The following is a 230574-nucleotide window of genomic DNA, read 5'->3' as shown; positions in this document are numbered from 1 at the left end:
TCAAAAATGTTTCCTAACCGCAGTGTCACATGTATAACTTCCGAAATTTAAGGCTTTATTTGATAAAGAACAATACTTCTGATAGCAATAATCCGCGGCTAAAAATAGAAACGGAATTTCAACGGAAAAGTTTCGAAACATTTCCGGTCCATAGACAATACCAGTTTGTACTGCTGATAGCTTTTCCAGCAAGTTGTAATACTTTTCAAATATGTCAAAACAAACTTAAATTTCGTCATAGCTATCAAATTGTAAGATATTATATTAATGCAACCCTAGTGATCTAAGAATGTTACTGAATTTTCGACTGCATTGTCTCGTTTTCGTTTCAAACACGCAAAAATATGACCGCATGTTGATTAGGCTATTTATAGAAAATCGATAACCAGCGGTGATATGGATTTCCTCAGGCGTTGATACTGCCAATTAACACTAATTAGCGCAAAATTAGTGAGACGATTTATGAACAGAACAGTACTTTATTGATATAACTTAGCATGTACAGTTCATCGTTATATCAAGAACAAAATATACTAAAACATGCTTACAATACGAGAGTGAACAAAAATAAAAGAACATTCAGTTAAAATTCATTCGATATGGTTTGCAATGTGACCTGCCGTGAGAATCAAAGACATGTATGTTTTCTAAATAATATTCCCTCACGGATAATCTTCCTTCAGCATATCTACAATATAAGATACTATATTTATGCATAGATACACATGTATTCGGTATAATTTCGTCTGACAAAACACGAATTATCAACGTAGAAACCCACAGGTCGCCCAAGCTGAGAAGTGTTTCAAGCTCGCTTTGACTAAGTGGTGCTACTGTATCACGATTTCATCAACTTGTAAGCCCATGAAAGTGGGCGCAGCGATGATACTAATACTCGCCTTTTTGAAAAGGCAATGTGTCAGACTGTAGCAAGTCGTCGGATAACAGATTTGACCAACTTAAAAATTGAATTGTTTCAAGACAGATTCTGCTCACTTCAGCTAAATTCATTCGAGTCGCACCATGAGAAAAACAACATAGTGCATTTGTGACCAGCATGGGCCCAAATCAAACTGCCGATCCACACACCACTCTGGTCAGAATCCTTGCTGTTCTCTAACGCACTATGCTGGTTTTCTCATGGTGCGTCTCTACAAATATATGTATAAAAAGTAAAACGGTTTCGTTTCGCCAGTTACATATTTTCGACTTTTTTCTCGGTCTGACTAAAGTTGTAAGTTTGTCTGAGTTATTGAACCTCAGTACTGCATGTCATTTCATGACAGTGAACAAGTGTGTGAAGTTTCAATCCTTTCCCTTTAGTGGATACTGAGATACCAGCTTACATACAAAAGCTTAACTGTTTAGTCGAAAAAAGGGCATAATTTTGTAAAAATGCAAAATAGAGTTATGGGACCTTCACAGTGCATGTTAGATCATGAACGTGAACAAGTCTATTTTCAGAATTGTGGAAATTTTTAACATCAAGAAATACTGGTCATTTTTTGATATCAAGAAATCGAATTCTTGATATCAAAAAAAATAGTCCGTATTTCTAGATATCAAGAAATGATTTCTTGATATCAAAAAATATAACTAAATATTTGATATCAAGAAATGATTTTCTGATATAAAGAAATCGAATTCCTGATATCAATAATCGATTTTTTGATATAAAAAAGATAAAACCATTTCCTGATATCAAAAATTCGATTTTTTATATAAAAAAAATAGACAGCATTTCTTGATATCAAAAATAAATTCCTGATATCAAAAAATACATTTTTTTATATCAAAAATGATTTCTTGATATCAGAAATTCGATTTCTTGATACCAAGATTCATTTCTTGATATCAAAAAATAATTCTTGATATCAAGAAATCGAATTTTTGATACCAAGAAATTGTCCTATCTGCCATTTCAACTGGGGGACAAATGTCCGGTAGTACATTTTTTCATTGGGGTGGGGGGGCGACAAATGTCCTGGGGGTCAAATGTCCTACAACCCCTTAATTATAAAACTTTATATTTAACGACCACTAAGTATCTATAATTCCAGTCAGTGTTGTATTAATTTGGCCAAGAATGCAAGAAAGTATTTATTGCCCAGGTTCGATTCCCGACTCGGGCTTGTTTTTGGTTTTTTTTTCTTTTCTTGATTGGCATTTTAAGTTAGTTTAGAAACCAAAACTCGTGTTCTAATGTTCATAACATCACCAAACTTTAATTTTAAAGATTGATCATTTTAGCCAAATTCTGAAGGTCAGTGCCTTTAATACTTTTTTCAATAAGTGAACCTGAACAGTTAAAACTAGATTGCTTTCTCAAAAGGACTCGGCTCCAGATTTTGGCTAAAAAATGAATGTTTTGTCATATTATGACTTTTATAACAGGAATGTTTATTTGTATTTAAAAAAAATCCACATGATGCTCTATGCATTTGATCTTGGTCATGCAGTTTAATTAGGAAATAGAATATGGAAATTCATGTAAATAGTATTCTTTATAATATTATTTTCAGATGATATAGAATATCAAACTATGTGCTTAGGCGTAAAAAAAATTGTTTGTTTCCGGTATCCCGAGCTACTCTAAATTTTTGGCCCGACCCTAAATGTTTTTATGGCCTTGGAGAATATTTTTTTCAACTTTTTAACAAAATGATGCAAAACTGCACTTTTTATGCTTTAAACATGGCCAGTGATGTTAGAAATCAACTTACTGATGCTCTAAAGGCATAACCCCCTTATCTGTAATCATTTTTTTGACAAAAAAATAATTTTCGAAAAGTCTCCCTTAATAAAAAAAATTCCAAAAAAAAAAAAAAAAAATTCCGACCTACCTACCCTAATTTTTTTGAGCATGTTACCGGAAACAAAGAATTTTTTCTTTTAGGCCTTAATTAGAAAATACAAAATGCATAAGCTATATAATAATTTTACTTGAAGTTTTCATTTGCCACAATTTTGGAACTATAAAAAACCCACTTCTTTTCGTAATAGATTCAAGCTGTAACAATACATGTACAGATCAAAATGATCCAGATACAAACACACCACAATAAATCACTGTTGTGATGACCTGTGGTCCCATAACTCTACAGCGGCCAGGAATTTTACTGCTATGGTGATAAGGTTAATAGGCCAAGAAGTTAAAAAAAAAAGGTTAAAAACTTATAGATAGTTAAAAATGTTATGTTGTCAGATATTTGATGAGATCTAGAGCTAGATCTGTATTCGTCGTGTTGCGTGACTAAATCAAATAACTTCTATAAAATTTATTATGTATTATTCCTATGGTTTAGTATGTATATGTGCAAACTGAGAAAAGGTTGAATAAACTTGGAAACTTGATCCGTAGTGCCGAAGAGTTGACAATGCACAACGTCAATTTTTCCAGACCGCTTTGAAATGCTACAAAACCATTTACTTCAAAAACCCTTTGAAATGCTACAAAATCATTTATTACAAAAACCCTATTTTTGAAAAATAGATTAGATTCTACCATAGCCTACGGACTGCAGATAATAAAATATGAATCTTGATTTGAAAAAAAATAAACACCACAGCCCACACTGCTAGTTAATTCGCTACGAATTGCCGGGTCTCCGGAAGTGACGTCATGCCGACCTGATCAATATACACTTTAAGCTTTTATTAGAAATCTAACGCGCATACTAGTAAAATTCTCAATAATGCAGACTTCTATGGGGAGCCGTTTTACTATTTTGTTTCTAGGCATTTTTTGATATCAAGAAATGATTTCTTGGTATCAAAATCGATTTCTTGATATCAAAAATTATTTTTTGATATCAAGAAATGATTCTTGGTATCAAGAAATCGAATTTCTGATATCAAGAAATCATTTTTGATATAACAAAATGAATTTCTTGATATCAAAAAAATCGATTTTTTGATATCAGGAATTCATTTTTGATATCAAGAAATGCTGTCTATTTTTTTTATATAAAAAAATCAAATTTTTGATATCAGGAAATGATTTTATTTTTGATATCAAAAAATCGATTCTTGATATCAGGTATTCGATTTATTTATATCAGAAAATCATTTCTTGATATCAAATATTTAGTTATATTTTTTGATATCAGTAAATCGAATTCTTGATATCAAGAAATACGGACTATTTTTTTGATATCAAGAATTTTTGATATCAAGAATTCGATTTCTGGATATCAAGAAATCATTTTTGATATCAAGAATTCGATTTCTTGATATCAGGAATTCGATTTCTTGATATCAAAAAATGACCAGTATTTCTTGATATTAAAAATTTACGCAATTCTAAAAATAGACTTGTTCACTGTCATGATCTAACATGCACTGTGAAGGTCCCATAACTCTATTTTGCATTTTTACAAATTTATGCCCCCTTTTCGACTTAGCAGTTTTTGGTTAAGTTTTTGTATGTAAGCCCACTAAAGGGAAAGGATTGAAACTTCACACACTTCATGATATGACATGCAGTACTGAGGTTCAATAACTCTACTTAGCATTCTACAAAATTATGCCCCTTTTTCAACTTTTGTATTCATTCAATTGACAAGGCTGTTAAATAGTCGAGCGTTGCTGTCCTCCGACAGCTCTTGTTTGATATAAAAAAAATGGACAGCTTTTCTTGGTATCAGAAAATGAATTCTTGATATAAAAAAAATCGATTTCTGATATCAAAAATGTGACTTTTTTTTGGATATCAAGAAATGATTTTCTGATACATTGTATCAAGAAATAGAATTTTTGATATCAAGAAATGATTTTTTTGATACCAAAAAAAAACTGCTTATAAAATAGTAAAACCCCATAACGAATTATGTGTACAGTGAAACCGAAATACACTCAAGTGTTAAATATCCGTATTTTCCATCTTCTTTCAATATAAAATCCTTACACGAAATACAAAATTAACCCTGGTATAACAAGGTAACCTACCTCCTTAATAATGTACAAACAAGATACAAATTTTATTTAAGGTCGGTGTTACATGATACAGACAAAATTAGCTATTTATGCTGTAGTGACCTAACAGCTTATAATGGAATGGATACCGGACATCTGTTTTGGGCTGAGTTACGCCCCTTCCCTCCATATCCGCCATAATCTACTTTTCAGATTTTATTTATTTTGGAGGACTTGGCGGAAATGAGTGAGTAAGATTTATGCAAGATATCCAAATTCCGTAAAGTTAAGTAAGCTCATGAAAAATAATAGTGAATCTAGACTTGTTAAACTTGCTTTGTTTTGTAAGAATATTTTAGCTTGTGTCTAAGCCTGTTCGGGGTTTTCTAGGGATACGGACCTCCGATTTTCAAGAGATTTAGGGTCATTTACATTTCAAATTTTGTTGAAAATGAAATAACAAGTAAGACTTCATCAGAATTCACCTAAAACTTGGATCTAAATGGTTTACAGATAACAACGTTCGCCCGATTTGTTACATTTTCTTTCGAAACGTAATTAACCGAGGAACACCAAATAAATCATGAGGATTCGAACTAGCAGGAAAAAAAAAAGATATAAAAAATAAACAAAATAATACGGAATCCTGTTCGTGCCACTTAAATTGTAATTGTCGCATGTCATTCTTAATTCGCATTGGGCTATTCCAGAAAATATCCGCACCTCCCCCCCCCCCCCTATGGAAGGCATTTCAACCCCCAAATACCCACCTTGGACACACCCCTAAAACACCCCCCTTGGACAAGCATAAGTAGGGAAAACACCCCCCTGGACAAAGAAATTATTACACAGTGTACCCCCTGGACAACCTATGGAAGGCATTTTTGCCAGAAAAACACCCCCTGGACAAGCCATCTCAAAAGACCCTCTTGGACTGGCACCTCTGGACAACCTATGGAAGGCATTTTTCCTGAAAAACACCCCCCTGGACAAGTTGTCTCCAGAGACCCCCCTAGACAGACAACCTATGGAAGGCATTTTTTCTCAAAAATACCCCCGTGGACAAGCCGTCTCAAAAGACCCCCTTGGACAGACCCCCCTGGACAACCTATGGAAGGCATTTTTCCTGAAAAACACCCCCTGGACAAGTTGTCTTCAGAGACCCCCCCCCCCTAGACAGACACCCCCTGGACAACCTATGGAAGGCATTTTTTCTGAAAAACACCCCCCTGGACAAGCCGTCTCAAAACACCCCCCTGGACAAGCCGTCTCAAAACACCCCCCTGGACAGACACCCCCTGGACAAGTTCTACTGAATTATGGAAGGCATTTTCTCTGATAAACACCCCCGTGGACAAGCTGTCTCCAGAGACCCCCCCGGACAACCTATGGAAGGCATTTTCTCTGAAAAATACCCTCCTAGACAAGCCGTCTCGAAAGACCCCCCTGGACAACCTATGGAAGGCATTTTTCCTGAAAAACACCCCCATGGACAAGTTGTCTTCAGAGACCCCCCCTAGAAAGACATTTCAACCCCCCAATTAAATACCCCCTTGGACACACCCCTAAAACACCCCCCTTGGACAAGCATAAGTAGGAAAAACACCCCCCTGGACAAAAAAACTATTACACAGTGTACCTCCTGGACAACCTATGGAAGGCATTTTTCCAGAAAAACCCCACCCCCCCCCCCCCCCGACAAGCCGTCTCAAAAGACCCCCCTGGACAACCTATATGTAAGGCATTTTTTCCAGAAAAACACCCCCCTGGACAAGCCATCTCAAAAGATCCCCCCTGGACAGACACCCCCTGGACAACCTATGGAAGGCATTTTTCCTGAAAAACACCCCCCTGGACAAGTTGTCTCCAGAGACCCCCCTAGACAGACAACCTATGGAAGGCATTTTTTCTCAAAAATACCCCCCCCCTGGACAAGCCGTCTCAAAACACCCCCTTGGACAGACCCCCCTGGACAACCTATGGAAGGCATTCTTCATGAAAAACACCCCTCCCCCTGGACAAGTTGTCTTCAGAGACCCCCCCCTAGACAAACACCCCCTGGACAACCTATGGAAGGCATTTTTTCTGAAAATCACCCCCCTGGACAAGCTGTCTCAAAAGACCCCCCAGGACAAGCTGTCTCAAAAGACCCCCCTGGACAATCTATATGGATTTTTTCTGAAAAACACCCCCCTGGACAAGCCGTCTCAAAAGACCCCTCTGGACAGACACCCCCCTGAACAACCTATTATGGTTTCTGAAAAACACCCCCTAGACAAGCCGTCTCAAAAGACCCCCTGGACAACCAATATGGATGGCATTTTTCCTGAAACACCCCTCTGCCCTGGACAAGTACAACCCGCCCCCCCCCAACCTATTGAAGGCATTTTACCGTAAAACACCCCCTGTACAAGCCCCCCCCCCCCCCCAACACACACACCATAATTGGAAGGTATTTTGAAACACCCGCCCAGGACAAGCCGTCTCAAAAGACCCCCATGGACGACCTGTGAAAGGAATTTTCCCGAAAAACACCCACCTGGGACAACCTTCCTGAAAAGAACATCCACCTGTTTTAAAAGACCCAGGGCCACTCCCCTTCAATGGCTCAGCTCCCAGTATATAGATTAAATTAATTATGCCAAATGTGTAATCCATAGAAAACAAGTGAATGAATTTTAAGTATTGCCATGCAATACAAAGTCCCCTACTGGAAGGCACGTAATTTTCTCTACTGCAGTAAAACATAATGAACTGATATCTGTTAATGATGTAAAAACAATATTGTACTATATGTACAATATGTTATAACAAAACACTTGGATTAAAATTTGCATATATAAAAACCTACAGTTGTTTTCATTGGATTTTTTTTTTGGCCAAGTATAAAAAAGGTATCATATAAGTTATTTATATTAACAACAAAGGGAAATTAATCCTTTAAAAAAAAAAAAAATCTATATAATGTAAGTCAACAAGGAACTCTTTACCAGGTAGAGATAGGTTAAAATACACCTAAAAATTGGATGTAACATGCATGTTGTACCACAGAAAACTGGTCTCGATTTTTCCCTACGGCCTGTAATAAGTAAGTTACAATATAAGCTATTTATAGTAATAACAAAGGGAAAAAACTCTAAAAAAAAAAAGAGTGCCTCATGGTGGTGAACATTTGTGCCAAGTTACATCAAAATCCCTCCATGTATGAAGAAGAAATGCTCCGGACAAAGTCATTCTTGAATTTGACCTTTGACCTTAGACCTAGGGACCTGATTCTTGCGCACGATAATCCGTCTCATAGTGGTGAACAAAATTTTGTGCCAAGTTACATCAAAATCCCTCAATGCATAAAGAAGGAATGCTCCGGACAAAGTCATTCTTGAATTTGACCTTTGAAATCTAAGAATGACCTTGACCTTAGACCTAGGGCCCGGGTTTGTGCACGACATGTTGTCTCATCCAGGGGAATATTAATTTTGTGCCAACGATATTCAAATCCTGTTTTGCATGACAAAGTTATAGACTGGAAAGGAAAAAAATCCTATTGGCCTTTGATCTCAAAGTGTGACCTTGACCTTTAAGCTAGGGTTCTTACGCATGACATGTCGTCTCATCAATGGGAACATTTATGCCAAGTAATATTGTAATCCCTTGACAGAGTTCTGGACCGGACAGGAAAAAAAACCATCATCTTTTTATGAGGAACATTTGTGCCATTTAAGTGATATCAAAATCCCTTCATGGATGGGAGAGTTATGGACCAGACAGGAAAAAAGCCCTTTTGACCTCTAGACAAGCCTGTTCGGGGTTTTCTAGGGGTACGGACCTCCGATTTTCTAGAGATTTAGGGTCATTTTAACAGGGTTGCCAGCATTCTGGGTGAATAAAATTCCCTGACTTTTCACTGACTTTTCCCTGACCAATTCATGTTTTTCACTGACCAAAACCGCCAAACATTTAAACGTTAAACGGCCTCCTGACCTCCCCTATAGCCGTCCAATCCTCCCATTATTTTTTTCCCAAATGTTTTGTATTTATTTTCCAATATATTAAACATAAACATCAAACACAATGATAATAAACATGGTTTTCTTTCTTGTATGACTGTTTGGTGGTCAAGTCAATGAAACATAATTGTGACTATTGGTCAGTGAAACCTAATTATTAAGAGATACATATCAAAAGCATCTTTGCAAGACATGTAACTATCAAAAATCTAACATCTTTTAAGGTACACTTTCCTCAAGATAAACACAATAAAGTATGGTTAATAACAAGACCATTGGAACCCTGCTAGTATTAGCAAAATATCATTCTCAAAAATCCAAGATCTGTTATTATACAGTTTCCAAGAGGCAAAAACAATAAAACACAGCAAGACCATTGGAATCATATTGACAAAGCATCACTCTCAAAATCCAAGATCTCCTAATATACAGTGTCCAGAAAACACCTGGAGTACCTACAACAAAAAAAGTGTATTAGAATAATGTTAGTTGTAGGCTCTCTTCATGTGTCACTTTCCTACAAAATAACAAAAAAATGTTAGTTAGCTCTGGAGGTAAGGGTTGCAAAGCCTTTCAGTCTTCAAGCAAAATCAGTGTTTAAAGAAAAATGGGGGATTTAAACAAATTAAATGCATGTTACAGTATTACATCATTAAACTTTGTTTTTAATTACTTAAATTTAATGCTTGAAGACTGCCATAGCCACAAAAGTTTAAAATGATTAACTTCTTCGAGCTTTGAAATCATTTTTCCCTGACTTTCCAGGATTTTCATTTTTCACTGACCAAATTTTAAAATTCCCTGACAATTCCCTGACCTTGAAAAAGAAACCAATTTCCCTCACTTTTCAAGACTGCTGGCAACCCTGATTTACATTTCAAATTTTGTTGAAAATGAAATAACAAGTAAGACTTCATCAGAATTCACCTAAAACTTGGATCTAAATGGTTTACAGATAACAACGTTCACCCGATTTTTTACATTTTCTTTCGAAACGTAATTAACCGAGGAACACCAAATAAATCATGAGGATTCGAACTAGCAGGAAAAAAAAGATATAGAAAATAAACAAAATAATACGGAATCCTGTTCGTGCCACTTAAATTGTCGCATCGCCAACACGCGACAACGCGATAATAATCGCGTTGTCGCCCTGTCCAAAAACATGTACATGCAACATTTAACAATCCTCGCGAGGTTAAGAGGGCGATAATTATCGTCGTAATTTTCGCATGTCTTTCTTGATTCTCGCGTCGTGAAATTGAAATCCAATAGACATAGTTGCGAGAATTAGTAAAACCTCGCATTGTCGCCCGGTGTAGGGGTAATTTCTTATTACATCACAGTGTTATTAATAAATAGTACCCAGGAAGAATTACATTGATCAATTTTTGAATCAGTTTGTCCGGAAATTTAATCCCAAGCGACAGTGCAACAATGCGACAATGCGAGGTTTTACTAATTCTCGAGGATTGTTAAATCTCGCATGTATATATGTTTTCAGACAACGCGATAATTATCGCTTTGTCGCGTGTTGGCGAGGCGACAATTCAAGCGGCACGAACAGGATTCCGTAAAATAATGTTAATATTTTTGGGAAAAAAACTACTTTTAGGGCCATCCTTAAAAAATTGTTTGCTTGCGGTAACGCGTCCGACTCACGAAAATCGCCGCGACTCAAACAATTTTTTAACCCAAAACTCAGATTTTTTTTTAGCTCACCTGTCACATAGTGACAAGGTGAGCTTTTGTGATCACGCAGCGTCCGTCGTCCGTGCGTGCGTCCGTCCGTCCGTCCGTAAACTTTTGCTTGTGACCACTCTAGAGGTTACATTTTTTGTGGGATCTTTATGAAAGTTGGTCAGAATGTTCATCTTGATGATATCTAGGTCAAGTTCGAAACTTGGTCACATGCCCTCAAAAACTAGGTCAGTAGGTCTAAAAATAGAAAAACCTTGTGACCTCTCTAGAGGCCATATATTTCACAAGATCTTCATGAAAATTGGTCAGAATGTTCACCTTGATGATATCTAGGTCAAGTTCAAAACTGGGTCACGTGCCATCAAAAACTAGGTCAGTAGGTCTAAAAATAGAAAAACCTTGTGACCTCTCTAGAGGCCATATATTTCAATGGATCTTCATGAAAATTGGTCAGAACGTTTATCTTGATGATATCTAGGTCAAGTTCGAAACTGGGTCACGTGCCATCAAAAACTAGGTCAGTAGGTCAAATAATAGAAAAACCTTGTGACCTCTCTAAAGGCCATATTTTTCATGGGATCTGTATGAAAGTTGGTCTGAATGTTCATCTTGATGATATCTAGGTCAAGTTCGAAACTGGGTCACGTGCGGTCAAAAACTAGGTCAGTAGGTCTAAAAATAGAAAAACCTTGTGACCTCTCTAGAGGCCATATATTTCATGAGATCTTCATGAAAGTTGGTCAGAATGTTCACCTTGATGATATCTAGGTCAAGTTCGAAAGTGGGTCACGTGCCTTCAAAAACTAGGTCAGTAGGTCAAATAATGGAAAAACCTTGTGACCTCTCTAGAGGCCATATTTTTCATGGGATCTGTATGAAAGTTGGTCTGAATGTTCATCTTGATGATATCTAGGTCAAGTTCAAAACTGGGTCATGTGCGGTCAAAAACTAGGTCAGTAGGTCTAAAAATAGAAAAACCTTGTGACCTCCCTAGAGGCCATACTTATGAATGGATCTCCATACGAATCGGTCAGAATGTTTATCTTGATGATATCTAGGTAAAGTTTGAAAGTGGGTCACATGCCGTAAAAAACTAGGTCAGTAGGTCAAATAATAAAAAAAACCTTGTGACCTCTCTAGAGGCCATACTTTTCAAGGGATCTGTATGAAAGTTGGTCTGAATGTTCATCTTGATGATATCTAGGTCAAGTTTGAAACTGGGTCAACTGCGGTCAAAAACTAGGTCAGTAGGTCTAAAATTATTAAAATCCTCTGACCTCTAGAGGCCATATTTTTCAATGGATCTTCATGAAAATTGATCTGAATGTTCACCTTGATGATATCTAGGTCAAGTTTCGAAACTGGGTCATGTGCGGTCAAAAACTAGGCCAGTAGGTATAAAAATAGAAAAACCTTGTGACCTCTCTATAAAGGCCATATTTTTCATGAGATCTTCATGAAAATTAGTGAGAATGTTCACCTTGATGATATCTAGGTAAAGTTCAAAACAGGGTCACGTACCTTCAAAAACTAGGTCAATAGGTCAAATAATAGAAAAACCTTGTGACCTCTCTAGAGACCATATTTTTCAATGGATCTTCATGAAAATTGGTCAGAATTTTATCTTGATAATATCTAGGTCAAGTTCAAAACTGGGTCACATGAGCTCAACAACTAGGTCACTATGTCAAATAATAGAAAAAACAACGTCATACTCAAAACTGGGTCATGTGGGAAGAGGTGAGCGATTCAGAACCATCATCAGGGCTCTAGCTAGGTCCCAATTTTTGGGAGAAGTCACTTCTCCCTCAAGCTGATTTAGGGAGAAGTGGGGAGACTTTAGGGAGAAGTGGGAACTTTAAGACTTTCTACCGCAATGATGTTGAGTGATTCGAAAGGTGGCTGTAATTTTCTTGTTTCTTGATAAAAAACATTGATGTGACCATTCATTTTCTTAGTTAGATCATTTCCAATACAGTGGTTATCGTTTTGTTACAAAATTCTGAAAAAAGTCGTTTTCAAAATTCAAGCCGATGCTATAAATGTAACCCGCCGAATTTTGGTTATATCTTGTACATGTATGAAGTGTTTATTATTAACAGCAGCAAAGAAGTAGAAGTGTATTTATTTTTTATAGCTCTTTGCACCGAGTCATTCACCGAGAAATGTCAGTATCTCACTCGAAATATAAAACTGAAAGTAAAATGTGTACAGTAATCTAGAAATACATATTCAAATAAATCATCGATGGAAGTCAATTTAAACGTAGTTAATACATTACATGTCGTTCTTTTATCATAGGTAAAAAAATAATTGTGTACCATATTCAAATTAATCGCATGGTTAATCAGCAGTTGGGTTTTTTTAGCACTCGAACCTGTTGACAATTAACGCGAAGTGTCAAAGACGTAAGCGCGGCGCTGATTGGCTTTAACACAATAGACTCTGGTGTATCGGATAATTTGATTCGCTTTCACACTTCTCGGGATAATCTCGCAAGTACCTGAGGTAGGCGGAGCTTAAATTATGCTGCCGGCGTGTGTTTGTGTATTCGACACTCATTATGACACGGTGCAAATTGTCAACAGTCTGGGTAGCAGTAATTAGCGAATGCGGAAATCAAAGAAAATCGGGCGACTTGCATTTCGCTTTGAGGTTAGATCTAAGCGAAGTTTGAAGTTCTAGAGCGCCTATTTCGCTCAAGTCGCCCCGTCGCGAGAGCCCTGATCATGGTCCTCTTGTTTATCGGTGCCATGTTTTTATTCTTTCCTGTTTCGTTATTTCTTTTGGGTAACTATTTGTATTTGGATAAGATTTCCTAGACAGTGTTCGTTGAGGTTCAACTACATGAAGATCGATATGACCGTTATAAGAAACAAAATGTGTGAATGTTAAGCTTTCTGTATACCGCTAATTAACAAGTGACACAAATACGATAATAGGCTGCTCTTCTATGCATTGTTTATCATTAACTTTTACACATTGATCAATAATACCTTTTGGGCAATGACGGACATTATTGTACCAAATACAAACCGCGAGAAGCCCACGTGTCAGTCGGCACGTGGCATGATTGACATCTGCCAGAAGCTGATTAATATACCAAGCTCCGCCTACTGCCATACTTCCGCTTATGGCGGCGAACAATATTCGAATTCACCGGGATTTTGATTGACAAGGGGCAGTTCTTTCGAACTCCAGACGCATAAAAGAAAATTTCCTCGGGTCATGCCGACGCACGGGAATTTTTTTGTGCGGGTCAAATACGAGTGTTTCTCGATAAGTGCGAGTGAAAACCCAGAACCTCGGGTCTACCGAACGCCCTGCCGATTTCCTGATATACTACAAAAATTCATGCAAAAAGTTGTTTAGAAAATTCCACATGGACAAATCGTGGTACATAGTGTTATCTGTGCAATACTGCAGACGTATTTAACCGAGTTTTAGATTTGTAAAATAATGATTTTTCTCATAGGTAAAACATCTGGGATAGATAAATTCTTGGATATCATTCTGTCATAATTTCTCAAACAATTTTGCAAACAAATAATAATTTTAGTTTCGATCTTTTGTCGTTGCATAATCTTTTTAATCTGCCCCGAGGATAAAACTGCAGTGACACTGCACAAGTCACTTGGAAAGAGCACATGGCCGACAGTACCAGATCAAAGAAGACACTAGCAGATTAAAGAAGACGTGTATTATGTGTGATGTCATAGTGATGTCACTGCTATTGACATGTATTTAATTCAAGAAGTGACCCTGAAATGCTTTTATGGGTTTTTGTGTTTTGACTTTGAGTGCCATAGCACTGGAAGCTTGATTTATTTTTGCTGATATGGAATTAACCTAGCTTTTTTTAATTGTATTCATATTCAGATTAGGCTTTTTTTGGTTAAGGCAATCATTGCAAGAGTGAAAAAAACTTTAATTTGCAGTTTAATCACATTAGATTCACAAGGATAAGAAATTAGGTTTACATTGATACGTATATTTAGTTCCATTTTCAACTTGCATGTCATGGCGCTAGTAAAAATCTTTCCGCGTTTCCCTAAAATCACTCCACCTTTCCCTAAAATCTCTCCACTTCTCCCTAATCTTAGCCGAGGAAGAAATGACTTCTCTCTAAAATATTAACATAGCTTAAGCCCTGAGTAAACACTGTAAAACAATTAAGTATTGTCTTAAAATTACATGATACATAGGCTTTGAAGGAGTGCTGTGCTAGTAATCAGATTCAGGTCTACAGGGTATTAAAATATCAAAGATTTTGCTATGTACTTCAATGCTGAATCCTAAGGAATGTAATGTTTTTTTATTACCCTAGCCAGTGCAAGGATATTCAAAAGGTCTGGCCAATTTTTTTTGTTTAATATATTGATAATCTTAAATTTTTAAGTTCATATGCAGATAATAAGCTCTGTTTCTGACTGGTGTCAGGCTATCTGTTGTTTTTATTGTTATTAAAAAGGTGATATTACTGGTAATATTAGTATTCATACTATGTGAAAACTACTACCCTTGCAGATATGTTACAATCAAGTTAGCATTTTACAGGGAAGTGTTAGTACCCAGAAGGTGTATAAACCAGAGGGTTAAAAAGAAAATGCAGGTGTTGTACAATTAGCATACAAAAAAAAAAAAAACGAAAAAAAAAAAAAAAAATCCCTACCTACCTACTCACACTGAAAATTCTGGGTCGCGTTACTGCAAACAAACAATTTTTTAAGGATGGCCTAATGATAATTAACTCTTAGGCCTAAAAAAAATTCTTTGTTTCCGGTAACATGCTCAAAAAAATTAGGTAGGTCGGATTTTTTTTTTTTTTTTTTTTATTAAGGGAGACTTTTCGGAAATTATTTTGTGTCAAAAAATGAATACAAGTAAGGGGGTTATGCCTTTAGAGCATCAGTAGGTTGATTTCTAACATCACTCGCCATGTTTAAAGCATAAAAAGGGCAGTTTTGCAACTTTTTGTTAAAAAGTTGAAAAAATATTCTCCAAGGCCATAAAAAACATTTAGGGTCGGGCCAAAAATTTAGGGTAGGTCGGGATACCGGAAACAAACAATTTTTTTTACGCCTTAGGGTATTTATGTTTTCCACACATTTGGTAGCCGTTACGAGATACAAGGGACGTTTTCACAAACAGTTTCTTTTACTTAATGTCGGTTAATTGATTATTAAACAATCAGTTCCGTGCCGATTATCATTATATCTTGTTAAATAACAAAATAAATAGGTGCATATTATGGTGCTTAATTTATTTTTTTCTGCTGAATTTAGGGTTAGATGCATTCATTTATCTGTTATCAACAGCTAATTTTACAATAAACTAATCAGCACGGAACAGTGTATTTATTTGGAGTTCCACGGTTATTTAGGTTTTGAAAGAGAAGGTAAACAATCGGGTGAACACTGGTATCTGTAAACCATTTAGAGCCAAGTTTTAAGTGAACACTGGTTAAGTCTTATTTTTTATTTCATTTTCAACAAAATTTAAGATATATATAACCCTAAATCTCTGGAAAAAGGAGGTCCGTACCCCTAGAAAATCCCTAACAGGCTTGTCTAGAGGTACAGATCCGTACCTCTAGAATCAGATTCTAGAGGTACGGATCCGTACCCCTAGACACTTCCTTTAATTAGACTCATTCTCCACTGACATAATAAATATCATAATTGTAAACTTAGGCAGTGGCTAGAGAACCGAAACTGGTTCCCTAGACAGCGAACTTATTCGTCCGGAACCGGTTCTTTAACCAAAATACAGTGCATAGGCTAGTTTCTATGCATAAAACTGCTGAAATTCACTTTGTTTCTTGGTAAGTGTCATGCATGTTATTATCTTAATTAATTTTACCATGCCCTTGCATTTATCTGCGTTAATTGTGTCCAAAAGTGTACTCCCTGCATACCGTGTCCGCCATATTAGAATGATATAAACTATTACAAATAAAAATGTGTGAAAACTACTTTGCCGTTTTTAAATGTTATTTGCTTTAAACATGTACTATGTTTAAATTATTAGTCCCCTACTGGTTGAAAACCAGTTTCAGGGACTCTAGGAATGAGCTTTTCAGTCCGTCCTTCCGTCCGTCTTTCCGTCCGTCCGTCCGCAATTTTGTGTCTGGTCCATAACTCTGTCATCCATGAAGGGATTTTAATATTTCTTGGCACAAATGTTCCCCATGATGAGATGACATGTCATGCACAAAACCAAGACCCCTGGCTTGAAGGTCAAGGTCACAATTTGAGGTCAACGGTCAACAGGGCTTTTTTCCTGTCCGGTCCATGACTCTGCCATCCATGAAGGGATTTTAATATTACTTGGCACAAATGTACCTCATAATAAGACAATGTGTCATGCACAACTTTCAGACCCCTACCTCAAAGTTCAAGGTCACACTTGGCAGTCAAATGTTAACATGGCATGAACAGGGTCTGTTTCCTGTCCGGTCCATAACTCTGTTATCCGTGAAGGGATTTTAATATTACTTGGCACAAATGTTCCCCATGATGAGACGACATGTCATGCGCAAAACCCGGACCCCTAGCTGAAAGGTCAAGGTCACACTTTGAGGTCAAAGGTCAACAGAGCTTTTTTCCTGTCCCGAAAAGAGGGAGTGTCATGCACAAGTACCTGGTCTCTAGGTCGAAGGTCAAGGTCACACTCAGATGCCAAAGGTCAGATACAAGAATGACTTTGTCCGGAGCATTTCTTCTTTATGCATGGAGGGATTTTGATGTAACTTGGCACAAATATTCACCACCATGAGGCACTCTTGTTTTTTAGAGTTTTTTCCCTTTGTTATTACTATAAATAGCTTATATTGTAACTTACTTATTACAGGCCGTAGGGAAAAATTGAGACCAGTTTTCTGTGGTACAACATGCATGTTACATCCAATTTTTAGGTGTATTTTGACCTATCTCTACCTGGTAAAGAGTTTTGTGTGGACTTATATAATATTATGGATTTTTTTTTTTTTTTTTTAACTATAACGTTACCTTTTTGATAATCGGCCAAATATGCTATATGAAAACAACAGTTACTATAGGGTTTTATATGTACAAATTTTAATCCAAGTCTTTTGTTTATAGCATACTGTATATGTAGTACAATATTGTTTATACATTTTTTTGTACATCATTGATAGATATCAGTTCATTATGCTATACTGCAGTAGAGAAAATTAGGTGCCTTCCAGTAGGGGACTTTGTATTGCATGGCAATACTTCATTCACTTGTTTAAATATAATATTGATTTGTATTTGCGTCATTACATGTTTATATAATATCAGTGATTTTTTTTGCGTATTTTTACTGCCAAATTTCGGCACTTTCCCCTCACCAAAATAGGCTATTTTTTCCCAAAAAATCGTCAATTTATCCCCCCAAAAAGAGATGTTTTCCCCCCTCAAATTATAAGATGTTATTTAAAAAATGTAACATATCATATTCAGGCATGAGATCCGCGATATCTAACATGAAATTGGCAAAAATTACATCAAAAACGTCCTTTTTAAGATAAAATTCGCATCAAGGTTACCGTCGCGAAAACACGTGACAAACAAAACGTTGCCATGTTTCAAGAGAAATATGGACTTCAGTCGGTTTAAGGCCTATGCTATTTTGACATTATGAATTAGGTGGGTGGGGTACAGGATATTATTTCTGAGGAATTTCGAGGTTACTGTAAAACAAACGTTATTCCAATGTGACAATACATCAAAACCATGAAGTGCTAAACTCTTACTTTAATTAAAAAAGTAAAGTGATAAAAGTTATCAGTATGTTCGTGTCACAATTTTCGGGGTATTAGTGAGTATTCTATGTCATCGTGCATAACTGCGAAAAACTATAACATACATAATAAAGCTAAACTACCCGTATGAATGAGCTGAGAGCTATTTTTCTATTTCCGTTTATTACTTTTCTAAAAAACACATTACAATTTACCAGGTGTTGGCAAAATTTGTCATTTTTGTGCACATGCCTTTACACATGAAAGAAGTCCAAACTATAGGTATGGTGTGCGAGAAGGGCCTGAGCGCTTACCGTAATACGTAGTGCTCATTTACAGGGATTGTACTGCTCAGATAAATATATATATAACTTTATCATAAGTCAGCAAAGAGCAACAAAAGAAATACCAGTATTAATTTTGTAATAATATTATTTATTTACAAGGTATGTCTGACAAATGACATCGAGAATTCTATCTGACCTTTTAGAAAGCTGCATTTTCAAGTACCTGAAATTTTCCACTTTGGTTAAAAAAGAATTTTTTACAATAGATAATGACTGACTACAGAAGGTAACTAGAAAATGCTTTTGTAAAAAAGCGCATGTCTCCCCCAATGCAAAGTCCTATAGGCAAGAATTCAATAGGGGTCAGGAGCAAAAGTCAAAGAGACACTGATGGTTGGCTGCAATAGGGATTATCTACTTGGCATGTCCAGTCATCCCGCTAAATTTCAACACTCTTGGCCTAGTGGTTCTCAAGTCACTGTTCAGGCTCCTGTGACCTTTGACCTTTAATCAATAACCTCAAAATAAATAGGGGTCATCTACTCTGCATGTCCAATCATCCTATTAAGTTTCAGCATTGTAGGTCAAGTGGTTCTCAAGTTATTTCCAAAAAATGATTTTACATGAACAGGCCACTGTGACCTTGACCTTGAATAGACTGACCCCAAAATCAATAGGGGTCATCTACTCTGCATGTTCAATCATCCTATGAAGTTTCAACATTCTGGGTCAAGTGGTTCTCAAGTTATTGATCGGAACTGGTTATCAATGTTCAGGCCCCTGTGACCTTGACCTTTAATGGAGTGACCCCAAAAACAATAGGGGTCATTTACTCTGCATGAACAACCATCCTATGAAGTTTCAACATTCTGGGTCGAGAGGTTTTCAAGTTATTGATTGGAAATGGTTTTCCATGTTCAGGCCCCTGTGGCCTTGACCTTTAACAGAGTGACCCTAAAATTGTTAGGGGTCATCTACTCTGCATGACCAATCATCCTATGAAGTTTCATCATTCTGGGTCAAGTGGTTCTCAAGTTACTGACTGGGTATGGTTTTCAATGTTCAGGCCCCTGTGACTTGACCTTTCACAGAGTGACCCCAAAATCGTTAGGTGTCATCTACTCTGCATGACCAATCATCCTATTAAGTTTCAACATTCTGGGTCAAGTGGTTCTCAAGTTACTGACCGGTAATGGTTTTCAATGGTCAGGCCCCTGTGACCTTGACCTTTAATGGAGTGACCCCAAAATCGATAGGGGTCATCTACTTTGCATGTACAGTCATCCTATGAAGTTTCAACATTCTGGGTCAAGTGGTTCTCTAGTTACTGATTGGAAATGGTTTTCCATGTTCAGGCCCCTGTGACCTTGACCTTTGATGGAGTGACCCCAAAATCAATAGGGGTCATCTACTCTTTATGACCAATCATCCTATGAAGTTTCAACATTCTGGGTCAAGTGGTTCTCTAGCTATTGATCGGAAATGGTTTTCAATGTTCAGGCCCCTGTGACCTTGACCTTTGACGGAATGACCCCAAAATCAATAGGGGTCATCTACTCTTCATGACAAATCATCCTATGAAGTTTCAACATTCTGGGTGAAGTGGTTCTCTCGTTATTGATTGGAAATGGTTTTCAATGTTCAGGCCCCCGTGACCTTGACCTTTGACGGAGTGACCCCAAAATCAATAGGGGTCATCTACTCTTCATGGCCAATCATCCTATGAAGTTTCAACATTCTGGGTCAAGTGGTTCACTATTTATTGATCAGAAATGGTTTTCAATGTTCAGGCCCCTGTGACCTTGACCTTTGACGGAGTGACCCCAAAAACAATAGGGGTCATCTACTCCAGCAGCCCTACAACCCTATGAAGTTTGAAGGTTCTAGGTCAAATGGTTCTCCAGTTATTGCTCGGAAATGAAGTGTGACGTACAGACGGACGGATGGACGGAAGGACGGACGGACGGACGGACAGGGCAAAAACAATATGTCTCCTGGGGGAGACATAATAAAAATACCCTTGACCTAGAGAATGCTACAATCAACTAAACTTCAAAGTTTAAGTTTAGAATTATATTGAACACGTTTGCTTTAATTTGAGGTGAAAAATAAACTAGAACTCTATGATAAAAATCGAATAGATCATTTCGGACTTGTTAGACAGCGAGAAAGCAAACATATCGTACGTATTATTTAGCAAGGATGATTTGCACTGTGAATATACCCTGAAATCCCGAAAATAAGCCGGTTTCGATAATAAGCCGGTCTCGAAAATAAGCCACCATTTCACTACAGGCAAAAAGGGCTCATAAGTAAGCCGTATTCAAAAATAAGCCGTTCACCTTTTTGTATCAAAGTTCCTTTCCACGTGATTTGACCCACCGGGCTTTTGTTTTCCGCCCTTCTTGTCTAATTTCAAGAAATTCTTGATGTAACTGAGATTCCATGCCTGGAAATAAAACTCTCCGTCCCGAACCGGTACTTTTAGAACCTTTTGGCGAGTTCTTAATGTCCGCCTGAGCTTTCAACCAACGTCTAAAATTAGTTTCTTCTATGATGTTAAAATGTCCAGCTGTGTCTTTTACTTTATTTTTAACATTTCCAACTGACAATTTTTAACGTTTTGTAATGAGACACAACTTTCAGTTTAAATTCCCGCGTATAGCTCCTACGACATTGTTTTGGCGTTTCCATGTTTTACAACTTGTAAAACACCACTGTACATGTAATTATACCGCTATATAAGAAAGCCTATAAAACTGTTAAATTGATAACACAATGCGGTGTTTGTCACCTATTGTGTAAGTTATTCATATCCGTTCACGGTTTTGCAACTGGGTGTATTTGTTTGTTAGGCCAGACAAAACTTTTTCTATGGGTAATTATGTCAGAAGTATAAGTATTTACCGATATCGATGTTTTTAAAATAAATGGCACTCGAAAATAGGCCGGTTTTTAAATCGTCACCGGATATATGTACTCGAAAGTTCGCCGGACTAAAAAATAAGCCGGTCTCGAAAATAAGCCACCAAATCCTTACGAAAATTTAAAATAAGCCGCGGCTTATTTTCGGGATTTCAGGGTATACTTTTTACACTTAACATTTAATTCCAGGAGTACCCACACATAATTATACATATATATTTACCTTTACCTTTTATACATTAGGAATATGTTTGTTTTACATTTAAGATTTAAGCATTAACCACTCGTGAAAATATAATGCATGTGGCGTTCACTGTTGATATAATAATTGTAATATTATATTTTGACGTTTACACTGAAAGAAACAAACCCTTTTTGCATATTCATTTATATAAAAATATAAACAAACAAACAAACAAAAACGGGAACAATGTTTATTTTGTTTGATTGAGTGTAACAACGAAACGACACAATGAACTTTTCCCAGGTTTTGTTGGTGGGGAAAGGCTCCAGACATTTTTTTGGGGCTCAGACTAGTACCTAGATTGAGACACTGACCTCAGTTGGATGGCTTCCTTACGTGAAAAGTTTTACACCTCAAGTGAGTTTTTGATCCCACATCGGTGATGGGCAAGGAATTCGAAGCCAGCGACCATGACCATCAAGTTTTTCTTTTGCAAGTATAAAACATAAATATTCAATTAAATTTCGTGAACATAACTGATACTCTCAATGACATTTACCACGTCGGAAATTACAAATGGTTTGCCAAATACACCATACTTTTAATTACAAAAGTTTACACGCCATGTGGGTCGGAAAGCATGAAATTTACGTTCTTGAACGTATATGTGAATCGTCATGTTTGAAATGTAAACATAGGCATAAAAGTAACTGTTTTCATGTTCGTGGTAAGGATCGACTTGTGATAGTCAATGTTCCTGATACGGAAAATATATGAATGTATAAACAAGAGCCGTTTCATCTTACAGGACTTACAAGAACATTGTAAGTGGTTGTTTATTTATTGTATTTATGTTCTAGTAACATTTGACACTGATTTCGAGGACAGGCCGGGTTTGTGACATATACATGTCTGTTGTTGGGCTGGAAAAAGATAGGTCCAAAATTTAAACTAAAAGCTATGTTGCATAAATTTTTCGTTATTTCTTTGCAGACAATTTGGTTGTTTAAAGGTTAGAATATCAGAAAATTACAGGAAATAAAACATATTTTTGAAAAAGTCCCGATCTTTCATCATTTGTTTGGTTGGCACATGATTACAAATTTAATGTTAGTAGATAGCTAGGCCGTGATGTCCATGAAGCCGTGTAAAGTGATAATTTTGATGACACGTTGGTTTTATTTTGTAATTGTGAGTGATCGGAAAGATCGGACAGTGGGATGTTACAAAAAAGTGATGCTTTATTTAGATTAGAAAGTCAATCGTACTCTACAATAAGGAAATCTAAGGTAAAATACTCCTTTTATTTCGTTCACTGAAGAAAACATGGCGGACATATTTTTGTAAAAGAGCGGTGCACGTGTGATTCGTGTAACACAGTTTAACAACGTTTTCTTAGAAAACTATTGACAGCTCATTTACACTGACATATCCTTGATTAAAGAATATATATATTGTATATATATGAGAGACTTACGTTACCAAATACTTACCCCGAAAATTTCTATGCATTTTCTTCTAATGCACTGTTGGGACATGTTTTTGAGTGTCATTGATACTTTATAATTTATTCGGAGATACATTTTTAGCTCATCTGATTTTTTGAAAAAAAATGATGAGTTATTGTCATCACTTGAGCGGTTGTCGGCGTCGGCGTCGGCGTTGCCTGGTTAAGTTTTATGTTTAGGTCAGCTTTTCTCCTAAACTATCAAAGCTATTGCTTTGAAACTTGGAAGACTTGTTCACCATCATAAGCTGACCCTGTATAGCAAGAAACATAACTCCATCTTGCTTTTTGCAAGATTTATGGCCCCTTTTGTACTTAGAAAATATCAGATTTCTTGGTTAAGTTTTATGTTTAGGTCAACTTTTCTCCTAAACTATCAAAGCTATTGCTTTGAAACTTGGAATACTTGTTCACCATCATAAGCAGACCCTGTACATCAAGAAACATAACTCCATCTTGCTTTTTGCAAGAATTATTGCCCCTTTTGGACTTAGAAAATCAGTTTTCTTGGTTAAGTTTTATGTTTAGGTCAGCTTTTATCCTAAACTATCAAAGCTATTGCTTTAAAACTTGCAACACTTGTTCACCATCATAAGCTGACCCTGTACAGCAAGAAACATAACTCCATCCTGCTTTTTGCAAGATTTATGGCCCCTTTTGGACTTAGAAAATATCAGATTTCTTGGTTAAGTTTTATGTTTAGGTCAACTTTTTCTCTTAAACTATCAAAGCTATTGCTTTGAAACTTGCAACACTTGTTCATCATCATAAGCTGACCCTGTACAGCAAGCAACATAACTCCATCCTGCTTTTTGCAATAATTATTGCCCCTTTTGGACTTAGAAAATCATTTTCTTGGTTGAGTATTATGTTTAAGGCAACTTTTCTCATAAACTATCAAAGCTATTGCTTTAAAACTTGCAACAGTTTTTCACAATCATAAGTGGACACTGTACATCAAGAAACATAACTCTATCCTGCTTTTTGCAAGAATGATGGCCCTTTTTAGACTTAGAAAATCATGGGTAGGACAATATTTCTATTATACAAAAAAAATCAGATGAGCGTCAGCACCCGCAAGGCGGTGCTCTTGTTTTATTATTATTAGTTTCCTTTTGATCCCCGTGCATTTCTCGCATTGTTACGACAGTCTCAGTTTTACATAGGAATTTTGCACTGTCAAAATAGCATAGGCCTTAAATATGTTCCATTATGCCAGTTAATCAATTATGGCAATGAAAAATGACAATATAACTCCCTAGTTTTGAAAAATGGGAGATCAAAATCGCCGCGATTGTACCAATTTTCGGATAGTCAAAATTTCTGACGTTATCAAATTTCAAGCTCATGAAGTGAAAATTGATAAATGCAATTCTTACAAGTTGTATTGGTGTCTTAATTAATTTTATCACCCAAAAATTTCACGATGTTAAATCCAAAAGTGGTTTTGAAAAAATGTAAACTCTTCAGTACAGATTTATATCACTTAGTATGGAAATTAAACATATTTCTGTTTTTCCCAGTTTTGGGAATTATTGCGCTTATTTTTCCCAATTCAGCGGGCACAGGCACCTTTATTTTTTCCAAAAAAAATCACTGAATATATGTACAAACTAATTTAATTGCCATTAAAACTTCATGCGTATTCTTTGATCACTTTATATACTGGATTGTAACACCTTGGCATTTCACGTTCAAAGATATGTGGTCAGTAATAATTAATAGAAATTAGTTTAAGCTTAAATTTCAAGTTTATTTCGGCAGCTTGCTTTAATGCCAACAATTTCTGCATTCCTTCGTACTAGTTTATTTTATCATTCCAATATGGCGGACACAATATGCAGCGGGTACACTTTTGGAGACACAGTAAACACAGATAAATGAAAGGGCATGCTTGCTGAAATGGTAAAAATAATTAAGATAATAACATGCATGATAGATCTACTTACCAAAAGAAACAAAGTGAATTTCGGCGGCTTTATGCATAGAAATAAAATTCCGGTCCCCTAACCTAAGCACGGTACTTTGGCTAGAGAACCGGTTCCGGACGAATAAGTTAGCTGTCTAGGGAACCGATTCCGGTTCTCTAGCCACTGCCGTAAACTTAACGTATTTTCTGGTACATTTAACAGGCTGGTAACATTGCCAGGGTTCTCACTAGCAATTTCAAGTTGCAGTCCTGGGACTCCCAATGCTGAAAAAGTTGCAGTCCCAACTAGACTGACGGACAGACTTTCACATTTCGTCAAAACACAGGCCACTATCGTATTGTCGAATTAAGTGTAGACCGACAGACATGTTGTAATCACAATTCTTCACCAAAATATTGTTAAGGTGAGATAAAAAGGTAAAGACTTAATAGGTGAAAAATGCAATCAAAAATGACTGTAGTACAAAATCACCCCTGGACAAACTTCCCCACCCCCTGCTGTTTCTGATCTACCTGGACAAAATCCCCCTGTGAAATTATCGAGGTGGACAAAATCCCCCTTTTGAAAATATCAAGTTGCACAAAATCCCCTATGAAAACTTTTTTCTTTACCTTTTTATTTCAGAATGGAAACGTATATATAAACATACAGTGAAAAGAAAATATATAAATAATTACTACTTTGATTTTAATACTTATTAAGAGCATAACATTAAAACATTAAATTTTGGTCTAAAATACAACAAGAATGCACAGTATGTCTATAATCAACATAATGCTTCTTCAATAACATCAGCAATTTTGCAGAAACATAATCACGTTAAGACCACATCAACAGCATCTTAAAAATACTCGGACATTGATAATTATCCTAATTATCACTTTTTCTAAAAAGTTCTTTAATTCTGCCTAGTAATTAGTATGTGAGAAAACAATCGGAATTACTTCAAACACTTTATAATACGTCGTTTACAATTAGAGGTTGTCACCTGTGCAATCATGCCGACAATCACATGTAATTGTGTTGATCATACATATGCCGCCTGTCTCGCGGAGTAGTGGAAACGGGCAACGCTGATTGGCTATACGCGGCTATCGGTGACAAGCGAGTGACTCCACCCACATATTTTGCTCTCAAGTCAAACCTTGTGTATTCGCAGGTCTATGTAATCAATTAATTATGTCTCCTACCACACAGTGGTGTGGGAGACATATTGATTTACTCCAGTCTGTGTGTCCGTCTGTAAGTCTGTGTGTGTGTCTGTCACAAAGCTTGTCCGCACTCTTAAGTCGAACATTTCTCATCCGATCTTCACCAAAATGTGTCTGCCAATAAGTGCTCGGCCAAGTTCGATAACTAGCCAAATCGGCCTAGGCACTTCGGAATTATGGCCCTTGAATTACAAAAAACACTCAGATGTTTTGCTCAGCTTTGCCCCAAAACTGGTGCCTATACTACTAGTAGTATAGGCGTCCTTTTGGTGTCAAGAAAGGGCATGCACATGTGGATTAAGTAAACAGTATATAAAGACTGACTTACTATTTAGATGATTAGGCAGTTGTGGGAGACATGCGCTTGCTCAAAAGCATCTCTAGTTTTCATGGTTTTAATGCTTGCATCCCACTGCAGAAACGTGCGTCCTGGGACTCCTAAGCTGCAATAAACGTGTATACCGGGACCAATTATGCATACAGGAACGCCGATTTCGGCGTTTCCGAGAACCCTGATTGCCCGATTGGGCTTTCGACATAAAAACTAATATTTCTTGAAAAATAATGAAGATATTTCTTTCAAACTTGGTCCATTTATTAAGCATAACATATGATGCATATTAAGATAGAAATAACTTTGTTGCCTTCAGGTTTGTTAGAATTACTTCCCTTTTTCAGATTTTTATGATGCATAATTTTTGAAGTCCAAGGAAATTATGTTTTAATGCAATGTTTAAAACAGAAAAGGGTTCAATGGCTTTCTATTGCTCCAAACTTGTGCACCAATACCTTTATTCTATATACAGGGCTCTCGTGAGTGGGCGACTTGAGCGAAATAGGCGCTCTAAAACTTCAAACTTTGCTCAAATCTAACCTCAAAGCGAAATGCAAGTCGCCCGATTTTCTTTGATTTCTACACTCGCTAATTACTGCTACCCGGACTGTTGACAATTTGCACGGGGTCATAACTAGTGTCGGATACACAAACACACTCCGGTAGCATAATTTAAGCTCCGCCTACTTCTGGTACTTGCGAGATTTTCCCGAGAAGTGTGAAGGCGAATCAAATTATCCGATACACCAGAGTCGATTGTGTTCAGCCAATTAGCGCCGCGTTTACGTCTTTGACACTTCGCGTTTAATTGTCAACATGTTCGAGTGCAAAAAAACAATGTTTTATAAAGAAACTGCTGATTAACCATGCGATTAATTAGAATATTGTACACAATTATTTGTTATCTATGATAAAATAACGACATGTAATGTATTAACTACATTAAATTGACTTCCGTCGATGAATTTATTTGAATATGTATTTCAAGTTTACAACAGTACACAGTTTACTTTCAGTATTATTCGAGTGAGATACTGACATTCCTTGGTGAATGACTCGGTGTTAATAATAAACACTTCATACAAGATATAACCAAAATTCGGCGGGTTACATTTACAGAATCGGCTTGAATTTTGAAAACGACTTTTTTCAGAATTTTGTAACGAAACAATAACCACTGTATGGGAAATGATCAAACTAAGAAAATGAATGGTCACATCCATGCTTTATATCAAGAAACAAGAAAAGTACAACCACCTTTCGAATCACTCAACATCATTGTGGTAGGAAAAGTCTTCCCCCTTCTCCCTAAAGTCTCCCCACTTCTCCCTGAATCAGCTTGAGGGAGAAGTGACTTCTCCCAAAAAATGGACCTAGCTAGACCCCTGATATATTTAGGGTTAATACTTTGTTTCTAATGCAGATGTATGAACATTTTTTTTACAACTAACATTTTTAGCTCGACTATTCGAAGAATAGGGGAGCTATCCTACTTGCCCTGGCGTGAGCGTGAGCGTCACACAAATGTTAAAGTTTGCGTACCACCCCAAATATTTTCAAAGTCCATTGAGATATTGCTTTCATATTTTGCATACTTGTTTACCATTATGACCCCAGTCTGTAAAAAGGAGGAGGCAACTCTATCAAGCATTTTGACTGAATTGTGGCCCCTTTTCGACTTAGAATAAATGTTGAAGTTTGTGTACCACCCCAAATATTTTCAAAGTCCATTGAGATATTGCTTTCATATTTTGCATACTTGTTTACCATCATGATCCCAGTCTGTAAAAAGGAGGAGGCAACTCTTATCAAGCATTTTGACTGAATTATGGCCCCTTTTCGACTTAGAATGAATGTTAAAGTTTGCGTACCACCTCAAATATTTTCAAAGTCCATTGAGATATTGCTTTCATATTTTGCATACTTGTTTACCATCATGACCCTAGTCTGTTAAAAGGAGGAGGCAACTCTATCAAGTATTTTGACTGAATTATGGCCCGTTTTCGACTTAGAATATGCTTATAGTAATGTTAAAGTTTTACTCATTGCTTATATTATACTATCAAGCACTGAGAATAGTCGAGTGCGCTGTCCACTGACAGCTCTTGTTCTATAATGTTGTTAGTGGAAGCACTAAAAAATGTATACATTCATGTACTAGCGTAAAAATTTAGAGCACTAGAAAGCCATTGAACCTTTTTTAGCTTGACTATTCGAAGAATAGGGGAGCTATCCTACTCGCCACGGCGTCGGCATTAGCGTGAGTGTTACCGTGAGCGTGAGCGTCACACAAATGTTAAAGTTTGTGTACCACCACAAATATTTTCAAAGTCCATTGAGATATTGCTTTAATATTTTGCATACTTTTTAACCATCATGACCCCAGTCTGTAAAATGGAGGAGGCAACTCTATCAAGCATTTTGACTGAATTATGGCCCCTTTTCAACTTAGAATATGCTTATTGTAATGTTAAAGTTTGCATACCACCCCAAATATTTTCAAAGTCCATTGAGATATTGCTTTCATATTTTGCATACTTGTTTACCATCATGACTCCAGTCTGTAAAAAGGAGGAGGCAACTCTGTCAAGCATTTTGACTGAATTATGGCCCCTTTTCGACTTAGAATATGCTTATTTAAAGTTTGCGTACCACCCCAAATATTTTCAAAGTCCATTGAGATATTGCTTTCGTATTTTGCATACTTGTTTACCATCATGACCCCACTCTGTAAAAAGGAGGAGGCAACTCTATCAAGCATTTTGACTGAATTATGGCCCCTTTTCGACTTAGAATATGCTTATTGTAACTTTAAAGTTTTACTCATAGCTTATATTATACTATCAAGCACTGAGAAATTAATTCCTGTCTGTAGTATGTCCATGGATTCCATGGATTTCAGCATGGTCTGTTGTCCATGGAGTATTGGAACACATATCCATGGACAAAAACTGTGTATCCCTGGATAAAAATCCATGCCTGTCTAGGGACAGTGGCCATGGACAATGTCCATGGCACCCATGGCCAGTGTCCAGGGCATATCCATGGACAGTGGCCATGCCATCCATGGACGGTGTCCATGACATCCGTGGACTGGGTCCATGCCATCCAAGGACCTGTCATCATTCAGCACTTCTTAGCCTAACCTGGCAATTGTAGCTTGAACTTCCTACCGTAACAGGGCATTTGTTCAAATCTACACATCAGACAAGTGGAAGTCTGGTTAAGAATGATAAATATTCACTTAGCTTTAACTAAAAAATTAAACTAAAAGATATGTTAAATATAAAAATTATTTAATAGAAAGTTATGAATACAACAAAATCATTTTTGGAGTTATGTTGGCTCAATATATAATAGGTGGCACCAGAACTATCACCAGGGTCAGGAACCTCATTCCAGCCATTTCTGAAATTGATATAACACAGTCATATATAAACAGTTTATATTAATAGAATGTCTCTTAGCTTTTCTAAAACTATCACCAGGGTCAGGAACCTCATTCCAGCCATTTCTGAAATTGATATAACACAGTCATATATAAACAGTTTATATTAATAATTGCAATTAAAATGTTTAGACAATACAATATTACCTATGTGAAATGAAAACTCTAAATCCAGAATTAATTTGCAGTTACCATTTAAATGTTGTATCAAAACCAATTACTTTATAATTGGACACTGAAATGAAAATAAGAGCACAATCTGTGGGTACTATCCCTCATCTCAGTAAATGCTTATTAATAATGATGACAGACATGCTTAAAAAGAAATTATAGAATTTCGTACTGACAAAAAATTAATGTCATAAAATGTTGATGGAATTATCAGCCTGTCAGTGAGACCTTATCCCCAACAAGATAAATTAATACTTATTTTATGTTTTTCGGTGGTTTATTGAAATATAACGGTGAATTATATCCTGATAAACTCACTGGCCACTCAGTGAAAATTATCTAATCTGATACCCGGATTAACGTCAAAAAGTTTACCTAGCGTACTGAAAGCCGGAAACAATATGACAATGATGTCGTTAAAATGACGTCATCTTTGCGATGCTTCCTCATAAAATTTCCCGCAAATTTCAACATTTTATTGAAATAAACACAACAAAAGTGGAGTTTTAGACATAAAAAAACAGAAAAATTGTTGGTATCTATGTAATATCACGGTAATTTCACTCGTGAACACCAAAAGTTGTTATTTTCACTCGTGGCTGCGCCACTCATGAAAATATCACTTTTGGTGCCCACTCGGTGAAATTATAATGTGATATTACACCGAAACCAACAATTATCCTCTATATCATCAACCTTTTATAGAAATTAATATACTAGTATAAGTGTTTGCAAATATTTACTTACAGTTTAGTGTTTGATGGGGTCCCTGTCTGTGATCTCATTTCATCCTGTAGCATAGTCACTAAAGCCATCAGATATCTCTGATTACATCATTTCATCCATACATGTTGAAGACAATGCTTCTAATAACTAAATATGTACACTCTTGTATCTGCAAAGTAAAATTATAATTTAGACTTTGTTGTAAGCCAAAGTGATTGTAGGACTAATTACAAGAAATGAATAATAGAAAACTGCAAGAACTATATGCATTAAATAAACTGTTGCTTAGAAGCATAATTATGTATCATTCACATATACCTTAAAAAATACCTGTAACCACCAGGTGAAAGTTTAAGCCACTGAGATGAATAAAGTTCCTGCTTCAGTCTATTTATTTTAGTTCTGTGATATATAGATTTAAATTATATTTTAGTTTAGAAAGTTTAGTGTTCTTACCTGATATCTCTCTAAAAGCATTTTAGAATTTCAAGGTACCGGTACAAAATTATTTAGCTCCATTCCATTTTGCCTCCAACATCTAGAGCAAAGCACTTCCTGTTTACATTCAAATTTTTGTATACATGAGCAATATTCCTTGGTACAGTATATAAGTTACTGAAGGGAATATCTGGAATTTCTTAAAATATATATAATTATACAGTTCATGAGAATTTTTCCATTTTTTTGCTCACAGAATTTGCAAAGATCACAGAAAAAAAAAAAAAAATTGTGATTATTTCTTGGGGCTACAGGTGTAAAACTGCATTTCCATTGGTCCTTATCTTGGTCAGAATCTCCAGATGTTATCAGCTGTCTCTGTGTGTGCATTTATACAACAGTACACATTGAACAGCAGTGTATTAACTGGCTGTAAAAGCTAGATAATTGATCATTGCCTTGATTATCAAATGCATAGACTAATTATGTCTCCCCCAGGAGACATATTGTTTTTGCCCTGTCCGTCCGTCCGTCCGTCCTTCCGTCCGTCCGTCCGTACGTCACACTTCATTTCCGAGCAATAACTGGAGAACCATTTGACCTAGAACCTTCAAACTTTATAGGGTTGTAGGGCTGCTGGAGTAGACGACCCCTATTGTTTTTGGGGTCACTCCGTCAAAGGTCAAGGTCACAGGGGCCTGAACATGGAAAACCATTTCCGATCAATAACTAGAGAATCACTTGACCCAGAATGTTGAAACTTCATAGGATTATTGGTCATGAAGAGTAGATGACCCCTATTATTTTGGGGTCACTCCATCAAAGGTCAAGGTCACAGGGGCCTGAACATGGAAAACCATTTCCGATCAATAACTGGAGAACCACTTCACCCAGAATGTTGAAACTTCATAGGATGATTGTACATGCAAAGTAGATGACCCCCAACGATTTTGGGGTCACTCCATTAAAGGTCAAGGTCACAGGGGCCTGAACATTGAAAACCATTTCCGGTCAGTAACTTGAGAACCACTTGACCCAGAATGTTGAAACTTAATAGGATGATTGGTCATGCAGAGTAGATGACCCCTAACGATTTTGGGGTCACTCTGTGAAAGGTCAAGGCCACAGGGACCTGAACATTGAAAACCATTTCCGGTCAGTAACTTGAGAACCACTTGACCCAGAATGATGAAACTTCATAGGATGATTGGTCATGCAGAGTAGATGACCCCTAATGATTTTGGGGTCACTCTGTTAAAGGTCAAGGCCACAGGGGCCTGAACATGGAAAACCATTTCCAATCAATAACTTGAGAACCTCTTGACCCAAAATGTTGAAACTTTATAGGATGATTGTTCATACAGAGTAAATGACCCCTATTGTTTTTGGGGTCACTCCATTAAAGGTCAAGGTCACAGGGGCCTGAACATTGATAACCAGTTCCGATCAATAACTTGAGAACCACTTGACCCAGAATGTTGAAACTTCATAGGATGATTGAACATGCAGAGTAGATGACCCCTATTGATTTTGGAGTCAGTCAATTAAAGGGTAAGGTCACAGTGGCCTGTTCATGTAAAATCATTTTTTGGAAATAACTTGAGAACCACTTGACCTACAATGTTGAAACTTGATAGGATGATTGGACATGCAGAGTAGATGACCCCTATTTATTTTGAGGTCACTTGATCAAAGGTCAAGGTCACAGGAGCCTGAACAGTGACTTGAGAACCACTAGGCCAAGAGTGTTGAAATTTAGCGGGATGACTGGACATGCCAAGTAGATGATCCCTATTGCAGCCAACCATCAGTGTCTCTTTGACTTTCGCTCCTGACCCCTATTGACTTCTTGCCTATAGGACTTTGCATTTGGGGAGACATGCGCTTTTTTACAAAAGCATTTTCTAGTTCAATTATGATGGTTTTACATATATGAGCATAATTTCATAACAATTTCTTTGACTACTGGTTCGAGTGGTAAATTCGGCCAGGTCGTAAATATTCGGCCACCCACTTTAAAGCTTTATTTCGAGCCAGATGCTCAAGAATGCATCTGTGTTATCACAAGCACGTGGGTTAGCAACAAAGTCGGCAAAAAACAACAAGTTGAGGTAAGTAGAAAAAAAGTTGTCTTTCCCTAAAGTTGTGTACTCTAAATAGCAAATATTTTGTCTCGCGGGTCGCGTGACGTCATCGCACGCGTTCGTTTATGCTGAGGCCCGGAAAGGGTTTATCCAAATATAAACTTTATAACATGAAAAGAACATGCGCTTACTAGCATAAAACGCGTTTAAAACATTAAGTAAATGAATATATTATAGTCCCTCAACGTCATTCAATTTCCATGTCTACGTTTTTTTTTTTTCACGTGAATTATTCATTTCGGGCCCCTAATACGTTTATGCTTTGCCAAGGAACACCCATATATAAAAAGGTGTTTAAAACAGCATATAAGCGCGAGAATCTCTTTACTCTCCTGTTAAAACAGCCCCGAAAAATGACAAGAACAGCAGTTTTATGCTAGAATGTGTGATAAACAGTGACGTAAAAATTGAACTACGTCATGCTGCTGTTAGAAGGATGACAGGCGCTTTTTAAATCTCTGTTGGCATGTATTTCCCACGAGGTATGCTATTGAAAATTGATTGTATTTTGTTGAAAAAAGAACGATTTTGGCTGTAGCATCGATTTATTTCCAAGACAATGTTGAAAATTTTACCAACTTTATGTTTAAAAAGTGGCCGAATATTTACAACCTCTAGAAGGTAAAATGTGGAGGCTAAACCTGTCCGTTATTTTAAGCGCTATTTTATTGTTTACCATCAGTAAATGGCCGTTAATGATAAGAATCAATGTTGCTTGTATTAAAGCACATATGGTAGAAATTTTGTACAAATCGGTTGTATAACGAAAGAAATATTACTGAAAAACCGCAAAAAGTGGCTGAATTTACGACTCGAACCAGTATATGACATTTAATCCTTATGAACTACTATATTTTTTTCGGTGCCATTGTTTGAGATGTTCAATAACAAACTGAAAGAAATAAATAGCTTATATAGTGGGATATATTTTCAATGATGTATGGTATCTTGTTACATCAACTGTCAAGATGAATTAATAAAATGGTATAATTCTAATTTACATTTTTTTTTAATATGCAAAATGAAAACATTGACTTTTAATCTTGTTTAGTTACATTCCTTGTTTCATTTCAATTAACTTGAATACCTATATGACCATAAAACTAAGGACAGTAATGAATTAATACCGTAATAATTCTATATATAGCCCATGCTCTAATAAACGCCCAGTCCCGACTTTTTGTAAAGAAAACGGCCTTTTTTTAGAAAAAAATAACAAATACGATGTTATCTAATAAGCGCCCATCCTATGAATCTTAGAAAATAATCCTACCTTTTATCAGTTAAACAGCAAGTTTTCTTATTTCCCTTCTGATGTAAGATCGTACATCACTTCTCTTGTCTTTAATTCCATATATTTTATATGAACACAGTATTTCAATGCCCACTCCTTGCACAAACAATAGCACTATCACTGTTCGTTTTCAGGTTCTAATATGCATGTCAGTATAGTTCTGAAAGGATGATTATTCTTATGAACATGATAACCTTTTATGGCTGCTTTAACTGAAACTGACACACATGCCGCCATATCATATATACATGTAATGTGTATTGACCCAGGTAAACATATGCTAATGCAAAGGCACGCGCTTTTCGTAATTACGTCATGTCACTAGTCTGGTATTTCGAGACAGGGGTCTCACAAGGGAATATTAATCAATATTGGATTCAAGGCGCTTTGATTTAAAACAATAGGGTGTTGTTTAAATTTGCTTGAAAATGACAGAATCACGAACAAAAATACTTAATAATATATTCATGACAGAATAAATTAAAAAATACTTAATAATATATATATTCATGACAGAATAAGTTAAATTTAATCATGTATTTTGTGATTTAGCTTGGCCGGTTATAGTACCGATCTAGTATGGCCGTTATCGATTTTTGTACGACTATCACATCATTACTTTCTTATACATATATATAGTCACCAGTATGTTCGAAAATAAATTATTACATCAAGATTTTGAATGGTTGCTGGTGATTTGTCTCTAATATTCGCCCATCCCTAACTTTTGAGCCGACCATGTTTCTAACAAACGCCCGGGCTATAAATAGAATTATTACGGTAATTTAAAAAAAATTCCCATGTTTTCGACTTAGAACTTTTTCTGCCTTATTCATCAGAGAATTTCTAAGTGTGAACAGAAAAGCTGACCATGGACCATGTCCATGCTGCTATTCACTTTCCATGGACAGTGTCCATGATATCCCTGCCTTCATCCCTGGACAACTGTCCATGGATTCAACTTTTCCATGGAAAAACTCTTAATTCACCTGGATATCCATGCTCTGGCCTCGGATATCCATGTTTTAACCATGGATAAAAATATCTGGCCATGGACATTCTACAGCTGGGATAGTCGAGCGCGCTGTCCAATGACAGCTCTTGTTTGTTTTAAACTAAGCATTAGAACATATTTTTTTTGGACTTCAAAAATTATGCGTCATAAAAATCTGAAAAGGGGAAATAATTCTACCAAAACTGAAGGCAACTGAGTTATTTTTATTAGCTCACCTGTCACATAGTGACAAGGTGAGCTTTTGTGATCACCCTTCGTCCGTCGTCCGTGCGTCCGTCCGTCCATCAACATTTTCTAAAAAAATCTTCTTGAAAACCACTGGGCAGAATTACACCAAACTTCACAGGGATGAAACTTGGGTGGCCCCCTTTCAAAATTGTTCAAAGAATTGAATTCCATGCATAACTCTGGTTGCCATGGCAACCAAAAGGAAAAAATCTTATTGTCCAAAACCGCAAGGCATAGAGCCTTGATATTTGTGTCATCATCTAATGGTCCTCTATGAAGTTTGTTCAAATTGTGCCCCTGGGGTGAAAAGAGGCCCCGCCACGGGGGTCACAAGTTTTACATAGACTTATATAGGAAAGAAATCTTCTTGTCCAAAACCACATGACCTAAGCCTTTGATATTTTGTTTGTAGCATTGCTTTATGGTCCTCTACCAAAATTGTTCAAATTGTAACCCTGGGGTGAAAAAAGGCCCTGCCCTTGGGGGTCTTTAGATTTACATAGACTTATACAGGAAAAAACTTCAAAAATTATCGGATCATATTTCCTTGACTACCGTATAAGTACTTTTTTCTGCGGGAACTTTATTTCTGCGTTTTCTGCAGAAGACAACAAGACAGCAGAAAATTTTGTCCTAACATGCCGTGATACAATGATACAAGCCGCCATTATAATCCGGTTAAGTATAAGACAATGTCCGATAGCGTTATCGGCTTTTGTCCCACATGTAGCCAAGTTTAAAAAAATGAGTAGTACCGGTAATATAATAGAATTGTTTTGTTATTGTTTTGCTGTTGAATAAACATAATAAAAACATCAAATTTATTTTGATTGAGCAGTCAGCTGCCAGTTTCAATTTTCTCAAATTATGTGACAAACAAAATCCATTGTATCCTTTGTGTCTATTGTTAACTGATCCGTCTGGTGATGGTTATATTTGCCATTATTTGTTTGCGACTTGAAAAATGCGTGATTAACAAAAATTATCATACTGTTACAATGTACAGATGAGAATGTTTGCAAAATATAGATTCAAGCATTTTTCGTGTCTGTTTGGCATTGCTGTATTTATAAAATGACTGTTTTTCTTGCGTTTTTATTTAACACTCAACATTATGTGATGATGACGATGTCACATTAGTATTTGTCAGTTTTTATTTTCAATCCGCAAGCCAATATAACTGTCCAAATAACAACAAAATACGTACCTGTCTATTTGAAATTAATGAAACAACCGGTGAATACAGAACCACAGAAATAAATCCAATCAATGTGAGAAGGAAGACACCGCAGAAATAAGGTATGCAGAAATTTAATACCACTTCATTTTTGAAAAAATCGCAGAATATTAAGCCCGCAGAAATAAGTACTTGTACGGTATTTAATTATAATTACCTGATGACCCCAAGCAACTGGGGGTCACTTGACTGTGACCTTGACCTACTGACCTACTTTCTTGTTTTTTGTCGAGCCTGCTTGCGGAAGCGAAAACATAGTTGTCCAAATGGCTGTTTGGTGTATGTGCATGTGTGCGTGCGTCCGTCCGGATTTGTTTGTGCGGACCATAACTTTGACCTGCATGGTGCAATCTCGTTTATATGTGGCATGAATGTTAACTTCAGTGAGACAGAGTGTCTTGCTCAAACCGCAGGTTCCTATCTCAAAGGTCAAGGTCACACTAGGAGGTCAAAGGTTAAATTCAATAATGACTAGCCCCATGTGGTTCTGGGACAATCTATGTATGAAAAGAATTGGAACCACTGCCTTACCCTTGCATGATCGTAAGAGGCGACTAATAGGGTCTTAACACTTGGTTTTGCTGTAACTCTGTGATTCCAGCAGGTATACAAATTTTGATTCCATACCTCATGTTTTTAGCTCACCTGTCACAAAGTGACAAGGTGAGCTTTTGTGATCGCGCAGTGTCCGTCGTGCGTGCGTGCGTCTGTAAACTTTTGCTTGTGACCACTCTAGAGGTCACATTTTTCATGGGATCTTTATGAAAGTTGGTCAGAATGCAAGATTTATGGCCCCTTTTGTACTTAGAAAATATCAGATTTCTTGGTTAAGTTTTATGTTTAGGTCAACTTTTCTCCTTAACTATCAAAGCTATTGCTTTGAAACTTGGAATACTTGTTCACCATCATAAGCAGACCCTGTACATCAAGAAACATAACTCCATCTTGCTTTTTTGCAAGATTTATTGCCCCTTTTGGACTTAGAAAATCAGTTTTCTTGGTTAAGTTTTATGTTTAGGTCAGCTTTTATCCTAAACTATCAAAGCTATTGCTTTAAAACTTGCAACACTTGTTCACCATCATAAGTTGACCCTGTACAGCAAAAAACATAACTCTGTCCTGCTTTTTGCAAGATTTATGGCCCCTTTTGGACTTAGAAAATATCAGATTTCTTGGTTAAGTTTTATGTTTAGGTCAACTTTTTCTCTTAAACTATCAAAGCTATTGCTTTGAAACTTGCAACACTTGTTCACCATCATAAGCTGACCCTGTAAAGCAAGCAACATAACTCCATCCTGCTTTTTGCAATAATTATTGCCCCTTTTGGACTTAGAAAATCATTTTCTTGGTTGAGTATTATGTTTAAGTCAACTTTTCTCATAAACTATCAAAGCTATTGCTTTAAAACTTGCAACAGTTTTTCACCGTCATAAGTGGACACTGTACATCAAGAAACATAACTCTATCCTGCTTTTTGCAAGAATGATGGCCCTTTTTAGACTTAGAAAATCATGGGTAGGACAATATTTCTATTACACAAAAAAAATCAGATGAGCGTCAGCACCCGCAAGGCGGTGCTCTTGTTTCATAAGATCTTCATGAAAATTGGTCAGAATGTTCACCATGATGATATCTAGGTCAAGTTCGAAACTGGGTCACGTGCTGTCAAAAACTAGGTCAGTAGGTCTAAAAATAGAAAAACCTTGTGACCTCTCTAGAGGCCATATATTTCATGGGATCTGTATGAATGTTGGTCTGAATGTTCATCTTGATGATATCTAGGTTAAGTTCGAAACTGGGTCACGTGCTGTCAAAAACTAGGTCAGTAGGTCTAAAAATAGAAAAACCTTGTGACCTCTCTAGAGGCCATATATTTCATGGGGTCTGAATGTTCATCTTGATGATATCTAGGTCAAGTTCGAAACTGGGTCACGTGCGGTCAAAAACTAGGTCAGTAAGTCTAAAAATGGAAAAACCTTGTGACCTCTCTAGAGGCCATATATTTCTTGAGATCTTCATGAAAATTAGTCAGAATGTTTACCTTGATGATATCTAGGTCAAGTTCGAAAGTTGGTCACATGCCGTCAAAAACTAGGTCAGTAGGTCAAATAATATAAAAACCTTGTGACTCTCTAGAGGCCATATTTTTTATGGGATCTGTATGAAAGTTGGTCTGAAAGTTCATCTTGATGATATCTAGGTCAAGTTTGAAATTGGGTCACGTGCCTTCAAAAACTAGGTCAGTAGGTCAAATAATAGAAAAACCTTGTGACCTCTCTAAAGGCCATATTTTTCATGGGATCTGTATGAAAGTTGGTCTGAATGTTCATCTTGATGATATCTAGGTCAAATTCGAAACAGGGTCATGTTCGGTCAAAAACTAGGTCAGTAGGTCTAAAAATATAAAAACCTTGTGACTTCTCTATAGGCCATACTTTGTGAATGGATCTCCATAAAAATTGGTCAGAATGTTCACCTTGATGATATCTAGGTCAAGTTTGAAACTGGGTCACGTGCCTTAAAAAACTAGGTCAGTAGGGCAAATAATAAAAAAAACCTTGTGACCTCTCTAGAGGCCATACTTTTCATGGGATCTGTATGAAAGTTGGTCTGAATGTTCATCTTGATGATATCTAGGTCAAGTTTGAAACTGGGTCAACTGCAGTCAAAAACTAGGTCAGTAGGTCTAAAATTATTAAAATCTTTTCACCTCTCTAGAGGCCATACTTTTCAATGGATCTTCATGAAAATTGATCTGAATGTTCACCTTGATGATATCTAGGTCATTTCGAAACTGGGTCACATGCGGTCAAAAACTAGGCCAGTAGGTATAAAAATAGAAAAACCTTGCGACCTCCCTAGAGGCCATATTTTTCATGAGATCTTCATGAAAATTAGTGAGAATGTTCACCTTGATGATATCTAGGTAAAGTTCAAAACAGGGTCACGTACCTTCGAAAACTAGGTCAATAGGTCAAATAATAGAAAAACCTTGTGACCTCTTTAGAGACCATATTTTTCAATGGATCTTCATGAAAATTGGTCAGAATTTTTATCTTGATAATATCTAGGTCAGGTTCAAAACTGGGTCACATGAGCTCAAAAACTAGGTCACTATGTCAAATAATAGAAAAATTGACGTCATACTCAAAACTGGGTCATGTGGGAAGAGGTGAGCGATTCAGGACCATCATGGTCCTCTTGTTATTTCGATGTAAATGAGATGTGAAACCAAAATTTGTAGTCCTGTTTGGCGCCATATAACCTATACTGTGTTGGTGCGCCGTAAAACCCAAATAAATAAATAACAATAATGACTTTGTCCGGAGCATTTCTTCTTCATGCATGGAGGGATTTTGATGTAACTTGGCACAAATTTTCACAACCATGTGACGGAGTGTCATGTGTAAGAACAAGGACCTTAGGTCTAAGGTCAAGGTCACACTTAAGAGGTCAAAAGTCAGAATGACAAGAATGACTGTCCGGAGCATTTCTTTTTCATGCATGGAGGGATTTTGATGTAACATGGCACAACTGTTCACCATCATGAGATGGAGTGTCATGTGCAAGAACCTAGAATAACTTCCCTTTGTTGTTACTATAAATAGCTTATATTGTAACCTTTTTATTACTGGTCGTAGGGAAAAAACAAGACCACTTTTCTGTAGTACAATATGCATGTTACATCCAATTTTGAGGTGTATTTTGACATATTTTTGTATATTTTCTACTGGTAAAGATTTACTTCCCTTTGTTATTACTATAAATAACTTATATTGTAACTTTTTGCAATCATTTTTTATTTGGCATAAATGTTTGCCTCAATGAGACAGGGTGTCATGTGCAACTCCTAGTCCTTTTGACAGCTGGCGGGCTGGACATGTTGCCCGTGGGCATCCAGGGGTCCTGAAATATTTTCAGAGTCTACTTGTCCACGGACAAGTTGGGCCCACAAATCCACTTGTCCGTACCAAAGAAGAACTTGTCCATACTTTTTAGTTTAAAAAGGAAAGGATCAGCATTATCATTACTGAATAAACAAATAATACAAACATACACTTCTGTTGACCTCTATTTTAACTTATATAAAGTTTTTATGTTATGACTAGAACCATCCTTTTGAAAATATGTTATAACTAGCAAGCTTAGTGACTAGAACATCCACTTGAAAATATGTTATGACTAGCAAGTTTAGTGAGTAGAGAATAATTAAGAACACTTGAACACATGCCATTGACAAAAATAATCTCAGTATGCCTAGAACTTTTACCCTCACTGAATACTGCACTGGTCTTTCAGGGGTCCTGAAATAAGCTGTCCGAGTTGTTAAATGTCAAAACAATCGACTCGAAAAATTAAGCCACAGATTTTGGCTACTAAACTTTTTTACATGGCGTAACCTAGCTAATGGATTTTCTGAAAATCAAAAATGAAAGTAGATAACGGGAATCCCCAGACTGGCACTCATTTTCAACTTCACGGTTTAAACTTCCAATAATGATCATTAAATGTAGTAAACCAGTCCATGTGTCTAGAAATGGCTGCATACATTTTTGTTTTGATAATTTAAGGGTCATAAATGATCACAAACAGATTAGATATTGCCTTTAGGCATGCGGAAATCACAGATGACGCCGATTAGTTTCGTTTTTATAAAATGTTTTCCACGGAAATTTTACTTGTCCCCGGACAAGCCAGCTTCTAAAAACTGCTTGTCCGGACCGAGGAATCCACGAATCGGACAACTCGGACAGCTTATTTCAGGACCCCTGGTGCCATCTAGTTATGATACAGCCTTGAAATTCGGATGACATGTACAGTTTTGCACACCGATCTTAAAACTGACTAAGTGACCATGATTGTGACCTACTGACCTACTTTCTAATATTTTAGCATCAGTTTGCGATTATAAATGTGTGGCTCATATTACTCAGGAGAGCGATTCAGGGTCATCATGACCCTCTTGTTTTATAATGCATGTATTTTCAAGAAATTTCACATACCGACAGTTGAATAGGTACTGCAGCTAATTATCGATTTATTTTTGGCCGACTCACTGCCAATGTAACCATTATAGCATATTTTGCACATGCAGGGCATGTGCACCAGTATGCACATGTTTATGAACACTTTGGGCATTACTGACGAAATTCCTACTAGAAAAACACACATCATAGTGAAATTGACATGAGCAACGCGCCCAGGCTGTCAAAATTTTACAACAAAATCTGTCACTTCAATGAATTGTACAAAATAAGCCATCCCAATAAGCCTAATGAGTAAGGCTAGGTTTTGCTCATTTGATAGATTTTCACAAGACTGGTAAACACTTGCAATGTATGACATTTGAAATATGAGACCATTTCTAGCAATTTCCTTAACAAGGTACATTTTTAGCTCACCTGAGCACAAAGTGCTCTTGGTGAGCTATTGAAATCGCTCACTATCCAGCATCCGGGCTTCCGTCCTTACACAATTTCCTTTAAAATACATCTCTGAAACCATTTGGTGGAAGTTGATGAAACTTGGCTTGGATGTTCCTTGGGTGGTCCTCTTCCAAAGTTGTGCAAATGGTTCAGCTTGGTTGCACATAGGGGCCACCAGCGCTGAAAAATAGAAAAATCTTTACACGACATCTAAACGGTTGGTCCAGTTTGAAATAATTTTATACAAATGGTTTTTATAGATTGTAACCCTCAACCAAGATTGTTCAGATACTTTCTATTCATCAAAACACATAGCAGCTAATTTGCTGCTGCCAGTGGACGTGGTCATTTTTCTCTATATGTATGTTTTGGAAACTTTAAAAATCTTCTTGTATGAAACTGCTGACCTCGTTGTGCCCCCCATGAGTGGTGGGGGGCATATAGATTTGGTCTTGTCCATGTGTGTGTGCGTCCATCCATCCGTCCGAAGTTCGTGACGTGCCTAGCTCAAAAAGTATTAGATATAAATTGATGAAACCTTGCATGAGTCTTTACCATGATATGAACTTGTGCACCTCCTATTTTTCGTCTGGCTCCACCCCTATTTTTAGAGTTATGGCCCCTGAAATAGTCAAAAATGCACATTTTCACCTTGTGACATGCCTAGCTAAAAAAGTATTTAATATAGATTCATGAAACCTTGCATGAGTTTTAATCATGATACGAACTTGCGCACCTCCTATTTTTCATTTTGATCTGCTCCCTATTTTCAGAGTTATGTTCCCTGAAAAAGTCAAAAATGTACATTTTCACCTTGTGACACGCCTAGCTAAAAAAGTATTTAATATAGATTCATGAAACCTTGCATGAGTCTTAATCATGATACGAACTTGCGCACCTCCTATTTTTCATTTTGGTCTGCCCCCTATTTTCAGAGTTATGGCCCCTGAAAAAGTCAAAAATGCACATTTTCACCTTGTGATGCGCCTAGCTCAAAAAGTATTTCATATTAATTGATTAAACCTTGTATGAGTCTTTATCATAACATGAACTTGTGCACCTCCTATTTTTTGTCTGACTCCGCCCCCTATTTTCAGAGTTATGGCCCCTGAAATAGTCAAAAAATGCACATTTTCACCTTGTGATGTGCCTAGCGCAAAAAGTATTTCATATTACTGTAAGTGTATTAATATTAGCGGAGTACTAATTTTTGCACTATTAGCGGGATCGGCCTGCGCTAATTCATGTCTAGCACCAATATTAGACTGAAATGGAAAGCTTTCCTAATAAAAAGTAACATTTATCGTTTTGAAAATAACGTAATTACAATGCAACAGAACACAGAAAAACATTTATTGTGTAAATATGACAATAACTGCATTCCTATCGAATATCTACAGAAAGTTTTGAATAGAATAATTAAACCTGTTTGAACATTAGTGCAAAAGTCAACTATTTTTGTGAATTAAGTTGCATTTTTTTTATCTTCGCCATTGTCTAAACATCGTGTATAACCCAAGTGTGAATTTGAAAACAGTCAATTATCACCATTTTCCACTGTATACATGTACAAATTTACAGTATACAGATTAACACGGATCTAAACGAGTGTGGATTTTATGTCATACTGTATGATGGTAAAATCTCGTAAGATATTGTACATGTATAGAAATTAGCTCAATATTTCCAAAGATCGCGTCAAATAAAGTGGAAAGAAAATAAAATGGAGATAATAACATTTATTTAATACTAGTACGAGATTTTTCCACAGTAAGAGAAGAAAGAAAAAGAAAACAGATCAACATGCATATTATATATATTGCTTTTATTTTAAAAAAAGACTAGATACATATGCAAACATTATTAAGTAATATTTTTAAAGAAAAAGAGTGTATATATAGTCCCGGGCAGAACTGTTTGATGCAACGATCATGTTTGGGCCATTTCGTATTTCATCGGAAATTGGTGTTTCAGATACCGCCAATTGGTTATTTTAGCGCTGCTGATACTGGGCTTATACAAGTATGCGCTAATAAGTCAAAACTCATACATGTGATAAGTTCAGAATCCCAAAACTGGAGGTTTGCCATTTTTCAGCTGGAGTTGGGGTCTCAAAACTGGAGGTTTTTTATCGACATAAATTAAGCGCGCGGACACGTAACTTAGAGGCAAAATCCAACATTTCTGGCCACACAATAATGTATATAAGTCTACACCAGAAGAAACAATCCTCATAACTCTTGATTTGAATTTTGACAGAGTTATGCCAATTTTTAACTTCATTTTTTTTTCTAAGTTTTATATAATGTCTAATATCTCTGTTACATTCGAAGCTATTGACTACTATGCCCCTTTTACTGGCAAAGCTTTAATTCAGAGTCAATCAATGAGAAAAGTCGAGCATGCTATCTAACAGAAGCTCCCTCTTGTTCTAACTTTAACTTTTCTTAAAAGATTAAATTTTTGGAAACAAAGTCTCAATTTAGGTCTGAAATAAAGGTGAACATGCATTTACATTATTCTACTAGAGGACTAAAAAAAAACGAAGCTCTAAATTGGTCTGAACACAACTCATAATAAATTATGTAAATTCCTTACCCCACCCACTTTTGTATTAAAATACTGATGATCTTGACATGAAAAATAGTAAACAGAAATGCATCAACATGTATTTACCCTTACCAAAATAATGTAGATTGATGTTATCAAATAAATGAGTGTGTGTTTTCATCCAATTTTCAATGAAATATGTCCGATTTAGTAGCAAATTAATTTGGTAAACATTGGAAGAAAATGGCGTTACTCCATAAGGGGAAATAACACTCCTGTTCTAAAAATAGTAATGGGTTGGTTTTTCCAATAATTATTTATGTGATTTTATTACCGAGTGGAATTCAGTTTGGAATTATTTCTTATGACTGGAGTTTTTTGCTTCAAATTGGTAAAAAATGAAGCTTAATTGGCATTGAGAATGGGCAGATATTCGGCCCTGTGAGACAGGTGGAAAAGGCCCTGCTTGTCTAATCCCTTATCAAAACAAACAATTAATAATTCCCGTTGTGAAAAACAACTCTTTCCTCCAGCTACATGTGTGTCAAACATGCATAATACACAACAGTCGGTGACACTTTGATTTACTGTGTAAACATGTTTGGCACTCCTCGGTAATTATCAACCCAGTCATAATACCGATTTTTTTTTTTTTTTTGAAAAGCGGGAGAAATATGGTTTTGGTCGGGAGACGGGAGGCAAGGTGAAAAAATCGGGATTTTGACCCTCCCGCGCGGGAGATCACATGTATGCAAAACTACTCAATTTAAGGCGTTTGCGCTAAAATTTAGCTGCGCTAATATAAGTACACTTACAGTAATTGATTAAACCTTGTATGAGTCTTTATCATGATATTAACCTGCGCACCTCCTATTTTTATACCCCCACAAAATGAAGTTTGCAGGGCGGGGGGGGGGGGGGGGCGTATATAGGAGTGAGCTTGGCGGTCGGTCAGTCTGTCGGTTGGTTGGTCGGTCGGTCCGTAGGTTTTTGTGGTTTCCGGATGATAACTCATGAAAGGCTTGACCGATTTGAATAATTTTTGGTACACAGGTGTAACATCAGAAAATACACGTTAAGTTCATACTTAGGGTCAATAGGTCAAAGGTCAAGCTCACAGTAACCCTGAACAGTTAAACGATTTCCGGATGATAACTTGAGAACGCTTGGGCCTATGATCATATATTTTGGTACACAGGTGTAACATCATGAAATACAGGTCAAGTTCGACATTGGGGTCTGTAGGTCAAAGGTCAAGGTCACAGTGACTCGGAACAGTTAAATGGTTTCCGGATAACTTGAGAATGCTTGGGCCTAGGATCATAAATTTTGGTACACAGGTGTAACATCATGAAATACAGGTCAAGTTTTACTTTGAGGTCAGTAGGTCAAAGGTCAAGGTCACAGTGACTCGTAACAGTTCAACGGTTTCCAGATGATAGCTTTAGAACGCTTGGGTCTAGGATCATAAATTTTTGTACACTGTTGTAACATGATAAAATACAGGTCAAGTTTGACTTTGAGGCTAGTAGGTCAAAGGTCAAGGTCATAATAACACACAACAGTTAAACGGTTTCCGGATGATAACTTGAGAACGCTTGGGCCTAGGATCATGAAAATTGATAGTGAGGTTGGTTATGACCAGCAGATGACCCCTAATGATTTTGAGGTCAGTAGGTCACAGGTCAAGGTCACAGTGACCCGGAACATTTAAATGGTTTTCGGACAATAACTTCAGAACACTTAGGACTAGGATCACGAAACTTAATAGGGAGGTTGATCATTACAAGCAGTTGACCTGTATTGATTTTGAGTTCCAAAGGTCAAAGGTCAGAGTGACCCTGAACATTTAAACCCTTTCCGGACAATAACTTGAGAACGCTTGAGCCGAGGATCATGAAATTTCATAGTGGGGTTGATCATGACCAGCAGATGACCTCTATTGATTTTGAGGTCAGTAGGTCAAAGGTCAAGCAAGTTCAGCTCTTTGACACTGGCTTAGTTCTGTGACAAGGCCATATTGTGGGGGTATAATTCGTCACTCCTGTGACAACTCTAGTTTGTCTGGATCCGCCCCCTTATTTAAGAGTTATGGCCCCTGAAATAGTGAAGAAATGCACATTTTCACCTTGTGATGCACCTAGCTCAAGAAATATTTCATATAAATTTATTAAACCTTGTATGAGTCTTTATCATGATATGAACCTGCGCACCTCCTATTTTTTGTCTGGCTCCGCCCCCTAATATAAGAGTTATGGCCCCTGAAATAGTCAAAAATGCACATTTTCACCTTTTGACGCACCTAGCTCAAAAAGTATTTAATATAAATGGTTGAAAACTTGCATAAGTCTTTATTATGATATAAACTTGCACACCTCTTATTTTTTAGTTGGCTCCACCCCCTATTTTTAAAGTTATGGCCCCTGAAATAGTAAAAAAATGCACATTTCCACCTAATTATGTGCCTAGTTCAAAAAGTGTTTAATGTAAATTCATGAAACCTTGCTTGAATCTTTATCATGATGTGACCTTTCACACTTCTTGAGAATCTGTGCTTATTACAGAGTTATGGCCCTTGAAATAGCCGAAATAGTGGATATTTGTTTTTGTTTGTGATGCTCATAGCTCAAAAATATACGGCCTAGAATAATGATTCCTTTTCATAAAATGTTTGTATAGGCTAAACCTCATTAACATTGCAAACATTTGAATTATTGCCCCTTATTTGTGACAAATGTACCAGTGGGGGCACACCCTGTGTCCTACAGACACATTCTAGTTTTAAAATAATTTCACACAAATGGACCTTGTGTGACCAGATTGTTCATTTTTTTTCCGATTCATTGAAAAATACATGGCCACCAAGGTCAGTGGTCACTTTTCCCTACATGTGTTATTGGAAACTTTAAAAATCTTTTTGTATGAAACTGCTGACCCGTTTTTAAAATAGTTCCACACAAATGGTCCTTGTTTGACCCACTACCAAGAATGTTAAAATAGTTTTGATATGTCAAAAAACATGGCCGCCAGAGGGCGTGGTCACTTTTCCTTGTATGTGGTGGAAACTTTAAAAATCTTCTTTTAAGAAGCTGCTGGCCTGATTTTAAAATAATTATATATAAAATGGTCCTTGTGTGACCCTCTTCCAAGATTGTTAAAATTATTCCGATTTGTCAAAAAACATGGTTGCCAGAGGTTGTGGTCACGTCTTCCCTATCTTTGTATATTGCAAACTTTAAAAATGTTTTTGTTAGAAACAGCAGGCCCAATTTTAAATTCATTGTCAGAAACTGCTGGCCCTTTACAACGATTGTACAAATATACTGTTTCATAATAATTTCACAGACATTTTCCTTGCTTATTTATCTTCCAAAACTGTTGAAAGAAGCAGTGTATCTCAGGTGAGTGACCTAAGGGCCATCATGGCCCTCTTGTTTTGTCATTGTTGGCAATATTTTCAATAAAAATCTACTGCTTTACAAGTCATTTGTTTATGCTCTGCTGTATTCAATGAAACTAATCTCATGAAAGTAAATGAATAAACTGATATTTACATTTATCTGAGAATTGTAATTTGGGCTAAAAGTTTTGTGTTTTACAGACTGATTCATTTAGATTAGCAGACAGTAAGATGATTTTTTTTAATAGCCTTGGGAAATAATTCTTTGCAATTTAGGAATATTATTTTTATTATAAATTGCTTTAGATTATATTTTAGTATGTACGTTGTCATGTGTACCCATATGTGTTATTTTAGAAATGTTTACTCATGTGTGTGAAAGTATACCTGGCAACAAAAGAAGAAAGTCATCCTTTAGTAAATACGGGAGAGGATATCATGAAAGCAACAGTCGTGATGACAGTTTGTTTACATGTGGAGGATGTCAGACAAAGTTCAGGACAATTTGTTGCCTCCATGTTCATATAGACAGACATCAAGAAGGAGGTTCATATACATATGACCATGTAACTAAAACAGCTTTCCCCAAATTTGACTCTGTATGTGCTTATACACAAGTGGAGCAGACCATTTTTGAGTTGATCACACAAAATTTACATGAATTTGAAAAACCATCTAAAAGTATGCAAACATTTGGTGGAGAAGTAAAAGCAGATTGCATTGAAGTTACTCGAAAATCCAAACGTATTGCAAAACGTAAACACCAGAAGACCCAAAATTTTGCAAAACTTGATGGAATGGAAACTAAGTTAAAAAGTGCAGTATCACAAATCAAAAATGATGTTAAGAATGGAAAGGCTCATAAGTTAGTATCAGAAAGATTGGAAAATGAAAATCAAAAGAGAAAAAACACCACTGTTGAATACAATACTCGCTTTAAGAAACTTAAAAGACAAAAGCGAGAACCAGAGAACTACTTGTTGAATAGTGATTCAGAATCTAATACTGGACAAGGTAAAGTGAATTTATCAAAACCAGATGGTGGAAAAGGGAATCTGGAGTATATAAATAATACAACAGACACAAGGTTAAATAATTTGGAAAACATCAATGAGAAAACTGATGAAATAACTGCAAGTGAAGCTCTCATTGCTATAAGCAAATCAGCAAATGGGGAAAATGCACAAAATTGCAGTGATAGTGCTAAACATAAATCAAGTAATAAAAATGCTGAGATTTCCAATGTTATATTAGATATAACCTCAGTTAGCTCAGAAAATGAAGGAGATAAAGATTGTACAAATCAGTCAAATGTTCATGATGATGAAAAAGATACTGATAAACAGAATACTAGGCAAAACGCTGATAAGCAAAGTGGAGGAGTAGATGACAAACAGTCTGCTATAAATATCAGCAAAACTTTCATATCAGCAGGCCAAGTGAGAAAAATATCTCAGAAAGCTACTCCATATCCAAAGGAAGATGAGGAAACTTGTGAAAAACAGGATAAATGGTCATGTCCTACATGTGGTAAACTTGGTTCACGGGCCATGCTGTCATATCATAAGTATCTTCATAAAGAAGAAAAGGAACTTTCTTGTGATAAATGTGGAAAACAGTTTCAGCATCCAACTTGCCTCAAGGTATTGACAGTCCTTGCTTATTACTGATTCACAATTTTCTTTTGCATGAAAAAATGAAATGATTTCTCAGGGATACCTTTTATAACAAAGATGAATAAGATATGTACCAATGATTTGTGTAACATGATTTGTTTGTTTGTTTGTTTGCTTTCTACTTATTCTAATACGATATGTAAATGTTTTATGATACGCTATGTAACATTGTAATAAAGCTTCGTTCGTAATATTAACATACTTGTATTAATGTCACACTTTCATTTTAAAGGTTCACCTTAGAAGCCATGAAGAGAAGATTTACAAATGTGAAAGATGTCTAGCTAAGTTTAGCCGGAAGAAGTACCTAGAAACCCACATGTTTAAGCATTCTGGGGAGAAACCTTACATGTGTGAGACTTGTGGGAAAGCCTACAGGTAAATGTTTTCTGATAGTTTTACTTGAGTCATCTTTTGGCAAGGCATTCAAGTCTTCATGTAGTAATACTTGATACATACATGTGGCAAAGACTTCAGGTAAAATGTATTACTCTTTTGATAGGGATACTTGTGAGATTTGTAGCTAAGCATACAAGTAAAACACATATTAGTCAGGTGGTCAAACAGTCAGCGATAAAGTGCCCGAGAAATCAGTGAGGGCCGGTATGTTAATGCCCAGAGACAATATCAGTGCTGAAGCTTAAATTGTCTAAGTTACCTTGCTAGCTGTCTCTAAGTACATAGCAGTGTTTCATGTAAATTAGAGGGGTCAAAACATAAACTTTTTGGTGTGTAAAATGTAGTATGTAAGGAAATGAAACGTAGAAAAAAAGTCCTCAAAAATATCAAAGTACATTTTTGAGATATTGCATCTGGACTTCCGAAGTAACGTCTACATCTAATACTTATTCAGGGGGTCTAACATGTTTGGGTTCGTTAAAATTTTAAACAAGAGCAAAGATTAGTTAAAAGAAAATGGCAGATATAGGCGAAAGTGAAAGTAGGTAAGTACACATTTTACCTATTTTATCTCAAGTTTGCTAATTTAAAGAATAAAGTTGTCTGTACATCATGTGACAACAACATTGAAGAGTATGTTACAAGGTATAACAACCCGGGATGAAGTGTGTTAAAAAAAGTTTTTGAATGCATAAGTTGTTGTGTTTGTAAACAACACATTGACATGCCATCAGAAATCATGAAATATTACTAGGTCACTCAGTTAAATCAAAGGAAAAGCTTGTGAACACTCTAAGTGGCCACAGTTGTGACTCCATCTTTATGAAACTTGGTCAGAATGATTGTCTTGATGATCTCTAGATCAGCTTTGAAACTGGGTCATGTGGGGTCAAAAACTAGGTCACCAGGTTAAATCAAATGAAAAGCTTGTGAACACTGGAGGCCACAGTTGTGACCCGATCTTTATAACACTTGGTCAGAATGTTTGTCTTGATGATTTTTAGGTCAAGTTCGAATCTGGGTCATGTGGGATCAAAAACTAGGTCACCAGGTCAAATCAAAGGAAAAGCTTGTAACCACCCCAGAGGCCACAGTTGTGACACAATCTTTATTAAACTTGGTCAGAATGTTTGACTTGATGATCTCTAGATCAAGTTTGAAACTAGGTCATGTGGTGTCAAAATATAGGTCACCATGTCAAATCAAAAGTAAAGCTTGTGAACACTCTTGAGGCCACAGTTGTGACTCAATCTTTATGAAACTTGTCTTGATGATTTCTAGGTTAAGTTCGAAACTGGGTCATGTGGGGTCAAAAAAATAGGTCAGTAAGCCAGATGATAGGAAAAGCTTGTGAACACCCTAGGGGCCATAGTTGTGACCCAGTCTTTATGACACTGGGTCATGTGGGGTCATAAACTAGGTGACCAGGTTAAATCAAAGGAAAAGCTTGTTTACACTCAAGAATTTCAAAAGCTTGTTTACACTCAAGAGTTTCTTAGTCTGATCTTAATGAAAATTGGTCAAAATATTTTTCTCCATGAAATCACTATGTTAAACATGTTTACACTATTATGTTACTCAGATTAGGCCCGCCCGCTTAGCTCAGTAGGTAAGAGCATTGGTCTATGGATCGCGGGGTCGCGAGTTCGATCCTCGGGCGGGGCGTATGTTCTCCGTGACTATTTGATAAACCACATTGTGTCTGAAATCATTAGTCCTCCACCTCTGATTCATGTGGGGAAGTTGGCAGTTACTTGCGGAGAACAGGTTTGTACTGGTACAGAATCCAGGAACACTGGTTAGGTTAACTGCCCGCCGTTACATGACTGAAATACTGTTGAAAAACGGCGTTAAACCCAAAACAAACAAACAAATACTCAGATTAGTCATCTAGGGCCATCTTGGCCCGCTTGTTTACCTTTTCCCTTCAGTAGTGCTTATTAATTATGTCTCCCCCAGGAGACATATTGTTTTTGCCCTGTCCGTCCGTCCGTCTGTCCGTCCGTCCTTCCGTCCGTCCGTCCGTCCGTACGTCACACTTCATTTCCGAGCAATAACTGGAGAACCATTTGACCTAGAACCTTCAAACTTCATAGGGTTGTAGGGCTGCTGGAGTAGACGACCCCTATTGTTTTTTGGGTCACTCCGTCAAAGGTCAAGGCCACAGGGGCCTGAACATTGAAAACCATTTCCGATCAATAACTAGAGAACCACTTGACCCAGAATGTTGAAACTTCATAGGATGATTGGTCATGAAGAGTAGATGACCCCTATTGATTTTGGGGTCACTCCGTCAAAGGTCAAGGTCACAGGGGTCTGAACATTGAAAACCATTTCCGATCAATAACTAGAGAACCACTTGACCCAGAATGTTGAAACTTCATAGGATGATTGGTCATGAAGAGTAGATGACCCCTATTGATTTTGGGGTCACTCCGTTAAAAGTCAAGGTCACAGGGGCCTGAACATTGAAAACCATTTCCAATCAATAACTAGAGAACAACTTGACCCAGAATGTTTAAACTTGATAGGATGATTGGTCATGAAGAGTAGATGACCATTATTGATTATGGGGTCACTCCGTCAAAGGTCAGGGTCACAGGGGCCTGAACATTGAAAACCATTTCCAATCAATAACTAGAGAACCACTTGACCCAGAATGTTGAAACTTGATAGGATGATTGATCATAAAGAGTAGATGACCCTTATTGATTATGGGATCACTCCGTCAAAGGTCAAGGTCACAGGGGCCTGAACATTGAAAACCATTTCTGATCAATAACTAGAGAACCACTTGACCCAGAATGTTGAAACTTCATAGGATGATTGTACATGCAAAGTAGATGACCCCTATCGATTTTGGGGTCACTCCATTAAAGGTCAAGGTCACAGGGGCCTGAACATTGAAAACCATTTCCAGTCAGTAACTTGAGAACCACTTGACCCAGAATGTTGAAACTTAATAGGATGATTGGTCATAAAGAGTAGATGACCCCTAACGATTTTGGGGTCACTCTGTGAAAGGTCAAGGTCACAGGGGCCCGCACATTGAAAACCATTTCCAGTCAGTAACTTGAGAACCACTTGATCCAGAATGATGAAACTTCGTAGGATGATTGGTCATGCAGAGTAGATGAACCCTAACGATTTTAGGGTCACTCTGTTAAAGGTCAAGGCCACAGGGGCCTGAACATGGAAAACCATTTCCAATCAATAACTTGAGAACCTCTCGACTCCCAGAATGTTGAAACTTCATAGGATGATTGTTCATGCAGAGTAAATGACCCTTATTGTTTTTGGGGTCACTCCGTTAAAGGTCAAGGTCACAGGGGCCTGAACATTGATAACCAGTTCCGATCAATAACTTGAGAACCACTTGACCCAGAATGTTGAAACTTCATAGGATGATTGAACATGCAGAGTAGATGACCCCTATTGATTTTGGGGTCAGTCTATTAAAGGTCAAGGTCACAGTGGCCTGTTCATGTAAAATCATTTTTTGGAAATAACTTGAGAACCACTTGACCCAAAATGTTGAAACTTAATAGGATGATTGGACATGCAGAGTACATGACCCCTATTTATTTTGAGGTCACTTGATCAAAGGTCAGGGTCACAGGAGCCTGAACAGTGACTTGAGAACCACTAGGCCATGAGTGTTGAAATTTAGCGGGATGACTGGACATGCCAAGTAGATGATCCCTATTGCAGCCAACCATCAGTGTCTCTTTGACTTTCGCTCCTGACCCCTATTGAATTCTTGCCTATAGGACTTTGCATTGGGGGAGACATGCGCTTTTTTACAAAAGCATTTTCTAGTTTGAAGGTTATTTATTATATGCCTTTATTAGAACTTTAACTCATTAAATCACCTAATTCATAAAACCTGGCCAAAACATTGTCAGGCATTAGCTGCGTGTTGATTTTATTGTAGATAAATTTGTATGACTTTGTTAAATCAAAATCTGAAGGAAAATGCCCTCAAATATCACCTAATTTTCAGAGTTTGGCTTGGATTTCTTTTGAGGACCTTTTTCCTGTATTGTATTCTTAACTAATAGTTATCAGTCAGCAATAAAATTTCTTGTTTGAATTAGTTTGAGGTTCGGACATTTTGTCTAGTAATATAACCGGGGAAGTGGGGGTGGGGCTAATACTGTTATCAAGAAAAATGATAATCTGAACCGAATATGAAGACCTCACAGGGAATATAGCTTAGTGCACCAACTATTATGAACAAAGTCTGTCCAATTTGATGGTAATTGTTTATAAATGTGATCTCACTTCCACACTTGCTTTAAAAAGCAGTCATTTTGGCAGAACTGACTGAAATAATTTTTTATGGCTTTTTAGCCCACCTGAGCCAAATGCCCAAGGTGAGCTTTTGTGACCCCTTGATGTCCATTGTTTGTCCATCAACAAGTTCTAAAAATATCTTCTGCTACAAAACTACTGGGCAGATTTACACCAAACTTTATAGGAATTATCCTTGGGTGGCCCCCTATCAAAATTTCCCAAAGAATTAAAATGCATGCAGAATGTGGAGCAGCCATGGCGACTGAAAGGAAAATTAAAAAAAAAAGGCCTGGAGTTTTGATATTTGGATTGTAGCATCAGCTAATGGTCCTCTACCAAGTTTGTTCAAATTATCCCATTAGACCACACCAAATTGATGTCTTGTTCTTCGGATTTTTTTCAAAAGTATTTGGGGCGAGCAAGCGAAAATTTTTTTTTTTTTTTCAAGTCATCATTTATTGAAGCGAGCGAAATTATAAAAAAAAGGAGTAAATAATTGCTCGTGTAATGTTTAACACCAAATATTCATAAGCCGGCAAAAAAATGTGTGTGACATAACATTCAGACAGCATTGTCTTTGGAGTATTGAATGTATAATGTGTGATACATACAATAAAAAGTAAGAAATATATCAGTGCTATTATTATTCTGAAATGTCTTATTTATCCCATATCACTTAAAATTTTTCTCTGCTCGTGACGTTAGACCTTTTAACCCTTGAAGTGCTGGACAACATGTATCTATTACAAATGCAGATCACACAGCACTCAAAGAACTCGAAGAATGTTATCTGAGGTGGTACTATTCGGTGCTAGCAGGCTGGGTTTTACTGTCAGAAATCAAATGAAAATCAAGCACTTTGAGGGTTTGACTGTACAAAACTATACAAAGTAAACAAAAACAAATGTTGACACTTTTGAGTGACGTATAAGCAAATGTCTAGAATTCCTGATGTATTGTCATGTATCATCTTTCATATCACACAAACCAAATAAAGAATCAACAAAAGTCAAAAACAGAAACCTACGTTTAAAAAACACACAATGCCCTTGGTGGGTTTTATACGAATGTATCTGCGGAAGGATTCATCTTATTGTATAGGGCAGCAACCCTAAACAACTCTGTAAAACTGCAGCTCGGGGAAATCTCAACAGCTGTTGCTGGAAATACTTGCCGTTCGTCATCTCGGCATAAACTAAAAAGACATAGGGCGCTGCCATTTTGTTATGCCCGATTGTTTAATGATCGAATATTACAAAAATTTAATCGAATAAACTGATACTACCGGGGTAAGTATCCATTCTATGCGGTAGGGAGACTACGTAGTCGAAGAGGCGGCTGTGTCAGAGAACATGTTCTTCCGATGTTCTGATAAATTACAAGCAAGGTGCGGTTAAACTTCGGAATTTCCTCTCTTTTTTTAGCTCACCTGTCACATAGTGACAAGGTGAGCTTTTGTGATCACCCTTTGTCCGTCCGTCCGTCTGTCCGTGCATGCGTGCGTCAACAATTTCTTGTCTGCACAATAGTGGTTTCATTTATGATTTTATTTTAACCAAACTTGCACACAACTTGTATCACCATAAGATCTCGGTTCCTTTCTAGAATTGGCCACATCCCATTATGGGTTCCAGAGTTATGGCCCCTGAAAGGGCCAAAATTAGCTATTTTGACCTTGTCTGCACAATAGCAGCTTTATTTGTGATTTGATTTTACCAAACTGGCACACAACTTGTATCACAATAAGATCTTGGTTCCTTTCTTGAACTGGCCAGATTCCATTATGGGTTCCAGAGTTATGGCCCCTGAAAGGGCCAGAATTAGCTATTTTGACCTTGTCTGCACAATAGCAGCTTCATTTATGATTTGATTTTAACCAAACTTGCACACAACTTGTATCACCACAAGATCTTGGTTCCTTTCTTGAACTGGCCAGATTCCATCATGGGTTCCAGAGTTATGGCCCCTTAAAGGTCCAAAATTGGCTATTTCGGCTTTTGCAGCCATATAGAGACTTCATTTATGGTTTGATTTGATACAAACTTCCAAAATATCTTCATCAACAATAAATCTTGGATTCCATGACAAATGAGATCCATTGTAGGTTCCAGAGTTATTTTATATCTGATTACCTCCCCTGATTGTAATAAAAATGAATTTATATCAGTAAGTACTTGTAGGACTTATTTGAAATCTCATTATTGTCATTAGTTGGACTGAGCCAATCAGGGTAGATAACTATGGACTGATTTTATATCAAATTACCTCCCTTTATTTCAAATTAAAATGGGTATATCTCCGTAACTAATGAAGATACTGATCTGAAATTTCATTTATGTCAACAGATTTATTTGGCAGATCCTTCTTATGTTCACTTACAGTAATTTTTTTTTAATTACTTCCCTTTTACGTTACTATAAATAGCTTATTTTTAGTAACTTTTTTATTATTGGCCGTAGGGAAAAACCGAGACCACTTTTCTGTGGTATAACATGGATGGTACCTCCAATTTTTACGTGTATTTTGACATATCTGTACCTTGTAAGAATTTTTTTGTTTTTTTGGTTAAATTTCTTCATTTTGTTGTTACTGTTCTTTGGACTTAGATATTTTTTCTGAAGACCTTCTTGCCCTCAAGTGCAATGATAACAGGTGAGCGATATAGGGCCATCATGGCCCTCTTGTTTTTCGTTCCTATTGATTTCGACTCAGCGCAAAGAATAAGCCAGGTGTGGGCGGTCAAAAAAAATTAAAATATTTTTTTTTCATTTCCCGTCAAATTGATGTGGGAAATCCGACGAACAGGTAATCAGTTTGGTGCGGCCTTAGGGTCAAATATGGCCCCACCGTTTGGGTCACATGGTTTATAAAGACTTACAGAGGAAAAGCTTTGAAAATCTTCTTGTCCAAATTCACAGGGCCTAGGGCTTTGATATTTGGTATGTAGCATCATCTAATGGTCCTCCACCAAGTCTGTTCAAATCATCCCGCTAGGGTCAAATATGGCTTTGCCATGGGGAGGGGTCACATGGTTTACATGGACTTATATAGGGAAACACTTTGAAAAACCTCTTGTCCAAAACCACAGGGCCTTGGGCATTGATATTTTGTATGTGACATCATCTAGTGGTCCTCTACTAAGATTGTTCAAATTATTCCCCTGGAGTCAAATATGGCTCCACCCTTGGTTTACATAGACTTATATAGGGAAAATTTTTGCAAATCTTCTTGTCCAAACCACAACGGCTATAGGGCTTTGATATTTGTAATGTAGCATCATCTAGTGGTTCTCTACCAAATTTGTTCAAATTATCCTCCTAGGGTCAAATATGGCCATGCCCCTGGGGTCACATGGTTCATATTGACTTATATAGGGAAAAACTTTTAAAATCTTCTTGTCCATAACCTACATCATTCAAATTTGGACCACATATATAGTTTTGAGTGGCAAGATGAATCTTGACACGAGTTGACATTGATCTTGACCTACTGACCTACTTTCACATTTCTGTAGCTACAGCCTTCAAATTTGGACCACATGCATAGGTTTGTGTACCGAAACAAACTTTGACCTTGACATTGACCTAGTGACCTACTTTCACATTTCTGTAGCTACAGTCTTTAAATTTGGACCACATGCATAGGTTTGTGTACCGAAACAAACTTTGACATTGACGTAGTGACCTACTTTCACATTTTTGAAGGTACAGGCTTCAAATTTGGACCACATGCATAGTTTTGTGTTCTGAAATGAAATTTGACCTTGATTTTGACCTAGTGACCTACTTTCACATTTCTAAAGCTGCAGGCTTCAAATTTGGACCACATGCATAATTTTGTGTTCTGAATTGAAATTTGACATTGATTTTTACCTAGTACCTACTTTCACATTTCTCAAGCTACAGCCTTCAAATTTGAAGCCCTGGGGATGCATAGTTTTGTGTACCGAAATGAACTTGGACCTTGAAATTGATCTAGTGACCTACTTTCTCATTTCTCAAGCTACAGCTTTTAAATTTGGACCACATGCACAATGTTGTGTACCGAAATGAAATTTGACCTTGAGCTAGTCTTGAAATTTGGAACATTCAAAATGGCTCATTGGTGAGCGCCAAGATCACTCTGTGATCTCTTGTTTGATACAGATTCCGATATTCATTTTGAATAGTCTTAATTATGACCTACTTACTTACTTTTTAGTTCACCTGAGCCAGAGGCTCAGAGTGAGCTATTGTGATCGCTCACCATAAGGCGTCCTTCCGTCCATCGGTACGGCGTCCGTTTACTCTTGCCTTTAAACAACATCTCCTCCTAAAGCCAATTTTGATGAAACTTCACAGGGATGATTCTTGCATGGTCTTCTTTAAAAAAAATTCAAATAATTGAATTCCGTACAGAACTCTGGTTGCCATGGCAACCAAAAGGAAAGACTAAAAATCTTCTTGTCCAAAACCACAAGGCCTAGGGCTTTGATATTCATCTAGTGGGCCTCTACAAAGGTTGTTCAAATTATCCCCATAAGGTCAAATATGGCCCCGCCCCGGGGGTCACATTGTTTATATAGACTTACATAGGAAAAAACTGAAAGTCTTCTTGTCCAAAACCATAAGGCCTAGGGCTTTGATATTTAGTATGTAGCATCATCAAGTGGGCTCTACAAAGATTGTCCCCCTAGGATATGATAAGGCCCGCCCTGGGGGGTCACAATGGGAGGGGTATATTGTTTTGCAGATGTCTGTCGGTCTGTATGTCGGTCGGTCGGTCTGTATGTAGACCAATCCGTTTCCGGATGATAACTCAAGAATGCTTGGCCCTAGAATCATGAAAGTTGATAGGGAGGTTGGTCATCACCAGCAGATGACCCCTATTGATTTTGAGATATGTATGTCAAAGGTCAAGGTCACAGTGACCCTGATTAGTAAAACGGTTTCCAGATGATAACTCAAGAACGCTTGGGCCTAGGATCATGAAAGTTGATAGGGAGGTTGGTCATGTTGGTCATCACCAGCAGATGACCGGTATTGATTTTGAGATCAGTATGTCAAAGGTCAAGGTCACAGTGACCCTGAACAGTAAAACTGTTTCCGGATGATAACTCAAGAACGCTTGGGTCTAGGATCATGAATGTTGATAGGGAGGTTGATCATGACCAGCAGATGACCCCTATTGATTTTGAGGTCAGTGTGTCAAAGGTCAAGGTCACAGTGACCAGGAACAATAAAATGGTTTTCAGGCAATAACTCAAGAACGCTTTGGCCTATTGTCAAGAAAATTGATAGTGAGGTTGGTCATGACCAGTAGATGACCCCTATTGATTTTGAGGTCATTAGGTCAAAGGTCAAGGTCACATTTGCCAGGAACAGTTAAAAGGTTTCTGATCTTCTTGTCCAAAACAACAGGGCCTAGGGCTTTGATATTTGGTATGTAGCACAATCTAGTGGTCCTCTACCAAGATTGTTCAGATTATTTCCCCGGGGTCAAATATGGCCCCACCCCAGGAGTCACATTGTGTATATAGACTTACATAGGAAAAAACTTTAAAAACCTCTTGTCCAAAACCACAGGTCCTAGGGCTTTGATATTTTGTATATGACATCATCTAGTGGTCCTCTTCTTAGTTTGTCCAAATTATTCCCCTAGGGTTAAATGTGGCCCCGCCCTGGGTAGGGGTGACTATTGAGGCCAATTCTGACTATTCCAATACTATTGATATTGCTGAAAAATTATTGCGATACTATTCTATTGCAGGTTACTATTGCGATACTATTGCAATAGTTATCGGCCACCATGTTTTATACGTAAAACACCAACTGGCATTATTACACAGTGTAAGGCACTGTATATAATTGTTGTTAATACATACTGAGATGTTTGTATAACTGAAATGGACAGAAATAAATCTAACATTTAATATTTGTAACATTTTTTCTTCTTTTTCTAGCCTTCCTTGGCTTTGAAACAATAAGTAAAACAATAAACCTATGCAAGGTATACTCAAACGAATCGGCCGTTTTGTTGCGAATGTCAGCGTGTTTAATAACCCAAAGCATCGAAAAAGACGAAAAATTGACGGATCGGACTAAATGAAGGGCCCTACCGAACAGTTTCCTACAAGTAGCCTACTTTCTCCATGTCCATAGTACTGTTTCTCATTTACGATTAACGGTTTATTTAAATACATTTAGTTAAAGTTTATAAGAAACTAAATTTATTGATTATCTCCCAGACTTCTCAGCCCTTTATGGTAGTTTAATTCCGTGAGGGTAATTATTTTATTGTAATGGAGACGTAAACATTTTCCGAGGCGCAAATGAAAGCCGACTCTGTTTCTTGGATTATAAATTGTCAGTTATTTCTGTATTTACTAAAATTTGAAAAACTATCGAAACTATCGATTGTTGAAGGAACTATCGGCGATTGTTATTGGATCGTGACTTTTCTATCGATGCATACCATCGGGACACTCAGTATCGCAATGCATCGATATTTCGATGTATCGTTACACCCCTAGCCCTGGGGGTCACATGGTTTACCTAGACTTATATAGGGAAAAACTTTGAAAATCTTCTAGTCCACACCACAAAGACTAGGGCTTTGATATTTGTAACATAGCATCATCTAGTGGTTCTCTACCAAGTTTGTTCAAATTATCCCTCTAGGGTCAAATATGGCCCCACCTCGGGGGTCACATGGTTCATATAGACTTATATAGGGAAAACCTTAGAATCTTCATGTCTACAACCTACATCATTCAAATTTGGATCACATGTATTGTTTTAAGTGGCAAGATGAACCTTGACGTGAGTTGACTTTGATCTTGACCTAGTGACCTACTTTCACATTTCTGTAGCTACAGCCTTCAAATTTGGACCACATGCATAGTTTTGTGTTCCGAAAAAAAGTTTGACCTTGATTTTGACGTAGTGACCTACTTTCACATTTCTCAAGCTACAGCCTTCAAATTTGGACCACATGCATAGTTTTGTGTTCCGAAAAAAAGTTTGACCTTGATTTTGACGTAGTGACCTACTTTCACATTTCTGTAGCTACAGCCTTCAAATTTGGACCACATGCATAGGTTTGTGTACCGAAACAAACTTTGACCTTGTTATTGACCTAGTGACCTACTTTCACATTTTTGAAGGTACAGGCTTCAAATTTGGACCACATGCATAGATTTGTGTTTCGAAATAAAATTTGACCTTGATTTTGACCTAGTGACCTACTTTCACATTTCTCAAGCTACAGCCTTCAAATTTGGACCACATGCATAGCTTTGTGTACTGAAATGAACTTTGATCTTGAGATTGACCTATTGACCTAGTTTGACATTTCTGAAGCTACAGGCTTCAAATTTGGTTTTTGTGTTCTGAACTGAAATTTGACATTGATTTTTACCTAGTATCTACCGTATTTTACCTAAGTCTTGGGACAGCATAAAATAATTATTTTTTTCACTGTCCCAAGACTTATTTCCCGAAAAATAATTGTTTTGAAAAGTGTCCCAAAAATATGGACACAATAACCGTCATCGGGTAACATCCCCCACCCATCCGTGTTGAAAGTGAAAAAAAAAAACCTTAACGATTATCGGTAACTATTCTGTTGATAAACAAAGTAATTTGCCTTGTTTTCATCATCAATTAACACCCCCTCAAAGAGCTAAAAGAAGTTTGTCAGTATCATGACATTAGAAGTGGAGATCAAAGCGGTACAGTTTTTCCCCGAGATTTTCATGGCATTACGTCATGTTTCTGCGCCATGTTGCACATCACTGTTTGATCGTACCGCCTCGGTTCTTAAGTGCTGAGAAGTAGATCTAGTGTTGTAACAATCAATAAAAAAAAGCTTCTTTTTAATTTGTTAAAGCGAATGTGCAATATCCTGTATACTGACAGGTAAATGTGTCAAACTATAATTGCGGATATCTTACCTCTGTGACCTATTTGCCCTCAAGGAAATTACAAAATGGTTTGAGAAGAATATCTTATTATAAAGTGGCGTGTCAAAAAATACATGTACATGTACAAAGATTCATTCAAAACTTACTAAAAATACGCAACAACATCATTATTGTTTTTGTTTTTTAACCGCATTTTCTTTTTACGTTCACGAGGTCACGTAACAGAAATCTGTTTGCCAAAAATCGTTTTGCTTCATATTTTTAAATTGCTGCTGCCTTTTCATTATTTAAGATTTTTCTATTCTGTTTTTTGTACTTTCTGGTCAAAAGTCTGAATTTTATGCCAATAGTTTGTATTATTTATTTTCGTTTAGAAAGAAATAAGTATTTAGGATCGTGCTGTTTGAAATTTTGCAAGTAATTTTATGAAAATTCGTCCGTTTTTATAGAATTTTGCCAACATTTCTGTCAATACCTTTTTAAAATCATTATAGAATTCAAACTATATTACTCCTCAATCAGTGTTGAAAATCTGAAGCGATAAAATCAAAAAATGAATGCGTGACGCGCGTTTTTTGTATACGTGTCGATGAACAAAAGTAACGGCGTTGTAAGTTAGACATTACGATAGGTCGCATGTGCTCGTGGAATGGAAAATTACCAGCATGGCGTTTTGATATCTGTACGATTCGCGGGTAAATTCCAGTCAGTGGTAAATAAAAATAAATAAATAACAGAAAATGGACTTCTTGGCTGCAGCAAAAAAAAAAAATTTAAAAAAATACAACACTTAACTGGTATGGTAAAAAAACAACACTTTACTAGTAAAAACACGACACGAAAATGTTTAAAAAAATAGTCTTTGGTTCTTATAATTATTTGATATTTTGATCGATACAACACCATACAATGTATAATAACAGTATTTGGGTTACATCTTGAATCAGTACACAACCATAGTCCCATCACTTAGGGACGAAAAATACGCTGAGAAAATACATGTCCAAAAACTTAGGGTCAAGAAAAATAATTATTTTTCCACAATTTAGGGTTGTCCCAAGATTTATGATGTCCCAAGACTTAGGTAAAATACGGTACCTTCACATTTCAAGCTACAGCCTCCAAATTTGAAGCACATGTATAGTTCTGTCTACCGAAATGAACTTTGACCTTGAAAATGATCTAGTGACCTACTTTCACATTTCTCAAGCCACAGTTTTCAAATTTGGACCACATGCACAGTGTTTTGTACTGAAATGAAATTTAACCTTGATTTTGATCTCGAGCTAGTCTTAAAATTTGGAATATTAAAAAATGGCTCAGTGGTCAGGAACCAAGATCCCTCTGTGATCTCTTGTTAGGTTAATAGTTTAAAGGTAAAGGTCAGATTGGACCAGAAAGAAGAACTTTTGTTTACATTGAGTTTATAATTTCTGTTCCTTGTGCAGTTACTGAATGCATCAAGGGGGGCATTTCGTGTTCGACGAGCTCTTGTTTCTATAGACTTATATAGAGAAAAACTTTGAAAATCTTCTTGTCAAAAATAAAAGGGACTAGGGCTTTGATATTTGGTATGTAGCATCATATAGTGGGCCTCTACCAAGATTGTTCAAAATGATCTCCTAGGGTGAAATATGGCCCCGTCCAGGGTGGGGCGGGGGTCACATGGTTTATATAGAACTGTACAGGAAAAAATCTTCTTGTCTGAAACCACAAGACCTAGGCTTTTGATATTTGGTATGCAGCATTGTCTTGTGGTCCTCTACCAAGATTGTTCAAATTATTCCCCTGGGGTGAAAGAGGCCCTGCCCTTGGGGTCTCAAGTTTTACATAGACTTATACAGGAAAAAACTCGAAAAATCTTCTTGTCTGAAAGTTCAAGGCCTATGCCTTTGATATTTTGTATGTATCATTGCCTAGTTGATCTCTAGCAAGATTGTTCGAGTTAAAAGAGGCCCCACCCAAGGGGTCACTTGATATATGTTTTATGTATGAAAAAAATACTTCAGAATTATCAGATCATATTTCCTACACTGTTTAATTATATTTACCTGATAGACCCAAGTGTTAAGGGGTCACCTGACTGTGACTTTGGCCTACTGACCTACTTTCTTGTTTTTTAAGATACAGCCTTGATATTTGGAGTACATGTACAGTTTTGCACACCGATCTTAATTTTTGACTTTCAATGACCATGAATGGGACCTACTGACCTACTTTCTTGTTTTTTAAGATACAGCCTTGAAATTTGGATGACATGTGCAGTTTTGCACACCAATCTTAAAACTGACTTTCAGTGACCATGAATATGACCTACTGATCTACTTTCTTGTTTTTGAAGCTTTAGCAAAGAATTTTGTTCAAGCAAGCAACTTAACTCAGGTAAGTGATATACGGCCATCATGGCCCACTTGTTTTGGCATTATGAATACAGAGACCACATTTTGCAATCAACTTTAATCAAACTTGCACACAACTTGTATAGGCATAATATTTTGGTTCCTTTTGAAAACTGGTCAGATCCAACCATGGGTTAGAGAGTTATGGCCCCTTAAAGGGCCAAAATTTGCTATTTTTTTGCTTGTGAACATGATAGAGACCACATTTTGCAATCATCTTTAATCAGACTTGCACACAACTTGTATTGGCATAATATCTTGGTTCCTGTCAAATACTGGCCAGATCTCATCATGGGTACCAGAGTTGGTTTAAACATATTTTATTCGTCTATGTACAGCTACATGAAAACATATTGAACACAACAAAAATGACAAGGATTAAGCTGAAAGCCAGAGTTATAGCCCCTTTAAGGGCCAAATTTGCTATTTTTGGCTTTTGAACATAATAGAGACCACATCTTGCAATCGACTTCTATCAAACTTGCACACAACTTGTATTGGCATAATATCTCGGTTCCATTTGAAAACTGGCCAGATCCCATTATGGGTTCCAGGGTTATGGCCCCTTAAAGGGCCAGATTTTGCTATTTCGGCTTTTGCAGCCATATGGAGACTTCATTTATGGTTTGATTTGATACAGACTTGCAAATTAACTCTAACCCTAATCCTAACCTGTCAGATCCAATTATAGGTTCTAGAGTTATGGCCCCTGATTGAACATTGAAAGTGCCAAAATATGTTAGTTTTTACTTTGTGAACATGATAGATTCTGCATTTTGCATTCAACTTTAGCAAAATTCATGCCAGAACTTTAATCGCAATAAGATATCGGTTCCCATTGCTTGAAGGTCAAGGTCACACATTGAGGTCAAGGTCAGCACTTATCCATAAAATGGTGATATCTCTGCAACTATTGATGATATTGGTTTTGAAACTTAATGTATGTCATCCGGTTGACCTAGACACTATGCACTTATTTTATATCTGATTACCTCCCCTGATTTTAATCAAAATGGCTTTATATCAGTAATTACTTATAGGACTCATTTGTAATTATGTCTCCCACCACACAGTGGTGTGGGAGACATACTGATTTACTCCAGTCTGTGTGTGTGTGTGTGTGTGTGTCTGTCTGTCTGTCTGTCACAAAGCTTGTCCACACTTTTAAGTCGAACATTTCTCATCCGATTTTCACCAAACTTAAACAAAATGTGTTTGACCATAAGACCTCGGCCATATTCGATAACTAGCCAAATCGGTCCAGGCGTATTGGAGTTATGGCCCATGATTGACCAAAAATTGGCCTTTTTACTCTTGTCCGCACTCTAAGTCGAACATTTCTAATCCAATCTTCACCAAACTTGAACAAAATGTGTTTGACCATGAGACCTCGGCCAAGTTCGATAACTAGCCAAATCAGTCTAGGCATTTTGGAGTTACGGCCCTTGAATTACCGAAAAATCGGCCTTTTTACTCTTGTCCGCACTCTTAAGTCGAACATTTCTCATCCGATCTTCACTAAACTTTAACAAAATGTGTTTGACCATGAGACCTCAGTCATGTTCGATAACTAGCCAAATCGGTCCAGGCATTTTGGAGTTACGGCCCTTGAATTACCGAAAAATCCGCCTTTTTACTCTTGTCCACTCTTTGAGTCGAACATTTCTCATCTGATCTTCACCAAACTTGAACAAAATGTGTTTGGCCATAAGACTTTAGCCAAGTTGGATAACTAGCCCAGGCACTTTTGATTTATGGCCCTTGATTTACTGATTGGATCCACACGTCCAGACCATATAATTGGATCCACCCGTTTAAACCATCTAGAGAAACTAGACATTTTTCATAGGGGCAGTTGTGGGAGACATGCGCTTTTCTCAAAAGCATCTCTAGTTTCATTATTGTCATTAGTTGGACTGGGACAATCAGGATGGATAACTATGGACTGATTTTATGTCAAATTACCCCCCTTTATTTCAAATTAAAATGGGTATATCTCCGTAACTGATGAAGATACTGATCTGAAATTTCAATTATGCCACCACATGGACTTGGACAATCAGTGTAGATACATATTGACTGAATTTATGACAAATTATCTCCCTTTATTTTTTATGTAAATGAATATACCTTAGCAGCTTCTAATGAGATTGGTTTTAAATGTTATTTAAGTATTCCAGTCGTGTTAGTACATAAATGCAGCATTTGAGCCTAGGACCCTCAAACTTGGTATGGAGATTGGCCCTGACTAGTACATGACCCATAGGTCAAAAGGGACTGTTACAAGAAAATGTTTATTCTGATGATATTTAATGTGTATGCCTATGTGATCTATGTCAAAACTTGATCTTATCAAAAAGAGCAGTGGTACTCAGGTGAGCGATCATGGCCCTTTTGTTCTTCAAAATCAATTAAAATATGCCAATTTGAGGCCCAATGTGTTCCATTTTCAAGTCATTGAAGTGACTTTTTTGTACAGATTATGATATATTCCTCTATTCAGACTGTGTGTACTGTGTAACTTTAAACAAGAAGAGAAAAAATACATATCCGACTCAAGGTCAGATTTCTTTGGCCTGGCTTAAATTAATAAAAAAAATCAAGAAATTATGAAATTGCGAGATTTGTAACACACCATTTTGTTTTTGTGCATACCGATTTCAAACATAAAATTTATAAAAATACATTTCATGCACAAAAACCTGCAAATTTAGAAACTCCAGAAATATGTAAACTGAATTAAAGTAGGATTTTTCACAGTTATCAAGTGGATGTGCATATTTTACCCAATCTGAAGCAATTTCACCAAATGTAATAATCCAAATACTTACCAGATTTTACTGTCAAAATTACAGCCATGTAGAATGAAAAAGAACAAAAATTATTGACAATTGACTAATCAGTTATCTGTCCATTTCAGGCCTAAGACTACAGTTATTATGTCTCCCCCAGGAGACATATTGTTTTTGCCCTGTCCGTCCGTCTATATATGTTCTTTTCTTTGTTTGTTTGTTTTGGGTTTAATGCTGTTTTTCAATAGTATTTCAGTCATGTAACGGCGGGCAGTTAACCTAACCAGTGTTCCTGGACTATGTACCAGTACAAACCTGTTCTCCGCAAGTAACTGCCAACTTCCCCACATGCTCTCCCTATTGAGCTATTTAGCGAGCGCGTACTATATGTTCTAATGTTTGCTGTGATTTTTAAATGGAAAATCGTTTTTTATCATCAACTGCCAAAGACTGCTGCAGGATATAGTTTTGGTGTTATCCGTCTTTCCGTCCATATCTATGACCTGGTTTGGAATATTCAAATAAAACTTGATAGAAATGCTAACTGCTGTAGGAAAATGCCACCCTGCAAGTTCTCGTCATATTGCCATGTAAGACCAGATTATATAATGGCCCTTAAAAAAACTATATATGTTACATATATTATATTCATTTTATTGTTCCACCCAGAGTCATATCTCGGAACTCTTTTGTAGGATTTCAATAAATAAGAAATGTTAACTGCTATAGGGCAAGTTGGGGCCTCGGATCTGTGGTCGAGTGGTTATGGTCACTGCCTTTAAATCACTTGCACTTCACTGATGTAGGTTCAAGCCTCACTTGGGGCGTTGTGGAAGCCATCCAGCTGGCTTACAGAAAGTTAGTGGTTCTACCAAGTTGCCTGCTCGTGATGAAATAATGCACGGAGGGGTACCTGAGATATTCTTCCACCATCAGAGCTGGAAAGTTGCCAATTGACAGCAAAAACAAAACAAAAGGCTATAGGGCTGTGTGGTCCTGCAATGGAGGCTATGGCTTTAGTTGTATTTCAGTTGCTTGGGTCAAGGTCAAGATCATTGTTACTAAAAATCGAAAAATGGTTTTCTCACAAAAACTTCAGTAAGAACTGAGGAAAGCAGATCATTAGCCTGGAAAATAAGTAGAGTTCAGAGAGAACACTGTTTTTGTTTGCATTTTGGATAGTTTGAATCAAGGTCATTGTAAACAGGGCTTTGGAAATTTTGAAAACTCAAACAGTTCAAAACGAAATCACCCACCATTTTATACATATATACTAATATTTGTAAAATGTGATAGAGTAAAGAAATTAGTATGTCATGCATTGAAAATGATTTACCGGTCACCGCAAGTCACCATACAATGAAAACTTTGACATTTAGTGTTGTATGTGATCGTTGCTTTGTTTAAATTTCGATGTTTTTCAGAGAAAATAGTTACAGAGATAAAATTGCCGAGGCATTATTTTCTCTAACTAGTCTAAAAGCCGACGCACGTGACTTCGGTACCGTATAGACGGCAGGTACTTTGCAATGTTTCCTCATTATTTGACGGATTTTAATAAAATCAAAGTGATTTACTCAACACAAAGTTTCTGCCAAACATTTTTGAAGTATTTTTAGAGTACTCTGTCATGATTCAAATGTGTAGTTTAATATGTGAACGCTAAGAGCCATTTTCCCTGTGTAATCACATGGGTTGCCGTCTTTATCATGGTACCAATTAATCTACGCCAATTTATCAGTTCACCAGTGATGTACTGCTATAAGCAACTACGTTTTGAAAACTTATAATACGTGTGTTCTCTTCTGGTGTAAACAAAATGGATTTCATTTTGCAATGTTTTTAGCTCACCTGAGCTCAAAGTGCTCATGATGAGGTATTGTGATCACGCTGTGTCCGTCCATCAAGTCGTCTGTCGTCAACATTTGTGTTTAAACGACATCTCCTCCAAAACCACAGAATGGATTTTGATGAAGCTTGGCCATGATGTTCCTTGGGTGGTCCTCTACCAAAGTTGTTCAAACGGTTCCGCTTGGTTGCACATAGGGGCTGCCAGAGCTAAAAATAGAAAAAACTTCAAACGACATCTCCTCCTAAACCAGTGGTCTGATTTTGAAATAATTTCACACAAATGGTCCTTATGCTTGTAACCCTCTACCAAGATTGTTCAAATTATACCGATTCGTCAAAAAACATGGCCGCTAGAGGGCGTGGTCACTTTTCCCTATATGTATATAGAGGAAACTTTAAAGATCTTGTATGAAACTGCTTGTCCGATTTTAGAATAATTGACAAATTAAACGAAACTTACCATAAGTTGATGTTTGATGTTAATTTTGTTAGTCCTAATCTACCAAGAATCACAGGAGTGAACACGATCACGTGACGCACAAATCAGACTTCAGAGTTTTATCACCATGAACTATGGAAAATCCTCAAGATACAATTGGGTTGGGAAAAAAGGGTGGGCCTGTGATTCTTGGTAGATTAGGACTAACAAAATTAACATCAAACATCAACTTATGGTAAGTTTCGTTTAATTTGTCAATTTTGTTATCCTAATCTACCGAATCAGAATCACTGGAGTTTTTAGAGTCCATGTTCATGGTGCCATTGTGAGGGTATGTAAGAAAGTAAATAAATAAAAAGTTACTCTTCTGTTATCAAATTTATGTACATAATCATCATACAATAATCCTAAATGGGACTAGATTAGCCTTTTTGAAAATTTTTTAGTCTTTCTTAAGCAACATGCATTACAAATATGAGTTCTTGATATACTTTTTGAAAAGTAAATATCTACATTGTATAATACTGAAAAGCATAATTACAAACAAACCCTGTTGATGAACAAAAAATGACTAGCATTTTGAACAACATATCAGTCCATACTGTTATGTATGTATATACATTTTAGAACATAAACACAAGTAAAATCATGGTAAGGAGATACTGTACAACATAATACTTTAGGAGATTTAAAGGAGAAACAGTACAAATAGTGTAACTGTATTGACATTTAAGTTTTGTGCATATTTAGAATGCTATTACTAAAGTCACTATTATTTGTTATTTCCCGCTTATAAAATTTTCTAAACACACAGTCCCGTTTCCAACCGGCTGTTCTGAGAATAGTGTCAATAGGTACTTTACCTACAGCGGCACTAGTGGAAGCACCGCGTGTGCTATGAGCACTAAATATTGTAGTGTCTATTCCAGCTTGCTTTAATACTGCTTTAATCCACTTGGCAATGGTGCTACTACAAACGGCATTAAAAGGCTCTTGAGAGTTTATGAATAATTTTGTTGTGTCACCTCTTTTCCCCTCTGTTCTGTTTAAATATTCTGCCAAAATTTTTATCACACAAAGTTTATCATCTGGGTATGATTCAATGTATATTTCAGACAAATGATGGTTTGCCTTAGATTGCTTAAGTGATTCTCCAATGCGAATTTTTAAATCATGTTCTGTTATAACAATATTTTTAATATTCATTGAAAAAAGTGTTTGACTTCTTTGCCCAGTTGTTAAGGCAAGTAGGGTAACTAATTTCATCCCAAGCTCTCTCAAGGATAGCTCACTCGCAGATTTTTGTGACCTGAAAAATCTTAGCAAAACTGAAACATCCCAAGTAACATTGTATTTTGGTAGTGTGGGTCGCCTTTGTGAAATACCTTTCATGTATTGTTTTACGATTATGTTATCCCCTAACTGCACATTTGATAAAATATGTATTGCACTAGATACTGCAGATTTTGCCGTATTGATAGCGCTGTAACCTAAACCCTTGTCAAATAATATTGTTAAAAACTGTACAAGTGTATTTACACATGGAAAAAATGGAGAAGTTTGTTGTTTACTACAAAATAACATCCTCTGTCCGAAATACGACCCATATTGTTTTTTAGTACTTGATCTCCAGGAAGACAAGATAATGTCTGCAACTGATTCTGAAAAGCCACGACTGCAGATTTCTTGCCGGAAACTTTGAAGGAACAGAGCTGAAGTTTTTCCATCGGGTGATATTCTCGAGATACTGGATTCTGTAGAATTTTGTTTCCCTTCGGTAGTAGGAGTGGTTGTGCCACAACCATTTGTAACAATCGAGGAAACCAAGGTTGAGTTGTGAATAGAGGAGCTATAATCACTGCTTCTGCCCTGTCCGTCTCCAATTTTTGTAACACTGCTGCCACAACACTGAAAGGAGGAAACATGTAGCTATAAAATTCACTCCATTTCACTGAGAAAGCATTAATAGCAAAGGCTGACGGGTCCGGAAGGTAAGATACATATACAGGAAGTCTAAAGTTGTTGTGGGCAGCAAACATGTCAATATTACACTGTCCGAACCTTTCCATCAGTATCTTAAAAATATTTTCATCTAACATCCATTCCATGTCTTTGTTCAACTTCTGTCTACTTAAGGCATCTGCATATATATTAAATTTTCCAGGTATGTGAAAAACTGTTAGCATGATATTTCTATTTGCACACCAGTTCCAAATTTCCCTAGTAAGGTCATTCAAGTCCACCTTTCTACCACCCATTTTTGACAAATATTTGATAGCTGTGGTATTATCTAACAAAAGCTGAACATGCTCATTTTTATTATGGCACAAACTTTTTAGTCCTTCAAAAGCTGCCTTAAGCTCTAGATAATTAATATGGAAATTTAAGTCTGATTTTGACCAGACTCCACTTGACATGTGACCATAGGTAACATCTCTAGCCCCATATCCTGTTCTACTACTGTCACTTTCGATAATTCTGTTTGGGGATTTTAAGTTTATTTGCCTAAAAGATTGTTCCACATTATTAATCCACCATTGTAGGCATTGTCTACTTAATGAGTTTAAAACCATTGAAGCACTAAACAGTCCCTTATTTTTCTTTAATTCTTCTGCTTTTTGAATTTCTAATGGTTTGTAATAAATAGGGGCGTAGAGCACTCCAGGTTCTGATGCTACCAATTTTCCTATGATTTTGGCAAACTCCTTGATGGTAATTTCTGAACGTTTTAAAATATTTGTACAATGTAATACTATGTCTTTGGCTTTCCTAGGTGTCAACCGGACTGTCATTTCCAACGAATTTAGGAGAAATCCTACAAATTCTATTTCCTGTGTAGGTATCAGAATGGATTTTTTAGGATGAGCAGTAAACCCTAAACTATCAGTCAAAGTAACTGTGTCTGAAACATTTTTAACACAATCATTATGCGAGTCACTTTGAAGTAAAATATCATCGATATATGAAACATTAATATACCCGTCTTTCCTCAGACTTGAAAAAACAGGCTTCAAAATTTTTGTGAAAATACGAGGTGCACTCGATAGACCATTAGGGAGGCATGTGAACTGCATTAATTTGCCTTTCCATGTGAATCTCAAGTACTTTCTAGACTCAACTGCTATTGGGACACTGTAATAAGCATCCTTAAGGTCTAATTTAGCAAAATAACACCCAGGTTTTATAAGTGGTAAAGCTGATTTGAGAGTTTCCATTTTGAAATGTTTTTTCTCAATGTGTTCATTAAGATTACTCAGATTTAATATAAGTCTATGAGACCCGTCAGTTTTCGTCCGAATAAAAATACTTGATAAGACTTGATTTTCACTGTAAACAGTTTCTTCTATAACACTTTTAGCCAACAATGTATCTAAAAGGTCATCAATAATCTCAGTTTCTTTCTGGTTAAAAAACATCTCTCCCCTTGAGCACGAGTCACACGGAACTGTGTGAAACTCGATGTTGTAACCTTTACATACAGTTGTCAAGAGATTTTTATCTGATGTAATGTTTTTCCAGTTTTCGTAAAATTGTGAAATCTTTCCCCCTTTGAAATTTTCTGGGTTATTTTGCAGATGTTTAATGTTTAAAGTACTTACAACACTGATTTCATTTACTTTTGTTGTCCCACCATCTTTTTGTGCCCTTTCTGTACTGGTTTCGGATTGTGGGACCTCTTTTTCCCTAAAAAAGGCCTCTGCTGCAGGTGAGTTCTGTTGTTATGGTAACTATTGTGCACATGTCTGTCGTATCTGCTTGTGTTATTGTTATTGTATGACGCTGTTTTTGAGCGGTGTTTCACTGCCGGAAGGCCAATTAATTCATTTTCTAACTTCCTGTTCTCATCAATCTCTTTCAACCTTTTGCCTAAGTCTTCTCCAAACAGTTGATCTGGTGTAACAGGTGAATTTTCCTGACATAACGCTCTATATTTGGTGTTAATGGCAGGTGTTAGCAGCCGTTTCCTTTGGGTAGACAAGTCTCTATGTCCATAGGCCATTAATGTGAACGAGTCCATGGCCAAATCCATAACTTCTTCAGCATCAATGGTTTCATTTTGGAGGGATTTGTTCAAGAGGGTTACCAATGGAATCATACCTGTTGTGAGATAGCTTTGCGTTCTTTGGAGCAATTTGTCGGAATCTTTAATCTCCTTGTTAGTATGTTTACTAGTCCATAGTGATTTTTCAACTTTTGGCACCGACAAAAATTCACAATTCTCGGGACGAACATATTTATTCATCAAATTTTTCACCTGTTCACTTTTGTGTTCTACTGGATTTCGGAGACCTTCATTTACAGTTTCTGCCAGTTGTGTTGCCACAGGAGGTGCGTATACTGTTTCCTTTACAAATGATTCTTTCATTGACTTTAATTTTTGCATCTTCCTGTCTTTAGAAGTACTCTCCTGAATGTCATTGTTTTTTGGAACTTTTGGCGACGATGGTCTGTCCGTGTCAGATGCACACGAATCTGACAGCTCCCCCTCAGACTGAGAATCCGACTCGGAAGAAGAGATCGTAGCGGCTGTCCTTTTCCGATCGTATGTTTCGGATTTCCTCCTTTTTGCCATATCCTCCCGAAGACTTTTGACCACCTCTGTCAAAGTATCCAAGCTATTCTGTTGATCTCTGCACATTTTTTGCGTTGTTTGCAGCTGATGCGCTATGTCCATGGGCGCGGCCATATTGTTTACTGCGGAACTACAACTGGCCTCGTTTTGGTTTGTTGCGTAACCGCCCATTGCCTCGTTTTGAATCACGTAATAATTGGGAAACCCCAACACGTGTGGCCTGCTTTGTCCGTAAATTGGCGTGTTAATATTTGAAACTGAGCTGGATCTAGCACTTTCCGTGGGAACTGTCACTGTTTCAGCCACGGAACCTATCGAATTATCCAAAATGATTACATTGTTATTCGATTCTTCCGCCATTCTTATCAGGGTCACGAGAACAAAGAAGCTTCAATCGTCCCCTAATAAATCCGAAGTTTTATCGGACCGAGAGCCACCCTCAAGTGGGTGAAGCTATGGTCACCGAACAGAGTTCTAGTCCTTCACTGTAATATATTTTTAATTGTCGATAGTTCCGCGGATCCTTATAAATTTACAAATATTGTTTTGTTTATGATTAAGCCTGCTTGCGCGTGTTGTGATAACCTCGTTCTGATTTGTGCGTCACGTGATCGTGTTCACTCCAGTGATTCTGATTCGGTAGATTAGGATAACAAAATTTTACACAAATGGTCCTTGTGTGACCCTCTATCAAGATTGTTCAAATTATTTTGATTCGTCAAAAAACATGGCCGCCTGAGAGGGCATGGTCACTTTTCCCTATATGTATATAGTGGAAACTTTAAAAATCTTCTTATGTGAAACTGCTGGACCGATTTTAAAATAATTTTACACAAATGGTTCTTGTGTAACTCTCTACCAAGATTGTTCAAATTAATCTGATTCATCAAAAAACATGGCTGCCAGGGGGTGTGGTCACTTTTCTTCTCTGAATCAGTAATAGCTAGAACCTTGATATTTGGCGTGTGATGTCAGATCTGTAATGTGTTCAAATTATTTCCCTAAGTTCAAAAATGTGAGTGACATGTATATAATATAGGCTAACATAGAAGAAACCTAACTCTGTACTGAAACAAACACACTTGAAGCCTTGTGCACAGGTGAGCGCTTTAGGGTCAATGACCCTCTTGTTTTTGTACAATCTGGTTGACATGCTGATTTTCTGTACTTGTTTTTAGCTCGACTATTCGAAGAATAGTCTAGCTATTCTACTCAACCTGGCGTCGGCGTCGGCGTCACACCTTGGTTAAGTTTTTGCATGCAAGTACATACAGCTATCATTTAAAGGCATATAGCTTTGAAACTTATTTATTCTTTTTCTAGGTCAATTACCAACCTCACTGGGTCAAGTTCCATATCTCTAACATGTATTTTGAGCAAATTATGCCCCCTTTTGGACTTAGAAAATTCTGGTTAACGTTTTACATGCAAGTTACTATCTCCAAAACTAATGCAGATATTGAATTGAAACTTCACATGTGTCTTCTGGGTTATAAAACTAGTTGATAGCACCAAGTCCCATAACTCTGACCTTCATTTTGGCTAAATTATGCCCCCTTTTGGACTTAGAAAATTCTGGTTAAAGTTTTGCTTGCAAGTACATACAGCTATTACTAAAAGGCATATAGCTTTGAAACTTATTTTTTCTTTTTCTAGATCAATTACCTACCTCACTGGGTCAAGTCCCATAACTCTGACATGTATTTTGGGCAAATTATGTCCCCTTTTGGACTTAGAAAATCCTGGTTGAAGTTTTACATGGAAGTAACTATCTCCAAAACTACTACAGATATTAAATTGAAACTTCACCTGTGTCTTCGGGGTTATAAAACTAGTTGATAGCACCAAATCCCATACCTCTGACATGTATTTTGGGCAAATTATGCACCTTTTGGACTTCGAAAATCCTGGTTAAAGTTTTGCGTGCAAGTACATACAGCTATTACCAAAAGGCATATAGCTTTGAAACTTATTTATTCTTTTTCTAGGTCAATTACCAACCTCACTGGGTCAAGTTCCATAACTCTTAACATGTATTTTGAGCAAATTATGCCCCCTTTTGGACTTAGAAAATTCTGGTTAAAGTTTAACATGCAAGTTACTATCCCCAAAACTAATGCAGATATTAAATTGAAACTTAACATGTTTCTTTGGGGTCATAAAACTAGTTGATAACATCAAGTCTCATAACTCTGATATGTATTTTGGTCAAATTATGTCCCCTTTCGAACTTAAAACTCTTTTGATATTTAACATTTTGGGTAATAATTTCCTGCTTCTGTGACAATATTTCGAATAGTCGAGCTTGGCTGTCTTACGGACAGCTCTTGTTAGCTTTTACAAAGTTTTATACAAAAGTTTTCTCTAAAGTATAAAAGTACAAAACGGCCATTGCGCAAATCAGTCGGTCCAGGTCGAGTAATTAAAACATTTTATTTTATGTTGGCTAATTGTCTAAATAAAAAAAGTAGGTCCCGGTCAAAAGCATTTTGGTCCAGTCAAAAGCATTCCGGTTGAGTCAAAAGTGTTTAAGACATTGAAGTCGGCTGGCCGAAAACATTAAAGGATGTACCGCGCAACACTGTAGCGTCACATGCTAATTATGGACCGATTCCCATGGTGACAATCAGAATGTTTGACATGTTTATTGATTATCAGGGGGTGTGATTAACAATTTCCTGCTTTGCAGGTAGTCATGTATTGAAATCTCAGTCTAAATTGTATACTTTTTCCCCATTTTTACCGGACTGATTTTTTAGCTCACCCGAGAGCCAAAGGCTCAGGGTGAGCTGTTAGGATCACTCACCGTCTGGCATCCGGTGTCCGTCGTCCGTCGGTAAACTTTTACTTTAAATGACATCTCCTCATAAACCGCTAGGCCAATTTCATCCAAACTTCACTGGAATGTTCCTTGGGTGAAGCTTTACAAAAATTGTTCAAAGAATTGAATTCCATGCAGAACTCTGGTTGCCATGGCAACCGAAAGGGAAAACTTTAAAAATCTTCTCCTCAAAAACCAGAAAGATATTTGGTGCCTAGTGGACCTCTACCAAGTTTGTTCAAATCATGACCCCGGGGTTAAAATTGACCCCACCCCAGGGGTCACTTGATTTTACATAGGAAAATCTTAAAAAATCTTCTTCTCAAAAACCAGAAGCCCTAGAGCTTAGATATTTAAAATGTAGCATTACCTAGTGGACCTCTACTAAAGTTGTTCAAATCATGACCCCGGGATCAAAATTGACCCCGCCCCAGGGGTCACTTGATTTTACATAGATTTCTATAGGAAAATCTTCAGATTTTTAAAAAAAATAAACCAGAAGGCCTAGAGCTTAGATATTTGACATGTAGCATTGCCTAGTGAACCTCTACAAAATTTGTTCAAACTTAACACTCCAGGGTCAAATTGACCCAGCCCCAGGGGTTACTTGATTGTACATAGGGAAATCTTCATAAATTTGCTGAAAATAAACCAGGAGGCCTAGATCTTAGATATTTGATATATAATATTGCCTAGTAGACTTCTACAAACTTTGTTCAAATCATGACCCCCGGGGTAAAATTGGCCCCGCCCCAAGGGTAACTTGATTTTACATAGGAAAATCTTCAAAATTTTTCTAAAAATAAACCAGAAGGCCTAGAGCTTAGATATTTCACATGTATGATTGCCTAGTGGACCTCTACAAAATTTATTCAAATCATGACCCCAGGGGTCAAATTGACCCCGCCCCATGGGGTTACTTGATTGCACATAGAAAAATCTTCAAAATTTTCAAAAAATAAACCAGAAGGCCTAGAGCTCTACAAAATTTGTTCAAATCATGATGCACGGGGTCAAAATTGACCCCGCCCTAGGGGTCACTTGATTTTACATAGGAAAATCTTCAAAAAATTTCTAAAAATAAACCAGAAGGCCTAAGGGCTTAGATATTTGACATGTAGCATTGCCTAGTGGACCTCTACAAAATTTATTCAAATCATGACCCCAGGGGTCAAATTGACCCCGCCCCATGGGGTTACTTGATTGTACATAGAAAAATCTTCAAAATTTTCAAAAAATAAACCAGAAGGCCTAGAGCTCTACAAAATTTGTTCAAATCATGACGCACGGGGTCAAAATTGACCCCGCCCTAGGGGTCACTTGATTTTACATAGGAAAATCTTCAAAAAATTTCTAAAAATAAACCAGAAGGCCTAAGGGCTTAGATATTTGACATGTAGCATTGCCTAGAGGACCTCTACAAAATTTGTTCAAATCATGATCCCAAGGGTCAAATTGACCCCGCCCCATGGGGTTACATGATTGTACATAGAAAAATCTTCAAAATTTTCTAAAAATAAACCAGAAGACCTAGAGCTTAGATATTTGACATATAGCCCTGCCTAGTGGACCTCTACAAAATTTGTTCAAATCTTGACACCCCCAGGGTCAAATTGACTCAGCCCCAGGGGTTACTTGATTGTACATAGGGAAAACTTCATAAATTTGCTAAAAATAAACCAGGAGGCCTAGATCTTAGATATTTGATATGTAACATTGCCTACTAGACTTCTACAAACTTTGTTCAAATCATGACCCCTGGGGTAAAATTGGCCCCGCCCCAGGGGTTACTTGATTGTACATCGGAAAATCTTCCAAAAAATTTCTAAAAATCATCAGTTTGACAATTGAAACATGTAGCTCATATTTCTCAGGTGAGCGATCCAGGGTCATCATGACCCTCTTGTTTCATTTTTTCACTGAGAATTTAAAAATTGGTCCAAAAGCAACAAACTGGCAAATTTTCGAAGCCCTGATTGTAACTGAATATAGAAAAATGGTTTTTGATCAATAATTTAGCAAGGAATGATTAGCTTTCATAGAGACTGGAATTCAGTGTTGCTTTAAATATTAGCTCAACTGAGCTATTAGTATAGGTGGATGGTCCGGCGTCCCATCATCCACATTTTCACATAAACATCATCTTCTCTGAAACTACTGGTCAGAATAACACCAGATTTGGTATGTAGCATCCTTGCAAGGTCCTCTATCACGTTTTTTTTTTCAAATAGGGGCACTTAGAAAAACCTTTAAATGGCTTCTTCTCATGAACAGCTTGATGGATCTTCTTCAAACTTAGTATGCAGCATCGTTATAAGGTCCATCCCCAAGTTTGTTCAAATGAGGGCACTTGGCTTTTAGGGGCCACTAGAGTCAAAATTTGAAATACCTTTAAACCACTTCTTCTCATGAACGGCTTGAAGGATTTCCATAAAACTTGGTCTGTAGCATCATTATAAGGTCCTCTCCCAATTTTGTTCAAATGTCCAAAGTTTGTTTGAAACTCATGAGAATTGGTCAGAAGTTTGTCTTGATGACCTCTAGGTCAAGTTTGAATCTGGGTCATGTGGGGTCTAAAACTTGGTCATCCAGTCAAATCAAAAGAAAAGCTTGATAACACCCAAGAGGCCACGTTTATGACCCTATCTTCATTAAACTGATGATCTTGATGATCTTTAGCCCAAGTTCATATCTGTATCATCTGGGGTCAAAAACTAGGTCACTTGTTAAAATCAAAGAAATACTTGTGATGCAATAGGGGCTGCATTTTTCATTTGATGTGCATGAAACTTGGTCAGCAAGTTTGTCTGCATGAAATCTATGATGACTTTTTATGCCCTCCTTCGAAGAAGGTGGGGTATATTGTTTTGCAGATGTCAGTCGGTCCGTAGACCAGTTGGTTTCCGGATGAAAACTCAAGAATGCTTTGGCCTAGGATCATGAAAGTTGATAGAGAGGTTGGTCATGACTAGCAGATGACCCTATTGATTTTGAGGTCAGTTGCTCAAAGGTCAAGGTCACAGTGACCCGGAACAGTTATACAGTTTCCGGATGATAACTCAAGAACGCTTGGGCGTAGGATCACAAAAGTTGATAGGGAGGTTGGTCATGACCAGCAGATGACCCCTAACGATTTTGAGGTCAGTAGGTCAAAGGTCAAGATCACGTAGAACTTTTTTTTGCCAGATACTGTGAAATCATTGAATTTCTAGGGCACGAAATTTCGTGGTTTTGGTCAAAATGGCAATTTCGTGGGGATATGAATGATTAAATTTTGTGGATTGACTCATCCACGAAATCCACGAAAATTAGTCCCCCACGAATATTAATGATTTCACAGTAACTGGAGAATGCTTTGGTCTAAGATCACATTTGATACAGAGTTTACTTATGATTGGTAATTGACCATAATAATAAAAAAAAATATATTGATTTTAGGTCAGTACGTCAAACATCCAGTGCAAAGTGACCAAATAATTTCTTTTCCTTGTGTAATTACTGAATGCATCAAGGGGGGCATTTTGTGTTCTATGAGCTCTTGTTTCTTAGTCATGTTTTTATCTGGGCCATGTAGGGTGAAAAACTAGGTCACCAGGTCAAATCAAAGAATAAGCTTGTTTACCCTCTTGTGGGCACAATTTTGATGCTATCTTCATAAAACTTGGTCAGAATTTTAGCTATCATAACTTTTGCACTTGGCCCCTTTTAGGGGCAGCTAGAGCTGAAAATAGAAAAATCTTTAAACAACTGGTCAGAATAACACCAAATTTGGTCTGTAGCATCCTGGCGAGGTCCTCTATCAAGTTTGTTCAAATGGGGGCACTAAGCCCCTTTCAGCAGCGGCTAGAGCTGAAAATAGAAAAACCTTTAAACGGCTTCTTCTTATGAACTGTTTAATGGATCTTCATCAAACTTAGTCTGTAGCATCATTATATTAAGGTCGTGTACCAAGTTTGTTCAAATGGGGGAACTTGGCCCCTTTTAGGGGCCGCTTAAGGGCCAAAATTAGAAATACCTTTAAACCACTTCTTTTCATGAACGGCTTGAAGGATTTCCATCAAAGTTGGTCTGTAGCATCATTAAAAGGTTCTCTCCCCATTTTGTTCATATGGGGGCACTTGGCTCCTTTTAGGGGTCACTGTTACTAAAAATAGAAATGCCTTCAAAAAACTTTTATTCATGAACCAAGTAATGGATCTTCATCAAATTTGATCTATATTATTATTTTAAGGTCCTCTCCCAAATTTGTTAAAGTGAGGGCACTTAGCCCCTTTTAGGGGCTGCTTGAGCCAAAATTAGAAATACCTTTAAATGACTTCTTCTCATGAACTGGTGGAAGGATCTTCTTCAAAGTTGGTTTGTGGCATTTTATTAGGTCCTCACCCAGTTTTCTCAAAAATGGGCACTTGGCCCCTTGTTAGGGGCAACTATAACTAAAAATAGAATTGTCGTTAAATGACTTCTTCTCATGAACCACTTGATGGATCTTTATCAAACTTGGTCTGTAGCATCATTATATTAAGGTCCTTTCCCAAATTTATACAATGGGGGAAGTCGTTCCTTTTTAGGGGCCACTAAAACTAAAAAAAGAAATGCCTTTATAAGACTTCTTCTCGTGAATGGCTTCATGGATCTTTATCAAACTTGATTTGTAGCATTATTATAAGGCCCTTTACCAAAGTTTTTCAATTGGGGACACTTTGCCCCTTTTAGCAACTGCTAGAGCTAAAACTAGAAAAAAAGACGTTAAATCCGAACACGCACGCACGCACGCACACACACACACACACACACACACACAAAACTAGAAATACCTTTAAACAACTTCCTCTAAGGAATAGCTAGATGGATTTTTTTCAGACTTGGTATGTAGGATCATTATAATGTCCTCTGTCCAATTTGGAAACGCCTCGGTAGCCTTGTGGTAGAGCGTCCGCTTCGAGTGTGGGAGGTCGTGGGTTCGATCACTGGCCGCATCATACCAAAGACGTAAAAAATTGGTACTAGCAGCTTCCTTGCTTGGCGCTCAGCATTAAGGGGATAGTGCTAGGACTGGTCAGCCCAGTGTCAGTATAATGTGACTGGGTGGGGTATCATGCCACGTGTCTATGGCGTGATATTCCAGTGAGGCAGCACTATAAAGTTGGGCATTGTGCTCACTGCTACAAGTAGACACTGTCGTTTATATGGCTGAAAAATTGTTGAAAAAGACGTTAAACCCGAATACACACACACTGTCAAATTTGTTCATATGGGAGCTGACCTGTTTTAGAGGTTGCTAGGGCTAAAGATAAAAATACTTTTTAATGACTACTTATCATGAATCACTCATCAAACCTGGTCTGTAGCATTAATAAAAGGTCCTCTCATAAATGTGTTCAGTTTGGGATGTTTGGCCTCTTAAAGGGTCATATGGTTAAGGTCCTCTTCAGGTGAGCCACTTAGGCCCATTTGGGCCTCTTGTTTGATTTTTATAGGCAGAGAATGCTTTTTTGTGAAACCTTTAATTCATTTGGCTGGGGATACCAGTTGACTGAATTTTCTTGTTTCAATTCAGAAGTTTACTTTTGTTATTCTTTTAGAGATGAAATGCATCTGAAACGCCATATTAGACATGTTCATGATCAGATACGTAACTTCGAATGTGACATATGCAAGGAACGCTTCTTCCGTGCGGACCACCTCAAGTGTCATAGAATGAGACATTTTGAACCAGGACTAAGATGTGAATTTTGCCATAAAAAGTTCAAAGTTCAAATAGATTTGGATAGGCATTTGAGGCTTCATACAGGTATGTCATGCTTTTTAGCTCACCTGAGCCAAAGGCTTGGGGTGAGTTATTGCGATCACTCACAGTCCGGCGTCTGGCCGTCTGTTGTCTGTACGTCCACACTTTTCTTTAAACAACATCTCCTCCTAAACCGCAAGGCCGATTTTGATAAAACTTCACAGGGATGTTCCTTGGCTGGTCTTCTTCAAAAATTGTTCAAAGAATTGAATTCCATACAGAACTCTGGTTGCCATGTCAACTGAAAGGAAAAACTTTAAAAATCTTCTTGTCCAAAACCACAGGGCCTAGGGCTTTGATATTTGGTATGTAGCATTATTGAATGGTCCTCTACCAAGATTTTTCAAATTCTCCCCCAAGGGTCAAATATGGCCCCGCCCTAGGAGTCACATGGTTTACATAGACTTATACTGTACAGCGGGTTATATTTGCGGAAGTTTAATTTTCGCTATATTCGCGGTCAACATTGACAGCGCGAAATCTAAACACCACGATTTTTTTTTACCGCGAATATACACATTTCACCAAGGAAGACCAGTCAATTACAGACTTTACTCATCAGCGTAATTATACCCCCACCAAACATGTTTGAGGGGGGTATATAGGAGTCAGTTTTGTCGCGTCTGTCGCGTCCCGTCGCGTCGCGTCCCGAAATCTATTATCTCAGTTATTACCAAATGGATTTGATTCAAACTTAAAATACATGTTCCACCTTATCACCGACATCATGTGACACAAGGTGCATAACTCTTGACACCAAGTTTTCATGAATTATGTCCCCTTTTACTTAGAATTTAGGGTTAATTTTGCTGTATTTTCACTCTATCTCAGTTATTACTAAATGGATTTGATTCAAACTTAAAATAGATGTTCCACCTCATCACCCACATCATGTGACATAAGGTGCATAACTCTGACACCATTTTTTTATGAATTATGCCCCTTTTTACTTAGAATTTAAGGTTGATTTTGATGTATTTTCACTATATCTCAGTTACTACTGAATGGATTTGATTCAAACTTAAAATAGATGTTCCACCTCATCACCCACATCATGTGCCCACATCATGTGACACAAGGTGCATAACTCTGACACCAAGTTTTCATGAATTATGTCCCCTTTTACTTAGAATTTAAGGTTAATTTTGTTGTATTTTCACTATATCTCAGTTATTACTAAATGGATTTGATTCAAACTTAAAATAGTTGTTCCACCACACCACCTACATCATGTGACATAAGGTGCTTAACTCTGACATAAATTTTTTATGAATTATGTCCCCTTTTACTTTAAATTTAAGGTTGATTTTGATGTATTTTCACTATATCTCAGTTATTACAAAATGGATTTGATTCAAACTTAAAATAGATGTTCCACCTCATCACCCACATCATGTGACACAAGGTGCATAACTCTGACACCAATTTTTCATGAATTATGCCCCTTTTTACTTAGAATTTAAGGTTAATTTTGATGTATTTTCACTATATCTCAGTTACTACTGAATGGATTTGATTCAGACTTAAAATAGATGTTCCACCTCATCACCCACATCATGTGACACAAGGTGCATAACTCTGACACTAGTTTTTCTTGAATTGTGTCCCCTTTTACCTAGAATTTAAGGTTAATTTTGATGTATTTTCACTATATCTCATTCTGATTGGCTTAGAGCCGAAGGGAAGTAACCTTTTTTTAACTTTTGTATGGAGTTTCTTCACCTTAAATTCCAGGAATTAGTCTATTTTTAGAAATCCTATTTTTAGATTTTCAATATTTTAGGTATTTTTCTAACTTTTTTATTATAAGTCCTATGTAAAAAGTAAATACATTTTTCTGTGTGGTAACATGGGTCGGTAAGACACTTTTTTGTATTCACTTTTAGTGTATCTCTAATATTAGAGATTTAATATATTTACTAGTATTACTATACTAGTATTATACTAGTATTACTTACATGTGGAAGCCCAGGATGAAGTACTCCAAAGACTAAGTATTTTTAAGATTTCTTATGGTTGCCATTCTTCTGTGACAAGACCGTATGGTGGGGGTATGAGTCACTCCTGTGACAGTTCTAGTTGACTTTGTTTTTAGCTCACCAGAGCACAAAGTGCTCGGGGTGAGCTATTGTGATCGCTCACCATCCGTACGTCCACACTTTCCTTTAAACAACATCTCCTCCTAAACCAACAGGCCAATTTTGATGAAACTTCACAGGGATGTTCCTTGGATGGTCTTCTTTAAAAATTATTCAAAGAATTGAATTCCATGCAGAACTCTGGTTGACATGGCAACAGAAAGGAAAAACTTTAAAAATCTTCTTCTCAAAAACCAGAAGCCCTAGAGCTTAGATATTTGGTGTGAAGCATTGCCTAGTGGACCTCTACCAAGTTTGTTCAAATCATGACCCCGTCCCAGGGGTCACTTGATTTTACATAGGAAAATCTTAAAAAATCTTCTTCTCAAAAACCAGAAGCCCTAGAGCTTAGATATTTGACATGTAGCATTGCTTAGAGGACCTCTACTAAAGTTGTTCAAATCATGACCCCGGGGTCAAAATTGACCCCGCCCCAGGGGTCACTTGATTTTACATAGATTTCTATAGGAAAATCTTCAGATTTTAAAAAAAAATAAACCAGAAGGCAAAGAGCTTAGATATTTCACATGTAGCATTGCCTAGTGGACCTCTACAAAATTTGTTCAAATCATGACCCCCAGGGTCTAAATTGACTCCGCCCCAGAGGTCACTTGATTTTACATAGGAAAATCTTCAAAAATTTTCTAAAAATAAACCAGAAGGCCTAGATCTTACATATTTAACGTGTAGCATTGCCTAGTAGACTTCTACAAAATTTGTTCAAATCATGACCTCCGGGATCAAATTGACCCCGCCCAATAGGGTTACTTGATTGTACATAGAAAAATCTTCAAATTGTTCTAAAAATAAACCAGAAGGCCTACAGCTTAGATATTTGACATGTAGCATTGCCTAGTGGACCTCTACAAAATTTGTTCAAATCATGACCCCCCCCCCCCCCCCCCCCCCCCCCCCCCCCCCCCCCCGGCCAGGGTCACTTGATTTTACATAGGAAAATCTTCAAAAATTTTCTAAAAATAAACCAGATGGCCTACAGCTTAGATTTTTCACGTGTAGCATTGCCTAGTGGACCTCTACAAAATCTGTTCAAATCATGACCCCCGGGATCCATATTGACCCCGTCCCATGGGGTCACTTGATTTTACATAGGAAAATCTTCAAAAAATTTCTAAAAATAAACCAGAAGGCCTAGATCTTAGATATTTGACATGTAGCATTGCCTAGTAGACTTCTACAAAAACTTTTAAAATCTGGACCTCCCAGGGTCAAATTTACCCAGCCCCAGGGGTTACTTGATTGTATATAGGGAAATCTTCATAAATTTGCTAAAAATAAACCAGAAGGCCTAGATCTTAGATATTTGATATGTTACATTGCCTAGTAGACTTCTACAAACTTTGTTCCATTCATGACCGCCGTGGTAAACTTGGCCCCGCCCCAGGGGTTACTTGATTGTACATCAGAAAATCTTCCAAAAATTTTCTGAAAATCATCAGTTTGACATTTGAAACATGTAGCTCATATTACTCTGGTGAGCGATCCAGGGTCATCATGACCCTCTCGTTTTTTACTTTACAGTGTGTGCATCAAATTGCAATGTACTGTGTCAGTGTGTGCGGGGGTACATTCACCACCTTCAGTGATAGCTCCAGTTTTATATAAATTGAATAGTATTTTGAAGAAATAAATATGAAAAATCCTAAATTTTATGATACTAATAAAAGACCGACTTCTAGTATAACCTTTAACTGAGATAAAACTGTGAACAAGACAACTGACATGAGGCGTCAAGCTAATTGCCAATAATTCTATAAAGTTTAACAGATCGTAACAATGACGATCACACCATTTGTTATCTGTTTGAATTAAAAAGTTGATGTTATTTTGAAAAATGCCATTTTGAGATATTGAAAATTTCTTTCTATTCATTCATAAAAATGTTTAAATTTTAAAAAGGAAACATCAAATAGAACAATATTTTATTGGTTTTATTTTCAAGTAAACAAAAATCGATAGTTCAGTGAGACCGATTCTGCTTTCGGCAAAGAAGATAATTATGTCTCCCCCAGGAGACATATTGTTTTTGCCCTGTCCGTCCTTCCGTCTGTCCGTCCGTCCGTACGTTACACTTCATTTCCGAGCAATAACTGAAGAACCATTTGACCTAGAACCTTCAAACTTCATAGGGTTGTAGGGCTGCTGGAGTAGACGACCCCTATCGTTTTTGGGGTCACTCCCTCAAAGGTCAAGGTCACAGGGACCTGAACATTGAAAACCATTTCCGATCAGGAACTAGAGAACCACTTGACCCAGAATGTTGAAACTTCATAGGATGATTGGTCATGAAGAGTAGATGACCCCTATTGATTTTGGGGTCACTCCATCAAAGGTCAAGGTCACAGGGGCCTGAACATGGAAAACCATTTCCGATCAATAACTAGAGAACCACTTGACCCAGAATGTTGAAACTTCATAGGATGATTGTACATTCAAAGTCGATGACCCCTATCGATTTTTGGGTCACTCCATTAAAGGTCAAGGTCACAGGGGCCTGAACATTGAAAACCATTTCCAGTCAGTAACTTGAGAACCACTTGACCCAGAATGTTGAAACTTAATAGGATGATTGGTCATGCAGAGTAGATGACCCCTATTGATTTTGGGGTCACTCTATGAAAGGTCAAGGTCACAGGGGCCTGAACATTGAAAACCATTTCCAGTCAGTAACTTGAGAACCACTGTCCGTCCGTACGTCACACTTCATTTCCGAGCAATAACTGGAGAACCATTTGACCTAGAACCTTCAAACTTCATAGGGTTGTAGGGCTGCTTGAGTAGATTACCCCTATTGTTTTTGGGGTCACTCCGTCAAAGGTCAAGGTCACAGGGGCCTGAACATTGAAAACCATTTCCGATCAATAACTAGAGAACCACTTGACCCAGAATGTTGAAACTTCATAGGATGATTGGTCATAAAGAGTAGATGACCCCTATTGATTTTGGGGTCACTCCATTAGAGGTCAAGGTCACAGGGGCCTGAACATGGAAAACCATTTCTGATCAATAACTAGAGAACCACTTGACCCAGAATGTTGAAACTTCATAGGATGATTGTACATGCAAAGTAGATGACCCCTATAGATTTTGGGATCACTCCATTAAAGGTCAAGGTCACAGGGGCCTGAACATTGAAAACCATTTCCAGTCAGTAACTTGAGAACAACTTGACCCAGAATGTTGAAACTTAATAGGATGATTGGTCATGCAGAGTAGATGACCCCTAACGATTTTGGGGTCACTCTGTGAAAGGTCAAGGTCACAGGGGCCTGAACATTGAAAACCATTTCCAGTCAGTAACTTGAGAACCACTTGACCCAGAATGATAAAACTTCATAGGATGATTGGTCATGCAGAGTAGATGACCCATAACGATTTTAGGGTCACTCTGTTAAAGGTCAAGGCCACATGGGCCTGAACATGGAAAACGATTTCCAATCAATAACTTGAGAACCTCTCGACCCAGAATGTTGAAACTTCAGAGGATGATTGTTCATGCAGAGTAAATGACCCCTATTGTTTTGGGGTCACTCCGTTAAAGGTCAAGGTCACAGGGGCCTGAACATTGATAACCAGTTCCGATCAATAATTTGAGAACCACTTGACCCAGAATGTTGAAACTTCATAGGATGATTGAACATGCAGAGTAGATGACCCCTATTGATTTTGGGGACAGTCTATTAAAGGTCAAGGTCACAATGGCCTGTTCATGTAAAATCATTTTTTGGAAATAACTTGAGAACCACTTGACCTACAATGTTGAAACTTAATATGATGATTGGACATGCAGAGTAGATGACCCCTATTTATTTTGAGGTCACTTGATCAAAGGTCAAGGTCACAGGAGCCTGAACAGTGACTTGAGAACCACTAGGCCAAGAGTGTTGAAATTTAGCGGGATGACTGGACATGCCAAGTAGATGATCCCTATTGCAGCCAACCATCAGTGTCTCTTTGACTTTCGCTCCTGACCCCTATTGACTTCTTGCCTATAGGACTTTGCATTGGGGGAGACATGCGCTTTTTTTACAAAAGCAGTTTCTAGTTTATTATCGTTGTCGATGTAAATCCTACTTTCGTTTTCAGTCTACCTCAAAATTTGCGTATTTATTATTATTTGCATTTCTAAGAGGAGTGACATCCCTTTCTGTTGTTTACATGTAACCAAGGTTTATAATTTGCGGTCAAAGTAGTTTCCGTGAAATAAAGACACCGTGAATTCAAAACTCTTCAAAAAACGCTCAAAAGTTTCAACATTCTGGGTCAAAAAACATTTGCCACCGTGAATATAACCTGTTTTACAATATAGGAAAATCTTTAAAAATCTTCTTGTCCAAAACCACAGGGCCTAGGGCTTTGATATTTGATATGTAGCATCATCTAGTGTTCCTCTACCAAGATTGTTCAAATTATCCCCCTTGAGTTAAATACCAGGATTAGTCAAATTATCCCCCTAGGGTCAAATATGGCTCCGGCCAGGGGGTCACTTGGTTTATATACACTTATATAAGGAAAATTTTGAAAATCTTCTTGTCCAGAATCACAAGGGCTTTGATATTTGGTACCTAGCATCATCTAGTGATCCTCTACCAAGACTTTTCAAATTATCAGCCTAGAATCCAATAAATTATGGCCCCGCCCTAGGGGTCACATGGTTTATATAGACTTATATAAGGAAAACTTTTAAAATCTTCTTGTACAAAACCACATGGCCTTAGGAGCTTTGACATTTTGTATGTAGCATTGTGTAGTAGTTCTTTACCAAGATTGCAAAAAATTGTCCCCTGGGGTTAAAAGTGGCCCAACGGACAGGGGGGTGGTGGTGTGCTCATGGTTTAAATAGTCTTGTATAGGGAAACACCTTTAAGAGTATTCTTGTCTCAAACCATAAGGCCCAGAGCTTAGATATTTAGTATATGGCATACTCAGTGGTACTTTACCATGATTGTTCAAATCATGACCCTGGGGTCAGTATATCCCGAGGGGTCCCTAATTTTACATTGACTTATTTAGGAAAAAATTATTATCAACATGGTAAAGTTGTGTACCCACACCCGGTCACTCCCACTGACCTACTGACCTACTTTCTTGTTTTTAAAGTTACAGCATAGAAATTTGAACCACATGTATAATTGTGACCCCCCCCCCCACCCCCCCCATGAGTGGTGGGGGACATATAGATTTGGTCTTGTTGGTCCTTCCGTCCACCAGTCCGAGCACACGATTGGTACCTTAGGTGGTAGAAGGTGTGCCTAGGACAATAGAAATCCTTTGTATTCATTACGTAACCACTTAATTCTTTTGTTCCTTAAGTGGTCATTCTATTGTTTTCAAACAATGGAATGACCAGCTAATACATGAATAGTATGGGCGTCCATCTGTCCAAAGTTCGTGACGTGCCTAGCTCAAAAAGTATTTGATATAAATTGATGAAACCTTGCATGAGTCTTTATCATGATATGAACTTGCGCACTTCCTATTTTTCGTCTGGCTCCGCCCTCTATTTTTAGAGTGATGGCCCCTGAAATAGTCAAAAATGCACATTTTCACCTTGTGACATGCCTAGCTCAAAAAGTATTTGATATAGGTTCATGAAACCTTGCATGAGTCTTAATCATGATATGAACTTGCGCACCTCCTATTTTTCATTTTGGTCTGCCCCCTATTTTTAGAGTTATGGCCCCTGAAATAGGCAAAAATGCCCATTTTCACCTTGTGCCGCGCCTTGCTCAGAAAGTACAGTCTAACCTGTACTAACGGTCACCTCCAATCAGCAGTCACCTCCGTTCAGCGGTCATTTTTTGACGCCCCCGACGGATTTTTGCTCTGTAAATGGTCGGAAAAACTAAGTTCTAGCGTATTAGTCGCAGTTAAATTTCGGATTTTTCCCCCAGCAATATTTAATATTTACCGGCTAAAAAGTTATGGCGGCGGCCATATTGATGCCGCCGACTGAATTATTATCAGAACCTGATTGGTAGAAATCGGACAGTGTTATTTTCGATCCCAGCCGTTGCGTACCAATTAACAGTAGTATCGGTAACAGACTACATCAAAGAAAAGCGGCTTTTGGACACTAATTGGCAGCAGACGGTTTGCGTTTACATTCTGTAATTATGCAAGTTAAAGTGTGAATTGTTTGCACTGCAATTATAACACCTTTCCATGTCATGTAATTAACCACGTTCTCTTGATTCTGAGTAAAAGGATTAACGAAATATCTCTTTTTGGATAAGTAAATAATTAAAAAATTATCTTTCAAGTTTTTAATACGCTAAGAATTAGTATGAACAATGTTTGGAATGGAGGACGGATCTGTCCAGATTTTATCCAACCCAGAGTACATGTCAATGGCGTCCAGTAAAACGAAAGTAGAAACAAATGTAATTCAAACTGCAAAAACATCAGATTCTTTGAATTAAAGTCATTTGTAATTTTAATAGTCTGTATGGGTTATTTACGATATATTTTATTGAAAGTAACTGCTATTGGTTGAAAAGCCGCCGATATTAATATTTTTTTTATCCTTTTTGTTCGTTCGTAACAGATGTACGTAATTTTGCGAGAGCTACGGTCAGAAAATTAGACAGAAAAAACTCTGCTGGCAATGTTCTGTTGTATAGGTCGCAGGAACTTTTTCAGCAAATGGGTAGAAAAAGTGCGACCTATACACACCAAAATACGGTATATAGGAAAAAACTTCAAAAATCTTCTTGTCTGAAATTACAAGACCTAGGCCTTTGATACTTTGTATGTAGCATTGCCTTGTGGTCCTCTATGAAGATTGTTGCCCCTGAGGGGAAAAGAGGCCCCGCCACGGGGGTCCCAAATTTTACATAAACTTATATAGGAGAAAACTTTAAAAATCTTCTTGTCTGAAACTGCAAGGCCTAGGCTTTTGATATTTGGTGTGTTGCATTGCCTTGTGGTCCTCTACCAAAATTGTTCAAATTATTACCCTGGGGTGAAAAGAGGCCCTGCCCCAGGGGCCTCTAGTTTAACATAGACTTATGTAGGGCAAAAAATAAAAATCTTCTTGTCTAAAAGTTCAAGGCCTAGACCTTTGATATTTGGTATGTAGCATTGCGTAATGGACCTGTAACAGGATTGTTCAAATTATGCCCCTGGGGTGAAAAGAGGCCCCGTCCTGGGGGTCACTTGTTATACGAGTTATATAGGAAAAAATACTTCAAAAATTATCAGATCATATTTCCTAGACTATTTAATTATATTTACCTAATGTACCCAAGTGATTACGGGTCACCTTACTGTGACATTGACCTCCTGACCTACTTTCTTGTTTTTTTAGCTCTCCTGTCACAAAGTGACAAGGTGAGCTTTTGTGATCGCGCAGCGTCCATCGTCCGTGTGTGTGTGCGTCTGTCCGTGCGTGCGTAAACTTTTGCTTGTGACCACTCTAGAGGTCACATTTTTCATGGGATCTTTATGAAAATTGGTCAGAATGTTCACCTTGATGATATCTAGGTCAAGTTCGAAACTGGGTCATGTGCGGTAAAAAACTAGGTCAGTAGGTCTAAAAATAGAAAAACCTTGTGACCTCCCTAGAGGCCATATATTTCACAAGATCTTCATGAAAATTGGTCAGAATGTTCACCTTGATGATATCTAGGTCAAGTTTGAAACTGGGTCATGTGCCATCAAAATCTAGGTCAGTAGGTCAAATAATAGAAAAACCTTGTGACCTCTCTAAAGGCCATATTTTTCATGGGATCTGTATGAAACTTGGTCTGAATGTTCATCTTGATGATATCTAGGTCAAATTCAAAACTGGGTCACGTGCGGTCAAAAACTAGGTCAGTAGGTCTAAAAATAGAAAAACCTTGTGACCTCTCTAGATGCCATACTTGTGAATAGTCTGCCTATATATCCAAAAAAGAGGCCTAGAAATTGCCTTTGATGGCATTTTTTGTTAATGCCCGACAGGCATGTTCATTGTTAACTTTATAAATATTGGAAACTTCTCAAGGGGGCTGTCGCCTACTAAGGGCCATAGAAAGGTCACAGCACAAGGTCAAAGGTCAATAAGTGCATTTTTTGTTATAAACTTCAGATTTTCGCCATTTTTGCTACATTCTAATACAAACTTGTTATTTTTCGGTAATAACTACGAATCTGAGAAGTAAAATAAATTACTTCAAACAGATTTATTGCATTTGAGACTGGCAACATTCAAAACGATTAAAGTTATTTCTATAGAATGAGCTTAACTTTTCGTACGCTCTGGTATTTTGTTCATTTCTGGAAGTTATCTTTCTCATGTTTCTTAAATTTCCGTTTTCAGGCTAACAATTTCTAAAATGGCTGGTTGGTTACCAGTATGATTGTCTGTATGAACAGTACAGGTAGAAAAATCTATGGAGCGTATTTCATATAGACTAATACAGTCAGACTTCGTTTGCTCGAATTTGGATTATCCAAATACTACTTTTTGCTCGGACTCAGTGTCAGGTCTTTATAATGTATACTTCACGTTGGCTTGTACTATTGATATCTGGAGCACATTTTGCTTGTCCCGTTGAGCTCTAGCGAACACAGTTTGACTGTACTAACTGTTGAAAGATCCAAAGATTCCTTTGGAAGCAATATATAGAACTGAAGGACGTAAAAATAGCAAAGTTTTTTAACTCGGCTTGATTAAGTCTATTTATGAGATAGTATGAAATGTTGAAATTCTCTCAAGCATTATCTAAAATGGTCTATGCTATCAATCAATACTCTCTTTCAGTTGTTCATGCATGTGTTGTAGCAATTTCATGAATGTATGGGCTTTTAGAAATACTACCTATGTATACAAATCAAGCAATATCAAAGCGTAAATATAAATATTAGATAACCGCAAATGTTATGTTTTTTGGTGTTTTTGTTTTTTGTTTGTTATTTTTTTATACCATCAGTATGAAAATGGTCATTTTCATATTTTTGAATCAGCTAAAAAATTATTTCTTTGAACATTAACATTAGGCTATTATCACTCCAGGAGAACTACGTTCCAACGTAAGTCAAGTCTCATCGATTTCATGTGACATATCTCAACGACAATGTTACGGTGTCGCTCCGTATGACCTTGTTGATTCATTTATTATGTGCAATAAAGCATTGATTCTACGTTTTCATAACTGAAAAGATGAGTTTTATGTGTGGAAGCAATATTAGCTATTTGCAGAATTTTGAAAGATAAAACGAACTAGCAACAGATAAACTTATGTAAGCTATATAAATGTTGCAAGGCCGCAACGATAACGGACAATATGTGACAACGTCTCACGTACAGTGTTGCAAAGTCTCAGCATCATAATTACCATTTGAACTTGTAGAAAATTCATATTTACATTTTATCTTTACGTTGGGAACATTTCTAAGACACTTTCATAAATGACTGGATGACGTCTGAGCAAGGTACAACAATTCAATTAGTATGACAAATGTATTTGAGCCGCGCCATGAGAAAACCAACATAGTGGGTTTGCGACCAACATGGATTCAGACCAGCCTGCGCATCAGCCCAGTCTGGTCAGGATCGATGCTGTTCGCTGTCAAAGCATATTGCAATTAGAGAAACCGTAAGCGAACAAAATGGATCCTGACCCAGACTGGGCGGATGCGCAGGCTGATAAGGATCCATGCTGGTCGCAAACCCACTATGTTGGTTTTCTCATGGTGCGGCTCAGTTGTCGTTATCATTTTACACATTATAGTCTTACGCAGGCTGGTGTAAAAGTATTTGAATTGGATGCATACAATTATATACAATTTCAGCATGAAATTAAAACGTTAAGTTAATGCTCTACAATAATACCATGGACTGTTGTAAGCATTGTTGGTGACTTGTACACAATAGTGGTGTTCAGCTGAACCATTACTCATACACTCAGTTTTAAAAAAGTGTATACATGTTATTCATTTCAATGTTTACATTTTACGTTAAAAGTGGGTCGAGAACATGTAACGTTTTACTACTTAAAAGAACATTACAATTTTATACATTATTGCATTTCTTTCTTCCTCGTTCTTTTTAAACACACGCATTTCCTGAAAATTTCATTATTTCGCATTGTTTTTATCTCCCAATTTCCCTATCAAATTCACGAAACTTGTGTTTTACTACGAAACGCCATACTTATGCAGTTTATTGCAAATATAAGCATTTATTTCAATCTCAGACAAATTTTCATTTTACTGCGTCCCTTTCTAAAAAATGAAATAACTTGCTTTTCAACAATTTCATTAAATCATTAGCTATCTATATCGCAGTGACTCGAGTATTTATACCTGATCATTTTACTAGGTCTGTTTAATCCCTTTGCTTTTTTAAAACTCACAATTAACTTAATGAGATATTTTTATTTTACTCTTTTTAATCCCGTATAGTTTTACATTTTCCCCCTGATTTTGTTTTGTTACAACAGATTCCTTTAAAAAAGATATTCTTTTAGAGTTAATGTATGATCCGCAAAATCTATAATAGAATTTTATATGAATTTTACAAAAATCATTAAAATTGGCATTGTATATTCTGTGCGCCCATAGTAAGTTATAACGTGAAGGCCTTCGAGGCCAATGGTCGCTGACTTCGAATCACTTGCCCTCTCAACTATGCGCTTGAAAATAAGCTTCGGGTGTGGGAATTTCATGTAAGAAAGCCATCCAGTACGCTTGCAGTAGGTCGTTTGCTCTACCAAGATGCCCGTCCGTATATAAAATAATGTACAGTGGGCACCATTACCACGAAGCTTAATATCTTTTATCAGAGTGACGAAAACGCTTCATTAATGTTACTAAACCGGCTCAAAATAGCTTATACTATTCATATGGTATAGATATACTTATCAAATAGTCCGTGTTCACGTAAGAACACGTAATAACTGATACATGCGTACGCTGTTAATCAATACTGTATAGATTTTCCGGATCGTGAATTAGACCTACTTCCAGAGCTTTGAACAAAAATTAGGTATTTCGTTACATGCTTTCGTCATCATGTGCAGGAGTGTCACTGATTTTGTCCGCACATAATAATTATTATTACTTTCGAATGTATCAGGAACCTGAGACGTCATAAGTCGAAACAATGCGCAGGTGTTCTCAGGACGGATATTTCTATCTGATTCGTAAACACACGACTGATTTTTTTTTTCATATCATAAACAAATATTAAGCGTTTTATTCTGACAGATTACTTTTTGCATACCGTATTTTATAAATTATAGAAGAATAAAAGCAAATATAAAGACTTTATTTGCAACACTCTTTCTTATAGTAGCTAGGGTATGTACGCATAGCGCAGGAAATTTTTTTCGTCCATAAGCTGAAGTGACGTCATGACGTTTCAGTGAAGCACAATAACAAAGTTCCATTTTAGTATTTATCGTTTCTAGCGTAATGGTATGTTCTTTCCGTAAAATAACGTTGTTTGTTTTTGGACCGAGAAATATACTTAATGTAAAAGGGACGGAGAGAATCTCTCATGGTCCTGATATTTCGTAGTTCACATAAATAATACCATATATCATCAATGCATAAAACGCTAGTTGTCATTAACAGAACGAGAGCAATCTGGCACGGGGTGTCAGATGGGTTTTGTCGGCATAGGTAAAGTCAACGGAAACGCCAGTCCGGTGTGCAAGAAATATTTTTCCATATTGACGGTCCAGTTTCATATCGGGTGCGTGTCGTCAATTGTGACGTCACTTTCATAGTCATGTTTTTTAGTTCTTTAACCACGACCGACATTTTCAGTTCAACTGGGGTTATTATAAAAAGATTATTAGATTTGCATCGAGAAATATGCATTCATTCTTCCTAAAGTCGCACAGTATTTCTGCTGTAAAAGCGTGCATATTTCTCGATACAAATCTCATACAAATGTACCCTACAATTATATTCTCACTTTATGATGCTTCGCTGCGTATGTGCTTCTAAAAGATATGTTTTCAGACTTAATTATAAGTATAAGTCAACTCTCTGCCATCGCGTACATTTTGCTTTCATTTGAACTAATATACCTTTGGGGAAACCGTTAAATGGAAAACCTGATAGAAAATACTACACACTTTGAACTAAATCTGATTTTAAGTCACATTTAGACTTGCTGGTATATTTTACCCGAATATAAGTAATGTGTTTAGCCGCACGACTTCGATGAGTGTCAGTAACGCTTGCATATGTCGCGTTTAGAGTTAGTAACATCATCGGTTAGAATGAGGAACATGATATTAAATAAATATTGCCTGTTTATGATAAAGCAGTTGCAAAATTATATTTCTAAGATTAAAACTGGCATTGCTTCAATCGACCATTGACTGTCTGTAAATATTGTTTTTGAAAACATGTAGTATATTTTTTATTCTGGAAAATAGCAAAACACTTCTATTTTCTCAATTAACAGACGACTGTTTCTAAAATCTAAATGTTTTAATCAATTTATGCGATGAGTATTAAAACCTGAATACATGTTCATACAAAGACACAAGAAAATATAATCAAAGTAATTATTATAAATGAAAATTATATATGCCGCGTGATATTGAGCGATACCGTAACCAGACATCGTGGAGATATGTCACATGATATCGTTGAGACATGACTTACGTTGGAACATAGTTCTCCCGGAGTGATTATAAGAACTGGTAACCGCTCTTCAAGTGTTTTCAATATCTACAATTTTGTAAATATTTGTTCATTTTGGTTCTTTAGATGTCATAATTTCAAAAGGCTTGATAATTGTCAGTGAATTTGACAGTATATCGAATGTTATTAGTATGATCTTTATGACTGTGTGACTATAGGGGCAAAGCATGTTTGTTTTCCTGTTACAACACCTTTAGATTTCCGAGTGATTGGTTGTTGATAGAAGCGGGTAGAGAAAACTTACCTGAGTGTATTACGAAGGAATCTACTGATGTTAAAAAATAAACAAATGTGAGCTAATGCTATTGTAGCCTTAAACATGTAAAAATAAATAAATTGTCAATTAAATTTAGTGCGGAATGTTAGAATGAACTACCCTTATATAGAAATAACTTCTTACCCTTATATAAAAAATGAACAAACCCCAAAACACTTCACAAGCTATAGATGTCTTAGCCTGACTTATTCAGTCGGCATTATTTGTTCGTTATAAATCCATCGTTTTGATTTTCAAATCTCTTCTTCATGCTCTTCTCATCCTGCAGGAAGTTATTTTTACGCATTGTATATCTCTTGGTAACTATCGAACCACCATATATCATCATTTTGATTAGCTGAGCTGTCATCTGTCAATAATCATGAAAATATCGGAAGGTATAACTTCAATATTGCAATAATTGAGCCTTAATGTTTCTATTATAAAAATTCTAGAGCAACCTTCTGATGTTTTTATATCTTTATTTTTACATTTTTATTTGTAAAATATCTGAATGACTAATGTTTCAGTGTCAAGGCACAAGCTTTGTTTTCACAATGTTATCAAGGACATCCTGTCTGAAACCAAGTGTCAGATCTGTAAATTGTTACAATCTGATTCGTTTTCAACTTTGTTTTGAACAGGAAGTGAGAGTGTAGAAGTAAAGCCAGAGATCAAAAGGATCGAAACAGAAATAGCGTGCTGAATTTTCAGAATAAAATTATGCAGATATCGCATTAAGAGCTTCGGTGATAGAAAATCTAGTTCTTGAAATGTGCTACTTAATTGCAAATACATAAAATATGATGATAAATGCCTGACCGATAGTAAAAAAAGAACTATATTACAGCATATTAAAGGAATTGTGTATAGATTAACTAGTTGAAATCCTACATATCTGTTCTGTTTAGTTAATTACCGTACAAGTACTGTGTAAACCTATGTTGTGACCAATATTTCAGTTATTCTTCTAAAATGGTCCTATTTAACCATCACCGCGTGGACAAATTAACATAAATATATATCATATAATGAAACATCACCAGATTTGAAATCATTTCTTTAGGGGCTGGAGAAGATTCCATATAATATTATATATGTTACTTTCAACAGTATTTCAGTCATTTAACGGCGGTCAATTAACCTAATCAGTGTTCTGGAGTCTCTACAAGTAGTAGCCTTTTTCCCGCAAGTAACTGCCGAAATTAATTCTGTCACTGTCTATTGTCAAATCGTCATGGAGAACATTCACCTCTCCCGGGGGTCGAACTCACGACCCGCAAACCTTAGATCTGCGCTCTACTGATTGAGCTAAAAATACTTGTTTGTATACATGACAGTAAAGTAATTTTAACTATTTATGTGAATATTTTATACATTTATATGTTATTCATTTTCCATAGTCTTCTTCCTCAAAACCTATCATATTTTCTCTTTCATACACATTTCTCAAAAGGTAATCAATATGTAAATATTCTTTTTTTATAGTCAGTTCAAAGCTTAAATTCAAATTTTATTGCAGCCTGAAATGCAAGAAATGCTTTTACAGTGTCATTTTATAATCATAATTTTCCACACCTGACTTTTGTTTTTATCTCTGCCAAATTTTGACAGATTTGAATGAAAATTGGACACACTGTTTATGACAGTTCAGTTAAATAAACATAACAATATATCAATTGTGCATACATTCGTTGTGCCATTATAGTTTCCCCCCATAAAAAATGTCACAGAATGAATGCAACTTGGTGCTTGTCTGTATGGGGCAAGTACTGCCATCTGCGGGATTAAACAATTTGTCATTAATGTGGTGTCATTAATGACGTCACAAACCTGGTAAAAATAACATGTTCATATTGAAAATATTAACCGATGTTCTATTATAACTAATAAGAGCTGAACATTCAGAATATATGATAATTTTAATTTCATTGAATCAATAGGATCAAAGTGTACTACTGTGAGTTGGAAATACTAATTATGTGACTTTTAATTTAAGGGTTACCTTATTGTTACCCTTACAGTTAAATGGATTTACACCAGGCTATGATCGTTTTTATATTATATTATAATAAAATAATCATTTAACATTGTGTAAAACATTCATTCAAATCTGTCAAAATTTGGCGATAAAGGGAAAAAACAGGTGTAGGGTTAGAAAAGTTGTTGAGTACCGGTATATTGTTAATATACGTGCCATTTAGCTACCTTTATTAACTTAGAAGTCATTTTTAAAAGATCAGTTTTGACCTTGACATGTCTGTGACCTTGAAATTACATAGAAATAACCCTTGGATACGACAGTTCCAAAAATATTTCTCTAGTTAATCCACATTAGTAAACGTCAAGTAAAACACACTTTGTCATCGTATGCCACTTTTCCCAGATATATATTATTCTTTACAATAAATATATATTATATATATATTGTATATATTATCATCAGTTTTATTTACAGAATACTAGAGGGCGTTGAGACACAATATTTAAACCAGTTTAGATGGGATATGAAAATAAAACGAGTGCACATCAGCACAGTTTATTTGTAAATGCACTTATTTCACCTTTGACCCCATTGTACTGTAATGAGGAACCTTAGAAGGCGACAGCCCCTTTTAAATTTCATGTTCGATCCTAAGGAACAGTTTTATACTAATATACGAGCATTAACAAAAAATGCCATCAGAAGTCACATTTTCCCAAGATATTGGCAGACTAGAATGGATCTTCATAAAAATTGGTCAGAATGTTCATCTTGATAATATCTAGGTCAACTTCCAAACTGGGTCAAGTGCGGTCAAAAACTAGGTCAATAGGTCTAAAAATAGAAAAACCTTCTGACCTCCCTAGGGGCCATATTTTTCAATGGATCTTCATGAAAATTGGTCAGAATGTTCATCTTGATAATATATAGGTCAAGTTCGAAACTGGGTCAAGTGCGGTCCAAAACTAGGTCAGTAGGTCTAAAAATAGAAAATCTTTGTGACCTCCCTAGAGGCCATATTTTTCAATGGATCTTCATGAAAATTGGTCAGAATGTTCACCTTGATGATATCTAGGTCAAGTTCGAAACTGGGTCACATGCGGTCAAAAACTAGGTCATTAGGTCTAAAAATAGAAAAACCTTGTGACCTCTCTAGAGACCATATTTTTCAATGGATCTTCATGAAAGTTGGTCTGAATGTTCACCTTGATGATATCTAGATCAACTTTGAAAGTGGGTCATGTGCGGTCAAAAACTAGGTCATTAGGTCTAAAAATAGAAAAACCTAGTGACCTCTCTAGAACCCATATTTTTCAATGGATCTTCATGAAAATTGGTCAGAATGTTCACCTTGATGAAATCTAGGTCAAGTTTGAAAGTGGGTCACATGCGGTCAAAAACTAGGTCATTAGGTCTAAAAATAGAAAAACCTTGTGACCTCCCTAGAGGCCATATTTTTCAATGGATCTTCATGAAGATTGGTCAGAATGTTCATCTTGATAATATCTAGGTTAAGTTCGAAACTGGGTCACGTGCGGTCCAAAACTATGTCAGTAGGTCTTAAAATAGAAAATCCTTGTGACCTCCCTAGAGGACATATTTTTCAATGGATCTTCATAAAAATTGGTCAGAATGTTCACCTTGATGATATCTAGGTCAAGTTCGAAAGTGGGTCACGTGCAGTCAAAAACTAGGTCAGTAGGTCTAAAAATAGAAAAACCTTGTGACCTCTCTAGAGGCCGAATTTTTCAATGGATCTTCATGAAAGTTGGTCTGAATGTTCACCTTGATGATATCTAGTTCAAGTTCGAAAGTGGGTCACGTGCGGTCAAAAACTTGGTCAGTAGGTCTAAAAATAGAAAACCTTGTGACCTCTCTAGAGGCTATACTGTTCAGGAGATCTTCATGAAAATTGGTGAAAATGTTCACCTTGATGATGTCTAGGTCAAGAGCGAAACTGGGTCACGTGCCTTCAAAAACTAAGTCAGTAGGTCAAATAATAGAAAAACCTTGTGAACTCTCTAGAGGCCATACTTTTCATGAGATCTTCATGAAAATTGATGAGAATGTTCACCTTGATGATATCTAGGTCAAGTTCGAAACTGGGTCACGTGCCATCAAAAACTAGGTCAGTAGGTCAAATAATAGAAAAACCTTGTGACCTCTCTAGAGGCCATACTTTTCATGAGATCTTTATGAAAATTGGTGAGAATGTTCACCTTGATGATATCTAGGTCAGGTTCGAAACTAGGTCACGTGCCTTCAAAAACTAGGTCATTAGGTCAAATAATAGAAAAACCTTGTGACCTCTCTAGAGGCCATATTTTTCAAAGATCTTCATGAAAATTGGTCAGAATTTTTATCTCGATGATGTCTAGGTCAAGTTCAAAACTGGGTCACATGAGCTCTAAAACTAGGTCACTATGTCAAATAATAGAAAAAACGACGTCATGCTCAGTTCAAAACTGGGTCATGTGGGGACAGGTGAGCGATTCAGGACCATCGCTCACCATCCGTCCGTCCACACTTTCCTTTAAACAACATCTCCTGAACCATAAGGCCAATTTTTATGAAACTTCACAGGGATGTTCCTTGGATTGTCCTCTTTAAAAATTATTCAAAGAATTGAATTCCATTTAGAACTCTGGTTGCCATGGCAACCGAAAGGAAAAACTTTAAAAATCTTCTTGTTCAAAACCACAGGTCATCGGGCTTTTATATTTGGTATGTAGCATAATCTAGTGGTCCTCCACCAAGGTTGTTCAAATTATTCCCCTAGGGTCAAATATCGCGGCCCTGGCCTGGGGGTCACATGGTTTACATAGACTTATATAGGGAAAACTTTGAAAATTTTCTTGTCCAAGACCACAAGGCATAGAGCCTCAATATTTGGCATGTGACATCATCTAATGGTCCTCTGTAAAGATTGTTCAAATTATGCCCCTGGGGTGAAAAGAGGTCTCGTCCCGGGGTCCCAAATTTTACATAGACTTTCATAGGAAAAATCTTTAAAAATGTTCTTGTCTGAAACTGCAAGGCCTAGGCTTTTGATTTTTGGTATGTTGCATTGCCTGGTGGTTCTTTACCAAGATTGTTCAAATTATGCCTCTGGGTTTTAGAGGCCCTGCCCTGGAGGTCCCAAGTTTTACATAAAATCAAGTCTCAGTCACACTACACCATATAGCGTTAATGGACGACTAAGGTATAACAAAATTTTTAATCTGTTCATGTCCGTTCGCATGCGTTTCTTTTCCATTTCTCGTGCGGCGCCTGCGTTTCTTTGTCTGTCGACGTTCGTTTCATCCAGTGGAAGGTTTTGAGCATGTTCAAAATTTAGAACGTACATCACCAGACAAAGTTGTCCATTAGCTGTATGATAGCAATGCGCTGATATGTGTTTTGTTCGTTACTCGTGCGTTCTCTATCCTGTACTTGTACGGTTTGCATCCGTTCTTGTCCGGTTCACATCCGTTCTGGTCCAGTGGACCTGATTCACAGCCGGACTACTACCGGACATGCAACGGATGTAACGTATGTTCAACGGACGATAACTGACAAGAACGTTTTGTCAGTTTCTCATGCGTTGCGCTTACGTTTTATGCTTGTACAAATCCGTTACTAGTACGGTGATATCCGTTAATTGAACATTTTTCGTCCTGTATATGTGCGTTAATCTTGCGGTCATTGTGCATTTTATGTGCACCGATCGCGAGAGCACCGAGCAGCTGCTAGTGAGAGGGGGATACTTTTCGCCACCGGATAACTTTCTGCCGCAGTTTTTCTATACGTTTGGCGTCCATTAACGCTTTTTACGGTATAGTGTGACTGACACATTACATAGGAAAAAACTTTTTAAAAAGTCCTCTTGACCAGTGAAGTTTAAGGCCTAGGCTTTTGATATTCAGTATGTAGCATTACCTAGTGGCTCTCTTACAAGATTGTTCAAATTTTGTCCCTGGGGTGAAAAGAGGCCCCGCCCCGAGGGTCACATAGTTTTTATATGAGTTATATAGGAAAAAATACTTCAAAAATTATTTGATCATATTTCCTAGAGTGTTTAATTATACCCCCACAAAACCAAGTTTGGGGGGGGTATATAGGAGTGAGCTTGGCGGTCGGTCAGGCGGTCTGTTGGTTTTGCATGGTTTCCGGATGATAACTCAAAACAGGCTTGACCAACTTAAATAATTTTTGGTACACAGTTGTAACATCAGAAAATACAGGTCAAGTTCGAATTTGGGGTCAGTAGGTCAAAGGTCAAGGTCACAGTGACCCTGAACAGTTAAACGGTTTCTGGATGATAACTTGAGAACGTTTGGGCCTAGGATCATAAATTTTGGTACACAGGTGTAACATCATGAAATGCAGGTCAAGTTCGACTTTGAGGTCTGTAGGTCAAAGGTCAAGGTCACAGGGACTCGGAACAGTTTAATGGTTTCTGGATGATAACTTGAGAACGCTTGGGCCTAGGATCATGAAATTTGATAGGGAGGTTGGTTATGACTAGCAGATGACCCGTAATGATTTTGAGGTCAGTAGGTCACAGGTCAAGGTCACAGTGACCCGGAACATTTAAACAGTTTTCGGAAAATAACTTGAGAATGCTTGGGTCTGGGATCAGGAAACTTAATCTGGAGATTGGTCATGTCAAGCAGATGACCCATATTGATTTTGAGTTCCAAAGGTCAAAGGTCATTTAAACCTTTTACAGACAACAGCTTGAGAACGCTTGGGCGGAGGATCATGAAACTTCATAGGGAGGTTGATCATGACTAGCAGATGACCTAGGGCTGTCATTTAATGGGTCTTAGGCATATCGACGATACCGATATATCAGAAGACGAATATCGATGATACATCGATATATCGATTATTAAGTTAGATTAACAACCTATTTGTTCATATGCATACTATATACCTTCCTGTAAATGCTATTTTTAGTTTTATTGCCTACTTTTCATATTACTGTTTGATTGTGTTGTATTTGTATTTATGAAAATAAAAGAAACAAATAAAAATTAATAAAATCTTTCATTTTTATTTTGCCTTCACTTCTCTTTTGCATTTATCTAAATTTACAACTTTGTAAGCTTAATTGTTTTTGAGGGTCTGAGTGTTTATCTGGATAGTTTTTTCTCTCTGTAAAATATCGATTTTTGAAAATGGGAATCGATAATCGATCGACAAAAAAATATCGTTGATACATCGATATCGTTTCTATCGATGACAGCCATAAGATGACCTCTGTTGGTTTTGTGGTCAGTAGGTCAAAGATCAAGCAAGTTCAGCTTTGACATTGGCTTAGTTCTGTGACAAGGCCATATTGTGGGGGTATAATTCGTCACTCCAGTGACAACTCTAGTTATAATTATGTCTCCCACCACACAGTAGTGTGGGAGACATATTGATTTACTCCAGTCTGTCTGTCTGTGTGTGTGTCTGTCACAAAGCTTGTCCGCACTCTAAGTCGAACATTTCTCATCCGATTTTCACCAAACTTGAACAAAATGTGTTTGACCATAAGACCTCAGCCAAGTTCGATAACTAGCCAAATCGGTCTAGGCGTCTTGGAGTTATGGCCCTTGAATTACCAAAAATCGGTCTTTTTACTCTTGTCCGCACTCTAAGTCGAACATTTCTCATCCAATCTTCACCAAACTTAAACAAAACGTGTTTGACCATGAGACCTCGGCCAAGTTCGATAACTAGCCAAATCGGTCCGGGCATTTTGGAGTTACGGCCCTTGAATTATTGAAAAATTGGCCTTTTTGCTCATGTCCGCACTCTTAATTGAACATTTCTCATCCGATCTTCACCAAACTTGTACAAAATGTGTTTGACCATAAGACCTCGGCCAAGTTCGATAACTAGTCAAATCGGTCCAGGCATTTTGGAGTTACGGCCCTTGAATTATCGAAAAATCGGCCTTTTTACTCTTGTCCGCACTCTAAGTCGAACATTTCTCATGCGATCTTCACCAAACTTGAACAAAATGTGTTTGACCATGAGACCTCGGCCAAGTTCGATAACTAGCCAAATCGGTCCAGGCATTTTAGAGTTACGGCCCTTGAATTACCGAAAAAATCCGTCTGTTTACTCTTGTCCGCTCTCTAAGTCGAACATTTCTCATCCGATCTTCACCAAACTTTAACAAAATGTGTTTGGCCATAAGACCTAACCAAAGTTCGATAACTAGCCAAATCCGCCCAGGCACTTTTCATTTATGGCCTTGAATTACTGATTGGATCCACTTATCCAGACCATCTAATTGGATCCACTCGTCTAAAACATCTAGAGAAACTAACATTTTTCATCATCTAAGGGGCAGTTGTGGGAGACATGCGCTTTTCTCAAAAGCATCTCTAGTTACCTTATGACCCCAAGTAATTAGGGGTCACTTGACTGTAACCTTGACCTACTGACCTATTTTCTTGCTTTTTAAGATGCAGCCTTGAAATTCGGATGACATGTACAGTTTTGCACACCAATCTTAAAAACTGACTTCAGTGACCATGAATTGACCTACTGACCTTAAACAATTATCGACATTTTCATAGGTTGATATCAGGATTTATCAACCCGAAAAGAGTTATATTCACCGAGCTTCGGCTCGGTGAATATAACTCTTTTCGGGTTGATAAATCCTGATATCAACCTATGAAAAAGTCAATTATTGTTTTATTACATGAATAAATGTATAGTCAGTCTTGTTATTACAATTGTATCTTTAATAAAGAAATAAGGAATGAATTTAGACCAAATCAGGGTGATACTGGTTTTCCAAGCACCTACTTCGATCTATTTTCATTTTTGTACTATTTATAACCCAAGATAAGTTGATATGATATGTACTCATTACTTTTCGAACCGTTTTCAGCCAATCAGAAAAACAATAGAATACAGTCATGTAATAAACTTTCTTGTTTTTGAAGATACAGCCTTGAAATTTGGATGACATATGTACAGTTTTGCACACTGATCTTAAAACTGATTTTCAGTGGCCTTGAATGTGACCTACTGACCTACTTTCTTGTTTTTAGCTCACCTGAGTACAAAGTGCTCAAAGGTGAGCTTTTGTGATCGCCCTGTGTCCGTCGTCAGTCGTCCGTCGTCAACAATTTGACTGTTAACACTCTAGAGGTCACAATTTTGGCCCAAACTTAATGAAACTTGGTCAGAATGTTACTCTCAGTAAAATCTTGGACGAGTTCGATATTGGGTCATCTGGGGTCAGAAACTTGGTCACAAGGTCAAACTAAAGAAAAGCTTGTTAACACTCTAGAGGTCACAATTTTGACCCAATCTTAATGAAACTTGGTCAGAATGTTACCCACAATAAAATCTTGGACGAGTTCGATACTGGGTCATCTGGGGTTAAAAACTAGGTCACCAGGTCAAATCAAAGGAAAAGCTTGTTTTAACACTCTAGAGGTCTCAGTTTGGGCCCAATCTTAATGAAACTTGGTCAGAAGGTTACCCTCAAGAAAATCTTGGACGATTTTGATATTGGATCAACCGGGGTCAGAAACTAGGTCACCAGGTCAAATCAAAGGAAAAGCTTGTTAACACTGTAGAGGCCAGATTTATGACTGTATCTTCATGAAACTTGCTCAGAATGTTAATCTTGATGATCTATAGGTCAGGTTCAAATCTGGTTCAGGTGGGGTCAAAAACTAGGTATCTAAAAAAAAACTGAAAACTGCTTTATTTGATTAAACGCCTAATTTTACACATAGTATATTCACTGGCGTTGTACATTGATTTATATAGCGCCCAAGGCGCTTTACATAGTTCAAATGCAGCCACACAGGGCGCATAATTCATCCTCTACTAGTACAGACACAGAGCGATCTGACCAGAGGGACAGAGTGAGACAAAGCCCCCACGACAGAGAGATCAGAAATCAGATACAAGCTTATCCGGCTAACTTAGCCTAGCTCGTTTCGAATAGACAGCCTGGTTCTTTAACGTGCCCAGTGTATAGCACTGATACACGCAAGGATTGCCTGGGTTCCTGACCAGTACACCTCTAGTTGGGTGGGAAACACTGAAAAGCGTTTCTGAAAATTCCCGAGTAGCTGTCGGGGATCGAACCCCGACCTCAGGATTGGAAGGCCAGTGTGCAAACCACTGAGCTATCCGTCCACCCAGGTCAAATCAAAGGAAAAGCTTGTTAACACTCTAGAGGCCACATTTAAGACTACTGTGAAATCATTATTATTCGTGGGGGATTAATTTTCGTGGATTTCGTGGTTGAGCTCAACCATGAATTTAAGTCCCAACGAACAAATTGTGCCCACGATAATTTTAATTGTACGTAATGTCGCAAAAAAAAAAGACACAACAGCCGTTCGATCTAATCCGTTGTTGGTTGCATGCGGCAGTACTAACCTGCAGCTTTCGTGTAGTTTATGGAGGCTCCATCAACGATAAACATAGGTATGCGTTGAAACAAAACCGACTACTGATTGACTCAACCACGAAATCCACGAAAATTAGTCCCCCATGAATATTAATGATTTCACAGTATTTGCTTGTCAAGTTTCAAAACCGACTATTTTATTTAGAAATGTACCCGCGGTTTGTTTATGACATGCTTGTCAAAGTAAAAGTAGATACTAAAAATAAAAGTTTGACGTAGCGTCACGTGCCAACCGCACTATTATACGGCTGTTATTTAATTTTTTGGGCCCCGCTGTGCAATGTTTATACACTAGCCTTTATTTTTACTGACATGTAGTAAAATATTACGACTCTGGAACTTTAGATATTATAAATTAATTGCTAGATTTGCGTCCGATGCATTAATACTTAATTCACATTACACGTTTCTTGGCAGGAAATAACAAATGCACAAGTTCAACGGCTTGTAATTTTAGCTGCAGACGTGCTATTCATTTTGCGAAAAAAAATCGGACCAGTTTATAATAGTTTATGTAAGGATTACTATGGTTATACTAGTACTACGGAATAAAAACAACATTTTTAAATCTGTTATAGTTTGTTTTCATTTGCAATACAATAACTAGTTCTTTTTTAAAACACGATCAAATGATCAATGATCAACTTTATATTTGTTTCAATTATGAATACTGATGCACGGTGCTACGGTTTTGACACTTTTAAATTGGCGCCGAATTTTCTTATTGAATATTTCAGTTTTATAAAAGTTTTGCAAATAATTAGGGGTCGTATAATTAAAGATAACACGGTCGTTAATTGGCACATGATCACTCGCTAATCTCCCGCGGCGTAGATTGCAAATTCGGTAACAATGGTAGCGCTGTTTGACACGTATAGGTTTCACATGTAAGGACCGAAGTGCTAGTAGATCTATTCCTGTGGAAATAATGATTTTTTTTTTTACAAAAAAATGAAAATCCACGAATTTACGTCCCCACGAAATTTCGTGCCGACGAAATTAAATGATTTCACAGTATATCTTCATGAAACTTGGTCAGAATGTTAATCTTAATGACCTCAAGGTCCAGTTTGAATCTGGGTCATGTAGGATCAAAAACTAGGTCACCAGGTCAAATCAAAGGAAAAGCAAGTTAGCACTGTAGAGGCCACATTTATGACCATATCTTAATGAAACTTGGTCTGTATGTCAATCTTGATTATCTATAGGTCAAGTTCAAATCTGTGTCAGGTGGGGTCAAAAACTAGGTCACTAGGTCAAATTAAAGGAAAAGCTTGTTAACACTCTAGATGCCACATTTATGACTGTATCTTCATGAAACTTAGTCAGAATGTTAATGTTGATGATCTTTAGGACAAGTTCGAATCTGGGTCATGTAGGGTCAAAAACTAGGTCACTGAGCCAAATCAAAGGAAAAGATATTTAACACTTTAGAGGCCACATTTATGACCATATCTTAATGAAACTTGGTCAGAATATTAATCTTGATGATCTTTAGGTCAATAGGTCAGTTGAGCGATACAGGGCCTTCATGGCCCTCTTGTTTAAGATACAGCTTTGAAATTTGGATGACATGTATAATTTGCATGCGACTTGCCCCTTTTTGCTCCATGTCTTCCGAAACGTGTCAGAATGTTTGTTTTTAAAATCTTGGACTAGTTCTAATCTGGGTCATGTGGGGTCAGAAACTATGTCACTAGGTCAAATCAAAGAAAAAGTTTGTTTACATTCAAGAGGCCACATTTTTGGTCCAATTTTAATGAAAATTGGTCAGAATATTTGTCTCTATGAAATCACTAGGTTAAACATGTTTACACTGTTTTGGTGTGTTACTATGGTGAGCGACCTAGGGCCATCTTGGCCCTCTTGTTATCTGTATTTCAACACTATCCATGAGAATAATAAATAATTGCAAGCACAATGATTTTTCCATAAAAATGTCAGAGGGGTACTACTGTATTTTAAGCTTTTAAATTTTTTTAAATAAATGCAAATAACACGAATATATTACTTGATTTAGAAATAAAATGTTTTGAAGCTACAATAAAAGAAAAAAATAACTTTTCTTAATATTTTTCTAAGAAATTACGATCAAAGGCAAGATATAAGATATTTTAAACATCTCTGTTGCCATGGTAACTTTAAACGTTAAGATAAATACGGTACCATGTAAAGTATTTGGTAATTTCTGCTAATAATATTATCCTGAAATTCCATGTTGGTCATTATCAGAATGGCACTGGAGCTGTCAAAAAACCCGCTATCATACATAGCTGTTTAAAAATGAAAGAAAATGCGTTACCAATTGGAAGCACAAGCCCTGTGGCATATACATTTTAAGCTTTATATATATATATTAGAAAGCTAACGCGCATATTAGTAAAATTATCAACAACGCAGACTTTTACAGATAATAGGGAAACCGAAATACACTGAAAAGTGTTAAATGTATGTATTTTCCTTCTTTCAGTATAAAATACTTTTGGAGGGTCTTGTATTTCAAACCTGGATAAAAACTGTACTTGAAGTGACAGAGATTATTAAAACAACATTGAGATTGTAACAGCTAAAACATTAAATTACACGAAATACAATTAACAGCAGCGGTTCAACTAATTTGAAGTTACCCTGATAACAAAGTATACTTAACACGTACATGGAGTAATACTAACCTTTGCCTTTGCTAAATATATCAGTCACTAAGACAACTGCTGCTGTTGGAGATAATGTCAATGCGTTACACTTAGACAACTGCCATACATGCCAAGTTCCCAGGACAATTTTCCAGGAGATATCAGTTGAAAATCCAGGAGATTTGATGAAAATCCAGGAGTTTTATCGACCAACATTTTTAAGGAAATTTTAAGTCAAACATAAAACTGTAAAACAGATTAGATCTAAACCATATCCTTTCTGACTTGATTAATTGATTTGGGCAATGGTTTCAGGGGTTGTAATTTGCATTTTATCCTTATCATGCTGGACACTATTAATTCTGCCTTTGCAACAAGTGCAGATCATGATCAGCCTGCACATACCTGAAGTCTGATCATGATCTGCACTGTATGCCTTACAGTCAGTCACCTCTTTTAACAGTTAATGGTACTGTCCAAACTGAAAGATGGGCAAGTTCATTATAGAAATTTAGCAAGGTAAAGGTTTAAACATTTTTTTTCAAAAAAGTATTTATTTAAATTTATTCAATTATTATCTTTTAATAAGCAGAGGAGAATAGTATCCAGTGAATAATCTGCAGGTCTTTTTGACATTCCTAGAATTTTAGCCCACGAGCAGTAGCTAAAATAGATTGGAAATGAATCTATTTCACCATTTTGACTTTATATATAGTCTTAAAAAATTAGAGTCAGTGTTTTTACTCAATAAAAATGAAAATTAAAATACAAAATCATAGCTGTTAAAAAATATTTAAACCTATTTCAAGTTGTTGACACTTTGCCATGGTGGTAATCATTCCCATCACTCCAAGTTATCTATTCAATTTCAAATGTATTCAAATCTTTTCCCATCTAAAATTTCCATATCATGACATTATGTAAACTTGCCAAATAACACAATCTAAAAATAGCCCATACATACACAGGTCCTGTCTACTGATGTCATCAGAGCGTGACCTTGTTAAACTTTTATCATGGAGTGATAAATTAGGTCAGCCACAGTGTGTAATTGATGCTTGTAGTTTTGGACACTGGAACATAAAAACTGTCTGGCTAAGGCTGGCATCTGTCCAAAATTACACTAAAGGTATGTTTATTATGGAAAAATGGTTTTCCGGGAGATATTTAAGTTTTCAATACGTCCGGGAAATTGGGTCTGAATCCGGGAAACTCCCGGACTATCCGGGAAACTTGACATGTATGAACTGCTGCTGTTGGAGATAATGTCATTGTGTTACCCTTAGACAACTGCTACTGTTGTGTTACACTTAGACAGCTGCTGCTGTTGGAGATAATGTCATTGTGTTACACTTAGACAACAGTTTTTTAGCTCATCTGATTTTTTGAAAAAAAATGATGAGTTATTGTCATCACTTGAGCGGTTGTCGGCGTCGGCGTCTGCGTCGGCGTTGCCTGGTTAAGTTTTATGTTTAGGTCAGCTTTTCTCCTAAACTATCAAAGCTATTGCTTTGAAACTTGGAATACTTGTTCACCATCATAAGCTGACCCTGTACATCAAGAAACATAACTCCATCTTGCTTTTTGCAAGATTTATTGCCCCTTTTGGACTTAGAAAATCAGTTTTCTTGGTTAAGTTTTATGTTTAGGTCAGCTTTTATCCTAAACTATCAAAGCTATTGCTTTAAAACTTGCAACACTTGTTCACCATCATAAGTTGACCCTGTACAGCAAGAAACATAACTCCATCCTGCTTTTTGCAAGATTTATGGCCCCTTTTGGACTTAGAAAATATCAGATTTCTTGGTTAAGTTTTATGTTTAGGTCAACTTTTTCTCTTAAACTATCAAAGCTATTGCTTTGAAACTTGCAACACTTGTTGACCATCATAAGATGACCCTGTACAGCAAGCAACATAACTCCATCCTGCTTTTTGCAATAATTATTGCCCCTTTTGGACTTAGAAAATCATTTTCTTGGTTGAGTATTATGTTTAAGTCAACTTTTCTCATCAACTGTCAAAGCTATTGCTTTAAAACTTGCAACAGTTTTTCACCATCATAAGTGGACACTGAACATCAAGAAACATAACTCTATCCTGCTTTTTGCAAGAATGATGGCCCTTTTTAGACTTAGAAAATCATGGGTAGGACAATATTTCTATTACACAAAAAAAATCAGATGAGCGTCAGCACCCGCAAGGCGGTTGACTTCAGTTCAGTTTTTCCATAGAAAGTGTCGGCTGCGCAGAAAGATGCGCATAAAAAACTATTGGAATTCCCTTTAATACCTTAATAAACAATATTTTTGGTCCTACAGCCCACATAAATGACCCTATTTAGTTCATACTCACACTCAACAAATCTGTGGCAAGAAACTTAAAACTTAAAACTTGAAAAAAAAACTTCTTTTGTCATACCCCTGGGGACATGACTTTGCGTTTTGAAAATGCAGCTTGTTCTTCTTGTTTTTGAACTTTATCAGAATGTTTGTCTCTATGTAATCTAGTTCAAGTTCAAACTGGCCAGAAGTCAATAACTATGTCACTAGGTTAAATAATAGAAAACCTTTTTAACAATTAAGAGGTCACACATTCTTCCTGATCTTCAAATTGTCAGACAATTTACCTGAACAACATTTAGGTCAAATTTGAACTGGATTATCAGAGGAAGAAATCTGGGTCACTAGGTCAAGTCATTAAAAAAGCTTGTTAACAGTCAAGAAACCACATTTTCTACCTGATCTATGTACAACTTTGGCAGAGTTTGTGTATGAAATCAAGGTCAAGTTTCAAGCTGAATTTTAAGAGGATAATGACAAGTTCACTATGTCAGATACTGAGGTATATTATTAACTCTGTAGAGGCCATATTTTCTACCTGATCTTCATAATTCTTTATAAGAATGTTTCACTGATTAATCTGGGACAAGTTCGTTACTGGGTCATCTTGGGTCAAAACCTAGGTTGGCAACAAACCACTAGTGAAAGTTTATAATTTTTATCTTTCTCTTGTAGGTTTGATGTGTTTAAACAGGTACATAGCAGAAACTTTGTGTGACATCTTGGAGGAAATGGACAACACATAATCTGCATTATGTGATATGTTATTTATATTTGTAATAGACAGCAAGTCTTTAAATAATAAGTACAGATGATGTCAGATTTATGTTTATTTTATCACTGCTTCATTGTGATATTTTTGTTGACTCCAATATTTGACATGTTGATGCTGGTCCCCAGGCCATATAATGAATTGGAATTCATTTCAGATGGGATGTATTTATTGAATTAATTATGTAACTGTTAAATATGTTCTTGGTCTTCATTTACTAATCTCATTACATGTGTATCTTGTACATATAAAAGGGCCCAAGTGGTTGAGGTCGCTTTGAATAACTTGCCCCTCATTGATATTCGTTTGAAACCTTTGAAAACTCATTTAAGGTTTAGAATTCTTCTTCGAGTTAGGAAGCCAACCAAGTCAGTGGTTTTACTCAGGTGCTGGCCCATGTCTAGAATAATGCTGGCAGGGTAACCTGAAGTATTCCATCACCATTAAAGCTGGAAAGTCACCTTACAACCTACATTGTGTTGGCATGACATTAACTTAACAAAACAAACATTTAGTGCATACAGATTTATATAAAAATCTTTGAAAAATCTTTTAAAAGATGTTACTGATGAATTGGTTATATTTTACATAAACGTCAGTCTAAAGTAGATTTTTTTATCATGTTTTTTTCTGAGACTTTAATCAGGTGTATTGTTGGATTCATCTACTAGAGATTCATACTTGTACTTCTGCTCTTCCAAATTCATTTGCCTCTATTCCCCCAGCATTCTTTGAATTTCAGCTTCATACTAATATCATAAGGCAGGATGATCAATTTTGATCAATACTAGAAGGCTTAATTTGTATGTTAGGGATAAACAATAGGGAATTTTATCGCATTGGCTTGAAACTATTGAACCTGCTTCTTCTTATACAGTTACACCAGTTTTGCACTGAGACAATGATTTATGTTAGAGAGCTTCTGGTTTAAGGTAGTGGATTCATAATGTCGTTCATATTCCATTTCGATTTTGTATTCCCCATAATTTTATAATTTCATCATACTGAATGTTATGAGTTTGTGAAAGCCACATTAACGGTGGAAGAATGCTAAAATGGCAAATGAAAATAATTATTTATTTATGTAATTGCAGGAAAATTGCTAATTTTATTATGGGTCCACTACCTTAGTAGAAAACCGTTTCACTGCCATGTTACGATGTCAGGGAGAGAAACCTCAGTTTATAAAGATGTTTATGCATGACCACTCAAAATCATTCGAAATGAAAACATTTGCCAAGCAATGCTTACTGTATTTAGCTCTGCTTGGTGCAACTGATTGGCAGCTGGTCAACCCAAGTGATCTCTTTCTTTTGTGATGTATTGTAATTTTTTTTTTTATGTTTGTTAAGCATGAAAATACGCTGTTGCATTCATGTGGTAGGCAATTTAAACTATGCTGTTACACTCACGTGGTAGGCAATTGATTAAAAAATATGCTGTTAAACTCATGTGGTAGGCAAATGATTAAAAATATGCTGTTACGCTCTTGTGGTAGGAAAATAATTAAAAATATGCTGTTATGCTCATGTGGTAGGCAAAAAAATATGCATTTACACTCACTTGGTAGGCAAATAATTAAAAATGTGCAGTTACACTCGCGCAGTAGGCAAATGATTGAAAATATGCTGTTACACTCACGTGGTAGGCAAATGATAAAAATATGCTCTTAAACTCATGTGGTAGGCAAATGATTGAAAATATGCTGTTACACTCACGTGGTAGGCAAATGATTGAAAATATGCTGTTACACTCACGTGGTAGGCAGATGATAAAAATATGCTGTTACACTCACGTAGTAGACAAATGATTGAAAATATGCTGTTACACTCATGTGGTAGGCAAATGATTAAAAATAAGCTGTTACACTCGCATGGTAGGCAAATGATTGAAAATATGCTGTTACTCTCACATGGTAGGCAGATGATAAAAATATACTGTTACACTCATGTGGTAGGGGCAAATGATTGAAAATATGCTGTTACACTCAAAAGGTAGGCAAATTATTGAAAATATGCTGTTACACTCACACGGTAGGCAAATGATTAAAAATAAGCTGTTACACTCGCGTGGTAGGCAAATGATTGAAAATATGCTGTTACACTCACGTGGTAGGCAAATGATTGAAAATAAACTGTTACCATCAGAGGTGGTAATAAGAGTGGTAGGCAAATGAATTCCTTTTTGGTCAATTAAGTGAAGTGTGCCTTGGTGTTGTATATTTTAAAACCATTTACAAACTAAAGTATTGTATTTGTATCAGTACATTTGTACTTTACATCTTGTGTATTTCGTTTTGTTTATCTATTCCAGCATTGATAGGAGTGTACATATTTTTACAAACATTCAATGTACATGTATATAGTTTTATGATTAGAGTGTTATTTGATAATAGTTTGTGAAATAGTGTTATAGATTGTCCCTATTATTGTTTTATCATTATTTAGTTTGCAATAAATGTGACTGAATAATAAAAATATATTATATCTACGTATATATATATATAGGTACTATGTGCCATATCTGTTGTTTCTTATAGATGTATACAAAACTGATAAAATCTTTTTATAAAACAGTTACTACAAATGTCTCTTTTGGAGCAGTTTATTTTATTATCACATTTGTTTATTAATTTGCATTATCTTTTGATATCAGATTTAAATGCATATAGTGTAAAATAAGTTCTCACGTTTCTTTCTGTGAGAAAACTTTGAAGTTTACCTGTAGTTTCATATATTTTTAGGTTTGAAACTTACCATTGCTATGTTTTGATATATGTTACACACCTATATATGTTTTTCATTAAGAATGTATACTTCCTATTATTCTTGTGCAGCTCTTCTTGTTTAAATAGTTATTTTATTATGTTCAGAGAGTTTGATTTTACATGTGTGCTGAAATGCATTAACACAAGAAAAAATGTTTTTGTAATGAAAAAAAAACTTATTTCAGCAAGGATGTTACAGTTTTTAAATGATTTTACCTAAAAACCACTCTTTGTTAAATTTTGAATGTATTTTATAAAGCTATAATCATGGTCAAATAGAAAATGGTCCAAAAATGTGTATTCACATATATAAATTGTTCAGCAATAAGAAGGCTATCCCCACTTTCTGAATTCTACTGCTGTATGACTTAGCCATGTTAGAACACTTAAATATTATAAAATATATGAACTAAAAATAATGATAACGAAGAGTTTATTCATGTTTGATCGTCTAGGCTAAACGAAGTAAATCAGGATTGAAATTATCAAGTCATGAATGAAAATTTACCATCAGTCACATCATGCTGTCGCAATACTTTTACACAGTTTTATGTTTTGCATCAAACTTTCAGCAGAATACTGCTAGAAGTTTTTGAAATATGTTTGTCTACATTTTTATTTGAGCTTGTTCTAACTTTGTTCACCAGCTCACTCAATCTGCACATTCCCCAAAATACAGGCTAAGCGAAGTGATATAAATTCAGTAACTGCAGACTAACAGTATGTTTTATTTCTTGTCTTTGATACTTACCGGTAAGTTGTTGTTAAGTGGAGACTGCTTAGTAATATGAAATACCAGTAATTTAATTTTGTGCGCTAAAATTTGTGGTTTTGGTAAAAATGGCTATTTCATGAGATGAAGTTGGTTAATCAGATTTAGTCAAGTAATGGAATTGTTTGAAACTTTAAGCAACTGATTATTAACACTTTTTTATGTTTACTGAGTGCTTAATTTAGGTTAGGTTTTCATTGGAGGTAAATGTTTAAATTTTATTTTCCTAACCTGATTGCCCAATCAAGATACCGTAGTTATTTTAGCATAGGTGTAAATTTGATAAAAGTTTATTTGGCCTAAGGAATGATGCAAATGTAAGAACTATTGTATTGTATTTGTCAAATATTTACATTGACAACAGTTACTACCAGTATTATTTAACCAAATGCAACATTTGGTATTTGAAATGTTTACAAACACAAGTTTGTAAGGTTACTGCTACCACCCTTTCTAGGCCTTGGTTGCGCAACCAAGATAGATTTTGTAGGAATTAAAAGGATTTGTAAACTACATGTAGTTTTGGAACTTTTCTTTTGGTTTAGATTGTTGAAAATCAGTATCCCAGTATTTCTCAGATGTCATTGTAAAACTAGGAATTATATGGAAGTAAAATGAAATACTCTTATTTTTTAAATACTTTCATATTAAATGTATGGGGGAGAGAATTATAAAATTTTATAAAAAGCAAATTTTGAAATAAAAATCTATTTCTAATAAGGATCTAACTCTACATGTCATAGGTCAGTCTGTTCCTTAGATAAATCTCAAATAGATTGCATGGAAAGTGAAAATGTCATAATTTTATAACCTTGCTGAAATGTGATTGGCCACCTTTATTTGTTTGTCTATTTACTCATTGGGTTATAACAACAACAAAAATAAGTCCCCAGTGAATTTTAATTATTTCGTAGTATTTGATTATATATTTTTATGTATTTAATAAACATTTTTTTAGTTTGTTTTATGATCTTTTATTAAAAAGTGATAGTCTGGCATATATGTTGCTTCTATAATGCTAGACAGTTGAGCATAATTCCAGTTATTTATGCCAATTTTTGCAGCATTATTTGTGTAGGTTTCATGTGTGGTGTTTGAATGAAAAGTTAGTTCACATCGATTTTCTCTGTTTCACTAATTTGTAGGTGTAAATGAGTATGTGATAAAAGGATCATTAGTTTTATTAAATGTGCTCATATCTTTTCTGCAGATATTGTGCTTTTTTCTCAATACAAATCTGATCAACTATAAATATGTATATCTACTGAATACTGCACTTACAGAAAGTAATTTTTCTTATACTATATAAAGATTTTATTATGTACATATATAAATGTAGAGTGTTTCTTAAATTTCATTGTAATCAATTAATAAGTCAAAACATGGCAATCAGAAAATGTTTAGGTAGTTTTAGCTTTATTGTTAAAGAGATTTATAGCTTTGTTTGTATAGTTTATTTTTACTTCTGATTATTGGCCGGTTGATATTTCAAGTGGCTTTGTTTTTGCAGGTGATGAATTATTTTTCAAATATAGCAATTCGTGGCAAGTTTTGAACATGTTTTTTTCCAGAATTAAACTTAAACAGTGTGATTGTTCTTTGTGTCTTACAGACTACACTTCTCGAAAAGTTCTCAAGATAGATTCCTGTAATACCCCTGTGTCTGACATCATATGCCTTCAACTATTCTACTGTTACTTTAACACACTTGAGGTAGCAGTTTTTGCAAAATCCTAATGAAACTTGTCAGAAAGTTCCCCGACAATCTTGAAATTTGGTTGCCTGAGGTCAAAAACTAGGTCACTAAGTGAAATCTTAAAAAAAGCTTTATTAACATTTTAGAGGTCATATTTTCTACTTGATCTTCATAAATGCTATCAGAGTATTTGTCTCTATGAATTCTAGGTCATATTCAGAACTAGGTTACCTGAAGTCAAACATTAAGTCACTAGGTAAAGTCATAGAAATACCATTTCAATACCTTGAAGTCACTTTTTTAGCTCATCTGATTTTTTGAAAAAAAATGATGAGTTATTGTCATCACTCGAGCGGTTGTCGGCGTCGGCGTCTGCGTCTGCGTCGGCGTTGCCTGGTTAAGTTTTATGTTTAGGTCAGCTTTTCTCCTAAACTATCAAAGCTATTGCTTTGAAACTTGGAATACTTGTTCACCATCATAAGCTGACCCTGTATAGCAAGAAACATAACTCCATCTTGCTTTTTGCAAGATTTATGGCCCCTTTTGTACTTAGAAAATATCAGATTTCTTGGTTAAGTTTTATGTTTAGGTCAACTTTTCTCCTAAACTATCAAAGCTATTGCTTTGAAACTTGGAATACTTGTTTACCATCATAAGCAGACCCTGTACATCAAGAAACATAACTCCATCTTGCTTTTTGCAAGATTTATTGCCCCTTTTGGACTTAGAAAATCAGTTTTCTTGGTTAAGTTTTATGTTTAGGTCAGCTTTTATCCTAAACTATCAAAGCTATTGCTTTAAAACTTGCAACACTTGTTCACCATCATAAGTTGACCCTGTATAGCAAGAAACATAACTCTGTCCTGCTTTTTGCAAGATTTATGGCCCCTTTTGGACTTAGAAAATATCAGATTTCTTGGTTAAGTTTTATGTTTAGGTCAAGTTTTTCTCTTAAACTATGAAAGCTATTGCTTTGAAACTTGCAACACTTGTTCACCATCATAAGCTGACCCTGTACAGCAAGCAACATAACTCCATCCTGCTTTTTGCAATAATTATTGCCCCTTTTGGACTTAGAAAATCATTTTCTTGGTTGAGTATTATGTTTAAGTCAACTTTTCTCATAAACTATCAAAGCTATTGCTTTAAAACTTGCAACAGTTTTTCACCATCATAAGTGGACACTGTACATCAAGAAACATAACTCTATCCTGCTTTTTGCAAGAATGATGGCCCTTTTTAGACTTAGAAAATCATGGGTAGGACAATATTTCTATTACACAAAAAAAATCAGATGAGCGTCAGCACCCGCAAGGCGGTGCTCTTGTTACTGCTTCTGTTGGAGATCATGTCATTGTGTTACACTTAGACAACTGCTGCTGTTGGAGATAATGTTATTGTGTTATTCATTATGTTGGTGGCTATGAGAAGACCTTTTTTTCTGCAAATAACTCCCATATAATTCAGAAATGTACAGCCATGGATTTCGGATATACTGACTGTGTCTTATCCTCACAGAGAACCTTTACCTTGTCTTGGAATCAAAGTCTCAACATGTACATCAGTAACCTTGTATACCTTCTTGTTCTCAGATGACCCTGTAAGCTCAGAAAAAATACTGTAAAACATATTTCGTAAAATTTTGTTTACTTATTGCAGGAGAAAAGAAATGGTTTTGCCATCTGTGCAGACATGGATTCCGTTACCCGGTTCCGTACTATAACCATATGAAGAAGCAACATGATATAGAAAGGTAATAATGATAACAATAATAATGACTTTATTTTACGAGGCAAACATATTTGGCAACCAATCTTACACATGGGCCTCAACATATATACATGCACATGAGAAAGAATATATGGTAAATGTTCATTGCTTCTGTATCCCCAAAAATTGTGTGAACACGTATTATTTGTACATCTAGATGTCTGTTTATCCTACAGAGTTTATGTCATGCATATCTCAAAAAGTATTTGACCTATAGCAGGGCTCCGGAAATTTTGAGAACTCAATCGGTCCGAAATGAAAATCATGACATCGGCGCTACCCCACCCACCATATTACCAATATACCATATTTGTAAAACGTGATAGAGTAAAGAAATAAGTATGTCATACATTAAAAATGATTTACCAGTCACTGTGAGTTACCATACAATGAAAACAATCATTCAGTGTTATATGTGATCGTTACTTTGTTTAAATTTCGATGTTTTTCCGAGAAAATACTTGCAAGGATAAAATTGCCGAGACATTGTTTTCTTGGCACCGTGTACCTAACTAGACTAAAAGCCAACGCACGTGACTGGTACACGGTAGATACTTTTTGCTGTTTCCTCATTATTTGACGGAATTTTATAAAATACAATGCGTCAAAGTGATTTACTCAACACATAGTCTCTGCCAAACATCCTCAGTATTTTAGAATATTCTGCCACAGACCAAATGTGTACTTTATGTGAATGCTGAGATCAAATTTCCCGTGTGTATGGCACGAAAAGGTCATGTGGGTTGGCCATCCTAATCATGGTACTGGTCAATCTACACAGATATTTCATTTCACTGGCATTGTACTTCAGTAAGCAACTACGTTTTATATAAAGTTATATGTTCTCTTCTGATGTAAACAAAATTTCATTTTGAAACTTTTTAGCTCACCCTGAGCCTTTGTGATCGTTCACCGTCCGGCGTCAGTCTGTAAACTTTTACTTTAAACGACATCTCCTCATAAACCGCTAGGCCAATTTCATCCAAACTCCACAGGAATGTTTCTTGGGTGAAGCTCTACAAAAATTATTCAAAGACTTGAATTCCATGCAGAACTCTGGTTGCTATGGCAACCGAAAGGAAAAACTTTAAAAATCTTCTTCTCAAAAACCAGAAGCTCTAGAGCTTAGATATTTAGTGTGAAGCATTCCCTAGTGGACCTCTACCAAATTTATTCAAATCATGACCCCTGGGTCAAAATTGACCCCCCCCCCCCCCCCCAGGGGTCATATGATTTTACATAGGAAAATCTTAAAAAATATTCTTCTCAAAAACCAGAAGCCCTAGAGCTTAGATATTTGACATGTAGCATTGCCTAGTGGACCTCTACTAAAGTTGTTCAAATCATGACCCCCAGGTCAAAATTGACCCCGCCCCAGAGGTCACTTGATTTTACATAGATCTCTATAGGAAAATCTTCAAATTTTTTAAAAAAATAAACCAGAAGGCCTAGCGCTCAAATATTTGACATGTAGTATTGCCTAGTGGACCTCTACAAAATTTGTTCAAATCATGACCCCCGGGTTAAAATTGACCCCGCCCCAGGGGTCATTTGATTTTACATAGGAAAATCTTCAATTTTTTTTTAAAAATAAACCATAAGGCCTAGAGCTTAGATATTTCACATGTAGCATTGCCTAGTGGACCTCTACAAAATTTATTCAAATCTTGACCCCCATGGTCAAAATTGACCCTGCCCCAGGGGTCACTTGATTTTACATAGGAAAATCTTATAAAATTTTCTAAAAATAAACCAGAAGGCCTAGAGCTTAGATATTTGACATGTAGCACTGCCTAGTAGACTTCTACAAAATTTGTTCAAATCATGACCCCCGGTGTCAAATTGACCCTGCTCCATGGGGTTACTTGATTGTACATAGAAAATTTTTCAAAATTTTCTAAAAATAAACCAGAAAGCCTAGATCTTAGATACTTGATATGTAACATTGCCTAGTAAACTTCTACAAACTTTGTTCAAATCATGACCCCCGGGGTAAAATTGGCCCTGCTCCATGGGGTTACTTGATTGTACATAGAAAAATCTTCAAAATTTTCTAAAAATAAACCAGAAGGCTTGGATCTTAGATATTTGATATGTAACATTGCCTAGTAAACTTCTACAAACTTTGTTCAAATCATGACCCCCGGGGTAAAATTGGCTCCGCCCCAAGGGTTACTTGATTGTACATCGGAAAATCTTCCAAAATTTTTCTCAAAATCATCAGTTCGACATTTGAAAGATGTAGCTCATATTACTCAGGTGAGCGATCCAGGGTCATCATGACCCTCTTGTTAGCTCACCTGTCACAAAGTGACAAGGTGAGCTTTTGTGATCGCGCAGCGTCCGTCATCCATGCGTTAGTCCGTCATAAACTTTTGCTTGTGACCACTCTAGAGGTCACATTTTTTATGGGGTCTTTATGAAATTTGGTCAGAATGTTCACCTTGATGATATATAGGTAAGTTCGAAACTGGGTCACGTGCGGTCAAAAACTAGGTCAGTAGGTCTAAAAATAGAAAAACCATGTAACCTCTCTAGAGGCCATATTTTTCACAAGATCTTCATGAAAATTGGTCAGAATGTTCACCTTGATGATATCTAGATCAATTTTGAAACTGGGTCATGTGCCTTCAAAAACTAGGTCAGTAGGTCAAATAATAGAAAAACTTTGTTTCCTCTCTAGAGGCCATATTTTTCATGGGATCTGTATGAAAATTGGTCTGAATGTTCATCTTGATGATATCTAGGTCAAGTTTGAAACTGGATCATGTATGGTCAAAAACTAGGTCAGTAGGTCTAAAAATAGAAAAGCCTTGTGACCTCGCTAGAGGCCATACTTGTGAATGAATCTTCATGAACATTGGTCAGAATGTTCACCTTGATGATATCTAGATCAAATCCAAAAGTGGGTCACATGCCATCAATAACTAGGTCAGTAGGTCAAATAATAAAAAAAACCTTGTGACCTCTCTAGAGGCCATATTTTACATGGGATCTGTATGAAAGTTAGTTGAATGTTTATCTTGATGATATCTAGGTAAAGTTCGAAACTTGGTCAACTGCGATCAAAAACTAGGTCAGTATGTCTAAAAATAGAAAAACCTTGTGACCTCTCTAGAGGCCATACTTTTGAATGGATCTTCATGAAAATTGGTCAGCATGTTCACCTTAATGATATCTAGGTCAAGTTTGAAACTGGGTCAACGGGTCAACTGTGGTCAAACACTAGGTCAGTATGTCTAAAAATAGAAAACCTTGTGACCTCTCTAGAGGCCAAACTTTTGAATGGATCTTCATGAAAATTGGTCAGAATGTTCACCTTGATGGTATCTAGGACAAGTTTGAAACTGGGTCACGTGCCGTCAATAACGAGATCAGTAGGTCAAATAATAAAAAACCTTGTGACCTCTCTAGAAGCCATATTTTTCATGGGATCTGTATGAAACTTGGTCTGAATGTTCTTCTTGATGATATCTAGGTCAAGTTCGAAACTGGGTCAACTGCGATCAAAAACTAGGTCAGTAGGTCTAAAAATAGAAAAACCTTTTGACCTCTCTAGAGGCCATACTTTTGAATGGATCTTCATGAAAATTGGTCAGAATGTTCACCTTGATGATATCTACCATATTTTGGTGTGTATAGGTCGCACTTTTTCTACCCATTTTGCTGCCTGAAAAAGTTCCTGCGACCTATACGACAGAACATTGCCAGCAGTTTTTTTTTTCGGGCCAATTTTCTAACCGTAGCTCTCGCAAAATTACGTGCATCTGTTACGAACGAACAAAATGGATAAAAAATATCAATATCGGCGGCTTTTCAACCAATAGCGGTTACTTTCAATAAAATATATCGTAAATAACCCATACAGACTATTAAAATTACGAATGACTTTAATTCAAAGATGTTTTTGCAGTCTGAATTACGTTTGTTTCTACTTTCGTTTTACTGGACGCCATTGACATGTACTCCAGGTTGGATAAAATCCGGACAGATCCGTCCTCCATTCCAAACATTGTTTATACTAATTCTTAGCGTATTAAAAAATTTGAAAGATAATTTTTTACTTTTGATTTTTAAATAAAAGAAAAAAATCCAAACAGATATTTGTTAATCTTTTTACTCAAAATCAAAAGAACGCGGTTAATTACATGACACGGAAAGGTGTTATAATTGCTGTGCAAACAATTCACACTTAAACTTGCATGACAACAGAATGTAAACGCAAACCGTCTGCTGCCAATTAGTGTCAAAAAGCCGCTTTTCTTTGATGTAGTCTGTTACTGATACTACTGTTGGTACGAAACAGTTGGGAACGAAAATAACACTGTCCGATTTCCACCAATCAGGTTCTGATAATAATTCAGTCCGCGGCATCAATATGGCCGCTGCCATAACTTTTTTGCCGGTAAATATTAAATATTGCTGGGGAAAAAATCCGAAATTTAACTGCGACTAATACGCTAGAAGTTAAATTTTCCGACCATTTCCAGAGCAAAAATTAGATGCGGACTATACATTACCGCGACCTATACACACCAAAATACGGTATGTCAGATTTGAAACTGGGTCACATGCCGCCAATAACTAGGTCAGTAGGTTAAATAATAGAAAACCTTGTGACCTCTCTAGAGGCCATATTTTTCAATGGATCTTCATGAAAATTGGTCAGAATTTTTATCTTGATGATATCTAGGTCAGGTTCAAAACAGGGTTAACTGCACTCAAAAACTAGGACACTATGTCAAATAATAGAAAAAATAACGTCATACTCAATTCAAAACTGGGTCATGTGGGGACAGGTGAGCGATTCATGACCATCATGGTCCTCTTGGGGTTTTTTTAAGACCGACTTGATAAACTGGCCAGTCTACCACTTCGGTTTTCTTTATCATTCGGGTTTGCCAGTCCATTTTTATCTCACCTGAGCATTGCTGGTGATCACGCTGTGTATGTCGTGCGTCCGTGCCTCCGTCCATCGTCAACAATTGTGTTTAAAAGACAACTCCATAACCACTGAATGGATGTTGATGAAACTTGGCATGGACATTCCTTGGATGGCCCTCTACCAAAGTTGTTCAGGCGGTTCTGCTTGGTTGCACATAGGGGCCGCCAGAGCTAAAAATAGAAAAATCTTCAAACGACATCTCCTCTTAAACAGATGGTCCAATTTTAAAATAATTTCACATAAAATTAATAGTCCTTATGTTACTCTCTACCAAGATTGTTAGTCCCCTACTGGTTGAAAACCAGTTTCGGGGACTATAGGAATGCGCTTTTCCGTCCGTCATTCCGTCCGCCCGTCCATCCGCCCACAATTTCGTGTCCGGTCCATAACTCATTCATGAAGGGATTTTAATATTACTTGGCACAAATGTTCCCCATGATGAGACGACATATCATGCGCAAAACCCGACACCTCGCTCAAAGGTCAAAGGTCAACAGGGCTTTTTTCCTGTCCGGTCCACAACTCTGCAAAGCCCGGACCCCTAGCTTAGAGATCAAGGCCACAATTGGAGGTAAAAGGTCAACAGGGCTTTTTTCCTGTCCGGTCCATAACTCTGCCATCCATGAAGGGATTTTAATAATTCTTGGCACAAATGTTTCCCATGATGAGACGACATGTCATGCGCAAAACCCGACACCTCGCTCAAAGGTCAAAGGTCAACAGGGCTTTTTTCCTGTCCGGTCCACAAATCTGCCATCCATGAAGTAATTTTAATATATCTTGGCACAAATGTACTTCATAATCAGACGATGTGTCATGCAGAACTTTCAGACCCCTAGCTCAAAGGTCAAGGTCACACTTGGCAGTCAAATGTTAACATGGCATGAACAGGGTCTGTTTCCTGTCCGGTCCATAACTCTGTCATTCATCAAGGGATTTCACTTGGCACAAATGTTCCCCATGATGAGACAACGTGTCATGCACAAAACCCGGACACCTTGCTCAAAGGTCAAGGTCACAATTGGTTTTTTTTCCTGTCCGGTCCAAGACTCTGTCATGCATCAAGGTATTACAATATTACTTGGCATAAATGTACCCCATGATGAGACGACGTGTCATGGGCAACACCCGGGACCCTAGTTTAAAGGTCAAGGTCACACTTGGAGATCAATGGTCAAATTCAAGAATGACTTTGTCCGGAGATTTCTTCTTCATGCATGGAGGCATTTTGATGTAACTTGGCACAAATGTTCACCATCATGAGGCAGCATTGTTTTTAGAATTACCGCCCTTTGTTTTACTATAAATAGATTATATTGTATCATTTTTATTACTGACTGTAGGGAAAAATCGAGACCACTTTTCTGTGGTACAACATGCATGTTACATCCAATTTTTAGGTGTATTTTGACTTATCTCTACCTGGTAAAGAGTTTCTTATGGACTTAATTTCCCTTTGTTGTTACTATAAATAACTGATATGATAACTTTTTAAAATTGGCCAAAAAATTCCATTATGCAAATTTTAATCCAAGTGTTTCGTTATAACATATTGTATGTATAGTATAATATAATGTTTCTACATCATGGACAGATATCAGTTCATTATGTCATACTGCAGTAGAGAAAATTAGGTGCCTTCCAGTAGGGGACTTTGTATTGCATGGCAATACTTCATTCACTTAATCAAATTATTTTGATTCGTCAAAAAACATGGCCGCCAGAGGGCGTGGTCATTTTTTCCCTATATGTATATAGTGGAAACTTTAAAAATCTTCCTTGTGTGAAACTACTGGCCCGCTTTTAGAATAATTTTACACAAATGTTCCTTGTGTGACCCTCTACCAAGATTGTTCAAATTATACCGATTCGTCAAAAAACATGGCGGCCAGAGGGCGTGGTCACTTTTCCCTATATGTACATAGTGGAAACTTTAAAAACCTTCTTGACAGTCACTGTGAAACTGCTGGCCCGAAAATCTTCTTGTCCAAAACGACAGGGCCTAGGGCTTTGATATTTGGTATGTAGCATCATCTAGTGGTTCTCTACCAGGGTCAAATATGGCCCCGCCCAGGGGGTCACATGGTTTATATAGACTTATATAGGGGAAAACTTTGAAAATCTTTTTGTCCAAAACCATGGGGCCTAAGGCTTTGACATTTTGTAAGTGACGTCATCTAGTGGTCCTCTACTAAGTTAGTTTAAATTATTCCCCTAGGGTCAAATGTGGCCCCGCCCTGGGGGTCACATGGATAACAAAGACTTATATAGCGAAAAACTTTAAAATCTTCTTGTCCAGAACCACAAACCCTAGGGTTTTGATATTTGTAATGTAGCATCATCTAGTGGTTCTCTATCAAGTTTGTTCGAATTATCCCCCTAGGGTCAAATATGGCCCCGCCCTGGGGGTCACATGGTTTATATAGACTCATATAGGGAAAACTTTAAAAATATTCTTGTCCATATCCTACAAAATTCAAATTTGGACCACTTGTAGTTTTGAGTGGCTAGATGAACCTTGACATGAGTTGACCTTGATCTTGACCTAGTGACCTACTTTCGCATTTCTGTAGCTACAGCCATCAAATTTGGACCACATGCATAGTTTTGTGTTCCGAAATGAAATTTGACCTTGATTTTGACTTAGTGACCTACTTTCACATTTCTCAAGCTACAGCCTTCAAATTTGGACCACATGCATAGTTTTGTGTGCCGAAATGAACTTTGACCTTGATCTTGACCTAGTGACCTACATTCACATTTTTCAAGCTACAGCCTTCAAATTTGGACCACATACATAGGTTTGAGTACCGAAATAAAACTTTGACCTTGAAATTGACCTAGTGACCTACTTCCACATTTTTGAAGGTACAGGCTTCAATTTTGGACCACATGTATAGTTTTGTGTTCCGAAATGAAAAAATTTGAACTTGATTTCAACCTAGTGACCTACTTTCACATTTCTCAAGCTACAGCCTTCAGATTTGGACCACATGCATAGTTTTGTGTACCGAAATGAACTTTGACCTTTGATCTTTACTTAGTGACTTACTTTCAATTTCTGTAGCTACAGCCTTCAAATTTGGACCACATGCATAGGTTTGTGTACCGAAATAAACTTTGACCTTGACATTGACCTAGTGACCTACTTTCACATTTTTGAAGGTACAGGCTTCAAATTTAGACTACATGCATCTTCTTCTCTGAAACAATAATAGGTAGAGCCTTGATTTTTGGCATATGATATCAGAGTTGTACTGTCTAACTATTGCCCTAGGCTAAAGAATGTGTGTGACGGCTAACATAGAAGAAACCTATCAATACTTGTACCATTACATTATACAAGCACAGTTAAAGCCTTATACACAGGTGAGCGCTTTAGGGTCAATGACCCTCTTGTTTTTGTACAGTCAGGTTGCAAAGACAATTTTCTGTACTTGTTTCAACTGGACTGCCAAATGAATCATGTAATTTTTACAAATCAAGTAAAAATAAAAATTATTTATATCGGTTTCCCGTGTGATGTCTCATTAAATGCAATGACAATTTGTTTCTTTTTACCAGTCTTCAAACATAGCCTTTTGAAATAAAACAATCCGTCAGCTAATGATCTAAATAAAAGAAGTGGGTCCCCGTCAAAAGCATTTGGATCCAGTCAGAAGCATTTGGAAACCAGTCAAAAATAAATATTGCAGTTGGCTGCCTGCAAACATTTAAGGATGTACTGCACGAGCACTGTTGTGTCACGTGCTAATTACGGACCAATTACCAAGGTGACAATCAGACCGTTTAACACATTTATTGAGGGTGTGACCCAACAATTTTCTGCTTGGCAGGTGATCAATTGTATTGAGATTTCAGACCGAAATTTATACTTTTTCTCCATTTTTATGGGATCAATTTTTTTCGTTTTTTCACTTCACGAATCAGTCAAAAACGAACAAACCAGCAAATTTCCCTACCCCTGACCTATAGTCATCAAACATCATAGTATTGTTTTTATACGCCCGTCTCTGAAAGAGCGGGGTGTATTATGTGAACACCCGTCTGCTCTTTAAGTCAACAGTTTTCATTCGATCATCACCAAACTTGCTGATAATGTTTGTGGGCATAATATCTCGGCCAAGTTCGATAACCCAGGCACTCTTGAGTTATGGCCCTTGAATTTAACCTTCTCTGCCCTCTAAATCAAACAGTTTTCATCCTATCTTCACCAAACTTGCTGACAATGTTTGTGGGCATAATTTCTCGGCACTGTTTGATAACCAGCCAAATCGCCCCAGGCACTCTTGGATTATGGCCCTTGAATTACTCGAAAAACTGCAAATTTAGCCTTGTCCTCTGCTCTCTAAGTCGAACAATTTTCATCCGATCTTCCTCAAACTTGCAGATAATGTTTGTGGGCATTATATCTCAGCCAAGTTCTATAACCAGCTAAATCGCCCCATGAGCTCTTGGATTATGGCCCTTGAATTACTCGAAAAACTGCAAATTTAGCCTAATTGTACGCTCTCTAAGTCGAACAGTTTTCATCCGATCTTCACCAAACTTGCTGACAATGTTTGTGTGTATAATATCTCAGCCAAGTTCGATAACCAGCCAAATCGCCCCAGGCACTCTTGGATTATGGCATTTGAATTGGCCCAAGTTTGATGACGGGCGTAATTTTTGACAGTCTGCCACTCTTATTTGAGCATGTGAAGACATGTACCTGTTCTGTATTCTGTGTAAGTTATGGCCTTTGATTTAGTCAAAACTATGCATAAAAGACCTAAAAGTTTGTGTTGTAGGAATTTCCCAAAAAAATATTTGACCTAGTGTTATGAAACAAAGGCTTGTTATTCAGTATGTGAAGTTGTGCACCTTAGGTATTGTTTGGGATTTCATTCTGTAAGACTTAAGAGTTATGACACTTGATTTAGTCCAAAATATATGTCAGGAGATGAGATTTTGGGTCCAAATGCGATTTTAGTCAAAAATGGGTTTTTCAGCTAATCTGACGTCAGATTGTCTTGTTCCAAGTCAAAATTTACCATTTGACAACAGAAGTCAGCCGTTTTTAGTTCACCTGAGACAAAGGCTCAGAGTGAGCTATTGTGATCGCTCACCGTCCAGCGTCCGGCGGCCGTCCACACTTTCCTTTAAACAACATCTCCTCCTAAACCACCAAGCCAATTTTGATGAAACTTCACAGGGATAATCCTTGGATGGTCTTCTTTAAAACAAATTCAAAGAATTGAATTGCGTACAGAATTCTGGTTGCCATGGCAACGGAAAAACTTTAAGAATCTTCTTGTCCAAAACCACAAGGCCTAGGGCTTTGATATTTGGTATGTAGCATCATCTTAGTGGGTCTCTACCAAGATTATTCAAATTATCCCCCTAGGGTCAAATATGGCCCCGCCCCGGGGGTCACATGGTTTATATAGACTTATATAGGGAAAAACTTTGAAAATCTTGTCAAAAACAAAATGGCCTAGGGCTTTGATATTTGGTATGTAGCATCAATAGTGGGCCTCTACCAAGATTGTTCAAATGATCCCCCTAGGATGAAATATGGCCCTGCCCAGGGGGGTGACATGGTCTATATAGACTTGTATAGGAAAAAAACTTTAAAAATCTTCTTGTCTGAAACCACAAGACCTAGGCTTTTGATATTTGGTATGTAGCATTGCCTTGTGGTCCTCTACCAAGATTTGTTAGATTATTCACCTAGGGTGAAAAGAGGCCCTGCCACAGGGTTCCCTAGTTTTACATAGACATATATAGGAAAAAAAACTTTAAAAATCTTCTTGCCTGAAACTGCAAGGCCTATGCTTTTGATATTTGGTATTTTGCATTGCCTAGTTGTCTGCTACCAAAAATTGTTCAAATTATGCCCCTGGGGTGAAAGAGGCCCTGCCCTGGGGGTCCCAAGTTTTACATAGACTTATATAGGAAAAAACTTCTAAATTCTTCTTGTCTGAAATTTCAATGCCTATGCCTTTGATATTTTGTATGTATCATTATGTCTCCCACCACACAGTGGTGTGGGAGACATATTGATTTACTCCTGTCTGTGTGTGTGTGTGTCTGTCTGTCTGTCTGTCTGTCTGTCACAAAGCTTGTCCGCACTCTAAGCCAAACATTTCTCATCTGATCTTCACCAAACTTGAACAAAATGTGTTTGCCAATAAGTGCTCGTCCAAGTTCGATAACTAGCCAAACCGGCCCAGGCACTTTGGAATTATGGCCCTTGAATTACCAAAAAACTCTCCGATTCCTTGCACATTTTTGATCTCAAAAGGACCCCATATACTACTTTTGACCTCAAAAGGCCCCCTATACTACTTTTAAAAGTTTAACATAGACTTATATAACTCAGGTGAGCAATATAGGGCCATCACGGCCCTCTTGTTATGGAGAAATTACCACTTTTCAGAGGTCAAAAAAGTGCATGCTCATGTCTACCAAGATTGTTCGAATTATGCCCCTCAGTTGAAAAGAGGCCCTGCTCCAGGGGTCACTTGATATGGGAATTATATAGGAAAAAATACTTAAAAAGTTTTCAGATCATATTTCCTAGACTGTTTAATTATATTTACCTGATGACCCCAAGTGACAAGGGTCGTCCGACTGTGACCTTGACCTACTGACCTACTTTCTTGTTTTTTAAGATACAGCCTTGAAATTTGGATGACTTGTACAGTTTTGCACACCGATACAGCCTTGAAATTTGGATGACATGTACAGTTTTGCACACTAATCTTTAAACTGACTTTCAGTGACCATGAATATGACCTACTGACCTACTTTCTTGTTTTTGAAGCTTTAGCAAAGAAATTTGTTCAAGCAAACAACTTTACTCAGGTGAGCAATATAGGGCCATCATGGCCCTCTTGTTGTGGAGAAATTACCACTTTTCAGACACCATGTTTTCGCCTAACTATAACAAAATAGAGGCAGAATATCTTAATGTAGACTCCTTCTTAAAGTAATATGAAGACAAAATACATGATGAAATAACAAACACAACATGCAGTTAATGAAATTTCTTTCTTTCTGTCTCTTTCTTTCATTTTAGCACAAATTAGTTCTTTCCTAAAAATTGTTTCCGTAGCAACACAGTTGTTAAACTGAATTGTAATTGTTCCTTGATAAATCCAGCCAAAACTTAGTCTAAAATGTGAAGTTAATATACAGTGAGCATTTTCTAGTGTACAGAGAAGGTTCGCAGACAACTATTTTGTGCAGTCTTCCAAAACCAAAATGGCAAGCTTAAGCTTGCATTAAGGTCGCAGCCAGATTGCAGTTGTGATCTTAACAAGCATGCAGCAAGATTGCGATTGGAATTATCGCAACCATAATTTAAGCTTGCGCAAACTAATTCGCGCACTTCCTGCAACCTATTTAAGATCTTGCAAGCTTGTAAAGTTGCACATACTTGTGATTGGAACCCTATCGATCTTAATTGCGACCTTGCAAGTTTGCACAATCATAATAAGCTTGGAAGCTTGCGCAATCTTGCAACCTTACACAATCATAACAAGATTGCAAGCTTGCGCAATCTTGCAAGCTTACACACACTTGTATAACTGTAGACAAAAACATTTGCGAGTCTCGCGCAACCTTGTAATCATAACAAGCTTGCAAACTACACTATCTTCCTAAACCTTATTTAGGTTTGTGAGACAGTTTTAGTAATGTTAGAGTCTAAAAATTTAATTACATACTTCCTTTAATTTGACAAACTGCACAGTTTATAAAACTTTCGCACTTTCATAAAACAATATTTGTAGTGATCAGTACAATCAGGGGCAATATTTTTTAAAACAACATATTTTGACATAAAAAGTTTAATATTTGGTTTGATATATTAACTCCCTTTTATATGTATCAGTGAACTAAAAGAGTTTTAAAAAGGTTATAGGATCGCAAGCTAGTGGTAATCTAAAATAGTATTAAGATCGCAGGATGCCCGCTGCAAGCTTGCGAAGCAAGACTGTCCGCAAACTTAATTTCTATCGCAAGCTTAGTCGCAATCTTAAATAGTATTAAGATCGCAGGATGCTCGCTGCAAGCTTGCAAGGAAATACTTCTCCGCAAACTTAATTTCTATGCGAGCATCTTATATTACTTAAATCATTATATTACATGGCTGCAATCTTTTCTAGCTCATCTGATTTTTTTTTTTTAAATGATGAGTTATTGTCATCACTTGGTCGGCGTCAGCATTGCCTGGTTAAGTTTTATGTTTAGGTCAGCTTTTCTCCTAAACTGTCAAAGCTATTGCTTTGAAACTTGCAACACTTGTTCACCATCATAAGCTGACCCAGTACAGCAAGAAACATAACTCCATCCTGCTTTTTGCAAGATTTATGGCCCCTTTTGTGCTTAGAAAATTTCAGATTTCTTGGTTAAGTTTTATGTTTAGGTCAACTTTTCTCGATCCTACACTATCAAAGCTATTGCTTTGAAACTTGCAACACTTGTTCACCATCATAAGCTTACCCTGTACATCAAGAAACATAACTCATACTACTTTTTGCAAGAATTATTGCCCCTTTTGGACTTAGAAATCAGTTTTCTTGGTTAAGTTTTATGTTTAGGTCAGCTTTTCTCCTAAACTATCAAAGCTATTGCTTTAAAACTTACAACACTTGTTCACCATCATAAGCTGACCCTGTACAGTAAGAAACGTAACTCCATCCTGCTTTTTGCAATAATTATTGCCCCTTTTGGACTTATAAAATCAGTTTTCTTGATTGAGTATTATGTTTAAGTCAGCTTTTCTCATAAACTATCAAAGCTATTGCTTTGAAACTTGCAACACTTGTTCACCATCATAAGCTGACCCTGTACAGTAAGAAACACAACTCCATCCAGCTTTTTGCAAGAATGATGGCCCCTTTTGTACTTAGAAAATATCAGATTTCTTGGTTAATTTTTACGTTTAGGTCAACTTTTTCTCTTAAACTATAAAAGCTATTGCTTTGAAACTTGCAACACTTGTTTGCCATCATAAGCTGACCCTGTACATCAAGAAACATAACTCCATCCTGCTTTTTGCAATAATTATTGCCCCTTTTGGACTTATAAAATCAGTTTTCTTGGTTGAGTATTATGTTTAAGTCAGCTTTTCTCATAAACTATCAAAGCTATTGCTTTGAAACTTGCAACACTTGTTCACCATCATAAGCTGACCCTGTATAGTAAGAAACACAACTCCATCCAGCTTTTTGCAAGAATGATGGCCCCTTTTGTACTTAGAAAATATCAGATTTCTTGGTTAATTTTTACGTTTAGGTCAACTTTTTCTCTTAAACTATCAAAGCTATTGCTTTGAAACTTGCAACACTTGTTTGCCATCATAAGCTGACCCTGTACATCAAGAAACATAACTCTATCCTGCTTTTTGCAATAATTATTGCCCCTTTTGGACTTATAAAATCAGTTTTCTTGGTTGAGTATTATGTTTAAGTCAGCTTTTCTCATAAACTATCAAAGCTATTGCTTTAAAACTTGCAACAGTTTTTCACCATCATAAGCTGACACTGTACATCAAGAAACATAACTCTATCCTGCTTTTTGCAAGAATAATGGCCCTTTTTGGACTTAGAAAATCATGGGTAGGACGATATTTCTATTATACAAAAAAATCAGATGAGCGTCAGCACCCGCAAGGCGGTGCTCTTGTTTTAAGATTGCAGTAAGCTTGCGCAAGCTTATGGCAAACTTCTCACAAGCTTGCCGCATGCTTGTATTTTGGTTTGGGTTATGACTTTCTTTTGTACAAAAATAAAGACTTACTGGATATCAGTTAGATAACATGACAAAACTAGGACATTAACCTTTTGTTAGTACACTTAATTGGCACATTTCTTTGTAACTGTTAGACAGACAATCAGGCAAGAAGATATAATTATTTGAAATATTATAAACTGTGATTTTGCTCAAAGTAGTAGTACAGATGTTATACTGATTATTGACCATGACATCAATGCTGTATTTTCTTACCATTTCTATCAGGTCCTTGATAATTTGAATTTTTTAAAGTGTTTTTCCAAATACGTATTTAAATCAAAAAGCTGTCTACTTTCATATTTAAAAGTAAAAAACATCATTTCAAGTAAACTGATGTGAAATTGTTTGGGAAATACAGAATTTTCTGATACTGATACACATGACACAGTTACAACTCTTGCCAGTTTAAGGCAGATTCATATGGTAACATAGTGTTTCGTTGATGCAGTTATTATTACATATAAAAATATATGCGCTTACATAATATTGTTTAACAAATAGAACATATAAACAAGAAAGATGTTTTTACAATAATTCATAGTCAAATAAACGTTACCATGGCAACACTGCACTATTTTCTTATAAAAGTAACATTTTTGTCAATTTTCCTGAAACTGTATGATTATTTAAATCAACCTGAGCCTTCAAGGTATTTTATGCATGGAGTAAGTTTAGAAAAATTTATAGAGTTAAATTCTGTAGTGCTTTGAACATTTAAGATTGTTCTTCTATAACCGCTTCACTGCTGTTGTAATGTAGTACTTGAGCACCTGAAGCTTTCTTTAAACACAACAACATTATGACAGTTCTAATATTTTTATTTCTTTGAAGAGCAATGCACAGTTACAGTCAAACTTGTCATAGCGACACATTGAATTAAACGACTTCCTGTTGTATACGACCCTGTTCCAGACCGCCCGAGGTAAATCACTATATAAGTCACTGAATTCAACGATTCCCTGTCTGAAGTGACAAGCGACCGTAATTTTTGCGTCCCATAACGATTTTATGACTGATTTCAACGACCCTTGGCATTTTTTACAGCCTAGAAATTTGCAAAAATTGTTTTTCGCACCTCATCGTAACCCTGTCAGTTGGCAATAATTAAGGATAAGTGTTCATTCTTCAAAGAGTTTGCTAAACATATCATAATTATATTTAATTGACCCATGTCTATCGATTTTCGGCCATTTGAACAAAAACTTATATCCACGTGTCTCGTAACCTATCTCTTTACTTTTATACTTTTCCTTAAGAAACGAATTCCGGATGTTTACTAATGCAAAGTATGGGATTTCTATGGGCTGCGGTTACCGCCAAAATTAGTAAATATACAATCCATTCATAAACAAGTCAGTCAGTGCATAGCATTTCAACGCCATCAGTCTAAAACTCCATCCCGTCCAATAAATTTGCATTCAACGCATTGTATTTTGAAACCATTTAATGCAAAACTTCATTCCTTCCATCTAAACATGGAACGATGCATTGAAAAACTTGTTGCGATGTACCGTAATATGAAATCATCCAACAAAACATGACACCATGCAGTTCAATGTGAAGCCATTTAACACAACATGAGTACGCATACATGCCATATTTTCAGACGGTCAATAAGGGAGATTTGCCTCAACAGGGCATTTTTTAAGGGAGATTTGGGTAAAAATAAGGGAGACTTTTATTCGCTCATTTTTACGCGCTAAATAGCCGTTTTCATGAAAAAATCATCAAGTTTTCTATATTGAATTGATGAGTGGAGCCAACAGTTGTGTAAAGAATGCATGATTATTACTTACAGCAGTTTAAGTAATCCAAGGAAATTCAGAATTTCATGAAAGATTGAACCAGGAACTTTGTTTTTGCTTTATGTGTTGATGCTTCTTCATCTGGAGAGAGTGATCTTTTTGACATGTTTAAGAATACAATACTCAAAAAAAAAACTGCAGACATATCATGTCCAAACAGTCTTTTAAGGGCAGTCATTTCTTTTCAGAAATGAAGTTGTTAAAACAAAAATGAAAGTCGTTCTATTGCTGGATTTTCCATATTTAGATTAAAAAACTACATGTATTTAAACTGGAAATTCTTCTTCCGTTAATTATTGCAACATGACAATATCACAAAGGAAAGGCAGTCAATTCTTTGGGCAGTATGAATTGCAGTTTATTTCTTTTATCCGAATTTATGTTTGTCCGAAATTCTGTAGTCTGACATTAACTCGCCAATTTTTGTTAAATCATGGTTGATTTTTTGCATGTTGTGCAAGTATTTAAATTGAGAAGCATGAACTCGGTGTTAGCACTAACCTGTCTCATCTTCTGATGGCTCGATAAATATTGAGGTCAGTGAAAACGAAAGTACACCTTGGCAGGTGGCGGTAAAATGACGTAATTTTAAGACTGGTTTACATATTCAATCTAAAATCTCAAATTCACATGTTTACAGTTGCCTACGGGTAAGATTAAATGGTTAATTGTTTGCAGATGGTGACAGGAAAGATAATTAATGCCTCAGGCGTGTATCTCTCGATAAACAAGCAAGGGATTATAGACAACTATCAAAATTATGTTTGAAGAGTATTTCCGGGCTACTCGATATTGAATTTCAAGTATTTTCTAAAGGTCTACATTGGGTCCAAGATACGATTTTTCGACAGAGAACTTTTTTTCTGAATTTGTTTTTTTACGGGAGGTTTTCATGTCCTGGCGGGAGACCGGGAGATATACTGAAAATACGGGAGAAAAAGGCTCCCGGCGGGAGATATGGCATGTATGAGTACGTGCAGTGTAAAATGAAATGATTTATTACAACTTGACGCCGTCTAATGCACACTGGAACTGCTTTGTGTAATTAAGAGCGGTGTATTAAAACCTGATGCCATGCAGTGCAATGTGAAGACGTTTAACACAACACGAGTTCGTGCAGTTTAAAATGAAATGATTCATTAAAGCTTGGCACCGTTTAATGCATACTGAAACCGTGTTGTGTGATTTGGAGCGGTGTATCAAAATTTGATGCCATGCAGCCAAATGTGAAGCAGTTTAACGAAAGACGAGTACATTGCATTGTAAAAGGTTAATAAGACTATCAGTTCATAAGTTTGACCTGTTATAAATATAGAATCTGGATCAGTTTTACATATGAATATCTTAAAATTTGTCCTAAAACTGACCTTGTGGTAAAGTTCTAACATTTAATTTAACACTGTTCCTGCGATTTATCTGAATATTAAAAGGGACCTTATTTTCGTGAAACATCTTTCTTCTTAGTTTAAGCTTTGTCAGAAGTATACTTCGTGAAACAGACTCAGTAATGGAAATAATAATGACAAAATTAACAAACACTAAAAATTTCACGACTTAATTACCAATTATAAAATTATAAAATAAATGTTAACATGTTTATGTTTATCAGTATGTCTAAATTACATGTACTTCACTGTGCAATGTTTTGTCAAGTTTTGTTTGTTTATTTGTTATTGTTTTTTTCGGGGATGTGTGGGGCGGAAGATCTTATGCCATTTCTAAACAGTATTTCATTTAAGTTGGACAGTCAGTTTCCTGGATTTCATACAAGTATTAACTTTATCTCCACAAATGTCTGCTAAATGGGAGGAAATAAAAAGGACAATAAGAGGAAAAATAGTGACGATTCTATGAACAATGAGCGAAAATCAGTCGGTATATGCAAACACTCGAGGGAACAACTGTTGTTAATAGCATTTTGAAAGAGACAAATTCAGTGTTATTTAGAAGAAAGATGTTTCACGAAAATAAGGTCCCTTTCAATATTTAGATAAAGCACAGGTACTGTTTAAAATTAAATGTTAGAATTTTACCACAAGGTTGGTTTTAGGACAAATTTTAAGATATTCTTATGTAAAACTGATCCAGAATCTATATTTATAACAGGTCAAACTTATGAACTGATAGTGTTATTAACCCTTTACAATGCACGTACTCGTCTTTCTTTAAACGGCTTCACATTCGGCTGCATGGCATCAGATTTTGATACGCCGCTCCAAATCACACAACACGGTTTCAGTATGCATTAGACGGTGCCAAGCTTTAATGAATCGTTTCATTTTACACTGCACGAACTCATGTTGCGTTAAACGTCTTCACATTGCACTGCATGGCATCAAGTTTTAATACACCGCTCTTAATTACACAAAGCAGTTTCAATATGCATTAGACGGCGTCAAGTTGTAATAAATCATTTCATTTTACACTGCACGTACTCGTGTTGTGTTAAATGGCTTCACATTGAGCTGCATGGTGTCATGTTTTGTTGGATGATTTCATATTACGGTGCATCGTTCCATGTTTAGATGGATGGAATGAAGTTTTGTATTAAATGGCAAATATACAATGCGTTGAATGCAAATATATTGGACGGGATTGAGTTTTAGACTAGACAATGTTGAAATGCTATGCACTGACTGACTTGTTTATGAATGGATTGTATGTTTACTAATTTTGGCGGTCACCGCCGCCCATAGATTTCGTCATCAATATTTGCGTAAAACATCATGTGGTTACTATAAAAATTTATCGAGTAATTTACAACCAAAATTATCCGGGATTTTTACTATCAATGCATGATGCTACATCATGGAAAATTACTAGGAAAACTACTTGCAGATTGTTAGTGCGCGGGACTTTCTTCATTCTAAAAATAAGAACCATTAAACACCTGAATATTTTTGAATGTGTACGGTCATGAAGGTCACACTTGATTTATGTGGATTTCCCCTAAACAACAATTCAACAATTTGTGTATACAGTGCCTTATATAACGGAAAGTGTTAATCAAAACAGAAGGACCGCGGCTTCCAAATATTTTATGACACCACAATAGTTAATTGCAGCGGAAGTCACCCATAATGTGACGTCGATTGATCGTCATAAAAATTACGTACTATAGCAATGCCAAAAAATAAACAAACATATTTGACTTCTTCTGTAGACAATGAATTGAATGAAAGTAAATATTGTGGGACTTGATATGACAGTCTTTTCGAACTGATGATATGGATGTTGCCAGGTTTAAATTACTAGACTGTACAATATATTCAGAGTTTTATTCATGATTTTTTATACATTACTTGCACATAATCAATTGATAAAAACACAACATATTTTTTTATTATGCCCCCGAAGGGAGGCATATAGTTTTTGAACCGTCTGTCCGTCTGTCGGTCTGTCAGTCTGTCAATCTGTCCGCAATTTTCGTGTCCGGTCCATATCTTTGTCATCGATGGATGGATTTTCAAATAACTTGGCATGAATGTGTACCACAGTAAGACGACGTGTCGCGCGCAAGACCCAGGTCCGTAGCTCAAAGGTCAAGGTCACACTTAGACATTAAAGGATAGTGCATTGATCGGCGTGTCCGGTCCATATCTTTGTCATCGATGGATGGATTTTCAAATAACTTGGCATGAATGTGTACCACAGTAAGACGACGTGTCGCGCGCAAGACCCAGGTCCGTAGCTCAAAGGTCAAGGTCACACTTAGACATTAAAGGATAGTGCATTGATGGGCGTGTCCGGTCCATATCTTTGTCATCGATGGATGGATTTTCAAATAACTTGGCATGAATGTGTACCACAGTAAGATGACGTGTCGTGCGCAAGACCCAGGTCCGTAGCTCAAAGGTCAAGGTCACACTTAGACATTAAAGTATAGTGTATTGATGGGCGTGTCCGGTCCATATCTTTGTCAACCATGGATGGATTTTCAAATAACTTGGCATGAATGTGTACCACAGTAAGATGACGTGTCGCGCGCAAGACCCAGGTCCGTAGCTCAAAGGTCAAGGTCACACTTAGACGTTAAAGGTCATTTTTCATGATAGTGCATTGATGGGCGTGTCCGGTCCATATCTTTGTCATTCATGCATGGATTTTAAAATAACTACGCATGAATGTGTGGCACAGTAAGATGACGTGTCGCGCGCAAGACCCAGCTCCGTAGGTCAAAGGTCCTAAACTCTAACATCGGCCATAACTACTCATTCAAAGTGCCATCGGGGGCATATGTCATCCTATGGAGACAGCTCTTGTTGTGTCTGTTTTTTAAACATAATATTTTAAATTTAGAATAAATTATTTGACAACATAGTATATTATGTCTTAAAAATACATAAACGATAATAGAATCCAAAATCAAAGCCTTGAAATGTCTGATGGTTGGGGGTTCTTGGTACTAGATTTATTTTCTCTGTAAATGCCAGTCTATGAATATACATGAATGAAAAACAAATACAAATTTAATGTGCCTCATATCTAAGATGAACCCTGCCTGACCTAGCTTGTGATGTAACCATGGGCTGGAATACCTTATCATTGATAGATCTCATATAATCTAAATGGTCAGTGTGAGTTGATACAGGTTGAATAAGAACTGCTTGTTCATTGATAATTCATCCACATTGTTCATGAATGGGACTATTTTGTGTAGCACATGAACAACCTTTGGATGTGATTCGGAATAAAATAAAGATGCTATGATTATCAGAAGTACACTTTAACTTTGGTAGCGGGATAAACCCGCAACCAAAAATGGCATACACGTAGTTATATTAAACAATTGACCTTGCTATATATTGAGCCTGAATTAAAAGACTCCCTGTCATATGTGACCTTTTATGGATGGTCCCGTGGAAAGTCACATATGACAAGTTTGACTGTACTTATAAATGTTTAGTCTAATTTCACAGATATAATCAATGTTCAATTACCCTTTTAAAACAGTTCTGTTAACAACTCTATAAACACAAGTTCTTAATTATAAATGTACTTCAGCCTAGCTTCTAACAATGATAACTGAGTTTTAGCGGGAGCGGGACGACCAAAAGTTGTCCCTTGCCCGTCATCTGGGCAGCTGCCCTGATCACAGAGTATATTGAGTTTATATAGGATTATACAGGAAACACACAGCAGACGTATTATTTCACTTCCCGTTCACTTAAGGATACATAGAAAAGAAAACATTGATGTGAACATGTTCAACAAGCCTTAAGCTACTGAAGACTTGACAACTTGTCTAACTAGCATTACACTACAAATTCCTTCCTTAAAAATTTCTTCAAAAAAAAAAATAATAATAAAAAAAGGTTGAAATGTCTGAATGATCGAAATAAACAGAAAATTGTAGAAATCTAAAAGATCTATGTATTAAGGAGTATTAAATTAAAGCGTTAGTATTGTTTCAGATTAAGGAAATTGAATAATGTTGTCTATATAACAGGGCATGCCAATTAAGGAGACAGGAGAAGTTCCTTTAATTGTTCGTTCCCTTTCACAATGAAATCAAATAAACAGGAATCCCTACTTGCTTAGGTTTCAGAAATTAAATCATATGATAGATTAACATTATAAGCTTAAACATACAAATAAGTAATCACTTGAAAGGTAGTGTACATGAGAATATTATTTGTCTACTATGTGATATATTTGAAATTTGCTTGTACATAATACTGCTTTCATAACAGTGACTGTGAGTACCGGGTATTACGGCAATTGACAGGCTAGTGGTGTGAAATTTTTTTTTACACCCCTGATTTGTACGGCGGGTTTTCCTGACGAAAACATAGATTGCAGGCTATAATTACCGCTAATTTAATTATCTGTGAAAATATATTATAAACTGACTTAATTGTTGATTTCAAAATGTCTTTAATCAGAGATCGTTGCATTTGTTCGAAGTGAGAAAATCTCAGTTTTAGAATTTCAAGAATTTGACAAGAACGGAAATTTGTTGAAATATTACAGGCTAGATAGTCTTAATATTTTAATTTTGTTATGCCAGGACAAAGAGCTATAAAAATCTTATACTTCTTTTGCCAGGACAATGGCATAATAAATGTCTGATGTCGGGAAACCCAATCTTGTTTCTGTTTTTTGTAACATGACCAATACGTGCAAGTAGCTTGAAGCTAAAAAATCATCACTTTTACTTGCATGCTGCCATAACCATTGTAAAAGCCTTCTAAAACTCATAAAAAGTTATTATCTATTGAATTTAGCATCAAACACTTGTTGAAAAAAAGCTGTAATTCAATAGTGTGTTTAGATGCCAAATATCGCGTATTTTCACGACTATATTGTTTTGTACTTTTAAGCGCAGATGTAGTGAAAATAATCATGAAAACACTTTTGATATATATATATAGGTGGACGGATAGCTCAGTGGTTTGCACACTGGCCTTCCAATCCTGAGGTCGGGGGTTCGATACCCGGCAGCTACTCGGGAATTTTCAGAAACGCTTTTCAGTGTTTCCCACCCAACTAGAGGTGTACTGGTCAGGAACCCAGGCAATCCTTGCGTGTATCAGTGCTCTATACACTGGGCACGTTAAAAAACCAGGCTGTCTATTCGCAACGAGCTAGGCTAAGTTAGCCGGACATGCCTGTATCTGATTTCTGATCTCTCTGTCATGGGGGCTTTGTCTCACTCTGTCCCTCTGGTCAGATCGCTCTGTGTCTCTGAATTATGCGCCCTGTGTGGCTGCATTTGAACTATGTAAAGCGCCTTTGAACGTGAAATTGATCATGAAAAGGGCGCTATATAGATATGGTATAATAATATATAAAGAAAAAGTATAGACATGAAAGATACTCAAAGACTTGGTGAACTTTGCCTTATGTGCAAATTAAGTCTGTGCTCATATTTTGTGGGCTAAGGGTTTATATATTACAAGCATACATTTAACAGAGCATCTTCAGAGATTATCTACAAGCAGTAGGTATTAATAAATAGACTTTATTACTGAGACAACAAACATTTAAAAAAACTAAAATATAATAAAATTATTTACCTACCTACCTACCCACTGTAAAAATACTGGGTCGGTAAAGGTCAAACAAACTTAATTTTAATTTAGGCCTCAGTGGTGGGAGCCAAGATCACTCTGTGATCTCTTGTTTAAGATACAGCCTTGAAATTTTGATGACATACACAGTTTTGCACACAAATTGTAAAAATGAATTTCATTGACCATGAATGTGACCTACTGACTTTATTAATATTTTATCATCAGTTTGACATTTGAAACATGTAGCTCATATTACTCAGGTGAGTGATATAGGGCCATCATGGCCCTCTTGTTTAAGATACAGTTTTGAAATTTGGATGACATGTACAGTTTTCACAACGATCCTTAAAAATGACCTCAGTGACCATGAATGTGACCTACTGACCTACTTTCTTGTTTTTAGCTCACCTGAGCCAAAGGCTCACTGGGTGAGTTATTGTGATCATTCACCGTCCGTTGTCCATCCGTCCACACTTTCCTTTAAACAACATCTCCTCCTAAACCATCAGGCCAATTTTGATGAAACTTCACAGGGATGTACCTTGGATGGTCTTCTTTAAAAAAATTTCAAAGAATTGAATTCCATATAGAACTCTGGTTGCCATGGCAACCGAAAGGAAAAATTTAAAATATCTTCTTGTCCAAAACCACAGGTCATATGGCTTTTATATTTGGTATGTAGCATCATCTAGTGGTCCTCTACCAGCATTATTCAAATTATTCCCCTAGGGTCAAATATGGCCCAGCCCTGGGGATCACATGGTTTACATCAACTTATATAGGGAAAATTTTGAAAATCTTCTTGTCAAAAACCACAAGGCATAGATGCTCAATATTTGACATGTGACATCATCTAATGGTCCTCAATAAAGATTGTTCAAATTATGCCCCTGGGGTGAAAAGAGGCCCTGTCCCGGGGGTCTTAAATTTTACATAGACTTTTATAGGAAAAAACTTAAAAAAATCTTCTTGTCTGAAACCAAAAGACCTAGGCATTTGATATTTGGTATGTAGCATTGCCTTTAGGTTCCCTACCAAAATTGTTCAAATTATGCCCTGGGGTGAAAAGAGGCCCTGCCCTGGGGGTCCCAAGTTTTACATAGACTTACATAAGAAAAAACTGTTTAAAATCTTCTTGACTAAAAGTTCAAGGCCTAGGCTTTTGGATACAGTATGTAGCATTGCCTAGTGGCTTTCTAACAAGATTGTTCAAATTATGCCCCTGGGGTGAAAAGAGGCCCCACCCCGAGTGTCACATAGTTTTTATATGAGTAATAGAGGAAAAAGTACTTCAAAAATTATCTGATCATATTTCCTAGACTGTTTAATTATTATTACCTTATGACCCCAAGTAATTAGGGGTCACTTGACTGTAACATTGACCTACTGACCTACTTTCTTGTTTTTTAAGATACAGCCTTGAAATTTGGATGACATGTACAGTTTTGCACACCTATCTTTTAACTGATTTTCAGTGACCTTGAATGTGACCTACTGACCTACTTTCTTGTTTTTTAAGATACAGCTTTGAAATTTGGATGACATGTACAGTTATGCATGCTGATCTTTAAACAGATTGTCAGTGACCATCAATGTGACCTACTGACCTACTTTCTTGTTTTCTAAGCTACAGCAAAGGGATCAGAACCACCTGTAATATTTTTTTTTTTAGATTTCATAAGTAATCTTGCATAATCTTTACCTTGACCCACTTTCCTAATTTTCTTGATAGCTCAACTATTCGAAGATTAAGTAGAGCTATCCTACTCACCACGGCGTCGGTGTCGGCGTCAGCGTCACACCTTGGTTAAGTTTTTCGTACCAGTCCACATTTTGACAAAGTCTTTTGAGATAAAGCTTTGAAACTTTCAACACTTGTTTACCATCACCGTGGCCAGTTATAGGCAAGAGTACATAATTCCGTCGAGGATTTTGGCTGAATTATGGCCCCTTTTGACTTAGAAATCTTGGTTAAATTTTTCGTACCACTTCATATTTAGACAAAGTCTTTTGAGATAAAGCTTTGAAACTTTCAACACTTGTTTACCATCACCATGTCCAGTTATAGGCAAGAGCACATAACTCCATCAAGGATTTTGGCTGAATTATGGCCCCTTTTGACTTAGAAATCATGGTTAAGTTTTTCGTACCAGTTCATATTTTGACAAAGTCTTTTAAGATAAAGCTTTGAAACTTTCAACACTTGTTTACCATCACCGTGGCCAGTTATAGGCAAGAGTACATAATTCCGTCGAGGATTTTGGCTGAATTATGGCCCCTTTTGACTTAGAAATCTTGGTTAAGTTTTTCGTACCACTTCATATTTAGACAAAGTCTTTTGAGATAAAGCTTTGAAACTTTCAACACTTGTTTACCATCACCATGTCCAGTTATAGGCAAGAGCACATAACTCCATCAAGGATTTTGGCTGAATTATGGCCCTTTTTGACTTAGAAATCTGGGTTAATATTTTGTACCAGTTCATATTTTGACAAAGTCTTTTGAGATAAAGCTTTGAAACTTTCAGCACCTGTTTACCATCACCACGTCCAGTTATAGGCAAGAGTACATAACTCCATCAAGGATTTTGGCTGAATTATGGCCCCTTTTGACTTAGAAATCTTGGTTAAGTTTTTCGTACCACTTCATATTTTTTGTAAAGTGTTTAACATGGCTTTGAAACTTCTATCACTTGTTTAGTATAATAGTCTCTATCTGTAGGAAGGAGAACATAACTCTGTCATCTATTATGACCCTTTTTGGACTTTGAAATTGGTTCTGTTTTCATACAAGTCCATGTTTTGTCAAAACTATTTGACATATGGCTTTTAAACTTTGAACACTTGTTTATCATTATGATTTCCATCTGTAGGCAGGAGTACATAACTATTTTGACTGAATTATGGCCCTTTTTGGACTTTGAAATTGGCTCATATATTGCCATTTAGTGCAAGACTTATCAAAAATCAAAGTAATACAGGAACATTGTTTGTCTAATCTATTTATTTCTTTTGTCTGAATATCCGTGGAAATATTTTGACCCCATTCTTAATCAATTCTTCGAATAGTCGAGCGCGCTGTCATCAGACAGCTCTTATTTTTAAAGCTTTAGCTAAGAAATTTGTTCAAGCAAACAATACTACTCAGGTGAGCAATATAGGGCCATCATGGTCCTCTTGTTTAAGATACAGCCTTGAACTTTGGATGACATGTATATTTTGCAGGCTGATCTTAAAACTGAATTTCAGTGATCATGAATATGACCTACTGACCTACTTTCTTGTTAGCTCACCTGAGCCAAAGGCTCGCCCTAGTAAAAATGAACATCGGGAATACCACTTGAACTTCAACTGGAATTCCATCTCAGTTCCACTGGTATTTTTCAACGGAATAGTGTTGGTATTCCACTGGAATAGCGATTATTTTCCAGTGGAATTCATTTGGAATACCAGTGGAATCCCACCAAAATACCGTTGAAAAATACCAGTGGAATTCCACCAGAATACCAGTGGAATTCCACTTAGAATACCAGTGGTATACCATCAAGATTCCAGTTGAATTCCATCAAGTTTCCAGTGGAATTCCACTTAAAATACAAGGGGTATACCATCAAGATTCCAGTTGAATTCCATCAAGTTTCCAGTGGAATTCCATTTGAAATACTAGTGGTATACCATCAAGATTCCAGTAGAATTCCATCAGGTTTCCAGTGGAATTTTACTTAAAATACCAGTGGTATACCATCAAAACTCCAGTAGAAGTCCATCAAGTTTCCAGTGGTATTCCATCTGAATACCATCTCAATACCAGTGAAATGCTGATGACCCCCACCCCTTAAGGCAGTTGAAATTCTTTTTTGTTCTAGTTAAATTACATCCACAACTCTCACCTGGAAGAATTCTAATGGAAAATAAGTGGTATTTCAGTGGTAAGACAATGAAAAAAAATGGTACTTTAATGATATCTAATGAAAATCAATGTTAAATCAATGAATATAAATGGTACTAATGATATCTAATGAAATTCAATGGTAAAAAATGCACTGCATGGGCAGCATTTTTCCCACTGCAACTGGCGGGCATTCAAGGGACACTGGACAGATGACGATTCTGACAGATGGCCCTGTCTGTCAGTGGATATTCATTTATCTTGTGACTTAAATCCTTGCGTTAGGTAAATATATATCTTGCAATGTTGCTTTTAATTGGATGTTTGTGTCATCATCATGTGTAAAATAGGAGATGTGCAAGTTTACATCATGATAAAGACTCATGCTAGTTTTTGAGTCGGCTAAAGGCTGAAAGCCTTTTGACGAGTCCTTGCTATCCAGCGATTCTCTAAATGGACCAAATAACACAGTGAAGGGATGTAGTTCCATTAGATTTCTCAAACTTCAAACAGTTCACTGCATGAATGAAGTTAAGTTGTGTCAATTCCCTTTGCTATGACCAATATACGATGTAATCTGTCATATTTATGACTTGTAATTGTGCAATACTCGAATGTAACTCATTAAGCATAAATGTGCATTTTAAGAATTGCGCAGGCTTACAAAGCTTGGGTAACATCCAGCGAAAGACAAAAAATAGTTCCACAGGGCTGCAGATAAGATGCGTATTAGCGTAAATTACGTATAGAAATGCAAATACGCATGTCTAAAAATTTCTAAGCGTATAAAGACGTATATAAAATTACAGAAACGCACACAATGCTTTTTTAAAAACAAAATCTAGATCGTCTGGATGCGTTAGGTAACATACAGCCGATCAGCCTTAATTCTCCCACATTGAACGTAAACACGCATCGTATGATTTCTATAAAAACTTTGCGTGGGTTGAATTTTGCAGTCAGTAAACGGATAAATTATCGGAAGAAGAAGCTCTTACTGGTTTGTTTAGTTACTATTGATATTAAAAATGATTTTAATTCTTATTTTTCGAGAAATAAACAAATCGGCGAAACATTAAATTGTATTTTCTTGTAGTTTTTGAAATCAAAAGTAGATCGTCTATGTTTGGCTGCTTTCACGAGACGAAACAACTTTTTTATGAAAAGATTTAAATAAGAGGTAATTTAACCGTAAACTTCAATGTCAGATACTGCCAATTGCTGCTAAATGTCTTCGTATCATCACAATTTGTAAAATATATTGTTCAAACTGGAGAAAAGTGTAATCGTATCCGGATATAATATTTTGGGTAAATATCGAGCTGTGTTATGAAATTTTAAGAAAAAAACTAAAAACAAACTGAAACTGGTAGACTATACTGTCAGTACATCAATCATTAGCCGACTCAGGCCATTCAGGCCTTTGATTATCAATTTATATCAAATACATTATGAGCCAGGTGATCGAGTCACTAGGTGAAAATGTGCATTTTGTCACTATTTTAGGGGCCATAGCTCTAGAAATAGGCGATGGCCACGAAACGTAGGAGGTGCCCGGAAGTTCATATCATGTTATAGACGAGCATGCAATGTTTCATTAATCTATATGAAATTCTTTTTGAGGTAGGTGCATCATCACAAGATGAAAATGTGCATTTTTCACTATTTCAGGGGCCATAACTCTGGAATTTGGGAGAGGGGTGCATTGCCAGCTGGAAAATAGTAATAGGAGGTGCACAAGGTCATATCATAATAATTTAGACTCATCAATTTATATCAAATACTTTTTGAGCTTGGTGCGCCACAAGGTGAAAATGTGCTTTTTGATTATTTCAGGGGCCATAACTCTAGAAATAGGGAGCAGAGACAGATGAAAAATAGGAGGTGCACAGGTTCATATCATGTTAAAGACTTATGCAATATTTCATCAATTTTTAGCTCACCTGTCACAAAGTGACAAGGTGAGCTTTTGTGATCGCGCGGTGTCCGTAGTCCGTCCGTCCGTGCGTCCGTGCATCCGTCCATAAACTTTTGCTTGTGACCATTCTAGAGGTAACATTTTTCATGGGATCTTTATGAAAGTTGGTCAGAATGTTCATCTTGATGATATCTAGGCCAAGTTCGAAACTGGGTCACGTGCCTTCAAAAACTAGGTCAGTAGGTCTAAAAATAGAAAAACCTTGTGACCTCTCTAGAGGCCATATATTTCAAAAGATCTTCATGAAAATTGGTCGGAATGTTCACCTTGATGATATCTAGGTCAAGTTCGAAACTGGGTCAGGTGCCATCAAAAACTAGGTCAGTAGGTCTAAAAATAGAAAAACCTTGTGACCTCTCTAGAGGCCATATATTTCATAAGATCTTCATGAAAGTTGGTCAGAACGTTCACCTTGATGATATCTAGGTCAAGTTCGAAAGTGGGTCACGTGCCTTCAAAAACTAGGTCAGTAGGTCAAATAATAGAAAAACCTTGTGACCTCTCTAAAGGCCATATTTTTCATGGGATCTGTATGAAAGTTGGTCTGAATGTTCATCTTGATGATATCTAGGTCAGATTCGAAACTGGGTCACATGCGGTCAAAACTAGGTCAGTAGGTCTAAAAATAGAAAAACCTTGTGACCTCTCTAGAGGCCATTTATTTCATGAGATCTTCATGAAAATTGGTCTGAATGTTCATCTTGATGATATCTAGGTCAAGTTCGAAACTGGGTCACGTGCCTTCAAAAACTAGGTCAGTAGGTCAAATAATAGAAAAACCTTGTGACCTCTCTAGAGGCCATATTTTTCATGGGATCTGTATGAAAGTTGGTCTGAATGTTCATCTTGATGATATCTAGGTCAAGTTTGAAGGTGGGTCACATGCCTTCAAAAAGTAGGTCAGTAGGTCAAATAATGAAAAAAACGTGACCTCTCTAGAGGCCATATTTTTTATGGGATCTGTATGAAAGTTGGTCTGAATGTTTATCTTGATGATATATAGGTCAAGTTCAAAACTGGGTCAACTGCGATCAAAAACTAGGTCAGTAGGTCTTAAAATAGAAAAACCTTGTGACCTCTATAGAGGCCATACCCTTGAATGGATCTTCATGAAAATTGGTCAGAATGTTCACCTTGATGATAACTAACTCAGGTTTGAAACTGGGTCAGGTGCCATCAAAAACTAGGTCAGTAGGTCAAATAATAAAAAAAACCTTGTGACCTCTCTAGAGGCCATACTTTTTATGGGATCTGTATGAAAGTTTGTCTGAATGTTCATCTGTATGATATTTAGGTCAAGTTTGAAACTGGGTCAACTGCGGTCAAAAACTAGGTCAGTAGGTCTAAAATAATTAAAATCTTTTGACCTCTCTAGAGGCCATATTTTTCAATGGATCTTCATGAAAATTGGTCTGAATGTTCACCTTGATGATATCTAGGTCAGTTTCGAAACTGGGTCAAGTGCGGTGAAAAACTAGGTCAGTAGGTATAAAAATAGAAAAACTTTGTGACCTCTCTAGAGGCCATATTTTTCATGAGATCTTCATGAAAATTAGTGAGAATGTTCACCTTGATGATATCTAGGTAAAGTTCAAAACAGGGTCACGTACCTTCGAAAACTAGGTCCATAGGTCAAAGAATAGAAAAACCTTGTGACCTCTCTAGAGACCATATTTTTCAATGGATCTTCATGAAAATTGGTCAGAATTTTTATCTTGATAATATCTAGGTCAAGTTCAAAACTGGGTCACATGAGCTCAAAAACTAGGTCACTATGTCAAATAATAGAAAAAATGACGTCTTACTCAAAACTGGGTCATGTTGGAAGAGGTGAGCGATTCAGGACCATCATGGTCCTCTTGTTAGTAAATACTTTTTGAGCTAGGCGCGTCACATTTTTTTTTCCTACACACATACACACAGAGATGGACATACAGATGCATGGACGACACTAGACTAAAATTATATGCCCGCACCACTCATAGTGGGGGCACAAAAACACATATTTTGACAAAGTAAGAAGCATGGAAATCAAGAACTGATCAAAATATTTACATGTATAGAATAAAAGTCATGAAAACCAATGACAAAAATAAGACTGCATCTGACTAGAATTATATGAATAAAAGAAACAGAAAAAATATCACATTTTATAATTGATTTAAACTTCTTTTGTTTTCAACATATATAAGGCACTTACTGTAGCTGATACCATGCTATTCACATAAATCTGGTCCAGAATTTCAAACAATATAAAAACCATCATTTTTCCCCCAAAACTGGTGCTATTTTATTCACAAATCATGAAATTCAGTTGAGTGGAATTCCACTTGTACTGGTATTCCAAATTCAGATTCCAGTGGAATTCCACCTGTACTGGTATTTCAAATTCAAATTCCAGTGGAGTTCCACCTCTACTGGTATTTCAAATTCCAGTTCCAGTGGTATATTTGGTAATTCCACTGGTATTCCAGTAACATAGCAGATTCCAGTGGAATTTATGTAGCATTCCACTGGAATTCTATTGATTTTTATGATCTTTTGTGATCGCACAGCGTCCGTCGTCAGTCCGTCTGTGCGTGCGTCTGTGCGTAAACTTTTGCTTGTGACCACTCTAGAGGTCACATTTTTCATGGGGTCTTTATGAAAATTGGTCAGAGTGTTCACCTTGATGATATCTAGGTCAAGTTCGAAACTGGGTCACGTGCGATCAAAAACTAGGTCAGTAGGTCTAAAAATAGAAAAACCTTGTGACCTCTCTAGAGGCCATATATAACATAAGATCTTCATGAAAATTGGTCAGAATGTTCTCCTCGGTGATATCTAGGTCAGGTTCGAAACTGGATCACGTGCCTACAAAAACTAGGTCAGTAGGTCAAATAATAGAAAAACCTTGTGACCTCTCTAAAGGCCATATTTTTCATGGGATCTGTATGAAAGTTTGTCAAAATGTTCATCTTGATGATATCTAGGTCAAGTTTGAAACTGGGTCATGTGCAGTCAGAAACTAGGTCAGTAGGTCTAAAAATAGAAAAACCTTGTGACCTCTCTAGAGGCCATATATTACATAAGATCTTCATGAAAATTGGTCAGAAACTGGATTATGTGCCTACAAAAACTAGGTCAGTAGGTCAAATAATAGAAAAAACCTTGTGACCTCTCTAAAGGCCATATTTTTCATGGGATCTGTATGAAAGTTGGTTTGAATGTTCATCTTGATGATATCTAGGTCAAGTTTGAAACTGGGTCATGTGCAGTCAGAAACTAGGTCAGTAGGTCTAAAAATAGAAAAACCTTGTGACGTCTCTAGAGGCCATACTTGTGAATGGATCTTCATAAAAATTGGTCAGAATGTTCATCTTGATGATATCTAGGTCAAATTCGAAAATGGGTCAGATGCCATCAAGAAGTAGGTCAGTAGTTGAAATGATAAAAAAACCTTGTGACCTCTCTAGAAGCCATATTTTTCATGGGATCTGTATGAAAGTTGGTCTGAATGTTTATCTTGATGATATATAGGTCAAGTTTGAAACTGGGTCAAATGCGATCAAAAACTTGGTCAGTAGGTCTTAAAATAGAAAAACATTTGTGACCTCTCTAGAGGCCATACCCTTGAATGGATCTTCATGAAAATTGGTCAGAATGTTCACCTTGATGATATCTAGGTCAAATTTCAAACTGGATCACATGCCATCAAAAACTAGGTCAGTAGGTCAAATAATAAAAAAACCTTGTGACCTCTCTAGAGGCCATACTTTTCATGGGATCTGTATGAAAGTTGGTCTGAATGTTCATCTTGATGACATCTAGGTCAAGTTCGAGACTGGGTCAACTGCGGTTAAAAACTAGGTCAGTAGGTCTAAAATTAGAAAAATCTTTTGACCTCTCTAGAGGCCATATTTTTCAATGGATCTTCATGAAAATTGGTCTGAATGTTCACCTTGATGATATCTAGGTCAGTTTTGAAACTGGGTCACGTGCAGTCAAAAACTAGGCCAGTAGGTATAAAAATAGAAAAACCTTGTGACCTCTCTTGAGGCCATATTTTTCATGAGATCTTCATGAAAATTAGTGAGAATGTTCACCTTGATGATATCTAGGTCAAGTTCAAAACAGGGTCACGTACCTTCGAAAACTAGGTCACTATGTCAAATAATAGTAAAACCTTGTGACCTCTCTAGAGGCCATATTTTCAATGGATCTTCATGAAAATTGGTCAGAATTTTTATCTTGATGATATCTAGGTCAAGTTCAAAACTGGGTCACATGAGCTCAAAAACTAGGTCACTATGTCAAATAATAGAAAAAACGACGTCATACTCAAGACTGGGTCATGTGGGAACAGGTGAGTGATTCAGTACCATCATGGTCCTCTTGTTTCACAAGGGGATCAGGATGAGCTATTGTGATCGCTCTTCGTCCGGCATCCGGGGTCTGTCCATCCACACTTTCCTTTAAACAACATCTCCTCCTAAACCGCCTGGCCAATTTTGATGAAACTTCACAGGGATGTTCCTTGGACGGTCTTCTTTAAAAAATTTTAAAAGAATTAAATTCCGTACAGAACTCTGGTTGCCATGGCAACCAAAATGAAAAACTTTAAAAATATTCTTGTCTAAAACCACAGGTTATAGGGCTTTTATATTTAGTGTGTAGCATCATCTAATGGTCCACTACCAACGTTGTTCAAATAATCCACCTAGGGTCAAACATGGCCCCGCCCTGGGGGTCACATGGTTTACATAGACTTACATAGGGAAAACTTTAAAAATCTTATTGTCCAATACCACAGGGCCTAGGTCTTTGATATTTGGTGTGTAGCATCATATAGTGGTCCTCTACCAACACTGTTCAAATTATCCCCCTAGGGTCAAATATGACCCCGCCCTGGGGGTCACATCCTTTATATAGACTTATATAGGAAAAACCTTTAAAAATCTTCTTGTCTGAAACCACAAGACCTAGGCCTCTGATATTTGGTATCTAGCATAATAAACAATGCCTTGTGGTTCTCTACAAAGATTGTTCAAATTATTACCCTGGGGTGAAAAGAGGCCCTTCCCCTGGAGTGGGGCCTCTAGTTTTACATAAACTTACATAGGAAAACACTTTAAAAATCTTCCCTCCTGAAACTGCAAGTCATAGGCTTTTGATATTTGGTATGATTCATTGCCTAGTGTTTCTCTACCAAAATTGTTCAAATTATGCCCCTGGGGTGAAAAGAGGCCCTGCCCTGGGGGTCCCAAGTTTAACATAGACTTATAGAGGGAAAAAAAATCTTCTTGTCTGAAAGAGTAAGGCCTAGGCCTTTGATATTTGGTATGTAGCATTGCCTGGTGGATCTCTAACAAGATTATTCAAATTGTACCCCTGGGGTGAAAAGAGGACCTGCCCTGGGGGTCACTAATTATATCAGTTAGATAGGAATAATACTTAGTTATAATTACCTGATGACCCCAAATGATTAGGAGTCACCTGACTGTGACCTTGACCTACTGACCTACTTTGTTTTTTAAGATACAGCCTTGACATATTGTTGACATGTGCAGTTTTGCACACCGATTTTAAAACTGACTTTCAGTGACCATGAATGTGACCTACTGACATACTTTCTTAATATTTTAGCATCAGTTTGATATTTGAAACATGTAGCTCATATTACTCAGGTGAGCGATCCAGGGTCATCATGACCCTCTTGTTTATCATAAAGTCTTGAATGATTTCGAAATCTGGATCAGGTGCAGCCAAAAACTAGGTCACTAGGTCAAATCAAAGGAATACACTCTAGAGGCCACTTTTTTGCTCCAATCTTCCCGAAACTTTGTCAGAATGTTTGTTTTTATGGAATCTTAGATAAGCACGAATCTGGGTCATGTGGGGTCAAAAACTAGGTCAATAGTTCAAATCAAAGAAAATGCTTGTTTACACTCGAGAGGCCACATTTTTGGTCTAATCTTAATGAAAATTGGTCAGAATATTTTGTCTCCATGAAATCACTAAAAAAGATAATAGGTAAGGGTAGATTTCTCGGAAGCACAGAGCACCAAAAGCTCAGCCCTAGAGTCACAGTCAAACATGTTTACACTGTTATGGTGTGTTTCTCAGGTGAGAGACCTAGGGCCATCTTGGCACTTTTTGTTACTCAAAATAGTTTTGTTTCTTTGTTAAGTCCTTTCGAAAGGGTTTATCATCATGTGTCAGTATTAGGTGTTATTATAAGTTTAATAGGAGAAATAAATTCCGATCATTCACTTTAAAAAAGAGTCCAGCACATTGAAACTTTCAACACATGCAAGCATTATAAATTCAGTCATATATGTGTTGATAGGGGACCTATTCTTGAGAAGGAATATTCACTATATTTTTTATAGCTCACCTGAGCAATGCTCAGGTGAGTTTTTCTGATCGCTCGATGTCCGGCGTCCGTCGTCCGTCGTCTGTCGTCCGTCGTCTGTCAACATTTAGCTTGTGTATGCGATAGAGGCTGTATTTTTCAATTACTCTTCATGAATATTGGTCAGAATGATAACCTTGATGAAATCTAGGCCGAGTTCGAAAATGGGTCATCTCGGGTCAAAAACTAGGTCACTAGGTCAAATCAAAGAAAAACCTTGTGTATGCGATAGAGGCTGTATTTTTCATTTAATCTTCATGAATATTGGTCAGAATGATAACTTTGATGAAATCTAGGCCGAGTTCGAAAATGGGTCATCTCGGGTCAAAAAACTAGGTCACTAGGTCAAATCAAAGAAAAACCTTGTGTATGCGATAGAGGCGGTATTTCTCAATTAATCTTCATGAATATTGGTAAGAATGATAACCTTGATGAAATCTAAGCCGAGTTCGAAAATGGGTCATCTCAGGTCAAAAACTAGGTCACTAGGTCAAATCAAAGAAAAACCTTGTGTATGCGATAGAGGCTGTATATTTCAATTCTTCTTCATGAATATTGGTCAGAATGATAACCTTGATGAAATCTAGGCCGAGTTCGAAAATGGGTCATCTTGGATCAAAAACTAGGTCACTAGGACAAATCAAAGAAAAACCTTGTGTATGCGATAGAGGCTGTATTTTTCAATTGATAATCATGAATTTTGGTCAGAATGATTGCCTTGATGAAATCTAGGCCGAGTTCGAAAATGGGTCATCTGGGGTCAAAAACTAGGTCACTAGGTCATATCACGTAAAAACCTTGTGTATGCGATAGAGGCTGTATTTTTCAATTGGTCTTCATGAATTTTGGTCAGAGTGATTACCTTGATGAAATTTAGACCGAGTTCGAAAATAGGTCATCTGGGGTCAAAAATTAGGTCACTAGGTCAAAACAAAAAGAAAAACCTTGTGTATGCAGTAGAGGCTGTATTTTTCAACTGATCTTCATGAAATTTAGCCAGATTGATTACCTTGATAAAATCTAGGCCGTGTTCGAAAATGGGTCATCTCGGGTCAAAAACTAGGTCACTAGGTCAAATCGAAGAAAAACATTGTGTATGCAATAGAGGATGTATTTTTCAATTGATCTGTATGAAATTTGGTCAGAATGATTGTCTTGATGAAATCAAGGTCGATTTTGAATATGGGTTATCTGAGGTCAAAAACTAGGTCACTAGGTCAAATTAAAGAAAAATCTTGTGTATGCGATAGAGACTGTTTTTTTCAATTGATTTTTATGAAATTTGGTCAGGTTGATTGCCTTAATGAAATCTAGGTCGAATTTGAATATGGGTCATCTCGGGTCAAAAACTAGGTCACTTGGTCAAATCAAAGAAAAAACTTCTGTATGTGATAGAGGCTGTATTTTTCAGTTGATCTTCATGAATTTTGGTCAGAATGATTGCCTTGATAAAATCTAGGTCGAGTTTGAACATGGGTCATCTAGGGTCAAAAACTAAGTCATATCTAAGAAAATGCTGGTTTTATCGCAAGAGACCAATTTTTTGGTCCAATCTTAATGAAAATTGGTCAGAATATTTGTTTCCTTGAAATCACTAGGTCAAACATGTTTTACACTGTTATGGAGTGTTTCTTAGGTGAGCGACCTAGGGCCATCTTGGCCCTCTTGTTTATTTAATTTCTCTATGGCTCTAGCAATGTTCATGATTTGTTTCCTGGAAATTTCACTCAGATGCTCCAAAGACATCGTTAAACCAAATAGTCAGAGTCTTCACTGATTATTCATAAACAAAAGACATTTGTATCAAACTTTAGAGTTTAGAGTTTAGTACGATTTTTCAGACTGAAGAAAATGTTTGGGAATTTCTAAAATCATAAGAAACGTTTTAGACTATAAGTTGTATATGTAAGCCATGCACTTCCTTAACAATATATACTGTCAAGATGATCTGCAACAACCAGCTTCGTATCATAGAAATCAATGAAAAACTCAAGCTGCCCATTTACACCGGGTTTATTTTTTCCAGCGGGCTTATTTGTCCATCTAGTGTAGGGATAGCTGATTATACAGTGTGATTGAATCACATGTTTTACGATATTTTTGCATTACAGCTTCTTTGATACTGTGTCCATCTTTTCATCACTGCCTTCGAAATAGGGCCATTAGACTTTGTGTGTGTTAGCAATTTAAACATCTTGGACATTTATAGTGCTAGCTGTTTAATGACATGAAATTGTCTGCCTTAGGATTTGTGTTGGCTAGGAGGCCTTTTAAATACCAGATTAAATATACAGATTTATTATATAATTACCGTCATAAATTCTGTCAAAAAAACAACTTATATTTCACAAGTATATATATGAACAGGCAGAAAAATTTCTGTTTTGTACCTTTTTATGTTGTTTAGCCCTTATAATTATAATGTGCCTTTATGTGCAAGGGAGCAATCCGTTAGTGGAACAGTCTTGCCAAGTTCAGGGGATGCAGAAAATTTTAATGTTGTTTTAAGAAAATATGAAGGAACGAACTGACAGACATTGGGAGGCCACATTAGTTCACCAGGAGTACTATCAAAGATCATTATTCGCATGCATATTTAACAGAGAGTCAATGCCATTTAATTTTAAACTAAATGGTAAATATCCACGTTGATTGATTGCTTCATGAAATAGAAGAGCTAGCTGTTATATCTATGCCACGCATAAAATACTTAGAAATGATCAATAATCACCATTGGAAGTGACAGAAATATCCAAAAAACAAAGCTGCTTTGACAAACATAATTATTATTATGTTTACAGTCAGACTAAACGTGCTTACTGTGTTTTCACTCTATCAAAACAGGGCTTACAGTAAAAGAAAACAGCCAGAAAATGGGGGTAGTTGACGTAGAACCATCAGTTTTGGTAAATAGGCACAACTACATGAACGGACACATATAACATGCAGAAAACTGTCATAATTACTGGGGAAAAGGGCAAAATTACGTACAAAATCGAGACATTTATTTGTAAACATTGCACTCGAGCGCAAAATCTTACAAAAAACTTTTTTGTTTCATGAAATATAAAGCAAAAACCCACTTAGCAGTCAAAAAATATCTCTGCCACAAAGTGCTAAAGGTGAGCTATTGTGATCACCCTTGTTAGGCTAATTTCAAACTGGGTTATCAAACTTCCTTAACTTGGACACTGGGTCTAATCATAGAAGAGCCTTGTTAAGTCTGGAGAGAACATCATTAACTTGATCTTTGTAAAAAGTTGACAGAATGTTTGTTTCTATGAAATCTGTCAAGATCAAAACTGGTTTACCAGAGGTCAAAAACTAGGTCATTAGGTTAAATAATAGGAGAACATTTAAAACACCCTTAAGACCACATTTTTCATTTGATCTTCCTAAAAGAATTGTCAAAATGTTTGCCTATGAAATCTATATTGAGTTCAAAACTGGATTTTATAGGTTAAAAACTAGATCTCTAGGGACAAATCACAGAAAGACATCATTAACACTCGATAGGTCACATTTTCTACCTGATTCTCATGAGACTTGATCAGAATTTTTCGTCTGTTTTAAATCTAGGATAAATTTGTAACTTGGTTATTTGGGAAAAGACTAGGTTATCAGGTCAAATCATATGTTGTACGGGGCACCCAGCCCCCATTTGGTCAATGGGCGTTTTAAGGCTGTCCTGCGGTTTTCTTCGCCCTAACACTGTATACGGCAATCACAGGGGGACACACCAGAAAATGGGGAATAGCTCTGGCAGAGCCCCTGTGACGCTGATCTGTTGGTTTGCCACGTTACGACAGAGTCCAGTGCAAATAAATACAATCCAATGTTTCTATGTTTTATTTAAGTAATAACAATTCTTAGCAATAACAGTCTGCATATCACAATATTGTAATCATAAATCCAATTATGTCTGTTGTAAACTTTAAGGTTAAGAATTAACTAATTTGAACAGTTCTTGTTTAAGGCTGATTAAGTTAAAGTCATTAATTATGCCAATGTGGCTGTGTTATGCCACTAGAACATTTTCATGTCTTAACTGTTCTGTTGCTAAAAATCAAGTCCCTTAACATATGAAAGATTTCATATTCTGAAAAATGCTGTGAATGAATTGTCCAATCAGAAACGTTGGGGCTGTCCCCTTTTTCATTTAAATTAACCAATGAAATTAACTTCAAGTAAAACATGACAGATTTCTACAGCTTGTCTTAAACCCTTTTAGTGTAAGCTGCCGTCTCTAACAAAACAATAGAGGTGCTAAGATACTTTAGATTGTTCAGAAGCCAAACTGATTAACATTTGATTAAAGCCATATTTCTTAAAATATTCTACATTGTCAAAATAGTTACATCAGCTTTCCAAACAAGATTTAGAAAATAAGGATTTCCTGTCTTAATGAAAAACTTGTAAAAATACCCACAATACATTATTATTCAACAATATTGAAAATACAAACATCTCAAATATTAAATTAAAAACAGTCTGGCCTTTACAATTACTTCAAAAAAGCTTGGACCAGAAATTTCAGCTATCACACATAGAAAAAACTTTGTTAACACTTTTGAGGCCACTTTTTTAACCTGGTCTTCGTGAGACTTGGTTAGAATGATTGTCTGTTTAATATCTAGGACAAATTTGTTACTGGGTGACTTTTATGGACAGCTCTTGTTTTTTCAGCATGATCATCATAAATCTTTGTCTGAAAGTTTGATGTGTGAGGTCAAAAACTATATCACTAGGTCAAATCATTGAATAACTTGGTTTGTGATCTATCTGACTTACATAAAACATGGTCAAAATTGTAGCTGTTTGAAATCTAGGCCAAATAAGATACTAATTATTATCTGGGATGAGAATCAGGTCTGGTGAGCGGGACATCATTTGCGTATGTGAATGGGAACATAGTTTCATCAGGGCATATCATTTTTGGAAATTTCATATCGCAATACATCTTTTTACAGCCGAACCATAATATACCAGTATACCTGTAATACTGTACATCCCTAGCTAGCTCCAGTTTGCTTTGTGTGAGGCTCACAATTATATTTTCATTTCAGGGCAGAAGCCGAAGTTTGGCGAAAGAAAATGATTGAAGAGAAAAAAAAGAGTAATTCGGAAGACTATATGACTGAGGTTGCTGTTGCAAGTGTATCAGATGTTGTTCATGGAGGCCATCTCAGTCATGTTACAAAAAATCAGCCAGCTGCTGGGGGCGAAGTGGCAGTGACTATGAATATATCTGTTAAAAGAAATGTTGATCCGTATGTATCAATGTTTATGAAAAATTATGTGCAAAAGGAACAAATATGTCCTGGAAATGAAGCTGCAGGTAGAGTTGCTACAGGGAATGATGTTGGAAAACTATTTCCTGTTGACGTAAAGAGTAGGGTAATAAAAAGTTTCTCTGACACTGCAAGAACTGATGTTGAACAGGCTTCTGGTCTTTTACAGCAAACTACTAAGGGGTATGGAATTTTCAGACTGGCTGATAAGAGTGTGGGTAAATCTGTTAAAGTTATGACAAATCTTGTACAGGGATCATTGCCTTTACACCAGAATTTACACTTTCCTCTCCAAGATTCATTTTCTGGTGGAGAGAGTGATGGGACAAGAGAAAATGGAATTGTGGGATATAAAGATGGCAGCCAGCTACAGGATGAACAGATAAGTGTGACGGGTGAAGAGACAGTGGTAGAAGATACACATGTGATATCTGAAATAGAAGGAGAAAACACACAAGCTGTAATGTTCATAGATAACAATGAATGTGTAGGAGAGGTTGTAATTGACCAAGAAACTGTAATATAATGTTAATAAATATGATAATAATTAAATTTAAAAGAACTAAGAACACTGATTTGGATATTGAGAATAGATGACAGTCTAAAATTCAAAAATGATTTATGTTTGTTCAGTGGTATTTGGTTGCAACTCTGAACTGTGATAAACACTGTTCAGTTAAGTAAGTTGACCTCCACATTTAGTTTTTAGCTCACCTGTCACAAAGTGACAAGGTGAGCTTTTGTGATCACGCGGTGTCCGTCGTCCATCGTCCGTGCGTGCGTCCATAAACTTTTGCTTATGACCACTCTAGAGGTCACATTTTTTTGTGGGATCTTTATGAAAGTTGGTCAGAATGTTCATCTTGATGATATCTAGGTCAAGTTCGAAACTGGGTCACATGCCTTCAAAAACTAGGTCAGTAGGTCTAAAGATAGAAAAACCTTGTGACCTCTCTAGAGGCCATATATTTCACAAGATCTTCATGAAAATTGGTCAGAATGTTCACCTTGATGATATCTAGATCAAGTTCGAAACTGGGTCACGTGCCGTCAAACACTAAGTCAGTAGGTCTAAAAATAGAAAAACCTTGTGACCTCTCTAGAGGCTATATATTTCACAAGATCTTCATGAAAATTGGTCAGAACATTCACCTTGATGATATTTAGGTCAAGTTCAAAACTGGGTCACGTGCCATCAAAAACTAGGTCAGTAGGTCAAATTATAGAAAAACCTTATGACCTCTCTAAAGGCCATATTTTTCATGGGATCTGTATGAAAGTTGGTCTGAATGTTCATCTTGATGATATCTAGGTCAAGTTCGAAACTGGATCATGTGCGGTCAAAAACTAGGTCAGCAGGTCTGAAAATAGAAAAACATTGTGACCTCTCTAGAGGCCATATATTTCATGAGATCTTCATGAAAATTGGTCAGAATGTTCACCTTGATGATATCTAGGTCATGTTCGAAAGTGGGCCACGTGGCTTCAAAAACTAGGTCAGTAGTTCAAATAATAGAAAAACCTTGTGACCTCTCTAGAGGCCATATTTTTCATGGGATCTGTATGAAAGTTGGTCTGAATGTTCATCTTGATGATATCTAGATCACGTTCGAAAGTGGGTCACGTGCCTTCAAAAACTAGGTCAGCAGGTCAAATAATAGAAAAACCTTGTGACCTCTCTAAAGGCCATGTTTTTCATGGGATCTGTATGAAAGTTGGTCTGAGTGTTCATCTTGATGATATCTAGGTCAAGTTCGAAACAGGATCATGTGCGGTCAAAAACTAGGTCAGTAGGTCTAAAAATAGAAAAACATTGTGACCTCTCTAGAGGACATACTTGTGAATGGATCTCCATAAAAATTGGTCTGAATGTTTATCTTGATGATATCTAGGTCAAGTTTGAAAGTAGGTCAGTAGGTCAGATAATGAAAAAAACGTTGTGACCTCTCTAGAGGCCATATTTTTCATGGGATCTGTATGAAAGTTGGTCTGAATGTTTATCTTGATGATATAAAGGTCAAATTTGAAACTTGGTCAACTGCGATCAAAAACTAGGTCAGTAGGTCTTGAAATAGAAAAACCTTTTGACCTCTCTAGAGGCCATACCTTTGAATGGATCTTTATGAAAATTGGTCAGAATGTTCACCTTGATGATATCTAGGTCAAGTTTGAAACTGGGTCACATGCTGTCAATAACTAGGTCAGTAGGTCAAATAATAAACCTTGTGACCTCTCTAGAGGCCATATTTTTCAATGGATCTTCATGAAAATTGATTAGAATTTTTATCTTGATGATATCTAGGTCAGGTTCAACACTGGGTCACATGAGCTCAAAAACTAGGTCACAGTGTCAAATAATAGAAAACGATGTCATACTCGGTTTAAAACTGGGCCATATGGGGACAGGTGAACGATTCAGGACCATCATGGTCCTCTTGTTATTATTGGCCGTAGGGAAAAACCGAGACCACTTTTCTGTGGTACAGCATGGATGGTACCTCCAATTTTTAGGTGTATTTTGACATATCTGTACCTTGTAAGAATTTTTTTTTCTTTTTGGTTAAATTTCTTCGCTTTGTTGTTCCTGTCCTTTGGACTTAGATATTTTTTCTGAGGACCTTCTTGTCCTCAAGTGCTTCTTGTCCTCAATGATAACAGGTGAGCAATATAGGGCCATCATGGCCCTCTTGTTTAAAGTTCTATTGAGTAAAACAGACAAAGCAACTAATCAATGGAGAATGTGTATTACCATATTTTCCCTAAGTCTTTGGATACCCTTAATCTTGAGACACCCCTAAATCTGTAAAAATAATTATTTTTCATGTCCCTAATTTTTTTTGACATGTATTTTCTCAGAGTATTTTTCGTCCCTAAGTGTTGGGACTATTGGTGTGTACCAATTCAAGATGTAAATCAAGTACCGTTATTATGCATTGTATGGTGTTGTATCTATCAAAATATCAAATAATTATAAGAACCAAAGAATATTTTTTGTAACCTTTTCTGGTCGTTATTTTAGTGCATTTGTACTAGCTGAATTCGGCTATTCTGTGACAGTAAAGTGCTTTTTACCATACCAATTAAAAGTTGTATGTTTTGGCTGCAGCCATTACAGGAAATCCGTTTTCCATAAGTTATTATGCCCCTCTTCGAAAAAGGAGGGGTATATTGTTTTGCAGATGTCAGTCTGTCTGTTGGTCGATATGTAGACCAATCCGTTTCCGGATGATAACTCAAGAACGCTTTTGCCTAGGATCATGAAAGTTGATAGGGAGATTGGTCATAACCAGCAGATGACCCCTATTGATTTTGAGATAAGTAGGTCAAAGGTCAAGGTCACTGTGACCTAGAACAGTTAAATGGTTTCCTGATGATAACTCAAGAACACTTAAGCCTAGGATCATGAAAATTGACAGGAAGGTTGGTCATGACCAGCAGATGACCCCTATTGATTTTGAGATCAATAGGTCAAAGGTCAAGGTCACAGTGACACAGAACAGTTAAACAGTTTCCTGATGATAGCTCAAGAATACTTTGGCCTATGATCATGAAAGTTGACAGGGAGATTGTTCATGTCCAGCAGATGACCACTATTGATTTTAAGGTCAGTAGGTCAGAGGTCAAGGTCACAGTGACCCAGAACAGTTAAACGGTTTCTTGATGATAACTCAAGAACGCTTTAGCCTAGGATCATGGAACTTAATAGGGAGGTTGATCATGACCAGCAGATGACCTCTATTTATTTTAAGGTCAATAGGTCAAAGGCCAAGGTCACATAGACCCAGAACAGTAGAACTTTTGTATACAATGACCAAATAATTTCTGTTCCTTGTGCAATTACTGAATGCATGAAGGGGGGCATTTCGTGTTATACGAGCTCTTGTTTATTTTTATTCACGTACTTACTGGAATTTACCCACGAATCATAACAAGAGGGCCATGATGGCCCTATATCGCTCACCTGTAAACATGGCCTCAGAATCATCAAGATAAACATTCTGACCAAGTTTCAATGAGATAGGGTCATAAATGTGGCTTCTACAATGTTAACAAGCTTTTTCTTTGACAATATGCAATAATTCTATGAAATATGAGGCTTGTAGACCTAAGTGTTCTTCAGTTATCAATCGGACCCCAAAAACAATTGAGGTTATTTACTGAACACAGGCAATCATCCTACAAAGTCTGACCACTGTAGGCCTAAGCATTCTGTAGTTTTTCAGCAGAAACCAGACTGAGATGAGCAAAACAATATTTCTATTGGAAAGGGGGAGGAAGGATAAAAATTCTTCTACAACTGACTATTGATGGACATTGTAAGCCTTTCCCCTCTTCTCCTATGCCTGCGAAGGGTTATAATATATTTCTAGTACAAGCATTTCTGTTATTAATTGGTGTAACCCAGAATAATAACAAACTCCTTATTATTGTTTTAGCTCACCTGTCACAAAGTGACAAGGTGAGCTTTTGTGATCGCGCAGCGTCCGTCGTCCGTCCGTGCGTCCGTCCGTCCGTAAACTTTTGCTTGTGACCACTCTAGAGGTCACATTTTTCATGGGGTCTTTATGAAAATTGGTCAGAATGTTCACCTTGATGATATCTAGGTCAAGTTCGAAACTGGGTCACGTGCCTTCAAAAACTAGGTCAGTCGATCTAAAAATAGAAAAACCTTGTGACCTCTCTAGAGGCCATATTTTTCAGGAGATCTTCATGAAAATTGGTCAGAATGTTCACCTTGATGATATCTAGGTCAAGTTCGAAACTGGGTAACATGCCGTCAAAAACTAGGTCAGTAGGTCAAATAATAGAAAAACCTTGTGACCTCTCTAAAGGCCATATTTTTCATGGGATCTGTATGAAAGTTGGTCTGAATGTTCATCTTGATGATATCTAGGTCAAGTTCGAAACTGGGTCACGTGTGGTCAAAAACTAGGTCATTAGGTCTAAAAATAGAAAAAATTTGTGACCTCTCTAGAGGCCATACTTGTGAATGAATCTTCATAAAAATTGGTCAGAGTGTTCAGCTTGATGATATCTAGGTCAAGTTTGAAAGTGGGTCACGTGCCTTCAAAAACTAGGTCAGTAGGTCAAATAATAGAAAAACCTTGCGACCTCTCTAGAGGTCATATTTTTCATGGGATCTGTATGAAAGTTAGTCTGAATGTTTATCTTGATGATATATAGGTCAAGTTTGAAACTGGGTCAACTGCGATCAAAAACTAGGTCAGTAGGTCTTAAAATAGAAAAACATTGTGACCTCTCTAGAGGCCATACCCTTGAATGGATCTTCATGAAAATTGGTCAGAATGTTCACCTTGATGATATCTAGGTCGAGTTTGAAACTGGGTCACATGCCATCAAAAACTAGGTCAGTAGGTCAAATAATAAAAAAAAACCTTGTGACCTCTCTAGAGGCCATACTTTTCATGGGATCTGTATGAAACTTGGTCGGAATGTTCATCTAGATGATATCTAGGTCAAGTTTGAAACTGGGTCAACTGCGGTCCAACACTAGGTCAGTAGGTCTAAAATTAGAAAAATCTTTTGACCTCTCTAGAGGCCATATTTTTCAGTGGATCTTCATGAAAATTGGTCAGAATTTTTATCTTGATGATATCTAGGTCAAGTTCAAAAACTGGGTCACATGAGCTCAAAAACTGGGTCACGATGTCAAATAAAAAAAAAAAAACGACGTCATACTCAAAACTGGGTCTTGGGAACGGGTGAGCGATTCGGACCATCATGGTCCCTTGTAAAAATTTTAATAGAATGTTGAAAATATAGTGCATCAATTCGTAACAAAAATCCCAAAATACTTCAAAAAATGGGAAAAGCCCAAAAATTGGCCAGCTATTTTTTAAAGCTTTAAAAACATTTTTAGTCGACTATTCATAAATAGTGAGCTATTGCACTCGCCCATGCGTCGGCTCCGCGTCCACGTCCGCGCCCCGATTTTGGTTAAGGTTTTTGTTTTTAAGCGGTTTTCCCCCAGTAACCACTTGGGGGAATGGATTGAAAATTCCCCAAACTTTATTCACGTACAAACTGACTTACACTGCACAGGTTCCATAACTCTATTTTGCTTTTTTACAAAATTATCCCCCCTTTTTCGCTTAAAAATTTTTTGGTTAAGGTTTTGTATGTGCTGGTAATCATAACCCAATTGTGGGAAAGGTTTTAAAACTTCACACACTCTTTCACTGTGATGAACTGATCTCATTGCACAGGTTCCAAAACTTATTTGCTTTTTTAAAAATTATGCCCCTTCTTCACTTAGAAATTTTTGGTTAAGGTTTTGTTGTAAGCTGGTATCCAGCTTACAAAGGGGAAGGATTGAAATTCACATACTTGTTCCTATCAATCTACTGCATAAGCAAGTCCCCATTAACTCTTCTTTTTTTTTTTTCAAAATTAGGGCCCCTTTTCGCTTAGCAGTTTTTGGTAAAATTTTTTGAGAAATCTGATATATCAGATCCCAATTGGAATGGTTTGAAACTTCACACACTTGTTAAAAAGTCAGTTTTAACATGCACTGTAAAGGGTCCCATAACTCTCTTGGCATTTTTAAAAAATAATCCCCCTTTGATTTTAGCATTTTTTTTTAAGTTTGTATGAAAGGGGTATCTCAGTACCCAAAAATTGGAAAGGATTAAAAACTCAAAACACTTGTTCACGTCATGATATGACAGCGTACAGGGGTTAAATACCTCTATTTTGGGATTTTTCAAAATTTGCCCCCTTTTTAACTTTTGTATTCATTCAATTGACAAGGCTGTTGAATAGTCGGCTTGCTGTCCGCCGACAGTCTTGTTTTTTATGGGACCCCCTTTGATATCTGTTTAAAAGGCCGATATGGGGGCCATTTCCAAAAAGGGCCCCCAAAAACCCAAAATTTACCTTTGGAGATCTAATGAAAAGGTCATTATTTTACATTCACCCCCAAAAAGCACTAAATATAAAGTATATAAAAAATAAAACCCCAAATTTGCTCAAATGCAAAATAACAATTCAAATGATGTTGTTTTTTTTCTGTTTTTCCCTGGGAAAGCAAAAAACTAAACCTTTTTAAAAATTGTTTAATTTATCTTGTGTAGTTTTCATATTTTTAAGAATATTTTTTTTTAAAATATCAGGGTGTAAGTTACCCATTTTTACCTATATTTTCCCATATTTTAGCCCTCTACTATAATAACCATAAAAAACCTATATTTTGCAAAAAACCCATAAATACCTATAATCTGGAAAATTTTTTTGGGAAGCAAGGAAAACAAAGTCATTCAAAACCATTAAAAAAAAATAATTCATGATAATTAGTTTTAAATATCTGTTCCCTTTTTGGGATTGAAATTTGTATTTTTTCGTGTTTTGGCCCTGCCCACCCACTTTAGGAAAGCTTTAAGTAATGGAAGTTCTTTTTTCAATTGGCCTCATAATGCCTGCTAATAAGAGTCAAGTTTCGAGATAGGTGGCTATCAGAAGTAGATGGCAATGGACATGAACTGAAATTATGGTGTGTCAGGGGAAGAAGTGACTCTTATGGTCACTGTACATTGTGCAAAACTGACATAAAGTGTGATAATGCTGAACTGAGACAAATTCTTCAACATGCAAAAGGCACTCAACACAAGAAATTAAGTAAAGTTGCTTTCTCATCAACACAAGCTAAACTGAAATTAAACCTCCAACAGCTGATGAAAACCCATGTTCAACTTCAGAAGGAACAGTCCATGGTAGTATTTAGTGAATCACCAGCTTCCACCTCAAAGCAAAAGCAAATTTTAAGCTATTCATATGCTAAAGATGATGTTATTCTGCTGAAGTATTGTGGGCAGCAAAATGTGCCTATTCTAATATAAGCTTTAGAGCCAATGATGGAATTGGAGAAACATTCAAAGCTATGTTTCATTGTCCAATAGCAGATGATATATGTTGTTAGAAATATGGCTTGGTTTGCCTAATTCCTGTTAAACTGATTTGAGTACCAGTATTGGTAAAGTTTTGTCTGTTGGTGAATTAATAGTTTATTATGAAAGTAAGATATATGTTAAAAGGTTATTTGTTTAAAATCATAAAAGTAGCCACTTTTTCTGTTCCTTTGTATTTTATGTTTAATAAAAGAGAGTGCTGGTAGGCGGTGGAGGAGGATAAAACACTTGTCTGACTTGTTTTCTTCATTATAAGCAACCTATATAATCCTATATTTCTGGCCCCCAAATACCTATATTTCAGGATCCTACCTATATTTTTGACTCCCAAAAGCACTTGACGCCCTGTATATGTAATTTATATTATTTCACTTGAATTCCCTCCACAGCAGCATGTTGAAACATTGTTGTTATTCCCTTACCAGTATTTAGCCAGATGGGGCTTATGGGTTGCCCCTGTATGCATGTCAATACGTCAGCCATGCAGAGTGGGATAATGCGGTAACTTTGGAAGTACAGCAGAATTTTTCATGATACGTGGTACATGGATAGATGGCAATGCAGAGAATGCCAATGTCATTTAATTTTGTTCCTATGACAACAAATGTTGTTGCTATGGCAACAAATAGTGCACGAATAGGACACAAAGTGTCATCCTGCATTTCTTCAAAACAAGGAGAGATTGTTTCTTGAGAAATTTTACATAGACAGAGGGACAAATTGAGAACATGCTTGTTATCTTATTTTCTCCTCTTGTACATCATTTTGTCCGTCTGTATGTCGGTCCATCATTTGCAAATGGCGGATTCTTCAATAACTTCAAAATTGCAAATTTCTAAAGACTTCTTTATGAAACCTTGTTTATAAATGGTAAGTAATATGGAGAATGTGAAGGTCAATTAACTTAGTTGCTATATAAAATTGTAGTTTCTTTGACACCAAGTACGACAACTACCCCTTTCAGTTTGGGACTTCGAAATGCAAGAATAGATTATAGCGACGGGCTAGTAGGATCAAATGAAACAATGTTCGTTATTATGCACCCGCAGTCACAATGTCTGCGTAATAAATTGCTAACTGTGTAACAAAGAAGAGTAAGGCTGAAAATATAAAAGTTGTTGTCATGGACAACACTTAGTAACTATTCTGTGAAATATATTACTCTGAACAGTGAGCTGAAATCTGAAATATGGTACATGTCAGTTACTCTTGTCAGTACACACAAGCACGAGATTGTCGACAACTTTAGTTAACTTGCATAAGGCAGTGCAGAGCATTTCAGCACGTTTGACAAATTACGTCTTCCTCGACAGACTTTATCGAGGTTGCAAATGCACTTGAGGAGCTGTTGGTACGAGACTCGGGTACTTGAGACAAAAACTATTGGAAAGGTTCCAGTATAGCAAAGATCTCTCTGGTCAGCCTTATTTATCTTGACTAGGAATTTTAGGAAAATGATAGAACACCCTACACCCATATGTGCCCGACCTAATGGGCAACCTTTTTTTAGTATGTTCAAGAGGTGTGCAGACGATGCAGGAATGCACATTATAGCCCTAATCTATATGTGAACAGATGGTTGATCAAGCTACTCGACATGTTTTGCTGTAAAGAAGAGTATCGAAAGCTTCCATTTATACCTCAGAAATATAATATGAACAGTTTGCTTGTAGGAAGATGTAGAAAATGCATTTAAAAGCTTGATTCACCAGTAAGCGCGAGCTGTACTGGTTAGTTTTGTTTGACAAGACAGTGTTATTCTTACATTGGACTGCTTAACTGGAAGTACAAATGGTAAATAGATAATATTTGTCGTCTTAAAACTAGTAATTTTAATTGGTATTAAAATTGTGTTTCGAATGTACCTGTGCTCATTAGAAAAATCCTCAAGTACTCACATTTAATTTAATTTTAATTTCAGTAAAATGTCCAGAAATAGATATTAGAGCACATTTTTCTTGTAGAAATGATAGATTCTGCTCTTAATTTATACCCCCGTTACACTCAGCCACGTTCCCACTACGTCGTAAAAACTAGCAGGACGCAGTAAGAACTTGTACAATGTAGAAGAAATACAATATACTCCGATAAGAACATAATAATTAATATTATGGTCTCCATGAGTGTAGAGAACACGGTCGAATTTTGGACATGTTCAAAACAAATGTAGTGAGAACGCGGTCTAATCAGGAAGCAGGAAGGACGTAGTAATGATTAACTAAAACCTAGTAGGACATAGTACAAGCGTGGTGCGGACAGGAAAGGCTGCATGGCATGCTCACTGTGCTGTCATTGGGTTATCATTGCGTTCTTGCTACATCAATGGAGTTCTTACTACAACTTATCTACGCTTGTGTGCTATGACCATGCTACGTGCATGCCACATTGTAGTATACCGCCTAAGGTTATTAATACGTTCTTTCAGTTCTTAACACATCTATGTCACGTTTGCAGCAGGTTCTCACCATGATTGGTTCAGATTCTGATAATTAAGTATGAATACTGGATCCAATTCCCAATCACTTCGTTTTCAATCAGCAATGGGTATCGAACATCATCGGGAATTGCCACATAATCATGGACTCAGCAGCAGTGGCAGCTTGTAGTGAACTTTTGGACCTCCGTATATCCTTCACACTGCTTTTGCTTATTCCACCGCAGTCTCTCTCTATAAGACTGCTCTTTTTTCTTCATTGGGGCGTTGGGGTGGGTGGGTGGTCGTCCTTTTATTGTAATTTATGGTTGTGAGTGTAGATGCGGACAAAATTATGTCAATATAACTTGCAGAAGGAATGAAAAAAAAAGAGGCGCATGGCGTAGTATTTATACGTAGCCGACGAATGCAGTGAAAAGGTGATAAGCATATGGTTAAAGCATGGTAAGCGAGAGGTGCAATCTGACTGATCGTACTAAGAATGTAGTAAGAACACACTGGACGTGAAGAAGCGCGTGGTAAGAAAATTAGTGTGAACGTGTTAGACGCCGTGAGAGCCTGGCAAGGATGTTAAAAGCGCGCAGTATGAACTTTAGAACTGCACATTTTTCGAGTTTGATCCCCGTCCCCACCGAGTCAAAATTTTCAGGAAGCAGTATGATCTTCATGGTCTTTGCCCGAGAGTGATCAAGGCATTAGTGATTGTATATTATATGCTTATGACATTAAACTATAAAACCATTATTATGGCACAATGTGCTACAATTTGACAAAAACAGAATATTACAGGGACATGCAAATGTAAATTTGATTACGCTGATCAACCGGCAATGACTTTTTCCCGAAGAAATCATGATGATCTGACAGGCCAGGGATGTTCACATGGTCTATCACACTAACATAATTAATGAATTATATAGTTTTATTAACTGTCATTAGTTCTCTTAGTGTAAACAAATTGAAATGAATACAGCAACACTTACAAATTCTGAGTCACGAAAACTAATGACAAAGTGAAACACATGTCATTTATTCACTAATACACATTATAGACTAAAACTTCGTTTGCTCAAACTCTGATAATTCGAACACCATTCTTAAATTAATCTATCGTCAGGTCCCAAACAAATTCCTTTATAATATATTTTTCGATCACTCATACTAGTACTACTGATAATTTGAATAAATTTAGTCGGTCCTGATGAGTTCCAGTTACCGAAGTTCGAATGTATTCATACTTAATTAATTTAAAATTGTTGTAAAGTTCTGCACAAGACTGTTGCATTTTTAAGCTTTCTTGATATGCCAGTTACCATTATATACTTAATTTTGATTCATATAAATGCATTATGACTTTTCTTCTGCTTAATAGCACATTTTATCCAAGGGAGACAACTTTTTTTCATTTTTGTTGGAAGAGCGGTATTTTTGTTAATATAATATGTTTGGATTTATTCAGGCAGGTGATTTTAGCTTATTATACTGATAACTGTAAGTGTCAATAGAAATTTTATATATGATATTATGTATTTTTGAAAATATATACATATATGGTGGCCATCTTGGATTTTTCGGCCATATTGGATTTTTCGGAGTGGGTCTCATGCTCATTTTTAGTATTTTGCCCTAAGGTAGTTATGTACCAAGTTTCATGCTTTTCCCATTTTCTGAAGTATTTTTACACCATTTTACTGTACTATAATGTTGATAATATAACAAAGTATTTACATCAGCAGTGATTTTATTAAGAAACACTCATATCATGTAATTCTGACAAACAATAAACAACACGTCAAAATCATTACAGATAACTAATTCACTATTTATGTACAATGCATTTGTATTTAAATATGCAGCATACTGAAAAATACATCATGTCAAATGCAGAATTTATGTTTAAAAATTTATCTGCATAAATCATTGTTCTTTTGACTTGCTTTAGAAAATTCAAAATGATGGTTACATAATATTGAATCATGTTCATTGTTTTGTTTTTGTTGTGTTTAGTGTCACATAGACACAAACTTTGTCGTAATATTGGCTCTACTTTCAACTGTTTTTAGCTCACCTGTCACAAAGTGACAAGGTGAGCTTTTGTGATCACGCAGCGTCCGTCGTCCGTCGTCCGTCCGTCCGTGCGACCGTGCGTCCGTGCGTGCGTAAACTTTTGCTTGTGACCACTCTAGAGGTCACATTTTTCATGGGATCTTTATGAAGTTGGTCAGAATGTTCACCTTGATGATATCTAGGTCAAGTTCGAAACTGGGTCACGTGCGGTCAAAAACTAGGTCAGTAGGGTCTAAAAATAGAAAAAAACCTTGTGACCTCTCTAGAGGCCATATTTTTCACAAGATCTTCATGAAAATTGGTCAGAATGTTCACCTTGATGATATCTAGGTCAAGTTCGAAACGGGGTCACGTGCAGTCAAAAACTAGGTCAGTAGGTCTAAAAATAGAAAAACCTTGTGACCTCTCTAGAGGCCATATTTTTCACAAGATCTTCATGAAAATTGGTCAGAATGTTCACCTTGATGATATCTAAGTCAAGTTCGAAACTGGGTCACGTGGGGTCAAAATCTAGGTCAGTAGGTCCTAAAATAGAAAAACCTTGTGACCTCTCTAGAGGCCATATATTTCATAAGATCTTCAGGAAAATTGGTCAGAATGTTCACCTTGATGATATCTAGGTCAAGTTTGAAACTGGGTCACGTGGGGTCAAAAACTAGGTCAGTAGGTCTAAAAATAGAAAAACCTTGTGACCTCTCTAGAGGCCATATTTCTCATTGGATCTTCATGAAAATTGGTCAGAATGTTCACCTTGATGATATCTAGGTCAAGTTCGAAACTGGGTCACGTGCGGTCAATAACTAGGTCAGTAGATCTAAAAATAGAAAAACCTTGTGACCTCTCTAGAGGCCATATTTTTCAAGAGATCTTCATGAAAATTGGTCAGAATGTTCAACTTGATGATATCTAGGTCAAATTCGAAACTGGGTCACGTGCAGTCAAAAACTAGGTCAGTAGGTCTAAAAATAGAAAAACCTTGTGATGTCTCTAGAGGCCATATTTCTCAATGGATCTTCATGAAAATTAATGAGAATGTTCAGCTTGATGATATGTAGGTCAAGTTCGTAACTGGGTCATGTGTGGTCAAAAACTAGGTCAGTAGGTCGAAAAATAGAAAAACCTTGTGACCTCTCTAGAGGCCATATTTTCACGAGATCTTCATGAAAATTGGTGAGAATGTTCACCTTGATGATATCTAGGTCAAGTTTAAAAGTGGGTCACATGCCTTCAAAAACTAGGTCATTAGGTCAAATAATAGAAAAACCTTGTGACCTCTCTAGAGGTCATATTTTTCAATGGATCTTCATGAAAATTGGTCAGAATTTTTTATCTTGATGATATCTAGGTCACATGTGCTCAAAAACTAGGTCACTTTGTCAAATAATAGAAATAACGACTTCATACTCAGTTCAACACTGGGTCATGTGGGGATAGGTGAGCGATTCAGGACCATTATGGTCCTCTTGTTTCATAGTTGTACTGTAACATCTGTCATTCTTCAGCAGTAAATATTCTGCATGCAGTGTTAAATATCTGTTATAAATACAGTTATTCTCCTTCAAGAAGAACAATGCATTTATCAGATATGCATACTAATAATTATGTCTCCCCCAGGAGACATATTGTTTTTGCCCTGTCCGTCCATCTGTCCGTCCATACATCACACTTCATTTCCGAGCAATAACTGGAGAACCATTTGACCTAGAACCTTCAAACTTCATAGGGTTGTAGGGCTGCTGGAGTAGACAACCCCTATTGTTTTTGGGGTCACTCTGTCAAAGGTCAAGGTCACAGGGGCCTGAACATTGAAAACCATTTCCGATCAATAACTAGAGAACCACTTGACCCAGAATGTTGAAACTTCATAGGATGATTGGTCATGAAGAGTAGATGACCCCTATTGATTTTGGGGTCACTCCGTCAAAGGTCAAGGTCACAGGGGCCTGAACATTGAAAACCATTTCCGATCAATAACTAGAGAACCACTTGACCCAGAATGTTGAAACTTCATACGATGATTGGTCATGAAGAGTAGATGACCCCTATTGATTTTGGGGTCACTCCATCAAAGGTCAAGGTCACAGGGGTCTGAACATTGAAAACCATTTCCGATCAATAACTAGAGAACCACTTGACCCAGAATGTTGAAACTTCATAGGTCGATTGGTCATAAAGAGTTAGATGACCCCTATTGATTTTGGGGTCACTCCATCAAAGGGCAAGGTCACAGGGGCCTGAACATGGAAAACCATTTCCGGTCAGTAACTTGAGAACCACTTGACCCAGAATGTTGAAACTTAATAGGATGATTGGTCATGCAGAGTAGATGACATCTAACGATTTTGGGGTCACTATGTGAAAGGTCAAGGTCACAGGGGCCTGAACATTGAAAACCATTTCCGGTCAGTAACTTGAGAACCACTTGACCCAAAATGATGAAACTTCATAGGATGATTGGTCATGCAGGGTAGATGACCCCTAACGATTTTAGGGTCACTCTGTTAAAGGTCAAGGCCACAGGGGCCTGAACATGGAAAACCATTTCCAATCAATAACTTGAGAACCTCTCGACCCAGAATGTTGAAACTTCATAGGATGATTGTTCATACAGAGTAAATGACCCCTATTGGTTTTGGGGTCACTCCGTTAAAGGTCAAGGTCACAGGGGCCTGAACATTGATAACCAGTTCCGATCAGTAACTTGAGAACCACTTGACCCAGAATGTTGAAACTTCATAGGATGATTGAACATGCAGAGTAGATGACCCCTATTGATTTTGGGGTCAGTCTATTAAAAGTCAAGGTCACAGTGGCCTGTTCATGTAAAATCATTTTTTGGAAATAACTTGAGAACCACTTGACCTAAAATGTTGAAACTTAATAGGGTGATTGGACATGCAGAGTAGATGACCCCTATTTATTTTGAGATCACTTGATCAAAGGTCAAGGTCACAGGAGCCTGAACAGTGACTTGAGAACCACTAGGCCAAGAGTGTCGAAATTTTGCGGGATGACTGGACATGCCAAGTAGATGATCCCTATTGCAGCCAACCATCAGTGTCTCTTTGACTTTCACTCCTGACCCCTATTGACTTCTTGCCTATAGGACTTTGCATTGGGGGAGACATGCGCTTTTTTACAAAAGCATTTTCTAGTTTTTCTGCATATTTGTGCTTGGTTATATATGTACAGTACTTTATCTTACAGTTGATATGAACAGATTTGCACATCTTGAATGGTAGCATTCTCAAGATTGTTTTATGCTGACTTTGATTTTTTGTTTGGTTTAATGTTGCAGTCATATATTGATTATCCAGCTTCGATGGTGGAGGAAGAGGGGGCACCTGGGTAGAACCATTGACCTCCAGTAAGCCAGCTGGATGGCTTCCTCATTATGACTGATTAGTTCAATTTAAGTAAAACATTATTGTCTTTAAAATAGGAAAAAAATAAATAAATGAAATATGACAAGACAGTACTTGTATTTTTCAGTATACTAAATACAATCACAAATGAAAAAAAGGTTTGCACAAAAAACTATAAATTAAAATAATTCTACAATTGTAGCATTTTAGCTCTTTGTTGAACAAAGTTATTTCATACATGCCATATCTCCCGCCGGGAGCCTTTTTCTCCCGTATTTTCAGTATATCTCCCAGTCTCCCGCCGGGACATGAAAACCTCCCGTAAAAAAATAAATTCAGAAAAAAAGTTCTCTGTCGAAAAAGCGTATCTCGGACCCAATGTAGACCTTTAGAAAATACTTGAAATTCAATATCGAGTAGCCCGGAAATACTCTTCAAACATAATTTTGATAGTTGTCTGTAATCCCTAGCTTGTTTATCGAGAGATACACGCCTGAGGCATTAATTATCTTTCCACCTACTGTCACCATCTGCAAACAATTAACCATTTAATCTTACCCGTAGGCAGTTGCATTCGAGATTTTAGACTGATTCAATTACATCAAAGTCGCTGATCTGTAGTTTTTAAAACAATATGTAAACCAGTCTTAAAATTACGTCATTTTACCGCCACCTGCCAAAGTGTACTTTTGTTTTCGCTGACCTCAGTATTTATCGAGCCATCAGAAGATGAGACAGGTTAGTGCTTACACCGAGTTCATGCTTCTCAATTTAAATACTTGCACAACATGCAAAAAATCAACCATGATTTAACAAAATTTGGCGAGTTAATGTCAGTCACTACACAGAATTTCGGACAAACATGAATTCGGATAAGTGAATTTTATGAAATAAATTGCCATTAATACTGCCCAAAGTATTGACTACCATTTCTAATTGTCATGTTGCAATAATTAACGGGAAAAGAATTCCCAGTTTAAATACATGTAGTTTCAATCTAAATATGGACAATCCAGCAATAGAATGACTTTCATTTTTGTTTCAACAATTCCTGAAAAGAAATGACTGCCCTTAAAAGACTGTTTAGACATGATATGTCTACAATCGTTTGAGTATTGTATGCTTAAACATGTCAAAAAGATCACTCTCTCCAGATGCAGAAGCATCAACACATAAAGCAAAAACAAAGTTTCTGGTTCAATCTTTCACGGAATTCTGAATTTCCTTGGATTAATTAAAGTGCTGTAAGTAATAATCATGCATTCTTTACACAACTGTTGGCTCCACTCATCAATTCAGTATAGAAAACTTGATGATTTTTTCATGAAAATGGCTATTTAGCGCGTAAAAATGAGCGAATAAAAGTCTCCCTTATTTTTACCCAAATCTCCCTTACAAAAGGCCCTGCTGAGGCAAATCTCCCTTATTGACCGTCTGAAAATATGGCATGTATGTTATTTAACATAATGAAATGGGATAAGTTTCAATGATACTAATGTGACTTTGTTTCAGAATTCACTTGTGTTATATTAGTTTTGGTCTTGCTGCACAATTGAAACATAAATACATGTATCTCTTTATCATAAATTTTCTAGTATGTTATGTATTCAAAGCAAAGTTTGAACCTACGGCGGTATAGGGTCAGGAGATTTGAAATGAGGACTTTAAACCACTTGGCCAAGGAGGCCTACATCACAAATATTTATAACAGCACTGCACAATGAAATCTACACAAAATAAAACAGGCAAGGCAAATACTTATATTCATAGATAATCAATATTTACATAATTTATGAATTATTTACAAGTATACAAATTGTAATATGTCAATTTGAAAGATAAAATATTTAAAACATTCTATTTGAAAATGCATACCATCAATCGTCGGACTTTGTCAAGGTTACAACAACAGATATTTGATTGAGGATGTTAAAAGTATTTACATAAAAATATCATATTTAAAGGGCTACTACATATTGCTGCATGCCGAGTATCTAAGCCCGGGTCATTATGGTTTCAGGCAAGAAGATTTTTAAAGTTTTTAGTATAGAAGTATGTAAGGTATGCTTATTACATGGTTTTTATCACAACAAAATGAAAATTGATAAAAAACTACAATACAAAATATTCCATGCTCAAATACATATTATTGTTACAGTTTGTCAAAATCTTCAACATCTACAAAAAAGTTATCACACACAGTTAATTAAGGTTTCGATGGAGGCCTTGAGAAACAAAAATCAAACAACACCAAATCATAGAAAGAAACAGTTATTTGACATGAAAATTGAACAGCATGTAAAACATGTATATTACTTTACGAAACAAGTGTCAGTATACTGATATAAACATTGAATTCCGGAAAAGGGCTGCCTTAAGGGGCTCCACTTCCGGACAGTTAAACGCCTTGAAAAACTCACCATTTTCAAAGAACTGTTACACATGTTTGTTTTGATGCATTTGCAATAGCGTGCGAGTGGTGAAATTTCACGTAACAAGGTGGAACATAGTTTTCAGCAATTGTTTATCTTTTTTTCTTTACAAATGGCATTCATTTTCAAAGGGAGATGACTTTTTCTCAAAGATTACTTAAAATAATCGGAAAAAGTTGTTTCCCTTTGAAAATGAATGTCATTTGTACTTAAAATAATCGGGAACAGTTGTCTCCCTTTGAAAATGAATGTCATTTGTAAATAAATAAAGATAAACAATTGCTGAAAACTGTGTTCCACCTTGTTATGCGAAATTTCACCACTCGCACGCTATTGCAAATGCATCAAAACGAACATGTGTAACTGTTCTTTGAAAATGGTGAGTTTTTAAAGGCGTTTAACTGTCCGGAAGTGGAGCCCCTTTAGGCAGCCCTTTTCCGGAATTCAATGTTTATATCAGTATACTGACACTTGTTTCGTAAAATAATATACATGTTTTACATGCTGTTCAATTTTCATGTTAAACAACTCTTTCTTTCTATGATTTGGTGTTGTTTGATTTTTGTTTCTGAAGGCCTCCATCGAAACCTAAAAGCTAGATCTAAGCATTTTTGTAACAAGAACAGAGCTTGTAATCATTAGTGGAAACAAATTCCGATGAGGGTCTACAACAATATACAAGTATAAATACAAAATTTACAATATCTACACAACAGACTATGAAAATATGCTTCAGCTAGCATAAACATACTTGATGTTAGGAGTTAACATAAGCATTAGATATATACTCAGTTCCAAAAGAAAGTGTGCACTTTTTAAGTTTAAATATTTCAAAAAATTCCCCGTCATTTTTGTTTCATTTTTAGCTCACCTGTCACATAGTGACAAGGTGAGCTTTTGTGATCGCGCGGCGTCCGTCGTCAGTGCGTGCGTGCGTAAACGTTTGCTTGTGACCACTCTAGAGGTCACATTTTTCGTGGGATCTTTATGAAAGTTGTTGAGAATGTTCATCTAGATAATATCTAGGTCAAGTTCGAAACTGGGTCACATGCGGTCCAAAACTAGGTCAGTAGGTGTAAAAATAGAAAATCCTTGTGACCTCCCTAGAGGTCATATTTTTCATTGGATCTGCATGAAAATTAATCAGAATGTTCATCTTGATGATATCTAGGTCAGGTTCGAAACTGGGTCACATGCGATCCAAAACTAGGTCAGTAGGTCAAATAATAGAAAAACCTTGTGACCTCTATAGAGGCCATATTTTTCATGGGATCTGCATGAAAATTGGTCAGAATGTTCATCTTGATGATATCTAGGTCAAGTTCGAAACTGGGTCATGTGCGGTCCAAAACTAGGTCAGTAGGTCTAAAAATAGAAAAACCTTGTGACCTCCCTAGAGGCCATAGTTTTTGATGGATCTTCATGAAAATTGATCAGAATGTTCACCTTGATGATATCTAGGTCAAGTTTGAAACTGGGTCATGTGCGGTCAAAAACTAAGTCAGTAGGTTAGATAATAGAAAAACCTTGTGACCTCTCTAGAGGACATATTTTTCATGGGATCTGTATGAAAGTTGGTCTGAATGTTTATCTTGATGCTATCTAGGATAAGTTTGAAACTGGGTCAACTGCGGTCAAAAACTGGGTCACTAGGTCTCAACATAGAAAAACCTTTTGACCTCTCTAGAGGCCATATTTTTCAATGGATCTTCATGAAAATTTGTCAGAATGTTCACCTTGATGACATCTAGGTTAAGTTTGAAACTGGGTCATGTGCAGTCAAAAACTAGGTCAGTAGGTCTAAAAATAGAAAAACCTTGTGACCTCTCTGGAGGCCATATTTTTCATGAGATCTCCATGAAAATTGATGAGAATGTTCACCTTGATGATATCTAGGTCAAGTACAAAACTGGGTCACATGCCTTCAAAAACTAGGTCTTTAGGTCAAATAATAGAAAAACCTTGTGACCTCTCTAGAGGCCATATTTTTCAATGGATCTTCATGAAAATTGGTCAGAATTTTTATCTTGATGATATCTAGGTCAAGTTCAGAACTAGGTCACATGAGCTCAAAAACTAGGTCACTATGTCAAATTATAGAAAAACTACTTCATATTCAATTCATGTGGGGACAGGTGAGCGATTCAGGACCATCATGGTCCTCTTGTTTCATACACTAACTCTCGGGTATAACTCAAAATCTAAAATGCATACCAATTTGTTTACGAACTGATTTAAATTTTGGTACCAAACATTATAAGTTTTCATGAAAATAACCGAGAAAAAATAACAGAAAACTAAGTGCACACTTTCTTTTGGAACTGAGTGTACACTAAATATTCAATATCAAATCTAAAAGTACTGCATATAGTACGATGCAAAACAGTTAAAGACAAGAGCTATGACAGTAAGATGACAAATGCTCTTGAATGTACCATGTTAAAAGTGATAGAAACTCTAATAATGTTTACTTTGAGTAAAAGAAGAAGTATAGTACGCTAATGTGTGCCTCACTATAAGGTCTATGATGGCACCTGACCTTGACCTAGTGACTGAAAATCAGAAGGTGTCATCTAAGACCAACATTTCTGTCATTTTTAGCTCACCTGAGCAATGCTCAGGTGAGTTTTTCTGATCGCTCGATGTCCGTCGTCCGTCGTCTGTCATCTGTCGTCTGTCGTCCGTCGTCTGTCAACATTTAGCTTGTGTATGCGATAGAGGCTGTATTTTTCAATTAATCTTCATGAATATTGGTCAGAATGATAACCTTGATGAAATCTAGGCCGAGTTCGAAAATGGGTCATCTGGGGTCAAAAACTAGGTCACTAGGTCAAATCAAAGAAAAACCTTGTGTATGCGATAGAGGCTGTATTTTTCATTTAATCTTCATGAATATTGGTCAGAATGATAACTTTGATGAAATTTAGGCCGAGTTCGAAAATGGGTCATCTCGGGTCAAAAACTAGGTCACTAGGTCAAATCAAAGAAAAACCTTGTGTATGCGATAGAGGTGGTATTTTTCAATTAATCTTCATGAATATTGGTCAGAATGATAACCTTGATGAAATCTAAGCCGAGTTCGAAAATGGGTCATCTCGGGTCAAAAACTAGGTCACTAGGTCAAATCAAAGAAAAACCTTGTGTATGCGATAGAGGCTGTAGTTTTCAATTCTTCTTCATGAATATTGGTCAGAATGATAACCTTGATGAAATCTAGGCCGAGTTCGAAAATGGGTCATCTCGGGTCAAAAACTAGGTCACTAGGTCAAATCAAAGAAAAACCTTGTGTATGCGATAGAGGCTGTATTTTTCAATTTATCTTCATGAATTTTGGTCAGAATGATTGCCTTGATGAAATCTAGGCCGAGTTCGAAAATGGGTCATCTCGGGTCAAAAACTAGGTCACTAGGTCAAATCAAAGAAAAACCTTGTGTATGCAATAGAGGCAGTATTTTTCAATTTATCTTCATGAATTTTGGTCAGAATGATTACCTTGATGAAATCTAGGCCGAGTTTGAAAATGGGTCATCTGGGGTCAAAAACTAGGTCACTAGGTCATATCGCGTGAAAACCTTGTATATGCGATAGAGGCTGTATTTTTCAATTGATCTTCATGAATTTTGGTCAGAATGATTGCCTTGATGAAATTTAGACCAAGTTCGAAAATGGGTCATCTGGGATCATAAACTAGGTCACTAGGTCAAATCAAAGAAAAACCTTGTGTATGCAATAGAGGCTGTATTTTTCAACTGATCTTCATGAAATTTAGCCAGAATGATTACCTTGATAAAATCTAGGCTGATTTCGAAAATGGGTCATCTGGGGTCAAAAACAAGGTCACTAGGTCAAATCGAAGAAAAACATTGTGTATGCAATAGAGGATGTATTTTTCAATTGATCTTCATGAAATTTGGTCAGAGTGATTGCTTTGATGAAAACTAGGTCGGTTTTGAATATGGGTTATCTGAGGTCAAAAACTAGGTCACTAGGTCAAATTAAAGAAAAATCTTGTGTATGCGATAGAGACTGTTTTTTTCAGTTGATATTTATGAAATTTGGTCAGGTTGATTGCCTTAATGAAATCTAGGTCGAATTTGAATATGGGTTATCTGAGGTCAAAAACTAGGTCACTTGGTCAAATCAAAGAAAAAACTTCTGTATGTGATAGAGGCTGTATTTTTCAGTTGATCTTCATGAATTTTGGTCAGAATGATTGCCTTGATAAAATCTAGGTCGAGTTTGAACATGGGTCATCTAGGGTCAAAAACTAGGTCATATCTAAGAAAATGCTTGTTTTATCGCAAGAGACCAATTTTTTGGTCCAATCTTAATGAAAATTGGTCAGAATATTTGTTTCCATGAAATCACTAGGTCAAACATGTTTTACACTGTTATGGAGTGTTTCTTAGGTGAGCGACCTAGGGCCATCTTGGCCCTCTTGTTTGTTGATACTAGTTACAAGCATTCTGCAGTTATTGATCAAAAACCGTCCTTGTTGAAGGTCAAGGACCTTGACTGTAGACTTCAATGTCAATAAGGGACATCTATTAATCATGACTATCACTGGTTAGCACCAAAACCTTAACTACACAGTGTAAAAATTGACCATCATTTCCAAGCTAACCCCTGAGCAGAAATTCTGGTATATTTTTTTTTATTGAAGGTCACGGTGATGTGGACCTTTGACCTAGTGATCTAAAAACAATAGGGGTAAATTACTAGTAATGACGAACCAGCATATAAAGTTTGAGAATCCTATACCCAACTGTTCTTGACTTATCAATGTAACAAACAGATGAATGAACAGACAGTGCAATTGTTATATGTCTCCCTACAGGGGGCATAAAAGACATCTAAAAAATTAAGAAATAGGAGTTCCAGAATAAGAAATATAACAAAGATAAAAACTACCATAAATTCCTCTTAATAATTTGTCTTTTACATTGAGGAAAAGATTTAACAGTATGCATTTGTTGTGGTAAAGTATTCCACAGATCTGCTGTATCATTTAAATACATTGAGCATTAAAAGTATTCAATAGAGAACTACCACTTCAGCATGCTGGACACTCATCTAAAAATGTCAAAAACAATGAAAGGCAAAATAATTGTTATATCAACTTGTTTCTTCGAAATACAGTAGAAAAGATAATGGAGCTGAATGAACAAGTTAGACAAAGCTGGCAAACACAGTAAAAATGCAGACAATCATCTTACGACAATATTTTCACATTGCAGACTAAGTGATATTAGAACCCGTCTTACTAGCCACCTCCCTGACTTGGTATAAATACAGTGGATGAAAAAACATTGTTCCTTCCTATGCCATTTATTGTTTAAAAAACATTTAAAAACACATGTACTTGTGATATTTGACATACTTTGCCTCCTGAATATAATGTAAAATTGTTTCTGTTTACTATTTAAACACTGCAACAGCTTTCTATGTTCAATATCTGACAGGATATTTTCATTTACATCAACTTGAGGTGCAGAAACATAACAGCCAATTTCAGTCCCTATATCATATTCCCTGTGCTCAATTCTTTCAGGATTAAAATATATAAACTGTTCTGTTTAATAATATTTTGATGACAAGACTTAACAGAATAAATGCATAACAATGATGTAGTATTACATCACTGCCAATATACTAATGTTGTATTCTTAATACATACGTGACATCTTATATAATACAACCTATATATATATATATATATATCCTTTAAACTAGTGCATAAAGCTAAATTGCATCTGACAAACAGATTTGTTATGGGATAGAAAATCTTCCTTGACAATTCTATTCTGATTGTAAACATTACATGAATGAACCGAACAAAGCTAGTCTTTGATGACATACTAGTTAGTACTTCCTTGAACAATTTCAAAATAATTCATACACTGTTGTACCTCGCAATATGTCTACTCACAAATGCCACCTCAAAATATATATTTTAGTTTATTAATAGCGCTCTGCTAAACTTCACATGAAAACATACATTTTACTTTATAATATTATTAGCATTCCGCTCAATTTAACACCGTTTAGTTTATTAATGTGGCGAGATACCTATGTTGATTTGATTTAGTAGTCACATACCTTAAGATTCGTACCTAAAATATTCGCACCACGTTTTCGACCCACCGATGAGTCGTCATAATTCAGTAGACTTAATTAAGTAAACATTAATCTTTCATGAATACATAGAAGAGAGAAAGTTCTATCTACTACTACTATAAAACCAATATTTAAGGCGTTAATAATGGAAATATACAAAGATTAGTCAAATTACGCACTTAGATGATCATTGTACTAAGGAGCTTGATTTTTCATTATCTTTGAGCGTATTAATTTACATTTGAGAAAAAGGTTTAAAATACCAGGGCAGCATCCGAAGTGATCAGAATCTCAGCTCCCACGAATAACATCGCTGAAAAAAAAATAATATAAAAATTGCCAATACTTGGGGTTCTTGACCTCCATCATAGTTGGGTTCTTCCCCAGAACTTTGCGTTCCTTTTAAGTTCCACGACGATAGGAACCGACATTGGGGGGATTTGGGGAAAAATCTTAAGATGGTATTCACCTCACATAGTTTGTTGTAAAATCACCAACTACAAGAGATCCCCCCGCAAATTTTTGTGCTCGCTCATTTAAAATTTTGAATAGTTTGATTGCTTTAATTATTTTATTTTTCACCAATCTTTTTAAAGAATTTTTTGTTTCCCAATCATTTGGGCAAGGAACCCCAAAGGGAAAATTATTTTAATTAATATATGAGCTAGACCGTGCACCAAAAAAAATTTTTGGCCCCCAAAACGTGGACATTCATATTTCATATGGGCTATCTTATCCACGCTAAAAGAGGCTGAGCACATTTTTGGGTTGCCCCATCACGACAAAACCCAGGGTTGAAGGGGTTGAGGGGTTGAGGAAACAAAATAGGATTTTGATATTTTGAAGAGGTTTTCAATTAAAACAAAAATAGAAAACCCTTGAGTGATTTTGGCACCTCGCCCCAATACGAGTGAAAAAATAGTCTTTAAAATGATACCACCGGGAAACCCCTTAAAGGGGTTATCACGTACAAAAAAGCCCTTGAAACATAGACGCTGTTACAGAAAACCTCACAGAAGATAAAGAAGAGTTTAAAACCAGATAGTTTTGTGCGAGCGCAAAAAAGGTTGACCATCCACCAAAATTGGGAAAGCAAATTTTAGATTAAAGGGAAAGAACAAAAAATATCAAGCCCCAGTAAGACATTTTGGGAAGCCACCAAATAGGGGGGCAAGTGCATGGACGATTATAGGCACATTTTGTGCTGTGCTATTTTAAAGGGGTGGGATGTAAAAAGAAACTTATATCTACGTATCACTACGGGGACAAGCCCGGGATTTTTTGGAAACCTAACGCTAGGATTATCATGAATTAATAAAGGCTTTAGAAGATGGGGTTTTCCCGGAAAAAAACCATTTTATGGGGGTTTCAGTGAGAGACAGAAAAACAAAGCTACAGGTCTATCCGAACGGGACGGAAATCCGACGTCAGCTAACTTGGCCTATCCTAATGCCCCACCGACTTCGTGAGACCCTGGCTAAGGAAAAATTTCTGATGCTCTTGTGGTTCAAAAAGGGGTTCCCAAAATTAAGCAGGCCGGCCTAGGATCTAACATGCCGCCCAGCATGGGGTGGAGCGGAGGCATTCTATGTGCAGAGAAGAGAACAAGAATTTTAGAACTGCAGTAAATGAAGGACAGTCAAAAAAATTTTAAAAATCCAAACAGGTAGTTTAAAATCTGAAAGATAGTGTAGATAGTCTAAACGCCAAGGAAAATTAATAACCTAAAATAGGTATGATAGACCTTATGGTTTATGACGACGAAATGCTCAACGGGACAATCCCGAACCCCACCCCCCGGGCCAACAAATGATGAAAGACAAGAAGATCACCCTTTTCGAATAACATTTAAAAAACCCTCCCCAAAGGATATGAGACATGCCCCATATAATCAATCTAAGTGGGCACCAGAAAAAGATCGAGACAACAAAAAGAAGGATAAAAACCCGAACACATTAAGAGGACGACGTCATTTTCTGGTTTATACGTAACACTACATTAAGGGGATGTCATGATTGTCTGACGATAAGGGGCCATTAAAAATCATTTTGGAAAAATTGGGAGTGTCTTTGATCAAAAATGTCCATTTCAACCATTTGACCCCCGGGTTTTAACCGCCAGGGAAATACTTAAATCAAAGGAAAAACGAGATTCCATTTTGTTTGGTGATAAATTTTGAAAAGTTGAGTTATCATTGCAGAAATGACATAGAGTAGTATTGGCCCGATTTCATGCAAAATCACGACGTAAGCAGACTTTGTTACAATACCATGAAATTTCAGATCAAACATTTAACATTCTGTTCTGAAAGATGGATGTTTTAGGGTCTTATCAGAACAATTTGGATACCTGCTAAAAACTGAGATGAACCAAAGGGTGGTGACTGAATCGGTTTTAAAAAGGGATAAGGGGGTCTTTTTAAGCTAGTGAACATTCGGGGAGCTGACGGGGGATGGTCGCAAGAATCTAGTTCGGCAGATAAATTTCCTGTAAGAAGAATTTTTTCGAAGCACCAAAAACCCTTTTATCCGGACTAATGTCGCAACTATAGGGCAAAATTGATTGGGTAAAGGAGAAGGACACAATAATAAAACAACTTTCTCCCTGAGCACTTTTCAAAATCGTATGACGTTAAACTCGGAATGCCCCGTAAGAAGCAAAAGAAAAAAGAACTTTTAAAGATATTCACATACTTTCGAAATCTGACAGTGTTTTAGAGACGGTTTATAAAGCTCACATCCCAACACCCAAATGCCGCCCACAAACAACCAATTCGGGGGTCCAGTACTTTTGCGGGTGAGGTTGAAAAACAAAGACCAAACCCAAAAGGGAGATTGATACAACCTTCAACTACCCAGGGGCCCAGGGGGATAGTTCTTTTAAAAAAAAGGGACGGTCTAAAAGGTTTTGTATTGAATGGGTTTTTAAATAAACCACGTAAGGGATGCGTATCCACCCCAGAATTGAGATCCCTTGCAGCTTGCTGGACCCCTCAGGGTTTCGTGCCGGGATCTAGTTTCGGGGAACGGCAAGTAGAGATGGGGGATGAAGAAAACAAACGGCTTTGCATAAAGGCGGGTTTTTTCGATTTTAACAAGATCCCTTTTGGTCTCTGCAACTCCCCTCCCATTTTGAGCTTTTGATGAATAGGGTTTGGGCTGGTTTTCTTTGGGAAAATTGCCTCGTTTATTTGGATACATTATTGTATTTGGGAAAAAACCTTTTCAGAAATCAAAAATTTACAGAAGTTTTTGAAGGTTTAAAGAAGCTGGATTAAAATAAAAACCCAAGAAATTCATTTTTTTTAAAAAAAGAAGTCGGTTTTTTTGGGACAAAAATTTAATAAAAAAGGGGTGGGAACAGACCCAAAGAAAATGAATGCATCAAACGTGGCCAACCCCAATGTTACAGAAGACGCCTTTCTTGATTTGGGGATACTACGAAATTCATTTTTGGGATACTCACAGATACAGACCTCTTGTAAGATGACAGAGAAAAATTTTTCTTTTTTTCTTGGGATACAGATTGCGAAGAAAGTTTCAAAACCTAAAAAAAAAGTTACACACCCCGATTGGCGCACCCCAACTTTTTTTTTGCCATTCATCTTAACCGGTCTTGTGATTATTCATCGGGCATGCTTTACAGAAAATTGGGGGACGGAAGAGCATAGCCTATGCTAGTAGAAAACTTAAAAAGTCGAACGAAAATTGTGTGACCGGGAAAGAGAGTTAGTGTATATATTTTACAATTTTTCCGCCACTACCTTTATGGTTGAATTTTGGTCAAAAAAGATCGGATCGTTACATGGTGAAAATTTTCAAGAATCCCGGGGGCGGAGCTGCGGGAGGAGATTTTGTCATCAATAAAATAAAAGGTAGAACATAGACCGGGAAGACTCATAAAAACGCAGATGGCGTTATAGGATACCTTCGGCAGTGGGGTTTTAAACTGACCAGAAAAAAGAAATTTCAAAACATTTCCTATCACTGAAAATCGGGTGGTTTTCATTGGAAAATAAACCAAAACGAAAAACAAGAAACATTACGAAACGGGAAAAGATTAAGTACAGTTTTGAATGGGTCTTTTAAAGAAAAACCCTCTTAAGAAAATCGGGCAGAGGGATACACTTAAAATCTTGTGGAACCATTTGACAGACTGGAAATAAAGATGGTTTTTTGGGTGAGACATATGGAAATACAGAAACTAAACAATCAAGATACCAGTCATTATCCCAAGAGTCACAGAAAAAAGTGCTAAATGTGCACATGACAAAGGTGGGCCGGACATTTGGGGACAGAAAAACTCTTCAAAGATCACAGAACTTTTATTGGCCGGGCATAAAAATGATTTTCGGTTTTATTGAGGAGGAGATATCATGAAACGCAAGGGCCCTAATAAAACCCAAGCAGCCCCAATGCGGTTTGAAAGGGTGGCTATCCTAGGGAAGGATAGTTTTGATATTTTTGGGAAAATTCCCCGGGAACAGAAAAAGGGAAATCGTTAATTTTATGATAGCGACTATTCACTAAAGGGACAGAAGTTTTCCAATCGAAAAAGGGGAATCACGTTCCCAGAATTTTAGTAGAAAATTATACTGGGTTGGGAATCCTTCACGATACACTCAGATCAAGGCAGACAGTTTGGGGGAAAGTTATTTAAGGAAATGTGTGAGGATTGTAAAGTAAAGACAAGAAAAAGCCATTATCCTAGTAGAGGGATGGAGAGATTTTAATAGAACACAACGCGATGTTAAGTGCTTTGTAAATGAAAATCACAAAATTGGGGATGAGAAAAATCCCCATATGTGATGTGGCGTTAGAAGTGCAAACACGAAAAAGGGGATGATCCAAATATCTTATGCTTCTGAAGTACACACCGCTAGATTTGTATTTGAAATGCCATCAGGTATAAAACCCAATCCCAATCATGAAGGGTTGGAATTGCGCAAAAGGGTTAAAAAACTGAAACATAACATTGTAAGCAACCCCCGAAAAGCAAAAATGGGCAGAAACAATTGCTGACAAACGAAATTCATTTGAACAGTTCAATAGGGGAAAAGGGTTTAATGTTTATTTCCCATAAAGAAGGGTTGGGAACTTCACAATTTTTCACATCCTTCTGGCGGGGTCCTTATACATGCTTGGGAAGTTACCCCAATTCTGTATAATATGACGGGGACAAATCGGGCCCCCACAAGTCATTCATTGTGATGAGTTAGAAAATGTAAAACCAAGTCTTTACTTGATAAAACGAGTATTTTTTGAAAAAATATGATGTGAATGTACTGGCAGAAACCGATGTAGATTTCCGGACAGATGATATTGAAAAAATGCGTTTTGCAAACCAGAGTAACACTAAACTCTAGGAAACCGTTGGCTAAAGCTAGCTTTTTTTTTTAAGGTCAAAGCCAAAGATAAAGACTACAGTTCTACAAACCCATTTTTCCCATATGTCCTGTATGAAAAGAAAAGCATACAGAAAAGTGAAAAGATTGAAGCTCATTTGAAAAATGTAATAAAAGGGGAAAAAAAAAGGCATTAAATCTGAACAAAGTTATTAAGTTCTACTTAAGAAACAATGAAGTTATACACAAAGAAATTGGATCCGGATAATGAGAAGGGGCTAGTGAAAAAAGGACGGGGGAAAAGAACCCAAATAAATTGGATTTTAAGGACAGTGAAAGTGAAAATAAGAAAAATGTGGGGAAAATTTATAAACAAAAAGGACAAATGTATCGGTGAGTGCTCCCAAAGATACGGAGAAATAGAAAGGAAATCATGGATGAGAAAAGATAAAAAGATAGAAATTCAGGACAAAGGAGTTAAAAGTTATATCTGTCGAATGTAAAGAAAAAGAGACAGAAGTTTGTTAAATGAAGAAGGAGAATTTAATTACGAATCCAAACCTTCTATGCCCACAAAGCGATCATTACTGGTGTGGACTTAATCTAGGAGATTATGTTACGAGGTCTTAAAGGCCTTCAGAAAAAAATATTGTATCAATCAGAAGGTAAATGCCAAAAAATGCGGGGTAAAAGTATTTGATAAAAAAAAAAGATTTGAAGAAAGTCTTAAAAAGATAATGAAAGGCTTTGTTAGCCGGGTTTGATTTAAAGAAATTTTACAAGGGGAAAAAACAAAAATGAACTTTTCTGAAACAGTTACTAAAAGCTTCTTTTTAGTTTGTTTCCGGTTGAAACTTTAAAATAATGGTCCATTTTTATGTGGTGTACTTTGTTCTATAAATTTAATCAAGTTTAGTTTGACGATTTTTTAAATTTGTTTTCATGCGGGACGCATGAATTCGGAGGGGGGATAATGTGGCGAGAACCTTGTTGATTTTTTTTTGTAGTCACATCCCTAAATGACCTAAAATTTTCGCACCACGTTTTGCCCCACCGTGAGCGCAAAATTCAGTAGACTTAAAAAAGTAAACTTTAAATCTTTCATGAATCATAGAAGAGAGAAAGTTTATCTACACAAACAAAAAACCAATATTTAAGGCGTTAATAAGGAAAATATAAAAAGATAGTCAAATTACGCACTTAGATGACTTGTACTAAGGAGCTTGATTTTGTCATTATCATTGAGCGCTCATTAATTACAGTTGAGAAAAAGGTTATAAATACCAGGGCAGCATCACGAAGTGATCAGAATCTGCCAAGCTACCGATGAATAACAATCGTGAAAATAAATAATATAATAAATTGCCAAATTACTATCGGGTTCTTGACTCAAAAGTCTGGGTTCTTACTCTAACATTGCGTTCCGTTTAAGTTCCCGACGATTGGAATCGATTGGTAATTTAGAGTAAAATCCTAGATATTGTATTCACCTCAAAGGATCCATCGTAATTTGTGTGAATCACATTATACATAGAGATCCATCCTAATTTGAGTGTCGTCATCAGTAAATTTGAGATAGATTGATTAGCATAATTATTTTAATTTCACCAATCATTTAAGAATATTTGTTTTCCAATCATTCGGCAAGGAAGCCATAGGAAAATTTTTATATTTAATATACTGAGTAGACCGTGCACGACAAAATTTGCGCCTTTACGTGGACATTCTTAGACTTCATATAGGCATCTTATCCACGCTAAAGATGGCTGAGCACATTTGGGTATGCTACAAAGATCGAAAACCATGGTTGAAGAGGTTGAGAGGTTGAGGAGACAAAATAGGATTTTGCTACTTGAACGAGAGATTTCAAAGTTACGACAAGAAATAGCTAAACGATGCAACCTTTTGAGTGATATTGGCACCTCGACCCATCAGAAAAGTGATAAAAAGTATGTTTTGAAATGATACACAGGTAGATCTGATGAGGGTTATCTCGAACATAAAGGAACCTTGAAACATAGACGTTCTGTTACAGAACCTAACTATTCAGAAGTAAAAAGAGTCATTTATACCGATAGATTTGTGCTGAACGCAATAAAAAAAGTTGAACCATCTCCAAAATTTGATAAGACATAGATTCAGTTGATGTACAAAAATATCAAGCTCCAGTAGACGATTTGGTGAAGCCAGCCACAACGAGGGATAAGTGCAGACGATAAAGGCACACTTTGATGCCTGTGATATTAAATGGCTTGGATGATAAAAAGAAAGGCTTATAACAATCGGTATCACTACGAGGACAAGCCAGGGAGTTTGCAACTTATTCAAAGACTAGGATTTCATGAATTAATAGAGTTTGAAGATAGGTTTTCACGAGATCAAACGAGTTATATGGTTCAGTTGAGAACAGACAACAGAAAGTACAGAGTCTAGCCGATGGGACAGGTATCGACGTCAGCTAACTTGGCCTTCCTAAAGCCAAGCCGACGTTCGAGACCGGCTATGACAATTCATCGAAGAACCTGGAGTTTCAGAAATGCGTCTCAAGTTAAGCAGGCAGGCTACGGACTAAACGTGCCGTACCAATGCGTGGAGCTGGATGGAATTTATCGTGTAGCGAGAAGCACTACAAGGATCTTAGAATGCAGTATTGACAGGATTTTCATACATATTGAAATCTCAAACAGTAGTTCAAATCTGACAATAGTGTCATCCAATCTTTCGGATAAACGCAAGGAAAATATAATAAGCCTGAAAATAGCCTATGCATAGACCTTATGGTTTGATCGACGAAATGCTCAACGGAAATACCGACATCCACCTCGGCCAACAGATACTGATGCACTTCAGATGATATCATATAAACTTCGAATCAAGTTAGAAACCTCCTCCAAAGATATGGATATGACCCATATAATCAATCTAAGTCAGGCATCTCAGTAACAAGATCTGAGACAAAAAGTATAAGAATACCGAACCACGTTGTAGAGGCCGATGAGTCGATCTTCCTGAGTTTATAGTAACAGAGCATTAATGGATGTCAGTTGATTGTCTGAAATCGATACAGTGCCAGTACAAGCATTTCCCAGAAGTTGTGGAGTTTCTCATTGATACAATGTCCAGTTCACATTTGACTCCGGTTGTATCCGCAGTGGAAACTACTTGAATCAAGGACACAAACGGAATTTCCATTTTGTTTGTGATAAATTTGCAAAGTTTGTTATCATTGCAGAAATCGAATAGATGTAGTACTTGCCTCGATTTCATGCGAATCCGACGTAAGTCATGAGGACGTTGTTAGCATCCATGAAACTTCATGATCAAACTTTACTTCTGTTTGGAGATGTGATGTTTTAGGAAATAGTCTTACTTGAACAAGTTGTGATACCTGCGAAACTGAGATGATACAAAGGGATGGTGACTGAATCAGGATTAAAAGGATAGATGGGGTCTTATGAAGCTGTGATACTTAGGGAGATGGACAGGGATGGTCGCAAGACTCTGTTCGGCAGCATCAAAAATGGTTTCCTGTAAGAATTGCTAATTTTTCGAAGCTGACACAAACCTTACTATCTGGGACTAATGTCGCAACTATATGCAAATGTTGGTAGAAGGAAGGGACAACAATAATAAAAACAAATTCTCCCTGAGCACGTTCAAATTCTGTATAACTTAACTTCTGGAATGGCACGATAAGAAGCAAAAGATTCAAAGAATCTTTTAACAAGATCTTCAACTTTCGAAATTGCAGGATTTAGGTACTGGAATTTCATAAGCATTTTCCCAACAGCCAATTTGCTAGCCATCAATAAACCAATTTTGGAGGTACCAGTACTTTGCAAGAGAGGTTTGAAAAACAAATTGACCAAATTCAAAGGATGATGTGATACAACCTTCAACTAGTCATGGGCAGTTGGATTAAGTTCTAGTAAGAAGAGGAAGGATCAGAAGGTTTTGTTTGATTACGCGTTTAAATGAAGCCACGATCAAGGATGCGTATCCACTCCCCACATTGATGAGTCCCATTGATCAGCTGCCCGATCTCATGGTTTTCGATCCTGGATCTAAACTTCTGGATACTGGCAAGTAGGATGGCGTGAATTCAACAGACACGGCGTTTGCATCAAGGCAGGGTCTTTTCGAGTTTAAAAGAAGCTTTTGGTACTGCATCGACTGCACTTTGAGCGTTTTGATGGAATATGTAGTTGCTAGGTCTTCCATTGAAATTTGCCTCGTTCATTGGAGACATTATTGTGAAGTAAACCCTTTTCAAGATATGATCAAAAATTTACAGCAAGTTTTGAGAGGTTGAAAGAAGCTGGACTTACATGAAACAAAATTCATCTTTTTAAAAATAGTCGAGTTTTAGGAACATAATTAATGAAAATGGGGTGGAACAGCCCAAAGTAATCGATTGCATCAAACGTGGCTCAACACCTCACAATGTTACAGACTTCGCTCTTCTGGACTTGGGATACTATCGGAAATTCATCTTGGGATATCACAGTAGCTAGCTTTGTAAAAATTGACAGAGAAAAATATTCGTTTTTCTGGGATCAGATTGCGAAGAATTTCAAAAACTCTAAAAATAAGTTTTCAACATATCCGATATTGGCCGCTCCATAATCTACTGCCGATTCAATTTAGAACGGATGCTTGTGATTATACTATCGGGCAGTGCTTTCACAGAAAATTGATGGACAGGAAGAGTCATGCTATGCAGTAGATCACTAACAGTCGGACGAAAAATTTGCTGACCAGGAAAAGATGTTAGCTGCTAGTATATTTTAAATTTCCCGCATAACTTTATTGAATAAATTCTGGTAGAACAGATCACGGATCGTTAATGGCTGATGAATTTCAAAACCGATGGTCAGGTAGCCGCTGGAGGAGTTTTGTCATATATCAAATGAAGTAGAATAGAACAATCTAGTTTCATGGAACCCGATGCGTTGTAGATACCATCGGACAGTGTGGTAATCTGATCCAGAGTAAGGATGCAAATTTCAAATCAGTTCTTCCTGAATCTAGGTGGCTTCTTGGCAACTTAAACAAAACGAGACAATAGAAACATTATTTGACAGACATCTTAAGTCAGTATTGAATGGGTCTCTTAAAGAAAAGCTCTTTTCAAGGAAATCGGAGCAGAGGATACACTGTAAAATCTTGTTCAACAGTTGACAGACTTGATAAAAGATGGTCTTTGGATGAGACATATGGGAAGATACAGAACTACAACAAATTCCAAGATCAATTTAGTGCAAGATGTCGAGGAAAGTGCTCACCTGAGCAATGCAATAAGGTCGAGACCGGACATTTAGGGATCAAAACACTCTTTCAAAGATCTGACAGAACTTTTATTGGCTGCATGCAAAATGATGTTCGGTTGTACGTTGCAGATGTGAAGTTGCATGAAAGAGGGACCATAATAACAAGCAAGCCCCATGCAGGTTGTAAGAGTGTATCTATGGTGTAAGCTATTGATATTCTTGGAGAGTTGCCCGAGACAGAACAAGGAAATGTTATATTTTAGTGTAGCTGAATATTCAAAATGGCGAATGCTTCCAATGCGAAACTGGAAGTGCCTACGGTTGCCAGAATTTTAGTCAGAAAGAAGTTATGCTAGGTTCGGAATACCTTCCAGATACATGCAGATTTGCGACAGTTTGTAGGGAAGTTTTTAGGAATTGTGAGGTATTAGGTATATGTTAAAGAAAATTCAAACGCCAATCTCCTCTCAGATGGCACGGTAGGGGTTTAATTGACACTAACGAGATGTTAAGTGCATTTGTAAATTGATGATCATCGAAATTGGATGAGCAAATTACCATTGATAATTGGCCGTATAGAAGTGCTGAACACGAAACAACGGGATGAGTCCAAATATGTTATGCTTGGTCGGAGTACTACACGCTGATTTGAATTGAAATGCCATCCGGTTATCTACCAAACGATCAGATGGTCATTTTTGGTGAATTGCAGCGAAAGGTTATGATACTGCAACTTAAATTTGACTAACACCGATAAAGCAATAAATAGTGCAAACAATTTGCATGACAACGAAATTCATTTGAACAGTTTCGATAGGGGATAGGTATATGTTTATTTCCCAGTAAAGAAGGTTGGACTTCACTAAGTTCACATCCTTTGGGAGTGTCCTATCAGTGCTTGGGAAGTTATCCAGTTCTGTATATTTGACTGTGGACGAAATCGGGTTCCACAAGTCATTCTTTGTGTTAGAGTTAGTAATGTAGAACCAAGCTTATTGATGAAAAGAGTCAATGATAGAATATGATGATGAGGTAGTACTGGCAAAAAGATGTAGATTTACGGTACCGATGATATGATAAAAATGACGTACTTTGACAGAATCAGAGTTATCACATAAAATTAGGAAACCGGTTTGGGCTAAAGACTTTAGTCTTTTCTTATTTAAGGTCTAGATGCCAAAGAAGACTACATTCGTAAACAAACCATTTTGGCCCATAATTGTATGTAAGACAAGCATACAGAAAAGTGCAACGATTGAAGCTAGTTGAATCATTGTAATAGAAGACGAACTAGAAGCATGTAAGTCTGTAACAAGTTATGATGATATGCGTATCTTAAAAACATATGAAGTTAGTACACAAAGTAGATGGATTCCGATTTATAGAGACAAGGCATAGTGACAAAAGGATGGATAAGAAACCAGAATATGAATTGGATTTTAAGGACAGTGAAGTGAGAAATAAGAAAAATGTGAGGCAAATTATAAATCAGAATGGTAGCAAATGTTATACGGTGAGTGCTCCGAAGAACGGAGAAAGTAGATATAGGAAATCGTGGATAAGAATAAATAATGAAGATATGAAATTCAGACAAAGGAGAGGTTGAAGTTAGTATCTGTCGAATGTGAAGGAAGTAAGAAGACAGAGATTGTTATAATTGAGAGGAGAAGTTAATTACGAATCAACTTCTATGCCGCCAAGCGAATCATTATAGCTGTGGATCTTAATCTAGGGATTTTGTTGACGAGGGTCATGAGGCTTCGATTAAATTGCTATCAGTGATTGGTGAAATGACATAAAATGCTGGTAAAGAGAAGTAATTTTACTAAAAAAAAAAAAGTATTTGAAGAAAGTCTTAAATGATATATGAAATGGCTTTGTAGCCAGGTTTGACTTATTAGAAATGTTACAGATGATAATACAAAAATGATTTTCTGAATACGTTACTATAGATGCTTCAGTTTATGTTATGTTCAGGTTGAAACATTAAAATAATGGTCTATATTATATGTGTACTTTGTTCTTAAATGTTATCAAGAATAGTTTCGAATTGTTATATTTGTATTATCACGGGACGCATGAATTCGGAGGAGGGAGTAAGTGGCGAGATACCTATGTTTGATTTATTTAGTAGTACACATACCTTAAGATCGTACCTAAAATTGCACCCGTTTTCGACCCCACCGATGAGTTCGTAAACCATCAGTAACTTAATTAAGTAAACCCCTTTATCTTTCATGAACAAAGAAGAGGAACAGTCCCATCTATACTATTCAAAAACCATTTAGGCGTTAATACATGGAAACTAACCAAGATTAGCAAATTACGCACTAGATGATCATTGTACTAAGGAGCTGATGCTTGCCCATATCATTGAGCTCATTAATTACAGTGGAAAAGGTAAAATTACAGGGCAGCATCACGAAGTGATCAGAATTGCCAAGCTACCGTAATGAATAACTCGCTGAAAAATAAATATTATAAATAGCCAAATACTATCGGGTTCTTGACTCCTATATAGTTGGGTTTTACTCAGAACAATTGCGTTTTCCTATAAGTTCAGCGAATGCTGGAACTAAAAAGGTAATTTAGTAAAAATATTATGTATGGTATTAACCAGGCATAGTTTGTTGAAAACCATCACAAGGATCCCATCCGCTTAATTTTAGAGCTGTATCAGTAATTGGATAGATTTGATTAGCATAAATTATTTTATATTTCACCATCATTTTAAGAATCATTTGTTTTCCATCATTCGGCACTTGACCAAAAAAAATATTATTTATAGATCGAGCTAGACCGTGCACGTACATTAAGTACCAGTCGTTCAATTTAACATGAATTATTACAGGGCCTTAAAGATTAGAAATCTATTATTTTTAATATGAATGCTAGAAAACCAATTTTCTATCAATATTGGAAATTAAAATACAGTACAAAGATTATTAAATAATATCAGATATTCAAGGACTCGCTATAAATGGCCAGAGAGGTGGCAGGCAAGACAGGGCACAATCTATCTTTTCTTTAGATAACTTGGGCGAGACATACGCATCCACACATGGTATTGCAACCTATTCTGTCATCATATTTTATAATTTCATCATTAAAAACAATGCTGAAATAGTTTCTGCAAAAAGTGAGGTGCATTTTTTTGATACTTAAACTTCACCCTTGCTTCAACCAAATCTTGTTTCAGTAGTTAATGCATTGACCCTTAATCTATTAGCAACTCTGCAAATTCAAGATCATCTTTCTGTCTCATAATTTCTGTTAATTCAAAAATAGAAAATAAAACTTTCCATAGATTTCTTGATAGGCAGAAGCATCATTTTCATGTCATTAAATATCCAATCACCACTCACAGGTTTCAATGATAAAGATCACCCAAAAGCAATAATGCTAACACCCCCAAAAGGGTTCTAGTTCCTTTCAATGATTGAAGTCTTTGATCAATAAATTTAACAAATTACCTAACCAAATTTGGGAAATTTTATCAATAATCACAACTGACAAATCACGATACTTTTGATCTAAGGTATTGAGACTGTCACAAGTTAATGTTTGATCTGACTGCTTATACTTTTGTTTAAATGCAGATGAGATTGTAGAACCATTAATATTAAATGCAGCTTTTCCTGTAAACGCACAAAGAACCCTTGTATGATCAGCATGTTACAATGCTCGAATAACTAGACTTTTTCCAACACCAGCTCCACCAGAAAGGAATACATATAAAGGAGCATCCTTTGTTTTATCCAATGAACCACATGGTTGTAAAATTGTTTTTTGTTTACTATTTAACACTGCAACAGCTTTCTATGTTCAATATCTGACGGATATTTTCTTTACATCAACTTGAGGGTACAGAAACATAACAGCCAATTTCAGTCCCTATATCATATTCCCTATGCTCAATTCTTTCAGGATTAAAATATATAAACTGTTCTGACTCAACTGGTTCTTCTTCAGCTCATCACCTTCAACTGCTGTGTACTTGTGCAATATCATCAAAAACTCATATTCAGCTTCTTTCCAAATCTCTTGCTAGCTCCAAATCTTCCCGATGTTATAATAAGAACATTTATGAAACTATGGTATGCTTCATAGGTTCATAGTTCTTTATATGTACTGAAATTTCCAAGTATGTCAGTGTCTTCATTTCTCCATGGGGGGAACAGTAAAAATTTTTTCTCTATAATGGTTCTCTTCGTCTGTTTCCGATTGAATCTCACATACCTTATTTTTTTTATGACATCGTTTTATTTTAATGCCCTTCTTTAAAGTTAAAATAGTTTCACTGTCACCAAAGCATTCACCATCTGACATTTCTGCATTTTTCTCATTATCTTGCTCCTCCTCATCTCTATAGTCATTCTGTCCGTCTGGGTTTAAAATTACTTCTAACTCTGACCATAATCAGCTAAACATTTCTTTTCCATTGTTTTGGCCCGGGTTCGAGTATCTTTTTATTTTACTGCCTGACATTACATCTGTTGAGTTTGCAGGCAATTCATCAAGCATGACTTGGGTTTCAATAACTGTACTCTCTGGTTTGGAGTCGATGTATTTACAAAGACAACACTCCTTGAACTTTAAATCAATGGCATTTGCGGCACCAAATAAACTGCCTCTTGTGCACTCACTTCGACACTGTTTGAAAATACATTTCCAATATGTCTTACTTGTCTTTTAATATCCAAATTGCCATTTCTTGCTTCTTTTGCAGCTGCATGAACAAAATTTTCATTCCTCTTTGGGATTTACTGATATATGAAACTATTACTAGCACAAGCATATGGATCTAACACAAACTGTATGTCAATGTTTGCCTTCCATGCATTTAACACATATCATTGTACAAATTTAACGGATTCACGGATTTCTTTTCAAAAACACCTTTGAAGAGTTTAATGAACTTCTAATACATTTAACATATTCTTCCTCAGTCATTTGCACAACAGTTTTCGAAAGTCTTCGAAGATACATCGTATCCATCTTTCTCATTTTTTCATTTTTTTCTGTAAAATTTTGGTTACAATTTATAATACTTGTCTTTTCCAGTTTCCGTGGTTGTAAGACCATAGTTTTAGGAAGAGGTGGCAACGGATAACCAAAACGACATATTTTTCTTCTCGTTTTCACATGTTCTGGAATGTTTGTGAATTTGAAGTTCTATCAAAAAGACCAAGATCGGATTGTTTATAGAACATTTTAAAAAATGATCCACATAAGCAGCCAATTCCCATCCGAGTCCACATTGAATTTTGGTGCATTTTCTACCCCTACAATCATGTGAATGTGTGGGCGATCCACGTTGTGAAAGTCGACTCTAAAAAATGATCAATAACTTTTCCAACAGGTTCATGTTCACTTTTCTGAACTGTTTTTCATGAACTCTTTAACTCTTTTGATTTAAAGTATCTAGAACATGTGACTGGATCTGACTGAATGAGTTTTATCTTTTGTTCCCATGTCAAATTTTCAATTTAAACACCCGTGTAGTTTACTTTTTCATTTAAACTAGCTAACATTTTCAAAAGATCACCCATCTTATATCAGCGAGGACAATGACATAAACCAAGTTGGCAAACCCCAAATGCCGAATATAGCATAAACATCCTTCTTTTTAAAATTATAAATTATGCTGGAGAATTTCTAAGCTGTTTAAAAAAATAGTAACCTTCATCATTTTTGACAATGTTGTCAGTGCCCCTCGGAGTTCCTTGCTTGTGCGCAGTAAAAATTTCTTGTCCAGTTTGACATCTTCTAACAGCAAGATTTGCTTTATCATTCAGTTGCTTCATTTGTATTTTCTTAAGTTATAAAAAATATATTAGGTACGCTATTAGCAGCCCGTCTATCGTGGGCTTTCTATTCCCATTTTGCAATATCACATAATGTACAGGCACTTTTCTATCATCATTAAACTATTCGCCCCTGTCCCTAAAATATACATGGGGAAACAAAGATATTTGAATCTTTATCTTTAAAATACTGAGAGGCCGTTGACCTCTCCAGGAGCGAATGTAAAAGGTCGAATTTCTGTTTTCCAATTCTGCATCATTAACAATGTGTCAATATTGCCAAACACTTCCCTGTTTAACTTCTTCTGCATCCGAATCATAAACTTCTTCCACAGCAGATATGTTTTCATTTGAAATATCAAAATTTTCTATGTTCTCATCACATGGAAATTCTCGCACTTTCACTTACAACACCATCAAAATCAACAAACCGGACCTTGACAAAGCTTTTACTTGTGACTCATAATTCATGCAAAATTTCATTACTGTTTTCTGTGGCACCCTTTATCCCCTGTGTTCAATCTGAACATCAAAATCAACAATACTGGGGCTCTGAGCAAGCTTTACTTGTGACTGGAAAAATTATGCAATATTTCATTACGTCTTCTGTGGGCACTCTTTATCCTGTTCATCAATCTGAACATTTGCATTTTTGTAAAAAAACACTTTTCATCAACCCGTGCAAGCACGGAGTACACGGAGGGGTCTACATTTTTTAGAGAACACACTGATTTAAATGACATTTTTTTCTTCAATTTCACAGTTACAGTAATGTTTTCATCAAAAGGTCTTGGTAATGCATTTACAACTGGTTGAATTTCAACAGGAACATCAACAACATTTCCTTTTACAGACAATTGGCGACCTCGAGGTAGTTCTCGCATCTGCATGAAAGGTATACGTAAAGCAATTAAACGCTCTTCAAGTGCAAACAGTTCCAATTCTTTCGGTTTTGATGGCATTTCATTCCATTTAAAACAGATAATGTTGGGACCCTTACCCCCGTTAATGCTGTCTCTACAAGAGTGCAAAACCCATTCTTTGTTATCAACTGATATTACACCAGTAAAGTATTTTTCATTTCCTTCTTTCAACGACTTACATTCTGATACACTTTCTTTGAACCATGTTTGATGACAACAACTACATATATATAGGGGTCCAACTGATATATTTTTATGAAAACGTGCAATGCAGGCATCCATATTACTACCATATTTCCTTTGCTTTGCATTTAACTTTTCAACACAGGCAAATGAAGGATCTTTGCGCTTGGAAGTTTTTCGTTTGCAATCCATGATGTTTTCCGCTTTGTGGTTTCTTTCATCAAATCTCCATTGTTGTTTTGCAATTTTTTCTTGTTCTAATTTCAAAGGATCCGACCTTGCCTTTCTTTTTGACTTATTTTGTATCTGAATTTCCTTTTGCTTGAATTCATTACATTGCCGTAATTTTTGTTTCTTTTCAGCTTTCCACTTTTTGTATTCTGCTATCAATCTTGCTCTTCTCTTTGATGCCTTAACATTGTCATTTTCCTTTTTTCTGAACTCTTCAGACTGCCTTGCACGTTTCATTGATTGAAGCGTGTACTCTTTGTCCTTTTTTCTAAACTCTTCAGATTGCCTTGCACGTTTCATTGATTGAAGTGTGTACTCTTTGTCCTTTTTTTCTGAACTCTTCAGATTGCCTTGCACGTTTCATTGATTGAAGCGTGTACTCGTTGTCCTTTTTTCTGAACTCTTCAGACTGCCTTGCACGTTTCATTGATTGAAGCGTGTACTCTTTGTCCTTTTTTCTGAACTCTTCAGACTGCCTTGCACGTTTCATTGATTGATGTGTGTACTCTCTGTCCTTTTTTCTTTGCTGATCACATTGCCTTTGTTTCTGTTTGTAAACTTTCATATATTCTTTTCTGTTTGTTATGCTTTGGCTATTTATTTTTCTTTGTGTGTTCCTAACATTTTGATCTTTAAAGTAGTTGCCAATGAGGGTTAGATTATGTTCATTGTTTGACTCATTTGAAAAATCCACTCTTTCACTTGCTTCCTTTTTATGACTCGGAGACGGCTTCCTTTTCTTGTATATGACGGTTTTCCATTCACTTAATTTCGAGCTTAGAGCATTATCATGGCTTGATCTTCAACACCTTAGTTTTGGGTTTATCATCATCTACACCTGAATCACTTGTAAACATTAACAGGCAGCAAGTCAAATTGATTTGTAATGTCAATCAACATACTTCGTGGCCTCAACGCGAAACTAGTCTATCTGCTTCTATTTCTATATACACATAGACTAGTTTCGCGTTGAGGCGACGACTTTCATACACTGCATACATGAATGTCACAAGATCTTGTAACTGATGGAATGAAATGAGTATTGAAGTTCCATTTTCTGATGACAATCCATTTAGACCATGAGAATGTGAGTCAAAAAAGAAGTATTGGTTCTCCTTTTTAAACACAACTGAGCAAACTGATCCAATCATAACTAAAATATGTGAGTGTGTCATGAAGGCAGTATCAAGGTTGATATAGATAAGGGAAATGCATGGTCAGAAAACTGTGTGTGCAAACACCCGGGTATAACTGGGGCTTTTTTAATTCTAATGTCTTTTTTGAAAACGTTTACAACATTCGGTAATCTTCAAAATTTAATAATCTACTCTTAAATAAATTTCTTCTATGTAAGTTATATACAAATTCTCTGGTACAGTAAGCCTCCTTCCAAAAAATACTTTATCCATGTCTGTCCTAGTATTCAAACAAGTGTATTTTGCATATATCAAAGCACAGAGAGCATTTTTATGTACATTGGCTACCACGGATTCTTCGCTAAACGTTGAGTCAGCTTGATGAAAAGAAAACCCAAAGGGTGAATATATCTGAACCTAAGGTCTTAATGTAATTTGGTTGAATACTGGAACAGCAGTATACAAGGCTTATTGTGTAGCGTCGGGTGTTCATCAACTGTTGTCTGCTCTTCTATGTACATCAGAAGTTTCATTGTAGCATCTATACAAGTATCTAAAGAACTTTCTAAAACATTCTTGATAGGTTCACTAGGTAAACAACAATAACTTGAAAAGTCTTCGGAAAAGCTCGAAATGTTCTCGAAAGTTCACAAGCACAGATGGTTTTATGGGTTGGGATGGACCCCATCTGATAAATCAACGACCCCCATCATAGACACAGATGGCCCTTTCATTTTGAAACAGATGAAGGGATAGGGTGGGCTAGGCCCCATCTGATATTTCTGAGGAACCCATCATAGACACAGATGGCCTTCATCCAAAAGATGAAGGGAAAGGGGTGTGGGTAGGCCCCCCTCTGATATTTCAAAGACACCCCTTTGCGCTGGGCCCCACCCTTCACTGACCACAGGAGAGCCTGCTTCTGACAACTGAAGTCTTCTTCTTTCCTTTTTCTCCCTGTCTTCCTTCCTCCTCTGACTCAAAGACTTCTTCAAAGTACGTGGCATCATGCAAAACAAAGTTCAGTCACTACAGCACCTAAAGCAACTGTCTTTCCAACACTACACTGTCACAAGCACTGTATCCGGAATAATCACAATCTAGTTTCCTCAATATAGCACTATTTTAATAGTCACACATATATTATATAATTGTTATTCTTTATGAATATAAATTGTTTGTAGCACAATAATTGTTCAGCGAATTCTGTTTGGTGATACTAAAAAAGGAATAGAAAACTATATTATATCACAACTAAATTATGTACTAAAAGGGTTGACTTATACCATCACAGGATGGCATAAATTAAAATTCAAATGCAATGATTTTCAGCCAGTCTGGAGAGGTTTTACTACAATGCATGTAAATATAAACAATTGGACATAATTAAAAAAAGTGGAAGTCACACCGTTGACAGTATCCTTTGTGACCTACAAAAACAAAAGGGGCCATCTGCATTGCAAGTTCGAGGATTCTATGTGAAACCTTATGTGGCAGGAAAGGTCGTACCGGCGACAGTAACCATCAGAACAAATCAACACCCTTTACAATATTTACAAATTTATTTACAAAAGATGATTATTAACAATGAATAGATGTATGAAAAAAAAACTAATTATAAGAAAAAAAAATGAAGTTTAGTATCACCAGATACAAAATTCGTTTTCCATTTAAAGTGAGGGTCAGTTTTAATTTAATTGCGAACTTTAAAGTAGCAAAAAAAACCCTTTTTAAAAATCCCAAAGTGTGTGTCCTCTTGATGAACTAGTAGCAAGCCTATATATTCATGAGCAATGTCACTTAAACCGATTTCTTTATCATTCTGAATTTGTAATGAAACTCTTGTAACATTTCAATGGAATATACCCCATGCAGCAATTAGATCACTTGATTCAGCTAGTAAGAGAGACAAGTTAACAACATTTTTAACCAATTTGGAATCAGGGAGCGGTTGTCAAGTATTTAGGTTTCCTCAAGCTTGAGGTCGGCGTTTCATGTACCAAAAATTTCAAAATCGCATCTCACAACGACACCAGTACTGGCGTGTGTCCACTTCAGTAAATGTCACAATGACACCAGTACTGGCGTGTGTCCACTTCATTAAATGTCACAACGACATCAGTACTGGCGTGTGTCCACTTCAGTAAATGTCACAACGACACCAGTACTGGCGTGTGTCCACTTCAGTAAATGTCACAACGACACCAGTACTGGCGTGTGTCCACTTCAGTAAATGTCACAATGACACTGCAAAGCTGATGCATATCACTGTTGGCTTTTCATTACCTGAAAAGGATCACTAATGTTCATGTGAACACGTAGCGCCTATTTCCCCAACCAGCTACGTTTTTGGTAGGTGGAGTTTATGAAGTAGTCACAAAGGGTGCTAGAAAATTCTAATATTTTCAAAAATGATGTAAGCAACAGTATTTGTGTAATTTTGTGTGCTCAGGTGAGTTTTTCTGATCGCTCGATATCCGGCGTCCGTCGTCTGGCGTCTGTCGTCTGTCGTCTGTCAACATTTAACTTAATCGGCTGTTTGAAAATGGGTTATATGGGTTCAAAAACTAGGTCACTAGGTCAAATCAAAGAAAAACCTTGTGTATGCGATAGAGGCTGTATTTTTCAACTGATCTTCATGAAATTTTGTCAGAATGATTACCTTGATAAAATCTAGAACGAGTTCAAAAATAGGTCATCTGGGGTCTAAAACTAGGTCATTAGATCAAATCAAAGAAGAACCTTGTGTATGCAATAGAGGCTGTACTTTTCAATTGGTCTTCATGAAATTTGGTCAGAATGATTGCCTTGTTGAAATCTAGGCCAGTCATGAATATGGGTTATCTGGAGTCAAAAACTAGGACACTAGGTCAAATCAAAGAAAAACCGTGTGTATGCAATAGGGGCTGCATTTTACACTGGATCTTCATGAAATTTGATCAGAATGTTTGTCTGGATGAAATCTAGTTTGAATTTGAATATGGGTCATCTGGACTCAAAAACTAGGTCACCCGATCAAATTAAAGAAAAACCTTGTGTATGCAATAGGGGCTGCATTTTACACTGGATATATATACAATTTAGTCAGAATAATTGCCCTAATGAAATCAAGGTCAAGTTAGAATATGGGTCATCTACAGTTAAAAACTAGGTCACTAGGTCAAATCAAAGAAAAACCTTGTGTATGCGATAGAGACTGTATTTTTTAATTGATCTTCATGAAATTTGGTCAGAATGATAGCCTTGATGAAGTTAAGGTCAGTTTTGAATACGGATCATCTGGGATCAAAAACTAGGCCGCTAGGACAAATCAAAGAAATAGGTCTTGTATGCGATAGAGGCTGTATTTTTAAATTGAGGTTCATGAACTTTAGTCAGAATGATTGCCTTGATCAAATCTAGGTCAAGTTCGAATGTAGGTTACCTCGGCTTAAAAACTAGGTCACTATGTCAAATCGAAGAAAATACTTGTTTACACTTCAAGAGACCACATTTTTGGTCCAATCTTAATGAAAATTGGTCAAAATATTTGTTTCCATGAAATCACTATGTCAAACATGTTTACACTGTTATGGTGTGTTTCTCAGGTGAGCGACCTAGGGCCATCTTGGCCCTCTTGTTTAGAACAGTCTAGGCATGACCTTTGATACATGAACATATACCACCTTAGAAACCCGTATTAATTACATTTCGATATACAGAAATTCGATCATCAGTAAGGAATACCAAATATCTGTAAAGTCTTGATACTGTTAAATGATTAATAACTTGACAAATATTTTAAGTTTGATAAGTTTGAAGTTTTTTACATTGCAAAACACTTTTTATTGTGTGTGATGTTGACGCGATTACAACCAATTACGTGTAATGTCATAAGAGGTTATCTACATAGCAGTATACATTTGGTGACTCCAACATTTTATAACAACTGAATGTCAATGGTACGCGCTTCAACAAAATATTAACCGCCTCGGTAGCCTAGTGGTAGAGCGTCCACTTCGAGTGCGGGAGGTCGTGGGTTCGATCCTCGGCCGCGTCATACCAAAGACGTAAAAATTAAGTGGGTATTGCTAGGACTGGTCAGCCCGGTGTCAGTATAATGTGACTGGTTTGGGTATCATGTCACGTGTCTACGACGTGATATTCCACTGAGGCAGCACTATAAAGTTGGGCATTGTGCTCACTGCTACAAGTAGACACCGTCGTTTATATGACTGAAAAATTGTTGAAAAAGACGTTAAACCCGAACACACGCGCACGCACACGCGCACACGCACACGCACACGCACACGCACACGCACACACACACACACAACAAAATAGTTTTTAAAAACGCCTGTTCTGGTCATGGATAAAAGCTGATAACGATTTTAAGGTATTGGACCCCTAATAGTAATGTTTAACAAATGGCATTTGCTTGGTATATTCTTAAAATTGACCATGTTTCGCACTGTGTTGCAAATTTTAAACAACTTTTACCGTGCCGTTTTTTGTAAATTTTGTATAATTTATGGTATTTCCTCAAACTCAAGTAGAGACAAATTTCAATGTGATGGCCACTATCTAAAAAGCTTGCAGAAATTTTATTACAGCATTAATTTTGATAAAAGAAACATCAAACTATTGTTAAACAATTATAAAACACAAAATAAAACTGTAAATATCTTTTTTTTTCTAGGGTGCCTCAAGTAAACAGATTTAATGAGACAGAATTCTAACTCCAATATTGAAAAAGTAAGGTCGAATACTATGGGTCTGTTTTGAATTTTGCTCACTTCATTCAAAAATAACCTTGGGGCAGAAGTAAAACCTACCTGCATTTCTTCCACAATATGTAATCTAAACAATGAAGACAAAATAGAGAACTTTTACCGCATGTAACTGAGTATTTTTTAAAGATGTCTAACTCTACCCCTCCTGATTCAGAGGTAAATTGACTTTGAACAGCAAAAAATCGCTTATGAAATGAAAATTTTCCACTTGTTATTTAGGTACACTTTGTACAATACATCTATAATAAGTCTTGAAAGAAGTAAAAACTTACTAGAAAAAAGGAAAATATGGAGAAAAAAAATTTTGTCCCAGTGGGGCTTGAACCTACGCCCCCTGAAAATTGCAGTCAAAGTAGGTTTATAGTAGGAATTGAATACTCTTCAAAAAGGAGGTACTCTATTACGGGTCCAATACTTTAATTAATCACTCTTTTAACTCCTTCAAAAATCTTGTTAACACTAGAATTAAAGATCAGTTTATACAAAACTGGAACTATTCAGTTAATAACTCAAGCAAATGTTTAAATTATAGAATGTATAAACACGAATTTGTATTTGAAAAATATTTCAAGCTTTTACCTTTTGACCTTAGCATTTCACTTTGTAAATTCAGATGCATGAATCATTTGTTGCCAATAGAGAAAGGTAGATTTGAAAACATTGCAAGAGAACAAAGAACTTGTCATTTGTGTAACAGTAACATTTTAGGAGATGAATTTCATTATCTTTTTGATTGCAAATATTTCAGTGTTGATAGGAGAAAATATATAGATGAATTTTATTATAAATATCCAAATACTGTCAAATTTTCTAACCTTATGAACAATGACAATAAGAATACTTTGTTAAAACTGGCTGTTTTCTGTAAGAAAATTATGTCTACTTTCAGATAAATAGTTCTCATCCTCCACTTTATCAGTTACTTCTGCAATAATTTGTCATGTTTTACATGCTGTTCTGATTTTGTTACTATAACTGTTATTGTTATAATTGTTGTCAGATGCCCTTATGGGCCTTGACTTGATTAATAAACTTAAACTAAGACAAAAATAAAAATAGCTGTCCAAACGACAGTGTACTCGACTATTCGTTTAACAAGGACCATGACTGGGCAAAACTTACAAAACCATGTTTCAGACAATTAAAATTTAATACAAATTAGATTTTTATTCTGGTAATGACAGCAACTTGCATCCAAAGCTTCAATCAGATTTTCTAAGTCAAATAATGTTATATAAGTTGACGTTACTGAGATGTAGCTAGACTGGCATCAGTCGTTTGTGTCTTAACAGTAAATCTCTCTGCCGTAAAATCTTTTTTAACGCAAAACATAAACATAATTTTTCATCTTGGTTATTTCCTGTGGTTTAATGACTTTGTGCACTATATGAGGTTTTAAACAAATTCCTGTACTAACTGAAATACAGCTTGTTATTTAGGTACACGCTAAACTTATACCAAATTTTCTAGGTTGAAAATGAATCATATTTTGTATTAAATTCAGCCAAGATTTATCTAACTTCTTTATTTCAATAGGTTAGATGACACAAAAGCCTTATGTATAAAGTTGTAATCCAACACATACATTGTGGGTGCTGAGATGTGAACTTACATGCAAAACTTATCCAAGGTGAGGATGTCAACAAAGGCGACACCACCAGAGTGAACAGAATAACTCTCCCTTTTCTTCGAATGCACTGGAATTTTGAAATGTTTGGCAATTTCATACGTGTATCAATGTACCGGTACATCAAATATTTACACACAAATTTTTGCAAAAATTGATATTGCGTTTTTACTTTTTTGAGTGTATATATCGATTCAGTATTCCATATTTTGGCAATTTGACTAATTTGCCTCAAAAGTTAGTACCAATAAACCGATATTTTACACACTCTTATTATAGTAACAATAAGATGAAAATAAGGAAAATGAAATGCAGTGAAGTGTATGTGTAATATACTGGCTCTACTCTTCCTTGAAATTCTCAGAGTTACTTATTCACACTTGTATCAATGCGTTTTGCGAAAGTCTCAGTTTTAGTGTTCTCAGGCCTCAATAGAAAGTGATGCTGCAATGATAAAAGCAGTAACATTACTTTATACAATAAGTTTTAGTACAATTAATGTTTATTATAAGACTGCGTGAGTATATCCACTTCATTGAATTGATGGCAAAAATGATATGCAGCATGTCTGATTAAAAATGTTCATTTGAGTGTAACTCCCTCTGGGGCCTCATGAATTATGTATAAAAATTCAAAGAAACTGGAATGAGTTTTAGTTTTCTATATGCAATGGATATTATAGAGGATATAAATTAATTTTTTAATTTCATGTTTATACGAATGTAACGTAAATTTTAACGTAGGGGATAGTCAGATCATCGTGTAAATGTCGTCTGATGGTGAACGCCAAATTTAGGGCCTCTAAGTCTTTAATTCCACTTGAAAATTACATTTATACCTTAAATTGAATTATATAGTTTAATTTTTTCACACTATTATATATTTAAGTCAGGTTCACCTTAATGTAATTTAAACAACATTTTACTTTCATTATTATTTTTAGCTCGACTATACGAAGTATATGTAGAGCTATCCTACTCACCCCAGCGTCGGCGTCGGCGTCTTTCCGCGTCCCCACCTTGGTTAAAGTTTTTTTACATTTTCTCTTTTTTTTTCCTTATCTCTGTAATTACTTGATGGTTTTACTTTAAACTTAAAATAGTTATTTCTCATCATCAGCCACATCATCTGTTGTAAGGGCCATGTAATATATTGGATGTAGTAGGACAGCATGGGTTAAGAAATAAGACTCCTTGATTCTGTTTATAAATTTATTTTCTTGATACTACAACTGTAACATAACACAAGGTGAAGTGAGGCGGAGCTTATCAGCTACTGGCTAGTCCAAGCTGACCAATAGTGAGTGATTACATTACAGGCCATAACTCTCACACCAATATTTCATGAATTATCCCCCCTTTTCCTTAGAATTTCAGTTTAAAGTTTTGATGCACTTTCACTCTATCTCAGTTATTACTAAATGGATTTGATTCATACTTTAAAAGGTTGTTCCACATCATCACCCACATCATATGACACAAGGTCCATAAATCTGGCAGCATTTTTTTCATAATGTTATGCCCCCTTTCACTTAGAATTAAAGGTTAATCTTCATCCACATTGGAGTCATTAAACACTCCAGTGACAGCTCCAGCTTCCTCAATGTGCCCAGTTTCACTATCCAGCATCGAAATAGTCGAGCGCGCTGTCTCCTGTGACAGCTCTTGTTTGTCACGTGTCCCACTTTGGGGGTCTCAAGAAAATTTGAATAGAGATATTTGAGCCTGTTATCCACCTGACTGAATTCCATTTACCTCAACGAACATTTTGATGTATGGATACCATATTGTACTAAAAATGCCTACGGATTTTTCACTCGGGGCTTTCGCCAACTGTCTACAGGGAAAGGTACCATTTTTCATGTTTTTCTTACCTTTCTTATTTGTTCATTTTTTGCTCAGTGGCGTTGGGTTTTTTTTTTTTTAGTTTTTCAGGAAAACTTTTTTGAGGTCCATTTCCGAAAAAATCCTTTCATCTGAGGAAATCCCCATTTTTTTCAAATATGAAGTACACTTAGATTTTATATGTGCATTTACTCTTTATATATATGAGCATGTTTTTGCTGAAATTCAAAATATATAATTATTATACAAATTTATATTGTAAGGTTAATAGGTGGATGGCTATCCGACCCCTATTATACCATTTACGGAGAAAATAAACGGGGTTACCATCTGTGGCTCAAAAAACATCTGGTATGTGAGAATACCTTTAAACAGATGTAAATTTTCCAAGCTTTGTTTAACACTTATTTAAATTGGCCAAAAAAGTGTAATATCTGTAATGTGTTTTCTAACGCAATCCTATTTAGCTACACCCTCGTGATATAATTCCTTCGCATGTGAACATTGATTTTATTTGTGCGAGATATGTCATTTCTTAATTAAATAAAATAATGTTAACAAAATAAGCTGGCTTTACCTTTCAAACATTTTCCAACCCTAGTGAAATAATAAAGTCAGCTATTTACATGTAATTCTTATTTATAGAATAAGTAATCCTCTTTTAGTAATGTAAAAATGCGAAAGAGTAATCTAGTTAGTGGTTATCTTGTTGGTGAATTGTTTAATGGGAAAGTTTATCTACTAGAAGATGGTAATGAACAGGTAATTAAATTGGTAAGTGGATTTCTGTCATGATTGTTCTAGCTTAACTTTCCTGTAATAATTTTTCTGTCATTCATTCTCGGCAATATCACCAGCTTTGCCTGTATTCATCAACGGTGAAAATCTCGGCAACTTGCTTCCAGTGGTTTGTCAAAATTGTGGAGACACTTCAGAAGAGCCCGGGAGGATTTTTTTACAAATCTGAAACTTGCACCAAAAACCAAATGGCCCATATTGGCGAATGGCCGCGGACGGTAGCATGCATTTCCACTACCGTCCATGAACAGGCTCAATCAAACCGAGCATGCAACATTTTCGTTTTTGTCGTGTTGAGCGACCTGTGAAGTTTCCACTTTTCTCTATTTTATTATCACAGCAGCGTTGTTTGTGCCGTGTGGCGGCTGTAAAAAGTCTCCCCGTACATTCAGTCAGGGCTGTTATATTTCGATCTTCTCAGATCGTTCAGCACGATTGTTAATGTCGTGTTATTGATACTAACATGACCATTTCGGCCTGGGTGGTTCCAATACTCCCGCTTTCATAACCTTGGGTATTGTTTAATCAGCCCTTGGATATGGTGCCTGCCTTTTAATTTTGTCTTTTGACAGTTCCTGTGATACGCAGGCTCCATAACCTCAGATCCCCTCCCTAAATTCCAGTATGTTTAGTTCTGCCCATTGTTTTCTCGTTTGGGGCAAACCCTTTACTTTATCTGGGGACCAAACGCCGCTCTTCATGGAATTACACGCCTCAACACGCCGTTTGAATACATCTGCGGATGTCTCTAAATTGCTTTTTGTACTTTTAGCATGTGTAAATGTTGAGTTCTGCTCAACCCGGGGCTAGAGGGCATGGACGGTAGCATGCATTTCCACTACCGTCCATGAACAGGCTCAATCGAACCGAGCCTGCAACATTTTCGTTTTTGTCGTGTTGAGCGACCTATGAAGTTTCCACTTTTCTCTATTTTGTTATATAGGCCTATATTGTATTAAATATGGCTACGTGTATAATCATTTCTAAATCTATTTTGGTATTTATTCTATCACTAGAGGAAAGACTATAAATATTGTTTCTAAGTCGGAATTGAAACTGATTCCATTTGTAGTCTGTTCCACTGATCTGTCTTAGCAAAAACAGCGTCAGTTATGGAGGCAAGGGACTAAATTTGAAAATTCCACGAATCTGCGTTGATACTAGTGCGAAAAAATCATTAAAATTCCAATTTTGAGAAATTCCCGGAAAGTGTTGAGCGGATGTATTGCATATATTTAACACTTCGTCATTTGACATTTTCAGCCTGCCGATTCCGTTGTTTCTAAGATAAAAACGAGTAAAACTCCGGTTTCAGGACACTTAAATTTTAAGGCAAAAATGACCCCAAATGCACACCTTGCGCGACCGGTACCGCATTATCTGACCTAATTCATATGTATATTTTTAAAGCATGTGACCAGACGAAAATAATGATGGGAAGAAAAGTGTCTCATAACCGTTTACTTTTTCTGCAAATTTGAGCTGAATCTGGATGGATGACCGTTTCTATTTTTTTCTGACTTCCGTTACCTCAGGTAAGATTTTAGACTCGGCCGCCTACACGGAGCTAGGAACTCCGATTCAAGCATTTATTCATTTAATACACACAATAATTACACGTGCTTCTATAAAAACCATAAAGAAAGTAGATTGTTTGATGTTTCGGCAGGAAAAGCTAATATGTGCTAAAAAGAATATTACATGTGTGTCTTTCCATATTGTATTTATTAAACTCGTTGAATTTTCCTCACTGTTGCTTATATAGACTATATAAGGATGAAAAAATAGAATTGCGACTTTGTCCAAGTTTAAGGGTTTATTTCTACATTCAGTAATAAAATGCCAAAATTTTATAACCTTTATTCTGTATGTATATTTTCTGATCCTTTAGACAATGCTATTTTGAAAAAGATATTTTTTAGGAAATTGTTTCCAACTTCCTGTCAAATTGCTGAAATCATTTCCTTAGAAAATCTGCGACCATTTTAGTGAATTGAAACCGTAGTGATTATAGCTTGAAGAATTTATTGTAATATGTTTATTTGAAATTCAGTTTTACTTCTAAATATATTTATGTTTGCTTGTATGGGAACATGTCCCTAAATAGTTCTATGGCATATAAAATCACTAAAATTCTTGTGTTCTTACACAATAACAGCACAATTGTTGAGCTGAGTTGAGTTGAGTTAAAGAAATTGAGTTTCATTGCACATGTATTTCATGATTATCATTACTTTATTATCTGCTCTCTTTTAAAAAAATTCTAAATCGAAAAAGTATGTAACACATTTTAATCAATTTGAAATAAAATTATCAAATAAAACTTTTAATTGCTGAATCAAAAATGATTTATTTAACAAAAAAAATCAAGGCCTTCGGGTGGTTTATCGTCTAATTTACCACGGTTCAGAGCTCAGATGCATAGGAATTTAACCACGAGGGTGTAAGCCCGAGTGGTTAAATACTGAAACATCTAAACGATGAACCGTGGTAAATTAGACGATAAATCACAAGAAGGCATTGATTGTTATCATCCTGAAATGCTCATTGACATATTTTAATAAATATTACACTGGACTTCATTTATCCGAGGAGTAATGTCGGGCATCATGCGGCAATTTGACGTCATAATGCTCTCTTACTGGTCCGCGCGTCAACCGTTGTTTACCGCAGAATATTATATACCCTTCTCAAATGCGCTCATTTAATTGGTTGAAAGGGCTGCACGTGTGGGTCCGCAAAAAGCGATATTGACCCGCAAAAGTGATAATGGCTCTTGAGATATCACTTTTTCTTATGTGTATGAAATATAGGCCAGTCAAATGAGTGCATTTGAGAAGGGCATATAATATAACAATTATTGAGGTCAATATGTGTTTTACGGACCTGTCGTCCTCGGTCAATATCATTTTTACATGTCCGTAAAATAGTGACCTCAACATAAGTCAATAACTGTATAATATACAGAGCTTGACTGATCAAGTATTTGCACGATGGGGAAAATATTTCATAATGGACCTGTCAATTCTTTACTTATGGGTGAAACAGGTCTCATAAGCGTAAATACGACTAGCTTCTACTGATTATAAAACATACCGTACGATTTGTTGTGAATCAACTGTTGTTGTACTTTTAGTAGTTCAACCGCCTCCCTTGTTTAAGAGCAACATTTAAAAAACACGTTTTTTTTCATCCTCAAGTAATAAGTAAGTGGACCCGCCAAGTTTAATCAATCTAGACGCATAATCTACATAGAGCGCTTACTTCACCCGATTTACATTCGGAACATTTTCACGCGTTTCGGGCTTTATCGTATAGTTTTAACATGGGATTTTTGAACCGTCCAAAGATGTTGGAAATGTTTGTCTCATTGTTTATTTTTTTTTTTTAATAAAAATGTTACTGCTTTCATTGTCTACCACTTTTTTCCACCCTTGCCTGAAAAAACAGTAATGAGTTTGTACACTGTTCAGACAATTGTGCTCTGTTGAAATTTAACCAAACACAAGTTTACCTGCATAAACAGAAAGCATGATATGTCACCATGCGCGGATCCAGATGGGGGGTGGGGACCGGGGGTCCGGACCCCCTCTGAAAAATCTTTAAAAAAGGAAAGAAGACAAGAAAAAAAGAAAATGTTTTTCGAAAAAGACAACATTAGGACTGCATGTAAAGTATATGCGGCTGCTGCTACATACGACCCCGACATAATTCATATTATTTATCTAAAAGAAACTAAGAATTTTACCTTCATTCGCAAATCTAACAGGTTAGTCCATAAAACTGTCCCAGAATGCAAAAAATGAAGTGCCAAATTGCAAAATTTCCAGGGCGGATGTGGGGGGTGCAGGGGATCGGACCCCCTCTGAGAAAATTGGCTGTGTCCGTGCATGGTCACTATACCTGTCCAGTACTGGACATTATGGTAAACGCTTCATTCCTGCACAAATGACAATTTCGCAACTTCTGTCCGGTTTGTACAAATTTCTGGCCGCGATAAACCATTTGACTTGTTTCCTTCTTTGTTTAACTGGAAATCAAATCGTGCTATATTTGTTACACTGTGAACTTTATAATGACATAAGACTCAATGAGTTTATTACGCTCAACAGCATTTAGAAGCATTATAAATATTACATTTATTGTTTTGATTAAACAAAGGTCATTGTAACTATTTTAATTGTAAAAATACATTTTTGAGATATCCAACGAACAGCTATGATTTCGGGTATTTCTGTGTATGCTTTATTACGTCGCATCAGTGTTTCATCTTATTAATTAGTGTTTATTTTACTTGTACTCTAGGCAGATGTGCAGAATGTCTCTGGGGGAACTAAACTTATTCAAACAGAAACTACAAAAATAAGTGCTCTTCTTTACGACCTTTGCTAATTTTTATAAAAACTGAAACTAAAAAATGCTCTTCTATAGGAATTAAAATTACTAAATGGCTTAATTATCAAAATCGAATTGTTAAGAAATGCATTTCACGCCGAAAAAAGTGTATTTTACTTCAAAATACGATCAGCGACTTAATGACATATTTTGAATTAAATTTCAACATGTAAAGGTTCTCCTTAGAGTGAAATTATCATTTGTTTTGCCGTATTTTGATTTCTTACATCACTAAATCTAGTATATAAGTTTCTTTAACAGTCGTTTTGATATTACAATTCAATAGTATTCTTGAAATTAACATATTTGAGTTAGATGTAGCATTTATGGTCATTTGCCATTCTTTCACATACTGATCCCTTATTCTTTGTACGGACGGAAAATAGCTAGATCTTATACCCATACGTGTTTGTATTAAAATTGTCAAACAAATTACTAAAGCCTAACTGATTAAGTTTATCATTGATACATCTTAAATTGCCCAGCAGATTCCAGTTCTATAAATTTGAGTACAGTATCCTAAATATACATGTGAATTATCTAAGTTTCATTTCGTTTTATTTTGATCCAACTGTAATATGTGGTCAAGTTCAATATTTTATTCTTTCTATTCTTTTATTCTGTCCTCCCGGCTTTTATCAGCAAATACTTGTAAAATTTTGTTTCCTCCCAACTTTGAAAGTTAAAACTTAGATATCCCTTGCATGATTCTAGAGTCGTCCGGACGTTACTGGAATTCTTAAAATGCTGTTTCAGCTTTCCTTTGCCAAATCCGAACCGAAACCAGAAACTGCCCTGCGTTAGACACAACTGGCACATTTTTAAAATCAAAGCACTGAGAGTACTGATGGGGCGGAGTGCATTTCAGCTGTTTTTTTGCAACATTCTTAGATGGAAGTCAAATATTGAGATAAGAACCTGTGGTTTGCGCAAGAGACTTCGTCTGACTGCGGATGACATTCATGCCAAATATAAAATCGATTGCTTGATAAAATGTGAAACACCAACCCCCATCCCTAGCACCGGCATAAGCAGAACTTTATTACCCATGTGTTCAATTCACAGCCGAGCATCTTATCAATTTTATTCAACGTGTTTAATCAATTCAATATGGATAGTCACAAATGTAAGATGAATTCTTTTTATCACATATGTTAGCCTTTCTTGTCGACTTTCTTCTGCTATATAAACAAGTCAATTTGACCGACGTCGCCTATACTATAAATGACGTCGATGTCAAAGCTTTATTACACTAGTGTAGTATCGTTTTTGGGGGCAATGCCCCCAGATTTAACAAACCGTCTTTTAATTTTCTTGTCGAGCTTATGACCAAACTGACAACACACAGAAAACAAGTTCCAAAGTATTTACCAAACATAACTTTAAAATTGCATTTTGCAATTATATTTTTGATCAAGATATGATTAAATAGATCTACACATTGTATATTTACAACAGTATCTGAAGAAAACTAAACTGCATTATAAATATAAATTATAATAGATCTACTTAAGCGTAAGAATAATAAAGACGCTTGATTTGATCACGTGATCGATTCTGAAACCGGCACTTGTTTTGATCATGTGACTTATTCTGAAATCCAATAACTATTTTCAATACGCTCAAAAAAAATGTGTTCTTGATTCTGCGTGAAAATAGCAACTACTAAGGAATTGCAACGCCCAGTACTGATAAGCCGATAGATTATTGATTTTTTCATCGCCGTGCCTCGACACCGTTGTGGATGTGTATTATGGAGAAACTTTATCAGTTTGCGGCGATCACTACCGTTTATCAGTAGGCGAATCTATAAATATGCGGCAATATCCTATAGATCCCGATTCCGATCTGTTAAAATATCTTTTCCGTGCAGGTGTTATTTCTAAAATATTATTTCAGAAAATACAGTGCAGAAATGAAATACTTTTCACATGTCTAAGAAAATATTTTCAAGAGATATGTTATTTATAAAAATTAATACTATATATATATAAAATAATAATAATAAAAAAAAACAAAAACAAAAAAAAAAAAAAGAAAAAAAAAACAGTGTTTTACTTGAAATAGAATAGGCAGAAAAAATTCATTACTTATTCGTCTGTTTGAATTTATGACTTATTTGGTTAGGGGAAATTAATTTGACAGTTTGATCTTTTACAATTATCATATTATCTAATCTAATAATCGGCAGTAGATTTTTTCTCTCATTGTTTGAATTCGTAAAATCAACTATGAACAGATTACTTCTGTTTTACACCAACTATTAAGAACATTTTAAAGCTTAAAGGCATATTTATGTACTTAGTCGGACCGTCCTTATTCGTGATTGTATATTATGTATAATTATATATTTTGATCTCGAAATCAGCTGTAAATCGTTAATCAAAATGTCTTGTACACACAAAGCGCATAAAAATGAATTGAATTTCAAATAGTTACTAAAATTTAATACACAATTGCACGGTGCATATCCATATCGGCGGACTCTGCCAAATATGCTTTATCGGCGGTTTCTTCCGTCGACACCGGCGATTCTTTGCTATAAACAGGTTGGCAGTTATAAAAAGTCAGATATACACACCAAATTAATTAAGCTATAATGTCTCCAGATAGTCATTAGCATAGAGCCTCTCTGTGCGTAATGCAGAGAGCCTGTCTGTGCATCAAAAAAGAAAAAAAAACTGGTATGCAGAGAGACCGCCGGTGCCACGGCAAAACCGAAAGTAAGGGGTTTTAAAAAATTCCATTTACATTTCGGCATATTTATCTTTATCATTTGGAAGAATATTGATAAATGAATACAAATAGTGCGCTTGATATGTATGATATCAAAGCAAAAACTGGTTAAAGACTGTGGAAAAGGTCGGGCTAGTGTTCCATGTCAGTACACCATCAACAAATTTCATCGAGTTGCGAGCAAAATCGCTGATAATTAAAAAGTAAACACTATAAAACATAGAAAAGACAGTCTAATGTTCCGTGCTCTAGTTATTTTTGAGCAGCATACCTATGATCATGGATGGCAGCTCGATTCTTCGCCTCCCATACCAACCTGGGCACTGTTTATAGCAAAAAATAGCCAGTGCCGACGCAAAGAAACCGCCGATATAGCAGATTTCGCAAACAGTCCGTCGATATGGATATGCACTGTGAATTGGAGAGAGCATCCTGAATATACATGTCATCTAGGGAAGGTTTTAATCCATAGAGATGTTGTCAAAAGTTATGGCATCAGAATCTAGCGGGCATGCAGTCATTTCAATAGCAACCACCACGCCACCGCAAATCAGGGGAGATATTTTATTACTTTTTCCAGAAACCTCACTATAGGGCCAATAGAAACGCGCTTATTCTGGAAAAGTACAGCATTTCCCAAACTGAACATGTGCCCGATTCTTTAGTCTAAAGATCAGAACTTTATGTATATGACGTGTTTAACATATAATGTTCGGGAAATCCTTGAAAAAGGACCGAAGAAAAATTTCATTCCCAGAGTTTTATATAAAAAAACCCGCCATATACGCTGATCAAATGGTATTCATCTGCAGGAAAATTATCGTTTAACGTAAAGAGTGTGCTAAATACTGTTATAATTGCGCGTACATATACGTATTTTATCATTTTTCAGACCGACTAATTTTTGCTATGGGAGGTAATCAGCCATTCCGCGATGATAACTTGCCGCAGGTGCCCGTTATATTTTGGCCTCATTTTCTTGGTAATTATCCCTGATGGTGATATTCGAAGGCAGAACCACCAGAAATCTTGTTCTTTTTCCACGGGCGTTTCGTATCCTAATTTACTCGAACCTAACTGTATACGCCAGTTCGGTAGGTTCATTGATATGACGAATCACGGTTTTCATAGTGTTTAATGTATTTCTTATATTATGATATTGATAGTCTGAAATACAGGTGTATATTAAATAACCTAAAATTGAAACAGACAATGTTATTTTGATCAACAAACATAACAAACAATATGAGTAATAATAGCATCATATGTTTTTAAGAAAACAGTTACTGAATATTAGCAATAGTTGGAATGGAAAAAGGTAGATCTATAAAAATATTTTTACAGGTGTTTATGTGTTAACTTATGACGACTTCTTATTAAAATGATGCTTATTTGTAACAAAAAACATTCCTGACTTTTTTAATTAATAAGTATTGTACACATTAGAAAACATAGCCTAGTTTTTTCAGTGTCAGTTCAAGGAAATCCTGTTCCTTTAAATTTTCACATATTGGAATATTTTGACTTTCTTTCCAAATTTTCATAAAGTGTTACAAAATTTGCCTGTTTCTGTTAGACTGTCAAGAACACGTGATGTCAGGACATAGAAAGCAAACAGAAGTATTGAAGAAATTGAAATACATTGTATAGCTTTATTTTTTACATTTTATCAAACCTGGCAATGAAAGTTTTTTGTTTGTCGATGAACAACTGCTATTGAACAAGACTAGATTTTTTATCTTTACCTTTTGAACAAAATATAGAAGTGTATTGAACATAAAATTAATAAATTTTATTGTTGTGCACTGTTAAAGGTGTGACCACTCCAGTTCTTGCCACACACAAGTGCATTACATAATGCTTGCATGTACTTCCCTGACATGAATGGGTTACATCAAGTCTTGAAACTGCAAAGCATTGCCCCCATCAGTCTCTCAGTACTTTGATTATTTAATGGCTGTATGACACTCCTGCAACGTCAAACATGTAATAAATAGAGAATATTAGGTTACTGTCATATAAATTTTAATTTATCAAGTGAGTCAGAGAAAAAATAAACAAGAGGGCCATGAAGGCCCTGTATCGCTCACCTGACCTATTGACCTAAAGATCATCAAGATGAACATTCTGACCAAGTTTCATTAAGATATGGTCATAGATGTGGCCTCTAAAGTGTAAACTAGCTTAACTAGCTTTTCTTTGATTTGACCCGGTGACCCAGTTTTTGACCTGACATGACCCAGGTTCTAACTTGACCTAAAGATCATCAATTTTAACATTCTGGTCAAGTTTCATGAAGATACAGTCATAAATGTGGCCTCTAGAGTGTTAACAAGCTTTTCCTTTGATTTGACCTGGTGACCTAGTTTTTCACCCCACCTGACCTAGATTTGAACTTGATCTATAGATCATCAAGATTAATATTCTGACCAAGTTTCATTAAGATATGGTCATAAATGTGGCCTCTACAGTGCAAACTAGCTTTTCCTTTGATTTGACCTGGTAACATAGTTTTTTATCCTACATGACCCAGATTCAAATAGGACCTTGACATCATCAAGATTAACATTCTGACCAAGTTTCATGAAGATACGGCCATAGATGTGGCCTCTACAGTGTTAACAAGCTTTTCCTTTAATTTGACCTGGTGACCTAGTTTTTGACCAAAGATGACCCAATATCAAACTCGTCCAAGACTTTATTAAGGGTTACATTCTGGCCAAGTTTCATTAAGACTGGTCCCAAATTGTGACCTCTGGCGTGTAAACAAGCTTTTCCTATGTTCTGACCCGGTGACCTAGTTTTTGACCTCAGATGACCCAATGTCAAACTCTTCCAAGATTTTATTGAGTGTTCCATTCTGACCAAGTTTCATCAAAAATTTGACCTCTAGAGTGTTTACAAGCTTTTCCTTTGATTTTACCTGGTGACCTAGTTTTTAACCCCATATGAACCAATGTCGAACTTGTCCAAGATGTTATTGAGGTTAATATTCTGATCAAGTTTCATTCAGATCGGGCAAAAATAGTGACCTCTTGAGTGTTTACAAGCTTTTCCTTTGATTTGACCTGGTGACCTTGTTTTTGACCCAAGATGACCCAGTCTTGAACTCCTTAAAATTTTTATTGAGGGTAACATTCTGACTAAGTTTCATTGAGATTGACTCAAAATTGTGACCTCTAGAGTGTTAACAGTCAAATTGTTGACGACGACGACGACGGACACAGGGCGATCACAAAAGCTTGAGCACTTTGTGTTCAGGTGAGCTAAAAATGAGGCTCAAAAATCATTTTTATTACATTCAAACTTTACAACCAATTTGATCTGAGTCTGCCTTGCATATAATTCTGGATACCATAACTAAATAAGGTCTTTTATATACTGACGGTGATCTTTTAGTTATGAAATTGTCCTCTTTCAAAATCAACTATTTAAGATCAGCACATAAAATGCGAGTTCACTGTTAGAATATTGCAAAAAGTAATGTCTACATATAATTGTAATATATTATTAAAATGTTTTTGTCGAAAGAATTTTGATACTAAACCCACATGTAACGATTTAATGCTGAAAATTGCATTAAATTATTTCCAAGAGTTTTTCACCAGCAAATTCGGAAGAGGCCTAGGCCTTTAAAATTGGGAAATTTCTGCGCGATAACCGTCCAGATTGGGAAAAAAAGCTATTTATGAAAAGATGGTGTTAGTGTAAAAATTTAAATAGTAATAAATATTTTAAACTCAAATTTAATTTTTACTGTTATAGACTAGACTACAGCACTTTATTTTTCAAACTTCCGAGTTTCACAAATCTGATCACAGGCCGTGTCTTCGGTGTTATTATTACCGGTACCCTCAAATTTACGCTTCTTTACCCCACAGTCGAACCATGACCTCTGATTTCTTTTAATACCACCACGCATTTGATTGATTTGCAGGAATTTTTCCCGTCATATGACATTTTGTTGGGAGAATAGGTTATAACACACTAAATAGCCACAACTATATATTCTATATAAAATGACAAGTTTTCACAATGCTGCAATACACACAGACACTTGGGGTCTGGAACCCCCACCCCCTCCAGCCCAAACTACTACGCACCTGTAAATATTTTTATCATCATCATTGTATATCCAGACCCAGACTCTAATCACACAAACAATTTTAGACTTATTTGAACTAGTTTTGTAAAATATATAATCTCTCACTAGCTTAAAAATACACAAGATATAATGTTCGCCAGAAATATCTCGCACACCCACCTTGAAAAATCATCTCATGGTTACTATTTATGCAACTTTCCAATAGAATTTTGATGTTCTTCAGTACAGTACATATTTTTCTTCAAGATGATATTCATGATAGCGCTGGATTTTCAGTGCTGTCAACAGAAAATGCGAGGAATTCTGCAATTGTCAAAAAATTCGCTCCATTTACAAAATCTTTCGACTACGTCAGCTATGACTGCCGGTTTCGTATGGTAAATATTTTTCGCGCAATGAATACTGGAACCAGCTGGTTCCTACATACACTACGCGATGTTTATCAATCGTACGAAGCCGGAAGCCACAGCTTATGTAAATGGAGCAAAAATTTTTTCACAATTGTAATATTTCTCGCGTATTTTGTTGACAGCAGCGAATATCAAGTAATATCATGAACATCATCGTGAAGAAAAATATGTACTGTACTGAAGGACACCAAAATTCTATGGGAAAGTTACACAAATAGTAAACATGAGATGATTTTTCGAGGTGGGTGTGCGAGATATTTCTGGCGAACATTTATATCTTGTGCATTTTTAAGCTAGTGAGATACTATATATTTTTTAAAGTTAGTTCAAATAAGTCTAATTAGAGTCTGGATATACAATGATGATGATGATGAAAATATATACAGGTGCATAGTAGTTTGGGCTGGAGGGGGTGGGAGTTCCAGACCCCAAGTGTCTGTGGCAATACACACCTAGACCCATTTTAAATTTCTTTAACTTACATTTTCTTGTAGAGCAACATTTATACTGTAAAAATATCCAAAGAAAAGTAGGGGTCATGTTTTATGCAAGAAAAATATTTCTGGTCAAACGGACACACCGTAATTTTTACACTGAAATGACAATCACAATTTAGGGTAGGGGTGTATGAATAAATTTCACATGTTAAATCAGTTTGGAGTCTTTTTTCAACATGCAAATGCTACCAGTATGTCAAGTATAGGCATGCAATATGATTTCAACCAATATATAGCAATGATTTCAAGGAAAAATCCTTCTTACAGCAAAAAAAAAAAACTGAGAACTATTTGAATCCGCCATTATGCGATACCATTTTTTCATAGGTGCTCAGGCTATTTAGTGTCTGTATGCCAATAATCAACCGGATGTAAACAGAGAAAGATGAATTAAATTTATCTCCCCAGAAGCACAGACTAAAATCTAAAATCCGGGACACGGAACATAACGGATTAGACAGGTAATGCGCAACACGCAGTATTTTGCGCTATAGTAAGACAAAAAGTCGATACCCGACAACCGCTTCCCCTGATAAAACTAAAATGTAAACAAAATTAAACCATTTGTTGGTGTGATTTTGGGAAATGTTATCTCGCATTTTGGGAAGTTTCTCTGCCACAGTGCCGTTTTTGGAAAATCCTTGACTAAAATAGAATACAGGCTAAGTTAAAAATAGACTGCATCAACATCACCAAATACACAGTTTAAAATGTGTTCATGGAAAATGTTGATTTATTTATCAATTAAGATTTACACTCCATAAAATAAGCAAATGTGTTTTGTAAACATGGAAGGATCCAAACGGAAGGGGAAGAAGCATTTTATACGGGAAAACCGAAGGTTTTTCCGTCTATAGATAATGTGTACGTGTATATATGTCAAAGTAAACCTATATACCGTTCAACTTGGGAATAAGTTCTATACCTTCACCGGTTTTGTTGTTGTTGTTCTCCAATAATTCTACCGGACCTGCTGCCGTGCTTGCGCAATAAATAATTTTCAGGACGACATTTGATAAAATAAAATTTCTTATTAACGATCGGGCGCCGCATTATTAAAACTAATTATTCTATCGAGTTGAAAATTCGCGGTATCAATAGAAATCGGTGTTATTCGGGTTTCTTCATGAAACGAGTTTATGGATGATTCAAGCGGCCCGCTTTTTGTTTCCAATAATGAATTATGATGTAACTTACAGTAAGCTACATTACTGCACTGTTTGAATAACAAAACCGTTGTTTATTTATTTCTCTTGGTTGTAGAAAAGCCAATAATTTCAAAAAGGTCAATGTAAAACGAATATAGACACGCTGTCCTAACAAAATTTATTTATAAATATAATTTTATCATACGCTTATGTCAAAAGTCTCTGTGGTCCAGTGATTAGCGCACATATTTTCCATGCGCGAGGTCCGAGTTCGAATCTCGTAGATTGCTTGATTTTTTTTTTTTTTTTTTTTTTCAGCTTAGGCCCAATTTAATTTTTTTCTTGATATTTATCAAACTTTTTTAATTACTGGAACACAAATCAATAATAAGTTATAGTTAACCAATGTTCTGTCTGTAAATTTTGAACAAAATATTCGAAGGCATGGAAAAGCATATATCGATATTGCTTATCTCCCCTCCCTTCCACAAGCTTTCACATACATTGCAACTACTTTCTAAAAGTCAATTCATTGACTAGAGTTTTAGTAAAATTACACTTGGAAAAAAATGTTGGCTATAAACTTTAGAGGCTCACTGCGATCCCTATCAAGCTAAGAAATTAACCTTAATCATATTCAAAAAAAGGTCCCAGACTGTTAGCAGTTAGGTAAATTAAATTGAATTTCGACCAAGAGTGTTTGTGTTATATATAAAATTCTGGTCAAGAACTTTTTACAATGAATTTGAAATAAGAATATACAAGTAAATGGTTGTTTGTCATTCTCACATACACGAAGTTTACCATAGCTGTATTGGTGGAACACAATTTGTCCTAAAAGAATGTCATTTGACAATAATGGCATTTAAAAGAATTAAAATAGTCCGTGTTTAGGATAGCAGGATTATGTAAGTTCCGGTATCTATACTACAAAAGAATATCAGAACAAGATGATATTGAATGTGATGTTACACAGGCATAATGTGTAAATTGTTTTGTTTTATTTTTTGGATTGTTTTGTCGTTTTTAGAAACTATTTGTTTGTAACAAATGAACTGAAAAGAATATGTGCATTCCCGGATTCAGAAATTTTTATCAGAGAAACAAATTGATAGCAAAGGCATGATCGTTGTAAACAGAAACAAAATTGGTAATATTATGTATAGATAAATGACTTGCATTAAAATATTTATCCAAAACTACTGAGGAAGAGTTGTGTTTTACGCATGCTCACTGACAACACATAAAGGGCTGATATTGGGTCACTTTTGAATGACTGTTGCACCATATATAAAACTATGAGGAAAATTTTGTAAATGACAAAGTGTTCGAATTTATCAATGTTCGTACAGCCCCCATTTTACATATCCCTTTCCGGCGCTCACTTCGTGTGAGTTAAAATTAGCTTACTAAATATAAATTTGAATTATGTAAAGTTTTCAGCAAAAGCATCATTATTTTGATAACAATAAATGATAACAATTTGCAGATATAAAAAGGTGACAGGTAAAAAATCCCTCGTTATCTGTCCGGGTTTATGCAACAGTTTCGTTTTTGTCGTGTTGAGCGACATGTGAAGTTTCCACTTTTCTCTATTTTATCATCAGTACAACTAATGGTGCATTTTGGGACTAGATTCTGTGCACCCAAATATCACTATTATCTTTAACTCATGAACACTATTTTCCATTGTCTGTCTAGTCTTGATACATTTGAAGAAATGATTAGATCTATGTTCATTTAAACAAAACTTTTTAAAACATTTCCCCTTCTTATTTTTATAACAATAGCAAAACCATCAGGCTTTCTGTCAAAACTGAAAGCCGAACAGAAAATATCAGAAAGAACAATTTAATGCAGAAAAAAAGAAAGAATCCGTATCACTATCACTAGGTTTTCCCGTCAGATAGGCAGCGCCTAATTTCATATT

At 36.4% G+C, this 230574-nt stretch overlaps 2 protein-coding genes and 1 long non-coding RNA gene across 7 annotated transcripts; 1 reads left to right on the top strand and 2 right to left on the bottom strand.

The window, feature by feature from the left end:
- Positions 1-5059: 5059 nt before the first annotated feature.
- Positions 5060-166065, top strand: LOC123559591 (zinc finger protein 675-like). 4 transcript variants are annotated; one of them, XM_053552550.1, is made up of 7 exons: positions 5100-5161; positions 25405-25606; positions 49183-50468; positions 50734-50879; positions 83557-83765; positions 121868-121961; positions 162854-166065. In XM_053552550.1, the coding sequence occupies exons 3-7, from the start codon at positions 49185-49187 to the stop codon at positions 163602-163604; spliced, it is 2484 nt and encodes an 827-aa protein (XP_053408525.1). In that variant the 5' UTR covers positions 5100-5161; positions 25405-25606; positions 49183-49184; the 3' UTR covers positions 163605-166065. The 4 variants fall into 4 exon arrangements, with proteins under 4 accessions (XP_045207481.2, XP_053408525.1, XP_053408527.1 ...); XM_053552551.1 differs by lacking the exons at positions 5100-5161; positions 25405-25606 and adding exons at positions 42191-43092; positions 48771-48826; XM_045351546.2 differs by lacking the exon at positions 25405-25606 and having other exon boundaries at positions 5060-5161.
- On the bottom strand, positions 29662-41896 carry LOC123559593 (uncharacterized). 2 transcript variants are annotated; one of them, XR_008372673.1, is made up of 4 exons: positions 41720-41896; positions 31550-31631; positions 31115-31262; positions 29665-30156 (listed from the first exon to the last, which is right to left on the bottom strand). It is a non-coding gene; the product is annotated as an uncharacterized LOC123559593 (long non-coding RNA). The 2 variants fall into 2 exon arrangements; XR_006687956.2 differs by lacking the exon at positions 41720-41896 and having other exon boundaries at positions 29662-30156; positions 31550-31775.
- A 39388-nt stretch (positions 166066-205453) lies between the features above and the next one.
- Positions 205454-207319, bottom strand: LOC128546373 (splicing regulatory glutamine/lysine-rich protein 1-like). Its single transcript, XM_053516833.1, has 2 exons — positions 207218-207319; positions 205454-205915 (listed from the first exon to the last, which is right to left on the bottom strand). Exons 1-2 carry the CDS (start codon positions 207317-207319, stop codon positions 205454-205456), a joined length of 564 nt encoding a protein of 187 aa, XP_053372808.1.
- Between the last annotated feature and the right edge of the window lie 23255 nt (positions 207320-230574).

This window comes from Mercenaria mercenaria, chromosome 10 (assembly GCF_021730395.1).
Source record: "Mercenaria mercenaria strain notata chromosome 10, MADL_Memer_1, whole genome shotgun sequence".
NCBI classification, from domain to species: domain Eukaryota; kingdom Metazoa; phylum Mollusca; class Bivalvia; order Venerida; family Veneridae; genus Mercenaria; species Mercenaria mercenaria.
Note: the sequence above shows the minus strand (reverse complement) of the source record. Positions and strands in the feature narration are given on the sequence as shown.

Bases quoted from the DNA above. Each gene is read 5' to 3' on its own strand.
- LOC128546373 (XM_053516833.1), bottom strand. From the start codon at position 207,319: ATGCCACGTACTTTGAAGAAGTCTTTGAGTCAGAGGAGGAAGGAAGAC. The intron at 205,916-207,217 runs GTCAGTGAAGGG...GTCATATACAAG, and splicing joins CAGAAGCAGGCTCTCCTGTG to AAAAGGAAGCCGTCTCCGAG.
- LOC123559591 (XM_045351546.2), top strand. The intron at 50,469-50,733 runs GTATTGACAGTC...TTCATTTTAAAG, and splicing joins AGCATCCAACTTGCCTCAAG to GTTCACCTTAGAAGCCATGA. The intron at 121,962-162,853 runs GTAATAATGATA...TTTTCATTTCAG, and splicing joins AAGCAACATGATATAGAAAG to GGCAGAAGCCGAAGTTTGGC.